Source organism: Malus sylvestris, chromosome 11, assembly GCF_916048215.2.
Source record: "Malus sylvestris chromosome 11, drMalSylv7.2, whole genome shotgun sequence".
Taxonomy (NCBI): domain Eukaryota; kingdom Viridiplantae; phylum Streptophyta; class Magnoliopsida; order Rosales; family Rosaceae; genus Malus; species Malus sylvestris.
In genome coordinates, this window is record NC_062270.1 from 28,589,299 (window position 1) to 28,877,656 (window position 288,358).

The following is a 288,358-nucleotide window of genomic DNA, read 5'->3' on the forward strand; positions in this document are numbered from 1 at the left end:
GGGATCATTCTAGGCCGGGTAACGAGTGCCTCGTCAATGCTTATGTTTTTCATAGAACTTAATGATTCTTGCTTGTATCTCTATTATGCAATTCATGTAGGGAACTTGTAGGGAATGTTTTGGGTTGTCGTATGCAATCATCCAACCCAATAACTTGTGGAAAAACTGAGGGTTAATTAGTGCAATTCACGGTTAATTTGGGGCGTTAAGTATTCATAGTTTATCGAAAAGCAACTGGAAATCGTTTTGTATGCAAGTGTGACATGTGTGGAGAAGAACCTCCTAGCTAGCCTTCCATCCATAAGTTTCATTCAAATTCATTTACAATCTGTTGTGATTTACAAAGTTTGTTTTGTTTTCAAATTCGTCAAAAACCAATTTCCCCTTTATTTTGAAGTGTTAGAAATCAATTTAGTTTGTGTTTTTAAGTGTCTTGAGTCAAGTTATAACATATTTTCGTCCAAATTCTTCCTTAGTGTTCAAAACTGCCCATATTGTGTTTTTAAGGCAGTTTTGAGTCTTTTGGTTGCTGTTTTGAATCTTTTTGTTTATCTTAGTGTTTTAAACTTTAGTTTTGCATTCTTTGAGTCTAGTTTAGTGTTTTAAACTTTGTTTTTAAGTTTTGAGTCAGTTTTCAAGTGATTTGGCAATCCCTCCTAATCCCCGGCCTAGAACGATCCCTACTTACATGCTACAATTGATAAAAAGAGGGTTTAATTTGTGTGCTTATATATTTCGCATCACCGGTTGAAAGTATAACCACCCGATTCACCCAAATGCATATACGTTGCACATTGCAACGTAAACTCTTTCGACGGAGGCCCATAAAAGGACCACAAGGGCCAAGGCCCATAAAAAGAGCACAATGGCCAAGGGAATGAAGACAGAAATCATATGAGAAGAGCCAAATAAAAGTTAGAGAGAGAGAGAGACAGAGAACGCTGATGAAAAATAAGAATGGAAGTCTTTTTCGAGAGAGAGAGAGAGAGAGAGGGTTGAATCGCTGATGAAAAATAAGAATGGAAGTCTTCTTCCAAGTCAAAGGATGATATTTCATTAATCAAAATACAAACAAGTATAGCAGTGTCAATTGAGTATGTTGATGCACAAAATCAATGAGGACTTTGGTACAACAGAAAGTGTCAAGTTTGTGACATTCGCTAGATTGCTCCGGTCACTAGTGTGGATAAGTATGTAAATGGATAGAGATAGGGAAGCAAACACAAGATGTACGTGGTTCACCCAGATTGGCTACGTCCACGGAGTAGAGGAGTTCTCATTAATTGTGAAGGGTTTGCACAAGTACATATGTTCAAGCTCTCATTTAGTGAGTACTAGTGAATGATTTAGAACAAATGACATTAGGAAATATTGTGGGAGAATGATCTCCTTTTATAGAAGAGAGTTTCTAGCTTTGTTTTGACATTGACATGTGTCGTGTTGTGATTGGCTTTTGATATTGACACGTGTCACGCTATGATTGGCTTCTAATGTCGACACGTGTCGCACTGTGATTGGCCTCTTGGTTGGAGGGAAATTCTTCTGGGCCCTTGAAGGTATAACGTTGACCGGTACTCAGTAGTTTCAGGATTGGTCAAGTATGGTACAAACAGTGCTCCCCTAAGTTCCCGAGTGAGGGAAGCTCCTCGGTTGGGGACTTGCAAGATCCAAGCCGCTGAGTAATCACGAAACTTCTAGTACCGAAGTGTGGTATCGTCTTCACTTGCCTTATTTGTCTTATAGGTAGATGTGGCATCTTCTCTGGAAGTACTTTTCCTCCATCCAGGGGTGATATCTTTAACCGGTGGAGATGCACAAAGTAATGTATCAATTTGACTTGAAGCTTACTTGTAGTTTCAAGCTTGGTCAAGCGCGATATAAACCATGTAGTAGGAGTCCCCCAAGTCGCCGAGCTAGGAGATTTGCTGAAAAAGATCACAGACAAGGTAAGGAATCAGAGTTCCAAGCAATCAGTCCCAGATCAGAAGTTTGATTTCGAGTTACGGCTGATTGTTCTCATTCTCCCTATCTTGCAAGCAGCAAGAAGGATAAAGAGAAGAAAAAGGAGAAGAGATGATATGAGATACTTTTGCTTTTGAAGAAGTAACTTTCCACATGCTTATTCTTGAATTGGGTTGGAGGTTTTCTGGTTTCCTCCAGAGTATACGGTCGACTCAAGAATTTGAGGGTCAAAATAAGTCCATCAAATCTAGAGTACGTTCGACCCTGATGATATGGGATACTTTTGCTGTTGATAAAGTAGTTGACGTATCGACACGTGTTCTGTTACGCTTGTCTCCACATGCTTCCTTGTATCATTCTCACTTGCCCTATCTGTTCCTCAGGCAGATGTGGTATCTTCTTTGGAAGGATAAGATGTTAAAGATGAGTACTCGAGAGCAATGCCAAGTAAGTAATCAGGCAAGCGGTTCCAGGCAGTCAGTTCCTGATTGGAAGCTTGATTCCAATTGCTAACTGATTGCTCTCTTTCTCCTTGTCTTGCAGGTAAGAACAAGGGCAAAGGAAAAGATAGGGAAAAAGTATGATATGAGATGCTCTTGCTTTTAACCCTAATGATATGAGATACTCTTGCTTTGGTGTGGCTTGTTTGCAGAGGTATTATCGGGGGGAAAAGAAGCTAAGTATTTCGAGAGACTCTGCTGAGAGTGCCCTCTCGGATGTGAAGAAAAGTTGAGCATTTTTTTTATTTGCAGGTCTGCCTGGCTGTGGAGGATGAAGGTCGACATATATAGGAATTATCCCAACAATGAGTGGTAACACTGTTCCTTTACCCTTATCGGTCATAGCAATGTAGTGGGAGCTGCAAGATTCACGTGTTTTAACTTTGTCAAAGCACTTTGAAAAAGGGGTCTGTGGTATCTGGAAAGCTGATGTTGCGTGTGAAGATTGCAGACAAGCTTTATCTAAGGAAATCTGGCTCTCGAAGTTCGGAGAGTGATGCCTCTTCGGTTTTCGAACAAGCAATACTGTTGGGGATCTGGCTCTTGAGATTCGTAGAGCGTTGCCTTTTCAATTTTTGAACAAGCAATCATATTGGGGATCTGGCTCTCGAGGTTTAGAGAGCGGTGCCTCTTCAATTTTTGAGAAAGCGATCCTGGTATGAGTCTGGCTCTTGAGATTCGGATAGCGGTGCCTTTTCGATTTTTGAGAAAGTAATCCTGGTGGGAGCCTGCTCTCGAGATTCGGGGAGCGGTGCTTCATCGATTTTTGATAAAGTAATCCAGTCTGCATTGCCAATGAGCACGGAGGTTGACACACATAGGGACTTTCCAGTTATCAAGCAGTGGTGCTGTTCCTTTACCCTTGTGGGTAATGGTAGGGTAGCTGGACTTTCAAAATTTATGTGTCTAAACTTTGTTAGAGATCTTTGGCAAAGTTATCTGTGGTACTCGAAGAACTGATGTTTCATGTGGGGATTGTCGACATATTTTACTCAGGAAAATCTGCTTCTCGAAATCCGGAGAGTGGTGCCTCTTTGATTTTTGAACAAACAGCCGTGTTGCCCTTTCTTTTATAGGGGTACCAATTGTGTGCAAGAAGTACGTTCAGAGAGTTATTGCTTGTAGGAATTTTCTCCTTATTTTCGTAATTCAGAGATTTATTGGACCTCATTTCTCCTTCATCATTTCTGAAAATGTCTGGCCCATCCGACCATCGTTTTGACTTGAACTTTGGTGAAGAGGCAGACAAGCCTCCTCAAGACAACATATGGCGCCCATCCTTTTTATCCCCTACTGGTCCTCTTACCGTTGGGGACTTTGTGATGAAGAATGATATGACCGCTGCGGTGGTGGCCAGGAACCTTCTCACTCCCAAAGATAACAGACTACTTTCCAAACGGTCTGATGAGTTAGCTGTTAAGGATTCTCTGGCTCTCAGTGTTTAGTGTGCAGGTTCTGTGTCTAATATGGCCCAACGCCTATTTGCTCGAACCCGCCAAGTTGAATCATTGGCAGTTCAAGTGATAAGTCTCAAACAGGAGATTAGAGGGCTCAAGCATGAGAATAAACAGTTGCACAAGCTCGCACATGACTATGCTACAAACATGAAGAGGAAGCTTAACCAGATCCAGGAATCTGATGGTCAGATTTTACTTAATCATCAGATGTTTGTGGGTTTGTTCCAAATGCATTTATTGCCTTCGTCGTCTTGGGCTGTATCGCGTAATGAAGCTCCAAATGATCAACCTCCAGTGTCTCCTCATTCTGGGGTTCTGCCTAGTACTGAGGCTCCGAATGATCACCCTCTGGTGCCTACTCTTTCTGGGGCTCTGCCGACTGGTGAGACTTCTCCTGAGCAACCTTTGTGAAGGCTCCCTCTTGTTTGTTTATTTTGATTCATGTATATGTACATATTTGTAACTTATCAGAGATATCAATAAATAAGCTTTGCTTCATTTCAACGTATTGTGTTAAATACACCAAAGCCTTCTTCACTAAGTTCTTTGAATTTTTTTTTTATTAAAGCTTGTATGTTGAAGCTTTATAAGTGAAACATGTATGTTTAGGTAGTGCTTCCTTAATTTCCCGAGTGAGGAAAACTTCTCGGTTGGAGACTTGAAAAATCCAAGTTACTGAGTGGTCATGAGACTTCTGAGTATCAAGGTGCAATAACATATGGTAAGAGTCTTCCAAGTCTCCAGTCGAGAGTTGACGAATGAGGCATTTCCTTTTTAAGTGGTAGCCCAAAACTCCTCCTTCATATATATTTGTTATGAAAGTTGTTAGGCCCAAAGAAGAGGAGGCCTAGGCAATTGTTTTTTTCTTTTCGAATTTTCAAATTTTCGAAAATATATATATTTTTTAAGCTTTGTAGGTGAAGCTTTGGTGTTGAAGCTTTGTAGGTGAAGCTTTGTTGGGTACCATGAATTGATTTTGCTTTACACTATCTTGATCAAGAGTGTGTGAAGCTTTTGTAGATGGTGAAGCTTTTGTAGGTGAAGCTTTTGTGTTGAAGCTTTGTGTTGAAGCTTTGTAGGTGAAGCTTTGGATGTAAAGCTTTTGTAGGTGAAGCTTTGGTGTTGAAGCTTTTGAGTGAAGCTTTGGAGTTGAAGCTTTTGGGTGAAGCTTTGGAGTTGAAGCTTTGTAGGTGAAGCTTTGGTGTTGAAGCTTTTGTAGATGAAGCTTTGGAGTTGAAGCTTTGTAGGTAAAGCTTTGGAGCTTTGCTTTATTTCAACGTATTGTGTTAAATACACCAAAGCCTTCTTCACTAAGTTCTTTGAATTTTTTTTCTTTTATTGAAGTTTGTATGTTGAAGCTTTGTGAGTGAAGCATGTATGTTGAGGTAGTGCTCCCTTAATTTCCCGAGTGAGGAAAACTTCTCGGTTGGAGACTTGAAAAATCAAAGTTACTGAGTGGTCGTGAGACTTCTGAGTATCAAGGTGCAGTAGCATATGGTAAGAGTCCCCCAAGTCTTCGGTCGAGGGAGTTGACGAATGAGGCATTTCCTTTCTAAGTGGTAGCCCAAAACTCCTCCTTCATATATATTTGTTATGAAAGTTGTTAGGCCCAAAGAAGAGGAGGCCTAGGCAATTATATATGTATGTATTAAGCTTTGTAGATGAAGCTTTGTTGGGTACCATGAATTGATTTTGCTTTACACTATCTTGATCAAGAGTGTGTGAAGTTTTTGTGTTGAAGCTTTGTAGGTGAAGCTTTTATGGGTAAAGCTTTTGTGGTGGTGTTTGGGCCCAAAATATCAGTTTGGACCGAGTATAGAATCATTCTTGGCCCGAAAGGCCTTGCGACATGGGTGCTATGGATCGTTCAGTACGTGGGCCTCTAAACCTAGGACGGCTAAGTCATGACGCAAGACAAGTCGAGTCCTGGTGCAATAAGGAGTCTCGGCAGGACCAATAACCCGGAAGTGAATTCGGTTCAATAAAGGACTAGGTTCACAATCATAGTGAAAATAGGATTGGTCGAGTTAGTGTTTGATCAGGAGAAGAAGTCCTAGTCCAAATACGGTTTTAACTCGGCCTTGAGGGTATCCGTTGCTATAAATAGAAGAGGCTGTGCATAGTTCAAACCCATTCCAATTCAACACACAACTGCCCTGCGCAAACCCTCTCAACAACTTGAGATTTTTTATTTTCTCTTTTCGCTGACACATCTTCCGTTGGCATTAACAGCACTGTGAAAGCAACCGGTGATATCTTAAGTCGGCATAGATAGCTCTGTCATCGTAGAATCAGTCGGTCTCGCAGTATCTTCTGTTGGCATCAGCAACACTGCGGCGAGGACGGTTGGTTACCTATCCAAGTCTCGGTCGAGAAGGATTTCCGAATCCTTATTGATTGAGGTCATCTCATTAGCCTTCTCGGCGAAGTGAGCGGTTACAGTTTACTGAGCTCGGCACATTGCACGTCGAGTTATTTTATGATTGGATACTCCCAAGTGGGATTTAGAGTTCGGCATTCAGACGGCCGAACCACGTTCACTATTAAAACTTATATTCGCTTTGAGTATTTGTGCCCTTACACTTTGGTCTCGATTCGGTGAGAGTTTACTCTGACGAATAACATCACGGTGACCGAATCTGACGACGTCGATTTGTGAACTTCGTAAAGAATAGTAACCTTGTCTTCAGGTTCGAGAGCCCAAGAGGCCGAGACATGTTCCTTTCTCTGTCGTACTCGCAAGATGTAAAAGTCAGCCGCGTACCCAACGCAACATCAACAAATTTACTCCTCGACCGAGCTCGGCCGACGAGTTGGCACGTCCCGCATTCACCGAAGGACGTAGTTAGCTTATAGATTACTCGACCTACGCGCCACGTAGGCTTGGTAGTTTTTAGGGTTAACATTTTGGCACGCACAGTGGGACCCAGTGCTAAACTATGAAGTTCATGCCAATTGAAACGCGATTGGTAAAAAAGAAAACAACTATGGGAAAATCAACAGCCGATTTGCCAATTCAGAACATAGGACAAAATGCGCCACAGGCGCAGAATCCCATCAGCCCTGTAACACCTGAGTCCACGAGCGCGACTCGTCGAGAAAGGGAAGTTAATCTCGGCGGTTAGCTTCGCGGTCTTGAAATCCCTAACAGGAACACCTGCGTTCTCAACGAAGGGATAATAGAAGGGAAGTTAATCTCGTCCAGATTTCAGCCTTTTCGCCGGAGAATCATCCTTATCCTCGTTAGAACATATGGCTCGTTTCACCGTACAATGCGGAGACGTCAATATCGACTTCCACAAGCTGCGACTTTTCAACTTTTCGCTAACCGGTTCAGCGTTTGCTTGGTATATCAACCTCCCGCCAAATTCTGTCAAGAGCTGGGAGGAGTTGGTCGAGAAATTTCATGAGCAGTTTTATCGGCCAGGGATGGAAGTGTTAGTGTCCTCGTTAGTAAGGATGGCTCAAGCATTCGACGAGTCACCAATGGATTATCTCACCAGATTTAAGTCAGCTAGGAATTGGTGCCGAGTACCTCTCCCCGAAGTTGAATTCGTCAGACTTGCTCTGAACGGTCTTCACGTAGAATACAAAAAGAAATTCTTGGGGGCCAACTTTCGGGATATGTATGAATTAGCCCAACATGTTGAGCAGTATGATTATTTGCTCCGCGAGGAAAAGATTTCGAAAGCTTCATCTCGAGGGACGATTTACAAGAATCCCACTGTCAATTATGCATCGACCGAAGATGAATGCGTTAGCGTGGATGCAGCCGAGATAGTGATAGATAAGCCATACGTTTGCAAGGCGCTGACTCAGGTTGACTCTAAGGAAGTCAAAACCCGCTCGGCCACTGAAGAAACATTGAAAATGTTAAAAGTCTATACTTTTGATATTACAAAGGCCGATGTAATTTTTGATCAATTGTTATCAGCGAGGATCATCAAACTTCGGCCTGGGCACAACATTCCCAAGGCCGAAGAGCTTAAAGGAAATATATATTGCAAATACCATAATTCGAGCAAACATACGACAAATAATTGCGTCGTGTTTCGAGACAACGTCCAAAGCTGGATGGATAATGGCAAACTTAGATTTCCAGAGAAGAAGATTAGCGTTGATACTGACCCATTTCCCACGGCAACAGTAAATATGGTAGATGTATGCCTACCTAAGGACAAAGGAAAAGGGAAGGCCGAAGTCGTTACAAAGCAACACTTTCTGAATCAGAATTCTCGGCCACGTTTCACTGCTGATTTTCGGTCAAACAAACCACCTACAGCTCTAACGGGACCCGATATTGTTAAGCCTATGACAGAATACAATACTGACGAAAAAGGTGGGTCGGCGCTTTTATGCAGAAAGTGTAAAGAAAATGTCAATGCCGAGCCAAAGGAAAAGTTAGCTTCGGCTATAGTGAAACAACCTACGGTCGCAACACAGCAAAATGTGCTCAACGTAGGCTAACACCAAGGAGTTTTTGATAGACTCGGCCCTAAAGTGCAAGTGGAAGAAACACCTCTGGTCAGACGGTGCCTCGATTTTGATGCCCCATTTTATGACGAAGAATATTATGTCTGTAATTCTAGCAGTTCGGAATCATCGAAGAGACAAAAAACTTTCAAACCTCCCGAACCTCGGGACCAGCGTTGGTATACGTATCACTCTTCGAAAAGTGTATACACCGCATTGTCTAAATCCCAGAAACGTCGGCACCAAAGAATAGACTGCATGGCGCGCCGACAGGCAGCCCAAGCAACTTCGGTCCCTAAATGGCGACCGAAGGAAACAGTTGCCAATAGTGATGAACGACCATCTCCAACTATCATGACAGAACTGGTTCATGGGAAACGGCTAATCCATCGAGATGTTGAAACCACATTTGAGGAGGTTGATAAACGGATCAAACTTCTTCTTCGGCCCGGAGAAATGAAGGCACGCCTCGAGCACTTTAGGCGAGAAGCTGAAAGCAAACTGTCCCCGCCAACCACACAAGAACCTTTGATCAAAATTCGGTGGAATTTACATCCACCATTTCTCGGGGAAGCCTTGGAATATATGCGAGAGTTTCATAAAAACATTCGGCCAACGATCTATATGGTTTGCCGAAAGCATGTCAAGATACAATCGATCTCGTCCTAACTTGCCCGGATGCCGAGCGAATTATTCAGAAGACTTCAGACCCAAGATTGAAAGCTAGGTTCCAGTACATACGAGAAGCTCGAGTTCTTGCCTTCGAAGTCGACCCATATACTGATATCGACGCAGCCGACCTTCCTTTCTCCATGGAGGACCTTCAATACTTACGATATCACTTCGAAGTTTTTTCGACCGTTTCTCTCTTTGGCCTCACGGCCAATAAAATAACACGAGTTGCACGGTTGGATGCCTATCTTGACACCAGGGATGCCCGTATAATGTACCAGGAGCAAGCTCGTATCTTGACATCAATCCCAGATACAATTCTGATTTCAAACACACCTGATGCACCTACACAGAACAAACAGGCTTCCGAAGAGACACCGCGGGAACAAACCATTGAAGAAGGAGCAGATGAGTCTCTTAGTACCATTCCGACAGAAGCAGATGCTGCAGTCGATGACCAGGAAATAGAAGAGGTTGAAGAGGATGATAGTAACCCGATGGGCCCGTCGGTTCTGGATAACATGGAAATCAGTATGGTCCATGTTTTTCCCGCTGATTTCCAGTCGAACTCATTTCAACCGAATTTCCTTGATGGTGACGTAATTGCCGAGGAAGCTGGTCACATCGATTTTGTAACTGTTGCTAAGGACGAGTCGACAACAAAAGCTGACAACCTCAAAGCAGCTTTAGTCGAATTGTTTCCTCGCTCATCATCGGCCAAACTTCATCATTTGAAGCCATTGTATGTCACGGCCCATATCGAAGGGTATCTAGTTTCCAAAGTTTTTGTCGACTGTGGAGCCATTGTCAATATCATGCCTGTTAACGTCATGAAGGCGTTACGTCGCTCCAATGACGAACTTATCCCCTCCGGGATCACAATGAGCAGTTTCGTCGGAGATAAATCCTAAACCAAAGGGGTGCTTCTTTTAGTGGTAAATATTGCCGGCCGTAATCACATGACCGCTTTTATCGTCGACTCCAAGACCGAGTATAATGCATTGCTCGGTCGCGACTGGATTCATCGAACCAGCTGTATTCCTTCATCATTATATCAAGTGCTAGTTTTTTAGGATGGCAAAACGGTCATTGTTCAACCGGCCGATAGTCAGCCCTTCGAAACTAACATGATCCAAGCACGGTATTATGATGATCACGTCGGCTACATCACCTTACAAGGTTTCAATGACGAAGGACGGCCGACTCGGATTTCTGTTCAAAAAGCTATTGAGGTTGGCACCGAAACTGTCCACCAGGATTTGGCGAGACTCGGTTTAGCTAACTTCATCCCCGACCCTGATGTTTGACACCGATCGGGAAAAACGTCGAGCCGCGATTTCATCTACTATGGAACGACTGCTGGCTCATTGGTATACTATATCTAAGCAACCAAATTTGGGCGTTAACCTCGTCGAGTTCCTCGCCGAATGAGATAATGGTCCTGTCTTATCTCTTGACAAAATTCAAGCTGCCCCGGCCGAGCTCGAAGACAATCGGCCCCAAGTTAAGGACCATTTGGAAGAAATTAATGTTGGGACGGCTGATGACCCACGACCTTTATTTATTAGTGCTTTACTTCCCCAACCTATGAAAGCCGAACTTCGTGCCCTGCTTGAGGAATTCAAAGATTGTTTTGCTTGGAGCTACCATGAAATGCCTGGCCTAGATCGCACTCTCGTCGAACATGAGTTACGTATTAAACCTGGGTGCAAACCTTTCCGACAACCACCTCGATGATTCTCGACCGAAGTGCAACTCGGTATTAAGGATGAACTGGTTCGACTTTTGAAAGCAGGGTTCATCCGGACCGCTCGATACGTTGAATGGTTGGCCAATACCGTTCCTATTTTAAAGAAAAGTGGTGCATTATGCATTTGCATCGACTTCAGAAATCTGAATCTGGCAACTCCCAAAGATGAGTATACAATGCCGATTTCGAATTTGTTAATCGATGCTGCGGTAAATCATGCGATCTTATCTTTTATGGATGGACATGCCGGGTACAACCAGATTTTCATTACCGAAGCCGATGTGCACAAGACTGCTTTCCGCTGCCTAGGGGCACTCGGCACTTACGAATGGATTGTCATGCCATTCGGCCTCAAGAACGCCAGTGCCACGTACCAACGAGCAATGAACACCATATTTCATGATTTAATTGGCATCGTCGTCGAAGTCTACATCGACGATGTTGTGATTAAGTCCAAACGCCGGCAGACACATCTGGATGATCTCCGACAGGCTTTCTTCCGTATGCGTCAACACAACCTCAAAATGAATCTTGCCAAATGTGCCTTCGGTGTGTCGGCTGGTAATTTTCTCGGCTTCCTCGTGCATCACCGAGGGATTGAAGTGGATGAAAATAAAGCACTTGCAATCATCAATGCTCCACCCCCGACGACGAAGAAACAACTACAGTCCTTACTCGGTAAGATCAATTTTCTCCGCCGATTTATATCTAACTCAGCGGGTAAAATGAAAGCGTTTTCCACGGCGGCGTTTACGCAAATCAAAGTCTCCCTCACGACACCACCTGTCCTTGTCCCACCCCAGCGCGGTCAGCCTCTCAAGCTATATATCTCGGCAGCCGAAGAATCCATCGGCTACCTTCTCGCGCAAGACAACGATGCTGGATGAGAGCAAGTTATTTTTTACCTTAGTCGAAATCTCAATCAGCCGGAGATCAATTATTCCGCCGTCGAGAAGCTCGTCTCGCCGTATTTTTTCGTCGCCTCCAAACTTCGGCATTACATGCTCTTATCGGTCACGCAAGTCATTGCCCAGACCGACGTCATCCGCTACATGCTCACTCGACCCATCGTAAAAGGTCGAATTGGGAAGTGGACAATGGCGTTGTCTGAATTTAGCTTGCAATACGTGCTGCAGAAAGCTGTCAAAGGCCAGGCACTAGCTGATTTCCTTGCTCACCACCCTTCCCCTTATGGTTTTGGGGGTACCGACGTCGAAATCAGCATGGTTGACACGCGCGATAACTATTGGACGATGTACTTTGACGGCTCAAGTACTTCATCATCGGCTGGCGTCGAAATTGTCATTCAATCCTCAAACCATGATCGTTGGTATTTTTTACTCAAGCTGGATTTTGAATGCACAAACAATCAGGCCGAATACGAAGCCCTTATTATAGGCCTTGGCATCCTGCATGACTTACAGGTAACCCGTGTCCTCATCCTCGGCGACTCCGAACTCGTGATTAACCAACTTAATGGGTCTTTTCGATGCATGAGTTGCACCCTGGCACCCTACCACATGGCTGCCAGTTATTTGGCCGAATCTTTCGACGGTATTACATTTGAACATATTTCTCGGATCCATAATACCGACGTAGACGAATTGGCTCAAATCGCCTCCGGTGCACAACTCCTAGGGGGCAAGCTAGGCCGAGAAATAACCGTGTTACGACAGCTATACCCGGCCTTGGTTAACCAGCAAGTCCTCCGACGCGACAACGTGATACGCACTAGAGTCATGTCCTTACCTTCGTTGCTAGACCGACAAGACTCTATAGAGGTTTGTGCCGTCGAGGCAATACCAGATGATTGGAGAAAGCCCATTATGTAGTACCTTGACAATCCCAATGGAAAACATAGCCGCAAGACACGAGTTCACGACACAAACTATGTCACGTACCAAAACGAGTTATACCGAAAAGGGTGAGGATGGTCTATTACTGCTATGCCTCGGCCCCCAGGAGAATGCTTAGGCAATCACAGAAGTCTATGAAGGGATTTGCGGAGCTCATCAGTCCGGACGAAAAATACGGTGTTTGCTTCGACGACATGGTTATTTTTTGCCACGAATATTGAAGGATTGTATCGAGTTCGCACGAGGGTGCATACAGTGTCAGATTCATGGTTCTATACAGCGGGTCCCGGCCGAATCATTACATTCGGTCACTAAACCATGATCGTTTAGAGGATGGGCCATGGACGTAATCGGAAAAATCACACCATCTTCTGGGGCTGCCAAACATGCATGGATACTGGTAGCAACCGATTACTTCACTAAGTGGGTCGAAGCTAAGTCATATGCCGAGCTAACATCTAAAGAAGTTTGCGACTTTGTGGAAGAACACATTGTGACCAGATTCGGTGTACCAGAAACGATTATAACCGATAACGGCACAATCTTTACAGCCGAGAGGTTTAGAGAATATACGGCGAGTTTGAAGATCCAGCTTGAACAATCTACACCGTATTATCCACAAGCAAATGGGCAGGCCGAGGTAAGTAATAAAGTGTTGATCGGCATTCTCGAGAAAATAATAAAGGAAAGGCCCAACATGTGGCATTTAAAGTTGAATGAGGCTTTGTGGGCATATCGAACATCACCACGATCGGCGACCGGAACAACCCCGTATGCATTAACCTACGGACACGATGCAATGTTACCAGTCGAGTTAAGCATAAATTCGATGCAACTAATTGAACAAAGTAGTTTGTTCAGCGCCTAATATAATCAGTCCATGAGACAGGAGTTAGAAGATTTAGAGGAAGCGCGACTTGATGCCTATAACTTACTGGTGGCACAAAAACGGATTGCCGAGCACGCCTATAACCAAAAGGTACGACAGAAAACATTTGGCGAAGGAGAATTGGTTTGGCAAACGGTGTTGCCAGTAGGACTAAAGAACCCTAGGTTCGGCAAATGGTCGCCAAATTGGGAAGGGCCGTACGTTGTACATAAAATATACGACAAAGGGGCATATCATCTTAGAGACCGAACCGGTTTAGTTCACAAATTACCAATCAATGGGAAATTTTTAAAGAAATACTATCCGGTCACATGGGAAATGTGGGAATAGAAAATCAGTTCATTAAGATCGAAAAGAGTACATACAAATTGAACAAGTTAATCAGTTTACATTTAAATACATTCAAGGCGAAAAAGGAAGAAGAGTGCCGAGAAGGGCCTTCAGCTCCAACCACTGCACCTAGCCCATTATGACCTCGGCCTGCCGGTTCTTTTTGTCCATTTTTAACTGCTCGACCTATTTTGTGCTGGCCGCATACTCGGTTAAGCAAGCTTTACCACCCGACTCGAAGTCCTTAGCAAGCTCGGAAGTAATAGCCAATCTTCGTTTCGCTAATTCGGCCATTTGACGATTGAGGTCGGCCAAAGCCTCTCATTTTGCCTTTAAAGCATCAATCTTTGGACGGAGAGTGTCTCGGACGGCCATGGCAGCTTGCAGGTCTTGTTCAGCCCTCAAAGCGTTCTCAAAGACACTAAAGGTCTCCCGAACCCGCTCCAAGATGGATGACGCCTGAACGATAGCCTCGTCGCTTAGTTGACCATCGGCTCCGAGATCGTTTAGACATGCACCCAACAAATCAAGACCTTTGCACTCAAAGACTTGCGACGTCGAGAGAGACAAAACCTCTTGCAACCGAGCTAGAGCAGTTGAGTCAGCGGTTTCGGTTGTGGCGGCCGAAGGACCAGCCACTCCAGTAGTACTGGATAAAAGGGCGTTAAACTCAACCTCCTATGATGCCTGCACACAAATGTGAGGTTAAGCTCAAGAAAATCACAAAAAAGGTAGCAAGGAGGTGTTATTTCTTTTAAACCTGCTGAGAGGAGACTTCGGCCATGTCTTCAGGATCATTGCTCAAACCTAAAGAACTTAATGGCCGAGCCCAGTGTCTTAGACGACTTCTCAGTTCACGCGACCGATGAAGGTTATCTACGTTCGATGGCCATTGAGGCGGCCAAGAAATATAGATAACACCCTTCGGCGCATAGAATTTTCGATGAAAAGAGTGTGCAGACACCTGACATTTAGTATTTTCCTGGTTTAGAGTTTTATGGCAGAAAAATAACCAAGGAAAGACAGTATGAGGTACTTACAAAGGTCGAAGTGGCCTCCTGCGGAGGAATATTGAGATCCCGGTCCTGTGGATGAACAGGCGTTTCCGCCGACGCTTCTGGCTCCCCGATAGGTCGTTTGCCACGGTCAGCCGTAGAAGGGTCGACTTGGACAGCCGCTTCAGACACGGGGTTGAGGTCCTGGTCTTGCGGATGAACGGGCGCTTCCGCCGCCGTTGCTGACTCTCTGACCGGTCGTTTACCACGGTCGACCGTAGGAGGGCCGACGTGGACAGCCGCTTCAAACATAGGGTTGAGGTTCTGGTTCTGTGGAGGAACGGGCGTCCCGCCGCCGCTGTTGGCTCTCCAGCCGATCGGTTGTCATGGTCGGCCGTTGGAAGGCCGACTTGGATAGCCGCCTCGGACACGGAAGGAGGTTGGCGGCGGGGATGAGGGCGACTCACCAATGGAACCTCGTCGCTCCCATCGCTCTCTTCCAGAACAAAGGCCGAGGGTTTTTGATTTGCAGAAGAAGTTCTCTCGGTCGCATGGACTACCTTTTCCAGGACAGGTGCAGCCACGACCGAGGGAACAACGATGGGTTTACCAACTTTAGAAACAGGCCGTCCTTGGACTGTTTCTTCAGTCGGAATTGGCCGTCTCTCAACCAAGGCTTGGGCGATGGGAGAAGAAGGGGAAACACTAGGAGTCGTCGCCCCCGTGGTTTGGCTGGAGATAATGTGAATCTCCCGTTCCCCTTTCTTCGCCAGCTTTTTGACTCACTTGGCGGGCCGAGGAGGTTCGATGGTCGGCTTGACCTCTTGACGAGGCCGTTTGCTCAGCAGGGCCTGCACAACGGTCTTTGCCCTTTTCGAGGTGACCGATTTTTTCTCGTCCGCAGCCGCAGCAACTACTTCCATCTTTTTTAAAGACCGACCACCTGTGAAACTAAGAGCGAGTCAGCAAAGCCGATTCATAGTTCAAAAAGTTAAAGGAAAAAGGTGGAGATAAACCGTTACCCTGGGCTGGAGGGGCAGAAGCCTTCTTAGGTCGACCACCAAAGAGTTTGTTCAGAACGGTTTCGACCGGAACACCAAAGAACCGTTGGGTATATTCTTCCCACCAATCACCGAAGGTGTCGGTACAAAGAGATTCTGGAGTGGCCGGTCGAAGGCGGAATTTCTGGCACCGCTCTTGGAACTCTTTTTTGGCGTCGCTGCACTCGTTCTCTGAAGAACCAGTTTCACGTCCGCTGCTTAAGACAGACCGTGAGGAGAGAAGGGGGACCGGGCAACCTTGGAGGTAGCCAAGTTGCCGAGCGAGGAAGTTGGGATGGTACACTTCCCAACTCGCCCAGCGACCTTCGTAGCCGAGATGCAGATCGCGGGCAAGCACGAACGACCCCAGGATTGACGAAGGTCAGCATTTTCGTCCGCACCCCACGCTGCTTTCTAAGATTGATTTGAGGTCTAGTTACGATCAATTAAAGATCCGAAGTGAGGATATCCCTAAAACAACTTTTAGGACTTGATATGATCATTATGAGTTTCTTGTGATGCCATTTGGGTTAACTAATACCCCTGCAGCTTTTATGGATTTGATGAATCGAGTATTCTAGCAATATCTAGACAAGTTTGTCATTGTTTTCATTGATGATATTCTGGTGTACTCTAAGTCTAAATCTGGGCATGTTTGACATCTCACCTTGGTGTTGAAGAAATTGAGTGAACATTGATTGTACGCTAAGTTTAGCAAATGTAAATTTTGGCTAGATCAAGTGACATTTCTAGGACATGTTATATCAGCCCAAGGTCTTTAGGTGGATCCTCAAAAGGTCGCAGCCGTTGAGAATTGGGATGTAGTAAAAACTAACACGCAAATTAAACCCTTTTTAGACAATTGTAGTATACGTAAGTAGGGATCGTTCTAGGCCGAGGATTAGAAGGGATGCTAATCAACACACATTAAACTTAAAAACACAAAACTAGACTTTAATGACTCAAAACTGACCATACTGACTCAAAACAGTGCAAAACAAACAAATTGATGCAGAACAGGAATTAAAGGGTGATTTGGATGAATTCCAGAGTTAACTTGACTCAAAATACTAACGGGGGACATGTTTAAACGAATTTTAACTAAACTAACACGACACATTGGCGGGGGGCTTGTTTTGCACGAAATTAAGGTGACTTAAAGGGTGGAAGGCTAGCTAGAGGATTCTTCTCCATACATGACACATATGCCACACAAATCGATTTCTAGTTATTCTTACTATAAACCATGAATGACAATGCCCCAAGTTAACCGTGAACTGCACAAATTAACCATCAGATTTTCCTAAATTCATTGAATTGGACTCAGCAACGCAACCAAATTATTCTTATCAAGTTCTCTATATGAACTACATGATAGAGATACATATCAAAGATCATTAAGTTATGTGAAAATCATAAGTATTGACAAGGCATTCGTAACTATGAACTGCATGATACTTCTGCCAGGAATTTACTTAATGCGATCATGACTAGCAACCTCCACTACTTGTAAATATTAGTTCATAACTATTAGGTGAAACTCCCTTATATTTTAGCATCAAATTCATGCATGCAAACTAAGTAGGCCTCCTTAATCAACATACAAGAATAAGTTATCAATCAAATAGATAAGTAAATTGCATTCACAATTTATGAAACAATAACTGGATGTAATCAATTCATATCACATATATGTTCATGGCTTTGAATTCACCTCTAGCTAAAACGAAATTAGTTCCTCATGTTCATCATAATTGAAAAACAAATTAAAATAAACGTTGAACTAATACTAAGGATAGAATACACCTAGAAATGCTCCAGCAATCCCAAAGGCTTTGGATGGCAAGCACGACTCCAAGCTCTCCCTCCTTGCAAAGCTGCGGCACAAAGTGTTTAATTTCTCTAAATTTTTCTCTCCAAGGCTCTCCCTTTATTATGCGACAGATGTGGATATTTATAGGGCTAGGGGGCACGGCAAGGTTGTGTTGGAAAAGGATTACACATTCTAATCCCACAAGGAAAAGGCTAATTACATGGTAGAAACCAGGGAGAATAAGGAGAAAGTTGTGCAGCACTTTTTTAGGCTTCTAGAATCCTGATATTAAGTGTTCTAATGTGAAAATAATTCCCCCAAGTAGCTGGAATTTAGGTAAAATAAGATTAGGATAAGGTTAGGATAAGATAAGATTTGGATAAGATAAGATAAGGTTGGTTTAGATAATATTCCTTCTTTTTAGCTGATTCCTTATCTTCCAAGTCTTGATTTAATTTCTCCAGATTTGTAGCAGATTCCTAGCCTCTTCTGATCTTCAAAAATGTCCATCCACCTTTCTCCATTCATATGTTATCCATTCCAAGCCCAAAACTGCTCTAAAATGCTCCAAATTGCCTTTTCTGACCACTTTTGCCATTTGAACTACAAACACACGAAAATGGCTTAAAACACTCTAAAAAGTAGAAACTAACTACATAAATGCAAGGAATCAAGCTAACTAGGTCGCATAAATATGCTTCTATCAGACGGTTTGTTCAAGATTTTTCAGTCATTGCATTACCACTAACAAGGTTGACTAGAAAGGATGTTAAATTTGAGTGGGATGAATTGTGAGCAAAGTTTCCAGCAGTTGCAGTATTGTCTCATTAATGAACCTATTTTAGCCCTTCCAGATGATAGTGGTAATTGTGAGATTTATAATGATGCTTCCTTGAATGGTCTGGGATGTGTGTTGATGCAGCATGGTAGGGTGATTACTTATGCTTCGCAACAATTGAAGTCTTATGAGATGAATCATCCTACTCATGATATTGAATTAGCAATCATTATCTTTGCCTTGAAGATTTGGAGACATTATCTTTATGGAGAAAGATGTAAGATTTTTACATATCACAAAAGTCTTCAGTATCTTTTCACTCAGAGGGATCTTAATCTTTAACAACAAAGGTGGATATAGTTACTCAGCAATTATAATTGCACGATTGAGTATCACCCTGGCCGTGCAAATGTGGTGGCAGATGCACTTAGTACGAAGTTTCAAGTCTGAATTAATGCTTTATACGCTTGTCATGTTCCTCTTCTTGCAGACTTAAGGTCCACTAGAGTGAAGTTAAGGGGTGAAAGATCGAGATGAAGCTTTACTTGCTAATTTTCAAGTTAGACCAATTTTAATTGACCAAGTACTCGAGGCTCAGATGGATGATGAGGAAACCTAGGAGTTAATTCAGGCAAGAAACAATGGGAAAAAGAAAGACCTAAGGATTAGAGAATCAGATGGTGTGCTTATGCAAGAGAAAAAAATGTATGTGCCGAATAATGCAGAGTTAAAGAAAGAAATTCTTGATGAAGCACATGTATCGGCTTATGCAATGCATCCTAGAGGTACTAAAATGTATCATACCATTCGACCATTTTATTATTGGCCGGGTATAAAAAGAGAAATTGCCGAATATGTGAGTAGGTGTGCCATTTGTCAACAGGTTAAAGCTGAAAGGAAAACGCCATTTAGATTGATGCAGCCACTTCCCGTTCCACAGTGGAAATGGGAAGATATTACTATGTATTTCGTGTATAAACTTCCTCATACACGAAATGGTTATGATGGTATTTGGGTGGTTGTGGATCGGCTTACTAAGTCAGCACATTTTATTCCAGTAAAGGAGAAATATTCTTTAAACCGATTAGTTGAGTTGTTTATATCGAAGATTGTTAAATACCATGGGATTCCGGTTAGTATTATCTAGGATTGGGATCCTAGGTTCACTTCTAAATTCTGGATGGCGTTTTAGGAGGCTCTTGGTTCAAGGTTACTTTATAGTACAACATATCATCCCTAGACAAACGGGCAATCTAATAGGACTATTCAGATGTTGGAGGATATGCTGAGATCTTCAGTTTTGCAGTTTGGTGATGCATGGCATAATCGTTTATATTTGATGGAGTTTGCCTACAACAACAGCTATCATTCGAACATTGATATGTCATATTTTGAGGCACTTTATGGCAAGTCTTGTCATACGCCTTTATGTTGGTCAGAGGTTAGTGAAAGAGTTTTGGTGGGCCCTGAGATTGTGGACGAGACTACTTAGAATGTTCAGGTAATTAAATCTAACCTAAAAGCGGCCCAGGATCGACAAAAGAGTCTAGCAGACAAGAATGTTACTGATAGAGTGTAAAGTTGATGATTGGGTATTTTTGAAGTTATCACCATGGAAAGGTGTGGTAAGGTTTGGAAAGAAGGGTAAGCTAAGTCCTAGGTACATCGGACCGTATCAGATCATCGAGCGAGTCAGTGAAGTTGCTTACAGGCTTGAGTTGCCTCCAAAGTTATCTAAAGTGCACGACGTTTTTCATGTTTCCATGGTTTGTCATTATGTTTCAGATCTATCACATGTGATACCTTTTCAACCATTGGAAATTAATCCAAATTTGACTTATGATGAAGAGCCAGTGACGATTTTAAATTCGAAAGATAAGGTTCTGAGGAATAAGACCGTGCGCTTAGTGAAAGTTTGGTGGGGGAATCACTCAGTGGAGGAAGCCACATCGGAGACGGAGGATAGTATGAAGGAAATGTATCCATGCTTATTTTATGGTTATTAGTGGTTTGTTTATTATGCATCAAATTTTGGGGATGAAATTTTCTTAAAGGGGTAGGTTGTGACAGCTCATCCTGAAATATATCCTTGATAGTGTGAAATTCCTATCTTACCCTTGGACGTTGTGTGGTGTGATGAATTTAGGTTGTGGACCAATTCAATTTTTCCTAAGTTCTTGGACCTAATTAGAACGTAGGTTTTATTATTCTTTTGTTTTGTTTGGTGATCAACTAGGATCACACACACACCACTCCCATGTTGACTCTCTCTCTCTCATCTTTCTCGGTTTTGCTTTATTTTTCCGTACAATTGTACGGTCAACTAGTGAACCAACCATTTTGTGCATGGATCGAGGCTGTGAAGGTGATATTCATGTTCATTGCGAGCCCAGGAACTTATTTATACCTTTGGTTGGACATGAAGACTTCGAAAACTCGGGAACCAGGAAACCCCGATGTGTTGTATAGTGACTCCGTTGTGATCGCTGAGGTTTCGTTGAATTTTAAGATTCTAGTGAGCCTTAGGATTGCTTCACGAAGCTTAGGGAAGGATTTTGAAAGGCTTTGGAAGTCAGGAAGCTCAGTTTTGGCTAGTTGCAGAGGTGGCCGAATTATCAAGATTTTTTTGGCAAGCTTTTGTGAGTTTTAGGGAATAAAAGTGGTAAGGATGTGTTCCTTTCATCCTAAGCTTCATTTTGGTTTAAATTTCGTGAAGTTTGGTGTTGAAATGAGTGAGATATGATGATTAGAAGCTTTTCTAGAAACCGGCAGTTACAGAGGTTATTGGCACTGGACTCCGGCAAGCTGAGGTTGAAGGAAGGGAATATTTCATCAAAGTTGACGGAATATGCTAACGGTGCCAGGTATATTTAACGGCATATTCTATTATTTAACAGAATATTCCCTAATGCCATTAAGGATTCCGTTTGGTGTGCCAGACACGTGAGGGTGCGTGGGTCATCGGAAAATTTTTCTAAAAATATGGGGATGTTCGTGGGGTTGAGTAGATCACGTTGGCATATTCAAACACCCCAATTGAACAATGTATGAGAAATTATTACCTAGTTTTGAGTATGTGCTTAAAATAACGTTAAAATAGTTGTTTCGCATATAGGTGAGACGTTTCCAGAGGACAAGCGCAGTCAAGCGAGACTCGGGGGCTACGACCCTTCTACATATCAGTGAGTGGGTCTTTTCCTTTCTATTGTGTGTGCGTGTATATATATACATATGATTGATAATTCCACAAACGTGTTTAAGTTGATTTATGCATATTACCTACATATAATCAAGGTTCGAAATGCCGATATTATCGGCGATATTCAGTTTTTTGAGTTACCGATATTTTAATGGTTATCCAATGATTTTTCGTCAAAATATCCCGATATTATCGATAATATCGCGATATTACCGATAATATCGTGAAATTTTGGATCTGTGTGAATCGGAGAAGAACGCCGAAGCTTCTACAGCTCTGGCCGACTGTAAAAGAGCACCCTTGACTCCGATCTAGGTATGAAAATGAAATAGAAGACGAGAGGAATGTTTGTATAACTTTCGTTTGCCGTGAAAAGGTCAGAGGTGTTCGGAAAGTTCGTCGACACCCACGGCCTCGCCGGAGATGGGTGTGCCTATTCTCGAGCCGATTTCATCCCAAAAACCTTGCAACAACACGAGATAGAACTTAAATTTGACATCTAAGCTTCAATCTAGAACAGAAAGAGGTAAACCCGAAGCTTACCTAACCGGAGAAATTCAAGAAACTCGCCGGAGAGTTCCTGCGTTCACCGAGTTGCAGAGACGAGAAAGAGAGGGAGAAAGACGAGGAAGGCCATGTGGGAGAAGGATTGAGAGACTGAGGTCTCTGTGCGTGTGTGTGGGAGAAGGGAGAAGAGAGATCGAGAGATCTATGTGTGTGTGTGTGGGTGAATGGAGAAGGGAGAGAAGAGAGAAAGATCGAGAGAGAGAGAGTCTTGAGATGATTGATAGAAATTAGGCAGCAGGGAAATCGGGAAAGTGGAAAAAAAGGCCTAGTTTTGTGTGAAAGTCTACCAGCCACATAATAAAAAAAAAACAAAGAATAATTACACACTATCAGAGTTGGACAAAGAGAGGCAGGAACAAGATCTTGTGAATCCTTCTTCCTATTGTTATTGTTTTGGTCCAATAAATATATTATATAAATGATTAAGATAACATTATATTATTTGTTCTGTTTTAAAACAATTTTTTTTTTTGGTTTTTTGGTAAATAAATGAAGTAATTATGACTGACATTTCTAGATCTGGCTTGTATCCTCTTCCTATTTGGATTACTCAACTAGATCATGATGTCTTTTCCAGCAAAAGATTAAACTATCATTCTATTTTTACCCCTTAAACTATCTGTTGATGCACAAAACCGGAGGTCTTGGAACAACGTAAATCCGACCGTAAATCTGCAAGTAATGTAAATAACACAAGATGTATCGTGGTTCACCCCAAGGTTTGGGCTACGTCCACACTGATTGTATTGTATTTCTTTGAGAAGTGAGGGAGAGAGAGCTCTGAGAGTGAGAGTTTTGAAGGGAAAATTATGAGTTTAACACATGGGATTTCTAAATGACTAGCATGCATATACAATTCAAAATTTATATACATGAGCAACGGAAGCAATTTATCAAATAATATCAAAGCTATAGTCATGCAAATCCCCTTCAAGGTTCATAGGTTTATATATAATGCATCAAAAACATTCAAGTAAAGAACTAAGTGAAAGTTTAGATCTATACCTCTTGATCTTGATTTTAGACCAAGGATGGACCACCTCCAAGTCCTTTGCTCCTTGAAGTCCTTGAGCCTAGCCTCCCTCCTTGCCTCCTCCACTTTGTTAGTAAGAGTGCTCCAAGGTTCTCCTTTAGTCTCCAAAGGAGAAGACCTCTAAATATCCACACCCACTAGTGTAGTGAGATGGATGGAGGAATAACCAAAAGGGTGAAAAATTGTTAGCTAAAACACCCTCAAGGTGGCCGGCCTTTTGTGGTTTTAGAGAAATGTTTCTTTTGCCTCTTTGTTGTTTTAAAACACACAAAAAACCCTAAGGATTAAAACTCTATAAAGTTCCTTATATAGACAAAAAGAAACCTAGTCAACAACTTGACTAAGCCCCAGTTTGGGGTTGAGGTGATTTTAAAAAAAGCTCCTATGAAAAAAAGCTGGGAGTGTTTTTGGTGTTTGGTAAACTTAAAAAAAATGGCTTATTTTGGAGGCTGCTGTGAGAATAAGCTGAAATCAAAGGAAAAAGCTGAAGCTGCAATTTGTAGCTTTGGAAAACTGGCTTTTTTTCAAAGCACACAGAACTATAATTCTCCTTTAATGAAAAGGCCCACTATCAGACTGCTTTTTTTTCCAAACGCACTTTTACAAAAAAGTTTACCAAACACTCTGCTGATTTATTTCACAGCCGCTTATTCTCACAGCACAGCCGCTTATTCTCACAGCAGCTTTTTTTCAAAGCACAGCAATACCAAACCAGCCCTAAATATCTCTCCCAAACCCTTTAAGTGGCCGGCCCTTTAGTGTTTGGTTTGGGCTTTGGGCTTTTATTATTTCAAGTCATCCTATGCTTGAATAAAAGCCCAATGGGCCCAATAAAACCCGAACGTTTCTTTAAGCCCAAAACGATCTTTATCGCTTTTATGATTTCTTTTAGACTTTCTAAATTAATCACAACACTGAATTAATCCAATTAATTATTCCTTCATCCATTAATTACTCACTACAATAGTGTGTCGGTGTACAATCATTTTAGGTTCTAATTAGCAAGGCAGTGAGGTGATTGGCATCACTCCAATTGATTATATTTAATTCAATCACTTAGTGAATTAAAACTTCCTTTTAATTCACTTTCTTCTTTGATGACTACATTTAATCATCTAGAAGAACTCACAAGCTATGAGTGACATCTAACCATATGTCATAGCTACCCAAGCTAATGTAGAAGTTGTTCGGAGAACCTATTCAGTTGGAATTACAATGTAATTCGATCCTTCTCTAAAACAATACTCTCAATCACATTACTAGGGTATGGATATATAATGTCAAACCCCTAATGTGATTATTCCTTCTTATATGATTCAATTGAGTCGTATAGGAACGCTTTCCTTTATTACGCTCGATACTTCGGCCGAAGATTCCCGAATCATATCTTAGAGTATTATTCCTCTCTTATCGAGGATTAGAGATTCCTTGTTGCGCATTCACTTGCCTTCATGACTAAGTGGCTTAACCCCAATTATGCCGTGGACATCCGCGAATGGGGTGACTTTGACACAATCAAAGATTAAGTACTTAGCCACAAGACAACGACGATGCCTCAGGTCAAAGGACTACTTACATTATTCCAACCATTAGAGTTACTTGCTTGACATGTGAGTAGACCTCCATGCAAGTACTCTCGTTCGATTGTGTTCAGTGAACTCATTCCCTTAATGAGCACCTACATACTTGTCTTAGTGTCACTACACAAATGGGATGAGACTTTCCATTCTTCTATTTGAAGCGGACACAGTATGTACCGGTCTAAGCATTGTCAGTGTCCCTCCGACAATCCAATGACCAAGAACCTTTTTGGACATAATGGTTATGTGAAGAAGGTCTCTGTAGTCTAACATCATTAGATTACTTCTTCAATCGATCCATTGTCCATGGATACACTATTTAGGACATATATCGTTTGTTGAGATAGTCCTAATTAGTATCTTTGCCATTTGATGTATAAGAGTCATCTATACATCGATTCATTTGTCCTGAAAGGTTTCTTCCAAAGATTGACTTTCAGGGCATATTTCCAACAATCTCCCACTTGCACTAAAGTCAATCACTAGTGTATCTTATACATGCTAGTTGAGAGAGCTTATGCTTGTAGGTTAACTTGGTTATGTATTAATCCCCTATTTATTTAAAAGGGATTTACTTATCAAATGTTTCCAAAACATTTGATGATGTCTCTTTCTTGTGTTCGAATACTTTGATGAGACCCTGATTCCATGGCTTGAGCTATCGCCCCATTACGTCGTAGTATCCTACTAACGACCTTATGGTTTGGATTCAATCATTGGTTCTATAAGAACCCCTTCATTCAAAACACCTTTTGAAGCAGTTTCTAAAACAATATATCGTCATATATTTCGTTTGTATACCTTATACAAACTTTGCTCCAACCTTGAGACCATTGTAGTACAATACTAACAATCATTCATATGATTAGTACTTCATCCATTATGAAGTTCCATTTGTTAAAATGGCTTATTTTTCACTTTGGTTAATAACCTAAGTGAATGCACGCTTCCAGAGTCCCACTCTGATGTTTCTTTCTTAAAGGCAATAATACTCTATCAGTTGCTTTGGTTCTGATCCTGGGATATAGTAATATCTTAAAGTGACAAACTCTGTGGTTCTTCACCTTTGGATATCTACTTCACAAGTCCATACATGTGTCCCTTTTGTGATTTTGTGACACATTCATTATAAGGGTTATGAAAGTGATTTTCTATCACATAGGAAAATGCTTTCTTAAATCTTCAACATTTGAGATTTAATTCCCATATAACATCATTGAGATAGCCTTGCTATATCAATAAGTCCAATTTCAAGTCTATACTTCAAAATTGACCATGTCATGTTTTGTCATTTCTCGAGTAACAATTATGTTTTATCAAGTCTATCAAATAGACTTTATTCACATCTTGTTGCTCAAATTATGACATCACTCCCACTGGCCTTGTTGTAACTTAGCATTCATTCAAATTTTAACAATTATATTTTCTTGATTTGAATGCATATTGCTCCCATTAACTTGTCTTGAATCTATTGATAATCATTTAGATCCATTAGCTTATTGATGATGTCTCAACTATTTTGAGACTATCAATAACCCTTAGCCAACACAAGTTATTTAAATGAATCATACACAAAAGAATTCCTTCTCAAGTAATTCCATTTTGAAATGTGTGACTTGTTTTATCAAGTCTATTCATTTAACTTATATGGTGTCATACACCATACTTCAAGTTTTAGACATACTAAGACCTTTAATGTAGTCATATAAGAATTATCCAAGTCTTTAGTGAAGCATGGCTCCTACTAAAGATATAGAAACTCAACCATTCCTTCTAGGTGGTTGATATAATTCTTTATCAAAACTACATAGAGCAATATTGTTACATGAGATGTAGAATTTGGATTGTCTTATTGTTAAATCATATGTTGTGACTCATTTTGAAACTATTTCCCTTTTGTTTCATCAACTTGTCCATATGCTTAGTTATTTAGCTTGTTCTCATAAAAGAGAATGATGAACAACTCCCAACATATAACCATTTTATGCTAGGTTGACGAAACCAACATTCAAAGACTATTCTTTATAATGTCTCACAACACAGAATTTTAACGTTTGAAGAGCTTGAGTCTTTTAACAATTAAAATTACAAACTCTTAATAATAGTCGAGTACTATTATTCTTTAGACAACTATAAACCAATCATATTCAAGTTTATATCCATTTTCACACCTCCCACTATTTCTCATGACTTTAATGAGAAATCATTTCATACATTCAAAATGTATAAAAGTGGAGTATATTGGTAGAAGACATTGTGTAGTAGCTTTAAAACATTTCAAGCTTATTTGTTTCAATCTTCACTAAGTTTAATGTCTTGTTATTTAAGTGACTAAAGTCTTTAAACATTTTATAGATTTAGACACTTCTTTCTTGGTTTAATCACTAACACAATTGACATTTTAAAACAATTTTAAGAATGCCCAATTAGTTGTTCAAAACTACTAATTGAATCAAGAGTGATCTTGATCATTGTGTTTGAAGTGACAACCATATAAGAAACGTTTTTCTTATAACTTATATCATTATAATGTGATCTTCCTCTTCTTCAAGAAAGGATTCTCTAGACTTTTGTCAATTCATATAGAACTCATAGGTAGACAAATGGAACCAAATCTAAGGATTCATTGTATCCTTTTATGTCCTACATGTGAGATCTATCCATAATTGATAAATCTAAAGTTTGGTTTATCACATTACAATAAGTGATATAAATCTTGTATCTCAACTAGGATACATCAAGACATTTATTCAATTCATAACACTACTTTAAGGAAATAATATATTAGAAGGTATTCATCACATTACATTAATATGATAATTCAAACATTCATAATGTTTAATACAAAAAGTATTAGCTCTATACATTTAGAGACTAACATAAACACCTTTATACATTTAGGCACTAATAGTGGTCTTTCATCATATGAAGCCACATAAAAAGTTCTTAACAAAATAAGAAAGTTTAAAGACAATCTTTAATGCCTAACAAACTTCCTAAGTAGTGAGCAAAAAACAAAGTGGCCAACCCTTCTCCACATTTTCCTTGCTTGTTTCTCTTCTACTTGGCTCTTCCACCTATATACAATTATACAAGTGATTAGCTCTTTATATCAAATATAAATATTTAGAAGATCTAACATTTAGAATTGAAGATAAGAACATAAACCATACCTTATGGCTTGTCCTTAAGAGTTGCAAGGTATAACCTGCAATTCCTCTTCCAATGCCCCTCCTTTCCACAGTGGTGGCAAGTCCCCTTGGGCTCCATTGCCTTCTTTTTCTTCACTCCTCCTTTCGGTGTAGGAGTGGGTGACTTCTTCTCCTTCCCTTTGCCTTTGCCTTGCGGCTTGGCCTTGGAAGAGGATGGCTTGTTGTAGACTACTGTAGAAGTCCCTACAACGTTCTCTTTCTTCATAGTCTTCTCGGCAGTTACTAACATATTTAGTAACTCAGAGAGAGTACTATCCATTTTATTCATATTGTAGTTCATTACGAACTGCGCGAATGAATCAGAAAGAGAAGCCAATACGAAGTCCTGGGCCAATTCCCCATCAAGTGGAGTACCAAGGTTCTCCAATTGTTCAATGAATCCTATCATCTTCAGTACATGTTGATGCACTGGAGCCCCCTTGACCATCCTGGTCTTCACAAGTTCACAAACAGTGTTAAAGCGACGGTTGCGCGTCCCTTCACCATATAACTCCGTAAGATGGAGTATTATGGAAGATGCACTGTCCATGCCCTCGTGCTGTCTCTGTAGCTCCTCATTCATGGAAGCCAACAGATAGCACTTGGCTTGTGTGTCATCCTCAACGTGCTTGTCAAACTTAGCATGTTCATCCTCAGTAGCCTCAGGGCCGAGAGGTATGTGAGGTGGAGCCTTGTCTAGTACGTAAACAATCTTCTCCAATGTTAGGAGAATCTTGACATTACGATACCATGATGGGAAATTGTGCCCCTATAGGCAATGTTTGTCGAGTATTTTCGCGAGTGTGCTTCCAACCATATCTAAATACATAAACAATAAAATAATTAGTTTGATTGTCGATTAAGTCAAACGATTCGGGTCTTTAAACCGAATGACACCACCCACCATTTTTGGCAAATTCCATATCCCTCAAGATGGAATCCGGGAGTTTTCAAAGAAAGCTCCTAGCGGGTTATGGGAGGCTCACTATTACCAAGCCCACCTCACGATGATACGATGTTGGCTAGCAAAAATAATAATGAGAGGGTACAATTACCCATTCACAACAACCTCTTGTGATTACCCATCTTTTTGGCCTCTAGAAAACAATGCCTTACGATGATACGATGTTGGCATCATTTCTCTTAGTTAAGTTCTTTCCCACCATGCCAGTTTAGCTAGGGGTTCAAGCATGACATCACGATGATACGATGTTGGCCACACTCGTTGCCTATCTTAACCTCATCAAATGTTTTAAATAAACTCCTCCTGAATATAAGCATGCACTTTGCACTTCCCCGTGATAGGGTGAAGGCGGTGTACAAGTCATAAACGCTTGGAGCCTACCATGGTGGAAGGCCACGAAAAAGTATTCTAAGCACTCTTACGTTTACAACTTAATATGATAGTTGGTTGAGGGATTTTAAGGTCTCATCATTTTTATTTATTTAATCACATTCAAATAAATAATGTCCTATTACAACTACTAGTCCAAAGTTAATGAAATTAGTAGCATATGATATCCCCACTATTCGTTTTCATAAAACAAATCAATATCAAAACATTTTTCAAAATATTGGAGATATATATAACTACTAATTGTATTCATTATAGTTTAGTAGCGTATGATACTCCCACTATTTGTTTTAAGAAAAACAAATCAATATCAAAAACGAATTTTTCAAATATTGGAAGTAACTACTACTACTAAGGTTTTTGCATTCCTTTGAAATTGGACTTTATAGTTATCTTAGGCTCTTGGATGACCATGGACTTATTAGGTTATTGCAACAACGAGCCAACATTGTTGAATATAAACTCGGGGAGGTTGTGTCAATTTAATTACGTGCTTTTCAATCCAATTAAAACATTTTCATTGAGCCATTAGAAATGAAAGACAATCATTCATTGCTAATTAGGGCATTGGACCCATTTAATCTTTAATCTCATGTCAAAACCCTCTTTTAGTTATGTCTCCTTACCAATAGTTAAAGAAACTCTAGTCTAGCACTAGAGGGAATCAACTAACTAAAAGAGATTAAGAAATAATAAGAATTACAAACCAATTTGTACAAATTCCTACAAATTACACATACTAAGAGGGAGAGATAGATTAATGTCAAACGTGACAAGGTCCAATAAAAACAGTAATTAAAACACATTCCCAAGGTTCAAACAATTTGATTTTAGCGCCTTATCTCATAGCTCAATTATCGTTTAAGGCATAAGTCCATAGTCACCCATTTTCTAACTACTTAATCACATTAAATAATCAAAATGGAATGCAACATGAACATTTAGATTTAGTGCATATGGGCATAATAGTATTATGAGTTTAAACAACTAACAAAATTAAAATCAAATATTTTAACTTTCTAGTTAGTAGGGGCCTAAATGCAAATAAGAAAAAGTTAGGGGTCAAACCGTAAATACTCAAAAGTATAAAATATCAACTTTTTTCAAATTACAAAATAGCCCCACAAGTGGATAAATCCACTAGGGGAGGCCGGCCACATTAAGGGGAGATGGGAAGTCTCTTACACATTCTTACACAACATGCATTAATTCCACATTATGTAGAAAAAATTAAATTTTGCTTGTCACTTGGTTTTGCTTGTCACTTGGTTTTGCTTTGATGACTTTAGTGAAAAGAGTGATGGAAATCCTCCTAGTCAAGTCTAGGGTTTTATAAATTTATGATATGGTTATGGATGGTATGAACATCATCCAAAACCACAAAACAATGCATGAAAACCAAATAAAACCATTTTCACCAAAAACCAACCATGAACACCAAGAACAAAACCATGAACATATTTTCAAGATTTGTGTATTCTTGGTGATTTTTCAAACCCAAAAACAAAAGTGACAAGGTTTCTACTTTCTAGCTTTAAAAGGATGTGTGAGTGGTTTACAATAAAACACAAACACAACCCAAAAACCACCCCAAAACCGTGCCCTCCCTTTGGTTCAAAAACCCAAATTTTGTTCATGACTTACTCTTCGTTCATGCATACAAAACACCCTTTTTACATGCATATCTTTTTCAACTCTTGATTTATATTTTTCAACCATTGAAAAACAAAAGATAAACATATTTTAAATGAAGAAATAATATGTCAAACTAGTTCAAAACTCAATTTTCATTCATGCATACAAAACATCTTTTGCATACATATCTTTCTCAACTATTGACTAACATTTTTTCAACTATTGAAAAACAAAAGATAAACATATTTTGAATGAAGCACTAATTATTTCATACATAATATTAATACCCATATGCATAAAATCCAAAAGGACACATTATATATATAAACCTTTGGCTCTGATACCACTTGAAGGGAAAATTATGAGTTTAACACATGGGATTTCTAAATGACTAGCATGCATATACAATTCAAAATTTATATACATGAGCAACGGAAGCAATTTATCAAATAATATCAAAGCTATAGTCATGCAAATCCCCTTCAAGGTTCATAGGTTTATATATAATGCATCAAAAACATTCAAGTAAAGAACTAAGTGAAAGTTTAGATCTATACCTCTTGATCTTGATTTTAGACCAAGGATGGACCACCTCCAAGTCCTTTGCTCCTTGAAGTCCTTGAGCCTAGCCTCCCTCCTTGCCTCCTCCACTTTGTTAGTAAGAGTGCTCCAAGGTTCTCCTTTAGTCTCCAAAGGAGAAAACCTCTAAATATCCACACCCACTAGTGTAGTGAGATGGATGGAGGAATAACCAAAAGGTTGAAAAATTGTTAGCTAAAACACCCTCAAGGTGGCCAGCCTTTTGTGGTTTTAGAGAAATGTTTCTTTTGCCTCTTTGTTGTTTTAAAACACACAAAAAACCCTAAGGATTAAAACTCTATAAAGTTCCTTATATAGACAAAAAGAAACCTAGTCAACAACTTGACTAAATATCTCTCCCAAACCCTTTAAGTGGCCGGCCCTTTAGTGTTTGGTTTGGGCTTTGGGCTTTTATTATTTCAAGTCATCCTATGCTTGAATAAAAGCCCAATGGGCCCAATAAAACCCGAACGTTTCTTTAAGCCCAAAACGATCTTTATCGCTTTTATGATTTCTTTTAGACTTTCTAAATTAATCACAACACTTAATTAATCCAATTAATTATTCCTTCATCCATTAATTACTCACTACAATAGTGTGTCGGTGTACAATCATTTTAGGTTCTAATTAGTAAGGCAGTGAGGTGATTGGCATCAATCCAATTGATTATATTTAATTCAATCACTTAGTGAATTAAAACTTCCTTTTAATTCACTTTCTTCTTTGATGACTACATTTAATCATCTAGAAGAACTCACAAGCTATGAGTGACATCTAACCATATGTCATAGCTACCCAAGCTAATGTAGAAGTTGTTCGGAGAACCTATTCAGTTGGAATTACAATGTAATTCGATCCTTCTCTAAAACAATACTCTTAATCACATTACTAGGGTATGGATATATAATGTCAAACCCCTAATGTGATTATTCCTTCTTATATGATTCAATTGAGTCGTATAGGAACGCTTTCCTTTATTACGCTCGATACTTCGGCCGAAGATTCCCGAATCATATCTTAGAGTATTATTCCTCTCTTATCGAGGATTAGAGATTCCTTGTTGCGCATTCACTTGCCTTCATGACTAAGTGGCTTAACCCCAATTATGCCGTGGACATCCGCGAATGGGGTGACTTTGACACAATCAAAGATTAAGTACTTAGCCACAAGACAACGACGATGCCTCAGGTCAAAGGACTACTTACATTATTCTAACCATTAGAGTTACTTGCTTGACATGTGAGTAGACCTCCATGCAAGTACTCTCGTTTGATTGTGTTCAGTGAACTCATTCCCTTAATGAGCACCTACATACTTGTCTTAGTGTCACTACACAAATGGGATGAGACTTTCCATTCTTCCATTTGAAACGGACACAGTATGTACCGGTCTAAGCATTGTCAGTGTCCCTCCGACAATCCAATGACCAGGAACCTTTTTGGACATAATGGTTATGTGAAGAAGGTCTCTATAGTCTAACATCATTAGATTACTTCTTCAATCGATCCATTGTCCATGGATACACTATTTAGGACATATATCGTTTGTTGAGATAGTCCTAATTAGTATCTTTGCCATTTGATGTATAAGAGTCATCTATACATCGATTCATTTGTCCTGAAAGGTTTCTTCCAAAGATTGACTTTCAGGGCATATTTCCAACAAGTTTTGAGAGGGGGTAAGAGGAGTGAGAAGGCTCCAGAAAATGGCCTCCCCCAATTGTGAGGGTGAGAGATCCTTTTATAGAATAATGACTCCTCACTTATTACATATTTGCCCCTTCCTTTATTACATAATTACATTTGAGTCCCCCGAGTATTTATACGAGGTCTAATTATGAAAGCCCTAAGTATGGTATAAACAGTAGTCCCCCAAGTCTTCAGTCAAGAGAGTCTTTTGGCTGGAGACTTGAAATTCAGTCCATGTGTAGGCCGAAGTAACTAGATGGCGTCTGGTGCTGATACTCGACATGAGGCGGTGCCCAATTTGAAATGATGCTCAACTAGAAGTAGCACATGTTGCGAGGCTGCTCGGTTTATGGTTTATGTTGCCTTGGTTGGCTCGGCTTGTGGCGCTTGAAGGTGAAAGAGTCTTTTTTATAGAATAAGGGAGTCTATTTTTTTAAATAAAGGCTCGTTCCTCAATACATAAATGATAGGCTAGAGTTGATGCTCGCGGCAAGACGGTTGCTCAACTGGTGGCGATGCTCTTTAATGATGGTGATGGAGTCTCTTTTATAGAATAAGGGTTCACTCCTCAATACATAAGTGATGGGTTTAGGAGTGATGCTCACGGTGAGGCGGTTGCTCAGCTGGCGGCGATGCTTTCTAATGAAGGTGAGGGAGTCCCTTTTATAAAATAAGGACTCGCTCCTCAGTACATGAATAATGGGTGCTCTCTAATGAAAGTGAGGAAGTCCCTTTTATAGAATAAGGGTTTTCTCCTCAATACATAAATAATGGGCTAAGTCCCCTAAGTATTTTTCATAAGGCCCAGTTGAGGCCCAATATATGGTACATAATGTAGTCCTCTAAGTCTTTGATCAATAGAGTCTGTTGGCTGGAGGCTTCAAATTGAATCCATGTATGGGCCGAAGTGGCAATTGTTTGGAGGCGATATTTGTATACCCTGCACTAAAGCTTTATAGGTGAAGCTTTGCAAGTGAAGCTTTGAAGCTAGAGCTCTGTAAATGAAGCTTTCGAAGCTGGAGCTTTTGTAAATGAAGCTTTTGAAGCTAGAGCTCTGTAAATGAAGCTTTCGAAGCTGGAGCCTTTGTAAATAAAGCTTTTGAAGCTAGAGCTCTGTAAATGAAGCTTTTGAAGCTAAGGCTCTATAAATGAAGCTTTTGAAGCTGATTGACATGAGTAATGCTCATGAATGTTTATGTTAATTGACATGAGTGATGCTCATGGATGTTATCTTGAGTGATGCTCATGAATGTTAACATGAGTGATGCTCATGAATATTGACATGAATGATGGTCATGAATGTTTATGTATGATTGTCATGAGTGATGCTCATGAATGTTTATGTATGAATGACATGAGTGATGCTCATGAATGTTTATGTATGAATGACATGAGTTAATGCTCATGTATAATTTGGAGTATTGGGCGTACTTTTGATCACCTGGTTGGTGGCATGAAGGAGAGTATGGATTGTACATTTCATCACCTGGTTGGTGGCATGAATGGCTAGTTGCCAAATGATATTAGAGTACGGGTTGTACATTTCATCACCTAATTGGTGGTAATAGCAGCAGGTTGCCGAATAATTTTGGAGTACTGGGCATACTTTTGGTCACCTGGTTGGTGATAATATCGGCGGGTTGCTGAATAATTGTGGAGTACTGGGCGTACTTTTGATCATCTGGTTGAAGCTATTTTGGGCTTATGGCCCTTCGCCCTCTACACAACATTCCAGCCCATTTATTTTGGGCTTTGCCGCTTTTTTTTTACACCATCTGATGGGGTTTATACAGATGTCTCCTAGAGATAAGAAAAATAAATTACATCATACATCTGCCAAGAAAAGTAAATCACATCATTCTAGTGGGGTGTTTATTCCTTGCTTTTGTAGATTTGCGTGCCTGTTATCCATAGCTTTTCTATGGGTGATCGACAAAATGAAGAAAACACCAACTTGCTTCAGCTTTCAACTAAAGAAAGCATAATTCTTTCTTTTCTCTTTTCCTTTTTGCTTTCCATTTCGTTTGCTTTGCTTTTGCTTTCCTATTTGCTCTCGTAGACAATGGGTTGAGAGAACACTGTTGTAAGGCTATCTTTTGCTTTTCTTGATCTCTCCCATGCCTCCACAGTGTGGTAGCTGAAAGATTGTCCATCCTCTGTCCACTGACCATGTCGACTTTCATAAAATAGGGCCAATTCCATTTGAGCAGAAAATAACCCTACCGACACCTATCTCTGGTGGCCAGAGGTTGGTACAGGGTGTATTGTAACAGAACCCACCTGTTTGATTTCCTCAAAACGGTGGAACATTACTGATTGCCAAAACTGTTCACTCCAGTCAGTGGTTACTGCCATTCACAGCTGCTTCATCCACGTGTCCTTGCTAATTTCCCCTTTCACTTGTAACACTGACCCATTAGACAAAAACATTGTCCTATTCCGCCCGACCCAGCCCGACCGCATCCACTAGATCTTCAAATGCTGCCTTCGGTTCAGCTCGAGCTTCAACTCGGCCCTCTTCCCTAGGGCGTCATCGCGCTCCTTCTCATAGAGCGTCTTCACGCATGGTGGCAACAGGGCCGCATTAAACGATTTCAATGCAGAAGCCTTGTGCCCAAGAAATCGAGCTATAGGGCTTTAAGGATGTGTGGGCCAAGATCCTTGGGCGAGAGAAACAGCGTATTCTCAGCCTCCGACAAGGAGTTTTTGGCGTAGGCTTGGGATTAGGCCTTGTGGGGAGTGGACCTTGCTCGGGTCAAGAGCTGCGATCCGCTGAGCATTATGTACATCATCACGCCGGCGCTCCTGGCGTCGATCTTTTCATCGTACTCCTTGCCTATCAGCACCTCCAGCGCAACGTAGTATGACGTCCTGACCACACCACCTCTACGGTCACGGTATGTAGGTTCCAGAGGGCTAGAAATTTGAGGAAAGGTTGCGAGGATGATGGCGGCGTCTTCAAAGATGGTGGTGTTTTCAACCACGAATTTGGATAGCTATGCACTCCAACTCCGTAAGCGGTCAAGAACTTGTGGCTATGAGACTGTTGCGTGTTCAAGCACACTTTTTGGATAAACTTGTTTTGTTGTTTTGATTTGCAGAGAAAAGAAGGGAGTGAGGGAATTTTAGGGAAGGGAATAGGCTGGGTTTTTAGGGAATGAGAGGGGTGGGTCTCATCTCTGAATGAGTCTGTGATATTTTTGTCAGAGAGAGATTGTGTCTCAATGTGGGTTTTGCAGTGACTTTGGTTCCTGGGTTTATGCAGATTCACGGCGAAAGTGAAAAAATGAAAGAGAACCGACATAACTTTTTGTGTCGATTCCAACAGACGGCGCCAAATATTAATGCATAAAACCGGAGGTCTAGGAACAACATAAATCCGACCGTGAATCTGCATGAAATGTAAATAACACAAAATGTATCATGGTTTACCCCAAGGTTTGGGCTACGTCCACACTAATTGTATTGTATTTCTCTGAGAAGTAAAGGAGAGAGAGCTCTGAGAGTGAGAGCTTTGAGAGGGGGTGAGAGGGGTGAGAAGGCTCCAGAAAATGGCATCCCCCAATTGTGAGGGTAAAGGGTCCCTTTATAGAATAAGAACTCATCACTTATTACATATTTGCCCCTTCCTTTATTACATAATTACATTTGAGTCCCCCGAGTATTTATACGAGGTCTAAATACGGAGGCCCTAAGTATGGTATAAACACTATCTATCTTTTAAAACAATACTATATTATATTCTTATAACATAATATTTTCTTTTCTTTTTCTTTTTAAGACCAAACTATATTATACTCTTGCATTATATATGTATATCGTTTTAAAAAATAACGTATTACTCAATGTTTATGTATCTATTATATAGTAAATTTAACTAATTTATATGATATATAATTATTTTACGCAAATCCACCTAGGCCGCCTAGCCGCCTAGGCGCTAGGCTCTTGTCCACCACCCGACTAGCGCCTAACGTTTTTTAGAATCTTGATTCATAGTCGATTTTCATGTAAAACACAAGAACTGCAAAATTAAAAGTTGAAATTTTAATTTAATTTTCATACAAAAAACAAGAAGCTTCTACTAATCAAAACAGCGAACGAAAGCGTTTCGAAGAACCAAAATTTTGATTTAAATGAACAAAAAACGCAAAAAGTGAGAAGAGAAATGCACCTAAGAAACGTGGATCGAAACGATTAGTTCTCAATTTTTTGAAGAAGGTTTTGGAGCCATTGGATTAGTGTGGTCAAAAAAACGGGTGCCGACGTTTTGGGAAGGGCTTTCTCATTAATTTCCCGTTGTTTGTGTAACTTATGTATCTTACCATGCAATGTATAAAATGTAAAATATTGTACTAAGTCATTATATATAAATGATTATGGTGTGTTTAAACTTCTTTCATTAATTACTACATATTTTCTATACTCACAATGTTTGCCAGCTCGCTATATAATCAACTTAAATCAGTTAAATCCATCATGCAATGCATTTCCTTCCAATTTTTTGTGATAAACTAATAGATAATTGACTAAATAAGCATCCTACAAAATTTCAATAAAAATTTCCAAGTTTTTCTTACAATTTCCGTGGTTTCCATATTATTTTTATCGATATCGATAATATCCCAATATTTCCATCGATATTTCCGTGTTTTTGGACTACCGATATTTCTGATATCATTGATATTTTATACCTTGCATATAATTATTGTGAATGCTTTGAAGTACTAGTGCGAACTACGAATGGCTTGATCTCTGTTTAGGGTACGTAAGCAGTCTAACGAGACGTTAGATGCAGCCATACAATAATTGAGACAATAGCCTTGTTTGGGGAATTGAGCAATGTGAGGGACATTGGTGGAAAATGTGAGATTTAACCTTATGATTTGGTGGTTAAATGTTGGTCATAAATCAATGTGTGAAGAATCAAGAAATTGATGTAAGGAATTGTAAGCAATGATAGTTAATTAAACTAATTTCTAATTGGGCTTATCACTGATAATTATGCCCGGAAATAAATAGTTCGGGAGTAGGGTGTTACAACTTTTACATTTTATTCCATATTATATATATGTATATATTTAGAAATACTATGATATGGTTGAATTTTAGATTGCATCATGGCATATCCATATGTACATTACTTGCACATAATTATTGTGAATGCATTGAAGTGCAAAGGTGAATGCAAGACGCACAGGTAAGTTCAGGTGAGTTTATGGTATTAGTTGAAATGATTGAGTTATTGTATGACTACATTTATGTTTTAGGCAACTCCGACCTTGTCATACAGGTTGCAATAATAGGCAACTCCGACATTGTCGTATAGGTTGCCCATGAGTCATATATGTTATATTAAATACAATTAGAGCTCATAAACTTGCACCCCCATGTTAGTGCTCCCGTCCGTGGTCAGGGCACAGTTTTTCACGTGATGTTCACCACCCGCACCTTACGATCACTTTGGATCCAATGTAGGTGCACAGTCATGTCGTGCAGACCACTATAGGTGGTTCCGACTTGTAGGTGACCCATAATTATTCACACAGTCTTCACGTGATCGTAACACTTGAGCGTACTTATTTACACCCAGTCAGGTCGTACAGACCACTAGAGGTGGTTCCAACTCATGTGCAGGGATATGTGATGAGCTATGGGTTCAGCCGTACATGCCATAAGAGGTGGATTTGGCTGACATATTACTTGGATATGCGATGAGCTATGGGTTTAGCCGTACAGGCCACAAAATGTGGATCCGGCTGACATATTACTTTGATATGTGATGAGTTATGGGTTCAACCGTACATGCCACAAGAGGTGGATCCGGCTGACATATTACTTGGACATTAGATGAACTAGGTTCAGTCGTACAGACCACAATAGGTGGATCCGGCTGACATATTACTTTTCATGAAATTATTTCACCTGGGTTACTTATTTCATTATGTTGAGATATTGGGCATACATATGGATTCTGCTATTCCGGGTATGGTTTCAATATTGATATGTTTCTATTTTTTTTAGAAATTATTCCAGTTTTACGGCGAATGGTTATTACTTTGATAAATGAAATGGTTCGGAATAGCTCGTTTTTGCCCACTCACATTTTTTTGTTTTGCGCCCCTCCAGGTTCTAGTAGCAAAGTTTCCGTATTGATGAGGATTCGTGGCACTTCTCAGTACAGGTGGCTTCTTATGAGGGTATAATCATTATCTTACCTTGCTATACTTTACTTATGCTCGGTATCACGTGTGAATGGGCCCATACCCGCTCACCGCGCACTCGTATATTGAGGCACTTTTAGGTTTAAATTTATTCATTGTTTACGCATTATCACACTTTATGGCTTCGTCACTTTCCAAGTGTCGGCCAGCACAGCTCAATTTGGAGTCCTAGCGGACATTCTGGCTCGGGGTGTGTCATTATGGGGATTTAACTAATATTAAAGATAAAATAAAACTGAAGAAAAATAAAATTTGGAAAATTAAAAAACAAAGATAATTTAACTGAAATTTATTCTCTTATTCCCTTTTTCGATCAAGACTTGAACCCTAATAAAAAAATCATGAAACTTCTTCGTGTAAATATAAACTCGAGCTTTGTCCCTTGATTTAATATTACTACTCCAGTATCTGTAAAAGTACTTCCAGAAAGCGGTTGTTGGATTATGCATGAGTTTAGCCTTGACCCTAAACTTTGTTACACTAGACTGAACTGTGGCTTCTTCATCACTAGCTATGCGAGACAATCAACAACAGCAATTACACTTGCCACAATACTACCATGATACACAAGAACCAATAATACCAATGACGGTTATGGCGAGGCTATATGATTTCAATGCAAAAGCAGCATGTTCTTTCCCAACCAAATTCTATTGCAGAACCAACTATGGCATCTTCACTAGGCATGGCTAGACAAGAAGACTACCTTCAACACAATGGTTTTGTGAACAATGCTTCGATAAACATGCCACAATATTACTACTCCAGTACACAAGAGCCAAGTAGTGGTACTGATTCCTCTCAATATGGTTCACCGCAGACTGGTATAACTAGTTTCGCTGATCAGGCACACCACTTTGTTACACAAGATCACCAGCTAGACTACTTTGTATCCAATCCCACAGCGGCTTCTTCACCAGCCAGTCTATTTAATCTTGATCAGAATCATCAAATCAACAATAAGGATCAAAATCCACTTCTTAACTTTGACTACACCCAATTTTATGATTGTGATGGTGATGACATCAAGCTTCTTCATCGGCAAAGAAGAAGTTTCATGATTTTTTTATTAGGGTTCAAGTCTTGATCGAAAAGGGAATGAGAGAACCAATTTCAGTTAAATTATCTTCCTTTTTTAATTAAATTTTTAATTCTCCAGATTTTATGTTTTATGTTTTTATTTTATCTTTAATATTAGTTAAATCTACGTAAGCATCCATGTTATTTAATGAATAAATAAGAACCATTGGATGTCATGTAATCAAAAGGCTTAAAAGAGTGTAAAAAGTATTTGTAAAAATATTTGTCTCTTGATCCTATCCCATATATATATATATCTACTAATTAATGAAACCTTTTTTGTCAACCAAAAGAGGGTGAAAAGACCAATTAGTCTTCTATCACACAAAAAAATGATGGGCAATAATGTAATTTCACAGGTCCAAGTTTTACTTTTTTTATTGAATCCTCACCTACAGGTGATATTAAAATACCTCCAATATTAAATGGGAAGCCCCCAAGACTTTGCCTTCATTGTCTTTCTCCATGATCTACCTGCACTTCATCTCCAAAGTTGCTTTCCCCACCTTCAGTTCCTCTAAAGACCGCACAATTTTTCAACCTTCGAAACAAAATTCTCCGCCTCTACGTCCTAACCGGCGTCATCATCAACCTTCTGCTCCTCATTGCCTACCTTTTTTAGGGCATTTTAGAAGGTGATAAAGAAGGGGGAGACTGTGGTTGCAAACCTCTCGATCCTTTCTTCTCTCTCTCTCTCTCTCTCTTTTTATTTTATTTTATTTTAATTTATTTTAATTTTTTTAAAGATTACAAATAGGGTTTTGAAAGTAATTATTTGTTTTCATGACTACATGGGTGTGAATCCAAATCCTGATATGCGGCAAAGCAATGGAGGCCAGGAAGGGGGTTTTTTTTACCAAATATCAGGAAAAAAGGACTAGGAGAAAAAAAAATATCAGGAAAAAAAGGGTTTTTTTTTTTTTTTTTTTTTTTTTTTTACCAAATATCAGGTAAAAGAGGACTAGGAAAAAAAGACCAAGAGAAGATGCATATGTGGTAGAGGGGATGACGTTGAGGGCGTTAAGATGCCAGAGGTTGCAGACCCATCAGCAAAGAGAAGATGCAATGGAGGTCTACTCCTTTCTTTTTTGCACGATCATAGGGTTTCTTCCCATTTAATTTTATTTTTAATTCCTTTCAGATTTTATGGTTTGTCATTTCATTTTTGGAAGTTTTAACAAAACACTCATGGTACTGTTCACTTTTTAACGAAAAACCACATTTTAAACTTTAACTAGCATTATTCACTATACCTTTAAAAGGGGCTTTTCGTTAAAAAAGAAGTTTTTTTTGAAATTTTCGTTAGTTTTCCTTTTATTTTTTCTTTAAAGTTGGTTAAAATCCACATAAGCATCTATATCATTTAATGAATAAATAAGAGCCATTGGATGTTATGTGATTTAAAGGCTTAAAAAGAGTGTAAAAATATTTGTCAAAATGTTTGTCCTTTGATCCTATCCATATATATAGATATCTTGCCCGCAAAAGTATTTCAATATTTAAAAAAATTATAAAAAAAATTATTTTATTATTAAAACTATAATGTTTATACAATTATATCAAAATTTGTGTTACCATCTACTAATGTCCTTTTTTGCTGCTTTGTGTTAGCATCTACTAATGTGTAGCTCTAATTAATTTGGTCGCAAAGAGAGCTTGTATTTCTCCATGAAAGCACCTTACGTTTTTTATTAGTGTAGGTGGTAAAGTGGGTGAGATTAGGGTTTAGACATAATCGAACATAGGAGAAGAATGTAGGAAAAGAGGTTACATCCATGGACCAAAATATCAATATTATCGGCGATATTTCGCCGATAATATTGATTTTGTGAGAGGGCAATATTTTCACAAGTATCCACTTAATTATCGTCAATATATCGCGATATTATCGACATTATCGGAGGAATTCGTCGTTGTCGTTTGGAACCCTACTCCCCCATTGACGACGACCTCTTCGATTGCCTCCTGGACTCCCTCCTCCTCCTCGTCTTCAACAAGATCAGTGACTTGAAGACCCTTGGCCGCTGCTGCGTCGTTTTCTGTGGCGATGAACGACTCTCGACGATGTCGCAGTCATCGGATCCCATTTGTTCGACAGCAGGACCCACTTGAACCATTTTCATTTGCCGTGAAACGACCTGTGGTGGTTGGAACACCTCTAGACTCCCACGGCCTCGCCGGAGATGGGTGTGCCTAATCCCGAGCCCATTTCGTCCCAAAAACCTTGGAAAAACACGAGATAGAACTTAAAAATTCACATCTAAGCTTCAATCTAGAAAAGAAAGAGGTAAACTCGAAGCTTACCTAACCGGAGAAGATTAAGAAGCTTGCCGGAGAGTTTCTGAGTTCGTCGAGTTGCAGAGACGAGAAGCAGAGGGAGACAGACGAGGTTTGATGACGATGATGATAATGGTAATGATGTTTGCACGATGGTGCTGCCGTGTGTGTGTCTCGGCGACAAAGAGGGAAGAGATAGAGGGTTTTGAGAGAGAGAGAGATAGAGTGCAGAGACAGAAGAAGAAGAAAGAGAAAGGAAAGAGGGTCACGAGGTAGGGCACGGAAAGAGAGAAGAGTGAGGAGTGATATCGTGTTGCCATGTGGCAGTTTGGGAATGTTTAGGAATCTAGATAAAGGGTCCAGATTTAATCAAAATTGGGGGGGGGGGGGGCAAAATGAAATCTCAATAAAACTTTAGGGGACTTACGAAATTATACATATAATTTGGGGTTGGGGTGTTACACGCCGCACCCACTACCTGCAATCCAGAAAAAAAATAAATAAATAAAACCCTAATAGTTGAGGTAGTTTTGTGTAATATACCCTAATATTTATTATGTAGGATAAATTTCTATATTTAAAAAAACACCAAGGAATTTGAACCCCTCCCATTTTACCCCTTCAACACCTTGACTACCATATCACTTCTGTTTTTGTGAAAATATGCTAAAATATTTATATATATAGTTTTGTTTTGAATTCTTTTTGCAAGAAACAAATCTACACATAGAGATGATGAAGATAGTGAAAATTTTGAACCTCATAGGAACTCTATGTGGTACTAAGTCACTCATGTATCTTACCATGCAATGGATAAAGTGTAAAATATTGTACTAATTCATTATATATAAATTATTATGGTGTGTTTAAACTTCTTTCATTAATTACTACATATTTTTTACACTCACAATGCTTGACAGCTCGCTATATAATCAACTTAAATTAGTTAAATACATCATGCAATGCATTTCCTTCCAATTTTTTGTGGTAAACTAATAGATAATTGACTAAATAAACATCCTGCAAAGTTTCAATAAAAATTTCTAAGTTTTTCTTACAATTTCCGTGGTTTTTATTCAATTTTTATCGATATCGATAATATCCCGATATTTCCATCGAAATTTCCGTGTTTTTGGATTACCGATATTTCCGATATCATCGATATTTTATTCTTTGGTTACATCTAGGTGAGGGTTTTGATTGCTGGATATAGAATAGAGTAAAAAAATTACATTAAAATTTTATATTCATAAATTGTATTTAGTTTCAAATTTAGTAACATCTTGCCTCTAACAGTAATTGTGTAATAGAGTAAAAAAAATTACACTAAAATTTTATTTTGATAACAAAACATGAGTTCGAATAAAAATCTTGGGACCGTTTTGACATAAAAACAAAAAACTTGGGAGAACCGGAGGGTTCACAAAGCCCCATTCAACAATGCACTGTTTGCACTTTTGAGGTTTCCTCCAAACGACAGCGTGCCCCATAATCAAAATAGAATGTAAGATCCCAAATATTTTCTTTCTCTAATTTCTTTTCCACATTTTCTCGGTAGCCAAACAGCCGCTAGGTTTCCATTTTCCTTTTTTCACGCTGAATCATTTGGCCTTCATTTTTTTCTTATTTATTAAAATTAAGTTATTAAACCCTAAATCACGTTCGAATTCCGTCTTGTTTCAATCTTGTATTGCAGAAATTGAACTTTTGTGGTTGTGTGGATCAAGATCGAAGAGAAATCCAACATGGGGTTCTTAGTTACGACCCTAATTTTCGCTGTGATTGGGATCATTGCGTCCTTATGTACCAGAATTTGCTGCAACAGAGGACCCTCTGCTAATTTGTAAGTTTCCCAACCATCCGATTTTACTTTCTTGCTCTCTATATCCTTCAAATTATTGGTTTTTTTTTTATCTTTTTATTTTTTTATTTTTTTTTTTATAACTTTGTTTACCAAAATGTATGGAGCTGCTGAATTTGTTAAGTGTATTATCACTCAGATACTAATAAATGTTTTGTATTTGGGAGGTGAGCAATTTTATTCATGTAAATTTTCTTGCTTGTACTATTTTCCAAGTAAAATGGTTATGTCACTGCTAATTTATGTAGGTATCTGATGTTAGAGAGTTATGCACTTCTCATAATGTAAAGAGCCAGGCTATTCGATACTCACGAACTTGTGTGCAAACTGGTTAAACTTGTTTGGTTGGTTATTTGCTCAATTTTAAGTATTGGATGGTCTAGTCTCAATGGTCTATATGTCTTTACTAAGACATTCAGGCGTGGAGCTAACGGATTCATCTGTAAATGTGACTGAAAACCTTCATTCCACCTGGGATGATCTTTAGAGATGAGCCATTGAAGTGGGGGCCTTCACGACCCTTGGCCTCGGATTGTCCATGTTGTTTAAAATGATAGCATTTATAAGGATGAGTAGACTTAATATTTGGCTTTCACAGTTTAAGAGTCTTTATGTCATGCCTGCGTACGGATATGATATCGTCATTCAAAATAACAGTTTTAAAAGTTTAGCATTCAGTATCTGAGATTGGTTTGAGAAAATGCCTTGCAGTTTCTTTTAATATACAATCATGCTTGTTTGTGCAAAATATTGAATGCTATTTTCTTATGCAGGTTCCATCTAACATTGGTTATTACAGCGACGATCTGCTGTTGGATGATGTAAGTTCTTCTGTAACATATATATCATATATCGTTTTCTTGGTCATCAGTAACAAGGTAATTGATAATTAATAGTTAGTGGAACATAAGATTTTGGTCCAGACTCTAGATCCAGAACAAGTAGTTATGCTCGATGAGAGAATTAGTTCCATTTTATTTTCAAAATAAATTCTTCACAAAGTCGTTGTCTGGATTTGGGAAAATGAGAATATTATTGAGTAGCTCATTGATTGGATGCCTCAGACAGAAAATCCTCCTTAGAGGGACTTTAGAACTTAGCCTGTATAGTCATTCTCTCATTGCAACAGCCAATCCGCCCGCACTAGTGATAACATGTCACATCATGGTAGTGTACTTGTGCTGGCTATCAAATGAACAATAAAAAACCCTCCTTCATTCCTCGGTTAGTTGGACTGCACAATGGTGACGGTTATGTGGTGCAACGATAGCTTAGGAAGAGTTTGTCATTGACTCATTGTGCATGATAACTTAATGCTTATTCAAGCCAACCTTCTTGCACTCCTGCCTTGCTATAAAGATATAAAGACTAGATGAATTGGTGCCTGTTGACTTTACGCATTTTCAAAACTTTGATATGATTTCTGTGTGTAATTCTCATGGGATGAAGTTTCTTCGATGATATCAGTTAATTTTTGTTTTTGGCTTACTGTGCAGCTCGAGAGATTGCATTCAGTGGTTTAATTATCCACCTGATATCATATTTGTGTAATCTTTGGTTTTGTTAGGTGGGCAATTGTATATCTTGCACAAATGAAACCTCTCATAGTCCCTATTCTAAATGAAGGAGAGTGAAGTTGCATTTCGAAAAGCATATATATCGCCTCATTTGGTTACTTCCCGCTGGGATGATGGAGTCTCCGGAGACCAAGTTTTAGTGCAGTTGACTATTTTAGTATCGTCTGGTGTTGGATTTTTATGTAAATGTTGGAGTTTAAACGTCGAATTTGTTTGGAATTGTTATACGTACCCTCATTCATTTTAGAATTCACTGTCAGACATTCAAAAGCGGATAAATGTGAGTTAATTGGAATAAGTTATAGCAAGTCTCCATTGTTATGAATTTTGAACTAGCTTCCGCACTGGATTCTTTATGTGATACCTTCAAGTTTATACCCATTATTCACATTTTACAAGTCAAGATTCTTTTATATTTGCGTCTAACAAAAAGAATCTCGTTTTAATGTCATGCTTTACGTTACAAGTCTACCCTACAAAGTTTGGCAATTTGAATACTCAAGATAAAACCCTCTGTTTGGAACTTTTGATTTTAGAACCTTGGCTAAATTTTACGTGTAGTTCTCTTAATGTTGCTTAGCCAAGAGTCGTAAATATATTAGTTACTAAGCTTTGAAGTTTAGACGATGCCCACCTTTTTTCTTCGCTTAAAAAAGCTGACCAATTGGAGGGCTTGTTACGGGAGACCACTTTTTTGGGGGCCGGGCATTTCATCCTCTAAGAAAGATAAATTGGAGGGTTCATCACGCTATTTATCATCGTAACTGTATCACACAAAGGATGCATGTAAAGAGGGGAGGGATATTGTTATTACTTTCAGTCTTGTGTGTTGTAATGAGGTTACAAATATACCTCTCTATATAAGCGTTTTGATCCGACACAATCTCACATGCATAAAAAAAAATCTTACTTTTCACCTAAAAACTTTAAAGGTTGTCACCAAAGTCTAATTTGATTTGCTGAAGTTTCACAACAGTTTAAGTTCATCTTTACTTTGAATTTTGGATAATTATATGTTTTGGATATGGTTGTGTTGGCATGGGATTTTTCTTTTACTTTTTGCTAACAGAAACGGTTCAATTTCTAATTTTGTAAAACCCTAAAAAAACCAAAAGCCCCCATTTGTATATCTGTGAAAGTGAGACACTGAGAAGCAAACATGAAAACGACGATGGCTGCATGGACGAACCCGAACGAGCTAATCTCGACGACGTCGTCCTCAATTCCCGCAGCATTTCACCACCACAAGCCACTGCCTTCCCTCAGAACGTGCATTCCTCTGAGCAGCAAAAGAAGAAGCGCATGGAAGCGTCACCGTTTCGGGGTTGTCAGCTGTTCCTTTGCTCCCATGGAATCGGCCAAGATTAAGGTCGTTGGGGTCGGCGGAGGCGGCAACAATGCCGTTAATCGCATGATTGGCAGCGGTTTACATGTGGGTTTTCCCTGTACTCTCTCTCTCTCTCTCTCTCTCTCTCTCTCTCTCTCTCTCTGTGTTTATGTAACTGATACTGAAATTATGCATAAATATGTTTGAATCCCATTTGTAAATGTGCATAAATATGTTCAGTAACATGTATATTTTCTTGGGTTTTGCAGTGTGTTGTTGTAATGGTGTTTACTTTACAAACCCAATTGTGTTTTTAGTTGTTAAGAACCTGAGAATTTAAATTTCTTTACTTGTTACTGGTACTGGATTGACTTTACTGAGTGACCGACTGCAGTATGGCGTCGAGAATTGGCAATTTAGGCTTAAAGAGGAATTTTTCTGAACGTGTTACTAGCAATGCTTTGGCAATTACTTGCAATTAATTGGTTCCTGAAGCTTTGCTGCTTCTTTTGACATTAGGGTGTTGATTTCTATGCCATAAACACGGATTCTCAAGCGCTCTTGCAGTCTGCTGCCGAGTACCCGCTGCAGATTGGGGAGCTTTTGACTCGTGGGCTAGGTCAGGCACTCTGCTTTCGATCAGGGAAAATCTTTTGTGGGGGTGTGCATATATATTGGGGCATGATTTTTGCATTCATATACTATAGTGTAGTACCATATTTTGCATCTACACCTGAAGTGTTGGTGTTTATGGTATCACTGGTGGTGTCACTGGTGATGATTTGTTGTATTTTCTATGAGACCCTTTGACTTTAATGGATTTGATAGAGATGCAGGTACTGGTGGGAATCCACTTTTGGGGGAGCAAGCGGCAGAAGAGTCAAAAGAGGCTATTTCTAATGCTCTAAAAGGCTCAGATCTTGTCTTTATAACAGCTGGGATGGGCGGTGGAACAGGGTCTGGAGCTGCCCCTGTTGTTGCCCAGATATCCAAAGAGGCGGGTTGTTTGACTGTTGGTGTAGTTACCTACCCTTTCAGCTTTGAAGGGCGTAAAAGATCATTGCAGGCAGGTGTCAGTTTGGTCCTCATCTATATCTTGAATTTTTGTAGCTGCACAAATGGATCTCTGCCGATAATTACTTTATGCACTTTTCCAGAATTGTATAAAAACAAATGTTTCCTTCCCAAGTATGCTTTCACGGTTGAATGATACCATGACCTTATAGTTACTACTTAGCGTTCACATCTTGTTAGTTAACTGTTCTGTGGTTTGGAATGTTGTATTTTTTAATCCTGCTTTATGAGACTGCATTTTACATTGGCTAAAGTCATTTATTTAGGACGCCAAATGAAAAAAATCAAAAGATCATCATAACATTTGACCAATTAAAATTTAACCGAAATTGGAACTGACCCTAGTACTTCTGTTACTGGTAGTTGGCCCTAGGTCCAACTACAATAATATCCAAGTTCCCTAGATCTGAACATAATTGAAAGTTTATTAGTTTACATAATCGGAAGTAAACTAAAATTTATTATCATTGGATTTCCCCACCATTATGCAGTCTGTGGATTGGGGAGTAATCTTACATGCATTCATTGGCTTCTTCCAGGCATTCGAGGCCATTGAAAAGCTGCAGAAAAATGTGGACACTCTAATAGTGATACCGAACGATCGCCTCCTTGATATTGCTGATGAGCAGACACCCCTTCAAGATGCTTTCCTTCTTGCTGATGATGTTTTACGTCAGGGAGTGCAAGGAATTTCTGACATAATCACAGTAAGTACTATCTTGAGATGCTGAAACATGTCAGAGTTCAAATATATTGAGAACTATTTTGATTTATTTTGATTTATAGCCTTGCCCTATTATAAATTAGATTATCTTTGGTGAAGTACATGATAATTTGCAAATACAAAAGGACAAAGATGCTGAAACTAGTCCAGTTCTCAGAATAATCTTATTTTCATCTCTTTGTACTGAATCAAATTATAGTACCACAATTTTTTTTCTGATTATCTCAGGCAAATTAAACTGCTGTTTCCTTTTTATGCAGATACCCGGACTGGTAAATGTGGATTTTGCAGATGTAAAGGCAGTCATGAAAGACTCAGGAACTGCAATGCTAGGAGTAGGTGTTTCCTCCAGCAAAAACCGTGCAGAAGAAGCAGCTGAACAGGCGACTTTAGCTCCTCTGATTGGATCTTCAATTCAATCAGCTACTGGTGTTGTGTATAATATCACAGGAGGAAAGGACATAACCCTGCAGGAAGTCAACAGAGTTTCTCAGGTAACCTTACTGAGTTTTATGTTTTAATCTTTACGGAAGAAAGGGGCCCTGAAAATTTTCTGCTTCCATTTTAATCTAATGAGAGCTTTGTCTATATTGAAAAGTGCTCTCTTCAGTTTTATGGAATGAGGAAAAACGTAATTTGTGAGCTCAAACCCGCTCCTCAGGATTCTCATCATACATAGTCTGCAAACTATTGTAATTTTTTTCAGGTCGTGACGAGTTTGGCAGATCCTTCTGCAAACATAATATTTGGGGCTGTTGTGGATGACCGCTACACCGGAGAGATTCATGTGACTATTATTGCAACAGGGTTTTCACAGTCATTTCAGAAGACACTACTAACAGACCCCAAGGCGGCAAGGCTGCTTGACAAGGTTGCAGGGGGTCAAGAAAGCAGGGGGATTCCGCTTCCCCTCAAGTCCTCAACGTCGTCCTCTACCATTTCATCAAAACCGTCTCCGAGAAAACTTTTCTTTTAATTCAGTTTGGTGTTTTTCTTGTGTCGTGCATTTTGCCTTGTAATGATACTGAAGCTCCAGTCTATGAGATGTCACTATTTCAGTCCAATCTATGACATTGCAACGTTTAAAACATGAGGTATGAGATTGTGGTGTGACCCATAGTTGACATAGTTTTGTGTAATTTACTCAAAAATTTAAATTAAAAGATGATCTTTTGAAAACTGGGTGAACTTAGATCCATTATAATTTTGATTCTCGCTGCACGTACTAAAAGATTCTTCATGCTGAAGATGCACGAAGATTCTTTTTATTACAACTTGTTTATTGTTTTTGTAAGTATATGAGAATCCTAATGGGCTAGGCTTTGTAAATCTCTGTGAGCTTAGCATTACTTGTATCTCAATACAGTTAACTTGTCTATATATTTGTAATATTGTGACATCAATACAATCAAGAAACTATAAGGTATCACTTGTTTTAGGTTTGCCCTTCCCAAACCCTAGCCTAGTTTCTCCTTCTTCAACTTTCTGCGGTCCCTCCCTAGCTATATCCTTTTCCAACCTTTAATTTTCCAAAGGGTCTTTTACCTTAACATATAAGGGTTTTTTTTTTTATCACAAATGGTCTATGAAATTGACTCTCATCATCAAGATTGTCTTGAAATTGAAAATCAATCAATGTAATCCCTGAAAATAGGTGTCGCAAATCAATATGGTCATTTTGTCATAATTATGTTAAAAAATCTGTTAAGTGTTGATGTGACATATAAATGGGCCCATATAGTCTTTTTTTCTCGCAAATGGTCATTGAAATTGACCCATGACATCAAAATGGTCCCTGAAAGTAAAAATTGATCAATGTAGTACCACAAGTAAGTGTCTCAAATCAATGTAGCTATTCCATCATAATTTTGTCAAAAATTCTGTTATGTGTTGATATGACACATAAATGACTCATACAAGTCTAATTAAATTAAAAAAAAAGTACAAATAGGCTTAATAATTTAATAGTTAATAAAAAAATTGTCAACCCAAAAACCCAGTTCTGCAATCACTTCTCATCCCAGTCCACATTTCTATACCTCATTCGCTCTCTATTCTATTAAAAAAAAAAAAAATCTCAATACACTCATTTTTACACACTTCGACACCCTTCACTGAATTGAACCTAGATTGAGATCAGCTTTGCTGACGCCTGGCCTATTGGCAATGACTTCTGGGACATCATCGTTAACATTTAGGCAATCAACATTCTCACAACCTTAATCTTTGGCACCTCCTTGGTGGTCTGGTGATGCAAAGAACGACGAGGTCTGACTTGAATAATAAGGTTATAACTGAGGTACGTCCATTGTTGGTTGAAAACTATTTCCACACCCCCTCTTAGGCCTTGGTTAAGCTTTATGCCTTTGAGAATTTATGGAAGAGATCTCTCTTTGGAGTAGACCCTCCAATAAGAAAAAAAAAATTTCAACTGTGCAAAAAGGTATTTAGACAACTTTTTTTAATTAATTATTAAACCCACATCAGCATGTAACAAATTTTTTTTTACAGAATTGTGGCGGAATGATTATATTGATTTGCGACACCTATTTTAAGGACTACATTGATTGATTTTCAATTTCAAGGACCATATTGATGGTGTGAGTCAATTTTAGGGACCATCTTGATGGTATGGGGTCAATTTCAGGGACCATTTGTGATAAAAATCCATAAATCTTATGGGGCCTATTTATATACCACATCAACACTTAACAGAAATTTTAACAGAATTGTGACATAAGGACCACATTGATTTGCAACACCTGTTTTCAGAAAGTACATTGATTGATTTTTAATTTCAGAGATCATCTTGATGGTGAGGGTCAATTTGAGAGACCATTTGTGATAAAAACCATTACATATAATAGTAATATTTTTGTCAATAAGCTATATACATCATTTGAAGCATACACACACATGATAGTGATTAGTGAAGCACATAATGACTTATTTAATAGATCATGGGATTAGAATACTAAGTGAGTCCATGACCTCGCAGCTAAGACAACAAAACCCATAGGTGTCAATATACAAGAAGCAAAACAATAAGGCATATTGTAAAAGGTTTGGAAGGTAATTGCTTCTAAGGGCAAGGAATCAAAAAATTCCTTTAAAACTACATTCCAAAGTGAAAAATTATTGAAGTCCGCTATGACTAAAATTAAATTGCTTAACAGTTGTCTGGTTTGTAAATGATACTCTATCGTAGTTGCGGAAAACAATAATGTCTATGCACCTTGATGTGAGTTTGATCCCCACTGATTCCCCTCCTCCTAACAACTAAAAATTTAACTCATTAACGCTTCATTTAATTGTCAAAAAAAAAATCTATCAGGTTTATCTTAAAAGTATTTTCCTTTCCAAGGTTTTTCAATTAGAATTTCCCTAAATTCTTCTGGGAAATGATTTCCACACTCCACTTCTCCTACTATGCACCTCTATATATTCTCTGATTGTTGGCTTTGGACAAACACATATTTTCCAATGTATTTCAAGTCCTCGTACACTTGAGGCATAAAAAAAATTTAACCGAACTAACGTCTCATTCGACGTACAATCGTTTTGGTTAATAAGTCAAACTTGAGGGCAAATATCCTATAAATTACATGTAAACACTACATGTTGGCAGCCTCCAACAGTGGAACCCATATTCTCTTTTTCCCTTGAGCCATTTCGTTAAAGCAACACTCGAGGTAAATTGCTTGTCTATCCAAATCTTTACTACGTGCCTTGTTGAAGTTGTTGGAACTCCTAGCCGTTACTGCTAGGGTTCCTTGTTTTTAGGGTTGTAGTCACGTAGAGTTCAATAATCCCTATACTTGAGGGAGAAGCATGTTTTTCTGTTTTGACGTAGTCATATACCACGATTATAGGACCTGTAAAATCATGGACTGTTATTCTCTCTTTCAATTTCAGTTTAAGGCTATTTATTAGCCACAACAGTTGTTTCATTCAATAAGAATTCTCCAAGTTTTATGTGTGCTTTCAAACTTTACATTACAGAGCTATTGCAATCTTTGGTTCTAACATCTGGTATCGGAGCCCTGCCACAGGGCATGATCAAAAGCTTGCAACCCAGGTACTAAAGTGAAGAAACAAAGACATGGCATCTGAGAATAGTTTCGTGCAACCAGCCATTCCATGGTTTGACGGCCACTACGACCATTGGAGTATGCTAATGGAAAATTTCCTTCGTTCCAAAGAGTATTGGAACTTAGTAGAGACAAGGATCACTGCCGTAACATGGGGGGTCAAATTCTAGCGAAGCATGGAAGAAGACCATTGATAAACTGAAGCTGAAGGATTTGAAGGCTAAGAACTATTTGTTCTAAGCCATTGATTGCTCAATATTGGAGACCATTCTGAAGAAGGATACTACGAAGGATATAGGGATTTTTTGAAACAGAAATATCAAGGAATTGCACGCATTAAGCGTGCTCAATTGCAGGCTCTTTGCAAGGAGTTCAAGATGCACATGAAGAATGGAGAATCAGTTAATGACTATTTTGGGAGAACTCTTGTCATAGCTAACAAGATGAGAATTCACGGGGAGAAGATGGATGATGTGGTGATCATTGAGAAGATTTTGAGGTCCATGACTTCGAAATATGATTATGTTGTCTACTCAATTGAGGAATCAAATGACCTGGATACCTTGTCCATAGACAAGCTTTAAGGTAGCTTATTAGTGCATGAGCAAATGATTAGTCGACATGTGGTGGATGAACAAGCACTCCAAGTCACTCATGGAATCCAGCAAGGAGGACGAGGTCGAGGTACTTACCGAGGAAGAGGAAGAGGAAGGGGTATTGGGTTCGACAAGTCTATCCTAGAGTGCTATAATTGCCATGATCTAGGGTACTTTTAGTGGGAGTGTCTTAAGAAACCCAAGGAAAAAAAAAACAAACTACATCGAGACGAAGGAATAGATACTGTTGATGGCTCTTGTGGATTTCAAGGAGGCTACAATGGAGCATATTTGGCTTCTTGATTCTGGATGTAGCAATCACATGTGTGGCAAGAAGGACATGTTTTGTAAGCTTGATAGCAGTTTCAAAGAATCGGTGAAGTTGGGAAATAACCCGAGTCTGATTGTACAAGTCAAGGGTAATGTTCGAATAGAGGTGAATGAGATTGTACATATGATCACAAGTGTTTTCTACATGCCAAATTTGAAAAACAATCTGTTAAGCATCGGTCAGCTGCAAGAGAAGAGGCTTACCGTGCTTATTTAACATGGAAGATGTAAGATCTTTCACTTTGAGATAGGTCTTATCATGGAAAAGGAGATTAGTCATAATAGAATGTTTGCAGTACTGGCTCGTTGTCCACCAAAGGAACAAAAGTGCCTCTCCTTGTTGACCACAAATCAAGCAAGCCTTTGGCACTGTCGTTATGGGAATCTCAGTTGGAATGGGCTCAAAGTGCTTCAAAAAGAAAATGGTGAAAGCGCTGCCTCAGTTCACAGTTTTTCAAGGGGTGTGTTAAGACTGCTTGGTAAGAAGACAACACCATGATCCATTTCCCAAGGAAAGCTTATGGAGGGCCTCCAAGAATCTTTAGTTGGTGCATGCTGACATATGCGGACCAATTAACCCTATCTTGAACAGCAACAAACAGTATCTCATCACCTTTATTGATGATTTCAGTAGAAAAACATGGGTCTATTTCTTAGTAGAGAAGTCAGAAGCATTTGGCACGTTCAAATCCTACAAAGCCAGGGTTGATAAGGAAACTAGGGCATTTAATGGCAGCTTACAAATTTCTATCATGAGAATGGAATTTATAGGCAGTTAATGGCAGCTTACACTCCCTAACAGAATGGTGTTGCAAAGAGGAATAATCGCACCATCATGAATATGGTACAAAGCATGTTATCAGCAAAGCAAATTCCCAAAACCTTCTGGCTTGAAACAATGAATTGGATGGTGCATGTGCTAAATCGATACCCAACTCTTGCCATAAAAAACAAGACACATAAGGAGGCTTGGAGTGGACACAAACCATCCGTGGATCATTTTAGAATTTTTGGTTGCATTTCTCATGTTCATGTACCAGACAACAAAAGGGTAAAGCTCGATGCCAAGAGTTAGAAGTGCATATTGCTGGGGTAAGTGAGGAATCTAAGGCCTATAGATTATTTGATCCTCTTTCACAGAAAATAATTATAAGCCAATATGTGGTATTTGAAGAAGATCAACAATGGAGTTGGGATGACAATCACTAGCAAGCCATATTGGCTAATCTCGAATGGGATATCGATGAAGAAAATGGCACAGTAGGGGAGGAAAATGAAGACGAGTCTGAAACTGATGAAGCTTTGGGTGAGATCAAATCCGGGTATGATCAAAGTGGTTCATTGGATGGAAGAGACACTCAAAATGATGAGAACTCACCTTGGGCGGGACGAACTCAAAGACCACCAACTTGGATGAGAGATTATGAAGTAGGTCAGGGTCTATCTAATGAAGAAAGTGCTAGCATGGCTCATCTTGCTTTATTCACTAATCAAGATCCCATGACTTTCGAAGAAGCTGTGAAATCTAAAAAATGGAGGCAAGCCATGGATCAAGAGATTAAAGCCATAGAGAAGAACAATACGTGGGAACTAATGGAGCTGCCATCAGGAGGAAAAACCATTGGAGTAAAGTGGGTGTTTAAGATAAAACTCAATGAGAATGGGGAAGTGGACAAGTACAAAGCTCGACTAGTTGCTAAGGGATAATGTCAATAATATGGGATTGATTATACACAAGTATTTTCACTAGTGGCTCGTTTGGACACCATTCAAATTATCATTTCCTTTGCTGCTAAAAAATATTGGGTGATATACCAACTTGATGTCAAATCTGCATTTTCTGCATGGGGAGATTAATGAAGAGGTGTTTGTCGATCGGCCACCAGGATATGAACATAAGGGGCATGAATCTAACGCGTATCGACTCAAAAAGGCATTATACGGACTCAAACAAGCTTCCCGAGCCTGGTAAAGCTGTATAGAGTCATACTTCATCAAGGAAAGCTTCAACAAATGTCCTTCTGAGCATCCCTTGTTCATTAAGATAGCAGATGGAGGTAAAATTTTAATAGTGTGTCTTTATGTTGACGATCTCATTTTTACTGGCAATGATAAAGCAATGTTCGAACAATTTAAAAAGTCTATGATGGTTGAGTTCATCATGACTGACCTTGGAAAGATGAGATATTTCCTTGGTATTGAAATGATACAAAGATCAGATGGGATTTTTATCAGTCAACGAAAGTATACTGAAGAGGTTTTGGAGAGATTTAACATGGATCAGTGCAACTCAGTGCTCAATCCCGTGGTCCCTGGTTTTAAACTCAGAAAGGATGAAGAAGGAGTCGAAGTTGATGGAACTGTTTACAAGTAGATGGTTCCTCATGTATTTAATAGCGACACATCCCGACTTAATGTTTATTGTCAGTTTGATTAGTAGATACATGGAATGTCCTACTGAGTCTCACTTGCAGGCAGCAAAAAGGGCTCTAAGGTACGTAAATGGGACAATTGATTTGAGGACGTTCTACAAGAAGAGAGGAGCTGAGAAGCTTATTGGGTATACGAACAGCAACTACGCTAGTGATCAGGATGATAGGAAGAGCACCTCAGGTTATGTGTTTATAATGAAGTTAGGTGCTGTTTCTTGGTCTTTAAAGAAATGGCCAGTTGTTACATTATCCACCACTGAAGCAGAATTCATAGCAGAATCATTAAGTGCATGCTAAGTCGTGTGGTTAAGAAGAATCTTGAAGAGTCTCAATTAGGTACAAAGTAGTCCAACCGTGGTGTATTGTGATAATGTTTGTTTCAGAGATCAAACTCTAAAAGAATCCTATAATGCATGGCCGTAGCAAGCATATAGATGTAAGGTTTCATTTTCTTTGAGATCATGTCAAAAGTAGAGTAGTGGAGCTGGTGCAATGTTCTACTCAAGAATAGATTGCAGATATCCTAACAAAACCATTGAAGCTTGATGCATTTTTGAAGATGCAAGGTTTACTTGGTGTCTGCAAATATCCGGGAGTAAACTGAATGTCTATGGTATTCAGTTTAAGGGAGGATGTTGAAGTTGTTGGAACTCCTAGCCATTATTGCTAGGGTTCCTTGTTTTTAGGGTTGTTAGTCACGTAGAGTTCAATAATCCCTATACTTGAGGGACAAGCATGTTTTTCTGTTTTGACGTAGTCATATACCACGATTATAGGACCTGTAAAATCGTGGGCTGTTATTCTCTCTTTTAGTTTCAATGTAAGACTTTTTATTAGCCACAACAGTTGTTTCGTTCAATAAGAATTCTCCCAAGTTATACGCGTGCTTTCAAACTTTGCATTGCAGAGCTCTTGCGATCTCTTCGGTTCTAACAATCCTGCTGCTTCTTCCACGCAACAAACCACAATCATGTCTTCTAATTCCGCCCAGCCTTTTCTCTCTTCACCCTCAGCTCTTCTACGAACCACCTCCTCTTCTCTTTCCATTATTAATCAATCACCGCGTAAGTCCCTTTCAGTTATTTTTTACTATTTATCTCCATCCATGGCGCACTTCCAAGGTCGTGGATCTTGCTTTTCTTTTCAATTTCTTTCCTGTTTCTTTTTTAAGAAAATTCAAGAAGCCTTGTTCAAGTTTTTTCTTTCTGTTGTGGATCGTTGTCGACAAAAACTACTGAAGATATAATAAATTCCACATCCAAACATGGACACTTACGATCTTAATTTTCAGCGTCAAGAAGGTTGCATGCAGATATAAATATATCTTCTTAATTTAATTTTGGTAATCTATGTTAGCTCGATTTGGTTTAAGAGAGATTCTCTTAGCTAGGCTCTTCCATTAATCAGCATTAATTCTGGTCTTTTCAAAACTTATTTACCTTACGGTTATCAAATTCACACTAACTTTTAACACTAGATACCAGTAATTAATTTGACTGCACTACCCTTTCTAGGTGTTTGGCTGTTCCGGGCTAAAGACAAAAGAGTTTTTCGCTCCAAATGCAGTACGGTTTCAAAACCCCGAACTCAAGGTCATTTTTCTATATTATTTTACTTTCATTCTTATTTTACATATACTTCTTTTACTCACGGTAACATACAAATGCAGATCTCGTGTTACAAAATATTCTGAAGTGGCACGAGAGTGTGAAGGATGACATAGAAGGAGATGAAGCAGCTCCTATGGTATAGTACCTACTCTATATATACTTCTATTTTCAGTACTATTTTAACTTTCTTACAATTTCATCTTTTCTGATTTTTTTTTTCTATAGGATTTTCAATCGATTAATAAGATCAAGGAACATGTTGAATCCATTAGATCAACGTTGGTTTCGATGGAGGACGGGGAGATATCAATCTCGGCATACGACACCGCATGGGTGGCTAGCTTTAGTGGAAGATATTGAGGGTGAGGGAAGTGGCCTGCCCCAGTTTCCATTCAGCCTCGATTGGATTGCCAACAATCAGCTGCCAGATGGTTCTTGGGGAGATAGTGAAAGTTTCACTGCTCCTGATCGCATCATCAACACCATTGCTTGTGTAGTAGCACTCAAATCGTGGAACGTTCATCCTGGCAAATGCGAAAATGGTAATACGGTACAAACTATACTCGTTTTGACCAACTTCACAATGTTTAATTCCCGCCATGTGATCTCGACAGATCACTAATCAACTGAAGAATAACGTTTAATTGTTTAACTGTGACCATATTCTTATTGTAGGAATGGCATATTTCAAGAACATAAGTAATCTTAGGAACGAGAATGCTGTGCACATGCCGTTCGGGTTTGAAGTTGCTTTTCCTTCAATTCTTGAATTAGCTCGGAGTTTAAACCTGGAGGTACCTGATGACTGTCCTGTGTTGAATGAGATTTATGCCATGAGAAATATAAAGCTCGAAAAGTAAGCATATGAGTCATCATAATTTTTGTATTTTTGTATTTTTCTATTTGTTAATTGTTTATGATAAATTGGGTTCTCATCTCTCATTTTTTTTTTCATTAATTGAAACCTTATTCCTCTTTCATTTTTTATGAAGGTCTCTTGACTTTTCTCCATGTCATTATTTGAACATTAAATTATTTACAAGTAATTATATGTCATTTTTTTAAAAACGAAAAACTTATTAATCATTTTTGAATATATTTGTTTATGTTGTAGGCATAATTTACTGAACAATTATAGAGGCCATAAAGAGAGGGAAGGTGCGGCAATGGTAGAGAGAAAGAGAGATGTGTAATTGTGGGTGTGTGTTATTCCACCCCATTGTGCCTTTATTTATAGTAGTAGGGAAGGTTAATTCCTTTCCCTTTAGGATTACAACATTTAATAGGTAATCTACTCCTAATAATAGGAATATAAGAGATATTCCAAGATACACTAGGATTTACATAATCACATTCTTATTCTAATAGGACTGCAACACTCCCCCTTAAGTGTGTAAATACTCAAGTAAATGGTGTATCAAGTCTTTAGTGATGAAGTACAGTTGATGAAGTCGTTGGCACAATGAGCGAATGCGAGTCTCAAATCAACAGAATAATGCATAAAAAGTAAAACTCGCAAAACCTCGCTATGGTAAAACCCAAGGTGGGAGAAAAACCCCTAGTCTAAGGAGAAAAGTGAGAAGTTGCATTAAGTCAAAACTATGCATCTTTTAAACGCAAGTAGAAGAGCTTTCAAGGGTATGATCAGCCCAAGATGAGTGTCTCATTAAAACCTAGTTAGGTATCAAAAACCCAGTGGGAAAAATGCTCCTAATCGTAGGGAAAAAGAGTACATTAAGATCAAGTGAGTATACTTCTTGTTAATGCTCAAAATCAGTGAGGACTTTGGTACAACAGAAAGTGTTAAGTTAGTGACCTTCGCTAGATTGCTCCGGTCACTAGTGTGGATAAGTTTGCAAATGGATAGAGACAGGGAAGCAAACACAAGATGTACGTGATTCACCCAGATTGGCTACGTCCACGGAGTAGAGGAGTTCTCATTAATGGTGAAGGGTTTACACAAGTACATTGGTTCAAGCTCTCCTTTGGTGAGTACAAGTGAATGATTTAGTACAAATGACATTAGGAAATATTGTGGGAGAATGATTTCCTTTTATATAAGAGAGTTTCTAGCTTTGTTTTGACATTGACACGTGTCGTGTTGTGATTGGCTTTCGATGTTGACACGTGTCGCGCTATGATTGGCTTCTGATGTCGACACGTGTCGCGCTGTGATTGGCCTCATGGTTGAAGGGAAACTCTTATGGGTCCTTGACGGTATAACGTTGACCGGTGTTTGGTAGTTTAGGGATTGGTCAAGTATAGTACAGACACTTCTGGATACTCCCCCTGAGTTTGACATAACTTCCAAATGATAAATACAAGCATTGCATATGATAGTTAGGCATACCAATTCCTCGGACAAGCTTTTGGAAGGTTGACTTCAGCAGTGACGTCGTGTAGAGGTTGGCAAGGTTGTCTGGGATCAGCTTGCATGACTTCAATCTCCTGATGCTTAACTAATGTAGATGTAGACGCAATATGTCTTGGTGTTGACTTCGTTGATATATCATGGCTTGGTCGGGTTGATACATGCGGCATAAGCTTCATGGATCGTCGTTGGGATTCAACGATGGATGAAAACACAGCAAGTACTTCGAATATGCTCAACAAGAACTCCTAACCATGTCTTACTTGTGGCATAGTGAAGTAAGGTGAGTCTTGGAACAATTCGAAGATTTCACAACTAAGGTCATATTGTGAACCTCCAAGATATAGCGATATTCCTAATGGTAATGACATAATCATTTGGGGATTTTGCCTTGTGCTAGTTTGATAAGTAACCAGCGTCAGTATAACAAATAAGGCAAGCATCATTTCGAGGATTAGGGGGGTTGGATCTGCTCGAGATGCGTTGAGATTTGCCCTTGTAGTACCTTCAAGGTACGTCTTTAATACCAATTCAGTGGATGCGTGTAGACGCAGTGCTGCATCTTTACCAAAATCAACAGCGAATGAGATATCTTGTCTACATACAATGAGCTAAGTACAACAAAGCGCAACGTTGAACTTTAGATATGAAATTTCAGATTCCATAACCTTTTCAGGGGTCTCATTTTCATATAATGTATGGACGATCAAAGGTATACTCAAAAGCGACACATTTGGGGTGTAGTTTGACTGGTAGACCAAAATACCGTCAAAACAATGCTTCAACTTCAGGTTAAGGCATAAACGAGTTTTTCTAAGATCTTTCATCTCAAATTCCATCTTCAGGTGTGAGGCAATTTTCTCAAGCTCTTTCGGAGTCTTAGTGAGATTCGTGTTAACGACACAAGCTGTAACTCTAGCAATTTGGAATAAGACTTCATAGTTTAACACGCAAGGGCATAATTCATATCCCTGACTGATCAAATAATCACTTAGATGGGTATACCACATCCGTCGGATTGTAAGTGAACGCCTCAAACAAGTTAAAAGGGTGTTCTGTGGTTTTGGAACTATTTGAAACAGTCCATGTAATTCTTCAAGAACTTGTAAATTTCCGTATCTATATCCCCGTAAAGAAAACACTAACCACCTTTCATAATGTTGCTATCAATCACAGGACATTTTGAGAGAAACCTTGCACCGTAAGGCATGCATCATATCTCACTATTTCATTCATCTCATAACGCTTCATTTCCCATTGGTAACACAATAGGTTTACCTTGGGCAGTGTAGGAACGACAAGTCCAAAACACATTTTGGTAAGGAATTTGACCTGGATTGTAACTTTAGTTGTCCAAACAGTTCTACGTTGTCACTTAATCAACGGAACACAATTTGATATCGTCGCTTTTCATTCATGTCGGTAGCTACCATATAAGTGAAAACATCATCGATGATAATCTTATTTCAATTCCATTTAGCTCATCCAAACTAGTATACTGGACCAAGAACTTTAAGATTCGGGAGAAATCCGGATTAATCTCATGAGATGGAAATGATTTAAGACAACAATCGAGTTTAGATTCATTGTTGTGCCACGTCTTCCTCTTCCAGCGAAGTGAATCCTACGAACAGAATGATCTATTGTGCCCTAGGCCAAGACATATTGATTGGCTATTCGTCGGTGTATCGGACCGTCCAACAGGGGCGGCACACCCTCCAGGGATGTTGACTCGATGTCTATTAAGTACGTCTATCCTTGTAGGTATGTTTGTAGCTGATATATAATCTCGTCACTTTAGCTAGATAAGAGGAATGCATCTGGAGCAACATTATGAAAGCTAGAATTCATCGCACTTATCATATATGTGCGATATGGGGATCGAGATAAGACATAGTGGGCAACGTCCATGCAAATTCACGCCGTTCTACAGAAACGTCGACATTCTTATCTCCCCCTAACAGCGGCAAAACTGTCTCATTAAAGTGACAACCCGCAAATGAGCAGTAAAGAGATCGCATGCAAGGGTTCGAAGAGAGCCAGTGTGAAGGAGAATCATGAACGACAAAAGATACACATCCTTCTTTAAGGACCCATATTGGTACGTTGCGGCGGCGCAACTTGGCACATGGAATGCTCACCCAAATACGTAAATACAAAAATCATTAGGTTCGTACTGGTGCAAAATATATAAGCACACAAATTAAACCCTCTTTTCATCAATTGTAGCAAAGTATGTAAGTAGGGATCGTTCTAGGCCGGGGATTAGGAGGGATTGCTAAATCACTTGAAAACTGACTCAAAACGTAAAAACAAAGTTTAAAACACTAAACTAGACTCAAAGAATGCAAAACTAAACTATAAAACACCAAAACAAAGCAAAAGACTCAAAACAACAAATAAACACTCAAAACTGCCTTAAAAACACTTTCTGGGCAGTTTTGAACACACACACAAATTGGACGAAAATAGGTTTAAACTTGATTCAAGACACTTAAAAGCACAAACTAAATTGATTTCTAACTAATCTAACACTTCAAAATAAATGGGGATTTGGTTTTGATGAAAATTGAAAACAAAAACAAAACTTGTAAATTGAATAGATTCTAAAACGAATTTGGTTGAATTGAAGTGATGGAAAACTAGCTAAGGGGTTCTTCTCCACACATGTCACACTTGCATACAAAATGATTTCTAATTGCAATTCAATAAACCATGAATACTCAACACTCCAAGTTAATTAGGTCCGCTTAAATTAACTTTCAGATTTCCCTTATGTCAATGAATTGGACGGAAAAAGCGCATCGCAATCAAATTATTCCTCAAAAGTTCTCTATATGAAAGCGCATAATAAAGATACAATCAAAGATCATTACGTTCAATGGAAATCATAAGTATTGATGAGGCACTCGTAACTATGAAAGCGCATGAAACTTATGCCAAGAATTTACTTAACACAATTGTGATCAACAACTTTTACTACTTGTGAATATAAGTTCATAACGATTAGGTGAAATTTCCTTATATTCTAGCATTAGATTTATGCATGACAATTAAGCGTGCACTCTCAACCAACACACACAAATCAGTTTAATTCAAATAGATAAGCAAATTGAATCCACAACTTATGAAACGCAATTAGAAGTAATCAAATCATATAGCAAGCATAAACATGGTTTCGAATCCCCCCCTAGCCAAGGGGGGTTTAGTTCCTCATACTCGCAAAGCAAAGATACATAAATTTAGACATTAAAATCCAAAGAAAGAAAACACCTAGATGATCCAACTTGGACAGCAGGTGCATCCACAAGTCTTCTTTCCTCCTTGCTGCGGCACTTGGTCTAAAAGTAGGGTTTGGGTGGTATTTGTATGGGAGAATGGGTAGGGAATGGTATGGAATGGTTTAGGATTAATGGGGTGTGCGGCTAGGGTAAAAAGAATCAGAAAAATATGGAAGAATGGTGAAGGAAGGCTGCGGCAAAGAGAGGGAATGATTTCTGGCGAAAATTCTGAATATGGAGGGGGTGGTCTATGCAGCATAGAGTGAAAACACATATATATAGGCACCACAAACCCTAGAGAAATCAGGTTAGGCAATGGGCTAGGGTTTAGGTGCGGCAAAGGGTGAAAATCCACAAGGAATTAGGGTTTTGGCCCACTTAGTTTCAGAAAGGGATTTGTATAACCCAAATCCACAAGGAAAGGGCCTAACAAGTCAGAATCCAAGAGGGATTGGGCTAGGAAGGTGCAGCCTAAGTCTAAGAGGGTAAGGATAGGTCATCTAAAAGCCCAAAGCCAAGAATAGAAACTCTCAAAAATGGAAACCTCCAAGAATAGAAACTTCCAACTTTAGAAACTTTGGTTTCCAATTCTGAATTCTTTGTTCTTCACTTTCATTTCTTCATTTCTTAAGCTCCTTTGACCTTCAAACTCGTCCATTCCTTGTGCTCCATAAGCATACACTCCATTCCAGCTCAATTTTGCTCTAAAATGCTCCATTTTGCACTTCTTTGCATACTTTGTCTCTAAAACCTGAAATTGCACGAAAATGACTTTAAACACTAAAATAACTAAAGAAAAACAACATAAATGCACAAGAACAAGCCCACTAAGTCGCATAAATATGCTCTTATCACGTACCAAGTAACCAACTGTAACGTCATATAGGTTGGGTGACAATGGGCCTCAAGGCGGACCAACATAACTGTGTACAAGGATTGCATAGCCTTAGGTAGAAACAAAAAACTTAGTATGTTTACCAAAATTCGAGCGATCATTTAAATTGCGCTTTATAATCACTAGGCGAGGCTCTTTGGGGTGAACATGGGAATTCAATGTTCAATTATATACCCAAAATACATGCAATACTTTATTGAAAAATGTTGATATAAACTCTCCGACATTATCCAGTCTCCTGAACCTTAAGGGATAAGTAAGGTGGTGAACCCTTAATCGGCCAGAAGGTTTAGCAGTAATGTTTATGGATAAATATGTGACCAGTTTGTCTATTCATCAACCAAAACCATAAGTATTTATATGGTCCGCATTTTGGTTGGATTATCCATATAGATTCCCTTGAATCTATTGTGAAAAAGGAGTCATGTCGTATCTTTGCGAGGAATGATCCATAGTAGAGTAACGGAGTTGGAGCAGTGGCCGACTTGGGAGGTGATTTGGGCTTAGAAGCTGCTGTTGTTGTAATAGCTAGAGGGTGACGGGATCCATGTCGTGGACAATAGGGTATTTGAAGTAGGTGAAGATGTTGAGCTTGTAAACAATGTGGAGAACTACGCTGAGCACTACCAACCATTTCTATTTCCTCTTCAACCATGTCTGTCATCTTATCTGCATGCTTACTCTGTCGTTGCAATAGCTTTCATCACTTCTCTGCCAGTCCAAGGATCCAGTACTAACTGCTCGTACACCGTCGAGATTAAGGCAACGCGTGCACAATCAACCGCAACTCAGACCATGTTAGCATCAGATTTAGGGACTTTTAAGGTAATTTGATCATAGTGAAGCATAAGAACAACCCTAAGCTATTGTATGCTGATTGTTGAAGATGGTAGAAAACTTGTAAATGAGTATAGCAGAGTCTTGATTAAGAGTCACTGTGCAAGCTAGGCGTCTTTGTTTCTTATGGCTTGCTTTGCTGGGACTCATGGATAACGCTCCCATTGCTACCACTTGTGCCTGTTGATCAACGGTTAACGCTGCATCAACACTTGCTGCCATCAGCTGAGCAGGGAAGAGGGAGATTTCCCAAACTTTCTTTATGGGTCTTGGTGAATAATCCGGGAGGAAGAGAAAGAGAGCATGGATATAGAAGGTTGCTGCTGCGGTTAAGAAGGAGTCTCGGTACTAGAGTTGGGTCTTTTGCTGCTTGGTGCTTGTTGTAGAGCGTCATTTTTTTACCGTGTGGTGTTGTACAAAAGACTGCAGCAGGGTTACACTGTGTAGTGCCTTTTGGTCACAATTTTCCTTTGGTGATGACGTTGCCGTGCAGTTCAAGAAATTGTTTGCGTAGCATTTTGGTTTTCTTTACTACTGTCGCTGCTTAAGCTTTATGGCTGATATTTTTTTTTGGTAGCAGCCATAGTATTTTTCAAGTGTTTTAAGAGCAATACCATTATCATTCTAGCGAAAGAAGGTGATTCGCAAGATAGGGGAACGACATTGAAGCTTTATGTGCTGTTGATTGGCCCTAAGACGCTTATTCTTCCTGCAAAAGACAATGTATCTTAGGAGGTGACAAATTTTGGTCTACCAAAAACGAAGAAGAAGGTGTGTACATCAAGAATTCTTATCTTGCACCTTTATCACCATGTTCATGACAATTTACTGGCTTCGTTCGAGCTCTTAGCGATCACACCCGTAGTAGAGCTGTGACTTGGAATAACTTTGCCAACTATTGGAGAAGCCATCTTTGCTGAGTTGTATTGGGAGTGGCTTGAAGATGTCTTAAGTCGATCCAAAGATGTGCTTACTAACATGGGCATTTATCATGCTATGTACGTATTTTTGTTTAGTTATGATCGCCATCATTCTGTTCTTCATGCGTTCTTTGAGCATTAACGATCCGTAAGTTTTACAACGAGGTTGTTCCCAGCGTGGAGGAATTTTCTCATTACAATAGAAGAGGATTTCCTGCAAGCTCTCGCTATTTGTTTTGGGCATCTCACAAGCTTTACCATGAGCCTCACGTTAAGCCAGGTGTGAAGATATCTTTATAGATCCGATTTTGGTATTGGTTCAGGTATGTGTCATACCCCTACCGAATTGAAAGTGTTTGACGAACTTGGCATAGTTTCAGAGCATGTAGAAGAATCTTACCTATCCGATTTCTTAGCTTGTTGGCTTTGTAAATTTGTTTTCCCCAAAGATGACGTCAACTTTATTCGTCCCAGAGTTTTCGAACTCAGCGAGTACCGAAGATCGTGATATGGTACTTCCCTACCACTATGTGTATGGTTGGTTGGGTGAGTACTTTGGCACTCACTGTTCCTCGTCAACTTTAGACAAGTCAAGGCCTTCTTCGACAACTTCAATCAAGTTAAGGCCTTTGATGACAAAGTATTATGGTGTGCTTTCTACAAAGAACCTTGATGAATTGCAGGTGCAAGCATTATCTAGAAGCTATGAAGGTTTAAGAATGGACCATCTAGCAAGGATTGGCTCAAAGCAGCGAGGCCTCATAGATAATTCGCACCTTCATTTCTCAGACTTGTCTTATCTTATGAGTCTTCACTCGGGATATGTTTCTTGGCGGCAAGGAGACCGATGTTTTTCTCAACCGTATAGTCTTCACTATTTCAGTAGGCAGTTTGGTTTTGTCGAACATGTGTCAGGCATGCTGAAGGAAAATGCCTAGTTAGAATCCTTGTAAACCGTGTATATGAATTAGGAGTCTTGTACCCGTGTATGTACAAATGCTTCTATCACCCTGCCGGCCAATGACGAGTTCAAGAGTAATCCAATGACCCATGCTTATGTAAGTTGGTGGTCAAAGGTACATCATGAAAACTTTGGGATGGCAAGTGGTACCAATTCTTCTCATTGACCCAATGATGCACCAAGAGAGGGTTGTTTTGTGATTCCTTTTGCAAGATAGACATGTGGCTTTAGCTTCTCAACACCCGTGATTGTCTTCTCAACATTCAGATGCTTCTGAAGAAGTGAAAGATGAAGTTGATTTGCACGTAGATGCACTTGTTTTACAGCAGCGTCAACAAGTTTTAAACAAGCCACCACTTAAAGGTGCTCAGGTTTATAGGGACATCAATTTTCATCATAAGAAGAAGAAAGTGTTTAGGCCTCCTCCATTCGATGGTCGTGTGTCACTTGAGAAAGATGTATGTATTTCTTTCTTTCTTATGATTTCTTCTGCTTTAATTGTTTTAGCTTTTATTTCTAACACCTTTCTTTGTCTTCTTTAGGCTGGGCCTTTTTGTTCTTTTGATTTGGTGAATGCGGGCGTTCATTCCTATACGGAGATGATGTTTGGAGGTAATTCACTTACAAATAGGGAGATTGGGGATCTGCTTAGTGCAAAGCTTGTTCTAAATCCACCAAGCTCAAGTTTTCTATGTGTAGGTGAATGTATGCAAGGGCCCGTCATACGTCCAACACCTTTGCCAACTAGCTCAGAGATCTCTTTGAGAAGGCCGAACCTTAGTGGCACAGAGCATCTTATCCATCCCATCAACCTTCGCGCATCCATAGATATCAAGAGCCATATTGAGAAGGGGATTTCAAAGTGCCCATTGGAGGACCTTGCGTTGCTCAATGAGGACTTGTCAAAGTTTGTTTCTGCAATTGACAACCTTAACGTTGATTCCTTGCTCTTGAGAGTCAAGATTGCCGAACTTTTGGACACCTAAACTGAATATTCTTCCTTGCATTTCCTCAAAGAAATTGAGTCTAGAGGTTGGAGCTCAACAACTTGCAGTAATAGACTTATCAATTGCCCAAGTTCGATCTTCTCAGTAGGCTCCTTCGGAAGGTTATCAATCACAGAGACTTCTTTAGTTTCCATCTAAGTGCGTCTAGAAGCGTTGGTGCGAGAACGAGAGCAGTTGGAAATCGATGCATCACGACTTGAAGGTGTTCTCTCAGAGCAGGAAGCTACACTTTCTCAATATCAAAAGGAGATTTCACGCCTAGAGCAAGAGAAGGGCATGGCTATGGAGTTGCCCATCGATGTGGAGACCTTGAAGACTTTGGAAGGCCTGCTTGAGGATCATTGCCGTAGTTTTAGGGACATAGCTCTCAAGTAATGTGTTCTATTTTTTTTTTTTTTTTTGTACTTTAAGTCTTCTTTCTTTTGCTCATTTTTGTAATAAGGCTTTGCAGCCAAATCCTTCTTTTAAAGAAATAAAGTATTCACATTTTGAATTTGCTCTCTATTCTTCAAAATGTTTGTGTTTTTGTTGATGATGTTGCTATACTTTCAAGTTGCCTATGTACCCTCGGTTGAGGAAGGATCAAGTCATGACATAGTTCAAATATGGTTTTTTTTTTTTTTTTCTTGTGGTGCCATACACAATTTATGCTCTTGCAAACCAGAAGCATTTGGTGTCGCCTTTTAGGCTTGTACAGACAATGAGCATTGCTTGTTTGGTTTAGGGGTAATAACTCTTTAAGAACTTGTCATTGATGGGGCCAATCTTTAAGCCGTATTCTGCCATGATTAAGTAGGCACCATTGGTGTAGACCTCTTGTATTACGTAAGGTTCATCCCACTTTGATGTGAACTTTCTTTTTATTTTGTGAGTTTTAATGATGGGCCTTCGTAATGCCAAGACAAGATCTCTAGTTTGTAAAAACCTTGGGCGAACCTTCTTGTTGGATGTCTTGGATAGCCGTGCTTGGTAGCATTCCAAGTGTTGTTGAGCTTCGAGCCTTAGTTTGTCAAGTGCTTCCAACTCTTAAAGTTGTGGCTTTGCATTTTCCTCTTCAGTCAAGCCTTCTTGTATAGCCATCCTTAGTGAGGGGATTTGACTTTCGAGCGGTAGAACAGCTTCCACGCTATATATGAGAGAATAAGGTGTAGTTTGGGTCAAAGTCCTATGTGTCGTCCTATATGCCCAAAGTGCTTCACTTATTCTTTTGTGCCAATCTCTCTTTGTTTTACCTATCACCTTCTTGAGGAGGTTGCACAATGTTTTGTTGAATGCTTCGGCAAGACCGTTGGCCGGAGCATAATACATGGAAGACTTGTGCTGCTTGAATTTGAATTTCTCACAGAGCTCGCCCATGAGTCGATTGGAGAATTGTTTTCTGTTGTCGATAATGATGTAGTGAGGCAGACCATATTGGTTGATGATATGCTCTTTGATGAAACGGACGACAATTTCCTTCTTAACTTCCTTTAGGGGTACGACTTCAGCCCACTTGGAAAAATAATTTGTTATGGCTAGGATGTAGGCTTCTCATGCAGATGACTTTAGTGTGATTGGTTTTACAACGTCCCCCCATGCATCAAACAGCCATGAAGCAACTGTAGTGTAATGGTTCAGGCGGTTGATGTATGAAGTTGGCGTGGAATTAGCAAGCTTGGCACCTTTTGGCATACTCCATGTAATATTTCACCATGCTTAGCCAGTAATAACCCATTCTCTTGAGCTGGAAATGTAGCTTTGGTCCAGATTGATGACCCCGTATACACCTAAGTGTGTTTCTTCCATGGCTTGATTGCCTCATTCCTCACCTAGGCATCTCAGAACTACTCCTTCAAAAGAATGTCGGTAGAGTGTTTCTTTGTAGATTAGGAAGCGAGGTGTTTGTCAACATATTTCAGAGCGATGTCTAGGATTGTCTAGAAACTTTCCATGCTCCAAATAGTCGATCAACGGCTGCCTTCACTCTTCAATGTCAACTAAAAATATTGAGATGACGTTTGTATCATCCCATCTTTGGCTAACTGGCACTTCTACAGCTTCGTCTTCTCCTAGTGCCATACTCAAGGTTAAGTTAGTGAAAACGTCTGCCATTTGATTTTCTTTTCTTGGTACATGTTCTAGTGTAATGACCTCGAACTTTGGTAGCAATTGAGTTGCTAGCAGGAAGTATGGGACAAGATCATCTTTCCTCACTTCATATTCAATCAAGAGTTGATTGATTATGAGCTTGGAGTCGCCATATACTCTAGGGTTGTGATCTCCATGTTAATCGCCATTTGGAGTCTGATGATCAATGCTTGGTACTCAACGATGTTGTTGGAGCATATCTCGCTTAGTCGGAATAAATAGGGTAGTACTTGTCTTTGTGGCGACATGAATACTACTCCTACCGTTGCTCCGTCGGCTCGTGTGTATCCGTCGAAGAACGTCGTCCATATCGAGAAGATGTCGACGTATAACACCTCCTCGTTAGACAAGGAAGTCTGCTAGTGCTTATCCCTTGACGGCTTTAGCCAGGACGTAAATGATCTCATACTAATTGAGAAGCAACGCCCATTTAGCTAGTTGCCCTGTCAAAACTGGTTTGGACATGATGTATTTGACCAAGTCAGCTTTAGCAACCAAATGGATGGTGTAAGCATGCATGTAGTGTCTTAACTTTTAGACGACAAAGACTAGGGCAAGGCACATCTTCTTAATCGATTAGTAGTTGAGCTCGGTGCCAGTGAGAGTTCTACTTAGGTAGTAGAGTGCTTTTTCTTTTTGGTCTTCATTTTCTTACACTAAAAGTGCTCCAATAGAACCCTCTTGTACGTCAATGTATAGGATAAGTGGCTTCCCAGGCATAGTGCTCCTAAGACAGGTAGGCTTGCCAGGTACCATTTTATGCTCTTGAAAGCATTGTGGCAGGCGTCATCCCATATGAATGGAGCGTTCTTCTTTATAAGTCGACTGAAGGGTTAATAGCATCCATTTAGGTTGGAGATGAAGCGTCTGATGAAGGCTAGCTGTCCTTGTAGACTTTTCAGCTAGTGTAGGTTTATTGGCTCAAGCATGCTTTGAATGGCCTTGATCTTTGATTGGTCCACTTCAATGCCATGGTGTTTAACAATGAAGCCAAAAAACTTCCCAGAAGTGACGCCGAATGCACACTTCAACGAGTTCATCTTGAGGTTATAGTGTCGTAGTTTGTCGAACACCATTCGTAAATCCTTCAAGTGATTGGATTTCTTCTTGGTCTTGACAACTACATCGTTTACGCAACATTCTATATTTTTATGTAGCATGTCATTAAAGATTTTATGCATTGCACGTTGATATATAGCTCTAGCATTTTTCAAACTAAAGGGCATTACTTTGTAGCAGTAGATACCTTTTAGAGTGCGAAAGGCTGTTAGTTCCTCATCTTCGGGAGCTATGCAAATTTGGGTGTATCCAGAGAAGATGTCCATGAATAACAGTGCTTCGTGGCCAGTGGTTGCGTCTGTCCGCACTTAGTAGTGCACTTATGAAGATAGGCTTCCGTTCCTCGCTTATGCTTAAGTTGAGCTCATTGAGATCATCAATCGTGGCTTGCCCCTCATCCTCGAGCTGTTATGGCACAGCATTGACGTCTTCCTTGGGGATTTTGGCTTTGTTGTCTTTTTGGGTCGTGATGTGGAAGACGTCTTGGACCTCCTCTTCTGTGCTGTTCTCTTGGGCTTGTTGATGTTAAGATTGGCTAGTATGGATGATGGTGCACCTCCTTACCTTCAGTGGTCCTTTTGTGTCAACCTCCAAGATTGCTTGGCACTTCATCCTTGAAGGAATCGAGTTTTCAACATTGTCTTTTTCTACTAGACCATCAAGTTTTTCTTCCTCTTTTTAGAAGGCTTTTCGATTTCTTCAAGTCTTTCCAAAGCTGACCGTCGTGGAGGAGAGCTAGCCATGTTGCTTTGTTTCTTAGGTTTAGACAACCTTTTGAAAATAAAGCTTTAGGGTGTTGCGTGTTAAGCCTCTAGAAAACGGAGGTTCGGTTTTGAAAGGTTCAATGCCGAAATTTTGGGTTTTGAAAGGTTCAACCTATCAAAGACTTACGTTCGAGGGGCGGGTTTAGGCTCCTCTTGATCTTGTTCAATGCTCACGCTGATGTGTTGAGCGTTAGCCTTTTTTGCTTTGCTTGAAATCTTCATGGGTGCATTTGGTGTGAAGTCAAGTCCAGCTTTGTTGTTGTCAACTCCGTAACCATGCTCCTTCAAATTCTTTTGAGTCTCGGTGAAGTTACATTCTTTGTCATTAATGGTGTTTGAAACTTTCTTTACAAGATTTGAAGAAGAAACGAAAGTGTACCCAGCCTTTGACATGAGTTGTAAGCGTTTGGGTCGAAACTTTCTTCGGTCCTTTGGTTGGAAGAGAGCTTGGTTCTACCCCCTTTTGGCGGGGGTTTTACGAAGCTTTGTGGTAGTTTTGAAACCTTAACGTCGCCTAGCTGTGTCAGAGGTAAAACTGCATTTGTCTTGAGCACATTTATATCATCCTTGTGCAACTGTGTGTCGACTTTGCTTATTCCAGTTTCGAAGGGAGATTGACCATTCTTTCTTCTTAACATTGGGATGTATCGGAAGACGGGTGTGTTCGGTTATTTTGAGGACGTCCTACTCGCTTTGGTTGTTGTAGGTTTAGCAAGCTCATCATCATTTTTGCTTGAAGATGGCACGGTTTCCCCTTCTTGGTTTTTTGGGCATGGATTGCCACTCTTACTTTCTAGGAGCGGCTTGAAGATGGCACGGTTTCCCCTTCTTGCTTCTTGGGCAGGGATTGCCATTCATACTTTCTAGGAGCGGCTTTGCATGTGGATTTGATCTTTTTTTTAAGAGCTTCATGCACCATATCTTCATCCCTGTAGAACTTGGCGTCCATGAAGTGTGATTCGGCTTTGGTGAATGGCTTGGCGTTGCCTTGTATCACCTTTACTCCTTCTTGGTAGAATTTTAAGCATTAATAAAGGGTGGATGACACTACTCCATTCTCGTGGATCCATGCCCATTACTCTTTGTCCTCATTGGTTAAAACCTTGGCTTAGGAGGCGGCTTTGTGATAGTTCATCCATCTTGATGCCGATTGTGGTCATTGTTGACTTTGGCATGATGTTTATGGCCAATCCACTATCCACAAGCATGAGGTTGATTTTGTTCTCTCTTACGTACCAGAGATGAAAAGAGGATGATTGTGAGGCTTTGACCATAGCAGCAAGTCTTTGTCAGTGAAGTTGATTGCATTATGGGCGGCACAGCATGTGGCATATTCTTGTGGTCGTAGCTTTAAGTCTTCATCCTTGCTTTCTTTTACTTCGTGGTCGTCAGGACTCGCAAAGACCATTGTTAGTGCTTTTCGCATCTCATTAGGCAATAGTAGTGCTTCCCCAATGCTAAAGTATGTTGGCAGGCATTTTTTGGGCATGAAGGTCTTCTCTTCCTCGGTAGTGATAGCTTTGCCTTTTGAGGGCTCTTTTATCTCTACTTCAACCATGTGACAAGCAACGGTAGTGCACTATTGGAAGAAGTTCTTCGAGAAGTACTCGTGCAAGGAGACGAGAATACATAGCTCTTGCTCCATAAGTTCCCCATTGTAAGTTGGCTTAGCAACTTTTATGTTTATTTTGGGCTTTCTACTGTTGTGGCGATGGTGCTTTCTCCATAAGTTCACCAATGTCCATCATTCTTCATCATTGGTGAATGCATTTTGGTCAGTTGCCCTCAGCGATGGTTGTGCAGAAGATGTCGTGTAGCTTTAGCATTGACAGGAGTGGTCAGGCGTTATTTAGAGAGGCACAAGATCGAATGAACCAAACATGATCATAGTAGTGTATGTTGCGACTGTGTCTTCTAGGTCAAGTACGATTCGCCCTTGTTGGGCCAGCTTTATGATAAGCTCTTTGGGGACGAAGCACTTGCCAATAGGATGACTTATGATACGATGGTACTGGCAGTATCTGGGATCATTAACGCATTTCATCTTTTCAGGGCGCTTGCATTTTGGTAACTCAATCACCTATTTTCCAGCAAATTGTCTAGCATTACAGCCATGTCTAAGTTAAGAAAAGGGTACGTCTTTTGCTCCAGCTCCCTCAAGGTGTTTTTGTACCTGTCTTGGGTGCGAGAAGGCTCACCTCTCTTTATCTCTCTTGACTGGCGCATAGGATGTCTTAATGGGGGGTAATGTTGATGGTAAAAGTTTATTTGGTGAGCTTCTTCCCATGATTGTCCACCTTTGGATCAGACACCTTGTCCTTCTTAAAGTCGATGATCGGCTCCTTCTTCCCATGATTGGCTATACTCAGCTCCATGTCATGGGAACGAGTTGCCAACTCCTCAAATGTTTTCGGCTTTATGCTTTGAAGGATGTAATGTAGCCCCTAGTGCATGCCTTCAACACACATCTCAATGGTAGAGGTTTCAAAAAGCCGATCTTTGTAATCTAGACTTAATGAACGCCATCTATTGATGCAATTGACGACAGGTTCAATATTCCATTGCTTCGTACTTGTCAACTCCGGCATGTTTACAGTGCGGCAGGTGCTGTAGAAGCAGTTGAAGAATTCCCTTTCTAGCTGATCCCAGCTGTTGATAGACTTGGGCTCGAGGTCAGTGTACTAATCAAAGGCATTACCTTTTAACGAGCGCATGAACTACTTAACGAGGTAGTCACCCTCCATCTCAACATTGTTGCAGGTTTCAATGAAATGGGCAATATGTTGCTTAGGATTGCCCTTTCCGTCGAATTGCATGAATTTTGGCGGCTGATAACCCCTTAGCATCCTCAAGGTGTCAATCTTCTTGGAGTATGGCTTTTTTAGTACATCATGGAGTCGTGTGAGCTTCCTTCATACTGCACCTTGATTGTGCTAGTGATCATCTTTTGCAGCTGCTGGATAAAGAGAGATTCAATGAGCATCATTGCTTGGTATGGCTTCTCCTTGAATTTTTCTATCAAAGGTTCCTCATCCTCGTCGATTTCCTTCTTTTGTAGATCAACCTTTAGGTTGTGGTCAGCTTTTTCGTCATGCTGCACATCCAGTCAGTTGACGAGTGCGACAATTTACAAGTCATTTTCCTCCATGGTCCTTATTAGCCTTGCAATTCCTTCATTCATTTGAGCCAGCTGCTCCTCGATTGAGGTCGCACCAGTAGGCATGACTTGCATGGATACGGGATACGAGCTACTGCTTGAGTCGGCATCGGAAATCAACGACTTAGACTATCTCTTCGGGCTTTCCTCCCTTGGCGCCCTTAGCAAGGCCAGGGTGATCATGGGCTCGTGCCTCATTGCTCTTGCTCCTCCGATAGAATTGGTGTAGGGGTGGAAGGCACGACAAATAGAGCTCTTGTCTTGCTTCGGGTTGTGACGCCCAAAGTGCCACCCCTTATGGCAAAGATGTTTTTGTTCTCCGCGTTGGTTACGGGAACAGCTTGATCCTTTCTTGATTCCATGTGTGTTTCTTATGGGTTTGAAGATAGAGAAAAAGATGAGAGGCAGAGATTACCCCACCGGGCATGCCAAATTTGTAAACACGAAGATTCCTGCAACAAATGAGATAAGATCACATGTACAAAATAAATTTGTTTGTATTAATGAATTTGGGATTACAATCTCTTTTACAATTTGATCATCTGATTCAATCTCCGTAAGGTGTAGATGTGTTGATGTGTTGATCCAAGGGTCGCGATGACTTGATCTTTGATGAACGATTGCCTTAAGGATTTGGCTTGCGGTGAAGGAAGAATCAGCACGTGTAGTGGTGCTTGTTGATTCTTGTGATGTAGGGGTTGTTGATCCAGGGGTCGCAATGACTTGATGTTGGATGAATGGTTGCCTCAAGGATTTGGCTTGTAGCAAAGGAAGAACCGGCATGTGTAGCGGTGCTTATTGATTCTTCAAAAGTGTTGGCGAAGAATGAAGAATGAATGAATTGGGAGGTTGGATGCTTGAAAGCTTTAGAGTTTCAAAGCTTCAAGGGTTTTTTTTTATGTGTGGAGTGAATTCTCCTCCAATTTGGGTGTAGAGAATGAATGAGTGAATTGGTCCCCCCAAAATGAATGCCTTGGCCTCCTATTTATAAAAATTTTCAAGGCTTGGTTTTGAATATAAAATTAGAACCAAATAATTCCTTTATGCCAAGTGTTGACACGTGTCCATCTTCATGACTCGTTTGATTTTGTTGAGTCACACACTATATGTACAATTTGTGCGATACGTGGCACATGACATATATGCCTCGGCATGTTGAAATTTTTATGCATTGGTCAACATTTATTTCACCGAAATTTTGATGTCTACAAAGTTTTCTTCTTCAAATTATTGGGTTCCGGGTTCAAATTTTACTCATCTTCTCATTGTAAATTACAGTAGTAATATCGTTTGTAATAAAATTAAAAAAAACAACTTTACATAGTCGTGTTTGTCATTCGTCCCTCTATATATTGTTAGGAATGTAGATCAATTTTGTCATTGTAATATGGCGTTTGTATGGTTGGGTTTATACTCTCTCACATTGTTAATATGATGTTGATATTCATTTGCAATATCATGTTTACGTCGTTCGAGTCGCTGTATGTATTAATGAAATTGGGACATGCGCAGCCCATGCCATGCGGACAACACATATGCACACGAGAGAAAAGCTCCCGGGTGTAATCCAGAATGGGCTGAAAGCTGTGGGCTATTTGATGGTGAGGGAAGAATAACATTTGAGGCTATTTGATGGTGAGAGAAGAATAACACTTGCATCCCCCAAAGAGGGGAATGCACATATTCCACTATTTGCAAATAACATATCTTCATCATATCAACTTCATAATAGGAACCGTTCAAATTTTTAATCTTCATTTGAAGATCATCTCACCATAAGAATCATTCGAATCGGAGATTATTTAGTCATCCAAAGTAGGTGCAAGTACCAAGGTATCAGAAATGAAGATTAACAAAATTGAACAGTTCCGACTATGAAATTTATGCGGTGAAGATACTTGCAAATGGTGGAATATGTGCATTCCAGGGATGCAAATATTATTAGTGAGGGAATCACACTTAAAAAAACACTTGGACATGAGTTATCAAGCATACCTATTTACGTAATGAATACATTCCTTGAGTTGTGGCTCGAAATATCTAGAGATTCCTAAGCGCTGCAGTCGATCCACAGCCCATACATGTTCGAACAAGTCGACTGGGTACACATTAGGGACTGAAAAGGAAGAAGAAAACTAGTAAACATATCAACTGCATATATATAAATAAGGGATGAAGATTTTAAAACCTCTTTCAACAAGTAGTTTAATAAGGGTAATTTGAACAAACGGCATGCATGCAGTTAAAATGGATGGGTTTTTTTTTTTATTATTATTAAAAAGAGGAGAAGAAGAACCTCGGCCGTTGAACTTGTGAACGACCTTGGCCAAATAAGCCATGGAACTTGGATCTCTGGTCTGCATGAGGGCAAAGGCAGTGGATGCCGGCGACGTCATGAAAGAGCCATCTTGGGACTGCAGTTTTAGAAGCTTTTCCGAGTCCAAACCTGCCATTCCTTCCAAGCTGTAGAGTAGTGTTGTGGGAACTTTGTGCATTATTTCCCTTGGTATCCTATATATCCCACACCCACCATTAATAACATACCATGTAAAAACAAAGTTGGGGAAGTTTTAGTTTATTAAAATGCCTTCTGTATAATCACAAAAGTATATCTATACCATTACCCTATTACCCTAGTTCTCCAACTCCATCTAGGTATTAACTCGTAAACTTTTGATTGTGGGATGCTTATAAGTCGTTAATATGTCATTTGTATAATTGATGTCATGGCGATATTGTTGAGCAAAATTTAACAGTACGTCAATGAACTGAGACGGACTGGAGTTATGCGATTATGTGAGATACATAACAGTGATACTTTCATATCATATTTTGATAATTATACCAAAATTAACAAATAGAAAACATATGCCAAAAAATGGAGCTTTCATGAAAATGACTTGAGCCAAGTTTATTTTAACAAAAAACCATGGTATAACTTTATTTAATGAAAAAAATTAAATATTAATGAAAACCCTTAAATTTTAATAAAAAGGTCAAAAAAACTTAAATTTTAATGAAAATGACACAATTTTAATATAAAAAAATAGAAAGAAAAAAAAACCTGACACGTGGGACCCGTGCGTCCATTACAGGCACTGTTTATGAAACTGAACAATACTACACTATTTATGAATCTTAACAAAACTGTACTATTTATGAAACCTGAACAGTACTATACTATTTATGAAACTAAATGGTACTACATTATTTATTGGTCCAATTTCATAAATATTGCCTAGTTCTTGGCCTACTTTTACAAAATAGTGCCTAGTTTTTTATCATGTTTCATAAATAGTGCATAGTTATTGGGTTTAGTTTCATAAATAGTGTATAGTAATTGGTACAATTTCATAAATAGTCTATTTCATGGTTCAGTTTCATAAATAGTGCCTAGTTATTAATCCACTTTCATAAATAGTGCCTAGTTCTTGGTCATGTTTCATAAATGTGTCTAGTATGAAACTTTAAACTTTGTCGCGCAAAGTTTTTACAAAAATAAATAAAATAATTTTTTTTTAAATCTCTGCGCGACGTAATCCAAATATTCCGTCACCTAAACCAATTTATTTTCGTTTTTATTTAATTTTATATTATAAATTTTAAAATATAGTTATTTTCATAAGTTTTTATTATTTTTAAAAAACTTTGCGCGACGGATATCAATATTTCATTGCCTAAACCTTGTTTATTTTTTATTATTTGTATATTGTTAAACAAAATAATTTATTTATTTTTTATTATTTTCTTTGAGCGACAAACTAATATTTCGTCGCATAAAATCCTTAAATTTGGGCAGGAGCTAAAAATGGGATTCGGGAATTTAAAAAAAAAAAAAAATTTAAGACTTTGCGTGTAACATCCCACATCGCCTAGGGGAGTGGATCATGTAAGCCTTATATGTATAATCACATCTCTACTTAGCACTAGGCTTTTTGGGAGCTCACTGGCTTCGAGTTTTGTAGGAACTCCAAAATTAAGCGAGTTCACACAAGAGCAATCTCAAGATGGGTGACCTCCATGGGAAGTTCTCGTGTGAGTTCCCAGAAACAAAACCGTGAGGGCGTGGTCGGAGCCCAAAGCGGGCAATATCGTGCTAAGATGGAGTCAAGCCCGGGATGTGGTGGGGGCCTAGGCCGAGATGTGACAATTTGGTACCAGAGTCAATCTCTGGTCGGAAGTGTGCCGACGAGAACGTCGGGCCCCTAAGGGCGGCGGATTGTAACATCTCACATCACCCAGGGGAGTGGATCATGTAAGCCTTATATGTATATTTCCATCTCTACCTAGCACGAGTACTTTTGGGAGCCTACTAGCTTCGGGTTCCGTAGGAACTTCAAAGTTAAGCGAGTTCTCCTAGGATGGGTGAACTCCATGGGAAGTTCTAGTGTGAATTTTCAGAAACAAAACAATGAGTGCGTGGCTGGGACCCAAAGCGGACAATATCGTGCTACGGTGGAGTCAAGCCCAGGATGTGGTGGGGGCCCTGGCCGGGATGTGACATTGCGCGACCAACACGTCGCACAAAACTCTAAAAATTTAGGCGCACCAAAAATGGGAAGCGGGAAATTTAGTAATACGATTTTTAAAACCAAAAAGTAAAGGTGTCCCCCCCCCACCACAAAAAAAAAATTAAAGGTGTCCCCCCCCACCACAAAAAAAAAATTAAAGGTGCCCCCCCAACCACAAAAAAAAAAAAAATCAAGTAATAGGTCCCCCCAAACCACAAAAAAAAATCAAGTAGTAGGTTCCCCCCCAAAACCACAAAAAAAATCAAGTAGTAGGTTGGCCTCCCCCCCTAAACCACAAAAAAAAAAATCAAGTAGTAGGTTGGCCCCCCCCCCCCTCAAAACCACAAAAAAAAAATCAAGTAGTAGGTTCCCCCCCCACGAAAACCACAAAAAAAAAATCAAGTAGTAGGTTGGCCCCCCCCAACAAAAAAAACCACAAAAAAAAAAAAAAATCAAGTAATAGGTTGGCTGATTTTTTTTTTTTGGGTCGATTATCAAATAGTTGGTTGTGCTGGACTTTCAGTATTAAGTGCCGTGCAGGATGTAGCACATTCATACAACTCAACATCCCAAAGTACACTTCACTTGCATTCTCACAGACTAAAAGCAACGAACCATTCATTCGTTTCGTGTTAATCATACCAAGTTTTTATACCATATTCCTATACCACTTTAGGTGTCATCTAATGTGGATAGTCATATCATTTGAAAAATTTGCAAAATCCAAGGAAATGAAGGAGAAAGACTCATCGTATACCACAATCATCATTTAATTAACTAGTTTTTCTTAATTATTAGTTTATTAAATAATAAACTAAATTTAAAAATTTGATTAATTCAAATGATGTAGTTGTCCACATTATATGCCATCTAAGATAGTATAAAAATGTGGTACAAAAACATAGTATGAATAACATTACTCTCATCTAAATTTTGACACCAACAAAGAAGTTGAAAGAAGGAGACATGAAAGAAACAAAGACAAAAGCATATACGGATGATTCAGTTGTCATTTGACACAAGTCTTTAAACTCAATTATTAATGCTTTTTTTATATTTATTTTATAATTTTATGTCTTTAAAATCCCTCGAGAGCTCTCTTCATTTCTATACTGTGCGCCTGCTGCTTCTTCCACGCAACAAACAACAAAATGTCTTCTGGTTCCGCCCAGCCTTTTCTCTCTGCACTCTCATCTCTTCGACGAACCACCTCCTCTTCTCTTTCCATTATTAATCAATCACCGCGTAAGTCCCCAATGTCACCTTTCAAATACTTTTTACTATTTATCTCCCTCCATGGCACACTTTGCACCATTCCAAGATCGTGGATCTTGCTTTTCTTTTCATTTTCTTTCCCGTTTCTTTTCCTAGAAAATTCAAGAAGCCTTGTTCAATTTTTTTCTTTCTGTCATGGATCGTTGTGGACAGAAACTATTGAACATGTAAAATATTCCACATCCAAACATTGACACTTACGATCTTAATTTTCAGCGCCAAGAAAGTTGCTTGCAGAAAAATATATCTTCTCAATTTAATTTTAGTAATCTATTTTAGCTGGATTTGATTTAAGAGAGATTCTCTCATGTATCCTAGATTCAGAGCTAGCTAGAACCTATGTATTTTACCACGCATAAAACTGCGACCTAGCTAGGTTCTTCCGCTAACCAGCATTAGTTCTTGTCTTTTCAAAACTTATTTACCTTACGGTAGTCAAATTCACACTAACTTTTAACACTAGAGACCAGTAATTAATTTGACTGCACTACCCTTTCTAGGAGTTTGGCTATTCGGGGCTAAAGATAAAAGATTTTTTCGCTCCAAAAGCATTACGGTTTCAAAACCCCGAACTCAAGGTAATTCTTCTATATTATTTTACCTTTTCCATTGATATTTTACATATACTCTTTTACTCACGGTAGCATACCTATGCAGATCTCGTGTTACAAAATAATGATCTGCTTCTGAAGCGGCCCGAGAGTGTGGAGGACGACATAGAAGGAGATGAAGCAGAGGACGACATAGAAGGAGATGAAGCAGCTCCTATGGTAAGTGCTCTATATATACTTCTATTTTCAGTAATATTTTAACTTTCTTACAATTTCATCTTTTCTGATTTTTTTTTTTTTCGATAGGATTTTAAATTGATTAATAAGATCAAGGAACATGTTGAATTCATTAGATCAATGTTGGCTTCGATGGAGGACGGGGAGATATCAATCTCGGCATACGACACCGCATGGGTGGCTTTAGTGGACGATGTTGAGGGTGAGGGAAGTGGTCTGCCTCAGTTTCCATCCACCCTCGATTGGATTGCCAACAATCAGCTCCTAGATGGCTCTTGGGGCGATAGTGAAAGTTTCACTGCTCATGATCGCATCATCAACACCATAGCTTGCGTTGTAGCACTCAAATCGTGGAACGTTCATCCTGACAAATGCGAAAAAGGTAATACGGTACTAACTATACTCGTTTTGACCAACTTCACAATGTTTAATTCCCGTGATGTGATCTCGACAGATCACTAATCAACTGAAGGAAAACGTTTAATTGTTTTACTGTGACCATATTCCATAATCTTGTTGTAGGAATGGCATATTTCAAGAAGAACGTAAGTAATCTTGGGAACGAGAATGCTAAGCACATGCCGATCGGGTTTGAAATTGCTTTTCCTTCAATTATTGAAGTAGCTCGGAGTTTAAACCTGGAAGTACCTGATGACAGTCCTGTGTTGAATGAGATTTATGCCATGAGAAATCTAAAGCTCAAAAAGTAAGCATATGAGTCATCATTATTTTTGCATTTTTTTTCTGTTTGTTAATTGTTTAGAAAAAATTAGATTCTCATCTCCCTTTTTTATTTCTCATTAATTGAAATCTTATTCCTTTTTCATTTTTTATGTTGGTCTCTTTACTCACTTTTCTCCATGTCATTATTTGAACATTAAATTATTTACAAGTTATTATATGTCAATTTTAAAAATGAAAAACTTATTAATCATTTTCAAATATATCTTTTTAATACTTTTTCATATATTTTTATTTATAATTTGTTTTTTTTTTTGACAATTTTCTTTTTAGTTTTAATTTGTATCCATAATTTTGAATTTTAATATGTACCCATATTTTTAATTTAATTAGTACCCATATTTTTTTTTTTGTGAATGTACCCATGCTAATTATATGTATTTATTTTATGTTTAAAATAAGTCAATAGTTATTTCTTAAACTATATTAATAATTATATGGATACATTATTTTTTTGCTAGAACTATGTGAAGAACAATATTACTCTATTATTGATTTTAAGTAATTGTTATATAGTAAAAATATTATTTGAATTTGTTTAAATATCATAATTCTTGGGATATTGGATGCATAAATGCATGAATTAAATCCCTTAAATGATGCTAGGGACCTTGATCAAACTATCTAAACAAATAAGGTTTCATTCTAACATTAGATTGACTAGCGACCAGAATCAAAATGACCATATTGTATTATTATTAAGGCTTATCAACTGAAATGCCCTTGAAACTGCCATTTAGTCTCAATTTACCCCCTGAAACTAGTTTTGTCTTACTTTACCTCCTAAAACTAACATTTTAAACTCTTTTTGTTTGACTTCACCACATTCTGTTAAAGAAATGTTAAATTCAAGGGTATTTTGGATATTTTACTTTTTACACATCTATTTATCTCTAGCCTACACTCTAAAATAATCTCTATTTCATTTTTGACAACTCTAATTCAAATCCATGACTTTTGGGCCTTTTAAAAAAAAATGATTCAGTCAATAGAAGAATTCCTAGCAACAAAATCATTATATCAACCAAAATAAGGATTACAATTTTGTCCTAGAGTCATGGCCCTTACAAGACATCCATGTACTGGCTCAATGTAAACTTTGCACTTGAAAAATATTTGTTACGACAGAAATGAAACATGATCAGCCTAACCACAAGTTTTACCCCATATAAAATAATCTCAGATCAATTGCAAAAAGTATAATAATAATAAAAAATAAAAAAAAAACCATTAAGCTATCTGTCCAAAATGCTTCCTATGCAAACCCCAAAACCGAAATAGTCGTCTAAAGCAAATGTGCACAATTAGCAATTTCACATTGTTGAGTCACATATTCCAATTGGCAATAGGTTCATTACAATTTCGACCTTAACTTACATATTCCAAGAGGTGTGAAAAAAGTGAAATATTCAAAATATCCTTGAATTTAACCTTTTTTTTAATGAAATGGGGTGAAGTGAGACCAAAAGAATTGAAAATGTTAGTTTCATGGGGCAAAGTGAGACAAAACCAATTTCAAGGGTAATTGAGACTAAATGACAGTTTTAAGGGATATTTCAATTAATAAGTCTACTATATATCAAAATGTGACATGAACTATCACGAAAGTATCATTTTTTACATCTCACATAATCCCATAACTCCAGTCCGCCTCAGTTCATTGATATACTGTAAATTTTGCTCAATGGTAACGACATGATATCAATTACACGGATTACATGTTAACGACTTATCGAGCATCCCATAATCAAAAGTTAACGAGTTAATGGATGGGGTTGGCAAACTAGGGTAATATAAAATACACTAGTATATGCCCACACAGAAGGTGTATGTGAAATTTTTTATTTTTTTTTTAAATTGAAGAAGAGAGGGAGAGAGGTTTAAACTTTTCTTTTCTATTTGTTTTTTAAATTAAAGATGTTAAAATCACTTGTAGGCGATGCTTAAATAAAAAACAGCAAAATTTTGATTTGTAAAATTATGTTATTGCCCTGAACTTTTTTATTGTGATAGAAGACTAATAGTATTTTCACCCACTTTTGGATGAAAATATGGTAGTTTAGGTCAATTATACAGATGACATATTAACGACTTATCGAGCAACCCATAATCAAAAGTTAATGAGTTAATAAATGGAGTTGGCAAACTAGGGTAATAAAAATACACTAGTATATGCCCACACACAAGGTGTATGTGTAATATATATATATATATATATTTTTTTTTTTTAAATTGAAGACCAGAGGAAGAGAGTGAGAGTGGGGAGAGAGAATGAGAGTGGGGAGAGAGAGAGAGAAGTTTAAACTTTTTTTTTAATTATTTTAATTTAGAGATGTCAAAATTATCAGTAGGTTTTAACAAAAAAAAAATTCACCTGTAGATGATGCCTAAACAAAAAACAGAGATAATAATCCATTACAGTTACAAAAGCGTGTAGTCAAATGATATACTATCGTGATTATTCAGAAGGCATTTTAATAAGCTAAAACTTCTACAAAAACTGTTTTTACATGGCATTTAATTAATGGTGGGTGTGGGATATATAGAATACCGAGGGAAATATTGCACAAAGTGCCCACAACACTGCTCTACAGCTTGGAAGGAATGGCAGATTTGGACTGGGAAAAGCTTCTAAAACTGCAGTCCCAAGATGGCTCTTTCATGATGTCGCCGGCTTCCACTGCCTATGCCCTCATGCAGACCAGAGATCCAAATTGCTTGGCATATTTGGCCCAGGTCGTTCACAAATTCAACGGCGGAGGTTCTTCTTCTCTTCCTTTTATTTGAATAAAAAACCATCCATTTTAACTGCATGCATGCCGTTTGTTCAAACCTTTTCAAAGTACTTGTTTTATACATGTAGACTCTTTAAGGGAAGGGTTTTCTATTTTTTTTTTTTGCAAATTTGGAATTAGTTCTGGGACCAACACTTTAAAATCTTCGTCTATTTTTCAAGTTGCATGTTGATAGGATTTTTACTACTCATGTGAACGGGCTTAAATTTCCTATTTTACTTGCAAAAATCATAAGGTTATTGTAGTATAAACGGATCTCGCAAGGTCGTCTCCACATGGACTATTAAATAATTCGAAACTAATCAGATTCCATTTAATTATTTTAAAGTAGAAGTTTAGGTGATTAATTTTATAACCTAATTAAAATAAAAACGAAATTAATGAATTAAAATAAACAATCTGCAATATTAGAGCTAGAGAGAAGAAAACAGTTTTGGGAGAATAAAATTAAGAAAGCACTAGGGTTTCACCATCACCTAGCAATCCTATGAATTTTTACCAATTACTTATGATCTACACATGCCACTTTGATGGTTAGATTTTCCTAATTCATATTCTACTTGGAACCTCCAACATAGAACGTATATCTAACATGCAACCCGTCCGGACGTTCGCATCAAATCTGAACATGAAAGACTCATTATGCTTTATGAAAATCCTTTGAAAAACCATGCAATCCTTAAGACGTGATATTCATCCTAAGTGAAATTACAATTATTAATCACAAGAAGCCAGCGTCAATTTCAGGGAACCTTCCGACCAAAATTGCATCAAATTACTTTTCTAAAGATCCTAATGGTGATCAGGCATTAAGACAATTAGATAGTTTTTATCCCGGTGATTAACAATTCAAAGTATGCATACAATCAATCATAAGCAATTAAATAAAAATTACATATTCATGCTAAGGCTCAAGACTTCGCCCTAGCAAAAGAAATTAGTTCCGCATATTCATAATTGAAATCATAGAAAATATATTCAAGAAAAGGATTGAAAGCACCTTCAAGTAAAAAGTCTCCAAAACCCTAACAATTCTCTCTGTCTCCAAAATTGCATAAAAGAAAGCGTAGAGAAATATGGTAGACGGCCAAGCAAATATATTTGCTCAGCCTCCACACAAACCCTAGGAAACTAAAATTAATAATCCAATAAAATAGGAAACATAACCCTAAATTAAATGGTAAAATTCGCCTAAAATCTGAACAGCCACGTTTTGGACCCATAAGCTGCTCCAAAACTGGCCCAATGTGGCTGGATTTAATGTTTGGAATATTCTGAACACTTTTCCAGAAGGCTACGAACCCATCCGAGGTCATCTTGGGCTCCAAAAATGCAATTTACGCCCAAAAACGTCATTTTCCAGCACTACGCATTGCTTCTTTATTTCATTGCCAAAAAATAACCGCTTGGTGGAAAAATCCCAAATTTTGATACGATTAAGCTAAGTGACTCACGAACGTCCTCCAACTGGAATTACTCAAAAATTCGTCCATTTGGTCCTGTTTTCTCCAGAGGAAGTCGAAAGTCCTATATTGAAAATACAATTCAAAGTATTAAAATTCTTCCAAAATATTAACCAAAATATACTAAGATTAGGGTAAAATATATAATATAAAATCTACTCATCACATGTCATATATCATCCTTATAAAATATTAGCCAAATAGAAAATATTTGAAGTATCTAATTAAGTTCAAAGAAATTGACAAACACTCTCAGAAGCATTGAAAGTTCATCGTGACAATTAAATGGGCAAATAGTTTCAGATTAAATTGAATGTTTGCATAGATCTATAAATCGAGACTAACAAATATACGGTTCAGATCATTGAAATCTGATATAAAATGGATCCCACAACTAATCCCTATTACTTTGAAGAAAATTGAAATCTCTTCCCTTAAAAGTGTCTGTGCACATGTATATCTTTACTATTTTTCTTCTTCCTTTCAGTCCCTAATGTGTACCCAGTCGACTTGTTCGAACATGTATGGGCTGTGGATCGACTGCAGCGCTTAGGAATCTCTAGACATTTCGAGCCACAACTTAAGCAATGTATTGATTACATAAATAGGTATGCTTGGCAACTCATGTCTAAGTGCTTTTTGAGTGTGCTTTCCACTCTAATGATATTTGCATCTCCTCCGAAATACACATATTTCACCATTTGCAAGTATCTAGCCGTATAAATTTCATAATCGGAATTGTTTAATTTTTTTGATCTTCTTCATTTTAAAATCATCCAAAAAAAAAAATTCGAATAAAAAATTGTTTAGTCATCGAAGTGTATCAAATAAATAAAAAGTTCATTATGAAATATGTTACCTCGTACTCGCACCTACATTCGAATGACTAAATAATCTCTGATTTGAATGATTATGGTGGGATGCAAAGAGAGTTCTCCTACATAATGTTTCTTTGTATAATATATTTGTTATTCTTGCAGTTGTAATTAGTTATAAGTGTTAGGGACAATTTGGTAAATGCGCGCACAAATGTATATATACTGTTTATACCATATTTAGGGCTTTCGTATTTAGACCTCGTACAAATACTCGGGGGACTTAAATGTAATTATGTGATAAAGGAATGGGCAAATATGTAATAAGTGAGGAATCCTTATTCTATAAAATGACCCATCATCTTCACAATGGGGAGGGGCCTCATTCTCACCCTCAAAGGCCAATTCCTAGGCCCTCTCACCCCCTCTCAAAGCTCTCACTCTCAGAGCTCTCTCTCCCTCAGATAAATACATAATCAGTGTGGACGTAGCCCAAACCTTGGGGTGAACCACGATACATCTTGTTTCATTTACATTATTTGCAGATTCACGGTCGGATTTACGTTGTTCCAAGACCTCCGGTTTTGTGCATCAACATATACAATACTTTGTTGTAATTATTATTCATTCTATGAAATCGAAGTTTTTTACAGAAGTTATTTTGGAATTCTATATGGTATCTCTCGCTAACTGCTTAACCGCTTCTTTGAGCCTTATTGCTTTCGCTCTTCTTTGATCGTCGATGAATCTCCGACCTTGCTTCTATGATTTCCAATTTCATCGCACATCTCAAATCTTGTTTCATATCTTTACGATGGCATCTCCTTTTGATTCTTCGTCTTCGATTAAGTTGGTGAAACTTTCAAACCTAATTCCTCTTCTTCAACTACCAATTCATCAAGCTCCTACACCTCTATCACAATTCAGAACATCGACAATATGGTTCCAAGCTTAAGAGGTCTAATTACCTTCCATGACGAGCACTGTTTACTCCAATCTTCAAACGATACAAGCTTTTACGTATCATCAAAGGCACAGAACCTTGCCTTTCGCCTTTTTTCTTCCTAATCGATCATTCAACCCAGCCTTTTGAGATTTGGTATGAGAAAGATCAAAATCCTCTGATTTGGCTGAATTCAACACTCTCTGAAAAGGTCATCCCTTTCACAGTTGGTGTCTCTTCCTCTCGTGATCTGTGGATCAAGCTTGAACAACGCTTTGGTGGTGTTTCTGATGTACACATTCATCAACTACGTTCTAGCCTTCAGTCACTGCAAAAAGGAACTCAACCAATCTCTAACTATTTGCAACAAATTAAAGAGATTTCTGATTCTCTTACTGTTGATGGTGCTGCGATCTCTGATCTTGATCTCTGATGAGAAGAAGATGAAATCATAGAAAGGATGAAGATGGATATGAGTGCTTCACTCTCTGCAAAATCACAGAGAAAGTTCTTTCTCTTCTGTATTTATACACTCACACACACAGCAATGCATAATGGTTTGTTATGCAATTGGACTCTCACCATTACATCAGGAAATGATCCCAGCCACACATCTGCCTAAGTTCTAGGATCTTTACACATGTCACTTAAACATAATTACAATAAAAGCCCTACACTTGGTGAAAATAACCAAAGTGGATACACAACTAAACACAAGTTAGCTCAATGCTTATACACTAACACCCCCTTTTAAGCTTTGAGCTGATATGACTTCAAGCTTATCTATGAGATAGTTGAACCTTTCCCTTGGTAAAGCTTTGGTAAAGATGTCTGCTACTTGCTCTTTGGTAGGACAATAGATTAGATCAATACTTCCTTGCTGCAAGGCATCTTTGATGCAGTGATACCTTCTGTCAATGTGTTTTGTCCGCTGATAAAACACTGGATTCTTAGTTATTGAGATTGCAGATATGTTATCACACTGCAAAGGAGTTGTTTCAGTTTGTAGCTCCCCAAAATCTTGCAAAACAAATATGAGCCAAATAGCCTGAGTTGTGGTTTCTGATGCACTGATATACTTTACCTCTGCAGTTGAGAGTGCAACACAATTTTGCTTAACAGATGCTCACGAAAAAACTCCACTTCCAAAAGAAAATGCATAACCAGATGTACTCTTGCTATCATCGATGCAACCTCCCCAGTCACTGTCACAATATCCAATCTTTCCTTTTTCATACTTCAGTCCACAATCCAGTGTCCCATTGACATATTTGAGAACTCTTTTGGCTGTCCCATAGTGCTTATTTGTGGGACAATGCATGTATCTAGCTAGTAAGCTAGCTGCATACATCACATATGGCCTTGTTGCAGTGAGATATAATAAGCTGTCCACAATCTTCCTATATTGCTCTTCATTTATTGCACCACTTCCATCATCCTTGCTTAATTTTTGAGTGGCAACAAGAGGGATGGAGACAAATTTACACTCTTTAAAGCCAAATTTATCCAACAAGGAAGAAGCATACTTCCTTTGATGAATGAAAATGCTTGAGTCAGTTTGTATCACTCTCATTCCTAGGAAATGATGAAAGAGTCCTAAATCTGTCATTTCATATTTCACCTTCATATCTTTTTAAATTCATTTAACATCTCTTTATTGCTTCCAATATATACTATGTCATCCACATAGATAGATTTGGAATATATGTCACAGCAACAGAATTCTCTGAGTTTTCCTTCCAATTCCAGAACATGGTTTCATCAAAAACTACATTTCTAGGCAAAATCAACTTTTTTTTTCATGGATCAAATATTCTGTACGCCTTCCCACATGTTGCATATCCCACAAATACACCTTTGACACTCTTTGCATCAAGCTTTTGTCTTATCTCAGTTGGTATATGAACATAACAGGGTGATCCAAACACTTTTAAATGTCCAATACTTGGTTTTCTGCCACTGTACGCCTCAAATGGAGTTAGATCGCCAAGAGCTTTTATAGGTGACCTATTTAGAATGTAAACAGCTGTATGTACAGATTCTTCCCATAAGAAATATGGCATGCTTTTATCATGAAGCATTGCCTTAGCCATCTCTACAACTGTTATATTCTTTCTCTTCACTACTCTATTCTGCTATGGAGTATAGGCTATAGATAACTACCTTTGAATTCCTTCAGTCTCTAAGAACTTGTCGAACTCATTTGACACAAACTCACCCCCTCTGTCACTTCTTAAACACTTCACTTTGAAACCACACTGTAATTCCACCATTGCTTTGAACTTTCTAAAGCAAGTTAGGGCTTCATATTTGTGTCTTAGGAAATAAACCCATAATATCCTTATGTGATCATCAATAGGAAGCATAAAGTATTTATTCCCAGTAATTGATTCATTTTGCATGGGACCACACAAGTCAGTGTGTATTAGTTCCAGTGGACTATTTGCTTTCTAAGCTTGCTCTTTTGGAAACCAATCTCGATGTTGTTTTCCCAACTAGCATCCTTCACATAAGCCATCAACATCTTTGAGATGTGGAATACCATGCACCATAGCATTCTCTCTAAGCTTTTTAAGGCTCTTGAAATTGAGATGATCCAGCCTCTTATGCCAAGTCCAGGTACAAGGATTGATACTTGTCTTTAACACAATCTGATCATTATGCATCAAAGACAGAGGGTAGCATCTGTTCTCTTTCATTCTCACTTTTATAACTAAATTGTCAAGTGATGGTCCATCAAAAACACTACACATTTTTCCTCTAAATAGCAAGTAATATCCATGCTCATCCATCTGACCAACACTTAGCAAGTTCTCTTTCAACCCTTGTAAATACATCACTTATCTGATATATTTCCTTCCTTTGGTTGTATCAATCACAAGAGATCCCATTCCTGCCACATTAACTAGATCACCAGTTGGCATTTGCACTTTTCCTGCCACATTGGTTCTCACATCAACAAGAAGATTGACATTTCCTGTCATGTGGTTGCTGCATCCACTGTCAATATACCAATTTCCATTCACCTTTGCTTCAGTAGTTACACAGTTAACATAGAATAGATTACCAGATACCTCCGTTTGATTTGCACAGTTAGCCTTTTGAATAGCTTTACCTGTAGTGCACTCCTTAGCCCAATGTCCAAATTTATCACACTTGTGACATTTGGATATCCACTTATAACTGCACTCACCAAAGTGAAAATTTGAGCATACTTTGCACTGAGGTTTTGTCACTTCTTGATTCATGGAAAATGAAGAGTTTGCACTATGTGCAAATACCCATAAATGACATTTGCTAAAACTTAGGCTTTGAATCCCACTTCCTGCCTTTTGCATTCCAGATTTTCTGAGATTTACAACCACTGGGTTGAGAGTTACCCCTATTTTGTTGCCCATTCGAACTCACAGAGAATGAGGCAAATGCCTTATCAGTAGCATCAACAGTGTGCAAGTCAAAACATTGTTCTTGGCTTTTAAGGATTGCTAGAACCTCATGTAATTCAACAGTCTCTATACATTTTGTATTCTTAATCACAAGGCAAATGGGATCATAGGGTTTGCTAAGACTGATTAAAACCTTTTGCACAAGTATTTCATTAGATAACACTTCACCAAACGTCTTCATTTGGTTAATCAATTCATTAAAATGTGTAAGATACCTATATAATGATTCATCATCACGCATTCTAGTATACTCAAATTCACGTCGAAGATTTTGGAGTTTAACCGACCGTACCTGATCACCACCGTGGTATTCTCCATATAGCAGATCCCATGTCATCTTTGCTAAATCAGCGTTGGCAATTTGAGGGAATATTTGATCCGAGAGCGCACTCTGGATAATACCTAGAGTTTTTGCATCTTGCATATATGCAGCCACTATTTTCTCATCATCTTCCTCTTCTGAGCTTCCTTTAACCTTCTTCTTCTTCGAATCTGAGGTCGTAACCTCTTTTTCAACTAATTTTCATAACCCATAAGATTTGAAGATCGTCACCATCTTGATTCTCCAGAACTCGTAGTTCTCACCGGAGAAGATCTGAGTTCTCACCTCAGAACTTCGAGATCCATGAAGTTAAAATTTTGTCCTAGCTAAGAACAAGTAAGAACATTTGAATACACATGCAAACTATTAACACATTAAAGTAGGCATGCATTCAAAACAATTCATAAAACCCAAGACTTTCAAAGCCTAGTATATGGTGAACCAAAAGACTCTTTAACAACATTAAAGAGAATTAAGAATTTAGAGATTCTTTACCCTTGAAGCTCATCCTTGTTTACACAAGGGATTCACCCAAGTGGAGGGCCTTCAAGTCACCTCCATGCTCCTTGGATCTTCCTTGTGATTTTCCTCCTTTTAGTGCTCCTTTTCTTCTTTGAGGATTTGAGGATTAGTTCTCCAAAACATCAAAAGCTTGATGTCTCTAAGTCTCCACACCAAGGATGAAATGTGAAGATGAAAATGGATGACTTAGAGAAGAAAAGATTGCTAGCTAAATCCCCTCTAAGTGGCCGGCCTCTTTAGAGAAAATGAGAGAAAGTGTTTCACCTCATTTCACCAAGAAAAACCCTAATAAGAAATAAAGCTATAAAGTTGATTTTATACTTCATTTCAAGTGAGTGGCAAACTTGTAATTAATCCAAATTTGCAACCCCTCACCCTATGGCCGGCCTTACCTTGTTATTGGGCTAATTTGCCCATTTTGTTTTAGTTGTCATACAACTTAAACATAATGGGCCTTGTGGACCAAAACGCTTTTGGGCCCCGAAGCCCAAAACAATTAAAAGCCTAATACGAACATTTCGTATAATTAATTAACTAATTAATTAATCTTGACCATTTTTCAATTAAACAATTTAATTGCATATCCATCTTATTTATTTCTTCACTATCATCCTTACTCGGTGTACGATCCATTAGGTTCCATTCAGCGAGGTAGTGGGCGATTGTGAATTGAAACCACATTTCAATTCTCCCTTAAGATTAGTGTTTGCTAATCATTAGGGCTTCCACAAACCATGAGTGACACCTAGCAGTATGTCATGGTTACCTAAGCTAAGTAGAATTGGTTGGAGAACCTATCCAATTACAACTACAATGCAATACGGTCCTTCTCTAATACAATACTCTTAATCACATTGTTTAAGTGATAGTTTGTTTCATGTCTACTATCCAATGTGATACTTCTCTATATGATTCAATTGAACATGATTTGGAACAAACTTCCTAAGTCATATTCATATGCTTTGGCCAAAGACTCCCAAATCATATTTTAGAGTATTCTCCTTCCACCATGGAAGGTTAGAGATCCCTTGTTGTACATTCATATGCCTACATGACTAGATAGCTTGATCCCAACAATGTCGTGGACACTCCAATGGAATTCCATTTAACATGATCAAAGATCAAGGACCTAACCATTAGACATCTATGATGCCTCAGGTCAAAGGACTACTTTGCATATTGCAACTATCGAGTTCTTACATGACATGTATGTTTGAACTCTCTTTTGATCGTTGTTCAGTGTACTCGATTACTCTTTTGAGCACCTATGTGTTTGTCTTAGTGTCCAACACTAAATGACTTGAGACTTGTCATACTCGCGCTTGAGTCGACATAACACATACTAACCTTAGCGGATTGTCAATGCCCAATTGGCAATCCTATGGCTAGGAACGTTTTAGGAATGAACATAAGAGAAATGTCTCATTAATCTAACTTACTTAAATCACTTATCTCTTAGATCAAATACATTCCTTGGATTCCCTTATTGCTTAAACACAAGATACAATAAATAGTGATTAACAATAAGCTTTGCCCTTCATTAAACATATAAAAGTTTAATACATTAAGTATTCCAAAAGCTATTACATCAAATGAGTGGCTTTGTGGGCATACTTCCAACAATCTAGCCATCTTTTAGCTTAGATGATACGAACACAAACCGAAATCGGGTTCTATGGAGTTTCGGCGATTTCACCTGAATCGAAATGAGCTTGAATGTAGCTCAATTGCTTCAACGTCGATGACATTAGCTTCACAGTTTACACCTAGATTTCAAATGATCGTAACCTGGCTTTGAGGCCATGACGAAGTTTGATTTAGAGTGTGCTAATTTGTAAGAGAAGAAGAAGAAATCATAGAAAGAATGAAGATGGATATGAGTGCTTCACTCTCTGCAAAATCACAAAGAATGTTCTTTCTCTTCTGTATTCACACACTCACACACACAGCAATGCATAATGGTTTGTTATGCAACTGGATTCTCACCATTACATCAAGAAATGATCCCAGCCACACATCTAGCTAAGTTCTAGGATCTTTACACATGTCACTTAGACATAATTACAATATGAGCCCTACACTTGGTGAAAATAACCAAAGTGGATACACAACTAAGCACAAGGCTTATTTTACTAAACTTAGATTAGCTCAATGCTTATACACTAACAATCTCATTACAACAACTCTTGTTAGATTGCCTAAAGATTATAAGTCTTTCATTGAGTTGGTTATGCTCTACCTATCCTCTACTTCAATTGATGAATTGCATGGTCTATTGCTCACAAATGAGCTCTCTATGTCCCGTCGTAAAAAGAATCCTTCTTCTAGTGCATAAGAGCTATTTAATGCCTTTTTTGTTCAATCTTAGCCACCGTCCCCCCTACACCACCACTATAGTTCTAAGCCCACTCCACCTTTGCTTACTGACTTTGGTGCCACATCACACATCACCAATGATATCTCTAACATCCAATCTCTTGCTCCTTATCAACGTCAAGACAAGGTTTTCATAGGTCATGATAAAGTTTTATCAATAAATCATATTGGCTCATATGTTTTACATAATCCCTATCATTCTTTTAACTTGCACAATGTTTTACATGTGCCACAAATGCAGTATAACTTACTGTCTGCATATCAGTTTCTAAAAGATAATCATTGTTCTTTAACACTTGATTCTGATTCTGATGGATTGTATCTTCTTCAAAGTTCTCCATAGTCTTCAAAGGTCTCCATAATCTTCAAAGGTCTCTGCATCCTCTACTTATGCATTAATGAGTGTCAACGTTTCAACTCGTGTATGGCACAAACGTCATGGTTATCTTTCCTCTTCCATTTTTTGAAGAATAATGTCTGGTAATCAACTTGTGTTGCATGGTAAAGCTTATATGGATTTCTTTTGCTTTGACTGTGCTATTGCCAAAAATCATAAACTGCCATTTCACAAGACTATATCTAGCAGTCCTGCAAGTTTGCAACTTCTTCACTATGATGTATAGGGACCTACTGCTACTATGTCTGTGAGTGGTTATAGGTATTATCTCATAATTGTTGATGACTTTAGCAAATACAGTTGATTCTTTCCATTACAGTATAAGTCAGAAGTGTATTATACTTTTGTTACATTCACAAACTATGTAAAAAAATTGCTTGATAATAAGATAAAGATATTGAGATCAGATTCAAGAGGTGAATTTACTATCAATTTATTTCAATCATTTCTTAAATCTCATGACATCTTTCATCAACTTAGCTGCCCACACATCCCTAAGCAAAATGGTTGTGTAGAGAGAAAATATAGGCATTTAGCTGAAACTACTAGGAATTTACTGATTGTTTCCAAAGTTCCTCATCAATATTGGGTTGAAACCTTCTCTACTATCATGTACCTAATTAATAGGCTACCAATTTCTGGTTATGTTATAACACCTTGGGAATTGCTTTTTAAGACTTCTCCAAACTATTCAAGATTGAAGGTTTTTGCTGCAGTTGTTTTCCTTGGCTCAAGCCATATGTTTGATCTAAATTGGATGGCAAAAGTACACTTTGTGTATTTCTTTGGTACAATACTCAGCACAAGGGTTATAGGTACCTTGATCATAATACAAAGAGGTCGCATATTTTTAGACATATCTTTGATGAACCAACATTTCCTTTTCATATCTTAGTATTGGATCCAGCTACTCCAAAATCAGTTACTTCTCATGATTCAGCTACTCTTATGGGTCTTCACTTTTCATTTCCTCGATCAAAGTTATCATCTTCCGTAGATGCTACACAATCATGCTCACCTTCAGAACCCACTACATCTTCAAGTTCAGTTCAAGTTCCTCCTGAAGGTCTTGTGTCCTCTATTACTCCTATTGGATCCTCTGCATCTGCAAATACACCTCTGTCTAGAAATATTCATACCATGGTCACTAGATCTAAAGCTGGCATTTTATAAACCTAAAGCCTACTTAACCACTAAACATCCATTGCATGTATCTGTTGATAACTATCTTCCAAGTACTTATCTTTCAAGAACCAAAGTTTATCCATTGGAGGAAAGCTATACAGGAGGAGTTCAATGCACTACAATCCACTGGAACTTGGACTTTGGTTCCCTCAACTTCAAATCAAAATATGGTTGGCTGTAAATGGATTTTCAAGATAAAAAGAACCTTGATGGCTCTATTGACAGATATAAAGCTAGACTTGTGGCTAAAAGCTTTTACCAACAAGTTGGCTTAGATTATCAGGAGACATTTAATCCAGTAGCTAAGCCTATCACAATCAGGATATTTTGTCTCTTGCTGTTCAATACAATTGGTCACTTAATCAGTTGGATATTAGCAATGTATTTCTACATGGTGACTTAAAAGAAGATGTTTTTATGGAGCAACCACCATGATTTCATGATCCTAACTTTTTCTTCTCATGTCTACAAACTAAGGAAATTCTATTGACATATATAAGGCCAGACTGGTGGCTAAAAGCTTTTGCTAACAAGTTGGCTTAGATTATCAGGAGACATTTAGTCCAGTTATTAAGCCTGTTACAATCATGATATTGTTGTCCCTTGTTGTTCAATACAATTGGTTACTCAATCAGTTGGATATTAGCAATGAATTTCTACATGGTGACTTAAAGGAAGATTTTTTAATGGAGCAACCACCATGATGTCATGATCCTAACTTTTCTTCTCATGTCTACGAACTAAGGAAATCTTTCTATGCGTTAAAACATGCCCCTAGAACCTAGTTTGATAAAATCTTTCAAGCTCTTCACTCCTTTAATTTTAATCAATCTTCCTCTTATGGATCACTGTTTTTTTTTTCAAGGCACCAGTGTTGGTTATTGTTCTTGTGTACGTAGATGACATATTTGCCCTTTACACTATTTTTTTGGGACTTGAAGTTCATAGATCCACTAATACTCTTTTTTTGCATCGAGGGAAATATCTTCTTGATCTTCTTAGGAAAACTATAATGGAAGGAGCCAAACCTTGCTCCACTCCAGTAAGTGCACATAAACTTGATCACAGTGGCACTCTATTGTCCAATCCTACTGATTATAGGTCCATTACTGGAGGATTGCAATACCTCACTTGGAAAAGGCTTGATATCTCCTTTGCAGTGAACCAAGTTTGTCAGTTCATGCATGCTCCAAGGAAACCACACTTACATAATGTTTGTTTGTATAATGTATTTGTTATTCTTGTAGTTGTGATTAGTTAGAAGTTCTAGGGACAATTCTATAAATATGCACCTTAGCACAAATGTATAGATACAACAATGTTGTAATTATTATTCATTCAATAAAAAGTTTGCTACAGAAGAAGATATTTTGGGATTCTATATGATGATCTTCAAATGAAAATTAAGAAATTGAATAATTCCGGTTATATATGAAATGTGTACTACAGAAATACGTTACACAAAAAAATGTGTATCCCCTTATGGGGATACAAGTGTTATTCTTCTCTCACCATCAAATAGTGTAAAAACTTAATTATAATCTTTTTATTACATTATTTTTTCGTTAATTATAGATATTGGACTGAGAAAGGAATAGGTTGGGTCAGAAATTCGGAGATTCGGGATATTGATGACACATCCATGGGATTCAGACTACTCAGGTTGTATGGCCACCAAGTATATGCTGGTAAGTTTTTTCATTTTACTTTTTTATTTAGGGGAGTAAAGAATCAAATTCAAGATCATGAATGTAGGAGTGAAAGCTCTTTGAGTTATATGCCTTTGTCGGTTAATTAATTAGAATGTGAAGTCATTACTAAATTTAACAGTTACCATGACAAAATAAAGGTCGTCGCGCAAAGTAGAATTACGTCGCACAAAAAATGTCGCCATCATGCTGTCGCGCAAAGTTCATAAAGTTAGGGTTTGCACGACGAAGACATGAAAGTTGTATTTGCGCGACTCAAGTGATATTTGTAACACTAAGTTTTAAGGGAAAATGCCCTTTTTGGCGCAAGATTCAAATCTATGAAAGATGTTGTTACCTTGAAGTAATGGCAATGAAACATTTCCTTAAGTAGGTATTGGCGCAACGAATACTGTTGTTGTCCAAACATTAGCGCAAGGATATTTTATCATTTTAAGTAATTTAAAAATTATTAAATTATAAGTAATTTGTTGTTGAGTGTTTTGCACAACGAATTATTTGTTTTCCTTTACTTTAGTGCGATTAAGTTTTACATAAACTTTTTTTTATTTTTTATTTTTAATTGTTTAGAATTTAATTTTAACAAATAATTGATATTTCATTTAAATTAGTTTAATTAAAATAAAAACTGTTTATACCATATTTAGGGTCTCGTATTTAGACCTCATATAAATACTCGGGGGACTTAAATGTAATTATGTAATAAAGGAAGGGACAAATATGTAATAAGTGAGGAGTCCTTATTCTATAAAAGGACCCCTCACCCTCACAATGAGGAGAGGCGATTCCTTAAGCCTTCTCACCCCTCTCATATTATAGAGGTTCTCTCCCTCACCTCTCAGATAAATACAATATCAGTGTGGACGTAGCCCAAACCTTGGGGTGAACCACAATACATCTTGTCTTATTTACATTTCATGCAGATTCACGGTCGGATTTACGTTGTTCCAAGACCTCCGGTTTTGTGCATCAACATTTGGCGCCATCTGTGGGAAACGATACGAAAAGTTGTGTCGGTTCTCTTTCATTTTTTCACCTCCACCATGAATCTGCAAAATCACAAAAACCCAGAAACAAAAAAACCTACTCTATGTCTGCTTTCTTTTATTTTTAGGTGCAATCTACTCTGTATATTTCAATCACACAAAGAAAAACAATCAGATAATTATGATCCTTCGCAAAAGTGGTTGGTCTTAATTAAAATTGCTTCTGGTTCAGCAGAGGCCGTGTCTAAGCGCGTTAGGCCCCAGTATCTGCCCAACATTCTGCTCCCGTTCCTTCTCATGCTCATGGCCCGTCTCCTAACCCTGCAATGGGTGCTCATCCAGGTTATAGTCCCCCAGACCATTCAGCATTCAGCACCACCAGCAGCCTCTCTGCACCCGCACATACCAGATCGGAGCCCTCATCTTGGTCGCCGCGACCTTCTCCTTCACCAGCCTCTTAGACCGCTCCTTCCGCCTCTACGCCTCTCACTTCCCCGTCGTAGATCTTTTCCCTAAATCATAAAGCTCTGTCCAAGTCACCTGCCTGTGCCTAACGGCCCGTGAAAATAACCCGGCCCATTTCGACGATCCGCCCCATAAAATCTTAGTGGAGATCCTGCCCACTGGTTCTTCCAAATAGGCAAGCTTGTTCGTGAATAGTGAGGGTGGCGGCCCAGATCATGCCGGGTCGGGTTTAGATGGGTAGAAAGCCGGGTCGGAGGGACATAAGGGAGCTAAGAAGAAGAAGATGGGGGTCAAGAAGAAGAAGGCGTCGCATTTGGAAGAGGAAGAAGAAGATGGAAGTGAAGATTTATTTTGACTCTGTCCGTCTCAGTAATCCCTTCACAAACATCGTCTTTCCTGCTGGGATTCTTATCGCCGGAGCCATTCTAATGTCGGCGGCCGTGGTTCTGTGCAGTTTTTCAGGCCACCCTCACCCTCGAGATAACTTTTCCTTCGAACCACCAAGTGGGCCTGAGCCAACTCAGAGCCCAGGACAGAGTCCGGCATAGGAGAAGGCTTCAGTCCTCCAATGGCGTCGCTGATTTCCCCGTCGAGGGAATTTACAACCCCTTCCACGTTGGGCTTTATTATACAAAGCTGCAATTGGGATCTCCTCCAAGGGATTATTATGTGCAGATTGATAGCGGAAGTGATGTTTGTGGGTCAGTTGCGAGTCCTGCAACGGTTGCCCGGAAACAAGTGGACTCCCGATTCAGCTCAATTTGTTTGATCTTGGAAATTTGTCAACATCACAATTCATTTCTTGCTCAGATCGAAGGTGCAGTCTTAGATCTCAATCGGATTCTGTTTGTTCCACGCAGAATAACCAGTGTTTGTACACCTTTCAGTATGGAGATGGCAGTGGGACATCAAGCTATTATGTATGAGGGCAAAGTGTTGGGTAGTCGCCGACCCAGATCCCATCTCCTGCGAAAACCACGAGGACTAGTGGAAAACCAGGCAGAAGATAAGATTCATGTTCTCATAATAATTCATTATTTCGCTTTGGCGTTATCTGCCATCTACCAAAGTAGAAACGAAAGCAAAGCAGAAACGAAAGCAAAAGCAAAAGCAAAGTAGAAAACAAAAGTAAAAGCAAAAGCAACGCATCAACGATCTGCAACTGTCAAAGCTTTTGTATCGAAACCTTTGTTTTGAATGATGTAATTTATTTTTCTTATCTTTCAGAGACATCTGTATAAACCCTATCAGAGGGTAAAAAAAATAAAAAACAAAAACAAAAAAATAATTGCAAGCCCAAATAAATGGGCTGGAATGTTGTGTGGAGAGCGAAGGCCCATAAGCCTAAAATAGCACTAACCAGGTCATCAAAAGTACGCGCAGTACTCTACAATTATTCGGCAACCCGCCACTATTACCACCAACCAGGTGATCAAAAGTACACCCAATACTCCACAATTTTTCGGCAACCTGCCGCTATTACCACTAACCAGGTGATCAAAAGTACGCCCAGTACTCCAAAATTATTCGGCAACCTGCCGCTATTACCACCAACCAGGTGATGAAATGTACAACCCGTACTCTAATATCATTTGGCAACTAGCCATCCATGCCACCAACCAAGTGATGAAATGTACAACCCGTACTCTCCTTCATGCCACCAACCAGTTGATCAAAAGTACGCCCAGTACTCCAAATTATACATGAGCATTACTCATGTCATTCATACATAAACATTCATGAGCATCACTTATGACAATCATACATAAACATTCATCACCATCATTCATGTCAACATTCATGAGCATCACTCATGTTAACATTCATGAGCATCACTCATGACAATATCCATGAGCATCACTCATGTCAATCAACATAAACATTCATGAGCATCACTCATGTCAATCAGCTTCAAAAGTTTCATTTACAGAGCTCCAGCTTCAAAAGCTTCATTTACAGAGCTCTAGCTTCAAAAGCTTCATTTACAAAAGCTCCAGCTTCGAAAGCTTCATTTACAGAGCTCTAGCTTCAAAGCTTCACTTGCAAAGCTTCACTCACAAAGCTTCAATGCAGGGTATACAAATACCACCTTCGAACAAACACCACTTCGGCCCATACATGGATTCAGTTTGAAGTCTCCAACCAACATACTCAATTGACCGAAGAGTTGGGGGATTACACTATACACCATATATTGGGCCTCAACTGGGCCTTATGAAAAATACTTGAGGGACTCTAGCCTATCATTCATGTATTGAGAAGCGAGCCCTTATTCTATAAAATAGACTCTCTCACCATCATTAGAGAGCATCAATTTTAGCCCATTATTCATGTATTGAGGAGCGAGCCCTTATTCTATAAAATGGACTCCCTCACTATCATTATAGAGCATCGCCGCCAGCTGAGCAACCGCATCGCCGCCAGCATCACTCATAACCCATCACTTATGTATTGAGGAGTGAGCCCTTATTCTATAAAAGGGACTCCCTCACCATCATTAGAGAGCATTGCCGCCTACTAAGCAACCGCATCGCTGCGAGCATCAACTCTAACCCATCATTTATGTATTGAGGAGCAATCCCTTATTCTATAAAAATGATTCCCTCACCTTCAAAAGCCACAAGCCAAGCCAACCAAGGCAATATAAGCCACTAGCCGAGCAGCCTCGCAGCGTGTGCTACTTCTAGTTGAGCATCATTTCAGATTGAGCACTGCCTCATATCGAGCATCAGTTTAAGACAACATCTAGTAACTTCAGCCCACACATGGATTGAATTTCAAGTCTCCAGCCAAAAGACTCTCTTGATTGAAGACTTGGGGGACTACTGTTTATACCATATTTAGGGCCTCGTATTTAGACCTCGTATAAATACTCGGGGGACTTAAATGTAATTATGTAATAAAGGAAGGGGCAAATATGTAATAAGTGAGGAGTCCTTATTCTATAAAAGGACCATTCACCCTCACAATGAGGAGAGGCAATTCCTTAAGCCTTCTCACCCCTCTCACATCCCCTCTCATATTACAGAGGTTCTCTCCCTCACCACTCAGATAAATACAATATCAGTGTGGACGTAGCCCAAACCTTGGGGTGAACCACGATACATCTTGTGTTATTTACATTTCATGCAGATTCACGGTCGGATTTACGTTGTTCCAAAACCTCCGGTTTTGTGCATCAACAAAAACAATAGTTTTTTTTTTAAACAAGTACGATATTCATTAACATAACGTATAATTTGTACAAATCGAAGGTAGTGTGCTAAGTGGGCCTCGATAAAAACTTTGTCGGGACTTTCAACCCGGTCTAAGGAAAAGAGCATCGTGAACAAACAAAAAGCTACCCTCAACAGTACAATAGAAACTGAAATTACATGCCTTCCTCAAACAAAAGATCGTGGATCAAATCCGGAGGTTCCTCAAACCACAGTACATCATGGAAACAATTGGTGCCCATCCGTGCAAAGCGATGCGCATCTGAATTTCTTTCCCTCTAAATATAACCACACTCCACATAAGGCAGCTCCAAAAAGAAAGACCTCAAGTCATTTATAATCATTCCCAAACAGGAATCATCGTCCCCTTTTCCTGCCATTGCAGCAACCACAACTGATGAATCCCCTTCAAATATGACCTTGACTGCAGGTGACCAAAACCTTTTAAAGAACTCCACTGCATGACGAGCAACAATTAGCTCTGAATGCAGAGTCGACGTCGACCCCTCAACAGGTCCTGGCGTAGCTCCCAAGAATCCTCTGTATGAGCTCTAACCACTACACCGTAACCCCCCTAGAACCACCTTTACTCCATGCACCATCAAAATTACATTTGATCCATCCCACCCTAGGTTTCTTCCATTTTTGAAACACCCGAGCCGCCCCCAGGGTAAGGGGTTTGTGCCATCTATGAAATTCATACAACCAACCTTCAATCCTCAAAACTATCTCCTACGGTGGCAAACTAGTCCCAGTCTACAACACCTCATTTCTATGCTTCCAAATTGCCCAAATCAGCATCAACCAAAGCTCAAAAACCACCACGGGAAGATTCTGCGCACAAAACTCCATCCACTGCATGAAAGGCTCTGTATGTGCTAGCGCGGGGAACTGGAAGCCGGACAACCGAAGAGTGTCTATGATCTAGGTTATCCTAGTCTCCTGGGCCGCAATTTGGGCCTCAATGTGGGCAGTCTAAGCTGCTAACTGCTACTCCAGGTTCGCAACTTGCACCGTCAATGTTGCGACCTATCTCGTGCTCATGTTAAAAGATGAGGTTGTCGTCTCACAATGACAGGCATTTCCCATGCCCCAGTAAACATCCCCCGGCCTACGACCGAGGCTCTAATCAAAGGTATCTATCATGATGTGAAGGGACGCATTCCGGGTGGGAATGACGACCTCAATCAAGGTGCCCAAGAGAAGCTGCAAAGCCGGCTCCTGTAGAACAGCTTGGCTCTTCTCCACCATAGTGGCCTATAACAAAAAAAAAAACAAACTAATTAATATTTATATAAAATATGATTAATATTAATACTAATTATAAATTTAAGAATGGCAAAAACTTACATGGAGCTGCTTTGTCAGCTCATCATCGTCGCGCAAATAGTGAGTAATAATCTGTGCTAGGTAAAAGTAAATATTTTTAACTTCATTTGTTTAATTAATATAATTTGCGTAATGTGGGTAGATGTGTTCAAGAATTTCAAGAAGGCCAATGAGTTCATCTGCTTGGCTGGACAAAGCACACAAGCTGTGACTGGAACGTACAACTTGTTTAGGGCTAGTCAGGTGTTGTTCCCAGGAGAGACGATCCTTGAGGAGGCTAAGGAGTTTTCCACAAAATTTCTCAGAGAAAAACAAGCTTCCAATGAGCTGATAGACAAATGGGTCATCATGAAGGACTTGCCCGGCGAGGTATGTATCCCAGCCAGCCTCTTTCTTTTTCATTTCAAGGTGGGGCTGTCATCCCGGCCGGGATGTAGTTACGTCCTTCCCCATTCCATTAGGTCGCGAAGAATTTTTATATTAAGATTTTGACAAGAAACGGTAGCAGTATTCCATTAATAAAACAAGAACAGTTACAAAGGTTGCCACATAAGTAAATTTTCTCCAGTAACCGATTCATTGAGGTCCAGAAATAAATAAGGATATTCTAAAGAGAGAGAGCCAATAAACAGGTGGAGTACGCACTGGATGTTCCATGGTATGCGAGCTTACCTCGACTGGAGGCTAGATTCTACATCCAACAGTACGGTGGAGGAGATGACGTTTGGATTGGCAAGGTTCTCTACAGGTATTTTACTTATTTAATTATGTTTTCACCATTTTTGAATCCTCAGATTCGTCCGCTATATAATGCAACAAAGTATATGCCCCTGTAAGGGGACAGCATCGATCTAGGATATTAACTATCTTTTCCAATCATTTTAACTTGGTTTCTATTTCTAACGATGATTGGTTTTAGGATGCCATACGTGAACAATAATTTGTATCTCGAGCTGGCAAAACTGGACTACAACAATTGCCAAACACTGCATCTGATTGAATGGGACAACATTCAAAAGTAAAACCAAACAAAAACTGTTTTATTGTTACAAATTGTATATTGTCAATTTTGGGAACTTTAATTTGTACTGTATCAAATTAAATGCAGGTGGTACGCAGAATGTAAACTTGAAGACTATGGATTGAGTAGAAGAAGCCTCCTCTTGGCCTATTTTGTTGCTGCGGCCAGTACTTTTGAACCGGAAAGATCCAACGAACGGCTTGCATGGGCTAAATCGACTTCCTTAATTGAGACAATTGGGTCTCATTTCAAGGAGGAAACTCCTGAACAAAGGAGGGCATTTGTGCATGAATTCAGAACTACGTACGTAAATACAACCGTTGTTAATTTGGTCCTTCTTGGTATCTTATGTATATATTCGCCTCCAGCATGGACACCAATTCCCCGAGCAAAGATTTAGTGTAGATTATTTGTTAAAAAAGACAAATACTAGAATTATAGTTTAATTATTTGTAGGTAAATAACAATCTGACAGCATAAGTACTCGTTAGTATCGCGGTAGGAAAAATTTGTGCACATGTACGTACATTGGATGAGACATTAATTTATGCCCTGTGTTACAGGAAGATGAATACAAACAAGAAACGGCAGGGACTTATTGAGACCTTGCTGGCAACCATACACCACTTCTCAATGGACGCAATGGCAGCGCATAGCCAAAACATCAGCCACCCTCTCCGCCAAGCTGTGGGTCCCTAGCAAAACACCATAAAGTAACACCCTAAAATCAATTGGCAACAGAGGGAATGGACCAACTCCTATAAGCCATTGCAATGAGTGTTCAACTTTCGACGTGTGATAATTTTTCACATCTTCACAATCCCAAAAATATAATTTGGCTTTTTCTGTTTTGTTTCATTAATTAAATACAGTGGGAAAACTGGCTTCTGAAGTGGCAAGAGAAAGGAGATATGCACCAAGATGAAGCCGCGCTGCTGGTGGAAACGATAAATCAAATCGCTGGCATTTCGCTTTCAGAGGGGCCGTTGTTGTCCAATGATCTAGACCATAACCAACTTTTGAAGATCACCAACAGAGTTTGCAACAGACTCCGCTGCTACCAAAACCAAAAGCACAAGGTTAGAAATTTAATCCTATTTCTGCATTAGGGTAAGCTATACTTTCTCCAGATTCTGTTTATGGGGCGTCTTTGATATAGTTGTTCTCTTGTTATTTTTCTCAGGTGAATAAAAACGGCAGCTACATCGTAACAACCAAGGAAATCGAATCAGACATGCAGCAACTCGTGCAAATGGTGCTCCAAAAGCCTTTGCACGGTGCAGAATCTTCGACCAAGCAAACCTTTTTCATAGTTGCGAGGAGCTTTTACTATTGTGCATACTCAGACCCTGAAACCATCAACCACCACATCACCAAAGTACTATTCGAGAGAGTAATTTGATCCTTCTGTATAGGATTGGTGGAAAATTATATATAAATTGTGGGTTGTGTTTATGGAGGATGAAAGATTGTTGTAAGGCACGTTTGTTTGATGAGTGATTTTCGTTAAGGGAAGTAATTTCCCGCACACCCCTATTGATGTATATTCTTGATTCTCCTTTGATTTCTTTAAACTTGAAGACCAGAAATAAACAGATGTGTTGGGGGAAAAACTTGATATATAAATCACTTCCTTTTGGCTAGTAGATAATACATGAATCCAAAGTATGTGAAGGTGTTTTAAGCAAAAGGTGCTTTCAATAGATGTGGGGTGGTAATATAACCACCACTGGATTACGAGGTAGGTACAATTCCAGAAAATTGAGGGGGGGGGGGAGGGAGAAAAGAGAAGGAAACATTAAAACAACCATTCAAGAGCACATAACCTTTTGCTCAAAACAACTGTTTTATGGCACTTTTGTTACTTTTCTTTTCACGATTGTGGTTCTTTGTGGATATATCTCTACCATCAATCAGGCGCTTCTAGGGTCACTATCGCTTATAACGAATGGGGCTAAAATTCCGAGCAACGTCTGTAAGTAAAATCCGTCTATTCTTCAAATGTAAAATCCGAATAACTTTTGTATGTTTACAAGTGGATAACCTATAGTACTCTTTTTACTAAAATAAAAGAATCGGAGTTAAACAAATGATATACACATTCTTAAGAACATTAAATACCAATGACCACAACTTAATCACAAGAAGGAGAGCTCTGGTTTGGGTGTAAAGGAGAACACGCTTTCACCAAAATATTAGAACAACGATGCCATTAGATGTCATGTGTCTGTCTCCTCTTTCCACGCCTGAGCAAGAACCGTAAACCCCTTTACCCTTTTCCCACTGACCTCTCTTCCTAAATTGTGTTGCTTTGGTAACTGGTGGGACATCGATACAGAAGTGGAGAAAATAGAATTTTTACGGGGTAATTTCATTGTATTACTTCCTTGAAATATATACAAATACAATCCTTGTTTTATAAGGAAACTATAATTAAAAAAGGACACAACAAATAATCCTTCCTACAAAAGGATTCCTAATATTTACATTATATTTACATACTTATGTTTAAAGACTCACGTTTACACTCCCCCTCAAGTTGGTGCATAGATATCACACATGCACAACTTGACAAGTGAGTCACCAAACTTTCGTCCACACATTGCATGAGTAAGAACATCTGCAAGTTGCTCCTCTGACTTCACAAATAGTATTGATACAATCTTCTTTTCAAGCTTCCCTTTAATAAAATGTCGATCCACCTCCACATGCTTCGTTCTATCATGTTGCACTGGATTATCAGCTATATCTCTTGCGGACTTGTTGTCACAACACAACTTCATAGTCTCCTCCGGTTTAAACCCAAGTCCTAAAAGAAGTTTTCGTAGCCAAAGGATTTCACAAATTCCTTGAGCCATTCCTCTATATTCGGCCTCAGCTGAAGATCGTGACACCACCTTCTGTTTCTTACTTCGCCATGTCACCAAATTCCCTCCAACAAAGGTAAAATACCCAGAAGTAGACCGTCTATTAGTTACATCACCTGCCCAATCTGCATTAGTAAACCCTTCAATTCTCAAATGCTCGTGTTTCCCATACAATACTCATTTTCCAGGTGCCGACTTCAAGTATGCCAAGATACGCATAACAGCTGCCTTATGATCCACATTTGGTGAATGCATGAACTAACTCACAACACTTACAGCATAGGCAATATCAGGACAAGTATGAGCCAAATAAATAAGTCTCCCTACAAGCCTCTGATATCTACCTTTGTCAACCGGTTTCTGACTTGGATTCAAACCCAAATGATGCTTCTCAACAATAGGAGTCTCTACTGGCTTACATCCCAACATACCAGTCTCTTTTAATAAATCCAGCACATACTTACGTTGAGACAAGAAGATACCTTTAGAAGAGCGAGTAACTTCAACTCCCAGAAAATATTTCAAATCTCCTAAATCCTTCATTTCAAATTCGGCCGCAAGGTTTCCTTGCAACTTGGACATCTCATTAACATCATCTCCTATTATAATCATGTCATCTACATAGATAATCAAGGCTGTTACTTTATTTTGTTTACGTTTTACATATAATGTATGATCAGAATGACTCTGACGATATTCATTCCTTCTCATCATTTGAGTAAATCTATCAAACCATGCATGAAGCGATTGCTTAAGCCCATAAAGTGACTTATGCAATCGACATACTTCAGTATTCCCACCATTGCTATATCCAGGAGGAAAATCCATATATACTTCTTCCACCAAATTCCCATGGAGAAACGCATTCTTCACATCGAACTGTTTTAATGGCCAGTCCATATTTGCAGCTAAAGAGATAAGAACACGTACCGTATTCATCTTGGCAACCGAGGAGAAAGTCTCTTGGTAATCCACCCCATATGTTTGAGTATACCCTTTAGCCACCAACCTTGCTTTATATCTGTTGACCGTTCCATCAACCTTATATTTAACTGTAAATACCCATTGGCATCCCACGGTCTTCTTTCCTGCGGGTAGCATCATCACCTCCCAAGTATTATTTTTCTGTAATGCTAACATCTCTTCATCCATTGCTTTCGCCCACTTTGGATCTTTTAGAGCTTCCTCCACTCGAGTTAGTACTTGAATAAACTCCATATTGCTCACCAAGGTCTGACGTTCTGGTGCAAGCTTGTTACATGATACATAATTGGCTATCAGATACTTCACCTTCCCTTCATGAGAAAACCTAACAGGAGGCACACCTCGATTTTGTCTCGGTGGCAATTTATAAGTACTCACATTATTACTTGGATCAATGACATAATCATTTACAATACTTACCTCAGGCATATTCAGAGAAGACGTATTGGGCAGCACGTTGGAACTAGAGAGAAAGGGCGTACTAGACTCAGCAAGAACAAGTGTAGTGGGCTCGGCAAGGGACTGTTGAGCACTAGGACATTCCTCAGCAACAGCTAGCTGAGGCTCTCTTATGGGTTTGATCAAATCACCACCATCACCTGAGTTGTCAACACACTCGGTACTCACTGTACATTTGACACCAACAATTCCAGGTCCTACACGCTGTTCAATAATCACATCTCCCCCTAGATCCAACCGACTCAAATTACCAACAATGTTCTTCTTCCCCTGGTGATCTGAAATGGAAGGGACAGAAGTGTAGAAATATTCCATTTCAGAAAAGGTCACATCCATGGTTACATACATATGCCAGGTTTCAGGATGGTAACACTGATACCCCTTTTGGTGAGAAGAGAAACCCAGAAAGACACATCGTAGTGCACACGGATCCAATTTACTTCGATGTATTTTCTAAATATGAACATAAGCCACACAACTAAAGACTCGAGGGGTGAGAGTATTACGTGACACCACGGGAGCATGTTATGTGAGGACTTGAAAAGGTTTTTGGAAACTAACCACCCAATAAGGCATATGATTAATAACATACAAGGCATAGGTAATTGCTTCAGGCCAAAAACGCAAAGGAACGGAAGCCCCAAGGAGCAAGGCACGGGCTGTTTCCAAAATGTGGCGATTTTTACGCTCTGCAACCCCATTTTGTTGCGAAGTATGCAGACATGTGGTTTCATGGAGGATCCCTTGATCACATAGAAAACCCGACAACTCAGAATTGATGTATTCTCTGCCATTATCAGAACGAAGAACCTTGATAACAGAAGAATATTGTGTCTGAACTAGCTGAGCAAAAGACCGAAATATGGCACTAACATCACTTTTATTTTTCAACACATAAAGCCATGTCATACGAGTATAATCATCAACAAATGTAACAAACCACCGGATTCCCGAAGGAGTAGTAACTGGAGAAGGCCCCCAAACATCGAAATGCACAAGATCAAACGGAAAAGGTCTTTTATTCATACTAGGAGGAAACGAAGCACAATGGCTTTCAGCAAGAATACATACATCACAATGTAAGTCTGATTCATTTATTCCACTAAATAAACTAGGCATCATATGCCTTAAATATCTAAAGGATGCATGCCCTAATCAACGATACAATAACCATACTTCTTGTAGATTACTATCATGGAATACTCGTACTGCATGAGCTCTGCCAGGAACGACATCATCCATATAGTATAACCCCTCTCTCTTAGTGCCACGCCTAATTATCTCCTTGGTCTAAATATCCTGAAGTAGACAAAAGGACGGATACATTAGAACAACACAATCCAATTGTTTAGTAACCTGTGGTATGGAAAGTAAATGATGTGATAAAGATGGAACAAGTAAACATCAGTGTAAAGGGAGAGAGGCCGTGAGATACACGGTGTTAGCACCAATAACAGGAGCATGGGTACCATTGGCAGTGGCAATATATTCCCTGTGAGATGTTGTCAGACATTGAAACATATTCTTATCATATGTCATATGATCCGTTACACCAGAGTCCAGAATCCAACCTGTGTGATGCTTGGTATCAGTGGCCAAAAGACCATACCCTACAGTACCTGCGGTGGTGGACGAGCCACCATAGGTAGAACGAGTCAGCAAGGTTTGACTCAGGTCATTACCAGGAGTTTCGGCCTCATTTGCTGTTGGTGGGGCTGTAGCTAGGGAGGCATGGCCTCCATTGTTTCCTACACTTCCATGCTCATTTGCACGCAATTTCTTCTTCAATTCTGGAAACCAATCAGGTACCTCATGCTTAGCAAAACACGTATCCTCAGTATGACGGGTTTGTCCACAAAAAGTACACTTCAAATCATCTTTATTTTCTCGGTTGAAGGGATAAGAATTTAAAGAGTGATTAGAATAATTATTAAAACGAGGGACAGCAGCTAGCCGAGAAATCATGGCCATGGACGGCGGCCCACCTTGGTTGTTACTTTCACCCATCATAGTAGCATGTCATTGTGCTTCACGCTGAACAACAGAAAACACTTCCTCAACAGATGGTAAGGGTTGAATACGTAGAATATCACTCTCTACCTTATCAAAGATATCATCCAAACCCGCTAAAAAGCATACACACGATCAATTTTAATCTCTTCCCGAAGGGTCTTGAGATCCACAGCACATTCCATCTTGATTGGTCTCTTTTGGTCTAACTCCTGCCAAACGGACTTGAGGTCAGCATAATACACACCAGCTGGTCGGCCCTCTTAACGGAGTCTGAAGGATTTAACCTTCAATTCATAAATTTGAGAAATATCTGAACCATCATAATAGGTCCGAGCCACCTCTTCCCAAACTTCTTTAGCAGTACGCAGGTGAATAAAAAATCCCATGATAGCAGGTTCCATGGAATTGATTAACCACCATTTTACTATTGCATTCCCTGTCTCCCATGTCATATATTTAGCACTATTCTCAGCAGGCTCCTTGGTACTCCCAGTCACAAAGCCCTTCCTACTGCATCATAATTGATCCATTTAATTTCACGGTGTTTGGTAAAGCAGACGCATCACTCTGAATAACGACAGGATTCAATACTGGATTATTGGTTGAGTTACTGCCTTCCAACTTCAACATGCCACTGCCTCCTTCTAATGCCATTCAGCTTTACCAGAAGAAAAAAAAACAGAAAAACAGCAAGACTGACTGATGATTCACCACTGCTGCGCATGCGGCAATACCACACACACACGGCACACTGTGCAGAAACCAATCAACCAGACACACACGGTACATTGTGTAGAAACCAGTCAACCAGACACAGCATCACCCACACTGCTGCACACACCAGCAAGATTACACACACACACACGGCAACACTGTTTTCTGCAGAAGATTTGCAGAAAAACAGTCAACCAAGCACAGCGGAAAAACTGAGGTTTCGGCAACACTAGCTCTTGATGCCAAATAGAATTTTTACGGGGTAATTTCATTGTATTACTTCCTTGAAATATATACAAATATAATCCTTGTTCTATAAGGAAACTATAATTAAAAAAAGTACACAACAAATAATCCTTCCTAAAAAAGGATTCCTAATATTTACAATATATTTACATACTTATATTTAAAGACTCACGTTTACAGAGAATCCACCTGCAGCCCCTTGCACATCAACTTGCATGGAGTTCATTGGCATTGCTCCCACCGTACCATCAGAAGCTACTCAACTTCAGGTATTATTACCTTTGTCTGAGCACTCTTCTAGTACTGCTTCCCATGTATTACCTGTACAAGACCCACTTCATCCTCGGATTCAAACTAGATTACAAACAGGTGCTATTTCCAGAAAGAATTATGCAGCTTATTTGGCCACTTTCCCTGAGTTACGTTCATTACAAATACTAGCGTCTTGCTCATATATGTCCTGTTCTAAGTCCATTACTAGTGCATGTCCTGGAGGGTTTTCATTTCTGGCTAATATCACAGAACTTGACGAACCTAAAACTTTTAGAGCAGCATCGTGTAAATCTGAATGGCAACATGCTATGCAAGACGAATATAATGCATTAAAGGCTCAAGGTACATGGGTTCTAGTTCCACCTCCATCTCACAGAACAATTGTAGGTAGCAAATGGGTGTATAAAATAAAGAAAAATCCAGATGGTACAATATCAAGGTATAAGGCTCGGTTAGTTGCTCAGGGGTACACTCAAGAACAAGGCCTGGATTACTCAGAGACTTTCAGTCTTGTGGTTAGACACACTACTGTTCGATTAATTCTTGTTTTAGCTGCACATTTTGGTTGGAATTTGCGACAACTAGACATTAAAAATGCCTTTTTGCACGGTGACCTCGAGGAAGAGGTCTACATGCAGCAACCTCAAGGATTTGTGGATCCTTCCTGTCCAAGTTATGTGTGTAAACTCATTAAATCTCTCTATGGCTTGAAACAAGCCCCGAGAGCTTGGAACTCGAAGTTTACAATTTATCTTCCATCCTTTGGTTTCACAACTTCCTTATCTGATACAAGCTTATTTGTTAAAGTAGATAAATGGGATATTGTCCTCTTATTGCTTTATATAGACGATATTATACTCATTGGTTCCAATCCTACAACAGTTCAAGCAGTGATCAGTGACCTTGCAGAAGTGTTTGATCTCAAGGACATGGGCAGATTATCTTATTTCTTGGGATTGCAGATTCAGTATAAAGATGATGGATCACTGTTTATAAGTCAATCGAAATATGCTAAAGATCTCCTTAAGAAGGCAGCAATGGAGACATGTAAGCCTACATCAACACCATCTAAGCCCCATGCACAATTTCTTGAACAAGAAGGTGCTCATCTCTCTGACCCAAGTCATTATCGAAGTTTGGTAGGGGCTCTTCAATATTTGACATTAACTCGGCCATATCTTGCTCAGGCTGTTAACATGGTCTGTCAGTTTATGACTTTCCCGACTGATCTTCATATGCATCTTGTCAAACGCATCTTAAGGTACTTGAAAGGAACACTTGAGTATGGTCTGCATTACAAAAAGAGCTTGGATTTCAATTTGCTTGCCTATTCTGATTCAGACTGGGCAGCAGACATAAACACCCGACGTTCTATAACTAGTTTTGTGATCTACTTGGGCGATAATCCCATTTCTTGGCAGTCTAAGAAGCAATCCACAGTATCTCGCAGCTCTACTGAGGCTGAATACAAAGCTTTAGCGCATTCTGCAGCATATTTGTTTTGGATTCGATCTCTCCTCAAAGACATACATCAGTGAATCTTGGTGCCTCCAGTACTTCACTGTGACAATCTGAGTGCTTTAGCTCTAAGCTCAAATCTTGTCTTTCACTCGAAGATCAAACATCTTGATACCGACTATCATTTTGTTCGTGAAAAGGTCCAACGGGGTGATTTAATCGTCCAATATATACCTACTGAAGAACAGGTTGCAGATGTATTCACCAAAGGCCTGCATAGTCCTGTGTTTGACAAGCACTGCAGACACCTTGCTCTTGCTGTTTCAGGTTCAGTTTTCGATCCGGTTTCAGGTGTTTAGCTGTTTCAAACTTCACTTGGCAGCTCCCTGTTCAGTTTGAGGAGGGAGTAATAACCAATATAACAGAATAACAGAATTGCCACATGTATAACAGAATTGTCACATGGCATTATCTAGAAGATGGGTTAGTTAATACAGGAAGAAGGGTATTGTTGTAATTAGTTCTTATGGGTATATAAGGGGTCATAGGGTTCTCATTTGAGTAAGAAAGTATTGTAAGAATTTCTGAAAGCTTTAATACATTTCCTCTTTCTTCCTCTCTATCTTTCCTCATCATCTTCGTATTCAATTCTAGTATCCATTGCTTTTCATAGCTTCTCTGTGTTAATAGTTTTCTGAGTGGTGGTTGCTGCATCATGTTGTTTGTGCTTGCTTTGTGTTTATCAAGATTGAACCGGGGGGGGGGGGGGGGAGGAACTTAAAAGAGCCAATTAAGAAGAATCAAGTAATCATCCAGGGGGGAACTTAAAAGAGCCAATTAAGAAGAATCAAGTAATCATCCAAGATTTATAATTTCACCTTTACTATGTTCGTTGAAAGATTGAAACAACAAACACTATGCAGGACATTATTTCCAACAGCCAAAACCATTCAACAGGCGAGTATAATTTATATTTTTGTGAGTATCGAGTTCAAGAATGCGAAAAACAAACTCGGAAATAACCCAGGCAAACCACACCAAGAGTTTATATATGTGGTTCGGCTATGTGCAACGACATTATATCATAATGAGGACAACGAATAATCTTTTCAAGAATGCAAAAAACAAACTCGGAAATGGGAAACAAATAACCCAGGCAAATCACACCAAGAGTTTATATATGTGGTTCGGCTATGTGCAACGACATTATATCATAATGAGGACAACGAATAATCTTGCCAAGCCTCTAAAGAACAAGAAATACACACTTATGTCTTTTCTTTTCTCTCGCACACACTTTGCCCTCACAATATTCTCTCACTCTTGACTCCTTGAGTGGTATACAACTTATTGTTTTACACCACTTTAAAACTATTGCAATAGCCCCTTTATATTAACATAAAAAATGTCTTCTTCAATAAGGATTACTCATCCTAATTGAAATCTAGTTATGAATCTTTCTCCAATTGGGAAAACAACTTCAACTGGAAAAACATTTTAATCCCCTAGGATGCGTTTGTTGCACCGGATTATCTCATACTAGATTCAGGGACTAAGCTGAACTGGATTGGTATGGACTAAGTAGTACTAGAATTGTGAAATGTTTGGTGCAGTGCTGGACTAGTTAGGACTAAATTTTTATTTTTTATTTTTTATTTTTAATTATAAAAACTTCCACTTTCTTGTCTGAAAAACTAGAATACACTCAATAAATAAAAACAAAGCCAAAAATCAGATCTTATGCCGAATACCAAAGAATCAAAATCTTGAATTTTCTATCTTTCCCATCGAAGAGTTGAGTTGCACCAATATACAAGGCCAAATTGACAAATAATTGCAGTGAAAAAATAAAAAAAATGCACAGACAATGCTAAATCCCATTAAAAAAAAGTGATGAGAGAGGTTGCAAAAGAAGAAGAAGAAACTTGGAAAGGATGAGCAGTTTTCTTGACGGATTTGATCGGAATAAAATTGTTCAGGCGTATTAAAAATGGTGGGGGAGATCAAATTGGGAGTGGGTATTGGAGGCCTTGATGCGTTATGAGCTGAAGCATTAGGAATTGAAGCTTGCAAGAGCTCAACATCCATGGTAATCACGACAACGACGGAAGCATATAGTCGCCACAACGCCCGTTTCCTCCCAATGATTTCCAGATCCGAATCGAATGCCATCTGAGATTCAAAAAGAACGAAGCCCAGAACTCGCAGGGGGGCGAAGCAGGGAGGAGGAAGAAGCCAGTTTTGAAAATGGATGTGGAAGTGGGGAAGAAGAAGCAAATGCAAGGGGCGAAGCGGAAGCAAATCAGAGAACTAGAAATGGTCTTAGCGAGTCCCCTTTAGTCTCATTTAAGCTAGTCCCAGCACAGACCAAACATGGGACTACATTAGTATGTAGTCCAGTCCAGTCCAGTTCCACTTAGTGAGCCCAAACAAACACACCTTAAAACTATAATTCCTAGGAGTATTTTGATATGGGTTCAAAGTAACTAAAAATTGGACGTATTTCAAAAGTCAAAAGTCACTAAAAATTGGACCTATTTCAAAAGTAGGCTTATAAAATTGAACCTATTTCAAATTTTTCCTAATTTTCCTAATAGGCTTAGGATAACTCATCATGGTAAACAACCAACAAATACCATTATGAAGTCTCCATTAATCACACTCTATTTCTTGTCAATTTTAAAATCACACACCAAATACAGAAGCAAACGCTGACAATGACCATAAAAAACTAATGCTAAATCTAAAACCCAACAACGATTTTGCCATAATTATTTTTTAAGCCAACATCTGATCCACACATTTATAGGTGATAGGATTTTTGTCACCTGCAAAAGTAGGGTAAAAACCCTTAAAATACTTGCAAGATAACAAGGTAGTAGTAGTATAAACGGCTCAAGTAAGGTCTTTTTCCACAGGAATTAAATGAATAATTTGTGTTTAAAACCAATTCTTAATTAATTATTTAAAACAAAGTTTGAAAAATGTTGATTTTGTGACCTAAAATATTAAAAACGAATTTTAAATTAAACCAATTAAAGAAATTAGCAAAATAAAAAAAACAAAAGGAAACGTTTGAAAACCAAATTGTAAAAGACTAGAGTTCCGCCATCACCTTAACTATTCTATGTAGTTTTACCAATTACTAATGAATTACACATGCAACTTTGAAGATTAAGTTTTCCTTATGCATATTCTCCTCGTGATATTCAACCAATAATGTATATCTAACATGCAACCCGTCTGTAAATCAAATATGAACATGCAAGACTCATTAAGTTTTGTGAAAACTCTTTGAAAAACCATGCAACCCCTAAGAGCGTGATATTCACTTTAAGTGAAATTACAATTATTAACCACAATAAGCCATACTCAATCCTCCGGTGATATTCTGACCAAATTACATCTGATTACTTATCTGAACATCATAATGGTAGCTAAGCATTAAAATATAGAGATAGTTTAAACACAATGATTAATAATTCAAAGTATGCATGCAGAATATCATAAGCAATTGAATAAAGACTACATATTCATGCTAAGGCTCATGGCTTCGCCCTAGCAAACAAAAATTAGTTGCAAACAACCATAAACAAAAAGTATTAAGAACATGGAAAGAAAACACCTTGAAAATAAACTTGAATTGTCAAAGGCAATTCTCCAAATTAGTGAGTGCATTCTCTCCCTCACCCTAACGGCTAAATAGTCTTATTTATACTACTAGAAAAAGTCTTCTAAAAACTAGAAAACATAATAGAATAAGATAACTAGGAAATACATTCATATTCTAACTTTTGGAAATCTGCCCAGCCACAAAGAATCCCACGTTTCTAGATCTTTAGGGCTCCAAAACAAGCCTAAAATGGGTAGAATTAAAGCTTGAGATGTCCCGAACATAATTTCAAAAGGCCTAGAACCCGAAAACATCATCTTGGGTGCCAAAAAGCTCATATAAGCCCAAAACGTCACTTTGACAGCACTACGCACTGCTCCTTTATTTCATTGCCATAATTAAACCGCTAGGTAGAAAATTATGAAACTTTGATACTAACAAGTTGAGAGACACATGAACATCCTCCAATTGGAATCACTCCAAAATTAGTCCTTTTGAATACTTTTTACTCAAGAAGTCAAATGTCCTACATTACAAATATAATTCAAAGTATCAAAATCTCACCAAAATAATCAATAAATTAATACTAAGATTAGGGTAAATATCTAATATAAAAGCGACTCATCACCCCCAAACTTAGCTTTTTGCTTGTCCTCAAGCAAAACAAAACTCAAAAACAAAAATAAAAACTAGCAAACTAATGACTTTAATGAAACTTAACTAAGACAAATTTTCACCTTCAAGTTGCAATCCATAGAAAACGTTAAAAATTAGAACATATTTTCAAAAGCTCCAACTAATCCCACCATAGAGTCTAAGCTATTTAGAATCAATTAGAAAAGAATTCATGAACTTACATTGGTGTAAAGTGAACCAACATAGTTAAGGAGATTCAACTAAAACTCTTACCACTCGTCCTCTTTATTTAACACTTCACACTGCAATTTTTCAAAGTATTACTCATAAATTAGTGTCTAACAACAATAAATAGAAAAGACTCTACTATAGGATTAATCTTCACCATGTCTATTTGTTCTAACGTTTAAAATCATCTATGGATATTAACTTAAAACAAAAAATTTTAATGGACTCAAAACATAAAAATCTAAAATTTCTTATTTTCCACCCTCAAACTTTAATCACACATTGTCTTCAAAAGTGTGGAAAATAAAATAAAATAAAAGAACTATGCACTAGAGCAACAAATTAAAAACATCGAACAAAGGCAAATAAAATATACTAGGAAAGGAAAAATAAAAACAGAAAGAAAAAAAATATAAAATAACAAATAAAAGAAAAGAAAAGGGATTTGACACACTCACTAGTACAAAAACATGTTTGCGCGACGAAAACTTGCGCGACGCATAAAATTACATCGCGCAAAGCCGTTTTGCGTGACGTAGGTGTACGTATGTCGCGCAAAACGTCTTTGCGCGACGTAATTTTGCACGACAAAGGACGGCGTCGCGCAAACTTTTGGCGCCAAACCAAAAGAATTTACCGCTTTTTCCCAACTTTGCGCGACGCATTCCCACCTACGTCGCGCAAAGTTGTTTTGCGCGACGTAGGTGGGGATGCGTTGCGCAAAGTCAACAACTTCTTTTTTTTCATTTGATCAGTTTGGGAGGCAGAAACTGCATACCCAGTTGCAGCAGCTACCTCCATCGCCCATCTCTCTCTTCAAAACCGTCTACCAGATCAAGTTTGAAGTTTGAATTGATATCAATTCTTTGTGTTTTTTCGATTGCAATCCTTCCCCTTTGCTCTTAAACATGATGTAAACTGAATTAATAATATGTAGATCCTTCATGTGATTCATTTACGAAATTGAAATTGCAAAATCAAAGGAGATAACTATCTTGCTGATTTTCTTTTTCTCTATACACCAGATCTCTTCTTTCTGTAGCGACTTATTTGTTCGTACATAAAAGCAAAGGTGATAAATTAGTTGGGGAAGAGAAATAGGCTTATATCCAGGTGAGGAGGACCCTGAGCACAGCTTAAGAAATTACTAGGAATAGCATTGTGAGGCCTAGATGTCAATTTGCCAGGACTCCATACATGCGCAATTTTGGTCTTTAGTAAAAACATCTAAATGATGATGGGTATGTCCTTGATGAAGTACCCGGTTAGCTGTTTTTAAGAAGGACAAAATACCGTATATGTATGGATAAGAAATTGGCGTCCAGTCCATCGGAGCAATTCATGATGTCTCCAACATGTTGGAAGATTTTATTGGCAATGGGAAGTTAGACCCATCGAGATGACGAAAATGGTTTGCTCACGACGTTAAGAGTAGAATTGTCATCTTGAGCTACTAATCAATTGTTATATTCCTACTGTATATGGTTAATTTATGTCTCCACCACTCATGTATAATTCTTTGCATGCGATCCAAAAATAAGGATTCAATGACCACGCAACCTATGGCTCTTGATACCACTTGTTGTAACTTACTCTTCGATCAAACCAAAACAATCACCCAAACATGAACAATGGAAGCTCACTTTATTGATTTAATAAAGTATTACAAGAAAACTCACACTCACACAATAGTTTTCTTGCCACATAAATCTCTCACACTATACTCTCATCTCTACACACCCTAACGTTAAGGTTCTTTTATACTAGTTACAAACCTAATCCTAAACTGAGTTGGAATCCTAAACCTATCTGAAACTTGCATCCAAGTTTCCCATACCTATTACAATTAGAACTCCTATCTCAGCTAGGAACCCCTCTCGGATTCTATACCAACTTCAACAAACTCCACCTTGGTAAGAAATCCATCTAGAGACTTCATCTGCTTCCACTACTCCACCACTTCCAAGTATTAAACTTTTCTCACATGCACCAAATCCAGACAATGTTTGAATTTTGATGCACCAACTACCTTTGTTAACATATCTGCAGGATTATCAGCCGAAGTAATCTTCTTTACAAGAATTTCACCTTCAGCTATAATCTCCCGAACAAAATGATATCTCACATCTATATGTTTGGTCCTTGCATGATGCACTTGATACTTCACCAAGTAAATGGCACTTTGACTATCACAATGCACGTCCATCTTGCGCTGCTCTACTCCCAAATCTGCTATTAAACCAAGTGTCCAAATAGCCTCCTTAATAGCTTCAGCCATTGCCATATATTCAGCTTCTGTGGTTGATAGAGCAACGATTGGTTGTAAACATATAGGACCATTCACCATGGTAAACACATACCCTATGGTAGATCTTCGTTTGTCTAAGTCACTAGCAAAATCAGAATCCACATATCCAGTAGAGAACTTCCCGATTCCTCTATCATTTCGCTCAAAACAGATTCCGGTGTTCCTTGTTCCATGCAAATATCTTAGTATCCATTTAGCAGCTTCCCAATGCATTTTACCAGGATTATGCATAAACCTACTCACTAATCCAACTGCATGAGCAATATCAGGCCGAGTACACACCATGGCATACATCAACCCTCCAACCAAACTGGAATAAGGAACATCCTTCATCTTAGTTCTTTCTTTATCACAATTAGGGCATAGCTGCGTGCTCAACTTAAAATGAGGGGCTAGAGGTGTATTTACAGGTTTGGTTTCATCAAGAATGCCAAACTTGTGTAGCAACTTTTCCAAATATTGTTTCTGCACTAAACATACCAGCCATTTCTTTCTGTCCCGTGTGATTTCCATCCCCAAAATCTTCTTTGCTTCGCCGAGATCTTTCATCTCAAACTCATTTTGCATCTGAGTTTTTAGCTTTGAGATCTCTGTCCTATCACTGGAGGCAATAAGCATATCATCCACATAAATCAGTAAATAGACATATGTACCTCCCCTTGTTTTCTTGTGATACACGCAGTGATCGTATTGGCTCCTCGTGTAGCCAAAATCCTTCATAACCTTATCGAATCTCAAGTACCATTGCCTCGGTGATTGCTTTAAACCATATAGGGATTTGTTGAGCTTGCAGACTAGATTCTCCTTTCCTTTCTCTTCGTATCCTTCAGGTTGACTTATGTAAATTTCTTCAGACAGATTTCCATGCAGAAAAGCAGTTTTTACGTCCATTTGTACTAACTCAAGATCAAACTGCACCACTAGTGCAAGTAGAATTCGAATGGATGAATTTTTTACCACAAGAGAGAAGATTTCATTATAATCTATTCCTTCCTTCTGAGCGTAGCCTTTAGCTACTAATCTGGCTTTAAATCTTACTGGACTTGCATTATTTATTCCATCTTTCTTTGCATATACCCATTTGCATCCAATGGCCTTCCTTCCCTTAGGTAGCTCCACCAGATCCCAAGTTTTGTTCTTCTTCAGTGACAACATTTCATCATCCATAGCTTCATGCCAATTCTTTGCTTCTTCACTATTTGCTGCTTCTGTAAAATTTGTAGGAATATCTGTTTCGATTACTGGCAATGCGTATGCCATACATGAAACACAATCTTTGTATTTAGCAGGAAGCACAACCTTTCTTTTTCCTTTTCTCTTGGCAATACATTCTTCTTGATCTTGGACATCATCAACCATACTGTCTTCTTCTTGCTCTTCTTCTTGATCGACACAGTTTTGTTCTTCATTATCGATTTTATCTGCGATACTTGATTGTTCAGTCTGTTCCTTTGATAGCTCCACCTCATGAACAACCTTTCTATCTTCTCTCAGTTTCATATGGGTTTCATTAAACGTCACATTTCTGCTTATTACAACCTTCTTGAGTTCTGTACTCCACAATCTGAATCCCTTGCCGCCACTATTAAACCCTAGAAAGATAGCTTTCCTTGCTCTCGGGTCCAGTTTATTCTCTTTCACATGGTAATAAGCATCACATCCGAATACCCTTAGTCTTTCATAGTCTTGAGCTATTTTGCCTGACCATACTTCCATTGGAGTCTTTCCGTTTAAGGCTGAAGAAGGAAGACGATTTAAAATGTGACATGCATAACTCAATTCTTCTGCCCAAAAACGTTTTTGCAGTTTTGCTTGTGACAGCATACATCTGACCTTTTCTAATAGTGTTTGATTTAACCGTTCTGCAACTCTGTTCTGTTGGGGAGTTTCCCTAACACTGAAATGTCGTGTTATACCTTCCTGCTTGAGATTTCAAAGAAGGGATCAGACATATATTCTCCCCCATTATCACTTCTTAAGACTTTCAACTTTTTGCCGGTCTTCCTTTCGACTGTGTTTTTCCATTCTAAGAAAATATCCAGCACCTCATGTTTGTGCTTCATCATATAAATCCATGCTCTACGTGAATAATCATCAATGAATCACAAACCATCTCTTTCCTCCTAGAGATTCATTCTTTGCAAGTCCCCAGACATCCGAGTGTACATAATCCAGGATACCCTCAGTTTGATGTATTGCAGTGCCAAATCTTACCTTTGTTTGTTTGCCAAGAATGCAGTGTTCACAAAAATCGATCTTCCCACTTTTGGCTTCATCTAGGACCCCTTGTTTAATCAATCCTTGCAATGCCTTGTTTCCCACATGCCCTAGCCTCATATGCCATAGAGAAGATGTATCTGATTGATCACTCGCTGCCACCATAGCTATCTAAGATTCAATAGTGATGCCTTCTAACAAATAGAGCAAACCCTTTCTAGGTGCTTTCATTATCACTAATGCTCATCTGGCTACTTTCAATGTCTGTTTTTCCGAATAGAATTTGCAACCTTGAGATTCAAGAGTGCCTAACGAGATTAAATTCTTCTTAAAATCTGGGACATATCTTACCCCTTGTAGCTCTCGGACTACGCCATCATGGTGTTTGATCCTAACACTGCCAATTCCTTTCGTTGCACATGGGTTATCATCCCCCATATACACCGTTCCAGTGAGGGTTTTGAAAGAAGAAAGCCAATGACGTTGAGAGGTCATATGATGCGTGCATCCAGTATCAAGCACCCATTGATTCATATAGTCGATACCTTCTGATGTTGTTAGGGCACAGACGAAATCTTCATCGTTAGCTTCAACAACATTTGCTTCTGAATCTTCATATTTTTTCTCCTTGTTTTTGGCTTTGATTTTTGGACAATCATTTTTCCAATGCCCTTTCTCATGGCAGAAGGCGCACTCATCTTTATCCAAAAACCTCATGTTGCTTGAGGCACCTCTCGAGCGTGACTTGCCTTTCTTCTTCGTTGCAGATTTTCTGTCCTTTGATCTTCCCCTTACCATTAGTGCTTCGGAATTGTTCCTCTCTTGTCTATCTAGATTTCGAACTTCATGATTCATCACTGCGCTTGAGATCTCATCAAACTTAATAGTTTCTCTACCATAAATCCATGTCGTAACATACGACTCGTAGGATTCAGGTAAGGAATTCATCAAAATCAATGCTTTATCTTCATCCTTGATTGTCTCTTCCAGGTTCAGTAGTTCAGCAACCATCTTGTTAAACTCTTCAAGATGATCAATCATCTTGGTTCCTTCCTTGTACTGGAAGCGATACAGTTTACTCTTAAGATAAAGTCTATTTTCTGCACTCTTCTTCAAGTACTTCGACTCCAATGTATCCCATAGTTCTTTGGCTGATGAGATGTTCATCACACCATATTTTTGTGCTTTACCAAGACATAGCCTAATCGTGGAACATGCATGTGCATTCAGCCGCTGCCATTCCTCCTTCTTCATCATCATAGGCATATCTCCAAGCACAGCCAGTAAACCTTGTTGAATCAGTACGTCCTTAACTTCGCACTGCCACATAGCGAAGTTATTGGTCCCAATAAATTTCTCGATCTCAAATCTAGCACTTTGCACCGAAGTTTTGGTTACCTCAGTACCCCTATCATCTCCACTTTCAGTTTTTGACATTGTTTTGATCTGACCACGCAACCTATGGCTCTTGATACCACTTGTTGTAACTTACTCTTCGATCAAACCAAAACAATCACCCAAACATGAACAATGGAAGCTCACTTTATTGATTTAATAAAGTATTACAAGAAAACTCACACTCACACAATAGTTTCCTTGCCACATAAATCTCTCACACTATACTCTCATCTCTACACACCCTAACGTTAAGGTTCTTTTATACTAGTTAGAAACCTAATCCTAAACTGAGTTGGAATCCTAAACCTATCTGAAACTTGCGTCCAAGTTTCCCATACCTATTACAATTAGAACTCCTATCTCAGCTAGGAACCCCTCTCGGATTCTATACCAACTTCAACAGTTGCAAATTCATCCAAATTCATGGGAAATAAATTATGCTTATATCTTTCTCATGTTGTGTACATATTATTGAATTGATCTATTCATTTGTCAAAAAAGTGAACTAGTCGTGTTTAATTACATCAAATTTGTCAAGCTGATGTTGCCTAGCTGGTATTCGTGTCGCCTACTTGCCAATACGTTGAAAATACACTCACTACTTGCATAGAATTTCATAATTGTAGGTTGTATTTGGCTTGGAGACATTGTGTTTTTACTTTCTTTACCATATTTTGGTTCAGAAAACCAGCAGTTCCGATGACTGGAGGAAAGTCACTCCTCAGCTGGTACTCACATTAGGTACGCGAACAAGAGCTACTGCTTACGTAAGGTTAATGATGGTGCTTGTCTTACTAACAGTTTCACAATAAGTGAATCCGTGATAGGTGACATGGTTTTCTGATAAGTTGCAGTCTTTCTGATATTATGCAAGCTATTGCAGATATGAATGGTGCAGATATTCGTCTTACTCTTCAATCATTCAACAGCCACTGAGCACAGCCTAAGAAATTACTAGGAATAGCATTGTGAGGCTTAGCGGCCTTCTTTTAGTGTAGATAATATCATTTGTTAGAGAAAAATTTTATATATATATATATAACAAGGAAGAAAATGAAAGAGGACAAATAATAAGAGAGCAGACGCATGATCGCCTACAAACTTCCATGTAAATTACTTTAACGAAGCTCACATCTTAAGGGGTAAATGGGTTTTTGGTTGTAAATATTAGAGCATGTCCTTAGTAACAGCTATTTGGAAGCCAACGTGATTAACTGACTGTTAAAGTGGGATATGGAATGCTTGTATGCAATAGGTTACCTTTATGGAATTGCATTAAATTGTACATGCATGACTTTTTTTTCTTTTTAGGTAAAGTATATATAATAGTAGTTGGCTGACATCCTAACAAATCATTTAACATGCTACTGGAATAGTTGATCTTGAGTTACAGTCAGTGCAGTTACAACCTCTCTATAAAATGTTGAATTTCCACCTTTGGTCTCTGTACCGGTGGAAAGAGGCTCGCATGGGAGATCAGAACCCCACTCTTGAGATCTTTCAGAATATAAACATTATATTGTTTGCTTCCTAACAAATTAAGATTCTAGTTATTATTGTAAACCGACAAACTTTATCAATATCTTATAAACTAGTTGTCAATTATTCTGATACATGGTCATTTTGTTTGTCATTTTGTTTTTCATATTTGTAGGTCGTTTTTTAAATGGAGGACATATCCCCTGAGGTCAGTGCCTACTTAGAGGAGACCTTAGCAAGCCGGTACAAAGATTGGAAGAGCGCTCTTCACAAGCATTTTCAGCTATGGGAAATCTCCGGAGATTGCGCCTACAGGGTTGCCCACTCGAGTATAAGGAGCAGCGAGAGGATTGGGAATGGCTCTGCACACATTTTACGGATCCAAAATTTGTGGCATGTACATAATACTTTAATAATAATTTATTGTTTTTGTTATTTTATTTAAGCTTTTTTTAATAATTTCTTTCAAATAGTCGCACTAACATGTATATTGTATGTTTAACAGAAGAAATCTGTTGCTGGCAAGAAAGCTCGGGACTCAAAGACACTTCTCCACCATTCCGGTTCGAAGCCCTTTTCGTATAGGGTTGAGGCACGACGTGAGGTAAAAGTATATTAATTTTGAAATTTTATACAATTTATTTTTTATTATTGATTAATAAAATTTTCTTAATGTTTTTTCTTTTCTTTAGGAGGGTTCTAAGTTCCCACAGATTGACCTGTTCAAGCATGTTTACGTTCATCCCAACAATGAGAACAGTGACCAGCTTTATGTAAGTATATGTAATTGTTATTTTTCTTATTTTTATGAATCGTTCAAATATTATTTATGTTTTGTTATTAAACATTATATGTTTTTTCTTTATTATTAAGCACTGCTATTCTCCAAGAAGCAACATCGCAGCTTCCCCCAGAGACCCCGATCGAGGACGTCATTGTACCCAAGGATGCAGATGTTCAGATCGTGACTGAGGTCCTGGATCAGAAGTTCGGTCGTCGTCATGGTAAGTTGTTCAGTGTACGGGGAAGGTGGGGGTTCGTGAAACGGGTGCCTCTTCTTCCAGATTGTCCACAGGAGAGGTCAATTCCTTGAAGGAGGAAGTGACAACCCTAAGATGTCAAGTTGCGGCCCAGGGCGACCACATTAGGGCTCAGGACAAGAGGATGAATATGATTGTTCAGGCCTTAGCGATGTCTGGTCTCCAAATCCCGACGATGCCAGCACCTAATGTTGCTCCACCTTCGACTTCCCAGCCACTTCGCCCAGATGATACCGAGTAGCATGATGTATTAAACTTAGAAGACTTGTAGTTTTTTATTTTTTTGTTCCGACAAACGTACATTTTCATATATTCTATAATTAATTAATTTTTCTTGGTTTATTAATTATTGTTTAGAATTTAATTATAATATTTATTAAAAATTAAATAAAAAAATATAAATGACACAAAAAAAAAAAGGTTTGCGCGACGCAGTGCCTACCTACGTCGCACAAAGCTACTTTGCGCGACGCATGACCTACATCGCGCAAATCTACTTTGCGCGACGCAGTGCCTACCTACGTCGCGCAAAGCTACTTTGAGCAACGTAGGTAGGCACTGCGTCGCGCAAACCCTTCCTTCACTGCCTTCGCGCGACGGTTCTTGCGCGACGAAGGTTCGTTTGGCTAATTTTTGGGCGACGTATTTTTGACTTTGCACGACGACAGTCCTACATCTCGCAAAGTCTTTTTTGTACTGGTGACTTGGGATGGTTCGAGCCCAAGACCTCGAAGCATGAACCAGAAGCTCTAAGCCTCTCAAATGCACTCATGCTAAAAACCCCAACTTTCGCCTATTTAATCCAAGGAGAAAATTGTAGCAATTGTCTCTCAACTTTAATCTAATTGGAACAATGGTTCCTCAATTTTATTTCTGTGACCATTGGTCCCTCAACTTGTCAAAATATACAGCTATGTCATTTACGTTCACTCCGTCAATATTTCCGTTAAACTCAGTCGTTCACGGCATGTGTAAGGGCAAATAAGGAAACATGATTTCGCGAGGATTGAAGTCGATGAAAGCAGTAAAGGGGGCTAGGGGTTACGAAGAAAATCATCCCCAAGGGAAACTTCCTCCCAACCCAATTGAAACTTCTTCCATGCCTAACCTCATATTCTTCAAATTCCCACCATATATGACAATAATCATCTTTTTGTGAAGAAAAACAACAGCAGAAGCTGACTAGTTTTCTGCAAAATATCGGTGGATTCGAAGTGGGTATGGACAATGTAGTGTGGAAAAAGAGAAGGCTTTACTACACTAATATATAAGAGAAGGCATGGAGGAGAAGGTTCACTAAACTCAGGAGCAACGTCAACTATCTGGAAGCCACTGCCGATGAGGAGAAGGCATGAAGGTGTTACCAGTGGTACCAAGAAGCTGATAAGGAGGAATAAAAGCATGGAGAGTATGGGAAAGGGAATGTAATTCTATTTTTTGGCAGTCTTTTACTCTTGGACAAATTTTATATCAACTTCCAGTGGATTATTGCAATACATGGAGGTATTTCAAGAATATGATATTGGGTTGGGGATGAAGGAAGTTTCAATTGGGCACGTAGGAAGTTTCCATTGGGTTGTTTTTCTTCATAAACCCCAGCCCGCTTTGCTGTTTTCATCAACTTCAACCCTCGTGTAATTATGTTTCCTTATTTGCCTTTACACATGCCACGCACGTGATTGAGTTTAACGGAAATATTGACAGATTGAACGGAAAAGACATAGCTGCACATTTTGACAAGTTGAGGGACCAATGATCATGGAAATAAAGTTGAGGGACCATCGCTCCAATTGAGTTAAAATTAAGGGACCATTGCTACAATTTCCTCTTAATCTAAGTGATCAGCTCTCATTTCTCACACTGCTACAGACTCTCCACCTCGAGCCTAGAGCCGTGTGGGCTCTCAAACCCTAGCCTTCATATTTCTCCAAAGATGAGAGATCTTTCTCGCGCTCTTACTCATCTACAACACAACAAAGAGGTTCATGGAGTTCATCACTCCTGCATACAGAGTTGCAGGCCTCATTTCCATCCGATCCAAAAGCTGAAAGGTGCAAAGGTAAAACTCTCCCTTAAACTTCTTTGTTTCAGTTCAATTTGTGCATTGCAGTAAAATAAACCAAAACCAACACATGCATGTGGTCTTTATCTGTGCAAGGAACTTCGAGCTAACATCAGTACCATGGAAGAGACAACGGAATTGCTACAACATATCAGATCCGGCAATGCACTGGTAAACAAAACAAGAAATGTTCGGATCCAAAGCTAAAGGTATAATTTATGACCCCCCCCCCTTTCTTCAATCTATTCCTACATGTGTTAGATCAATGAATTTCTATATGCTTATGTCTTTCCCATGTGCTTGCATGTACCATGTGATGAATGTCTGATAAATTTATGTGCATGATACTGAATCTAGTCTCTGTTGGAATACTATGTCTTTCGTGCTACTTGGATCCCACCCCCAAAAATGTATGTAAAATATTTTTTTATTTTTTTTATTTTTTATTTTTTTTGTAATGAAATGTGAGAGAGAGAGTGAAAGAGATCCAATTAGCATTGAGGTCTTGGCAATCCCCACTGTAAGTGTATTTGAAACTTGACTGTACTCTGCATTCCTTTGATTTGCTGCACTTTGATGTTGGATGCCATATTGTGATGTATGCTGATCAATTTGTTGAGGTGAATGAATGAATGCTAAGGTTAATGATCGGTGAATGTATGAATCCATGCATAGTTGAGATTAGGCTAAATCAGTTTCGAATGCAACCTGCAATCACAAATCAAAAGCCTAATTAGATAAGCAAAGAAAAATAACAAGAATTAAAAATTGCATTTTTTTTCTGTTCAATTTTCTGATTTTTTATTATTTCATTTTATTTTATTTTTGTGATTTTTGTAATTCAAATAAAAGCCAGAAAATGAAATAAACGAAAACAAAAAAATAAAGAGTTAGAAAAATTGGGTTGTCTCCCAATAAGCGGTTTAGTTAACGTCTATAGCTTGACGTAGCGGGACGAATTGTTGATCACATCACTTGTTCTTTTAGAATTAACCACTCCTTAGTAGGCATCATAAGATGATAGTAAGTACGGGATATGTTGATGTTTATCAATTATTCATTCAAATTTTGTTTAAGCTGTCATATTGCCCCTTCTATGTGAATGAATTCTTGTAATAAAAAAGAGTCCCCTCCAGCGAGGATTACATCTTCGATGAACTGACTTCCACCTTGTATTTAACACCCACAATTTTTGTAATGGTTGAATCTTTTTAAATCTTTCTACAAAGAATCTGGCTGCCAAGAAGCTGACCATGATTTTCTTTAAATTTGTTGTGTTGTGTTGCTGGACAGTCCAATTCAGCAACAAAAACTGTATTAGTAGTCATCTGTCTAGTATCCAAATCGTTCAGATTGCTAAAGAACTGATCATGTGGTGTATGAAACTCAAGCTTCGTATGAACAACAGTTTCCATGCATTCCTGCAGCTTATTGGGTTGCTCTGCAGCCCTGTTTGCACTCAAAATATACCCATTTTTACTTATTTGGGCAATTTGGGTAAAATATGGCATTTGGAGGATTAATATGCAAGAAAGCTAACTTGGAAAGATATTTAGATGCAAGTAGAGGGGTTGGACACTATAATATTGTTTCTCCTATTTGTTTGGGTGGTGGAGGTTTGTCTAGCCTTTGTTTAATCAAGGAACATGCATGTATTGCAAGTAGATGGAAAGGCATCAGCAAGCTTTCGGGCAAGGAACATGTGAAAGAAGCCAACTTGCTTCTTTTTAATGTTAGTTTATTACAAGTGGGAAAACATGTGATGAAAGCATGTGGTGGAAATGCAAGTTCCCCTTTTAATATTACTTCTCCATGCAAGTTGGCAAGTGAAATGCAAGCTACCCAAGTAAGGAAATGCAAGCTGCCCAAGCTTCTTTCGGGCAAGTACAAAACCTCAGCAGGAGGGTTTCCTCCAAACCTCTATAAAAATAAGCAGATGCACAAGGATTATGGACACTCAAACAAACAAACAAAAGCACAAACTCTGCTCAAACCAGATTTGCCAAAAGCCTTCTTTTATCTAGTTTATTAGCTCTGCTACTCACTTGCGGTATCGATCTCATTTGTAGCTTTTATGTACTCATTTCCAGTCAGATAAATTACAAGCAATCTGCAATATTAGTCACTTTCCTCTGTCATTTATATTTCCAAGCAACCTTGTCATTTACATATTGTTCTATCTCTCCATATAAGTAAAGTCCTTATTTTCAAGGCAAACAAAGAACCTTAATTTGAGCAACTCCCACTTAATGGCACAATCTCTTGGTTCGAAGTCAAACTCAGGCGCAACCTCAATCATTAAAAACCCGTCTACTAGCGGCATCTAGTAGTGGCACGCCCGCACCCACCAATCTCGTATGTGCAGCAAATCCCCGGCTTGCCCGCAAGGCCCCATGGCGGATTTAGGGAGCAAACAAGCCCCTTGATAGTACATGTGCGACATATGGACTTGGGTAGGAGTAGATAGATTCTGGGAAAGTAATTTCGCGATCAGCAAGTGGCTCCTCATTTCTTGCATCAATCTCCTCTTGATCATCAAAGTTGTTCCCACAATTTAATGCTTGAATTTGAAATTCTTGAGTGTTTCCTTCAATGTACAACTTAGATGATTCCAACAATATAGTGATTTTGTCTTCCACCAAAAGCTCTTGTGACAGATCAGATTGCTCAAAATACTATTGATTACATGCCCACATAAAATAAGGATGATTTTTCAAACCTGAAGTGTAGAACTCTAAATAGGGACTGTTTCAATGCCTTATATACAAAAATAATTAACTAAGAATATGATAACACAAATTAATCCAAACAATCTCCGGCAGCGACGCCAATTTATTAATAGGATTTTTACCACCTACAAAAATAGGAATAAAAACACTTAAAAATACGTGCAAGAGAACAAGGTGGTTGTAATATAAACGGCTCAAGTAAGGTCGTTTTCCACAGGGATTAAATGAATAATTTGTGTTTAAAACTAATTATTAATTAATTATTTAAAACAAAGTTTGGAAAATGTTGATTTTGTGACCTAAAATATTAAAAACGAATTTCAAATTAAAACAATTAAATAAATTAGTAAAATAAAGAAAACAAAAGGAAACATTTGAAAACCAAATTGTAAAAGCCTAGTGTTCTGCCGTCACCTTAACAATTCTATGTAGTTTTACCAATTACTAATGAATTACACATGCAACTTTGAAGGTTAGGTTTTCCTTATGCATATTCTCCTCGTGATATTCAAGCAATAATGTATATCTAACATGCAATCCGTCTGTGATATTCAATTCAAATATGAACCTGCAAGATTAATTAAGTTTTGTTAAAACCCTTTGAAAAACCATGCAACCCCTAAGAGCATGATATTTGCATTAAGTGAAATTACAATTATTAACCACAAGAAGCCATACTCAATCCTCCAATGATATTCCAACCGAATTGCATCAAATTACTTATCTAAACATCCTAATGGTACCTAAGCATTAAGATATAGAGACAGTTTAAACACAGTGATTAATAATTCAAAGAATGCATGCAGAATATCATAAGCAATTGAATAAACACTACATATTCATGCTAAGGCTCGTGGCTTCGCCCTAGCAAATGGAAATTAGTTACGAACATCCATAAACAGAAAAAAATTAAGAACATGGAAAGAAAACACCTTGAAAATAAACTTGAATTGTCAAAGGCAATTCTCTAAATTAGAGCGTGCGTTTTCTCCCTCACATTAATGGCTAAATAGCCTTATTTATACTACTAGAAAATGTTTTCTAAAAAATAGGAAACATAATAGAATAAGATAACTAGGAAATACATTTATATTCTTAACTTTGGGAAATCTGCCCAGCCACAAAGAATCCCACGTTTCTGGATCTTTAGGGCTCAAAAAAACAGGCCCAAAACAGCTAGAATTAAAGCTTTAGATTTCCCGAACATAATTGCAGAAGGCCTTGAAACCAAAAGACATCATCTTGGATGCCAAAAAGCCCATATAAGCCTGAAACGTCACTTTGACAGCACTGCGCGCTGCTCTTTTATTTCATCACCATAATTAAACCGCTTGGTAGAAAATTATGAGACTTTGATACGAACAAGTTGAGAGGCACAAAAACATCCTCCAATTGGAATCAATCCAAAATTCGTCCGTTTGGAATGCTCAAGAGGAAGTTGAATGTCTTACATTAGAAATATAATTCAAAGTATCAAAATCTCACTAAGGGTTTAAGGTTTTAGGCAAACAGGCTGAAGGACCTGATTCTCACATGGCCTCTAGGCCTGACTAGAAAGGTTTGAAGCCCTAGTTTACTCACACGGTTCCGAGTTCACAAGGTTTCCAATTGGGCTGGGCTTATAGGCCTGGCCCGATTGCATTTGAGTTTTAAGGAATTTAAATAAAAATAAAAAGGGAATGGGTAAGGGTTTTGGGTTGGTTCATAACAGGCCTAAAGCCCGATGGTCTTGAAACGGCCTAAAGGCCTCGGTGTCGACGTGGGTGAACGTCGGAGCTTCCCCAGCTCCGGCCAATTGCAAATATGAACCCTAGGCTCCAATCTAAGTACCAAAAGGAAGCACAAGGTGAGAGAAGTAATTTAATACCTTTGGTTCACCATGAAATGGCCAGTAATGATCGGAAAACCTCTCGACACTCACGGGCTCGCCGAAGATGGGTTTTCGTTTTCCCAAGCCGATCTCATGTTAAAATGATGCATCTACTCACATAATCCACCACATCCCGCTTCATTCCAACCTAGTAATAGAACGGACGGATAGTGCGATATAGTTTGGTGCTTCCTGGATGCATAGCATATGCTGAAATATGCGCATCATCCAGGATTTCCTTTTTCACTGCTTCGTTATCCTGAGGCACGTACAACCTGTTTTCCAACATCAAGGCTCCATCCTTTCGGATATTAAAATCTTTCCTTTTTCCCTCCAAAACCAGTCTCTTTATGTCAGCATACTTCTTATCAAGTTCATGGGTTTCTCTGACCATATCCACTAAAACATATTTAACCTGGAAGTTTGCCAACCAAGCTCCCTGATCATCCGGTTTCATAGTAACGCCCGTTTCTCGAAGAGAAAATAGTAGCGGAACATGGATAGCTCGAAGGGATGTAAGTTGCCCGTGATATTTCCGACTAAGTGCATCCGCCACTACATTGGCATGTTCGGGATGATATTCGATCATGCAGTTATAATCAATGATGAGCTCCATATATCTTCTCTGCCTCAAGTTCAAATATTTATGCGTAAAGATATATTTGAGGCTCTCATGATTAGTGAAGATACGGCACTTCTCGCATACAGGTAATGTCACCAAATTTTTAGAGTAAACACCACTGCGCCAAGTTCCAAATCATGAGTGGGATAGTTTCTCTCATGGGTCTTGAGCTGCTTGGAAGCATAGGCAATGACTTTCCCATGTTGCATCAGTACACAACCCAAACCTGACAGAGATGCATCTGTGTAAATCTCAAACTCACTGCCTTTTTCCGAAAGGGCAAGGATGAGAGCTTAAGTAAGACGTTTCTTCAGCTTCTAAAAACTCCGCTCACAGTATTCATCCCACTTAAACTCGACCTCATTCCAAGTCAACTTAGTCAAATGCAGGGTAATTGCTGAGAAACCCTAAATAAATTTTCGGTCATAGCCAGCCAGACCAAGAAAACTCCTCACTTCCGTAACATTCCTCGATTGCTCCTATGTATATACTATCAAAACCTCCTGAGAATCTACACTAATTCCATCACTAGATACTACATGTCCGAGAAAGATGATCTGGTTTAGCCAGAATTGACACTTACTGAACTTAGCATACAGCTGCTGACTTCTCAACCTTTCCAACACAACCTCAAATGTTTCTTGTGCTTGGCAACATTCTTAGAGTAGATCAAGATATCATCAATGAACACTATCACAAACCGGTCCAGATAATGTCTGAAGACTCTGTTCATCAAATCCATGAATGCAGCAGGTGCATTCGTTAATCCAAAAGGTATGACACGAAATTCAAAGTGTCCATACCTAGTGCGAAAGGCAGTCTTCGGTACATCTTCCTCCCAAATTAGCAGCTGGTGATAACCTGAGCGAAGATCGATCTTAGAAAACACCTAAGCACCCTTCAACTAGTCAAACATGTCATCAATCTAAGGCAGAGGATAATGGTTCTTCACCGTCACTCGGTTCAGCTATCAATAGTCGATGCAAAGTCTCATCAACCTATCCTTCTTTTTAATAAACAAAACAGGAGCGCCCCATGGAGACATGCTAGGCTGGATATAACCTTTATCCACTAGCTCCTGTAGTTGAATCTTGAATTCCCTCAACTCCACTAGTGTCATTTGATAAGGTGGTAAAGAGATAGGGTCTGTACCTGGAAGTACATCGATTGTGAATTTGATTTACCTCGTAGGTGGTAACCCTGGTAAATCCTCCAGAAATACATTGGTGAATTTCTTCACCGTTGGCACATTTTTAGGACTCAACGAAGGATAATCCCTCGTCACAACGTGAGCTAAGAATCCCACACATCCCTTATGCAACAATTTATTCGCCTGGATAGCAGAAATAATACTATTATGAAGGATTCGTCGCTCACCCTGAAACGTGATCGACGATCGTCCAGGCCGATTAAACGTCACAGGTTTCTCCCAACATGCGACATAAGCACGGTGCCTGGATAGCCAATCCATTCCCAAAATAACATCGAACTCCGCCAAATTGAAAGAAACCAAATTAGCCTCCATCATCTCCCCTTCCACTATTATCGGGCAATTTCTATACTCCAACTGTGCACAGAACAAATCCACATGAAACATTTGTACAAGCATATCATAGCCAAGCGGTGTAGGATGCGAATTTAAATTCGATGCAAATGATGACGACACAAATGAAAAAGTAGCACCCGGATCAATTAGAACTCTCGCCCAATTACCACAAATAAGTAACATACCAGTAATAACTTAGGGATCCTGATCAGCCTCCTGTTGAGTCATGGCATTGATACGTCCATGGAACTGATGTCCTCTGCACCATCGTTATGGCCACCTCGAGCCTTAAAACCCTGGTTGTTACGGCCTACTCGATTCCCCTGAGTGTGACTACCCGAAGCTGCACTAAACTGTTGCGGTTGTCTTTGCATGGAAAACTGAGTATTCTGGCTTCCACTCCCGCCATAGTTCTGAGTATAATTACCGCCATAACTAGAACTCGGGTTACCCCATCCACTATAACTCGAAACAGAAGCATAACTCTCGGCTGGTTGGGCCGAAGAGCAATATCTGGCAATATGCCCCGTGCCTCCACACCTGTGACACGTGATTAGTGATCTGAAGTGACTGAATGATCGTCTCCCTGATTCACTACATGAGCCCTCGCCAGAATAACCTAAACTATGACCCTGACGTTTGAAGAAATAAGAGTGTCTAAGGCCAACGGGGTTAGAAGAGCTAGCAGATTCCCTTAGGCTTCAGGATCAAAAACCACGACCCTTTTGGTTCTGGTTCCGAGGTCAATACTGACTTTAGGGTGGTTCTTAAAACTGTGACTGCTCCTGATTATTAGTCTCCCACCTAGACTGCTCGATTCTCAAGCAAGTCTCGATCATCTCCTCGTAACTTATGTGCCTCTATGCTACCACTGCTTCACGATAGTCTGGATTTAAGCAAATCAGCAACTGAATCATCATTTCACTCGGATTCCCATATGTCCCTGAATGATGTCTCGATAGACGCCAAAAAGTATTATCAACCTCAGTGATACTCAAATCGCCCTGGTGAAACTCCAAGAATTGTTGTCTCATCCTTAACTGATAACTAGGGCTCAGAAAATATGCACTAAAAATTCTCCGAAACGCAGCCCAAGTCATCGTAGTACTCTGTGGACAATAAGTTGCGGTCTCTGTCTATTCACCTGGTGCGCATCTCATACTCTCCAGAGTGTCCTCCACCTATTCCAACCATTCCTCAGCCTCCGGACAGGCTCCAACTACTCGAAGATCTGAAATACCATGACTACGAGCAATCTCAATGTAGGTGCGATTCAATCTACTACCAGTAGTAAGGACATTCCGTAAAACGTTGGTCAATTGTTGGATTCCTCCCCCTATACCAGAACGAGCTTGACAAGGTACATTCCCACCAGCGAGGTCCATAATTCTGATAAAAGACAAGCAAGATTTAGGACAATTGGAGATTGAGGATATGATGAGAATTATGATTAGCAAATGGTGGAATGAAATCCTAAGTACGCTCTAAACTAACCATGCTTTGATACCAATCTGACACGTCCCAATCCCGATGTTCTAGGGACATCGAGATGGTCACGTGCTGGCCGACACACTAAGGGTGACGGAAGCCATTTAATTTATGCAAAAGCTACGAACATGTGACACATGCATAAATATTGGAATTAAACATGCAATAGGAATGAACAACACCAAACTAAAATTCAATTGCTAACAATTTATCATTAAGATAATGCATGACATGTTCAAAGCATACGTCTATTACAGAGTACAAATGGAAATTTAAGATAGAAAAGTGCCATTACAATATATGTCGAAGTAGAGAGAATATAGCAAGTTATCACTGGTAGGGGAATGCCTCGTAGCTCAGATCGAAATCCTCGTTCCTAGGTCCTGAAGGGGGCGCAAAACAAACATGAGTGGACCAAGTTGATATATATATATATAAACACACACACACTAAAACAGTCATCAACGTACTAACCCCCAGGTTTTATGAAAACACAAATAACATGATAAAATAGGTTTTCTGAACCCTAGCATGTCGTGCAATGTCTCAAATCATAACTTGTATGTATAATAATCACTAGAGAATGTCTGATAACCCCCAGGCATCATGCCGGCTCCTCATCCCTGTGCTAATAGCCAGAGGAAAAAGACATCAGGCCCTATGCCAACACCATAACCATCGCTCGGGATGGATTGGAAACTATCCCTACGTCCCGTAGCGGAATAAGGACTACTAGGTAAATATAAAACCATTGACCATATATATATTGAAAAACAACTTCATAGCATAAAGTCATCCATCATCTATACTATAAAGAGGTGTTTGAAACATGTTCTAAATATCATATCGTCATCCATCAGATATTCTACAAGAACACTGGTTATGGGAAAAATAGTAATAATTCAAAATAGCATCAGTAAGCATGTTATCTCAAAGCGTTTCATAAAACATAATCAGTAAATCATGCTTTTCATTTATGCATTTCTATTATTAAAACATGCATTTTTTAAGGAGTCCACTCACCGTACACCGTTGGTGCAAAGACGTACCAAAAAGGAATAATGGAATTGTCGCTATTAATTGCACCTATGTACATAAAGGGTACATTTAGTCAAACTCTACTCAAACAAATTAATTAGGGAAAACGGACTTAAAAAACGGGTCCAGGATGTTGAAATTAGCCTAGGAGAGGTCCCAGACAAAAACTCAAAAAGTCAACTTGAAAGTCAAAGTCAACAGTCAACATTGACCGAGTCAACAGTCAGACCGGGTCAAACGGGTCTGGGCTGAGGGTTGGACCGGGTTTAGGGCTTGGGTTCTTGGCCTAAAGGTTTAGGGTTTTAGGCAAACAGGTCGAAAACCCTTATTCTCACAGGGCCCGAAGGCCTGATTAGAAGGGTTTGAAGCCCTGGTTTACTCACACGGGTCCGAGTTCACAAGGTTTCCAATTAGGCTAGGCTTATAGGCCTAGCCCGATTGTATTTGGGTTTTAATGAATTTAAATAAAAATAAAAAGGGAACAGGTAAGGGTTTTGGGTTGGTTCATAACAGGCCTAAAGCCTGATGTTCCTTAAACGACCTAAAGGCTTGGGTGTCGACGGGGGTGAATGCAGGAGCTTCCCTAGCTCTGGCCAACTGCAAATATGAACCATATGCTCCGATCTAAGTACCAAAAGGAAGCACAAGGTGAGAGGAGTAATTTGATACCTTTGGTTCGCCGTGAAACAGCCGATGATGGTCAGAAAACCTCTCGACACTCACGGGCTCGCCGAAGATGGGTTTTCGTTTCCTCGAGCTGATCTCGTGTTAAACCTTGCCAACCACATGAAAATCTCTCAACAATCGAACTCAAACATCAACTTAAAACAGAGGGAGAAAATCATGAGGCTTACCTAGCCGGAAAAACAAGAAAATCTTGCCGAAGAGTTTCTGGGTTTCGTCGTCCTCGCAGCGACGGGAGAAGGAGAGAGAAACGAGATGTTGATGGTGATGATGATGATGACACCGAAACGATGGTATGGGTGTGGGTGTACTTGGGTGCACACGGGCCAAGGAAAGGGAGAGGAATAAGAGGGTTTCGAGAGAGGGAGAGAGTGCAGAGAAAGAGAGTTGAAAGTGAGAGTGAGAGAGAGATCTCGGGGTGGGGGAAAGAAAGAGAAAAGTGGGGAGTGTTGGGGTGCTACCACGTGGCAGTTTGAGGGTGAAGAAAAATCCCACTTTCAGATCCTGATTGGGTGAAAAGCTAAAGGTTTAATAGTTAATTCCATTAATTTTTTGGGAAAAACAAAATTATACATATAATTGGGGGTGGGGTGTAACAAAAACCCAACAATGATTCTGTCAGAATAATATTTAAAACCAACATCTGATTCCCCCGTTAGTAGGGCATGCGTCGTTTTTCAACGAACTGGGCACCAAACGCATCTGTTCCAATTCTTCTTGGTATGAGATATCAACCTCAGTTAGTGGGTGGTTTACATACTCTATATCATAGCACATACATGACCTTTCCCCGCGCTCAACCATCCTCCAGAGGCAGACAATTACTAGCCACAAATATCCTCCAGAGGTATTAGGAGAGTCCAAGGGCTTTGCCCCACACCAAAAGGAATCTTGGTGGTGGAATGAGGAGGTACAAACAAAGGTGAAGGCTAAGAAGGAATGTTGTAAAGCCTTATACAAGGAGAGGACCGATGAAAATGGTGAAAGGTATAGAAAAGCGAAGCAAGAGGCGAAGAAAGCTGTCAGAGAAGCTAAGTTAGCGGCTTACGACGATATGTATAAACGACTAGATACCAAAGAAGGAGAGTTGGATATCTATAAACTATCTAGAGCAAGGGAAAAGAAGACAAGGGACCTAAACCAAGTGAGGTGCATCAAGGATAAGGATGGAAAGGTTCTTGCTACAGAGAACGCGGTTAAAGACAGATGGAGAGGTTATTTTCATAATCTTTTCAATGAAGGACATGAAATGAGTGCTTCTTTAGGGGAGTTGAGTAACTCAGAAGAGTGTAGAAACTACTCTTTTTATCGTCGAATCCGGAAGGAAGAAGTGGTTGTAGCTTTGAAGAAGATGAAGCATAAAAAAGCAATAGGCCCAGACGATATACCAATCGAAGTGTGGAAACTTTTGGGAGAGACAGGTATAACATGGCTCACTGACCTTTTCAATAGGATTTTGAAAACGAAGAAGATGCCAAATGAGTGGCGAACGAGCACTTTGGTGCCTATTTACAAGAATAAGGGCGACGTACAAAATTGCATGAACTATAGGGGTATTAAGCTAATGAGCCATACAATGAAGCTCTGGGAGAGAGTCATTGAGCATAGATTGAGGCAAGAGACACATGTTTCGGACAACCAATTCGGGTTCATGCCAGGGCGCTCAACCATGGAGGCAATCTATCTCTTACGAAGATTGATGGAAAGATATAGAGATGGGAAAAAGGATTTACACATGGTCTTTATAGATTTGGAAAAAGCGTATGATAGGGTCCCAAGAGACATTCTTTGGAGGATTTTAGAGAAGAAAGGAGTACGAGTAGCATATATCCAAGCTATAAAGGATATGTATGAAGGAGCAAAGACTGCCGTAAGAACTCATGAAGGACAAACCGAAAGCTTTCCCATAACTGTAGGATTACATCAAGGCTCATCCTTAAGTCCTTACCTTTTTGCGTTGGTAATGGATGAGTTAACACGACATATTCAAGATGATATTCCTTGGTGTATGCTTTTCGCAGACGATATAGTGTTGATAGATGAAACTCAGGAAGGGGTAAATGCAAAGCTTAACCTTTGGAGAGAAGTGTTGGAATCTAAAGGTCTTCGCCTAAGCCGATCAAAGACAGAATATATGGAGTGCAAGTTCAGTGCAAATGGAGGCCAAAACGAGTTAGGGGTGAGGATCGGAGATCAAGAAATACCAAAGAGCGACCGTTTTCGTTACCTAGGATCTATCTTGCAAAAGAACGGAGAATTAGATGGAGATCTCAACCATAGAATACAAGCTGGATGGATGAAGTGGAAGAGCGCATCCGGCGTGTTGTGTGACCGCCGTATGCCACTGAAGCTCAAGGGAAAATTTTATAGGACGGCAATAAGGCCGGCGATGCTGTATGGCACAGAATGTTGGGCGGTGAAACATCAACACGTACACAAAATGGGTGTAGCGGAGATGAGGATGCTTCGTTGGATGTGTGGGCACACGAGAAAGGATAAGATTAGGAATGAGGATATCCGGGGTAAAGTAGGAGTAGCCGAAATTGAAGGAAAGATGAGAGAAAATCGGTTACGGTGGTTTGGACATGTGCAAAGAAGGCCTACTGACGCTCCGATTAGAAGATGCGACTATGGGACAGAGGTTCAAGGCCGAAGGGGTAGAGGAAGACCTAGGAAAACTTTGGAAGAGACTCTAAGAAAAGACTTAGAGTACTTGGATCTAACGAAGGACATGACACAGGATCGAGCACAATGGCGTTCTAAGATTCATATAGCCGATCCCACTCAGTGACTTGGACTTTCCAAGTCTCCAACCGAGAAGTTTTCCTCACTCGGGAAATTAAGGGAACACTACCCTAACCTACATGCTCCACTCAGAAAGCTTCAACATACAAGCTTCAACAAAAGAAAATTCAAAGAACTTAGCGAAGAAGGCTTTGGTGTATTTAACACAATACGTTGAAATGAAGGAAAACTTATTTATTGATATCCCCGATAAGCTACAAATATGTACATATACATGAGTCAAAATAAACACACAAGAGGGAGCCTTCACAAAGGTTGCTTAGGAGAAGTCTCAGCAGTCGGTAGAGCCCCAGAAAGAGAAGGCACCGGAGGGGGATCATTTGGAGCCTCAGTACTGGACAGAACCCTAGAAGGAGGAGGCATCAGAGGTTGATCATTTGGAGCTTCATTACGCGGTACAGCCCCAGAAGACGAAGGCAATAAATGCCTTTGGAACAAACCCACAAATCTCTGATGATCAAGTAAAACCTGACCATCAGTTTCCTTCATCTGGTCAAGCTTCCTCTTCATGTTTGTAGCATAGTCATGTGCGAGCCGGTGCAACTGTTTATTCTCATGCTTGAGCCCTCTAATCTCCTGTTTGAGACTCATCACTTCAGCCGCCAATGATTCAACTTGGCGGGTTCGAGCAAATAGGCGTTGGGCCATATTAGACACAGAACCTGCACACTGAACACTGAGAGCCAGCGAATCCTTAACAGCTAACTCATCAGACCGTTTGGAAAGTAGTCTGTTATCTTTGGGAGTGAGAAGGTTCCTGGCCACCACCGCAGCGGTCATATCATTCTTCATCACGGAATCCCCAACGGTAAGAGGACCAGTTGGGGAGACGAAGGATGGGCGCCATATGTTGTCTGGAGAAGGCGGGGCTGCCTCTTCAACAAGGTTCAAGTCAAAACGACGGTCGGAGTGGCCAGACATTTTCAAAGGTGTTGAAGAGAGAAGAGGTCGGACAAATCAAGATCTTAGAAGTGCAAGAATGAAGCTTCTACTGGTGGAGATTCAAGTGTGCTTTGGAACTTAATGCCAGCCCCTATAAAAATCTGCACTCGACGGAGCTTCAGAAATCGAAGAGGCGCCTGCTCAGAAATCGAAGAGGCGTTTGCTTTCTCAAAAGTTGGGCTGCTTAGAGATCACGAGGGTTGATCTCAGAAATCGAAGAGGCGTTTGCTTTCTCAAAAGTTGGGCTGCTCAAAGACCACAAAGGCCGATCTCAGAAATCGAAGAGGCGCTCGCTTTCTCAAAAGCTGGGCTCCTCAGAGACCACGAGGGCCGATCTCAGAAATCGAAGAGGCACCTACTTTTCCAGCCTTGTCAGCACCTGTCACACGCACACTCAGCTTTGCGGAAATTATGGGCATTCTGTCAAAGACTTCTGGGGAAGTAGTCCCACACGCAACAATAGCTCATGGGTACCACAAATAACTTTGCCAAAGTTCTCTGCCAAAGTTGAGCACGTGAAGCTTGCAGCTCCCACTACACCGCTCTGACCAAGAAGGGTAAAAGAATAGCAAAGAAACAGCACTAACAAAGTTTAGACCCATAAATTTTGAAGGTCTAGCTACCATATTATTACCCACAAGGGTAAAGGAACAGTACCACTGTTGGATAATTGGAAAGTCCCTGTGTGTCAACCTCTGTACTTCGTGGCAAGGTAGACTAGCAAACATGCCCAACCTTTACTCACATTCGAGAAAACACTCCCAACAAGATTGCTTGCTCCAAAATCGAAGAGGCACCGCCCTCCGAATCTCGAGAGCCACTCTCCCAACATGATTACTTTCTCAAAAATCGAAGAGACACTGCTCCCCGAATCTCGAGAGCCAGACCCCCAGCATGGTTGCTTTCTCAAAAATCGATGAGGCATCGTTCTCCGAATCAATTGAAGAGGCGCTCGCTTTCTCAAAAGCTGGGCTGCTCAGAGACCACGAGGGCCGATCTCAGAAATCGAAGAGGCACCTACTTTTCTAGCCTTGTCAGCACCTGTCACACGCACACTCAGCTTTGCAGAAATTATGGGCATTTTGTCGAAGACTTCTGGTGAAGTAGAAAGCACATGAATCTTACTGTTCAATCACCCACTTCCCACACGCAACAATAACTCATGGGTACCATAGATAACTTTGCCAAAGTTCTCTGCCAAAGTTGAGCACGTGAAGCTTGCAGCTCCCACTACATCGCTCTGACCAAGAAAGGTAAAAGAATAGCAAAGAAACAGCACTAACAAAGTTTAGACACATAAATTTTGAAGGTCTAGCTACCATATTATTACCCACAAGGGTAAAGGAACAGTACGGATAATTGGAAAGTCCCTGTGTGTCAACCTCTGTGCTTCGTGGCAAGGTAGACTAGCAAACATGCCCAACCTTTACTCACATTCGAGAAAACACTCCCAACAAGATTGCTTGCTCCAAAATCGAAGAGGCACCGTCCTCCGAATCTCGAGAGCCAGACTCCCAACATGACTACTTTCTCAAAATCGAAGAGAGGGTAAAGGAACAGTACCATTGCTGGATAATTGGAAAGTCCCTGTGTGTCAACCTTTGTGCTTCGTGGCAAGGTAGACTAGCAAACATGTCCAACCTTTACTCACATTCGAGACAACACTCCCAACAAGATTGCTTGCTCCAAAATCGAAGAGGCAACGCCCTCCGAATCTTGAGAGCCAGACTCCCAACATGATTACTTCCTCAAAAATCGAAGAGACACTGCTCTCCGAATCTCGAGAGTCAGACCCCCATCATGATTGCTTTCTCAAAAATCGAAGAGGCATCGTTTTTCGAATCTCGAGAGCCAGATACCACAGACCACTTTTTCAAAGTGCTCTGACAGAGTTAAAACATGTGAAACTGGCAGCTCCCACTACCGTGCTATGACCAAGCAGGGTAAAGGAATAGCATTACTACTTGTTGTTAGGGAGACTCCTATATATGTCGACCTCCATCCCCAACGGACAGGCAGACCTGCAAAAATGCTCAACCCTTCATCATATCTGAGAGGGCACTCCCAACGAAGCCTTTCGAAATATTCAGCTTTCTTTCCCCCTGATAATACCTCTGCAAACAAGCTATACTAGAGCAAGAATATCTCATATCATCAGGGTTAAAAGCAAGAGTATCCCATATCATGCTTTTTCCCTGTCTTTTCTTTTGGCCTTGTTTTTACCTGCAAGACAAGGAGAAAGAGAGCAATCAGTCAGCACTTGGAATCAAGCTTCCAGCCAGGAACTGACTGCCTGGAACCCCTTACCTGATTACTTACCTGGCATTGCTCTCGAGTACTCATCTTCAACATCTTATGTTTCCAGGGAAGATTCCGCATCTGCTTGAGGAACAGATAGGGCAAGTGCGAAGGATACAAGGAAGCATGTGGAGACAAGCGTAACAGCACACGTGCCGATACATCCATTACTCTGTCAAAAGCAAAAGTATCCCATATCAGCAGGGTGGAACGTACTCTAGATTTGATGGACTTGTTTTGACTCTCAAATTCTTCAGTCGGCCTTATACTCTGGAGGAAACCAGAAAACCCTCCAGCTCAGTTCAAGAATAAGCATGTGGAAAGTTACTTCTTCAAAAGCAAAAGTATCTCATATCATCTCTTCTCATTTTTCTTCTCTTTATCCTTCATGCTGCTGCAAGATGGGGAGAAGGTGAACAATCAGTCGGAGCTCTGATTGCTTACCTTGTCTGTCACCTCTTTCAGCAGACCCCCTAGCTCGGCGACTTGGGAGACTCCTACTACATGGTTTGTATCGCGCTTGACCAAGCCTGAAACTACAAGTAAGCTTCAAGTGAAATTGATACATTACCTTGTGCATCTCCACCAGTTAAAGATACCACCCCTGATGGAGGAAGAGTACTTCCAGAGAAGATGCCACATCTACCTATGAGACAGATAAGGCAAGTCAAGACGACACCACACTCCGATACTTAGAAGTTTCGTGATTACGAGATCATTCTCCCACAATATTTCCTAATGTCATTTGTACTAAATCATTCACTTGTACTCACTAAAGGAGAGCTTGAACCTATGTACTTGTGTAAACCCTTCACAATTAATGAGAACTCTTCTATTCCGTGGACGTAGCCAATCTGGGTGAACCACGTACATCTTGTGTTTGCTTTCCTATCTCTATCCATTTATATACTTATCCACACTAATGACCGGAGCAATCTAGCGAAGATCACAAAAAGCGACCGTTTTCGCTACCTAGGATCTATCTTGCAAGAGAACGGAGAATTAGATGGAGATCTCAACCATAGAATACGAGCTGGATGGAAAGAGTGCATCCGGCGTGTTGTGTGACCGTCGTAGGCCACTGAAGCTCAAGGGAAAATTTTATAGGACGGCAATAAGGCCAACGATGTTGTATGGCACAGAATGTTGGGTGGTGAAGCATCAACACGTACACAAAATGGGTGTAGCGGAGATGAGGATGCTTCGTGGGATGTGTGGGCACACGAGAAAGGATAAGATTGGGAATGAGGATATCCGAGGTAAAGTAGGAGTAGCCGAAATTGTAGGAAAGATGAGAGAAAATCGGCTCCGGTGATTTGGACATGTGCAAAGAAGGCCGACTGACGCTCCGGTTCGAAGATGTGACTACGGGACAGAGGTTCAGGGCCGAAGGGGTAGAGGAAGACCTAGGAAAACTTTGGAAGAGACTCTAAGAAAAGACTTAGAGTACTTGGATCTAACGGAGGACATGACACAAAACCGAGCGCAATGGCGTTCTAGGATTCATATAGCCGACCCCACTTAGTGGGAAAAGGCTTTGTTGTTGTTGTTGTTGTTGTTTGTCTTTTTAATATAGCCACAAATATGATATTGGCTCATTCCACACCGTAGATTATCATGATGATGTAGAGATCATCGCGAATATTATGTTCAACCGTATATTTATCACAGTTAGATGACTAACTGAATTCTGATTTAGTTGTTGTTTTGTAAAGACAACCTCGAATACGTACCTAACAAGTGAACAGTTTGGATCATAGGATTGCATTGAGCTGCGCTATGCAATTTAGGGCTGGGCACGGGCCGGGCCGAGCCGGGCCGAACATAAGTTTGTAGGAACCTAACATTACCCGAAACGGGCCGGGACGGGGCGGGGATTGGATTTTCTTGTATAGGAACCGGACATTACCCGGCCCGGTTAAAACGGGCCGGTTCGGGCCGGGTCCACGGGTACCTTTTTTTTTTTTTTTTAACTGCACTGCACAGTTTGCAAACTGCACAGATTGCAATTTGCAACTGCACAATCACAGTGACACTGCATTTATGCAGATTTTGCACAAATTCACCATTATTCACATCTAATCTAAATACAAAGTCTAATATCCAAGTTCATAAATTAAGTTTTAACAATACATCCAAAATAACAATATTACATCGTCCTCCAACATCTAAAAATGAAATCCACATACACAATATCCGAAAGTCCAAGACATCCAAATTCCAAAAATCAAATACTCCAAAACAACATAAACATGACATCCGCAATAAATTTCAAATTAAAACCACATCCAACGCCCAAGTTCCAACAACAATCCTCAATTCCTCATTGAATCTGTAAGCAAAAATAGAATATAAACATCATATTATCCTCATTGAAATTTAAAGTTTATTCATTTGAGTTTAAAATGTTACCGCAATTCCTTTTCCTTTGTTCGTTCGAGTTGTTTGAGAGTGAGACATAATGTAGAAAGAAATCTGTAAATATATAAAACCAAACTGCACATATATCAAAACTGCACATATATAAATCAAAACTGCACATATAAAAATCAAAACTGCACATGTATAAAATAAATCAAAACTGCACATGTATAAATCAAAACTGCACATATATAAAAACTGCACATATAAGTATAACAAGGAACTTGAGGACATGAATTTGAAATTACCTTCTCGTTTAAGGAATTGAGAAATCAACCAACTAATCCCAGAATAGTTAGCTCAGTCTTGCTCCTCAAAGAATGTATGCTCGATCTATATAAAACCAAACTGCACATATATCAAAACTGCACATATATAAATCAAAACTGCACATGTATAAATCAAAACTGCACATATATAAAAACTGCACATATAAGTAAAACAAAACACGCACACATACACACACACACACACACACAGAGAACATACACACACACACGCACATACACACATACACACATGAAAATAGCTTACTAAACCAGAAAATGATAACTAGAATTGCACTTTAATTTCTGGAATTAAACATGAAAATGGCATATACCTCCTGCTTCCATCTTCCTCTTTGAGCTTCCTCCTCTGCATCTTCTTTGCCTCCCTCTGGATTTATGACTTCCACCCCTTCGTAACCAAGCAACCTAAAAGAGACAAGAGAGCCAGATTCTCAACTGACAAAACTCACTGCATAATAACATCTCATAAGGACAAGGACATCTTTTTCTCAATTGGTAAAGTACACAAGAAAAAGAAAATAGCGTAGAAAACGTACACAAAAAGCACCCATAATATAACTAGCACAACAATAATGAACATGCAAGTTATACATAAGTCTGATTAATGGCTCAATAAGAGATTCAGAAGACGTGAAAATCACCTCCCTAAACAGAACCAAGCTATTAATACGACCCTCACTGAACAATTACGAAATGCAGGTGGGCCAAGTAATCATCATTTACTGTACGTTTTTAACGCTTGATTACCAACATTTTCTCAGCATTCAAAGTTACACAAACATATTTTCTGAGCAGCCAAACAGAGTCAAAAGTCATACAAAACCTGCTGGGGCCAAATATCTTTCTATTTTTTTTTTTAAACAAATCACAAAACCAAGAGCAGAAAAGTATGAGAAGAAAATAGAAAGTAGGTCCAACAAGTTTGGAAATTTCTAAACCTCACCATCAATAGCTAAAACTTCCAAACCAACAACAAACGCATGCGACAACCCGCAAACCCGCCATCGCTCTAAAACCACTTACGGAAAAATTTTAATCCGATAACTCATCCGAAACCACTACTCAGCTCCAAATATAAAAAATTAAAATTAACAGGAAAGAAGACGACTACAAAACAATCGGAACCAAACGAAGTCGGAAATGGAAACCAGAGAGTCATCTATCAGACTACCGGAGCTCCAAAAACGCCAAAAAGCAGTGAACTTTTTAACGATCGAGAATCCGAGAAGGAAAATAAAATGAGGAAGCTTTAAGAGAAACATATCAATAACCATAGATTGGAGCTAGAACTCTTTATTATACTAAAAATAGAGAAACCAGATCATCTTTGCCGAAAACAATAGAGAAAACATCAACCCACTCACACACAGATCAGAGACAACGGCGTTTGGAACCCTGAAAATTTAAATAGTTACCTGAAAATTTAAACAGATCAGAGACAAAGTCGCAGCTGGTGATGCTTTGTGGATGGCGGCTTGTGGCTGGCGCAGATGGTTTACGGCGGGTGAGCTGGGTATATGCCTGGTTTACGGCGGCTTGTGAAGGTTTAGGGTAGGTGAGATGGGAGAGAGAGAGAGAAAGAAAGACTGTGAGAGAGAGAGATCGAGAAGAAGGAGATCGAGAGGGAAGAGATCGAGAGAGAGGAGATCGAGAGGGATGAGATCGAGAGAGATCGGGAGAGCGGAGAGATCGAGGGAGGCGGAGAGATCGAGCGGAGAGATCGAATTAGGTCTGAATCCTGATAATAAAAGGGTGAGTGACAGTGAGGGTCCAATTCTAATAATAAAAGAGACCGTAATCACAGTAGACCAACGGTCCGGGCCGGGGGCCCGTTTTCTCCAATCTTTAGAACCGGTCCGCCCCGTTATTTATCTGGAACCGGCCCGCCCCGCCCTGTTTTGTATTTGTAATTCTTAGACCCGCCCCGTACCCGCCCCGAACTGCAAAGACCCGCCCCGACCCGCGGGTCCAGGACCCGTTTGCCCACCCCTAATGCAATTCCTTATCTTATGAAAAACATCCCCTTTTTTTAAGTTTTACTACATAATGTATATATGTGTGTGTGTGATACACATGACTGTGAATACTGTGACACGAATCACACCACATGCACAAAACAGTATGAATGGATCAATGTATGCTCAACAATGTTTTATAAGGCAAAGGTGTTGGTAAGGCATTTCATGGATAATCCTGCCTAGGCAAACGCCTTGAAGCATGAGCCAAAGCCTTACGGAATCTAAATAATTGGAGATTGTTGTGAGTTATTAAAAAAAAAAAGGGAACTGTTGTAGGTTATTGAAAAAAAAACAGGGACTGGATTTTTAAAAAAAATAAAAATAATAAACTTGGACATCGTTTTGGGCCAAAGTCTTATTAAAAAAAATCCCCTTCTTCGTTGTGGTGTCTCCTTAGTGAACACGTCATTGTGGTGTCTCCTTAGTGAACACGCCGCCGCACACTGCAACCCTAAACCTAGACAACAAAGCCTTCGACTTCAATTTACCTAGACAACAAAACCCTTCAACTTCGATTTTAGGTCGCTGATGGATTTGGGAACGCTAGTCAACTGCCTTTAGACGCGCCTCAGCAAATTAGTCATGCCTCGACCACGTCTAAGCGAGTTTTCGCCTACTCCCACTGGGCAAAGGCATTATCACTCCTGCTCCGCCTCCAAAAACGGCCTAGGCACACCTCGGGGCGCCTTTTTTTAAACACTGATGTTCAGGGAATATAGCATAGCAAGTAAAAGGGTTAAGGAAGGCATACTTGTCATTATTGTTGTAACCTTTCCGTTGCTTTTCCAAACGGCATGAGCTGGAGGAGACAACAGAATATGGAATACCTTGAGCCGATCATGCATACATTGGCCAGCCGCTTTCTGGAAGTAGCATACCATGCCATAGTCAATTTAATACCAAACCCATGGACATAACAACAAAAATCAGATTGATATATGACCAACCAGCAAAGCCCCATAGACACGCCAAGCTTCTTGCCTCTTTATCTCATTTTTTTGCTTCTCAAGTATCATTTCTGGGTCAAGAAGTTGCATAGATGAATCGAGATTTGGAAGTATGAGTAGACGAACCTGTTCAACGTCGAGAAGGATCTTAATTCGCTCAAAACCAACACAAAAGATGTTTCTAGTAGGAAAAGCAGAAAAAAACGATGCAATGAAGGCAGCCACAATTAAAACTAAAGGGTAAAAGACTGTTTACTACTCTTATGTTTTGTGGTTTTCAACATTTAATACATCAAGTTTTTTTCGTCTCAGATTCATACCTAAAGTGTAAATTTTGGGACAGTCTCATACATCCGTTAGTCAAACTGTTAAATCTACCGTTAATTGTGACGTGGCGTCATGACTGGGCGCCACGTGTCATCCACGTTTTTTTTTTTCATTTTTTTTCTTTTCTTTTCTTCTTTCTTCTTCTTCCTTCTTCTTCCTTCTTCTGCAACTTTTTTTTTTCTTCCTTCTCCTTCTTCCTTCTCCTTCTTCCTTTCCCTTCTTCTCCTTCTTCCTTCTTCTTCCTTCTCCTTCTCCTTCTTCTTCTTCTTTTTTTTTTTCTTTTTTTTTTTCTTTTTTCTTCTTTCTTCTTCTTCCTCCTTCTTCCTCTTTCTTCTTCTTCTTCTTGCTCCGACTGCAACTTCTTCTTTTTTTTTTTTTTCTTCCTCCCTCTTCTTCTTCCTTCCTCCTTCTTCTTTCCCCTCCTTCTCCTTCTTCCTTCTTCTTCCTTCTTCTTCCTCCGAATCTGGGGAAGATGAAGGTTTTTTTTTTCCTCCTTCTTCTCCTTCTTCTCCTTCTTCTTTCCTCCTTCTTCCTTCCCCTTCTTCTTCTTCTTCTTCCTTCGAATCTGGGGAAGATGAAGGTTTTTTTTAGAAGAAGAAGAAAAAGAAGGAAGAAAAAAAAAGAAACAAAAAAGGTTGCAGTCAGAGGAAGAAGAAGAAGAAGAAATGAGGAAAAAGGAGGAAGAAGAAGAAGAAAGGAAAAAAAAAAGCCTTCCCCAGATTCGGAGGAAGAAGAAGGAGAAGGAGAAGGAAGAAGAAGGAATAAGGAGAAGAAGGGGAAGGAAGAAGGAGGAAGGAGGGAGGAAGAAGGAGAAGGAGGAAGAAAAAAAAAATTGCAGAAGAAAGAAGAAAAAAAGAAAAAAAAACGTGGATGATACGTGGCGCCCAGTCATGGTGCCACGTCACAATTAATGGTAAATTTAATAGTTTGACTAATAGATGTATGAGACTGTCCCAAAATTTACACTTTAGATATGAATCTGAAACGAAAAAAACTTGATGTACTAAATGTTGAAAACCACAAAACATGAGGGTGGTAAACATTCTTTTACCCAAAACTAAATGCAACTGTGCTAAGAAAATATTTTCAAAATGCAAGAGACTGCAACCTTACGAGAAAAATCATGTAACATAAAAGCATGCACGAGAGCGTACCACACTAGGACCAAGAAGAAAGGAGGAAAAAGGAGGAAGAAGAAGAAGAAAGGAAAAAAAAAAAAAGCCTTCCCCAGATTCAGAGGAAGAAGAAGGAGAAGGAGAAGGAAGAAGAAGGAAGAAGGAGAAGAAGGGGAAGGAAGAAGGAGGAAGGAGGGAGGAAGAAGGAGAAGGAGGAAGAAAAAAAAATTGCAGAAGAAAGAAGAAAAAAAGAAAAAAAAACGTGGATGATACGTGGCGCCCAGTCATGGCGCCATGTCACAATTAACGGTAAATTTAATAGTTTGACTAATAGATGTATGAGACTGTCCCAAAATTTACACTTTAGGTATGAATTTGAGACGAAAAAAACTTGATGTACTAAATGTTGAAAACCACAAAACATGAGGGTGGTAAATAGTCTTTTACTCAAAACTAAATGCAACTGTGCTAAGAAAATATTTTCAAAACGCAAGAGACTGCAGCCTTACGAGAAAAATCATGTAACATAAAAGCATGCACGAGAGCGTACCACACTGGGACCAAGAGCTGCTAGCCTTGAATTGCACCATAATGCTGAGGTAATGCTTTTGTTGGATCCAAGAAAGCATGAAGCAGAGTCCTTGTCAAAACGTGGTTGAAGATTGTGATAAGCATGCCCAAATCTCTGCCAAAACACACTGCTAATAAATATAGAAATATCTTGACGTAAGGCTAGACTTTTAAAACACCCAGGATCTCATTATTTTTAAACACTCATGATCCGTCTGCATGGTGTCAATTTATTCAGCAAAGGTAATTGGTCACAATGGCAGATTAAGCGTTGCTAAAATTATAAACCTGACGGACCGAGTCAGCGAGGTTAGTGAACATGGTTCTTGATTTATGGAAAAGGAGTCCTGACTTTAATGTACACTTGCACGTGTACCTAAAAGCATACAACCATTCAATAATGCCGCATACACTTTCCAGCCTTTGGCTTAGTACTATGCATAAATGTAAATTGTACATTACAAGAATGGCCTGGAGACTATATAGACAAGATTTTCCAGTGTCCAGTGGATGAGACATGATGAACCAAATTGAAATAATAATCAACTTTTTCTTCTTTTTGGTACACATATATTGCCAGTATTTTTCAAATGCATATATTGTGCAACATTGTTATACTTGTTGCATGCATCTTTTCCTTAAACAGAGAAATAGGTTTAACAAATAATAAATAAAAAAGGTCTTCACCTTTTGCAAATTGAAGAAACCAGGTTTGCTGTAAAGTTTCTAAGTTCCCAGTAATCGTCAGTATATCTATTCCCTAATCTTTTTGCAACAGGGCAGGTAATAACAGATGGCATCAATTGTTGTAGCTGGAACAAATTACAAAATTAGATATAGATAAAATCTAACTTGAAATGAAACTTGTAAATAGCAGATAGACAAACTATAAATTCTTCTGAAATATCAGATCGAAGATTATACGGCTACAAAATCTATGTACTTCAACAGTTGATAGAATGAACTGCTTACATAAGGTTCAATATGTATGTGAGGATTTTGAAGAAGGCTCCGGACAAGACGCATCAAAGCAAATAGAAGAGGGAAAGTATTCAAATTCCGTGTAACCTGAGACAATTTCAGGAAAAAGTCACTAACAATGCATAACAAAAAGCAATCGGTCCCAGTTTAAGTTAGAATGACTACCTCATCAGCAACAAAGCATGTGAAGCATGGAACCAATGCATGGAACAAAGCTCACTAATGCTTCTTTGAAGAGGGTGGAACTAGACCTGCGAATAAGCTCTGTAATCTTCTCAAAGTAAAGCTGCAGTGGCAACCACAGAGAAATTGGCATTAGATATTATTTTATGTGAAGTGCACAAAGAACATCAGAACATGGGCAAGAAAATACGTGAAGTTCCCTTGACAATACATGCTTAACAGGCAATTTAATGTCTACAGGAAGTCGTTCTTCCTTGTATTCAGATTTTTTTACATCAGAGTATGCCGCGAGTGCTACAAAGCAAAGCATAATGGCATTCCAAATTAGTATTGATGCTAAAGTTAACTTTCAAATAAAATTGGTCATACTCCGGAACGCAGCACAATGATTATTGCAAACTGTAAGTAAATTATTAGAAAGGGAAAATATCATCGTTAATCAGAGCAGAACGTGAGGGTTTTACACAATAGATATTCAAATTATAATTCAAATTATAATTTCCATTCTATAATGTATTATAATATCATTTTTTAATAAAATGATCCCACATCTCTCTCTGTATTATAAATATAAGAACAGTGTGTGCCGAGGTGTGAAGTGGGAGAGAAGGGATTTCATAATTGGATTAAGGTTTTGAATACCTCCTGCAGCGCGACCTTGGACAATACTCAAGGCTTTGGGCTAAGCAGTCACAAAGAGGAAAAATGGTACCTATCACATAAATGTCACAAAATCCCCCACTATTGGGAACCAAGTACAAATGGGGCCTATTGGGGTATATCTTGTAGAGGTGGGCAACTTGTATTCTCATTATATCACGGAAGTTGTTGCCGTGCTAGTTTGTCACTCCCATCCGAAACCCTTTCACTTCAACTTCATATTACAATTTGTTGCCGTCCGGATTGATATTTGTTTTCCTTCTAATAAATTGCTTGGGATAGTGCATGTTAGTGAGTGCATGTTAGATAAATTGTTTTATCAAATAAAATTAAATAATTGCAACAAAAAACACACACACATGGACGGAGCCAATGAAGGCTCACTGGGGACAGATAGCCTCACTCAAGTAATTCATTTGTTTAGTTACATACTACAATTATATAATATACACGGGTTATTTTTTAAGAATATATATGTATCTAATATCCAACATACATTCATTCTACTTATACTTCATATCAAATATTATATGAGCAATAGTGCTCTTGTTCTGTAATTCAAACTGAAAAACCCTTCTTCCTCCTATCATGTACTTATATTTTTCTCATCATTTTGCCACTTTCCACTACTATATTGAAATTTGTGTAACATTGGAATTGTGATGCATCATCATTTGAAATCATCCTTAATATCATATTGTGTATAAATCATACTATAATAAGGTTTTCTTAATTGTTTTCGGATGTTCCCACTAGAAGAAATTTCTAGCTCCGTCCCTGCACACACACAAGCACAAAAACACAAATAAATCAAAAACAGCAGCCACGGAAAATGCTACAATGTTGTACGCAGCTCCAGTAGAAAACTTTACCAAAAAATCAAATAACATGCAGTGAAGCAAAAAAAATGCAGAGAAAAATTTGAAAAACAAAAAGCTCTGTTTCTAAAGAGCTCAAGGTGGGAGGGAAGACAAAGGACTCAGAAAACTTTTCACTTTCGAGTTTCTTTGAGATTTTATTTTATAATGGGTAAAGATAAATATACTTTTTAATTAGGTTTGGGAAGGTATTTTGATAATAAAGAGTAAGTTGGGTGTAAGAAGATGTTAGATTGAGTTCAAATAATATTTCTTTTTGCAAAAATAAAATATTGAATCAATCGACAACTACAGAAACGCGCAATTATACTGAACAAAATTAATCGCATTAACAAGGCAAATACCTGCATGATCTCTTGAACCCCGGTACTCAGCCGGGGTAAGAGCAAGGGCGACATCAGGGGACAAATTGGAAATGCCAAGTTCTGTGCTACGATCTCTTAGCTTCTTTCGGCACATTGCTCATCTTTATTTGATCTGACAAATTTTTTTTCGCTTAATTCTTTACATAAACCCTCTTGCATCATGACCAACCCCACTGGTTCTGGAAAGCAATTATCGAATTAATAAGAAAAACCCTAATAAGCTACGAAATTGGCCTATTGGGTATGAAATTTTGTAGCAAAATTTGCAGGGAAACGAGATTAAGCAGAAAGAAAGTGCAAAAACTCATCTGGGTCCGTCAGCTTCACGATTATATATAACTGTATATGTGGAGCAATATATATATATATATATCCATATTTCACACATGCAGTTTAATCCATATTTCACACATGCAGTTTAATAGAATATATGAGTAATGTTAAAAAGACTAAATTGGTTGACCAAATTTTGTAAACTAAATTACATAAAGGTTAATAATTGAATTATTATTTAAACGTTGATAAACGTGTTTATTTCTTAATGGTTACATATTTAATTTTGCCTGTAAATGATAGACGTGATAAAGTTAGAGACATGATTATCAGGTTCAAAAGCTGGGCTTATTATTTCCATGGGCCTATAAATCAATTAGGCCCAAACCGTCATTTTTGGCTTGCGAGGGCGATTATTTGTTTTTATATTATATAATTCTAACTTCAGACATATTTCAACAGTAAGAAAATATATCTGGTTGAACTGAATGAAAGAGGCAAGCGTGTCACTAATATTACGGTCTGGTATAATTATTGTTATCGGTGACCCAATGCGTGAATAAAATGCCATACCCATCGCCAGTTCCTCAGCTAATTGCCTCTCATGAACAAAAGCAACTTGTAACTCAAGTGCTTGAGAGCATTAATCGTTGCACACAAGGTCACGATTTCAATTCACATCTTCAAACGTTAATCACAATATATGATTCGATGTAATTGCTCCAATTGTATCTAACACGACATTCCCCACAAATCGTTGGGTCAAGTTCGTCCCGCTATTGAAACAATAAAAGATGTATAACGTTCATGTGATGCATTCATAGGCGAAGGAATATGTCAACAATTTTGCATAGTGACTGATTCTTTTCACCTCATTTCAAAGCCTTGAAAAACATGCTTCAAAGCAAGAAAACACACCAAGTCATTCACGGCAGCAACATCAAAACACACAAACAGGAGATCTTCATACTCGGTGTAGACTTAATAGTTGCTATTATTACAAGTATTTGATCAACAAAAATATCACGGCAACCAGAACCACCATCCCGACAACAGATAAAAGCATGCACATGCAGGAGCAACCACCCTTTGTGCGCTTGTTCAAAACTGCCAAGTTTTTCTGCACCCGCTGTTTTGGCATTAACGGGTAGACAAAATAGTATGAGATTAATATTTGCTCCCAATAAAACATTGCAATTCTTAAGGAAACAAAACAAAGATCAAAACAATCAACTTCAGCGACAGTAAGGAATCGCAATACCCCACAGATACTATAACATGCTCTAAAAGCTTCGTCAGCAGACCTCAAATCAAATCTGGAATCTAATTTATATGATTCTAATTCGTCTGCAAACCCTTTTTTTCACAATAAGGAGTCGCAAACTCGAATGCACATCCTCTTTTATTGGGTTCTTTTTCTTTTCTAATAAATTGAACGCCACCCAAAGCGGCAGCAGAAAATATTTAAGTTTACTTTACTGACAAATGTAAGTGAAAAGTTTCTTCTCTTATCACTCAACCAAGCATTTTCTTTCAGTTTTCCCTTTCCTAAAAGTCAACCAATAGAATAGCAAATTAAAGCCCATTCTAGTAGGCATAATGTGATGCAATTTGGACTCCCAAATATTGTACAACAGTACATTGATTTAAATTGATCGTGAAGTTTTTTGGCTGATAAAATCCATTGATCTAGTACATTGGGCTCATGTACAGCCTTCTCAATACAATTTAAGGACATATCTTAGTGCTAAAGTTAGTTCAGGTTAAGAGCTCCTGTTCCTAGCACAGAATCTAGTTTTCCCAATAAATAATTTTTATAGCTAAGATTTAAACCTAAGAGTTATCCAAAATCTTAAGTTATTCCTCACAATCTCAGCCGAAACCCTCACTTTAAAGTTATGTAAAAACATGAACCACTGGCAGCCAAAAAGATGAGAAAAAAAAAATTAAGTAGAATTAAAAGATTTATCACTTAAGTCCCATTACTTTTGTTTCCTTCAGTCTCCCTATCAATTCCTAACATCTTTGAAGTAACATAATTTTCTTCACTCGACAGCATCTACTGTTTCTCCTGTCAGCCTTACTTTTAATAATAATTTTTTCTTAGAAATACCAAGCAAAGAATTAACTAAGGAAGAAGTGGTTGTAGCTTTGAAGAAGATGAAGCATAAAAAAGCAATAGGCCCAGACGATATACCAATCGAAGTGTGGAAACTTTTGAGAGAGACAGGTATAACATGGCTCACTGACCTTTTCAATAGGATTTTGAAAACGAAGAAGATGCCAAATGAGTGGCGAATGAGCACTTTGGTGCCTATCTACAAGAATAAGGGCGACGTACAAAATTGCATGAACTATAGGGGTATTAAGCTAATGAGTCATACAATGAAGCTCTGGGAGAGAGTCATTGAGCATAGATTGAGGCAAGAGACACGGGTTTCGGACAACCAATTCGGGTTCATGCCAGGGCGCTCAACCATGGAGGCAATCTATCTCTTACGAAGATTGATGGAAAGATATAGAGATGGGAAAAAGGATTTACACATGGTCTTTATAGATTTGGAAAAAGCGTATGATAGGGTCCCAAGAGACATTCTTTGGAGGATTTTAGAGAAGAAAGGAGTACGAGTAGCATATATCCAAGCTATAAAGGATATGTATGAAGGAGCAAAGACTGCCGTAAGAACTCATGAAGGACAAACCGAAAGCTTTCCCATAACTGTAGGATTACATCAAGGCTCATCCTTAAGTCCTTACCTTTTTGCGTTGGTAATGGATGAGTTAACACGACATATTCAAGATGATATTCCTTGGTGTATGCTTTTCGCAGACGATATAGTGTTGATAGATGAAACTCAGGAAGGGGTAAATGCAAAGCTTAACCTTTGGAGAGAAGTGTTGGAATCTAAAGGTCTTCGCCTAAGCCGATCAAAGACAGAATATATGGAGTGCAAGTTCAGTGCAAATGGAGGCCAAAACGAGTTAGGGGTGAGGATCGGAGATCAAGAAATACCAAAGAGCGACCGTTTTCGTTACCTAGGATCTATCTTGCAAAAGAACGGAGAATTAGATGGAGATCTCAACCATAGAATACAAGCTGGATGGATGAAGTGGAAGAGTGCATCCGGCGTGTTGTGTGACCGCCGTATGCCACTGAAGCTCAAGGGAAAATTTTATAGGACGGCAATAAGGCCGGCGATGCTGTATGGCACAGAATGTTGGGCGGTGAAACATCAACACGTACACAAAATGGGTGTAGCGGAGATGAGGATGCTTCGTTGGATGTGTGAGCACACGAGAAAGGATAAGATTAGGAATGAGGATATCCGGGGTAAAGTAGGAGTAGCCGAAATTGAAGGAAAGATGAGAGAAAATCGGTTACGGTGGTTTGGACATGTGCAAAGAAGGCCTACTGACGTTCCGATTAGAAGATGCGACTATGGGACAGAGGTTCAGGGCCGAAGGGGTAGAGGAAGACCTAGGAAAACTTTGGAAGAGACTCTAAGAAAAGACTTAGAGTACTTAGATCTAACGAAGGACATGACACAGGATCGAGCACAATGGCGTTCTAAGATTTATATAGCCGATCCCACTCAGTGACTTGGATTTTCCAAGTCTCCAACCGAGAAGTTTTCCTCACTCGGGAAATTAAGGGAACACTACCCCAACCTACATGCTCCACTCAGAAAGCTTCAACATACAAGCTTTAACAAAAGAAAATTCAAAGAACTTAGCGAAGAAGGCTTTGGTGTATTTAACACAATACGTTGAAATGAAGGAAAGCTTATTTATTGATATCCCCGATAAGCTACAAATATGTACATATACATGAGTCAAAATAAGCACACAAGAGGGAGCCTTCACAAAGGTTGCTTAGGAGAAGTCTCAGCAGTCGGTAGAGCCCCAGAAAGAGAAGGCACCGGAGGGGGATCATTTGGAGCCTCAGTACTGGACAGAACCCTAGAAGGAGGAGGCATCAGAGGTTGATCATTTGGAGCTTCATTACGCGGTACAGCCCCAGAAGACGAAGGCAATAAATGCCTTTGGAACAAACCCACAAATCTCTGATGATCAAGTAAAACCTGACCATCAGTTTCTTTCATCTGGTCAAGCTTCCTCTTCATGTTTGTAGCATAGTCATGTGCGAGCCGGTGCAACTGTTTATTCTCATGCTTGAGCCCTCTAATCTCCTGTTTGAGACTCATCACTTCAGCCGCCAATGATTCAACTTGGCGGGTTCGAGCAAATAGGCGTTGGGCCATATTAGACACAGAACCTGCACACTGAACACTGAGAGCCAGCGAATCCTTAACAGCTAACTCATCAGACCGTTTGGAAAGTAGTCTGTTATCTTTGGGAGTGAGAAGGTTCCTGGCCACCACCGCAGCGGTCATATCATTCTTCATCACGGAATCCCCAACGGTAAGAGGACCAGTAGGGGAGACGAAGGATGGGCGCCATATGTTGTCTGGAGAAGGCGGGGCTGCCTCTTCAACAAGGTTCAAGTCAAAACGACGGTCGGAGGGGCCAGACATTTTCAAAGGTGTTGAAGAGAGAAGAGGTCGGACAAATCAAGATCTTAGAAGTGCAAGAATGAAGCTTCTACTGGTGGAGATTCAAGTGTGCTTTGGAACTTAATGCCAGCCCCTATAAAAATCTGCACTCGACGAAGCTTCAGAAATCGAAGAGGCGCCTGCTCAGAAATCGAAGAGGCGTTTGCTTTCTCAAAAGCTGGGCTGCTTAGAGATCACGAGGGTTGATCTCAGAAATCGAAGAGGCGTTTGCTTTCTCAAAAGTTGGGCTGCTCAAAGACCACGAAGGCCGATCTCAAAAATCGAAGAGGCGCTCGCTTTCTCAAAAGCTGGGCTCCCCAGAGACCACGAGGGCCGATCTCAGAAATCGAAGAGGCACCTACTTTTCCAGCCTTTTCCAGCCTTGTCAGCACCTGTCACACGCACACTCAGTTTTGCGGAAATTATGGGCATTCTGTCAAAGACTTCTGGGGAAGTAGAAAACACATGAATCTTACTGTTCAATCACCCACTTCTCACACGCAACAATAGCTCATGGGTACCACAGATAACTTTGCCAAAGTTCTCTGCCAAAGTTGAGCACGTGAAGCTTGCAGCTCCCACTACATCGCTCTGACCAAGAAGGGTAAAAGAATAGCAAAGAAACAGCACTAACAAAGTTTAGACCCATAAATTTTGAAGGTCTAGCTACCATATTATTACCCACAAGGGTAAAGGAACAGTACCACTGCTGGATAATTGGAAAGTCCCTGTGTGTCAACCTCTGTGCTTCGTGGCAAGGTAGACTAGCAAACATGCCCAACCTTTACTCACATTCGAGAAAACACTCCCAATAAGATTGCTTGCTCCAAAATCGAAGAGGCACCGTCCTCCGAATCTCGAGAGCCAGACTCCCAACATGACTACTTTCTTAAAAATCGAAGAGAGGGTAAAGGAACAGTACCATTGCTGGATAATTGGAAAGTCCCTGTGTGTCAACCTCTGTGCTTCGTGGCAAGGTAGACTAGCAAACATGCCAAACCTTTACTCACATTCGAGAAAACACTCCCAACAAGATTGCTTGCTCCAAAATCGAAGAGGCACCGCCCTCCGAATCTCGAGAGCCAGACTCCCAACATGATTACTTTCTCAAAAATCGAAGAGACACTGCTCCCCGAATCTCGAGAGCCAGACCCCCAGCATGATTGCTTTCTCAAAAATCGATGAGGCATCGTTCTCCGAATCAATCGAAGAGGCGCTCGCTTTCTCAAAAGCTGGGCTGCTCAGAGACCACGAGGGCCGATCTCAGAAATCGAAGAGGCACCTACTTTTCTAGCCTTGTCAGCACCTGTCACACGCACACTCAGCTTTGCAGAAATTATGGGCATTCTGTCGAAGACTTCTGGTGAAGTAGAAAGCACATGAATCTTACTGTTCAATCACCCACTTCCCACACGCAACAATAGCTCATGGGTACCACAAATAACTTTGCCAAAGTTCTCTGCCAAAGTTGAGCACGTGAAGCTTGCAGCTCCCACTACATCGCTCTGACCAAGAAAGGTAAAAGAATAGCAAAGAAACAGCACTAACAAAAGTTTAGACACATAAATTTTGAAGGTCTAGCTACCATATTATTACCCACAACTGTAAAGGAACAGTACCACTGCTGGATAATTGGAAAGTCCCTGTGTGTCAACCTCTGTGCTTCGTGGCAAGGTAGACTAGCAAACATGCCCAACCTTTACTCACATTCGAGAAAACACTCCCAATAAGATTGCTTGCTCCAAAATCGAAGAGGCACCGTCCTCCGAATCTCGAGAGCCAGACTCCCAACATGACTACTTTCTCAAAATCGAAGAGAGGGTAAAGGAACAGTACCATTGCTGGATAATTGGAAAGTCCCTGTGTGTCAACCTTTGTGCTTCGTGGCAAGGTAGACTAGCAAACATGCCCAACCTTTACTCACATTCGAGACAACACTCCCAACAAGATTGCTTGCTCCAAAATCGAAGAGGCACCGCCCTCCGAATCTCGAGAGCCAGACTCCCAACATGATTACTTCCTCAAAAATCGAAGAGACACTGCTCTCCGAATCTCGAGAGTCATACCCCCAGCATGATTGCTTTCTCAAAAATCGAAGAGGCATCGTTCTCCGAATCTCGAGAGCCAGATACCACAGACCACTTTTTCAAAGTGCTCTGACAGAGTTAAAACATGTGAAACTGGCAGCTCCCACTACCGTGCTATGACCAAGCAGGGTAAAGGAATAGCATTACTACTTGTTGTTAGGGAGACTCCTATATATGTCGACCTCCATCCCCAACGGACAGGCAGACCTGCAAAAATGCTCAACCCTTCATCATATCTGAGAGGGCACTCCCAACGAAGCCTTTCGAAATATTCAGCTTTCTTTCCCCCCGATAATACCTCTGCAAACAAGCTATACTAGAGCAAGAATATCTCATATCATCAGGGTTAAAAGCAAGAGTATCCCATATCATGCTTTTTCCCTGTCTTTTCTTTTGGCCTTGTTTTTACCTGCAAGACAAGGAGAAAGAGAGCAATCAGTCAGCACTTGGAATCAAGCTTCCAGCCAGGAACTGACTGCCTGGAACCCCTTACCTGATTACTTACCTGGCATTGCTCTCGAGTACTCATCTTCAACATCTTATGTTTCCAGGGAAGATTCCGCATCTGCTTGAGGAACAGATAGGGCAAGTGCGAAGGATACAAGGAAGCATGTGGAGACAAGCGTAACAGCACACGTGCCGATACATTCATTACTCTGTCAAAAGCAAAAGTATCCCATATCAGCAGGGTGGAACGTACTCTAGATTTGATGGACTTGTTTTGACCCTCAAATTCTTCAGTCGGCCTTATACTCTGGAGGAAACCAGAAAACCCTCCAGCTCAGTTCAAGAATAAGCCTGTGGAAAGTTACTTCTTCAAAAGCAAAAGTATCTCATATCATCTCTTCTCATTTTTCTTCTCTTTATCCTTCATGCTGCTGCAAGATGGGGAGAAGGTGAACAATCAGTCGGAGCTCTGATTGCTTACCTTGTCTGTCACCTCTTTCAGCAGACCCCCGAGCTCGGCGACTTGGGGGACTCCTACTACATGGTTTGTATCGCGCTTGACCAAGCCTGAAACTACAAGTAAGCTTCAAGTGAAATTGATACATTACCTTGTGCATCTCCACCAGTTAAAGATACCACCCCTGGATGGAGGAAGAGTACTTCCAGAGAAGATGCCACATCTACCTATGAGACATATAAGGCAAGTCAAGACGACACCACACTCCGATACTTAGAAGTTTCGTGATTACGAGATCATTCTCCCACAATATTTCCTAATGTCATTTGTACTAAATCATTCACTTGTACTCACTAAATGAGAGCTTGAACCTATGTACTTGTGTAAACCCTTCACAATTAATGAGAACTCTTCTATTCCGTGGACGTAGCCAATCTGGGTGAACCACGTACATCTTGTGTTTGCTTTCCTATCTCTATCCATTTATATACTTATCCACACTAATGACCGGAGCAATCTAGCGAAGCTCACAAAAAGCGATCGTTTTTCGCTACCTAGGATCTATCTTGCAAGAGAACGGAGAATTAGATGGAGATCTCAACCATAGAATACGAGCTGGATGGAAAGAGTGCATCCGGCGTGTTGTGTGACCGTCGTAGGCCACTGAAGCTCAAGGGAAAATTTTATAGGACGGCAATAAGGCTAGCGATGTTGTATGGCACAGAATGTTGGGTGGTAAAGCATCAACACGTACACAAAATGGGTGTAGCGGAGATGAGGATGCTTCGTGGGATGTGTGGGCACACGAGAAAGGATAAGATTGGGAATGAGGATATCCGAGGTAAAGTAGGAGTAGCCGAAATTGTAGGAAATATGAGAGAAAATCGGCTCCGGTGATTTTGAACATGTGCAAAGAAGGCCGACTGACGCTCCGGTTCGAAGATGTGACTACGGGACAGAGGTTCAGGGCCGAAGGGGTAGAGGAAGACCTAGGACAACTTTGGAAGAGACTCTAAGAAAAGACGTAGAGTACTTGGATCTAACGGAGGACATGACACAAAACCGAGCGCAATGGCGTTCTAGGATTCATATAGCCGACCCCACTTAGTGGGAAAAGGCTTTGTTGTTGTTGTTGTTGTTGTTGTTGTTGTTGATTTTCTTGCTTTCCGGGAATTCAGACAGGAGGGAAGAAAGAGTTGTGCAATAGTCATTTGCTAAACAAGGGTTCACAATAATTTAAAATACATGAGTTAGATGATTACCCGTAGCCGGGAGTCCGTAACCTCCACTTGATCATCCAAGTCATCCTGCACAATGGGCCAGAAAGAAATAAGTTAAACTGAGAATACAAATAAATTTTAGATAAATAAGTAATTACATTTTGGATGGAAGATTCAAAGACACAAGTACTAGAATGCAAGGACATACAATAAGTCTAGTGTGCAGGCCAAGTTCTTCATTGACTGCCAATGCAATATGTTTTGTGCTTACTACAGTCTCCTCCAATTTCTCGAGCCCCTCATCTTGCTCTGCTTCATAGGAATACCATGTAAAGATCAATACTGTGAAAACCAATCATGTGCAAAGATTACAGGACAACAAAATCGTTATATCCGAATAAGGATCTTGCCTTTCATAATTTGTCGTTGCAAACCAACAAGGCCGTAGTTGTCTAGGCCAACTGTTCTTCCCATGGCATCAGCTTTATTTATTTCTGATCCCAGCAAGATATCTCGGTTGGCAGTGTTGGATGTCAATGTTGAAGCCATCTGCTTAACTTTCAATCTTAAATTTCCTATCATATCCTTCCGACGGTTCATCTCTTTCTCTGTTCTGAGTTTCAAAATTGGCAGCATAAAAGAATGTCATATAATGATAGCCAGAAGTCACTTTAACATTATAAAGGACTATCTTACAATAACCATGTTTGATCAAAAGTTTCATGAGCTTTTATCACAAACGGTGATAGCATGAAATACTAACTCAACTCATAAGTTGGGAATAAACCCCTTCACATGCAGCATTGACCAATAGAAGCAGGAAATGAAAGAAGAGCATACAACATTGTTTAGTTCCTATATTTTACTCTAACGGCAGTTGACACATGCATTAAAACAAGTCAACTATGAGTCTATGATGACTTACATATGCTGTTTTCCAGGGAGTTTTGACAAAAGGGACTGTAAGCTATCAAGTCTAGTCCCCAATATTGTAATCTTCCGCCGTATAGCAGAGACATGACGCTGAGTGTCTGGACCTGCGGGCAATGTACTCCATTCAGATATCATACCATTGATATCATCGGCAAGTTTTGTTGCTTCATTATATTCCTTCATCCATGAGTCCGAAGAAGATGCCATTGTACTGAAATAAAAAGGGCACACTAATTCATCAGTAACATACTCAGGGATTGCTTTTGTACAAATGAACACAATATCTTTAGATATCTTTGGGCCTTGCATAGGCTCATAACAATCAAATGACAAGTATTACAAGGTTAACCACAGGCAGCAGATTATATCTAGAATAGCATCACGTAAGGATATTTTATCTTTCTGGTTAGCACAATTTTTATTTTTCCCCAAGAACTTCATCAACCCACCATATCTTTGACAGTAAGCTGAAAAGACAAAGGATTTGTTTGGTAAGAATAACATAACATTAGCAGTACTTGTTTGGTTGATAAGCATTTAAGAAACAATAATAAATTCGCATCAAAATCAGCAGTTCCTTCTATGTAATCCTGCAGCTAATTTCCAGTTAATTTAAACCTATCAATACCAAAGCATTGTCACCTAGCTATAAATTCGGCCCAAACTACTAAGTACTTTTTGTTACAATAAAATGCTGTGTTGACCGACTGCAAACCAAGAAACTTCTCAGAGAATGGATATCCAGCTGAGAGCGGTTACACCACCATATTTTGGAGCGTAAACTTCCACTTACAAGATCTCAATATCTCTATATATTTAGTTCAAAACATTAATATACATCATGAGCATTTCCCACTTCCAAAAAAGTAACAACTCCACTTTCTACCATAATTCGATCACAAATATCCAACCCCATATAAAGGACCACAAGCTTACACCCACTATCTCATATAACTCGGATAAATTCAAGACATACAGCTAAACAGTACATTGCATCAGCTCATAAAAAAATCCTGCTTGTCTCGTTTACTCCCCAATGCAGCGACACCGGCCATAACTAAGCTCTTAATTTGCCTAATTCTAAGTAAGTTAAGTGGACTACACGAAACATTCTTCCACCAAGTCTTCTCAATCGATAGCGCTCACCCGAGAGCAACAAAAGTAAAAAGAAAATTATCAAAGTAAAAAGATGCAAATCGAGCTCCTTTGGATTAAATAAAACTCCATAATTCAAGCTAAGTAAAACAATTTGAACCAATTCAAGTAAATATTAAATCAAAGCAACTCATGCCCAGATAAAATCCATGCTAAATAAAAAATTTAAACAAATAAAAACTAATTAAACAACATGCACAAACCTAAACGATCCCACATAACCCATAATTCGCCAAAACAAAAAAAATGCTGATCGACCCTAAAATGTTAAAACCTAATCGAAAATGTCAAAACGAAAGGAAGAAAATTTGGATACAGAGCATATATATATATATATATATGGGAGAAACAGGATTGAAATAGAGGCGATCGTAATTACCTGAATTAGGGATTACGATTGAGGGTCGTGGAGAATGGAGATAGTTTGATTAAATTTGATTTGATTAATGGAAAAGGCTTAACTTTAACGGAAGGAGACGACGCCGTAGGGCGGCACAACCAACCAACAACAAAGGGGAGAGGGAGAGGGAGAGGGAGAGAGAGAGAGAGAGGGCGGAATCTTTGTCCGACCCCGACGTCGGAATTATAATTTATTTAGCTGGTGGCTGTGTGTCGTATACGGCGTCGTTATTGTCGTGGTACCCAAAGGCTTCTCTATCGGTCTATCCGCCCTAGTCCTATTATCCTCTATGGTTTACATTGCTAATCAAGATTATCACAATTAATTACGCGTTCAATTAAGTAAGTGTGAAGTTACTTAAATAATTATTAGTTATTTAGTAATCTTTGAAGAATTACTTTGCAAAATGGAAAGGACAAATTTTTTTTTTTAAACTTTTATAATTTAAAAATGCGTTTGGTCCTTTAATCCAAGATATTTGTTGCGAGACAAAAACTTTGAAACTGTGTGGTATCAAGGAAAATGATTAATGTTGTAAAAGATGTGGATTTGAATGCCTATATAGTTTAGTCAAAAATTAAAAAGTAAGGAGGACTAAAATGGTGGTGTTGTCAGATTTACTATTGTTGGATGACATGATCTTCAACTTATATAGCATGGTTTTTCAACATGCCTTAAGTTGCCTTGTAGAAGTATGCACGTGAAAGGCTCAATATAAAGAGCATCAGTGTATAATCAAACAACACACCAGATCAAAAGTGAAAAGCAATAATACCACTATCCCCTCCCTTCTTTACCTACATCATTTGTGTATTACATTGCACTTGTTCTGCTTCTCTCTCTAGCAAAAGTTATCTCTCACTTTCGCCTATTTATAACAATTAACAAAATTGTGTTGGTTGTAATATTTTTGTAGCAATCCACTTCTATTGATGATCGTTTAATGTACAATAAATTTCAACGTTTCAACTGTTGAATATTCATCTCTTAATTCATAGATCTTTTATGAAAAAAATCATCAAAATCGGTAATCATGTGACCTTTTAATTAGAAAGTAGTCATTTGATTGTTTATTGAAAAAACTATGTTTGTCTATTTTTTTTCCATTACAACAAATTGTCTTAGTGATATTTTGATAGAACTAAGGGATAAAAAATTCAACAATCAGATCGTCGAATCCATCATATATTGAGCATCACAAGGTGTCCCTCGATGGAAGGAGACTGTTTTTTGTTATATATATTTTAGCATGGTGGCCTTTGTGGTGGGGATAGTGTTTCCAACGGCGGTGGTTGAGGGTTGTGACAGCAATAGTGATTGGCGTTGGTGGCAATAATGGTGGTGCCAATGGCTGTGGTGGGTATAGGTGGTGGCAACGGTTGGGAGGACGAATGAATGCTGTGTGGGAGAGTAATGATGGCAACAGTTGGGAGGACCAATGAATGCTGTGTGGGAGAGTAATGATGGCAAGGGTGATGGTGGTGAAGATGGTTGCAAGGGTGATGGCGATATAGATGGTGGTGCAATTTATTTTGCAACTCACAACGTTGGCTTTGTTTGCATCTTGCTAACTAGGCCAATAGACGGAAAAATCGAAATGGAAGCGCATAGGCACCAAAGAACTCAATTTCCAGAAGATTTGTTCTCAATGGAAGACGGAAAATACATGAATTATTCAAACTACAACACATGCAGTGCTGCGCATAATCAACCCGAAGAATCATCCTACACAAGAAACACCTGAGCTAAACAAAGGGCAGGCGATCATAGGAAAGAATTTCCCATGAATGTACATTTATTTCATTTCACACTGTCGATTATCAGGCCTTTAGAGACTCCCCCACTGTACCCAGTTCCTCTAGTGCTTTCGAGATCTGTGGCTCTGTCAAACCTTCCAGTCGAACGCCCCTCTCAACACCCATGTCTGTCAAATAATCAAAGGTTAAGTTAACAGAGCAATATGGTGCAAAATTCAAGTTAACAGCACACGACAAAAGAACCAATAAAAGAACACACATAGGTTGAATAAAAGTACATGAAGAATGAAAAATATCAGACCATGAGTCCAGGACACAGTGTGGCAAAATGTGTGTCGTTAAGTACAGGCACTTTATTGTGAAGAGAGAATGTTGTTTACCATTCGTCAAGTAGTCATACCCAAACCCGCTTTGCTGTTAATCCCCACCCAAAACGACGACTAGACGGGTAAAGCTGTTATCCAATAGGGTGAAAGCAGGCAGACTCGAGTCCCTACACCTTTAAGGTCGCTTATTGAAAATTTCACCATAGTTGAAATACAATTTTTAACATGGCCTATTAAAATTAGTCTATGCGTATCCATAGCATGTGCGATATTGGAAAACAGAAAGCGAAGCCAAACCTTGGGATTTCTAAAGCATTCCGTACAGAAGAATTGAAAAAGGAAATTAATAAAAGTTTTAGCCTCCAACTCTAAACAATCCTTGCTAGAGGCTAGCTAGAACTATCATAGTTTGGCCACCTGAAAAAGACATCTTCTATTGCTAGCAATCATGCTCTTCTAAGTGCCGAAACCTAAATTCTTTCTCTTCTGACCTCTGGTGGCATCTTCAACTTAAACAAGATACATAAATTTGGTGACAAATGTCATAACAGTGACTGAAACTCAGCGCATCAGAGTAACAGAGGCGACATCTTTTTAGCAACGTTTGAGTAAACCTTACATACTTGGAACTTTAAGTTAGGAATTAACTTATTTTCAATAGTTATCCATTATCAAAATAATTAGAACTTTCTAAAGCTTTAAATACACATTTTCGTTCATATATATGATACCGGTGAAGAAAACAAGCACATGACCAGTCCATATTCAAACTTTTTATTAATCACTTGTAATTAAAGACAAAAACTCATGTTCCGATTGAACTTAAGAAAAAAACACGGTAAATAGTTTTAACCAATCAATTATAAAATGTTCACTGCATTTGTCCAAGATACTGCTGCATGTCTTTTTCCGCTACTTAGCAGTTTTCACAAACATCTTGAAGTGAAACATAGCTCTAGTTATAATAACAGGGTATTATTGCAAGTCTAGAATACAAACATCTTGAAGTGTTCCGAGATTTAGAAATCTCAAGTTCCTCTTGTTGATCAGCTCCCAATAAAACTAAAACTAAATTTTTTGAAATTATCATCCCCTCTAAAACATTTTCTCCTTACTCACCCAGATTTATTTTCTCTGTTCTCATTGTTCTCTTATTTTCCCTTCTCTATCTTTACTTAAAAACGAAAACAAAACTAAGAAATGCTATAAAAAAGGCCCTAAAATTAGCAGACTCCAATACATATACTTTTGCGCGTGCGTGCGTGCTCAATAGAGATCATCTTATGAACCATTGAAAATACCAGAATCGAAATAGCATTCAAACGAGCGGCCGTCATAAGTTGGATTCCAGAATTATTCATAAAATCATAAGGCAATGCAGTGAGAGCTAATATCTACCTTAAACCAACGACGATACACATCATAAATTGTAAGGAAATGTAGTGAGAGCTAATTTCTACCTCGAACCAATGACGATCATGAAATTAAGCATTTCCAATTCTAAAAAGCACTGAAAAATGTAAAAATAAAAATAAAAACCCATAAAAAATTAGGAAGGGTGGGGGAGAATACCATATCTAGCCCACAACTGAGGCTGAATCCCTCTGCATTCACGAATCAAGATGGGCAATTTGGGGTTTGCACACTTCAGATCCTTGTAATTCTTCTCCACAAATGCTCTGCAAATTCAAACAAAGATTTACCCTTTCTATAAATTAAAAAAAAATAATAATTAATTTAAATAATAAAAAGAAAAAGTGATTGAATGGACCTGGTGGATGCGCTTGAAGGGGACGATTGGCAGAGCAAAACCCTAAGCTCCTTCAAGTTCTGAGATAGCTTCCCTCTCCATGCCATTTTCTCTCTCTACCCTCTCCCTCTTCTTTCTCTTCTTTCTCTCTCCAACTCGCAAGCTCAAGGATGCAGAAGTCCAGGTTCTTTCTTACAAGGTTTTTATTCGCTTGGTGACTTTCGGGTCGAACGACTTGTCGTGTGATCTGTTTTAAAAATTGAAATTGAGGCGGAGGCATTTTAGCAACGATAAAGTTGGAAGTGGGCAAAACTGAAATAAAAAAAATCTGGAGGGCTGAGAGTGAGAGGAGCCCGCAGAAAAAAGGAGGTGAGAGAGTGATAGAAAAGGTTGTGGAGGACAGAAGAGAGAGAGAGAGAGAGAGAGAGATTCACGAATCACTGTCTCACTGTTCGAGAGAGAGAGGGTTGGTGGTGGTAGTGGTGGCGGTGCAGGGCTGAGGAAGGGGAGAAGAGGGGGTAGGGTAGAGAGAGAAAGTTGAGAGAGAGGGAGGGAGAGGGAGAGATGTCAGACCTAGACCGGCAAATAGAACAGCTGAAGAAGTGCGAGCCTCTCAAAGAGTCGGAGGTGAAGGCTCTCTGCCTCAAAGCTATGGAAATCCTAGTCGAAGAGAGCAACGTTCAGAGAGTCGATGCTCCTGTCACTGTACACACACTCTCTCTCTCTACATATACATACATACATATATATATATATATATATATATATATATATATATCTCTCTGTAATTGCGAGCTCAGTGGGTTTTTGGGTAGTCTTTGAAGTAGTACTATGATATTTATTTGGGGGTTCGTTGATTGTTTTGGTTTATGGATTTGATTTGGCTATGTTTTTCGATGTTTAATTCGATTCAGACAAGTGGGTTTGTCTTTAATTTCAATTTTTGTGCATTTGCTACCTGAATTTATGAAGGAAAAAGCTTAAATTGCTATTGGATTCTAGGAAATAGAAAAGGGTTTTAGAATGATATTTCAATTGGGGTTTCCTATTTTTACTTGGATAATCAAATGGTTGTAGAATTTCGTGTAGACCCGGGTTTGGGGTCCGGAGCGAAATATAGCATTATCAGTAGTTACCATTTACTTTATTGACGAGCAGTCCTATTTTCCTATAATTCATGCTTATTACCTGATGTTACGAACTACTCAGAGGTGGTGCGGTGATAAGAAAGCTTAGAAGGGAATTAGGGCTAGTGGAACTATTTCTTCTTATTGAATATGTGGTGCTTTAAAATATGAATTTCAAGTCCTGAACGTTGCAGGCTTCAGGCTAATTAATTGTTATTGTTCTTTGTGTTTTGATGAATAGATATGCGGTGACATCCACGGGCAGTTTTATGACATGAAAGAGCTTTTCAAAGTAGGAGGTGATTGCCCAAAGACCAACTACTTGTTTCTTGGTGATTTTGTTGATAGAGGATTTTATTCTGTTGAGACATTTCTACTCCTACTTGCCCTGAAGGTGATAGGCTTATATTCTCTTTACTTTTTCCTGCTGGCTTGCTATTTATATCATTGAAGACGCTTGATTTTTTTATTTTTTTTGTGTGTACTGCATTTGAAGTTTTCGACACATTCTTCAAAGTTTCTAGGACAATTGTTGTTTCTATTGCCTCAAAACATAACCCTAATTTTAAAATTGTAGGATCTGTTCATTTTCAGTAGATTGGTGTTTGTATAAAGTACACTAAATTCCATATCATGGATCTCCTGCCATGTAAACCACACAGCGATGCAATAGTGCAAAAATCAGAAAATAAAAAGATGGAATAAAAATAGCTAAATAAGTGAAACTGTTAGTGTGAAAGATACTGTCAAGTATTACAAAGAGTCTGTCAAGTTTTTAAGAGTCTGTTTGTTTTTGTCTTAAGAGCACGCAATGTCTTTAAATGGTTAATTAAAAGTTTAAATTTCTTTAATACTTGGTATTTTACTATTATATTTTCTGTTTTCCTGCCACTCTTGTTTCTTATAGATGATAGAACTTGTTCCACAATGATACAACTACATTAAGGGCTCATTTGGAAGTGCTTTAAAATGACTGAAAGCACTTCTAGCGAAAATCTTTTTGGGCTCTAAAAGCACTTAAAGTGCTTCGTGCAGGAAGCAGATAACTGATGCTTCTTGCAAGAAGCACTTTATGTGCTTTTCGAGGATTCAATTGCATTTTACAAAGGATTGGTTCCAAAAACATTTTCACCAGAAATGCGTTCAGCCATTTTAAAGGCACTTCCAAACAAGCTCTAATGCCTTATCTTACTTCACTCACAAGTCTTTGGTGGTTGAACTGTTGTAAAGGTTTTTGTAAACTGCAAGCTAGTACATATAAGGTTATGGCTACAAATTTCCTACCTATGGCTACAAAGTTCCAACCTGAATTTGTAGAAGAATATCTAATTGATAGTTGTTTGTACCATACTTAGGGCCTCCATATTTAGATCTCGTATAAATACTCGGGGGACTTAAGTGTAATTATGTAATAAAGGAAAGGGCAAATATGTAATAAGTGAGGAGGCCATTTCTTAAGCCCCCTCATCCTCTCAAAGCTCTCATCCCACGGGATAACAGAGAAGCTCACTCTCCCTCTTCAACATCTCAGAGAAATACAATATCAGTGTGGACGTAGCCTAAATATTGGGGTGAACCACGATACATCTTGTGTTATTTACTTTCTTGCAGATTCACGGTCGGATTTACGTTGTTCCAAGACCTTCGGTTTTGTGCATCAACATTTGGCGCCGTCTGTGGGAAACGATACGAAAAGTTGTGTCGGTTCTTTTTCATTTTTTCACCTCCGCTATGAATCTGCAGAAACCAAGAACCAAAAACCTGCACAGTCACTGCAAAACCCATGTCTTCCGTTTTAGCTCCCGGTCACGGCGGCATCGATGAAAAAACAGTCGGTCACTTTTGCTCACACAGATCGTACAACACCACTCAACAAGTTGATGTTCACACACAGAAGCTCTCGAGCAAAAGCAACGAATGATGGGCTAAAGTTGGCAGGCCCAGCTCGGCGACTCAACAAAAAAAAACCCTACACCCCCTCACTCCGCAAAAACCCATTTCCCTTCTCTCGAATCTTCTCATCGTCACCAGAATGGGAAGCAACCAAGCTGCTGTGTCCTTCCTCACCAACCTCGCGCACGCCGCCTTCGGCCTCGGCGCCGGCACCACAATCCTCAACTCCTCGCTCTACACCATCGACAGCGGTCGGCGCGCCGTCCTCTTCGACCGTTTTCGCAGAGTCATCGACGACACCGTCGATGAAGGCACCCACTTCCTGATCCCATGGCTCCAGAAGCCCTACATCTTCGACATCCACACCCGGCCCCACACCTTCTCCTCCATCTCCGGCACCAAGGATCTCCAGATGGTGAATCTCACCCTCCGTGTACTCTCGCGCCCCGAGGTCTCTCGCCTCCCTCTGATCTTCAAAACCTTAGGGCTCGAATACGACGAGAAGGTCCTTCCCTCCATCGGCAACGAGGTCTTGAAGGTCGTGGTGGCACAATTCAACGTCGTACTACACTGCGCCGAAGGCGTTGATGGGTAGGGAGTACGATGAAAAGATCAATGTTTGGAGTGTCGGCGTGATGATGTACATAATGCTCGGCGGGATTCCGTCGTTTTACGGCAAGTCGGCGACGGAGATCTTCCAGGCGGTTTTGCAAGGAATTTGAGATTTCCGCCGAAGGTCTTTCGATCTGTATCGCCAGCGGCAAAGGATCTGTTGAGGAAGAAGACCAACTTGATGTTCATCGGTAATGAAAGGGCAAAACCATAATCACTGGTGGGAAAAGCTTCTCTCAGAACCTGACCACATTCCACACTGCATCCTTCGGGACTGTGTAAAGAGGAAAAGAGAAGAAAGACAAGTCCATGCCCCCGACATTTGCAATCTGCAAAGTAAAGCAAAGTAAAGAGAACTTTACTTTTGTCTGCCATCTGCAAAGTAAAGTAAAATAAAGAACTTTACTTGTCTCATAGAATTCTTTTTCACTAAAAATAGAGCCTTTTAGGGCTAATGCATCTGGACCTCAGTGACAGAATAATAAATGTAGTAAAAGAGAGAGGTGCGGTGGAAAAGAGAACGACAAAAGCAAAAGAGGGAGGTGCAAGCTGTCACCAATGAGTCCTATTCGTCGGTTCAAGCGAGACAAGCTTCAAAGTTGCAGAGAAAACACAAAAGCAAAAGGGAGGCACATGGGGACACTACAAAAGCAAGGAATAAACACTCCCCAGAAAGATGTGATTTACTTTTCTTATTTTTGAATGATGTGATTTATTTTTCTTACCTTTCGGAGATATCTGTATAAACCCCATCAGAGGGTAATAAAAAAAAAAAAAACGTCAAGCCCAACATAATGGGCTGGAGTGTTATGTGGAAGGCGAAGGCCCTTGTGCCCAAAAGAGCCAGACCCTCTATTATCACCAACCAAGTGATCAAAAGTACGTCCAGTACTACAAAAAATTATTCGGCAGTCTGCCACTATTATCACCAATCAGGTGATCAAAAGTATGCCCAGTACTCCAAAATTATTCGGCACCTTGTCGCTATTATCACCAACTAGGTGACCAAAAGTGCGTTCAGTACTCCAAAATTATTCGGCAGCCTGCCGCTATTATCACCAACCAGGTGATCAAAAGTACGCCCAGTACTCCAAAATTATACATAAACATTACTCATGTCAATCATACATAAACATTTCATGAGCATTACTCATGTTAATCATACATAAACATTCATGACCATCATTCGTGTCAACATTCATGACCATCATTCACGTCAACATTCATGAGCATCACTCATGTCAACATTCATGAGCATCACTTATGTCAACATCCATGAGCATCACTCATGTCAACATCCATGAGCATCACTCATGTCAATCAACATAAACATTCATAAGCATCATTCATGTCAATCAACATAAACATTCATGAGCATCACTCATGTCAATCAGCTTCAAAAGCTTCATTTACATAGCCCTAGCTTCAAAAGCTTCATTTACAAAAGCTCCAGCTTCGAAAGCTTCATTTACAGAGCTCTAGCTTCAAAAGCTTCATTTACAGAGCTCTAGCTTCAAAGCTTCAACTTACAAAGCTTCAGTGCATGGTCTACAAAGACCGCCTCCGAACAACGGCCATTTCGGCCCATACATGGATTGAATTTGAAGTCTTCAGCCAACAACCTCTATTTACCGAAGACTTGGGGGACTACACTATGTACCATATATTGGGCCTCATGAAAAATACTTGGGGACTTAGCCCATTATTTATGTATTGAGGAGCAAGCCCTTATTCTATAAAAGGGACTCCCTCACTTTCATTAGAGAGCACCCATTATTCATGTATTGAGGAGCGAACCCTTATTTTATAAAAGGGACTCCCTCACCTTCATTAGAGAGCATCGCCACCAGCTGAGCAATCGTCTCGCTGCAAGCATCACTCCTAACCCATTATTTATGTACTGAGGAGCGAGCCCTTATTTTATAAAAGGGACTCCCTCACCTTCATTAGAGAGCATCACCGCCAGCTGAGCAACCGTCTCGTCACGAGCATCAACTCTAGCCCATATTTATGTATTGAGGAGCGAGCCCTTATTCTATAAAAGGGACTCTCTCACCTTCAACGCCATAAGCCGAGCTAACCAAGGCAACATAAGCCACAAGCCGAGCAGCCTCGCAACATGTGCTACTTCTAGTTAAGCATCATTTCAGATTGTGCACCGCCTCATATCGAGTATCAATCCTAAACGACATCTAGTTACTTCGGCCCACACATGGACTGAATTTCAAGTCTCTAGCCAAAAAACTCTCTTGACTGAAGACTTGGGGAACTACTGTTTGTACCATACTTAGGACCTCCGTATTTAGATCTCGTATAAATACTCGAAGGACTTAAGTGTAATTATGTAATAAAGGAAGGGGCAAATATGTAATAAGTGAGGAGCCCTTATTCTATAAAAGGGACTCCTCACCCTCACAATGGGGGAGGCCATTTCTTAAGCCCCCTCATCCTCTCAAAGCTCTCATCCCACGGGATAACAGAGAAGCTCAGTCTCCCTCTTCAACATCTTAAAGAAATACAATATCAGTGTAGACGTAACCCAAACATTGAGGTGAACCACAATACATCTTGTGTTATTTACTTTCTTGCAGATTTACGGTCGGATTTACGTTGTTCCAAGACCTTCGGTTTTGTGCATCAACAATAGTGATGCTAGATTTTGACAATATCTATAGGTCGTGCATTTATTCTCGTGTTACATTAGTTTATTTCATATTTTTTTTACTATTTTAACCCAAATTAATTACTTCAGGTTAGATATCCAGATCGGATAACTCTTATTAGAGGAAACCACGAGAGTCGTCAGATCACACAGGTTAAGTCTCTTTTACTGGTGCCTACTGTTTAGTGCTTACCCATTCAGAATATTTACTGAGTTATCCTTTCTAGACAGGTGTATGGATTCTACGATGAATGTCTACGAAAGTATGGATCCGTCAATGTTTGGAGATATTGCACAGATATATTCGATTATCTGAGGTTTGCCCTTTTCTATCACATAAGATTTTTCTGTTGAGGGTTAGGACAGATTAGTATTTCGTAGTGGAAACCTCATTTCATAAAGGGTTATGACAGTTTATTTTCTTGTGAAGGAGAGCGTAGGATATTATGATCTGTGAAATAAACCCTGTATTAGTTATCAAAACTACCCTTCCTTTCTTTTGGAAAGGATCCCCTAGGCCTTAGTTGAGGTAACAGGTGGGTGGCGCAGGACTGTGATAGAAAAGGAGAAAAAGTTACTAAAATCCATTTTAAAATTTCATCCAAATTGGATGTTGAGATCATTATAACTGGATGTTGCCGTTTTAGTCTCATAAAACATTTACTGTCGCTACACCATTTTAACAAATTTCCCATATCAACTAATTGCTAGAAATTTCTTAATTTAATGCGTTAATTTTCTCAAAATCTTTCCAACTGTTTGATTCCCATATTTCTCAGTGTCTTTTCTTTTTGGCACACTACCCATCGCTCCACACTCAACTCAGTAGGTGTCTGGTTTTTCAGTTTATCTATGCATCCTTTGTTTAGAAGCAAGTACTACATCTTCAAAGTAAACTTTTTGTACCCCAATACAGGCCATTAGTCAGTTTAATTTAGTCTTCATTTAAACTGCTTCCAATAGAGCCCGAGGCTCGGGCATATTATTTTGTTTCTCCTTTACATAGTTTGAATTTTTATGGTGGCTTCATGCAGTCTGTCAGCTCTCATTGAAAATAAGATTTTCAGCGTACATGGTGGTCTCTCTCCTGCCATTACAACTCTGGATCAGGTTTGAGAATCCTTTATGAGTTTGAATTGTTACTATGTTTAATTTAGTTTTTAGTCTCTCCTTTGTATGCTAACCGACCAACATGTTCTGTTTGGCAGATACGAACAATTGATAGGAAGCAAGAAGTACCTCATGATGGTGGCATGTGTGACCTACTATGGTCAGATCCTGAAGATATCGTGGACGGTTGGGGTTTAAGTCCACGTGGTGCTGGCTTCCTCTTTGGTGGCAGTGTTGTTACTTCATTTAACCATGCAAACAACATTGACTATATATGTCGTGCCCATCAGTTGGTAATGGAGGGGTATAAATGGATGTTTAATAACCAGATAGTAACCGTCTGGTCAGCACCAAATTACTGTTACAGGTAAGTTACCAGTCTGCAATCAAGTTTCTCTTCCTTTTTCCGGAGTTTGAAGGTTTATATTGAGTTGTCATTGGTGGTCTGTTTCAGATGTGGTAATGTAGCTGCAATTCTTGAGCTGGATGAGAATCTTAACAAGCAGTTTCGTGTTTTTGATGCTGCCCCACAGGTGTGTACAAAATTTTTATTTTTCTTGAAAAATAAGAAACTTTATTTTGAGCAGCACCGTGAAACTTTGTACTTGTTGTCCACTTGTAATTGGTGTTATGTGGGTTAATGCAGCCAGTAAAAAAAATTAAAAATGCACTGGTTGTTCGAAGGATTCTACTTGACATGATTGTGAATAAAATCTGGAAAGAGTTGAAATGCAGACTATGACTTGGATTATGTGGAAATAATTAGCATCAAGTATGATTAGTTAAATTTATGAAAGAATAACACTTAGTTCAGTGACATGGACCGTGAATGTATCCACTGTCTTTTTTTCTTCTTTTTTCTTTTTTTTCTTTTTTTCTGCTGTCTCACTTTCCTTGTATTTTACACTAAACGATGGTGATAAAATGCAGGAATCAAGAGGGGCGCCTGCCAAGAAACCTGCACCAGACTACTTTCTCTGAGACTGGTTAAGCTTGCCTGTTATTATCCAAGAGCCTAATTCGTGAACAATCTATACAGAGACAAGGTGGATGGAGAATGTCTCACATGGTACACAAAAATTTACGGGTGAGCGTTTGTGTTTGACTCCTCCAACGACCGGAGAAGGCTGTTCTTTTCTGTTCGTCGCCGGTTTGGATTGTTGGGTTTGCTTTTCTTGTATGCCTGCTGCTTCTACCATTTTTCATTTGGTACATGTAAGAGTAGTGTGCATTGGCTAGCCTGTCGTACGAATTATTGAATCATTTTCCTTGTGATTGTCGGAGCAGGGAGAAACAAAGGGTCTCGGAAACAGACGCTTTTGCTTCTATCCGTTGGAACTGAGTAGAAAGATTTGATTGAATTAGGGACAAAGGGTAAACAATTACTTTTGTCCTCGTGGGCAATAAAAGCTCTCTATTATTATCGTTTGTTCTTTGAACTTGTGAATGATGTCTTAAGCTACACCCGTATAAACTGTTACGATGGTGATAAGCAGATGAAGTCTTTTACCCTATCGAGAGCGTTGCAGCCGGCTGGCAAGATGCGTTTCTGAAAATGCCGGCTTCACATCGGACGTTCTACGAATGTAGAGCTTGGTTTGACCTGTTAGAGAGAGGGCGGAGAGTTTCTTCCCCCCCGGTGTTCTCTTCACATTAAGTGGTCAAATGACTGACTAGCATATTAAAAGTTGCAGACTCAACAGTTGCAGGGTAGATATCTTTGGATGTTCATGCGACATCCTTCGAGCATCCGAGCATCTGAGCATCGAATGTTCATGCGGTGCCGGTCCTCGACCTTGATCTCCGGACTCCACTACATGTTCCAGATCCCGGAATATCAACATGGCATGGTTGGAACATATTCATCGGCATCTAGTTCCACATCACAAACTACATTGAACTTTTTTCTGCAACATTCTGACCTCTAACTTTTCCTACTCTTTAATACCCTATATTTCAAAGGAATTAAAAAATGAAGGTAACAGTACATTTCATACAGTCTAAGTTTGGGGTGAGTCGTGTTTGTTCAATTTTCTCATATTGTACTATTAGATATTGAAACTATATCAATTCATGTCTTATGTTTTATTTAAACGTATAAACTAAGACAATTTCGAAACTCAAGTAGTGTAATATAAATGAATTGGGATGTTTTGAAAACCATCTCAAACATTGAGGGTGTAAATGTAGTTAGCCCTAGAATGAACCGAGCATGGTGACCAAAAGCGTTTTGTGAGGATAGAAGTGTTTTCTGATAAACAAAAATGGTTCACATTATATTTGGCAAAAAGTGCACCTAAGTTGTTTTTAGTGCTTTTTCCAAAGACTTCAGAGTGTCTTTTCATGAAGTACTAGTGGCATTATGATTAGTCTATTGCTCTTGCCACCATCATCGTTGCCGTCACCACTTTTATAATTGTCACAAATGTCCCTATCACCATTACATTTGCACCCTAACCACCACACACCACCATTGGCACTGTCACTATACACCCACTATTCACCGTCATTGTTACTGCCATCGTCGACACCACTTACAACAACTACTATCAACCTTACACCATCGTGGACATCACCACCCTCAGTGTTGCCACCGCCAAGAAGGCTACCACTACACAAATCGCCACCACTCTCTACCACCACAATGCTACTCCTACACTCCAACCACCACACCCTACTATTGGCAGCACCACGACATTCCCACCATTGTCGCTGCCATGACCACCATTGCTGCCACCACCGTTATCATTGCCACCACTCCCACTATCATGTCTATTTTTGTTATCATATAGAATAATATCACTTGCATTCAAATTTACTAAATGCTTTTACATTGTTTTTCATATTAAGAATACTTTTAAAAATGATAATTTTACTAACATCCCACATATTGTTGAATACATCACACATACAAATTTATTATTTATACCTTGGTATGATATGACTATTTTAGTCCCATAACATTAAAAAAAAAAAAAAAAAAAAAAAAACCCTACTATTTTATGAATACACCTCAAATCAAAGTCAACATGTATCCTAAAATTATTTTTCTTCAAGCTCTTAAAGTCATTTGCAGTCCCCATTCCTAACATAAAATCATATGGACGCCACTAACCTGGGCACCCAAATTCGAATTCCATATCAACAATTATTACAAAGGGATACTTTAGATGCGGTTCCTAATTCTTAACATTCTTTGATTAAAACCTTAATAGTATTCAAAGTTTGATCAAGGTCCCTTGACTTTGTACACCTCATTATATTACTATTAATATTTTTATTTTTATAGTTTTGACATTAATTGTTTGATATTTTATGATATTTATAATCTTATAAATTTAAAATCTTTCATTATAATACTATTAGAAAATGTCACAGCCCATCCCGAATTATTTTTGTTGTCAGTGTGAAATGTCTAATGTACCCTTGAATGTTTGTGGTGTTGTGTGGTTTATGTTTTGGTTGTGGACCTATATGTTAAGTTTCTAAGTTTTTGGACCCAACTAGAACTAAATTTTCCCTAGTTTTGGTTGGTGACAAACTAGACCACACACTCACACACACACCCTTACTCGTTGACCTCTCTCTCCTCCCTCTCTCGGATTTTCTTACCATTTTCGTACAACCTGTATGGATAACCCTCAAAACCCTTTCAACTTCACGGATTAAGGTTGTGATTGCTGTTTTTGGACTCCTTGCAAGCTCAGGAGTTGAATGGTGGTGGTGGTTGGACGTGAAAACCTCGAAAGCCCGAGAACTCAGAATCTCAGATTTTGAGCATTGTTCATGCAGTCGTGATCGTGGAATTTTCAGCGAATTTAAAGGTTCTAGGAAGTTTTAGGACGTCTTCACGAAGCTCGAGGAAAAAAGTTGGAGTGTTTTGGATGTCGGGAAGTCCCAGTTCGCAAGTTTCAAGTTTTGGCCGAATTATCGAGGTTTCTTCGGCGAGATCTCGTGGATTTTAGGGCTTAAAATTGGTAAGGTTTTGTTCTACTCGTCGTAAGCTTCATTTTGGTACAAATTTCATGAATTTTGGTTGAGAAATGAAGAAGATATTGAAGTTATAAGATTTTCCAGTTTCCGGCGATCGTAGCGGTACCGGCACCATACTCCGTCAAACCAAGGAAGAATGAGGATAATATTCCGTCAAAGTTGACGGAATATTCTAACGCCGTCAGGTATAATTAACGACATATTCTAGTTTTTAACGGAATATTCCCTAACGGCGTTAACTATTCCGTCCCCTGTGCCAGGCACGTTCTTGGCCGTGCCTTGGCCGGCACGTGAGGGCGCGTGGGGTCGTGAAATGTTTTTCTAAAAATATGGGGATGTTCCTGAGGTTGAGTAGGTCATGGTGGTATATTCTAATAGCCCATTTGAGTAATGTATGAGAAGTTATTTCCTAATTTTGTGTATATACTTTAATTAACGTTTATTCAGTTATTTCGCATATAGGTGAGACTTATCCTGAGGACAAGGGCCATCAATCGAGGCTCAGGGGCTACGACCCTTCGAGATACCAGTGAGTGGACTTTTGGTTTTCCATATATACCTATATACTTGAGATTTTTCCCAGAAAATGAATTTGAATGATTATACGTTTTGAAATGCCATGCAAAGTATCTGCCTATTTTATTTATGCATTAGTAGTTGCATATATTTAAGATTGGTGTTGCAGACGCACATGTAAGTGCCAGGTAAGTTCATAAATTAAAGATATGAGATTGCTTCAGTTATGCGAGATATGATGTGATGTTCATAAACCTGCACCCCGGTGTTAGTGCTCCCGCCCAAAGTTAGGGCACAGTCCTTCACGTGATGTTCACCTCCCGCACCATATGCTCACCTTGGATCCAAGTTAGGTGCACATGCTTGTCGTATAGACCACTTTAGGTGGTTCCAACTCGTAGGTGACCCGCGATCATTCGCACAATCTTCACGTGATCGTAGCACTAGAGCATATTTATTTTACACCTAGTCCTGTCGTACAGACCACTTTAGGTAGTTCCGACTCTTGTGCAGAATTCGATATGATTGAGATTGGTTATGAGCTATAGACTCAGTCGTGCATGTCACATAGGTGGATTTGGCTGATATGATATCTGGCATTGATACATTTTAATTGGATTACTTATAGCATTTCATTGAGATACTTTGGCATGGTATATTTCTATAGACTTTCATCCTAAGTGTGATTTATGATATAGCATATATTATATTTTCTGGGAAATTATACAGGTTTTACGGCGATGGTTTAAAACTTTTGAGAAATGAAATGATTTCGAAAAACTTTGTTTTTGCCCACTCACACTTTCTGTTTTGCGCCCCTCCAAGTTTTAGGTAGAAGTGCTTTGGTGGCTCATGGGAATTTCGACGGTGGTTCTGACAGAACATCATAAATGTAGGATCACCTTTAGGTGTTGTATAATTAGTACTTGTCCTGCCTGACTGCAGTTAGGCTATTTGTGCTCTGATTGTGTATTTCACACTTAATCTTGCACTTAAACCTTATCTTATATAGTACTCTAGTTGATTTGGTTTTTGTTTATTCGTAATTCCTTATATCTTTATTGCTTCCGCACTGTGCACATGACTACATCATCCTCATGTGACGGCCAGCATACCCTGATTTAGGTCGGGGTGTGTCAGAAACAGTTACAATAAAAAAATTCAAACATTTTGATTGAATAAACGGATAAAAACTATGTAAAAATAAGAAATAATAAATGGCAAAAGAATGTGTCCATAGTGTTAAAAAAATTGGTACATTTTACAAAAAAATTGGTACATTTCACATATAACAAAGTTGTATATTAATAAAGAAGAATGAGTACATTATAAATAAATTAGGGTACATATAAAATATTAAAAATTATGAGTACAAATGAATTTTTAAAAAATATAGGCGCTAAAATAAATTAATACATGGGTACAAAATAAAACTAAAAAGAAAATACAACAAATTAAAAAAAATATGTTGCAAATTAAAAGTGGGTACAAACTAAAAATATAAATATATGATGCAAAGTTTAGGCATAAAACATAAGTATACCATATGTAATTTTTTTTATCATTGATTAAATATACAATGTCACGTGATGGTATACATATGAGTACAAACACAAATAAAACTTTAAAAAGTATGGGCACAAAAAGAAACTAATATATGGGTACAAATAAAAAATGAAAAGAAAATTGGTACAAACTAAAAATAAAAATATATGATAAAAAATTTAGCCATAAATATAAATATACTAATTGTAACATTTTTAACACTAAAGGAATATATTTAAAAATAAAAAATATTTTATTATTCAAATAATTAATGATGTTATTTGTAACATCCCACATCGCTCAGGGGAGTGATACTTAAATGTATATTCTCATCCCTACCTAGCACGAGGCCTTTTGGGAGCTCACTGGCTTCGGGTTCCGTAGGAACTCCGAAGTTAAGCAAGAAGGAGGCCAGAGCATTTCCAGGATGGGTGACCCACTGGGAAGTTACTCGTGAGTTCCCAAAAACAAAACCGTGAGGGAATGGTAAGTCCAAAGTGGACAATATCGTGCTACGGTGATGGAGCTGGTCCGGGAAGTGATCCGCCCCGGGCTGGGATGTGACATTATTAATACTTAAGGACCTTGATAAAAAATTGAAAATGAATAGGATTTTAATCAATGGAGTAACAAAAAGAAGGAAGTGAACCTAATTTTCTAAATCTTGCATTAACGTTTTGATTCACCACAATATTAATATCAAGCATTTACAAAATCACGTGTAGCATTCTGGGACACGGAGGGAGAAATGATCACTGCACCCTCGACTTTCAGTTAGCTAGCGTACAATTTTTTATTGTTTACAAAAGCGTTGGGCAAAGAATAATTTCCGACCATGTTGAGCAAGTTGGACGTTCTTGACATTCATTCTCTAACTTGAGAAAAAGTGTTAAAATGTAATTGGAATTGAAATTATTCAGAGAATACATTCGGCATGTCAATATGGATTAGGTGGATCAAATTTCCTGTCAATATTTGCAATTGATTATTTTTTATATTTCCTACCTTTCTTGTACATCAAGATAACTGGATTAGCTGCTAGTTTGTAGGGAAACTTCCGTATAAAGGTTGGGACTTGGATTGTCTGCTCTCCTCATTCCATATCCTCTTCATGCCCTCCTATTTCTGTGATCACGGTTAAGCCACGTCAATATTTTATATTCCCATTACTTTTTGTCTTATTATTTCTATAAAAAAAATCAATATAAAATGTTGACGTGACTTAACCGTGACCACATAATATAGAAGGGCATGAGAAGGGTATGAGATGAGGATGACAGACAATCCTAGTCCTAAAGGTTGACTTTCAATACAATAATTCATTCTGGCCAAGTACACTTTTCTACAGGTACTGCTACTAAGAACATGACAACCATTGGTTATTGGAGAGATCTTTCAGTATGATTGAAATACGAAATGATACATTACATGTCATTATACAAATGGTGAAATATGTGTGTAAAAAAGATAATAACTTTAAAAGTAAAATTACTTATCTAAAAATACATGGTGTATCATCCGTGTTCCGTTCTAAATGAATTTTTTTCTTGATTACTGAGTGTAAGCAGTGTGTTTTCTAACACTAAATTGCAAACATATCTTTCGGGTGTGTTTTTTGTACCGGATTATCTCGGATTGGACTAACTTTAATGACTAAGTTGGACTGGTTTAAAATAGACTAAGCTGGACTAATTTAGTGAAGTGTTTGATGCAGTATCAGACTAAATAACTAAAATAATCAAAATAGTAATTAATTCTTATCTTTTACATTTTTTTTTGTTTTTTTTTTGCCCTTTTCTAGAAAACTCTCCCACTCCCGAAAGCTCTCCATCTTTTTCTCTTGCCCCTCCAACTCCCTCTCACTCTCTCTTTACTATCCCCTTCATCGTCAAACTCCAACTCCCTCGCACTTTCTCTTTACTGTCCCCTTCATTGTCAAACTCCATTCATTCTCACTATTATCAGAAAAAGCCATCTTTTGGATGTTGAAATTGCAGACCATCAAACTCCATTCCTTTTCACTATTATCATCAAACTCCACCATTTTCACAACTCAAGCATTCTTGAAGAATATAATATGGGTTTTCTAATTGATTTTTGTTTTCTGGGTTTTTGCAGATCCATATATGGATTTTGGTGGGCATCATGGAATTTGGCGACGGTGTCGTGGCAGATGAAGAGGAGCAAGCTAAGGATCTGAGTAGAGGAAAAGTGTTGCCTCTCGACTGCAAGATTGGTGATAAACATGAGATGCACGCGGGGAGGCACAAGGTGGCGAATTCTGGGTTTGAATTCAGGGAGAAGAGAGAGGAAAGAGAGAGTGAAACATAGAGTTGGGAGAGGTCTTAGCTAGGCTCATGATTTTCGGGGACTCTCGCTAAGAACCTTTAGTGTAGACGAGTCTGGGCTAGTCTCATTAACACTATTCCCGAATGATAACAAACATCTGACTAGACTAATAGTTAGTCCAGTCTAGTCCAATAACAGTTAGTGAGGGTAAACAAACGCCTCAAAGACCATTACAGTACTACACAAATCCTAATTTATTGTAGGACGTTCCCTAACTAATGTACATCTCCATTGCACCTTAAAAAAATGTGTACATCTCCTGAATAGTTGTTACAAGTACAAATCCATGTAAGTTGATCCATCCTTGGAAAAGTTACTTATTGTTTGAATTGAAAGTAGGACGAACCGCGAGTTTTTATTTTTATTTTTTTTAACAATTGATATTATCTACATTAAGGATAGAGGATAGAGTTTACTATTATAATATGTTAGTAATAATGTGGTTCAAATTCGTCTTTGGTGAGAATTGAATCTAAAATCTCTAACTTACAGATAAAAAGGAAACCACTAAACTGTAATACTAGAATATAGGATGTATATAGATAGTGAAGTGTGAGGTGTGCGGGTAGTATTAGAATGTATCTGATGAGATGTATTAAGATGAATTGTAATTTAAAAGGTAGATGTAAGATGTATTCGACAATCCATGAGGTGCTAATGAAATAACTCTTTTAAAAATACAAGTTCTTAAATTTTCAACCATTTTATTATACATATTATTTTTAAAACACATAAAAATTAATTTATTTAAAAAAAAAAACAATAATCTCAAACTGGCCCTTGTTTTATTTTTGTTGTCAAGTAACCGGTTGCAACTTAACAAACCGGTCATAGTAAATCCACGGCCCACGGAGCAACCATTTCTAAAAGACGAAATAACCCCCTCTCTCTCTACTACTTTCTCTCTCTAAACTCGCACTGCTCGTCCACTCGTCCCCCCACTGAATCGAAACCCAAAACTCCCTCTCTCTCCTCTCTCTCACTCGCTCCCAAACTCACAAACCAACTCAACTACATTATCAAAATTTTAATCACTCACCCAAATAAAACCCCTCAAATTTACCCGCCAAAAAAGCTTTAGCCTTTCTCCCTCACAAAAATTTCGCCTTTTCAAATCCCCAAACCCCCAACGGCTAAGCCTCTCCGGCTCTCTCTGTCCTAGCTAGGGTTTCTCCCTCCTCTTCTGTGTCTCTCTCTGAGCTCCCCTTCCTCTACGCGCTGAACGGCGTCGTCTGGGGGCGTCGCTCTGTCAGCCCCTTAGTTATGGATCCGCCTCTGAACGCCCAACTCACTCAGCCGTGTCCGCCGGCGTTCTCAATTGGGGAAAAGAGGCCGATTGGGAACGGAGGAGAAGGAGATTTGGGGACCCAATTGAACAAGAAGCCCAGATTGGGACCCAATTCGGAGAAAGATCTGAGGAGGGTGGCGGAGATTGTGCTGGCCTTGTCGACTATGGCCAAGATTCGAGGGGGCAAGAAGCCCACGGAGCCGGAGATTGGGCTTATGGGGGAAGCTAGGTCGAAGCTGGTGGAGCTGTGTGAAGGGTTGGCCCCTAAGGATATTGTGGGTAGGGATGCAATTGGGGCTGTGATTGAGGATGCGGGGCTCAATGCTATGCTTAAGGAACAGAGATTAGGATTCTGGGGTCCCAAGTTGACGATTGCGGAGAAATTTTTGCAGACGAAGAGGAAAGTAAGGACTCAATTTTTTGATTTGGTAGGGTTTTTGAGTTTTGAGTTTATTGAGTAGGTTTTAGTTTTTAATTGGTCCGATCTGTTGTTTGATTGATGGGAACGTGTTAGGCAAATGAATAAAGAAGGAAGCTTTGGATTCTGAATTATAAATTGTAGGTAATGGACTGATAGTAAAATAGTTCATATGGTTTGGTGTTTTGATTTTATATGCGTTTAACGTATATCTGTATGGTTTTGAGACATTAAGGGTGAAAGCATTTTTTGTTATGGTTTCATAATTGGTCACGGTGGAACCATTTGGCTTAGTCGATGTGAACATCTTGGGTTTGTTGGTTCCTTTTACCATTATAATTTATATATGCAGTTCATTGCATAGTGATAGTCTTCGGTTATACTGAAGGGTTTAATTTTTATTCAAAAAAGTATCAGATTTCTGTAAGCGTGTGTGCCAGTGTTTGAATTAGTAGCTAGTTGTGAAGTCTAAAGTCATTTGACCAAGAAGTTGTCTTTGACAGTGTATGGCTAATGCCATATTACAGCATATAAGGGTTGCCAAACTTTCAGTTTAGGATTTTTTTGGACTGTAAAACTATTTTTTCTGAACTTGAAATTCTTTTTTAGATGGAAGAATCCAAGAAATTCTCTGCACTAGCTCAACCTGCTACGCATCCCGCTCACCAATTTAAAAAAAGCTTCAATGCAGCAGCTGAAACCCATGGAATGCCGCATACTGTTCATATGATTCCTACAAGCAAACCAAGTCATGCACCAATTTCCTCAGGAGGTTTCCCCATTACTCCATCTCTTGTTCATGTATCCACGGCAACTCCCACACCTACACAGTATCAGTTTCCCAACAATGATGTTAGAGCATCCATGGTGTCTAGTGGTTTTCCTAGCATCCATCTAGGCAGGGATTCTACTACCCCAACAGTGCTTAGAGTTGAAAGAGCACAGTTCAGATCAGATGGAGGACCAAATGCAAATGCATCTTCTTATGCATCTCAAGTACAAGGTAACTAATGTCCTCTAACTTTACTTGTATGAAAAGGTATCCTTTTTATGGAATTTTTATGCGTCATTACTACTGACTCTGTCTCCTCTCTGCATATGTAAGTATTTACACCATATTTTTCCATGTGCAGCAAATTCGTCCTCAAATCATCCACTTCCATCAGTGAATGCTCCAGCTTGGTCAGTGCAAACTCAATCTGCCAAAAGTGGACCAGAACACAAGGTGCCAAATCATATATCCGTCAAAGTTGAAGGAAGTACTGGTATGAGTATGCCACAGATGACGCCTGTAGCTGCACTGAATCAGAATACCAAGCCATTTGTCTCCCAATTAGCTTCTGGAAATCTACCCATTGTACATCAGCCCTTGCAACAGATGGACTTTGTTAAAGCTCATTCGCTTTCAAACAATCACAATGAAATTGCGAAAATTATTCAGAAATTATTACAACCACAGCCTCCTGATCATCCTACATGGATTCCTCCATCAAGGGATTACATGAGTAAGTCTTTGACTTGCCAGAGTTGCCAGCTTACCATCAATGAGGTAGACAATGTTCTTATTTGCGATGCGTGTGAGAGAGGATATCACATAATGTGTGCACAATCATCTAATCAGAGAGGAATTCCTAGAGGTGAGTGGCACTGCATGAGATGCCTGTCATTGAGCAATGGAAAGCCTTTGCCTCCCAAGTATGGACGTGTGATGAGAAGTAACATACAAGTAAAAGACCCTTCTAACACAGCTGGAGTTCAAACATCCTTGGAGAATAAACTGGGAACTTTAGATCCAAAGGTCAATCAGCCGAAGACAACTGCAAAGGGAAGTTCTGTTTTGCAGAATATTGCTGGTATAGGTGGTGGGGCCAGCAATCACCTTGAGTCAGCACCAGATCTAAAGATTTTAAATGCAAAAGAATCTCAAGTAAAGAATCTCACATCAAGTATTAAAAATATGGATGAGAAACCTCTTTCTGGAAGTTACCCATCGATAGAAAGATCTGAGGAGAGATGTCCTGAATCAAAATCAGAGCCTCCTGCTGAACCAAAAGAAATTACTAGATCATCTAGAGTTGAAGAAAGACATTCTGAATCAATTGCAGAACCTCCTGCTGAATCAAATGTGGAGCGTCCTGTTGAACCAAAAGAAACTACTGAATTCTCTGGAGTTGAAGAGAGACCTTCTGAATCAAAAGCAGAACCTCCTGCTCAATCAAAAGCAGGGCCTCCTACAGAACCAAAAGAAATTACTGAATCATTTAGAGTTGAAGAGATACCTTCTGAATCGAAGGCAGAACTTCCTCCTGAATCAAAAGAGGACCTTCCTGACAAATCAAAAGCAGATCCTCATGGTGAACCAAAGGAAACTACTGAATCATCTAGAGTTGAAGAGAGGCCTTCTGATTCAAAAGCAGAGCCTCCTGTTGAACCACAAGAAACTACTGAATCATGTAGAGTTGAAGAGATACGTTTTGAATCAAAAGCAGAACCTTCTGCTGATTTTTTCAACAAAGGTGTGGATAAGTCTGATCACTCCCAACCCCCTTCCAACACACAAGTTGTGGACTGTGCTGGGCTGCCCAACTGTTCAGAAATTCCATCAATGATATTCCATGACCAGAATTCTGCATTGAAAAACCCAGATACTTCTCACTTGGTAGGAAACTCTGGCTCCTCTTTAAGATATGACATCAAACAGGATGACCAAAGCGGTGCACAAGCAAATACTGGTGAAAGTTCTGTAGCTAGTGGTCGGGCTCTAGAGCATTTCAGATTTTGTTCAGATGGCTTGAAAGTTGTTGAATGGATTGGCGATGTAGTTCAAGGTGGTGATGAAAAAATATATTACCACACTTGTTGCATTGATGAGGTAACATATCAACTGCGAGATCATGCTCTTTTCCAGTCTAGTCATGGAAAATTGATACCCTCGAAGCTTCAGGTAAGTGAATTTTTAAGTAGCAAAATCACTTGTTTGTTTTAGAAACATTTTCATCTGTTTATGGTTATATTGAATTTTTTTTTCTTTTTATTAGAAGGGTTGTCATGACTTTGTAATTTCATTACAGTCCATGTGGGAGGATAGGAAAACTGGGTCAAAGTGGGCAATTGTCAACAGGTGCTACTTTCCTGGTGACTTACCAGAGAATGTTGGTCGCCCATCTACACCTGAAAGCAATGAGGTAAACGTTTATTCCTGTACGTATACGTTCTATGCGATGACCAAAAAGTACTGTGCTATGTATTTATGTCTTTTGTAAAATGTTCATATCAGTTGACAAGTAGAATGGGACTACTGATTTTGTCATATGATGCACATGATTGCGAACACATGCACCAATATGATATATCTTTCTAAAGGTACTATACTTTGCATGGTGCAATTTAATTTGACACTCTATGGTGATCTAAAGGCCTCTCTCTCTCTCCTGACATGTACAATATTTATAATATCTGTATGGAAGTTTAATATTTTTTCTTTGTTTGTGCTGCAGGTCTATGAATCTAATCATGATAGCACTGTAATGGCTGGTTTGATTCGAGGTCCTTGTGAAGTTCTTTCTCCTGCTAAGTTCAGTGGAGAAACTGAAAGACGGAGCCAGTTAGAACAAGAGGCAAATAATGAATTGCGGCCAATCTTCCTTTGCAAGTAAGGCTTTTTAGTTCTTTTATGGCACAGAAATAAATAAGTGTTTTGTGCGTGTCTTCTAATGGAAGAGTGCAATTCTTTAAGTGTGTGGATCATATGGGATACTTACTCGTTGCCTTCTGTGTGTTTTCTCCACAAATTCCTAGATTCTTTACACACACACACACACACACACTCACAATGTATGTGTGCACAAGTGGCTTTGCTTAATGTCAGTAGCCATTTTTTATCCTATTATGTGGTAGGATAATTCTATTTGTTATTCTGTTATTTGTTTCTTAATATTTTCACCTTATTTTTTACTTATTTTATATGCAGATGGATTTATGATGAGTTTAAAGGGGTATTGGAGCCTGTTCCTGAGTAATCCACTTATGCATGTATTTTTTTCTGTGGTTATTCTTCTTGGTTATGGAAACTCGATCATGCTCTCTTTGATGAGGTGGGTGACAACTGTTGTGATACTACAGCATTATATATTATAGCTTTTGTTTATTATGTTGTAATTTGGAGTAGGCTCCTCATAGGACATATTAAACAGGATGTGATAATGGATAACTTATTTAGCTGAAAAATGACATTGACAATTACCCCATGGAGTGTTTTTTTTCTTTTCTTCATATTGGAATGGTGCATAGTAGGTTTATAAGACGAATAAACAGCATTATTTGTAACTTACCTGAGAATTTTGTGTGATTTTCACCCTCCCATATCAACAAACATAAAACATAATAAGTATGTGGATTAGTTCTTTTGTGCTGCTATTGTTGGGTGCCTAGCCTTTTGAGCTTGTGGTGGTTAGGACCTTATAGATGTGCCCTTGTTTCAGAACATCTGTAATTTGGCAAACAATTCATTTTCTTTTCCATGTGATTCTGAATTTGCGACCTCTCACTTTCCTCAAACTGTTTCAATGATCTGTACTTAGTTATTGTGTCAATATATTACAGGTAGCCTAGTGCAAACGGGGCATGCTTAGCTAATCTGCAAAGGAAGTTTCAACAATCATGTACTGTACAATATGTAGCTGTAGCCGTAGGTTGTATTGTAGTCGCAATAGCAATTCAAGCTATAATCTTTGAGGCCCAAGCCCCTACGCGGCGCTTCATTCTTGTTATTATGTTATCGTGTTAGTATTACTAATTAGAAATGAATATTTTCTCCTCTGTTGTCTACTATCCTTTGGATATCATTGACAATCTCTCATTCTCTGGGACTGGCTCTATAGGCAAGGGCAACGTTTTGCACTGCTTTCCCAGAGAGTGCTCTCAAGAAAATGAAACTGTCGGATTCCGAGGGGGTTGTCTATTACTCAAGACTTGTTGTATTGCCTTTTCTTATTTATACATCGATGCTTTCACTAATACTAATCTTATTTCACTAATACTAATCAGCTATAGACTTATAATTCAACAAGAAAGTGCTTTCAAGAATGTGAAATAGTGGTGGTATTTGGCTGAAGCAAAATTGGCTAATAAAGGCTTCAAAGAGCGTACATGTGAAAAACCCCAACTTTTTGTTCTCATATGGGAAATTTTTCAAAATTTTCTTTCGCTTTATTATATTCTGGGGGATACCCTTGTACTTTGGGCATGTAGTTTTTCAAATTGACATTCTACTACTAGAAGCTGCAGATTTTAATTTTACTATTACAAGCGGAAGGGAGATAGTTTGAAACTATTACGAGTTTCGAACTTGAACATCTTATCCACTAGAATATTGGACTCCATACACTTGAAGCTACATATTTTCACATCATTGATCCCTTCATCTGCTGAACTATGAAGTGTACTATATTTTACATGACACTCGATAAGCCTAATATTTGCTTACATGAAAAAAGTTCTTATTGATAGTCCAATTAGGACTTTCCAGACCATTTGTCATCAGTATGACGCTACGAAAAAATTGATCAATTGAGTGCCACCTCTAAAAAATAATCTGACATTTAGACAAACTAATCAGCCAATAGTGTACGAATTTATAACTTGAGCGTAAAGTGTCCAGCTAAAAACTCAAAAGAGTTATGCTAGAAAAACCACATTTCACATACCACGTAAATTCACCAATCAACAACTTTTCTCTATTTTTTGGTACCTATCTTCTTTGTTCGAGAGTTTCAACAAGACCTTTTCATCAGGGAAAGTGTTTTTCATTTTTTTTTAGCTTCTCACACACCTCTTTTATCAAACAAAGGTGTGTAAAAAGTTAAAAAAAAACAAAATGTGAAAATCACCTCCCTTTCACCCTATACATTTGAGGATGAGGCTTCAATAGAGATGGGCAAAATACCCATGGGTTTGGGTAACGGCGGTTACCCGCCTATTTAAAAGTTGACAGTTATGATTATGGGTAACCGTTTATCCGTGAAATTTAAATGGGCGGTTATGAGTATTACCCGCGGTTATAACGGGTATCCATTTACCCATTTAATTTAATACATGTAAAATTTACTATTTTAGCCTAATTTTAATTTTTACTATTGAACCAGATTCAAACTCTACTCCTCGTGTTGAAGATTCTTCGTTCGGTGATGATACTAATGTGAATGTGGTAAAAACAAATCTTTATTTATTTTTTACTTTGGAGTTATTGGTGATACTAATTCAATTTATGCATATGGGTGTGTGAAAAATCATGGAATGTAAACCTTTTGTTTATGCATATTGATGAATGGTGATACTAACTCAATTAATTTTGTACTCCACTTTTGTTTGCTTCTTTTTTTTTTTTTTCTTCTTCTTATAACTAAGTGTACAATGTAAACCTTCTGTGATCACTTACCTTTGTTGGATTCATACTAATTGGTGTCGGTGTTCCTAAATGGGATACTAATTCAATTTGTACATTTCTTTTGTAGGCCTCTTTTGGTGACAACGAGTCGATAAGACTTTGTGATTGAACGTGATAAAGCATTAGTGTTCAAAAGTGTTTAGTTTTGGAATATTTTGGAGTTTTGAATCATCTAGTATTCAAGATAATGACTACTTTTTGTTTTTAGAAGCTTTACTTTGTAATCATATGGATTATAATTAAAGCCTTGCTTGGGTGTAGCAGAAAAATATGATTCATAAACTATTATTTCAATTATTGGAATTGTATGATGACTTAAATGATTAAAATAGAAAAATGCATGCTAAAATGTACTTATAACGGTGTTTAATTGTCAGAAAATGAAAATTATGACAAAATTTTCTTTTGTAATTTTCAAGTTGTTAAAAGAAAAAACATGTAGACGGGTGAAAAGGGGTAAATGGTAAAAAAATGATAAACGGGTAAACGGGTAAATGGTTATGATTAAATGGGTAAACGGTTATGGTTAAATGGGTACACAGTTATGGGTATGGTTAACCGTTTATAAACGGTTATGAGTATGAGTATAACCGTTTATGTAATTACCCAACAGGTAAACGGTTATGCAAGTATGAACATAAATGGTTATGGGTAAATAACCGCGATTACCCGTCCGTCATGACCATTGCCCATCCCTAGGCTTGAATGAACCCAATGGCGGAAAGTAAATGAAGGGGGCCGCTCTAAGCACCATGCCTGATTTTCAAAAGACATTGACCAACATGTTATTGTTTTTTTTTTTTTTTTTGAGTATGTCGATATTTTTACACTAAGGGGAGGGGGAGTTTGGTAAAGCCACACAATGAGCAGCCTAATTTGGTATTGAATTCGCCATCCACGAGATTCAAACCTAAGACTTCTAACTTCCAAGTAAAGAGGAATACCACCAGACTGTAGTACTGAGTGGTAACATGTTACTGGCCTTAAACTAAAGGGGTGCAGTGTTTCTGGTCATATTCTATATTTCCAAAATGGATAAACTCAATTGAGCCGAATCTTGATAGGGATGGATTTATCCTTGTACGAAGACAACGCGACAAGAGACAATATTCTACATAATTAGATTATAGTAATAATAACTTATCATCTCTCATCGTAGTGCCATATTGCACCTCTTCAAATTAACTAAAGACATGTATAGAAGAGAAACTCTCTTGTAATCGATACACCAAATAATATCTATTGAACAAATAGTGTACTGCACTTCTACTTGACCTACAAAGTAAAATAAACCAAGCAATTGAAAGCGAATCCTTGAGCTTCATCGTTATCAACCATCTAGCATAGCAAAAAAAAAAAAAAAAAAAAAAAAAAGAAGTAAAAATAATAAAAAGAGTTTGAAAACTTTGAGTTTTAACGATAATGACAAAATAAAATGTAAAGTGAATCGTATCAAGATTGACTTTTTAGTATAAAAATTTGGTTTTTCGTTAAAGTGAAAATGAAACAAAATTCTTGACCACTACACAAAAAATTATTTGCTTGATTCTCGTGATTGATTGCTATATATCTCATTAGAAATTTTCTAAAACCCTAAGTTTCATGCAGGCCTTCAATTCCCAATACCGTTTAGTTGCTATAGCCAAAGAACCTATACCCCTTTTATATATGATGGCCGTTTGCTTTCTACTACATCGATCGATTAAGATCCATCATACATAAAATATCTTAATGCATAAACTAACTCAGAGCACAAAGCACAGTGCAGCAACTCAGAATTTCTTTTATGTCCATCGCGTCACCACCATATCACCCTTTGGATAAAATTTGTTTTCTGAGAAGGACATTGTCCCAGTGCAACCCTATAGTGCCATGTAATACCCCCTCATTACGACTTAATGTCATTTTAAGAATTACGTAGTGCCTCTGTCGGTATTGACTTCTTTTTTTTATCTGCTTTTCAAATTTTAATTAGATGGTAGTGCCATTAGAATTTGGTGCCGCTTTTATCCTTACAGAAAAATCATATGGAACTTGACCTAATTCTCAACCATATTAATTTATTTCTTATATGGACACACAATCGGAGGAAAAACCGTGTATAGGGATGTGCATTTTAAATCTTGTAAACCAATCAAGCATTGCAAAAGTCCCACTCTAGAATTTATAACATATTAAAAACTAATTGAGAAATCAAATCTAAAAGAATAAAATGTCTATTGAATATATATCTACCTCTTAGGCTTATCTTTGTCGTCATATAACCCTACACCATGTTTGATTTTGCCTCATAAATTAATACCAAGATATGACTGTGTTTGAATGATTGTGGGAAGGCTGTTCCTCCATTGAGTTACAAAATTATGCTTCTTGGATAAGGTGGTGTAAATGGATAAGCATTTTTCAGTGGCACTCCCTCTTATGTGTAGCCGTCTCATGCCTATTACCAAAATCACATTTCGAGAGTTTATTAATTATAAACAAATCCCTAATTAGAAGCTAATTAACTATTAGTTTGTATTTGTCTGTTGGCAGAGAAATTGTTGCCCTCTTTACCAATGTTTCTATAGGCTCTCATGCTCTATCATCTACCTACAAATATATAATGGAGTTCCTTCAAACACCCCAAACTAGTGTCTAACTACTTAATTCCTAACTACGATTAATCACAATTAAACATATGCTAACGATAGAGGCTCACACGTACATGGATGCACTGGCGGATCTATATATTGTAAGAAGTGAGATCTATCTCCCCCGTGCAACAACTTCTTGTCATAATTTGCCTTACCTATTTTGATGTTATCTTTAAAGTAGAGATGAGATGTTTGATGACATACTTGTAAGAAGCTCAGGTAGCAGCGCTGGTTGTGTTTTCTCGTTTTGGCGAAGAAAAATATATGGAACCTTCATATTTCATATACGATTGCTAATCCTTGTTGGTTACGACGGTACAATTCATATGCATGCAACAACAGTTGAAAGTCCTCCACCTACGCTAATACTGATCGTCAATTAAACCCCTCACTAACTGCAGGCTCTGTGTGTGTGTCTATATATCAAGTACAGGATGAATTTGCAAGGGAAAATATTATATTGATGGCAATAGGATTACTGGTCCCATCTGTTCCCATAGGAGACGAGCCGCCCCTTAAGCAACAATCATAAACTTATCATATTTTCTAAGGAAAACTAATGAAAAAGGCTTCAAAACTTTGAGTTTTAACGAAAATGACAAAAATGTGTTGTAAGTGAATAGTATCATGATTGACTTTTTAGAGTAAAAATGTGGTTTTTTGTTAAAATGAACAGTACCGGGAGCTTTTCGTTAAAGTTCCTTATTTTCTAAAGCCTTGACCTAAAGACCCAGATCTAAATGTTGAGAGATTTTTTTTAAGGGACTTTCGCGTCACATTATTTGTCACTTACAACACATATAAAGGGTTGCGTTTGGATTTCATATGGACTCATTTTAACCTATACAAGATATATTAGACAGAAAAATACTGAAGATAACATGACACGAAAGACCCTCTTCTAAGATCTATCCTCAATATGAGGGGCCATAGCGAATAGCAGCCAAAAACTCATGACACACAACACAAGAACAAAAGAAAATAACTGCCCTCTCTTTTTTGACCACTCTTACTCAGCTACATGTTAACTTTTCCCACCCATTTCTTCAAAAACCCCCCAAGATAACAATGAACTAATTCAAGTACTATTCCATTGATATAAAAGGTCACCCGACCATCCAACGGAAAATATCAGTTCAAACTAATTAAGAGTAGTCATATCCACATCCATTTACTATCATGATAGAAAAAAGAGGGTACGTAATCACTTTGTATGGACATATTGCATGGCTTAATTGGGAGGAATGTGAATTATGGATTATAAAAGCAAAAGCTATGTATGGCTATAAATATAATGTTAAATATAGAGAAGAGGGTAGTTAATTGGGAAGTTAAAGATAAAGGTGATGGAGAAGAAGAAGAAATGGTCTGGCAACCGGCGACCATCACGCTGTGTTGTAGAATTTGAGAGAGCAATCAGCAAAAGCAAGAGCAGTTTCCGGGTCTTCAGAGTCAAATTTAAAAAGGGGCACATCAGGGTCACCTACAGATTAATTACACTACGTTTTGTGAAAATTGTGCCTGGCTTTCCCACTCTCTTTTAGAGTGCGTATCAAGAAAATGTAGCTCAACAAATTTCTATGGTCTCCCTTTCTGGGGGTAATACTCTCCAAGGTCTCTATTTTGGACGTTTGTTTTTCGAATATTTGATGTTGAGATGAATAATAAAAGATTAGTGGTGGTTTTCCTCTGTTGGAATTAAGTAAATTAACAGAAACTCTAATCACAATTCTCAATATACATATATATTTATATATACATCGTTAGTCTCAAACCTCAAGAAGCCAGGGATGTTAAGTAGTTTCTTCTACCCACTAAGAGACCTTATGTTCACATGGTGATAGGGCCAAGAACGCTGAACGTATTTCTCTGTGAGCAGGGAACTCTTGCACTTATAGAAGCAATGACAGCCAACTCCTATCTATCGTGGAGGGTTGGTTATTTTCCCATTTCTTCAAATCCTGATTGTGTAGAGGTGGTTGTGATCAGTGCTTACTTTCAAATGCACGATGAAAGTATACCCCTCAATTATATGATGTAGATTTCCACGTATCCAAACTCTTACTACCAACATATTATTTCTCCTTTATCTTTAACTAGTTGAATCCACATAGGATTCTTACATCCTCATAAATAAAAAATATCCAGATATTGTAATTTAGAGAGAGAAGAAAAAAATTGTGAGAGTTGTGGTTCTGTTCTCTACATGGAACCTTACATACATACATACATATATATATATATATATATATATATATATATATATATATATATATATATTTCTCCTCTTGGGCTTTACACTAGTAAAAAAAAACTTTGTGCGACAAAACACACATCGTTGCGCAAAGTGGCTTTGCGCTTCAAGATTTTTAAAATTGTCACACAACGTATATAAAAAAAAGAGAAACTTTGGTTCTGGTTTCTAGTTGACAAAAATCTTGGATTGAAACTTTATTAATTTGAATACTTCGATTGAAAGACAAAATGTTAAATTTCAATATTAATTAAGAAATTTAAGAATGAAAATTTATAATTCCACCCTATAATCATACAAAGTTTATACCATATGAGGATTTTAAAATTTTCCTCAAATCTGAACTGTGTGAAATCGGATAAGATGTTTTATTTTTTTTCAAAAATAAAATGTTTTATTTTAATTACAAAATATGGGTACATTTTAGTAAAAAAAGGTGAATAGATTTTACATTAAAAAAGAGTACATTTTGCATCCAAAAAAAATTGGGTACATTTTACATAACAAAGTGTGACAATTTTCATGCAAATGGGTACATTATAAATAAATTAGGGGCATAAGTAAAGGATTAAAAATTTATGAGTACAAATAATGTCACATCCCAGGCCAGGTCCACCACATCCTGGGCCCGTTCCACCACCGTAGCACGATATTGTCCGCGTTGGGCTTACCATTCCCTCACGGTTTTGTTTGTGGGAACTCACGAGCCACTTTCCAGTGGGTCACCCATCTTAGGAATGCTCTGGCCTCCCACTCGCTTAACTTCGGAGTTCCTACGGAACCCGAAGCCAATGAGCTCCTAAAAACCCTCGTGCTAGGTAGGGATGGGAATATACATTTAAGGATCACTCCCCTAGGCGATGTGAGATGTTACAATCCACCCCCCTTAGGGGCTCGACATCCTCGTCGACACACTTCCGGCCAGGGATTGGCTCTAATGCCATTTGTCACATCCCAGGCCGGTTCCACCACCGTAGCACGATATTGTCCGTTTTGGGCTTACTATTCCTTCACAGTTTTGTTTTTGGGAACTCACGAGCAACTTCTCAGTGGGTCACCCATCCTAGGAGTGCTATGGCCTCCTTCTCGCTTAACTTCGGAGTTCCTACGGAACCTGAAGCCAGTTAGCTTCCAAAAGGCCTCATGCTAGGTAAGGATGAGAATATACATTTAAGGATCACTCCCCTAGGCGATGTGGGATGTTACAATCCACCCAACTTAGGGGCCCGACGTCGATTGGCTCTGATACCATTTGTCACATCCTTGCCCGGGTCCACCACATCTCGGGCCCACTTCACCACTGTGGCACGATATTGTCCGCTTTGGGCTTACCATTCCCTCACAGTTTTGTTTTTGGGAACTCACGAGCAACTTCTTAGTGGGTCATCCATCCTGGGAGTGCTCTGGCCTCCTTCTCGCTTAACTTCAGAGTTCCTACGGAACCTGAAGCCAGTGAGCTCCTAAAAGCCAGTGATCCTTAAATGTATATTCACATCTCTACCTAGCACGAGGCCTTTTGGGAGCTCATTGTCTTCGGATTCTGTAAGAACTCCAAAGTTAAGCGAGAAGGTGGTCAGAGCACTCCTAGGATGGGTGACCCATTGGGAAGTTGCTCGTGAGTTCCCAAAAAACCTCGTGCTAGGTAGAGATGTGAATATACATTTAAGGATCAATTTAAGTATAACTCCCCTGAGCGATGTGAGATGTTACAAATAAAAATTTAAAAATATGGTCACAAAAATAAAATAAATATATAGGTACAAATTAAAACTAGAAAGAAAAATGGTACATTAAAAAAAATGGTTGCAAATTGAAAATAGAAATATATGACACAAATTTTAGCCACAAAAATAAATATACCAAATGTATTTTTAACACCAAATGGATATATTTGGAAAATAAAAACTAAATACACTGACATGTAAATAGTTTATTATTGAAATAGTGACGTAGAAAAAAAAATCAAAGGACCTTGATTACAAATTAAAAATGAATAAAATTTCAATCAATAAAAATATAAAAATAAGGATGAGAACCTAATTTCTCCTATGCAATAAAAATTTGCATAACAAAATTTTTGTTGTAGAAACTATAGATTTTCGTCACGCAAAGTAATTTATTTTCTTTTTTATTTAATTTACGAAAAATATTTCTTATTTTTTATTTTTATGTAAAACTTTGCAGTAAGAAATTCTAATATTTGGGTTGCAAAGTAAATTTTTTTTTCTATTTAATTTTATATTTAAGTTGTAAACAAAAACTATTAGTATTATTTTTATTATTTTTTAAATATTTTGTGCGAACAAACTCCAATTTTTGTCGCAATTAATTTTATATTTTTAAGTTGTGAAAAAAAATTATTTCTTATTTCTGTCTTATAAACTTTTGTGGAAAAAATTGAAATACTTTGGCGCACAAAATTAAATTATTTATTTTTAAACAAGAATTATTTATTATTTTTAAACACTTTGTGCGGTGAAATTCTAATATTTGTCTCAAAACTTATGAAAATAAAAAAAATTTGAAAAAAATAACATATTGATAACATAAAGTTGTTTCTTTTATTTTCAAAATTTCACGATGTTTTTTCATGGATGACCTTCAAGACAATACAAGTGCATATTAGATGGGACATGGATGGTGTAATTCAATTTTTTATTTATGAAATTGTTGAACGTATAAGTGATATATTATAATTCAACTAATTAATTATTAACATCTACAAATGACTCTATCGAGCATATGGAATCGTTGATCTCACATATCCAATGTTATGGCACTATATGTTAAAGTTCTTGTACGTATAAGTGATACAATGTGATCGACATTGTGCAAAGTTGTTGTCTATTACTCATGAGTCATGACTTGTTGTATTGCCTTTTGTGCGATAAATCCTTTGTCGCACAAAGTGCTACGGATTTGGAAACCAAATTAACTCCTTCACAAGTTTCTCAATGTCTCTCTCTATTCTTTCACCTCTCCTCTGTCTTTCTCTCTCTCTCCAAATTTAACCTTCTACCTCTCTCCCCCCTCTCACTCATCCTTTCTCCCTCTCTATCTCTCACTCACTCTCTCTCTCTCTCAATCTTGCCAAAAGGTATTATTCTCCCTAATTTTTAAATTGTTTTCATTAATATTTGTTTTTGGAGTTTATTTTGGGTTTGAAGTCATGTATGGGGTGAGGGTGAAGTTTGGGGTCGGGGTGGATTTTGGGGTCGGATTTGGAGTGGGGATGAGGTGAAGTTTGGGGTCGGGTATGGGGTGGGGGTGGATCTTGGGGTCAGATTTGGAGTCGAGGTGGTTTTGGGTTGGGTATGGGCTTGGGAGCCCCGGGGTGGGGGGGAGGGGGGGGGGGGAGGGGGGTGGTGTGAAGAGGTCAAGTGTGGCCTTAGGGGGTTGGAATTTAGTTTTATAGTATAATTGCTTAGTAAAAGTAAATGTTGATGATTATAATTCGTTGATTCTTGCAAGCATTTGTAGCTTATGAGGAATGTTAAATTTCGGTAGAACTCCTTATGACGAATGTTGTAGTCACCAGCATGAGGACCAAAGCATCCATGAAATAGCTTATATGTTCCTGTCACACCCCGGACTCGGGGTTGGCGAAAAATTCGAACCCCAATCCGATGCGTGAGCTAAAAATTAAATAAATAAAGAAACTGAAATAGCATAGTGAAAAATAAAATTTCCTCTTGTAAAAACAACTCAAGAATTTTTTACAAGGCTAAAATAAATATATACAAATTCTAGTCCACATCTAGTTCATTTCATTCTGCCTACCTTTTTGACTGTTTAAATTGTAAACTTGCATAACAATAGAGGGGAGAGCTTCAACAACTCAGTAGAAACATAACCTTACCACTGTAAATTGACAATACTAAATTCAGTGTCGTGAAATCATATAACCAAATATCAACTTATTATCAATAACAATGCATGAATGCAACACAATACTCTTCGTCTCTACCCATGAATTAATATAATAAAACACGTGGGCTTGCATATCATTGTAAACACTGAAATTCCTGCAATGAATGAGACAAGAACACGTGTACAAAATAATATTTGTATTAATGATTTAGGGGTTACAATCTCTTCTACAAATTTAGCCTCTAATTCGATCTTCGTAATGTGTAGATTTATGGATTGTGCTGTTGATCCAAGGGCCGTTGGGGCTTGATCTTGAAGGTTGACGAACGGATCTTCAAGGGGCTTTTGGGCTTGATCTTGAAGAAAGGGTTGTGCGGATTTCTTCAAGGGCCTTTGGGCTTAATCTTGAAGGTTGATGGGTGAACGGATCTTCAAGGGCTTTTGGGCTTGATCTTGAAGAACGGTTGGATGTGTGGATTTGTTGATGTTGTTGATCCAAAGGGCCGTTGGGGCTTGATCTTAGGATGAATGGACGATGAACGATAAACACTTTCTTCGAGGGGCCATCGGGGCTTGATCTTGAATTGGTGGAAGTTCTTCAAGAGCCATCGGGGCTTGATTTTGAAGGAGGATTTGACGAAGAACGAAGAAAGGTTTCTTGATCATTTGGGATTCGGCGAAGGTGCCAGCGAAAGGCTATTGAAGTTTCCCGAGCTCTTTGATTAGGGCAATGATGTCGAGCTTAGCTTTGATTTAGGCTTCTCCATCTGGGTTATACGGTTCTGCAGGGAAGGGCGCTGTGCTATAGTGATATGTTTTGGCTCATCATTGATCATTCTGCTTCAATCTCTTGCAGTATACCTTTGCATTTAAATGGTCTTTCAGAGCACTACTTCTCAGCGGCGATGAGCACTTGAGAGCAATGCTAGGTAAGTAACCAGGCAAAGGTTCCGGGCAATCAGTTCTAGATCGAAAGTTTGATTTCAGGTTTCGACTGATTGCTTTCTTTCTCCTTGTCTTGCAGGTAAGGGCAAGGGTAAAGGAAAAGACAGGGAAAAAGCATGATATGAGATACTCTTGCTTTCTACCCTGGTGATATGAGATACTTTTGCTTTGGTGTCATTTGTTTGTAGAGGTATTCCCAGAGAGGAAGAAAACTGAGTATTTCAAGAGGCTCTGCTGGGAGTGTACTATCGGAGGTGAGGAAGGGTTGGGCATTTTTGTAGGTCTGCCTTGCTATGGAGGAAGAAGGTCGACATATATAGGAATTTCCCAACAGCCAGTAGTGGCACTATTCCTTTACTTTTTTCATCAACTGCTGGGTAATTGAAACAGTAAGATTCACGAGTTTTCAACTTTGTCAGAAATTTTTGACAAAGTTGCCCGTGATTTCTGTAAAGTTGAGGTTGCGTGTGAAAGGTGCTGACAAATCCGGGAAAGCCGGTCTTTTTGAAATTCGGAGAGCGGTGCCTCATTGATCTCTAAACAAGCACCTCTTCGATTTCTGAACAAGCGCCTCTTTGATTTTTGAATAAACAACCCTGTTGCCCCCCTTTTTTATTTTATTTTATTTTATAGAGGCAACAATTGTGTTTCAAAAGCACACTTGAGATTTGCTGCTTGTAGAAGTTCCCTTTTTACACTTTTAAGATCTTGATCTATCTGACCTCTTATTTTCCTTCAACATCTCTAAAAATGGCTTGCCCTTTTGACCGTCGTCTTGATTTGAATATTGGGGAAGATGCCGACATGCCTTCTCAAGAGAACATATGGCACCCATCCTTCGTATCGTTCAACGGTCCTCTTACAATTGGGGACTTTGTGATGAAGAACGACATAATCGCCACAGTGGTTACTAGAAATCTTCTTACCCCCAAGGATAACAGGATCCTTTCCAAGTGGTCTGATGAGCTGGCTGTTCAAGACTCTTTGGCTTTTAGTGTTCAGTGTGCAAGCTCTGTATCGAACATTGGCCAACGCCTTCTTGCTCGAACTCGTCAAGTTGAGTCACTGATGGCTGAGGTGGCGAGTCTTAAGCAAGAGATTAAAGGGTTTCGGCACAAGAACAGAGAGTTGCACATGCTTGCCAATAGTTACTCGACGAGCATGAAGAGAAAGCTTAACCAACTCCAGGAATCTGAAAGTCTGATTCAGAGTGACCATCAGATGTTTGTGGCTTTACTCCAGAGGCACTTATTGCCTTCGTCCTCTAGAGTTTTACCGAGTATTGAGGCTCCAAACAATCAACCTCCGGCGCCTTTTCTTCCTGGAGTTCCGCCGAGTGATTAGGCGCTACCTGATCAACCTTTGTGAAGGCTCCTTGTTTGCTTTCCTTTTTATTTATTTATATTTATTTTTTATTTTTTTGTAAATTTTCAGAGATATCAATAAATGAGCTTTTATTTGATTCAAGGTATATCTATCCAATAGCGGCACCATCACTTTTTGTTTTTTTTTTAAGCTGCCGGTGCGACTGGCGCCATGTGAGTTTCAAACTCCACAAAATTACAACTTGTATATAACAAATATATCCACACATGGCACCATCTTTCAAGTAATGATGTCCATCGTTACTTTCTTTACTTTCAACTCTTTATTTTTTAATTTTTTAATTTTAATTTTTATTATATATATATATATATATATTTTATTTGCTTTCCACATGCCATCATTACTTATTCCAAATGTATGGAAGCAAGGCCCCCCTCGTCTTGTTTGCTCATTTTAGGATATCAACTTTTTTAATTGACATTTCCAAATCTAATTTCGGTTTCCCACTCCGTTTGGTTAATAATAAAACAAAGATAAAGGGACCATGTTCCTTGTTTTGGGGAGAAAAGTATATGCTTTAGCATTGGAGAAAAGCAGATGCTTGTTGCCGTGCCAGATATCAAGTTCTTCAATTCCCGTTGTGTATAAATAGACCTTTATGCAAGGTTTTAGACAGATATTTGATCCCCATTCCATTTCCTTCAAGTTGCAGAGTGCTTAGGTTATGCTACGACCACCATTGACCACCTCTTACTGTGCTGTTTTTTTTTGGGCACCGAAAGAATGTTATGTTTATATATATAAACACACACACACACACACAGTTCATGCTTTCGATTTTGACTGGCCATATATATATATATATATATGTATATGTTCACGTGGCTTTTGATTTTGACTAGTCATGTGTGCATACACACACACACACACATACACATGGTTCACGTGGTTTTTGATTTTGACTATTTTTTTTAATTTTTTTTTAAATTTTTAAATTTTTTTTAGGTACTTACTACATTGGTGGATTTTCTTTGCTGTTTTGACGGAGATTCCTTTGCCCATGCTTGGAGCTTGTTGCAGTGCATCACTTTTACTGTGTGGGGTTGTGCAAAAGACTGCAGTGAGTTTATGCTGTGTAGTGCCTTTTGGTCACGACTTTCCTCGGTGGTGACTTCGTCGTTGCCGCTACTTGGAGCTTGTTGCAGTGCATCACTTTTACCGTGTGGGGTTGTGCAAAAGACAACAGCGAGTTTATGATGTGTAGTGCTTTTTGGTCACGACTTTCCTCGGTGGTGACTTCATCGTGCCCTTTGCTGCTACTTGGAGCTTGTTGCAGTCTTCATTGTTGCGCTGCTCAATTTTTGTGGCTGATCTTTCCGTTGCAGCCATGATATTTTTCAAGTGTTTTAAGAGCAACACCATCACCATTCTTGTGAATGAAGGTGATTCACAAGATAGGGGAACGACGTTGAAGCTTTGTGCATCGTTGATGGGCTCTAAGGCGCTTACCCTTTATGCAAAAGACAACTCGATGCATATCAAGTCAGGGTCTTCTGAAGTATCTTGGGAGGTGACAATTTTTTATCGACCAAATATAAAGAAAAATGTGTGTACATCGAGAACTCTCATCTTGAACTCTTCGTACCATACGCTTGATGATTCTTCGGCTTTGTTTGAGCTTCTTGGTGATTGTATCCACAACGGAGCTGTGACTTGGAGTAGCACCTTGTCGACTACTGGAGGAGCTGCCTTTGCCGAGTTTTACTGGGAGTGGCTTGAAGATGTCTTGAGCCGCTCCAAAGATGTACTTACCAATGTGGGCCTTTATCATGCTGTCTATGCGTCTTTGTTTAGTTATGATCGCCATCATTCCGTCCTTCGTGCATTCTTTGAGCATTGGTGTCCAGCAACTAATACACTTCACACGTCTCAAGGGGAGATGTTGATTTCACTATAGGATCTCCATAAGATAGGAGGCTTGCCGATCCAAGGAAAGTTTTATGACGAGGTTGTTCCTAATGCGGAGGAGTTTTCTCATTGCAACAGCCGAGGGTTGCCTACGAGCTGTTGCTATTTGTTTTGGGCGTACCATAAGCTTTTTCAGAAGTCTTAGAGTAAGTTAGGTTTGAAGATTTCCTCATGGATCCGATTTTGGTATCGGGATGTCATAAAGTACAAGAGACCTTTGAAGAAAAGTGGCCGTATCAAGATAACCACACCTAAGGGAAACTCGGATCCGTCCGGTGTCATTGGTCCAGCTGGACACTGTACCCCTACCGAGTTGAGGATATTTGAGGATCTTGGCATAACATCAGAGTACTTGGAAGAATCTTACCTAGCCGATTTCTTAGCTTGTTGGCTCTGTAAGTTTCTTTTCCCCAAAGACTATGTCAACTTTATTTGCCCCGGAGTCTTCAAAGTTGCCAGCAAGATGGCTGCAGGAGAATCTTTTAGCCTTGCTATTTCGGTCTTAGCCAACATTTACTATGGCTTGAGTGCTGTTTCGAACTCGGCAAGTACTGAAGATCGCGCTGCGGTACTTCCCTACCATTATGTGTATGGTTGGTTAGGTGAGTACTTTGGCACTCATTTTTCTATGTCAACTTTAGGCAAACCAGGTTTTCTTCACTGACTTTAGTCAAGCTGGGGCCTTTAATGACGAAGTATTCTGGTGTGCTTTCTGCAAAGAGCCTCGACGATTCGCAGGCGCAAGCATTATACAGAAGTTGTGAAGGCTTGAGGATGGACTACCTAGCGAGAGTTAGCTCGGCTCGGCGAGGCATCATAGATGATTCGCGTCTTTGCTTCTCAGACTTGTCTTATCTTATAAGTCTTTGCTCAAGGTATGTTTCTTTGCGGCAATGAGACTAATGCATCATTTAGCCGTATAGTCCTCACCATTTCAATATACAATTTGGTTTTGTCCAACATGTGCCAGGCAAGCTGAAAGAAAATGCCCAGTCAGAGTCTCTACAAGCTGTGTATACGCATTTTGAGTCTTGTTCCCGTGCATGTACAAATGCTTCTATCATCTTGCCGGCTAAGGATGAGTTCAAGAACAATCCGGTGACTCGTGCTTACATAAATTGGTGGTCAAAGGTACATTATGAAAACTTGGGGATAACAAGTGGTACCAATTCCGCTTACTCACGTAAAGATGCATTGAGATAGGGTTATTCTGTGATTCCTGCACAGCTGGTACCTCTTGACTGTGCGAGTGCAGCTTCTTTACAAGATAGACTTGTGGTTCTAGCTCCTCAGCGCCCATGCTTGTCTCCTCAACATCTAGATGCTTATGAAGAGGCGGGTGATGAAGTTGATTCGTGCGAAGATGGACTTGCTTTGTAGCAGCGTCAACAAATTATAAACAAGCGACCACTTGAAGGTGCTCATGCTGATTGCGACGTCAATTTTCATCATAAGAAGAAAGAAGTGTTTAGACCTCCTCAATTTGATGGTCGTGTGTCACTTGAGCAAGATGTACATATTTCCTTCTTTCTTGTGACTTTATTTTTTGTTATTTTTTATATTTTTTGTTTTTTTGCTTTCATTGTTTTAGCTTTGATTTCTAACATCTTTCTTTGTCTTGTTTAGGCTGGGCCTTTTTGTTCTTTTGATTTGGCGAACACAGGCGTTCATTCTTATATGGAGATGCTATTTAAAGGTAATTTACCTACAGAAGGGGAGATTGGGAATCCGCCTGGTGCAGAGCCTGTTTCGAATCCGCTAAGTTGCCCTAGTTTGCTATGTGTAGGTGAAGGTATGCAAGGGCCCGTCATGCGTCCAACACCTTTGCCAGTTAGCTCTGAGGTCTCTTTAAGAGGGCCGAACCTTCATGGTACTGAGCAGCTTATCCATCGCATCAGACTTAATGCAGCCATGGAGGTCAAAAGCCATATTGAGGAGAGGATTTCAAAGTGCCCATGGGAAGACCTTGTGTTGCTTAAAAAGGATTTGTAGAAACTTGTTTCTGCGATTGATAACCTTAACGTTGATTCCTCACTTTTGAGGGTCCATATTACCGAACTTATGGCCACCTCGACTGAGTATTCTTCCTTGCGTGCTATTTCCTTGCAGAAGTTAAGTCCAGATGTTAGAGCTTAACAACTTGCGGCAATGGATTTATCAATTGCCTAAGTCCGATCTTCTCAGCAAGCTGTTTCGAAAGATTATTAAGTTACATGGACCTCTTTAGCTTCCATCTGAGTGCGTCTAGAAGAGTTGGAGTAGGAGAGAGAGCAGTTGGGAATCGAAGCATCACGACTTGAAGGTGTTATCTCGAAGCAGGAAGCTACAATTTTTCAGTACCAGAAGGAAATGTCATGCTTAGAGCAAGAGAAAGGCATAGCTATGGAGTTGCCCACCTTGTCTCCCACCGATGTGGAGACTTTGAAGACTTTGGAAGGCCTGCTTGAGGATCGTTTTGGTAGTTTTAGAGACATAGTTCTCTAGTTATCTTCCTTAAGCCTTGTTTGCTGTTGATCATTGTAATAAAGTTTTGTAGCCAAATCCTTCATTTTAAAGAAATAAAGTATTCACATTTTGAATTTGCTCTTTATTGTTCAAAGTGTTTGCGTTTTTATTGATGATGTGACTGTACTTGAAGTTTTGAAGTTTCAAGTTGCCTACGTACCCTCGGTTGATGAGGGATCAAGTCATGACATAGTTCAAATACATTTTATTTTATTTTTATTTTGTCGTACGCAGTTTATGCTCTTGCGGGCAATGAGCATTTGGTGTGTTTGTTTTAGAGGTAGTAGCGCTTCAAGAATCTGCCATTGATGGGGCCGATCTTCAAGACATTTTCTGCCATGATTAAGTATGCGCCATTAGTGTAGACTTCTTGTATTACATAAAGTCCATCCCATTTTGATGTGATCATGTTTTTTGTTTTGTGAGTTGTGATGATAGGCCTATGCAATGCAAGGACGAGATCTCCCATTTGAAAAGAACGAGGGTGAACTTTCTTGTTGAAGGCCTTGGAGAGTCATGCTTGATAACACTCCAAATGTTGCTGAGTTTCGAGCCTTCTCTCATCCAGCGCTTCCAGCTCTTGAAAGCATAACTTTGCATTCTCTTCGTCGTCAAGCCTTCTTGTATGGCTATCCTTAGTGAGGGGATTTGACTATCGAGCCGTGGAACAACTTCCACGCCATATACGAGAGAATAAGGCGTAGCTTGGGTAGGAGTCCTATGTGTTGTCCTATATGCCCAAAGTGCTTCGCTTATTCTTTCGTGCCAGTCTTTCTTTGTTCGGCCGATCACCTTCTTTAGGAGGTTGCACAATGTTTTGTTGAGTGCTTCCGTAAGACCGTTAGCCGAAGCATGATGCATGGAAGACTTGTGCTGCTTGAACTTGTATTTCTCGCAGAGCTCGTCCATAAGTCGGTTAGAGAACTATTTTTCATTGTAAGTGATGATGTAGCGAGGCACACCATATCGGTGGATGATATGTTCCTTGATGAAATGGACGACAATTTCCTTCTTGACTTCCCTTAGAGGTATGGCTTCAACCCACTTGGAGAAGTAATCTGTTGATGCTAGGATGTAAGCTTTTCTTACAGATGACTTTGGCGTAATTGGTCCTATGACGTCCAATCCCCATGCATCGACTGGCTATGAGGTAGCTGTAGGGTGTAATGGTTCAGGCTGTTGATGTATGAAGTTGGCGTGGAATTGGTAGGCTTGGCCCCTTTTGGCATGTTCCAGGCAATCTTTCACCATGCTTGGCCAATAGTAACCTATCCTTTTGAGCTGGAAATGTAGCTTTGGTCCAGACTGATGTGCTTCGCATACACCTGAGTATGCTTTTTCCATGGCTTGATTGGCTTCTTCCTCGCCTAGGCATCTCAAAAGTACTCATTCAAAAGAGCGTCGGTAGAGTGTTTCTTTGTAGTAGAGGAAGCGAGGTGCTCGTCGACGTATTTCAAAGTGGTGTCTAGGATCATCTGGAAGCTTTCCGTGCTTCAAGTAGTCGATCAGCGGCTGTTTCCACTCTTCAACGTCAACTGGAAGTACCGAGATGACGTTTGTATCATCCAAAATCATTTCAGTAACTAGTGAATTATCCATCTTTGGCAAACTGGCACGTCTGCAACTTCGTTTTCTCCTAGTGTCATACTCGAGGCTAGGGTGGCGACAGTGTCTGCCATTTGATTTTCTTTTCTTGGCACATGTTCTAGTGTCACAATCTCAAACTTTTGTAGCAGTTGGGTTGCCAGTCGGAAGTATGGGATGAGATCATTTTTCATCACCTCATATTCAGTTAAGAGTTGATTGATTATGAGCTTGGAGTCGCCATATAGCTCAAGGGCTGTGATTCCTATGTTGATCGCCATTTGTAGCATGATGATCAGTGCTTGGTACTCAGCGACGTTGTTGGAGCATAGTTCGCTTAGTTGGAAAGAATAAGGTAATATTTGCCTATGTGGTGACATGAATACTACTTCTGCCCCATACTCCGTCTGTTCGTGCAGATTCATCGAAAAAGATCATCCATGTCGGGAAGATGTCGATGTAGAACACTTCCTCATCAGGTAAGTCGTTTGACAAGGAAATCTGCTAGCGCTTGTCCATTGATGGCTTTAGCTGGGACGTAGATGATCTCGTATTGATTGAGAAGCAATGCCCATTTAGCTAGACACCTTATCAAGACTAGTTTGGACATGACATATTTAACTGGGTCAGCTTTAGCAACCAGATGGATGGTGTAAGCATGCATGTAATGCCTGAGCTTTTGGATGGCGAACACCAAGGTGAGGCACATCTTTTATATTGGGGAGTAGTTCAACTTAGCATCTGTGAGAGTTCGGCGGAGGTAGTAGAGCGTTTCTTCTTTCTGGGATTCATTCTCTTGTGCTAAGAGTGCTCCAACTGAACTTTCCTGAGTGGCGATGTACAATATGAGCGGTTTTCCGGGCACAGGCGCCCCCAGAATAGGTGGACTTGATAAATACTTTTTTATTCTTTCAAAAGCATTGTGGCATGCTTCGTCCCATACAAATGGAACATCTTTCTTCATGAGTCGACTGAACAGTTGACAACGCCCTGCAAGGTTGGAGATGAAACGCCTGATGAAGGCTAGTCGTCTTTGTAGACTCTTCAGCTCGTGCAAGTTTCTTGGTTCAGGCATGCTTTGAATGGCCTTGATCTTTGATTGGTCCACTTCAATGCCACGGTGCTTGACAATGAAGCCGAGGAACTTTCTAGAGGTGACGCCAAATGCGCACTTTAACGGGTTCATCTTAAGGTTGTATTTTCGCAACCTTTTGAAGACTATTCGCAAATCCTTTAAGTGATCTAATCTTTTCTTTATTTTGACCACCACATCATCTACATAACATTCTACGTTTTTGTGTAGCATGTCATTGAAGATTTTCTGCATTGCGCGTTGATATGTGGCTCCAACATTTTTTAGACCAAAGGGCATCACCTTGTAGTAGTAGATACCTTTTGGAGTGCGGAAGGCTGTTAGTTCTTCGTCTTCGAGAGCCATGCGAATTTGTTTATATCAGAAGAGCCTGTCCATGAATGACAATGCTTCATGGCCAGTGGTTGCATCCACCATGATTTCGATGATTGGCAAGGGGAAGTCGTCATTCAGGTAAGCATCGTTGATGTCTCGGAAGTCTACGCAAACATGTATTTGTCTAGATTTCTTAAGGACGATGACGATGTTGGAGATCCACTTGGGGTATTGCACATTTCGAATGAAGCCTGCTTCGATTATCTTGTCAATCTCAGCCCCAATTTGTGGGATGAGCTCCGATCGATATCGCCTTTGAGTTTGCTTTATCGGTCGCGTTCTAGGCTTGACTGCAAGATGATGCACAGCGATGACAGGGTCAAGGTTGGGCATTTCCTTGTAGGTCAAAGCAAAGACGTCTTTGTACTCTAGTAGCAGTTGGTAATACTTTTCTGTCTCATCCGCACTTAGCAGCGCACTTACAAAGATAGGCTTCAACTCCTCTTTTGTGCATAAGTTGAGCTCTTTGAGATCATCAACCATGGCTTGCCTCCCATCCTTCAGTTGTGATGTTGCGGCAGTGACGTCTTCCTCAGGGATTTCGTCTTCTTTGCCTTCTTGGATCGTGATGTGGAAGACATCTTGGACTTCCTCTGTAGTGCTGTCCTTTCGGGCTTGTTGGTGTGAAGATTGGCCGGTGTGAATGATGGTGCACCTTTTCACCTTCAGTGATCCAATTGTGTCAACCTTCAAGATTGCTTGGCATTTTATCCTTAAAGGAATAGAGCTTCGAACATCATTTTTCTTGCCATACTGTCGAGTTTTTCTTCCTTTGGCATCATTTCCCTCTTTCTAGAAGGCTTCTTGTTGTCTTCAAGTCTTTCCAACGCTGACAATCGTGGAAGAGAGCTAGCCGTGTTGCTTGGTTGCTTGGGTTTTGACAACCTTTCAAAAATAGAGCTTTGGGATATTGGTGTGTTAAGCTTCTTGAGAACGGAGGTTTGGTCTTGACCACCAATGGGATCAAGTGCCGAAATTCTAGGCCTTGAACAATTCATCCTATCGAAGATTGACGTCCGATGAGCGGACTTAGGCTTCTCTTGATTTTGTTCAACGCTCACGCTGATGTGTTGAGTGCTAGCGTTTTTCGCTATGCTTAAAATCTTCACGGGTGCATTTGATGTGAAGCCAAGCCCAGCTTTGTTGTTGTCAACTCCATAACCATGCTTCTTCAACTTCTTTTGAGTCTTGGTGAGGTTATGTTCTTTGTCGTTGATGATGTTTGAGACCTTCTTTCCAGGATTCGAAGAGGAAGCGAAGTTATACCCAGCTTTCAACATGAGCTTGTAGGCGTTTGGATCAAAACCTTCTTCGGTTCTCTTGGTTGGAAGAAAGCTTGGTTCCATCCTTTTTGGTAGAGCTTTTATGAAGCTTTGTGGTAGTCTTGCAACCTTAGTACTGCCTAGCTGTGTCAGAGGCAAAACTGCATTCATCTTGAGCAACTTCACATTATCCTTGTGCCACTGTGTGTTGGCTTTGCTTGCTCCAGTTTCGAACGGGGATTGACCATTCTTTGTTCTTGACATCGGGATGTATCGGAATATGGGTGTGTTCGGTCCTTCTGAAGGTGTCCTACTCCCTTTGGTTGTTGCAAGTTTAACAGGCTCGCCATCGTTTTTGCCTAAAAATGGCACAAATTGCCATTCTTGCTTTTTAGGTGTTGCTTTGCCTGTGGATTTGATCTTTTCTGGAAGAGCTTCAGGCACTATGTCTTCATCCATGTAGAACTTGGCGTCTACGAAGTGTGATTCCACTTCGGTGAATGGCTTGGTGTTACCTTAGATTACCTTTACCCCTTCCCGGTAGAATTTTAAGCATTGGTGGAGGGTAGATGGCACTACTACATTCCCGTGGATCTAAGGTCTTCCTAGAAGTAGGTTGTAGGAAGTTCTTGCATCAATCACGTGGAATATCGTGCTTGATTTAAGTTCACCAATGGTCATCTCTACTCAAATCACCAATGGTCATCTCTACTCGAATCATGGCCATCACTCTTTGTCTTCCTTGATTAAAACCTTGGATTAGTAAACGACTTAGGGATAATTCATCCACCTTGATACCGATTGTGGTCATTGTTAACTTCGGCATGATGTTTATGGTCGATCCACCATCCACAATCATGCAATTGACTTTATGTTCCCTTATGTACCCAGAGACGAAGAGATGACGGTTATGAGGCTTAGATCCTAGCAGCAAGTCTTCATCGGTGAAGTGGATTGTGTCTTGGGTATCACAACAAGTGGCATACTCATGTGGTCGAAGTTTCAAGCCTTTGTCCTTGCTTTCTTGCACTTCGTGGTCGTCAGGACTTGCCAAGACCGCTGTTAGTGCTCTTCGTATCTTCTTTGGTAATCGTAGTGCTTTCTCAATGCTAAAGTGTGTCGGCAGGCCTTCTTTGGGTGTGAGGGTAATTTCTCCCTCGATGGCGATGACTTTACCTTCTGAAAGTTCTTCAGTTTCTACTTCGACCATGTGACATGCAACGATAGTGCACCGTTGGAAGAAGTCATTCGGGAAGTACTCGTGCAAGGAAACAGGAATACGTGGCTCTTGCTCCATAGGTTGCCCAGCGTACGTTGACTTAGCAACTTTTACGTTTCTTTTGGGCTTCCTACTATTGCGGCGATTGTGCTTTTTCCCTTGTTCCACCTTTGGCCTTGTGGCTTGTGGTTTTGGTTTCCTTGTCTTTTTGTAGGTCACCAATGTCCATTCTTCTTCATCATCGGTATGTGCATCTTGGTCGCTTGCCCCCAGTGATGGTTGTGCAGAAGGTGTCGTGCAGCTTGAGCATTGACGGGAATGGTCGGGTGTTACTTAGAGGGGCACATGATCGAAGGATTCAAATGCAATTGTAGTAGTATGTGTTGCGGCCGTGTCTTCAAGGTTGAGCTCGATTTTCCCTTGTTGTGCTAGCTTCATGATAAGTTCTTTGAGGATGAAGCATTTGCCAACAGGATGGCTCACAATATGATGGTACTTGCAGTACTTAAGATCGTTTACGCGATTCATCTCTTCAGGGCGCTTGCATTCTAATAACTCGATCACCTTCTTTTCCAGTAAGTCGTCTAACATTGCATCTATGTCTCAGTCAGGAAAAGGGTACGTCTTTTGCTCCAGCTCCCTCAAGGTGTTTTTGTACTTGTCTTGGGTGCAAGGAGGCTCACCTCTCTTTATCTCCTTTGCTTTAGTCTTGGAGGAATCTTGATAGGCGCGGAGGAAGTCTTGATGGGCACGGGGGAGGTCTTGATGGTGTGGTGTTGACAGTAAAAGATTCATTCGAGGGTTTTTTTTTCCAGTTCTGTCTACATTTGGAGAGAACACTTTATCCTTCTTGAAGTCTGTGATCGGCTCCTTCCTATGATTAGCGATACTCAGCTCCATGTCGTGGGATCAAGTTGCCAGCTCCTCAAATGTTCTCGATTTTATACCTTGGAGGATGTAATGTAACCCCAATGCATGCCTTGAACGCACATCTCAAAAGCAGATGTTTCAGAAAGCCGATCTTTGCAATCCAGACTTAATGAACGCCATCTATTGATGTAATCGACGACAGGTTCATCTTTCCACTGTTTCGTATTGGTTAGCTCCAACATGCTTACAGTGCGGCGAATGTTGTAGAAGCGGTTGAGGAATTCCCTTTCTAGCTGATCCCAACTATTGACAGACTCGGGCCTGAGGTTGGTGTACCAGTCAAAGGGGTTGCCTTTCAGTGAGCGCATGAACTGCTTGACGAGGTAATCTCCCTCCATTCTAGCATTGTTGCAGGTTTCAATGAAATGGGTGACATGTTGCTTTGGGTTTCCCTTTCCATCGAACTGCATGAACTTTGGCGGCTGATAACCTCTCGGCATCTTCAAAGCGTCAATCTTCTTAGAGTAGGGCTTTGAGTATAGTATGGAGTCATGCGAGCTTCCTTTGTACTGCGCCTTGATGGTGTTGTCGATCATCTACTGCAGATGCTGGATAGAGAGAAAACCCATGAATGCCATTGCTTGGTATGGCTCCAGCTTCTCTTCGACTTTCTTTGCTGGAGGCTCTTCTTCTTCATCGACTTCTTTCTTTAATGGATTAACCATTGGGTCGACTTTCACGTCGGGCTTTGCATCTAGTTGGTTGACAAGTGCGGCGATTTGCAAGTCTTTTTCCTTCACAGTCCGTGTGAGTTTTGCGATCGCTTCATTCATTTGAGCTAGCTGTTCCTCAATTGAAGTTGCTTCGGTAGCCATGACTTGCATGGCTGTGCTGTCGCTCGAGTCGGCATCGGAAAGCAAAGACTCGGAGTACTTCCTCGGGCTTTCCTCCCTTGGCGCCCTTAGTGAGGCCAAGGTGATCACTGGCTTGTGCCTCGGGTTGTGTTCATTCGGCAGAGTTGATGCAGAGGTGGGAGAGACGGCAGAAATAGCTCTTGCCTTGCTTCAGATTGTGATGCCCGAAGTGACACTGCCTGCGGCAAGGACGCTCTTGTTCTTTACGTTGGTTACGGGAACAACTTGAGCCTTCATTGATGCCATTTGTGCTTTTTATGGATTTGCAGATAGAGATGAGAGGTAGAGATTATCCCACCGAGCGTGCCAAATTTGTTAACACTGAAATTCCTGCAATGAATGAGACAAGAACACGTATACAAAATAATATTTGTATTAATGATTTAGGGGTTACAATCTCTTCTACAAATTTAGCCTCTGATTCGATCTTCGTAATGTGTAGATTTATGGATTGTGCTGTTGATCCAAGGGCCGTTGGGGCTTAATCTTGAAGGTTGACGAACGGATCTTCAAGGGGCTTTTGGGCTTGATCTTGAAGAAAGGGTTGTGCGGATTTCTTCAAGGGCCTTTGGGCTTAATCTTGAAGGTTAATGGGTGAACGGATCTTCAAGGGCTTTTGGGCTTGATCTTGAAGAACGGTTGGATGTGTGGATTTATTGATGTTGTTGATCCAAAGGGCCGTTGGGGCTTGATCTTAGGATGAACGGACGATGAACGATGAACACTTTCTTCAAGGGGCCGTTGGAGCTTGATCTTGAATTGGTGGAAGTTCTTCAAGAGCCGTCGGGGCTTGATTTTGAAGGAAGATTTGACGAAGAACGAAGAGAGTTTTCTTGATCCTTTGGGATTCGCTTGGGAGCTTTAAAGTTTCAAAGCTTCAAGGTTTTGGTGTAATGTGAATTGGTGAATCAAAATGAATGCCTTGGCTTCCTATTTATAGAATTCCAAAACTTGATTTTTGGATAAATAATTAGATGAAATAAATCATTTCTGCCAGGTGTTGACACGTGTCATATTTAATGACTTTTTTGATGATTTTCGATTTTTTGTTGAGTCACATGCTACGTGTAAAATTTATGTGACAGATGAGCGTTGGAATTTTAATTATTGATCAACATTTATTTCACTGAAATTTCGATTTCTACAATCACATACCATGCATTTTACCTCTGCAGTGGTGGTTAAGATGTTCTATTATACGAATTAATCCCCTATAACTCAATCACCCCAATTTTCCTTTTTGTTAGTCATCTTGCCAAAATCCTTCGTCGCCAATCCCAATTAGTCAGTCAAATATGAATAATAATATAGCACTCCACAAAATTTAATTAAATTAATTTATGTAAAAGTCTGTTGTATTTCCCTTATCTAATTTCCAAAATATTGCTCCGTAATAATAACACAAGAAACCACTACTTTGATAAGCTCCAAAGCTTTGTAGGCCATAGGATAACAAAATCATGTTTGTTTCATGATTCAGAGTCTAGATCCATCTTCTTCAACCCCTTTCTTTTCTAATCCTTGCCCCTCTCTCTCACTACCACGTTTAAAATTTAGCGTGACGAACATAAATTGGTTACACAAAGCTTAATAGCGTTGCGCAAATGTATGCACGACAAAAACTTAATCACGTAGAATCAGTCGTGCAAAGATCGTGAAGAAAGACTTTTGATTGTGGAAAATAAGGCGCGACGGTTCCCCATTCGTCACACAAAATGCCAGGATACAAACCTGGGACGACTAATATCCGTCTCTAAAAACTTTGCGTAACAAAAGTGAGGTATCGCAAAAAAGTATGCATGACGAAGCTATTCGTCGCGCAAAATTTTTTTTTTTAAATTATATTTTTTGTTCTAGGTTCAATTTTGAAATAAAAAAATATGAAGAGAAAAATAATTTATTTAAAATAAAAATAAAATGTATGTACAAGGAAAAAGTTTTAAAAGTGAGGGACTAAACAACTAATAAAAAAAGGTTGAATAATCTACAGGGTCATCATTCGCATACTGCTGGAAAGATTGGGGCAAGAAGGGCTCAGGGTTGAGGACATGCTCAGAGGTCGAAAGGGCGAAGTTCTGGGCATGCTCGGGTTAGAGGGGCTCGGACGTCGACGGGGGACGAATATTTGGGAGACGAATACCGAATTGACTGAGGGCCTGTACAATCAGTGGCATCGAGGTGAGCTTAGTCCTAAGGTCGGCCACATTTGTTGTCAAAGCTATCACCTCACCCTTCGACTGCGAGAATGAATAGGCTCTAGGTTCCCTCTGCCGGGCATTCCTCATCCCTCTACAATACGTCCCAGGCCTCTGCTCGAGATTCTGATCCAAGGTGTTTGTGAGGATCTGAAACCCTGCATCCTCGAGGGGATCCAAAGACTTGAGCGGAGTCTAGAGAGGAAGCTGGGAGGCGGACTTTTGAAGAACCAACTACCTCTTTTTCATCATCGTCTCCTGTGTAATATAACATGAAATATTAATAATAACATTCAAATAATAGCCATGATACTTGAATGTGTAAGATAGTAATTACAAGTGAAGAATACTTACATGAAAGGACTCGACCAACTCATTCCCAGGTCGAACATAAACGTCTCCAAAGACATCGATCTTTAGGAATTTTGAACACCCCTGAATAGAATAAGATAAGAAAAATGTTAGTATGAAAAAAAAAATTAATATTACTGACATATTAAACATTGAATATGAAAAGCTTTATTATTAATTGCCGCCGCACCTCTATCCTATATGAGAAGGGCCTCGAACCCGAATGGTGGAAAAGAGTTTTCTTCTCCCGATTGCTCTTGTTGACTTTCGCCTTCTTCTGTTATACAAAAAATAAACATATTAGTTCTAATTTAAATGAAATATAAAAAAATCAATAAACATTAGTAAGAAACATATAATACTTTTAGATTTAATATAAAAAACGTACGACATAGCCGGGCTCCTAAAAATGACTGTAGAGCCACAGCCAATTTATTCCCGGTCCTCAAACTCATTAAGGCAACCCTCCTCAAGAGCGACCTGCGGATCATCAAATGTCTAAAAATATTGGTGCAGGTCGCCCTTCCACTGCTTGTTCCGTTCAGCAAAAAGCCTATTGACGTACGCCAAAATATTGTTGTTGATGTCATCGAAATTGTAGTTTGTCTACAATGTAACAACTTAATTACATACATTAAGTAATATAAATATATAAAATTTAAAGGAAAAGCAATAAAAAGGCAGGATACTTACCAAAAAATAAACGTGCACCGTCGTCCTCATCTCGTCTGGCATCGCCTTTCAAGACTTCCATTGCATAGGGCAATAGGTTCGAACGATGTGACCAATGTCGTGGGCCAATGTGCTATGCTGTTTGGCGTTGGTGCAGCCTGATGCTGGTCGTTGTATCCGATCGTGATACATCTGTTGGTCACCCGGGTGACCTTCACCGTCTTCAACCGACGACAAGGTCACTGGGTATTTTTCTTTGTTGAAAATAAAAATAAAAAATAGTCAAACAAACACTACAAATTATACCGAAATTTCAGCAGAACCTCCCCTAAAGTTATAACAATTCACAAACCCAGGACATTGTAATGAATAATATATGATATCCAACAACAATCACAATAGTTGAATGCTTCAATAGTGGATGCCAAGTGAAATATTACATAGTAGAACTTGGGAATTTAAGCAGCAAATTCAAATGCTATTATGAATTGCTTCAATACTTGAAGACTAACGGCCTAACGCCTACCATGATCATTCAGATGAGAATCCTTTATATAAAGGACATGCAGAGAAAACTTACATAACTAACAAACTAAAGATTGAACTTAAAGTAGCTCTAGCTCAATTTTTGAACAAAATTAAACTAGTAAAACTCGTAATTAAGCAGAAAAATTGAACAAACATTTTCAGAGACACATTCCCTACAAAGAACTAATGACCACATTCCTAGAATCATTAGGCAATCCAATATCACATAGAATAGTCTATATGGAGAAATTGCCAAGACACTACAAAAAAAACAGTTATCAGCGTGCGGGGCGTTAATTAACTTTACCTTGTAGTGACCCCGAGGCATTAGTAGTGGATGTTGATGTCGTGTTAGGCATGTGGGGGCGGCGGTGACCACGCTTGGCGCTAACAGGTAACGCCATTGATGAGGCTGATGATGCCTGCGCTTGGGAGACACGGGGACCAACCGGAACAACTGGTTTAACCAGCCTGGGGTCCATTTCTACTGAAGCAGTGGTGGCTGAAGTTGGAGGTGGGGGAATCGAACGAGGTGCAGTCATCACCGCCTTACAAGTTCTAATAAGCTGCTACATCTGCACAATTAGAAAACAAAAAAAATTCATTAAGTATACATAAATCCCATCACATGCCTAATTATGTGGCATATCACTATCACTCACACCAACCCCACGCATAACTAAATCGAGCATTTGAACCATATATATACTGTTACACATTAACTAAATTAATCCCTAAATCCCTAAATCTGAAATCAAGCATAAAATCGACAATTAAAACATAAAACATAACATCATCATATGTTTTTTTCTTTCTCTGTTATATAAAAACTGGGAATATTGACCTAGTCACAAAAAACCAGTCCATTGACATATATGCATTACATTAAAGGAGAAACAAAAAACCAGTCCACTGACCTATATGCATTTCCCCATTCAATTAAACAAAAAGAAAACAAAAATATATTAAGTTTATCTGTGGCAAACAGCACAATGATCGTTCATCTTGAGCCTTAAAGTGAAAACTTATTACCATCCCGTAAGTAAAAACTAGAAACTATTATATTGTTGACACGTGAAATTGGATTGACATATTTAGATGGCCAAATCACAGTGACACATGTAAACACAAGGATTTGAGTGTAGCCTAGCCCACCCCACCCAATTGGCTTGGGCAGCAGCTGCCTTGTGTAGGCCTCCAAACCTTCTCCATAAAGTCTCCATTATGTTATGTGGTCCTTGTGGAAAGGGTTGTGTCTCCCGATATAAGCCACCAAATAAATACGCCACTTAGAGCCAATTAGGTCAATACTGTTCCTCTGAATTGGAGATCTATGGAGTGTCAGCATATATTACTGGAGCTTTTACCCCTAAAGAGATAAGCCAAACAAAAGAACCCGTAGTGGCATAAGTGATTACACATGCTTCATATTGAAGAAACATATCCTTCACTAGTTTTTCTCAAATTCATATGAGTTCACATATCCTTCTGATTATGAAATCCTGGGTCATGGAGCATTTCAAATAGTTTATACATTTCCCCTCCTTTCCCATCCCTTTTCTTTTATCTCTAATCACACACAAACATATAACCAGTAAAAACTGTGTAAACATTGTCCCCTCTTAGTTGTATGCCTTTTAATTTATTGTCATTTGCAATAAAATTTGGTTTCCTTTTAAAAACAATATATAAGTTATATACACGTGCATAATTTGTTTTGTAATTTTTTCTTTGCAGGCTGGTCTGCCTGAGAGTACACCCAATGTTCACCCTCTTGTACCCTACAGAATCTTATGTCTCATTTAGAGCCATCGATGGGTCAAAGCATGAAATTAGGCCTGAATCCGATGAGCAGTTGTTTCAAGGGGATTTACTGCCTAATGGTAATGCTATCTATACTATTTACTGCCTAAAGGTTATATGTTTGTGTGTGATCAAAGCTAAAGGCTCAATTGTCTTTCTGAGTCCAAGAGAAGAAAGGAGGGGAAATGTATAAACTATTTGAAATGCTTTTTCATTTTCAAAGTGAATATATCAAAATGTCAGCGTGCAACGAACCAGTTCTAAGTAAATCCTACTCTTAATTGAGGGGAAACAAGCACAAATAGCATTAGTAGGAGGGTAGGAGTGCACGACTTGGTCATTACTTAGGCACCTATACCTATGCAATTCCACTCGTGTGAGAATTGCCCTAGTCAAGTAGAGCTACTAAATATTTTCTCAAGTTGGGAGATATAGATAGGAGATTGACTATAGAGTCTCTAGAGTTGAGTTAGTCAACTATCTTACAAATAATCTGAAAATACAGAATATGGTAATTTTACCCAATTCACTCCTTTTGGTTTATTTCTAAGTATAAAGCAGATTTTCTGAACTTGTTTCCTAAAGAGAACACTTGCAAGTTGCAACACGTATGAATAGGAAAATGAATAATCACTGCATACATATACTATTACTACAAAAAAAATTTGGTTTATATGAGATGTGAACAATTTTTGTTCTTTTAGACACGATGTTGTTTGCATATCCTTCTGATTTAGTACTTACAAATAATAATGTTCTTCCTCTTATTTTTTCTGAACAATCTGATGAACATATTCATCTAAAAAAACTTGAAAACAAAAACATAGATGTTAACAAACAGAGAGAATTCAGGCCAATGTGCCATAACCCTAATCTAGGTCGATTTTGTTAGGGTATCTCGATCTTTATTGCACCTTTATTGCACAGACCCCTAATCTAGGTCAATAATCATTCCCATCATGTGCATATACAAAATCAAAGTAGATTAGAACCCTAATTATAATCAAAGCATGAAATACTCCTAAAATTGTGCATATACCTCAGAGATACGGCTATGGGAGGAGGAAGAGAGACGGTTGTCGGAGGAAGAAGAGAGAGTCTGAGATGGCGAGCAGCCGAGAGGGTGAAAGGGTGAGAGGGTGAAAGAGATTTAGTGAGAGAAAGGTTGTCAGAGGGAGAGAGGGTTTACAAAGAGGGCCGTCGGAGGAAGAGGTGAGGGGAAAGTGTTTGCGATTTCAGTTAAATCCCGAGGTTCTTGCACGACGAATATAAGTATATTCGTCGTGCAAAAAATTCAAATTTTCACGAAATTATTTTCGTGCCCGCCAAGAAAGTCAAATTTTCAACTCCTTGCACGACAAAAAGGAATTTAATCATCACGCAAATAGCATTTGTGTGACGAATATCTTCATGTTCGTCGCAAAATGAGCTGAAAATTTAATTTACCTGGGTCAAATTTTTTTTAACTTATATTTATTCAAATAAAAATAATTTATTTAAAACATAAGATAAATAAATTACAAAAGAAATAATTTAATATGTTTTACAAAGCAAGTCACAAATAAATTGCATTATTTATCATCCGAACTATAATAACTTTTACTATCGTCGCTATCATCACTTTCCGTCTCCCAATCCTCCTCCTTGATAGGTACGTCACCATCGTCGTTCAGGCCCACTGCACCATCGTATCACGGAAGATTACCGAGGTCAATTGTAATTGACTAAATCAGTATTTCGATTGAAGCCACTCCTTGTATTGAATAAGATTTGTATCTTGAAGTGTTTCCGCAGTATTTTCCATTGAAGATTCTAAATGTTAGTCAGCGACATTGTTGACGTCATTGTCAATAAGGTCTTGTTCTGGTATAGCATACACATTTCTCCGATTCATCTCTGAACAACTTTCCAACCTCTCCTGGGTTTAGGGTCATCTAGATACACAATCTGTTTTGCCATGTTTGTCATAATGTAAAGGTCGTCATCGTACCAAGTTCTATTAGTGTTCACAGATAGTAAGTCATGGTCGATTTTAACACTTCCCTGCCTATTTGGGTTTGTATTAAACCATCAACACTTAAACATGATCACTAGGCATTGGTCTTTGTAAAGCAATTGCACGATACTTGTTAGTTTGCCATAGAAATCAATGTTCGTATTTTCGCCTCTACTTCGGATATGGACACCGTTGTTTTGTGTACGTAACTTCTCATCTTGTGCAGCCCCAAAAAACTTGACACCATTAACGTGGCAACCCAAGAACAATTCAGCGCGAATTGGGTCGAACGTCAAGTTATATAGCTCTTCACTTGTAAGTGGGGGAATTTGATGCTTTCAATTTATTCACCTAACATTATACAAAAACATACACCTGTTAGTTTGAGAAAATTAAATGCTACAATATATATGTCAAATACAAAACACTTATAATTTACATATTCGAGAAACCACTGTGGAAACAATTCTTGGTGTTTCTTGGCATACAAATGTGATGGATGCTCTCGCTTCATCATCTCTTCATGCTCATCTAAGTATGCCATTGTCTTATCACAATTGTTCAGCATGAACCAATATGCTACCTCCATGTCATTTTTTGGAAAATGACTAGCCTCGTATAGGATCTCCAAAGGGTTGTGCGCATTAGGCAAAAACAAAAAGTTTTTCCTTTCTCACACTCTCGTCATTATTGAGCTGAGGATGATTGAAAGTCGTCTCCACATCTTTTAAGTACATTCCACAAAATGTAAGCGACTCAGATTGAACCCAAGCTTCTATAATTAATCCTTCAGACTTTGCCCTGTTGCGAACACTTTTTTTCAACTCCCTGAAAAGCCTGCCAAAATAAAATGATATGATAGAAATTAGTAAGCATGGGTTAATGATGAATAAACAAATGATGAGGGTTATATACCTTTCTATTGGATACATCTAGCGATGGTTGACAGGACTAGCAAGTAATGCCTATTCCGGCAAGTGAACCATCACGTGGATCATACTTGTGAAAAAAGCTGGCGGGAATATCATCTCAAACTTGCATAAGACTTGGACAATGTCATGGCATAATTGATTAACGTCTGTCTTCCGCAATGTTCTTGCCGTCAGTTAGGAAAAAAATCTGGACAACAACATGATTGCCTTCACAACATCTTCCGGCAATAGGTGTCGAATACCCACATGAAGTAGGTGTTGCATAACCACATGGTAGTCATAACTCTTTAGTCCAACAAATTTACCCTGTCAACATTCATGCAATGCACAATATTAGAAGCATACCCATCGGGAAACTTTACCGACAATACAAACTTTAAAAACCCTTTTTTTGTCATTCGGTTTCATGGAAAAAAACATAAGCTCCCTTTTGGCTTTATCACTAACCCTATTCATCCATAAATCCCTCCGTATGCCCATTTTTTTCCAAATCAAGACGAGCTTTAATCGTGTCCTTTGTCTTGCCCTTGATATCTAGAATGGTGCCCACCAATGTGTCAAATACATTTTTCTCAACACACATAACATCGAGGTTGTGTCTCAATTTTAGTTTTGACCAATGCGGGAGCTCAAAAAACATAAACATGTGCATTTAGTTCATATGTGTAGAAGGTCTAATCCCACTCACTGTTTTCCTGAACGGAGCAAAATCCAAACGGTTAAGTTGTTCCAAATCTGATCACCAGACCATTCTCTAGGTCTGAGGTGATGCTCTGTTTTCCCGTCTAACTCTTTATCCTTTTCCCACCACTCATGGTCCCATGGCAACCATCTCCGGTTACCAAGGTAACAAACTTTTCTGGCGTGCCAACCAAATGTTACATCATCCTTGCATACATGGCATGCCATATAACCACCAGTGCTCCATCTAGAAATTATTGCATATGTGGGAAAATTGTTCACAGTCCACATAATTGCTGCCCGTAAAGTGAACATCTTCCCTGTACACTTATCGTACGTGCGCACACACACCGTTTGTCCATAAATCCGTTAGCTCATCAATCGACGACTTTAAGTAAACATCGATTGACCTACCAAGATCCTCAGTTATCAAAAAGTCATCATTATGTATTATTTTTCAATGCATTTCCAAGGCAGCAAATTATATGGAAATACAAAAATCTGCCAAATGTTGTGGTGTTGGTTTAGAACCCCGAACAGAGTGAATCTGTCAGTGGCAAGTCCCAATCTAACATTCCAAGAATCAGCAGCAAACTGGGGGAACGTTCGATTGAACTCTTTCTATGCCTCCCCATATGCAGGATGCCTCATCACATTGTCGTCTACCCGTTTTTCCTTATGACATCTCATGTCAATGGCAGTATGTGTTGACATATACAATCGCTGCAACCTAGGTTTCAAAGGCAGATAACGCATGACTTTTTGTGGGATCTTAGTCGTTCTATTTTACGATGTCATTTTGAACCTCGACTCATTGCATACAGGACATTTATCCAATGCTTTATTCTCTTTGTATAATAAAATACAATTGTTTTTGTAAGCGTGAATGTTTTCATAACCCAATCCCAAACCATTCAACACCTTTTGCGCATGTCTATGGTCTTTCGGCAAACAATTGTCCTTTAGAAGCATTCTCTTGAAAACCTCCAAAAAGTAATCAAAACATTGGTTCGACATATGATACTTTATTTTTTTTTCATGCATTAGTTCCACAATGGCCGTGAGAACCAAAAAGCTCTTGCACCCGGTTATAACTCTTGGTTGGCATTTTTTAATAGTTTTTCATATTGTTCGAACTCTGCACTGGCCATTGGTGTAGGCACGTCATCTTCCCCTTCCTGATTGGTGTTTGTCGATGCAAATAGAAAAGCATCATTTATAATATCCATGACTTGTTCATTAGGATCCACAATAGGTTCAACATTGCCCACTGTTGTGGCGTTTGAAGACGAATTATTGTCTAATTGTTCCCTATGATGGTTCCAATTATTATAGGTCTCAACCATTCCATTCCTTACTAAATGAAATCGAACATTTTCAATTGTGTCCCTTAATGTGTTGTTACATCTCCTACAAGGACACCGGATTCTAGTTGCACCCGGGTGTACGTGCAAAGTCAATAAAATCCTCGATTCCATCCAAGTGTTTGTCCATGCATCTATTTGGGTTTTGTATCCACATTCTGTTCATAATTCCTGCAACCATAATAACAGTACAACAATCACAACAACTTCATACAAATGATATTGTCACTTTATGCCTCTGGTAAGGGCCTTATCCCTTTCAGGAATGCAAAGTTATGTCACGTAATTTATGGCTACATCAAATTAGATTTCGACGTGGAGGAATTTCGGCAGCATCTCCGTACAATTCTTCAAATGGATGACGTAGATATGAAATACCTATGTGCCACCCGAAGAACGTACAAAGATGACACTAAAATGTCCACAATCGAAACCTAATCCTTCAACCATAAACTACGCGCCATAACTGTGCATTCCCAAACTATCCAAATAATGGGAAAATTTGAGAATCAATTGGACCGCAGTCATGCTTTCGAATCCATGCACAAAATCCAACTAATCCTTGAACGGGAAACTAAGTTTTACTAAAAAAAAAAAAAAACAAGTACGAAGTTAATTACAATTAACTCCTTACATCACAACACATATTTATGCGTTAAGTACAAATTTAACAACATATTATAGATATAATTTCACAACACAATATAAACATAACAACATAATTTCAACATAATTTAATTAATTTTATATTTTAAAAAAATAAAATGAAGAAAATACCTTCTAAATCATTCTCCACCAATCGCTAATCACACATAATATCCCTATAGACAACGAAGTTCATGGCGTTAGTATGAATTTACATTAATACTTTTACCCTAACAAAACTGTTTATACCATATTTAGGGCCTCGTATTTAGACCTCGTATAAATACTCGAGGGACTTAAATGTAATTGTGTGGTAAAGGAAAGGGCAAATATGTAATAAGTGAGGAGTCCTTATTCTATAAAAGGACCCCTCACCCTCACAATTAGGGGAGGCCATTTCTGAGGGCCAATTCCTAAGGCTCCTCACCCTCTCAACGCTCTCACTTTCAGAGCTTTCTCTCTCCCTCACTTCTCAGAGAAATACAATACAATCAGTGTGGACGTAGCCCAAACCTTAGGGTGAACCACGATACATCTTGTGTTATTTACATTTCATGTAGATTCACGGTCGGATTTACGTTGTTCTAAGACCTCCGGTTTTGTGCATCAACATTTGGCGCCGTCTGTGGGAATCGACATAAAAAGCTATGTCGGTTCTCTTTCCTTTTTTCATCTCACCACCGTGAGACCTCACCACCCTCCACCTTGAATCTGCAGAATCTGCAAAAACCCAACAACCCAAAGCTTTCCCAGAAAACCCACGGAGCCACCACATCTCTCACTCCCACTCCAATCATTTCTCTTCAATTTTAAGCAGAACCCATTTCAGATTTCAGAAAACCCATTATAAAGAAACAAAAATCATGTCATGGAAATAATATACACCTTCCTGTCCAATCACCATGTCAGGGTCCAAGGCGTCAACTGCTTGAAGTCCATATCTATCTTCAGGGACCACTATCCTTGCTTTTGGATCCATAGACTCAGTTTTACCGTTGAAGGATCGAACCAACCACCCACCTGTCTCTCCTCTCTCCCGACGATTCAAAACAACACACTTCTCATCTCTCAGCTACCCTAGGGTTTCTCTCTCTCCAATGGCGTTGGTGTGGAGCTACCTCTATGCATTTTTCTTCCATAACCTCGTGCTATTCGACTTCGTATTCTTCGCTGTTGTTGGCTTTCTCTTCCACCGCCACCATTGCACCCGTTTCCGTCGGTACATCGTCGCAGTGTCGCTGGAAATTCTACGGAGACTGGAGAATTCACTTTCGGTGATCCGTATACCGAGCGATGGTTCAGCAGGTCGTTCCCAGAGCTACTGCTTCTTATGCTAAGGAAATCGAGAGGCTTTTCGCTAAAGAATAGCTTCTTCTCGCCACTTTTCTTTTTTTGGAGGCCTTTTGACGCAGATACTTGACTTTGAGCAGCGGAAGAGGCAGCTAAGGTGAGGTTAGACCCACTTCTAATTTCTGAACTTCTTGGCGCAGGAGACGAAATAGACGGCGAATTTAGAAGACCATCGATGCTTTTAGAAAATTTCGAAGGGAAAGGAGTGTCCAAGTTTCGAATCACATCGAGGAGGGCAGGGTTGCCATTCCTAATTCTATTAAGCACCGTGGATGTGCCGACGAGGTACTTTGACGGAGCTCTGGGAAGAATGAGCGCCATATCCACGGCGGGAGCCAAGATTCAAGCTACCCGAAATTCTGATGCGGACCTCAATTTTCCAACTAAGATGGTGGAGCTCATGGGTACTCCGGAGCAATCACAAGGCTGAGCACTTGATTAATGAAGTTCTTGTTGAGGCTGAATCAGGAGGTCCTACCATAGCCTCTAGAAGGTAAACAGTACAAGCTGGCGGTGAACAATATGTTACAAAGATTCCTAATGACAAGGTTGGGCTTGTAATTGGTAAAATAAAGGGAATCAATCATGACGCTAGGAAAAGAACAAAAGCAAAAGCAAGTTTGTGCAGGTGAAGATGTCTGTAGTTGGAAAAGAAAAAAAAACTGAGTGAGAGAGGTGCGGTGGAAAAGAGGAAAGCAAAAGTGGAATAAAGGAAAAAGAGGAAAGAAGAAAGCACTTGGATAAGTATACTGACCTTTCATCATGCATATTCCCATTTTGAAAAACCCATTCGGAGAACATGCAAAATATCAAAGTATCAGAGACCATGCCTGCTGACTAAACTTGCCTTCACGTGAAGTTTTCCTCAAACAGTTGCACATGCTATCCCACTATCCAACCATATCTGCAGCATCTTTTTTTAATGATGTAATTTATTTTCTTATCTTTCAGAGACATTTATATAAACCCCATCAGAGGGTAGCCAAAAAAAAAAAAGCCCAAAATAAATGGGCTGGAATATTGTGTGGAAGAGCGAAGGCCCATAAGCCCAAAATAGCACAAATCAGGTGATCAAAAGTACACCCAGTACTCCACGATTATTCGGCAACCTGCCATTATTACCACCAACCAGGTGATCAAAAGTACGCCAATACTCTAAAATTATTCAGGCAACCCGCCGCTATTACCACCAACCAGGTGATGAAATGTACAACCCGTACTCTCCTTCATGCCACCAACCAGGTGATCAAAAGTACGCCCAGTACTCCAAATTATACGTGAGCATTACTCATGTCATTCATACATAAATATTCATGAGCATCACTCATGACAATCATGCATAAACATTCATGACCATCATTCATGTCAACATTCATGAGTATCACTCATGTTAACATTCATGAGCATCACTCATGACAACATCCATGAGCATCACTCATGTCAATCAACATAAACATTCATGAGCATTACTCATGTCAATTAGCTTCAAAAGTTTCATTTACAAAAGCTCTAGCTTACAAAGCTTCATTTACAGAGCTCCAGCTTCAAAGCTTCACTTGCAAAGCTTCACATACAAAGCTTCAATGCAGGGTATACAAATACCACTTCCGAACCACCACCACTTCGGTCCATACATGGATTCAATTTGAAGTCTCCAGCCAACAGACTCCATTGACCAGAGACTTGGGGGACTACACTATACACCATATATTGGGCCTCAACTGGGCCTCATGAAAATACTTGGGGGACTTAGCCCATTATCTATGTACTTAAAAGCGAGCCCTTATTCTATAAAAGGGACTCCCTCACTTTCATTAGAGAGCACTCATGAAAAATACTTAGGGGACTTAGCCCATCACTTATGTATTAAGGAGCAAACCCTTATTTTATAAAAGGGACTCCCTCACCTTTCTTAGAGAGCACTGCCGCCAGCTGAGCAACCGCTTCGCCGCGAGCAGCACTCCTAACCCATCACTTATGTATTGAGGAGCAAGCCCTTATTCTATAAAAGGGACTCCCTCACCACCATTAGACAGCATCGCGGCCTACTAAGCAACCGCCTCGCCACGAGCATCAACTCTAGCCCATCATTTATGTATTGAGGAGTGAACCCTTATTTTATAAAAGGGACTCCCTCACCTTCGTTAAAGAGCACCGCCGCCAGCTGAACAACCACCTCGCCCGAGCATCACTCCTAACCCATCACTTATGTATTGAGGAGCAAGCCCTTATTCTATAAAAGGGACTCCCTCACCACCATTAGAGAGCATCGCCGCCTACTGAGCAACCGCCTCACCGCGAGCATCAACTCTAGCCCATCATTTATGTATTGATGAGCGAGCCCTTATTTTATAAAAAGGACTCCCTGACCATCAAAATGCCACAAGCCGAGCCAACCAAGGCAACATAAGCCACGAGCCTCGCAGCCCCGCAGCGTGTGCTACTTCTAGTTGAGCGTTTATCGAGCATCAGTTCAAAACAAAATCTAGTTACTTCGGCCCACACATGGACTGAATTTCAAGTCTCCAGCCAAAAGACTCTTTTGACTGAAGACTTGGGGGACTACTGTTTATACCATATTTAGGGCCTCGTATATAGACCTCGTATAAATACTCGAGGGACTTGAATGTAATTATGTGGTAAAGGAAAGGGCAAATATGTAATAAGTGAGGAGTCCTTATTCTATAAAAGGACCCATTACCCTCACAATTAGGGGATGCCATTTCTTAAGCCTTCTTCCCCCTCTCACATCCCCTCTCATATTCAGAGGTTCTCTCCCTCACCTCTCAGAGAAATACAATATCAGTGTCGACGTAGCTCAAACCTTGGGGTGAACCACGATACTCTTGTGTTATTTACATTTCTTGCAGATTCACGGTCAGATTTACGTTGTTCCAAGACCTTCGATTTTGTGCATCAACAAAAACAAAAAAACGCTTACCAGACACACCAAGATAGGTCGGTCAACCTAGAGAAGAAGATGGAGGGAGTATTAGATGATGAAATTAAGAGAAAATGGAAGTGACAGATGCCAGATTGAAGAAAAACGAAAGGGAGGAGTGCAGAGGCTGATTCTGCAATTTTATTGTAGTTCTGCCTTTGTAGCTAAATCCAAATTATAAAGTTAACTTTTGGACGAATGATTTTGTGTGACAAATAATGTATTCGTCGTGCAAATACACTTTGCGCGACTAATATATCATTCGTCGCGCAAATCTACATTTTTTTTATTTTTTCGTTTACTTTATAATTTAATAATGTAAACAAGTTGCATGACGAATACTATTTTCATCGCGCAAAATGCATAATTTTAATTTATTTTTTATTTTTTTCCGTTTTCTTTTTATCTAATGTAAAATTTTTATTTAATCTAAATAAAAAAGGGATGTGATATCCACACACCCCTTTTTACTTCTCTCACACCTTTTTAATTTTGGGCCGTCGGATTGGATGAATTGAAGAAGATCAAAGGGCATAAATTAACAAGGGGTGTGAGAGAAGTAAAAAGGGGTGTGTGGATAGCACACCCCAATAAAAAAATCAAACCTAATTAAACATTACCAAATTAATTAAGTAAACTAATTTATTATCCCAAATACATATTATAATTAATTTTCTCCTTTAATACGGAGGATGATATGCGAATGGTACTGAGAGGCAAGCCGTGGTTTTTTTAAGAAATTGTTGCTTATGCTCGCTGAGGTGAAGGGATTGGATGTGCCTGCTAACGTACCGCTTCACGAACAAGGGTTTTGGATTCAGATACATGGGCTTCCTCCATCTCTCATGTCTGTGCGTATGAGGGAAACATTAGGCATGGCGATTGGTAGGGTGGTGAGGGTTGATTATCACTCTAGTGGTAGTTGTGTTGGAGAGTTTCTGCAAATAAGGGTGGGGATTGACGTATCATTGCAACTTAAGAGAGGGTTGCAGGTCCGGCTGTGTGATGCGGATGAAGGTACGTTGGTGGGAGTGCTGTTGCAATATGAGCGGCTCCCTGCTTTCTGTTTCTTGTGTGGTTTCTTAGACCACAAAGGGGTTCATTGTCCCAATTATAATGGGGGTTCTATACATGACTTTAGGACACCGTATAGTATGTGGTTGAGGGTTGGAGGCTACTATAGGATCGGTGCAAGAGTCTCGACCTGCTCGGTTAGATCTAGAGGATGGGAGCAATAATGGATGGAAGATGCAGGCTCCTTGTTCTATAGATGGTGAGGATACAGATGACATGAATGTGGATGGTATTGGAGAGAATTCATAGGCTCTAGAGGATGAGGGAGTTCATGACGCGATGGAGGATACGGGGCTTCGGACAGATCAAGGTGGGGTTGACAATGGTGTTGGCGTAGGGCCCCATTTGGTCTTGGGGGGTCATGTCTCATTGGGGGATTTCGTTGCATGTTTTTGAGCCAGTTCCACTTGTTCTGGCTCGCGGTGGTGGTGACTTTGCATGGTGCTTACCTTAACCCGAGGAAGTTTGTTACCTTGGTGTTAGGGGAATGGTTGATAATAAGCGGTAAGAGGTGTGGAGATGAGGATGTTCATACTAGAGATAAGGTTCATATCAGTTCTAAGAAGATGTGCTCTAGTCCATTGGTGGGGTTTATCGGTGAACAACCCCATCGTTCACAATGAATTGCCTAAGTTGGAACTGCTAAGGGTTAGAGGACTCTCGAGCAGTTTAGGTGTTGCTGGAAACCATCCAGTAGCAACATCCTCTTTCGGTTTTCTTATATGAAACCAAATATAGTTCTCAAGCTATGAAGTTTAAGAAAAGTGGTTTGGGATTTTATAATTCGGTTACAGTGGCGAGTAATGGACATTCGGGGGTCTATGCTTACTATGGAAAGAGGAAGTGGAGTTGGTGGTAAGGTCTTCTTATCCAAATCACATTGATATGGAGTGCAGGGTTAGGGGTTCTTTGACTTGGTGGAGATTTACTAGTTCTATGGATTTCCGAATACGTCAGAGTGCCACTTGTCATAGACATTGATGTCAATGCTAAGTCGACAAAGTTCTCTTCCATGGTTGTGTGTGGGGGATTTCAATGAGGTGTTGAGTACGTCGGAACAACTTGGAGGGACAGGAAGAAAGGAAAGTCAGATGAATGGGTTTCAGGAGGCGGTGCATGGCTGTGAACTGGTGGATTTGGGATTTATTGGTAGTGAACACATGTGGACGAACAACAGGGAAGATGAGGTTCATTGTCGTTTTGACTATGCTTTTGCTACTCAAGCTTGGATACAGTTATTCCCGCACACTAGGGTTTGTCATCTCAACCTTTCCAAATCAGACCATTTGCTTATTGTGGTGGAGATTCGAGATTTGGTAGGCGACACTCCTAAAAAATCTCCCAGATTTTGTTTTAAGAAGATGTGGTTATAGGTTGTTAGTTGTGAAGACACCGTTAAAGCTATTTGGAGTGTGCATCGGAGGGGTGCGGCACTGATCCGTGTGTGTGATAAAATTAGAGCCACTAGGGTGACGCTGTTAGAGTGGTAGCGTACTACATTTGGGAATACTAAGATAGAGATTGCAAAAGTTAGAGATAAATTGAGGGTTTTGTTTGAGCACCCTCATTCGCCGAACCTACATGAACGTAAGGGAGAGTTGATGCATGAGTTAGATAATTTGCCTGGTTGAGAAGAAACCTTTTGGCGACAGAGGGCAAGAACTTAGTGGATGAAGGAAGGTGATCGGAATATAAGGTTCTTCCATACCCGTGCTTCAAATAGGCGATGAAAGAATACAATTAAGGGTTTGTGGGGAAATAATGGGGTGTGGTATGACTCGCCAAAAGGTATAGAAGACATGGTGGTGGACTATTTTAGGCGTAATTTCTGGACACAGGGGGGTTTTCACTAATGTCGTCCAAGAGGTGTTAGGGGTTGTTTCGCAAAGAGTTACTTCAGAAATGAATAAGGTGTTGCTACAACCTTATTCCGCAGAAGAGATTAAAGTGACTGTGTTTCTAATGCACCCATCTAAATCTCTGGGGCTAGATGGCATGTCCTTGTTTTTTTATCAACAATTTTGGCATATTGTTGGTCTGGAGGTGATGGAGGTGGTACGATATATGTTTTACTCATGTTGTTTTGGTTCTTAAGGTGAACAAGCCGTAAGATATGTCGCAGTTACACTCTATTAGTTTGTGTAATGTGCTTTACAAAATTGGTGCCAAGATGATTGGTAATCAACTCAAAGGTACGATATCTATGATTATCTTGCCTAATCAGAGTGCGTTTCTGTTGGGAAGATTAATTTCGGATAATTCACTTGTAGCAGTGGAGATTGGGCATCGTTTGCATAATAAGAGGAGTGGCAGGGAGGGTTCTTTTGCGCTTAAGCTTGATCTTAGTAAAGCTTATGATCGAGTGGAGTGGTGCTTTCTGGAAGCTATAATGGTGAAGTTGGGGTTTGCTAGTGAGTGAATAAAGATGGTGATGGCGTGTGTTAAATTTGTGTTATATTCCTTTCTAATTAATGGGTAGCTGAATGGTTATTTGATTTTGTCCCGTGATCTTTGGCAAGGGGATCCTTTATCTCCATATCTATTTCTATCATATGTTGAAAGCCTGTCGGCATTCATTGCACAAAAGGAGTAAGCAGGGGAGTTGAGTGGTATTCGGCTGTGTGGAGAAGCTCCTATGATTCACCACCTTTTGTTTGCTGACGACATATTTTGGATATTTGCTCTCAAAGTTCTGGCCAATCAGTGAACTTTGGTAAGAGTAGTGTTGCATTTAGTGCGAATGTGCTTCAATATGATCAATAAATGTTATCAGGTTTCCTTGGTATTTAGTTGGTGGAACGACATGAAAGATATTTGGGGTTGCCAACATGTGTGGGAGGAATAAAAAAAAACCTTCTCGTATATAAATGAGCGAGTGACGCAAATGCTTAATGACTGGAAAAGTAAGCTTCTAAGTAGTGCAGGGAAGGAACTTCTTATCAAGGTTGTTGCTCAAACCCTTCCTTCTTATGCGATGAATTGTTTCTTTCTTCCGAAGACATTTTGCAATGAATTAGATCAACTTATGGCTCGGTTTTGGTGGGGGAATGGTTAGGGTTCCGTGATCTCTATGCTTTTAATATGGCAGTGTTGGCTAAACATGGGTGGCGGGTGTTCCACCATCCCTCGTCATTGGTAACGCAAGTTTTCAAGGCAAGGTATTTTTTGAATTCCTCTTTCTGGGAAGCGGAAGCATCTGCATCATCTTTGTACTGTTGCCAAAGTATCATTAAGGCAATGAAGGTCCTGGTCGATGGGTCTAGGTGGGTGGTGAGAGATTGTTGGACAGTAAGGGTTTGGTTGGATTGGTGGGTACCTCAGCCTAGTACTTTCAAGATTATCTTGTCACCTCCCCCAGGACGGATTCAAATGAACGTTAAAGAGTTGATTGATACTTATACATGGGTATAGCGTACCGATTTGTTTCGGAATATTTTAGCCTAGAGGAAGTATCTTTGATTCTATCTCTTCCTCTTAGTTTCCGTGCTCCGGAGGATAGGTTGGTGTGGCATTATGATGAGAGGGGTCATTTCTTTGTTAAGAGTGGGTATTGGGTGGCTTGGCAATGGTTACAATCCTCGGATAGTAGTGCATCCTCTTCTACCACGGTAAGTGCGTATGCGAAACTTTGGAAGCATCTGTGGAAGGCTAACATTCCTCCTAAAGTTAAGAATTTCACCTAGAGGGTGTCTCATGATATTCTTCTAACCAAAGTCAATCTCTATAAGAAATAAGTGGGAGTGGAGATGGCGTGTGGGGTGTGCTAAGGGGAGGAGGAAACCGCGACACATGTGTTACTTACATGTCAGTTCGTTAGAGTGGTGTGGTTTAGTTCTCCGTTTGGTCTTCAGTTGTTCGGGAGTATTCGAATGACACTTAAGGATTGGTTGTTTGTGGTGCTAGAGAATAAAGAGGTGGATTTTGAGTTGGCTTGTTTGATTATGTGGGGTATTTGGCAAGAAAGGAACTCACGGGTGTGGATGGGTTCTCAAGCATTACCTATGCTTGTGTGGCAGAAGGTTTCGTCTTGGTTATCAGTGTTTCAAGTGGCAAATTGTGAACCTACTAGGGTGGGGGTAGTGCCAACTTTGCGGTGGTCTCCGTCTTGCCAAGGGTGGGTTAAGATTAATACATATGGAGTGGTAAAAGGTCCTACTAATATGGTAGGGGGGTTGGAGTAGTGTTGCAGGATTGGAAGGGGGGTTTTTTGGCGGCAGGGGAGCAATAGTTTCCAGGGGTCATTTCGGTAATGCTCCTGGAGCTGTTTGCCATGAGGTATGGCTTGCAGGTAGCACAATTGCTAGGTTGTCAACAGGTCATGGTTGAAAGAGATTCTCTGAAGGCTATTATAGTTCTTAATGAGACCTATGCAGATTCATCGGCTCTAGGTATGATCGCGAATGATGTATTGCACCTGGCTTCCATCTTTTCTAGGGTGAAATTTATTGATGCCTCTCGTTTATGTAATGAGGTTGCCCACCATCTTGCTAAGTTTGCTTTGTCTAGTAGCAATAATCTAGTTTGGTTTGAGGAGCCTTCTGCTCTTATTCAAGAGCTCCGCCTCCAAGTCATATGTAACTCTGGATGAGTTTAAGTATTCAATACAACGGTTCCTTTAAAAAAAAAATCAAATATAAAGTCCTTAAAATCTTGTGGATTCATCGGCTCTAGGTATGATCGCGAAGGATGTGTTGCACCTGGCTTCCATCTTTTCTAGGGTGAAATTTATTGATGCCTCTCGTTCATGTAATGAGGTTGCCCACCATCTTGCTAAGTTTGCTTTGTCTAGTAGCAATAATCTAGTTTGGTTTGAGGAGCCTTCTGCTCTTATTCAAGAGCTTCGCCTCCAAGACATATGTAACTCTGGATGAGTTTAAGTATTCAATACAATGCTTCCTTTAAAAAAAAAATCAAATATAAAGTCCTTAAAATCTTATTTCATAAAAAAAAAAAAAAACAAAAAAAACAATTCTACTTCAATCCTCCTCCTCCAGGGTAGCAGCACATCAAACTTCCACTGTTGGAAATGCTTCTTGAAAAGGCCATCCAGATACTTTCGCTGCTTCTCATCGGTTTTATCAACATCCCAATGAACTTACATTAATGCCAATAACAATAAATTAGTAATTTAAAAAAAATACTATTTTTTAACAAAAATAATTATACATTATTTAATACAAACTTACCGATAACTCCCCCAACATGAACTTCTTCAACTCCTCAAGCACCTTTTTTTCAAGACTCAAACTTGACAGAACATTCCCTTGGCACCAAACCCCCAATATCAAACCTAACTTCTGTGTACGCATCAACCATACTTTTGTCTTCTAATTAGGGCACTTGCTTACGTCGATACCTCTCTACTCGCAATACAACTTTCCTTTCGCGAAAGCCTTCTCCTAAATTGGCCATTACCTTTGAAACAAAATCTTTGAAAATTAGGATTATGAAATTATGTATAGCACTCGGAACACTTTGCGCGACGAACCCCTTCATCGTGCAAATTGGTTTATTCGTCGCGCAAAGTGCGTCATAAATGCACAGTAAATGGGAGTGGTTGGAAGGCATCTGACCGTTTCAGTGAAACTTTGCACGACAAATATGTGGAAATTTTCATCACGCAAACATTTGATGGAAAAATGTTTTTTTTCCCACATTTTCCTGTGCGACGAATACTTTCGTCACATAAAAAATCCCTTTCCTGCCATTTTTACGTGACGAATATGTTTGTTCGTCGCACAATTGCCTCTTATGTGACGAAAAATGTTTCGTTGTGCAAGCTATTTTTTCTACTAGTGTTTCTCATTCTAATTGTCCTGTATATCCATTCCTACTAGTAAAAAGAAGGGAACTTTAACGAAAAGCACCCGGTACTGTTCACTTTAACGAAAAACCACATTTTTACACTAAAAAGTCAATCCTGGTACTATTCACTTTACCCTTTATTTTGTCCTTATCATTAAAACTCAAAGTTTTCAAGCCCTTTTCATTAGTTTTCCTTAAAAAGAATGGTTCACCTGAACATTTCCCCTAACTAAGTATAAATATTAATAAAATACATAAGGATATTTTGAAGTCAGTAATAACATGTAGGGAGGTGTCCACCAAGTATGATGAAGGGAAAGTTCACGAAGCCAACTCCAGCTTCACAACATGGTTTAGGTATTATCCCAAATACTCTAATTATAAACAGCGAAATTAAGAATAAATATTTAAAACCAAAACTTTGTAATATAATACAGTGAGTTAGAAAAATCTATTTATAATAATACAAACCCAAAATAAATAAATTTATTCCATTTAAAGATATATTAGGCCCACACACAATATATATAAAAACCTGATCGAAGAAGGATTCCAGCCTCCCTACCACCACCACCACCAATAAACCAAGAATCAAGCCCAGATTCTTCATCGACCCTAGCCATTACCAATTATTTCATTCCCTTAGGTTCCATAATAGGAAACCTTAGACCAAATTACCAGACACCTTATCCTACTTACCAGACAACCGTAGTTAGCCAATATGATCCATATTCAATTCTAACATACCAATCATCGCCTTCATCCCAACCAGTTAGTTATACCAGAATATCTCCGTATGTCAAGAAAAATCTCAGTGAATATCTTTTTAGTATCCCTTTCAATCTTAGCCAAGAACAAGCACCACAAAAATTAGTCAAAACTATATTTCCATCCAATTTTCATTATCACCCTATAGAGTCATATAAAACATTGAAATTCTATCAAGCCATTCTCAATGAAACAGAGGCCATTTCCATCAAACCACTTTATAGTAAAACCCATGAAAACAAAATCCTCTACCATTCTCTTTACATTGGTCGATTCCTAACCGAGTCAGATTGGGGAATCCCCTTTTACAAAACCAAACCTCTTCACACCCAATATATCCAGTTACCCAATATTCACTATAATTATTTTGATTACATTGATGCATGGACTAACATCTTCCTCCATCAGATAGAAGACCCAATCATTCATCGTTCATTAATTTTGACAAGAGTTTTAGGTTAAATTTTCCTGCATTGTTCCCAAAATGGTGGTCAATCCATGGCCCAACAGCCAGTCTCCTACCAAAAGAACTTATGCAGTACTCTTCATAAGTTTTCAATAAAAATTTGGCAGAAGCAGATTCAACTACAGAATTACACTTCTCCCAATATTCATGGCCAAATACAAAGTCCCGTGGATCTTGAAGTTGAAACCGGTGAAGTCAATAAAGTAAGATCAGTAAAGTGGTGAGATAAATTCAATCATCAGAGGGTCATCAGTCAGGTCCTCTTTGAATTTCCCATTACTCCACCTCCAGTCATTCCAACACAGCCATTGCTGCCGGCCATTCTAGCATAATCATTATCGGACATTAGTCCATCATCATCCCTCAAATGAACAATGAAGTCACCCAAGTTAACAAGCACAAAAAGTAAGGACAAAGCTGCCCAACTCCAAGATTTAGCTCAACAATTACTTGCAGAAAAGGCAATGCTTCACACCAAAGATGAAGAAGTTTCAAACTTAGAATCTTCGAATGCATCCTCACAGCAACCAGTTGATCCAAAAAGCCAAATAGCTAAATGGGCCGACTACTAGTATTCTCAGGACCCATTTGCATAAAGCCATGTGAAAATTCAGTTGTCATGTGAACACTATAACAATTACCATGTGAAAATTCAGTCATCTTTCCAAGGTCACCGTGTGAAGCTTTCAGACAAAGTTCTCATCAATAATTTAGACAAAGCAATGAATCATTATGTCATCAGCACATTCCACAGTAAAAGTAGCAATTATTCCAACAAGTCTACTATACATCAACAGTAAAAGAAAGTCACCATCCATCCCGTGCTTCAACAGTAAAGCAATCAATCATCCAAGTCTCCTTTCCAAGTTTATAAAAGAAGGACTCCGAAGAAAAAGAAATCATTAATTTCTACATATAATCTCAGTCAAAATTTCTTTGAGTTCACACTGTGCTCAAGGAAAATCAAATTGTAAACAATTTAAATTCTCAAATGTTAAGGATGCCTGCGTGCACCAATATCCTTCTCACCAGTCAATTTCTTATTTGCTGACTCAATCGTCAGTCTCATTGTAAGTTTTCAATAAAACTTATTTTCAAATTATATCTGCATCATTATTTTGAATTCATTACTTTCATTATGAATATTTTCATAACAACTAATTTTAATTGGCATAGAATTCTTACTCATAGTCAATACATCGAATATCTGAAATTCAAGGTAAACACATATCAGTCATTCATTCAATTATTTTTATTCATTTACCACAATTGGTTCCATGGTTTGTTCAACCCTGGATATGAACCCCATTTGGAAAATCAAATTGTAAACAATTTAAATTCTTAAATGTCAAGGATGCCTACATGCACCAATATCCTTTTCACCAGTTAATTTCTTATTTGCCGACTCAATCGTCAGTAAACTAATTATAAGATTTGCAATGTTTTGAACATCCTTTTGTAAAACATGCTTTGCAGATTTTCAACCGACTCTGATTAAAAACTTTTGATTTAATAAATTATCTTGGAATTTACTAATGCATAATAATATAGATAATATTTCTTTTTTAATAGTACTATAATTACTTTGTGCTGGATTCCATACTCCTGAATGGAAACGAACTCAGGAGATCCGAAAGAAATTGACTAAGAATACCTCCATAACCAATTTCAGAGGCATCAGTTTCAACAATTTTAAACTAATTAAGAGTTGGAATGCTAAGAAAACCAATGTCTTAACATGTGACTAGATTTATTTGACTATTGGATTATGAGTATTGGACCATGATGAAGGATTTTGTTTTAGACGATCAAACAAAGGTTTGCATTGTTGCCTAAGATGTGGGTAAAATTCTGCAACATAATTTAAAGATCCTAGAAATATCTGTAATTAGGTTTTGTCAGTGATTTCATTTAGGAACTTATCTGCAGACTGAATTACTCTATCTATTGGCTGAATGGTTGACTGGTGGATATTGTATCCTAAAAACCTAATTTTGGTCTGGAATAACTTAATTTTGGTTGCTGAGACAACTAATCCATTTGACTTAATTATCCTAGCAAACATATTTAGGTGTTTCCAATGCTCATCTATTAATTTAGAATAAATGAGAACATCATCAATGTAAACAGTTGAGAAATGATTGTATTGATTAAATATTTCATTCATGATATTCTGAAGCTCACTAGGTGCATTCTTAAGACCGAATGACATTACATTCCATTCATAATGACCAAAAGGAGGGTCAAATGCTGTTTTGTATTTATCCTCCTCATGAATTTGAATCTGCCAAAATCCAGACTTCATGTCAAATTTTGAGAAGATTTATGCTTGACTAAGCCTTTTAATTAAATCTCTCTTGTTAGGAATTGGATACCGTATCCATTTCAAGGCTTCATCAAGAGGTTTATAATTAATGACTAACCTAGGTGTTCCTCTTATAATTCAACATTCTTTTGGGCATAGAAAGCAATGCAAGACCATGACGATTTACTTTTTCTAATTATTCCTTTATTGAGAAGTTCTTGAATTTCTATTTTGTAGAATTCCATAATATCTTGACTCATTTGAATTGGTTGGGCTTTTGTTGGTATTTTCTTTTCATCAAATTCCTTATTGTAAGGAAGTTTAACAATGTGTTGCTTTCTATGCCAGAAAGTGTTGGGAATATCAGAACAAATTTCTATAACAAGTTTCTTTTGAAAGTTATCAATGGTTTGTAACAAAGATTTGTTTGTTAGTTGTTCTTCAATTCATTTGTAATTAATTTCTTCTTTTAAGAAATTAATTTGTTGTAATTTTTTGGAAACTAGATTGTTGGTTTTTGAGATACTGTCTTTTTGTAATTATCTAAATTTTTTTAGATCTATTTGTGTACAGAACTCAAATGTGATTTTTTTGTCCTAGCATTTTCGTGGTTATGTGATTGTGGTGTACTTTGGAAGGATATAATAGAGCTATGAAGGATAGCCCTAAGATAATTGCGTCTGATATGTTTTTTATCCGGACAAATGGTGTTTTAAAACAAACATTGTTCTGACAAACATGTACTTTTGGAATTTCATATTTTAATTGCATCGGTGACTGGTTTGCTGCACTAAGGATTTCTGTTGATTTGTGGAAATATTTAGTAGGAACTAAACCTTCCTGTGTACAATTTAAATATGTACCTGAATCGATCAAGGCAATTGTTTCTAACTCAAAATCCTCAATTATTATTTTTACTTTAGAATACCACGTCTGGATTATGATCTTTTGTAATAATCCTAACACTAAGTTATGTGTTGAATTTTGTTCAGGGTTGGATTCTAATTCTTGATCGGATGAAGAATTATTTTCGTTTGATGGGGATTGGATTTCATTGTTCTTAACAAATTCTTGTGTTTGAATGTTGTGTTTGAATGCTACTGAGGTGTGAATGAATTTTTAGGTTTTCTGATTTTAGAAACTTAATTTCTTCTTTGATTTTATTGACTTCTCTTTGTAAATCATTGACTTCAATTTCTTTTTTAGTTTTACTGAACCTTTCCAGGGTTGTACTAAGATAAATTTTTGGGGTTACTTGTGGTTGACTAGTATTGGTTTCCTCTTAGGAGACTAACTTCTTTAGCTTTCTTAAGTAAAATGATTTTCACTCAGGATCATCTACTTCACTGATTAACTTGATAAGAATATCTTCTTGTTCTTCTTGTTTATTGAGGACTGAAATTCTCGTACAACAAGTATTTGTGCATCCTATCTTGATGTTAGGGGATGAAAGGCTACTAGAGGAGTGATTGGGAGAAGATGAAGTAGATTCTAAATCATCTTTGGATTGACTATGATCCGTGTCTCTTAATTCTAATACTTGGATTAACTGAGTTTTCTCTTCTTCAGAGATCTTTAACTAGTTGATTGTTTTCTTGTCTCTACATTTGTTTGCGTAGTGACCGAATTTGCCACATTTGTAACAATTTCCTTTTTGGTCTTGGTTTTTTTATTGGAATTTCCCTGAGGGCTTTTTCCTCCACTTCTTGAATTTGGGTTTTTTTGTAAAATTTGTTTGTTTCAAAATTCTTGTGTTTGAATTTATATTTGTTGTATTTGGGGTATCTCCTACTTGGGTGCCTATTGTAGGTTTCTGATTTTTTTTTTCTTTTCGTTGGATGGAGCAATAGGGGGTAAGTCATATTGTTCACAAAAATGTTCCTAATTCGTATTTAGCTATTGACTTGTCTTTGTTGACCTATTTTGTAATTTTCATATCAATACACATTTTTAGTCCTTCCTTTTGGATAATATTAATAATATTTCCATAAGTAAGAGTCTTATATGGTATGATACCTTATTCATTGACTAAAACTTGTCTGATTTTATAAGCAAACAAGTTTGGTAAACCATTAATGAATTTTTCTTTCCAAAATGGTTGATTACTATCTTCTCTAAGCATGACTCTAGACATGAAAACATCTTTGTACCATCTAAAATCGCTGAGGGCTGGACATCTTAAGTTACTAAGTTGGTCATGAATTCTTGAGGTGACATTACTTGGTGTTCCTATGAAATGTTCTATGATTATGAAAAGTAATGTGTTAACTGCATTTGGGACTCCCATTTTGATTCATTCATCGAAAATAGGTAGACTGATATCTGACCATTTGATAGTTCTGGGTACTTTGATGTTGGCATTTTCTTGATTGGTTTGTATTAAGAGTGTGTGGTCTCTAGGGCTTTTAACTAAGGTTTGGAAATTCATATTTGTTCGTGTAACTTTGTAATAAACTCTAAAGATTAAGGCTAATGGTTAGACTCCTTCAAGGACTTGGTATCCTGAAGTTTTTATGTTTAACATAAGTGCTTTTAGTATGTGAGGATCTGAAAGACTTATTGTGAGATCTAGGAAGCAATCAAAATGTACTGGCCCGTTGTAAAGACTTAACTCAATCATTCCAAGAATGCTATCATTGAAGTAAGTGAATCTTGCATCTCGGAGACATAACAAAATAAAGGTATTGAGGCCTCTTCTTGTTAAGGGTTTGACTGTGTTGATGCACAAAACCAGAGGTCTTGGTACAACGTAAATCCAACCGTGAATCTGCAAGTAATGTAAATGACACAAGATGTATCGTGGTTCACCCCAAGGTTTGGGCTACGTCCACACTGATTGTATTGTATTTCTGAGAAAATTGTGAGGGAGAGAGTGTGAGGATCTTCTCTGAATATGAGAGACTTAGGGTTTGTGAGGGTGAGGAGGCCCTTTTATAGAATAAGGGCTCCTCCCCTAATTACATATTTGCCCCTTCCTTTATTACATAATTACATTTTAAGTCCCTTGAGTATTTATACGAGGTCTAAATACGAGGCCCTAAATATGGTATAAACAGTAGTCCCCCAAGTCTTCAGTCAAGAGAGTCTTTTGGCTGGAGACTTGAAATTCAGTCCATGTGTGGGCCGAAGTAACTAGATGTTGTCTTGAACTGATGCTCGATATAAGGCAGTGCTCAATTTGAAATGACGCTCAACTAGAAGTAGCACACACTGCGAGGCTGCTCGGCTCGTGGCTTATGTTGCCTTGGTTGGCTCAGCTTGTGGCGTTTGAAGGTGAGGGAGTCCCTTTTATAGAATAAGGGCTCGCTCCTCAATACATGAATGATGGGCTAGAGTTGATGCTCTCTATTGATGGTGAGGGAGTCCCTTTTATAGAATAAGGGCTCGCTCCTCAATACATAAGTGATGGGTTAGGAGTGATGCTTGCGGCGAGGCGGTTGCTCAGCTAGCGGCATTGCTCTCTAATAATGGTGAGGGAGTCCCTTTTATAAAATAAGGGCTCGCTCCTCAGTACATGAATAATGGGTGCTCTCTAATGAAAGTGAGTGAGTCCCTTTTATAGAATAAAGGCTCGCTCCTTAATACATAAATAATGGGCTAAGTCCCCCAAGTATTTTTCATGAGGCCCAGTTGAGGCTCAATATATGGTACATAATGTAGTCCCCCAAGTCTTCGGTCAATAGAGTCTGTTGGCTGGAGACTTCAAATTGAATCCATGTATAGGCCGAAGTGACGGTTGTTCGGAGGTGGTATTTGTATACCCTGCACTGAAGCTTTGTAAATGAAGCTTTGTAAGTGAAACTTTGAAGCTGGAGCTCTGTAAATGAAGATTTTAAAGCTAGAGCTTTTGTAAATGAAGCTTTTGAAGCTATAACTCTGTAAATGAAGCTTTTGAAGCTGTAGCTCTGTAAACGAAGCTTTTGAAGCTAGAGCTTTTGTAAATGAAGCTTTTGAAGCTGATTGACATGAGTGATGCTCATGGATGTTAACATGAGTGATGCTCATGAATGTTGACATGAGTGATGCTCATGAATGTTTATGTATGATTGATATGAGTAATGCTTATGTATAATATGAAGTACTAGGCGTACTTTTGATCACCTGGTTGGTCGTATGAATGGCTGGTTGCCAAATTAGAGTACGGGTTGTACATCTCATCACCTGGTTGGTGGTAATAGCGGTAGGTTGCCGAATAATTTTGGAGTACTGGGCGTACTTTTGGTCACCTGGTTGGTGGTAATAACGGCGGGTTGCCGAATAATTGTGGAGTACTGGGCGTACTTTTGATGACCTGGTTGGTGCTATTTTGGGCTTATGAGCCTTCGCCCTCTACACAACATTCTAGCCCATTATTTTGGGCCTTTTTTTTTTTTTAAATTTTTTTTTAACCCTCTGATGGGGTTTATACAAATGTCTCCGAAAGATAATAAAAATAAATTACATCATTCGGGTGGGGTATTTATTCCTTACTTTTGCAGTGTTTTTCTGCTGCTTTCTGAAATATTCTCCTAACGCCATGATCTTTTTTTCTTTTTTATTTGCTTTTCCTTTTTTGATCAAGTACCTAACAGCTTGAAATATATTGTAATCAAGTGACCAGGGAGTAGGACTAGTGGATCCCTCTCTTCTGTTTTTCTTTTCCTTTTGGCTTATGGCAGACAACACAAAGGAGAATAATAATAGGAATTTTGTAAGAAAACTTATCTTCTTCCTGTTTTCCACCACACCTCTGCCTCTGTCTCTGTCTCTGTGCTTTCAGTCTTGTCAAAACCTAATCTGGCACCAAAGTAGAAAACCACCGAAAGCAACCATGCGCAGCTGTGCACAGCTACCAGAGACAACCAGTCGTTTTCTTGCATTTTTCAACAAACAGAGAGAGATCAAGCGACAGGGAGAGAGAGGGAGGGAGAGCAACCAATTTGAATTAGGTGGAGCAGCGGTGGAGCAAGCCGTGGTCGTGGGTTCATCGCGACTTGGTTCTTGGTCGCATCGTCGATCAGACTTGCGGTGTCGGTAAAAGCCACAACAGACGGCATCGTCCTGTTACCCTGATCGTTGGCGATGATCTCCATGTGATCGTGTGGCCAAACACCGCACGAGTAAGCCCTTCTCTCGTATACAACCCGGACCTGGACGTCGGACTCGAACCCAAATCTAGAACCTGGCCTTCGGGCAAAACCGAGAGCTGGAATCTGACCCAGTAAGTCTTCCCTCCAGATCTGTGTTCAGTGGTGACAGTTTTGAAGCTGGTAGGGAGCACGAGACCCAATGGTGACACCATAGTTGTCAGTCTCGACAAGTTTCTGGCGTTCATTAAGCCCGTCGCTGATGTGAAGCTTTCGCAGTAGGTGCTTCATCTTCGACATCGATCATTAATGGAAATTCTGAAATCCTCCACTCTCTCTCTTTCTCTTTATCTTTCTCCTCCATGTTGACTCGACTGGTTTAAACTACGCCCATTAAGAAACAAAGCAGATTCGCTTAACTTGCGCACCCTTCTTCGTCAAGCTATCATCCCTTGGAGGGAGAGAGAAGAAAAGGAGAGAGAGCGCTTTTCTCCACAGTGGCAAGAGCTTTGGACTCATCAGGTTTAGCCTTGTTTTCAGGAGGTGGTGGTGGAATTTCAGCTTTGTCTTTGTGGGACTCAGGATCTTTTGGAGCTTCCATAACTGGCTTCTCTTCCTCCACCGGAGCCGGAGTCGGGGTAGGTGGAGGATCTGAGGGTAACTCAGGTTCTAGCTTCTTAGGCTCCCCTGCCTCTACCAGGTTGATATTGTTGCTAAAGTTGGTTTGGGAGAGGAAAAAATCTCAAAGTTTTCTAAGGGAAATTACTGTAGTGTTATAGTGAGAAGATTAAACAAGCAACAGAGAGAGAGATATGCGAAGGTTTTTTTTGGAAACGCTCTGTCTTGTTGGGTTTTTGCAAATTCACGGTGGAGGTGAAAAAATGAAAGAGAACCGACACAACTTTTCGTATCGTTTCCCACAGACGGCGCCAAATGTTGATGCACAAAACCGGAGGTCTTGGTACAACGTAAATCCAACCGTGAATCTGCAAGTAATGTAAATGACACAAGATGTATTGTGGTTCACCCCAAGGTTTGGGCTACGTCCACACTGATTGTATTGTATTTCTGAGAAAATTGTGAGGGAGAGAGTGTGAGGATCTTCTTTGAATATGAGAGACTTAGGGTTTGTGAGGGTGAGGAGGCCCTTTTATAGAATAAGGGCTCCTCCCCTAATTACATATTTGCCCCTTCCTTTATTACATAATTACATTTAAGTCCCTTGAGTATTTATACGAGGTCTAAATACGAGGCCCTAAATATGGTATAAACAGACTGCAATCTGAACTAGACCTATGTGAATATAATTGTAACCATCGTTTCTATGGGTTTGATTTGTTCTGGTGTAAATAATGGACAAGTCTCATGTTCTTTACTGAAAGCATAAGTATTTTCGACTGTTTTAACATAATGTTCACTTTTGAAAGAAGCTACTGATCATTTCTTTTGTAAATATTTTTACTAGATATTTTGGGGATGTTCCAATCTTCAAAATTGACAATGTCATCTATTTGAAGTTCTAATTTTTTTTCCTCATTTACCATGTCTGGAATCTTACTCAAAATGGACCTAGAGCTAGTGCTGGTAGTTGAATTAGATCTAAATAATCTACTCATTGTTCAAAATGCAAGTTTTTTTATTACAGAATTCTTACTGGCTTTTACCTTCTTCGCGTATTTGCTAAACCCTCTCTCTACTCATGCCAATCCTATGGACTTACTGTTTAGAACACGCCTTACTGTTTGACTTGTGAGCAAACAATCCTACTTAGAAGGTTTAACAGATAAGGTAAACTGTAACTGAAAAATTGAAAGATTGAACAAATAAATGGATTATGAAGATGATAACTCAATTACCACTCAATTGATTTGCTTCAAAATCAGATTCTGTTGGAGAGGTTTGTTTTCCTTGATTCTAGGTGTTAGGTTGGTATCGTGGATGAGTAACCTAAGAGGTTGTTTCTACCGATTTTAATTTCATGTTCATTAATCAATTCTTGCTGGGTGACTATATATAGGTGTCATATCTAACTAAGTTATTTTTTGAAATTCAAGTTTTCACAATTCCTTAGGGCTCCCTTTCCTCCCGTCAAAGAGGACAAGGTTGGGAGTCTCGTATCCTTTGGGATATGGTAGGTGGAGAAGGTTGACTGGGTATGGTGGATAAGGAACATACTTCTAGTCCTTTGAAATCATGTGCAACTCCTTTTCTAGCATGGCAATGACGTATTCCTCAGTGAAAAATAGGCTTTTTTTTTTTAAGAACCCTTGCCTGCAGCCAAGGTTCTAAAAGACACTAGGCGCTTGTTGGGTGGCAGGCTGTGGCCTAGCGCCTAGGCGGGGTCTAGGTGGACTAAGCAGATTTAAGTAAATCTATTATATTTTGTGTAAATAAGTGTCGGCTTATACTTAAAATATATATAATTTCATCATAAACTACAAAATAGAATGACATATATATTATGAAGTATTGGAACATATTGAAAACATGGGGAACAAGGATATAATGTGCATTCATTTAAGTATACAACAAGTCTGTTATAACTTATTAAAAAAATGCAAAATGAAAGTTATCTATTTTCTGTCTAAGTGAGTCGCGACCTAGGCGGGTACCTAAGTAGTCTAGGCAGGCACCTCAGCAAGTCTAGGTGCCATTTCTTAATTTTCAAACACTTAGGAATTAATTGAGACGGTGGCCAGCCCCCTAGCACCAAGGCGGGGATTTTTAGAACAATGTTTGCAGCAGTAGCTGACTTTTCCTACAAACTCTTTTCCCTAGGCATGCAGTCTTTGTCATTTTAGCATGAGTAGGCAAATAATGATTTGATCAAGATAAGTGTGGTGTGGAAGCTAGAAGTTCATCAGTTGAGCATGAAAGAGAAAGAGAGAGTTTGCATAGTTGTATGGTGTTCTAAGTTGGATAATCCAGGTTTCCTAGGGTGGTAATGAGGTTTTTATTTTATTTTTATTTTTTATGGTAGAAATACTTAGAGGAAGGTTATGGAAGAAACTAAGGTTGCAGGTGATGCCTTCTGTGACATTTGAGGCTCTATGTTATCATGGGATCCCCTTTTTAAAGCTCTTAACCTATATTTGTAATTGAATGATTCCTTCCCCAGGAATATCTAATTGTGGCTTGGTTCTTTCTCCCATTTCTCTCTAGTTCTTCTGCTAGCCTCCATTTCGGTGTAAGATGGCTAGGCGTTGCCTTCTCCGGTCAGCCTTCCACAAGTGCTACTTTTGGTAGCACGTCTCATAGCTTTTGCGACTTGAACTTTTGAGTGAGTTGGGAAGGGAAAGTTAGCCTCTATCTTCATTAAATGCCTATCTTGCTGGGCTTTCACATAAGCTTAGAGCTAGGATTTGGTTTCTTTCTAATTAGATTGGTTAGCTTGATAGGAGAAAGGATAAACTAAGTTTGTTCGCTCTCAATGCTTACCTATGTGGACTACAAAGGTTATCGACTTGGACCTTTTGGGCTCCAAGCAGCTTAAAGTTTTCCAAAATCTTGACTATGCATAGGCCCAATAAACTTTCGTAACCATCCACACCACAATTCACTTGACAAGCCAGATCATGTGACTTTGGCTAATTTTAGAGTAAATAGTGGTTAGCGTGATAAAGTTCGGCGTGATGAATAGGCATGGGCATGACATGATTTATATAAATATCCAATTTAATTACCGTAGTGTGGCATGGTTGTGAATATATTTCTTTCTCGATTCCGCATCTTCACAAATATTTGGGATTGGCATGAGGTTCGTATGATAATTGGGCCTCGAGGCTTGGTTAGGCTTGCATGTGACATTTTTGGACCTCAACAATTTTCTATTGTACAAAGATGATTAGTATTTATTTCCTATTGTAAGTAGATTTGGAATGTAGTTTCCTGCCCTCCAAGGTTATATCACTATAAATATATGCCTGCATAAAGAGAAAAATATATAATAAATTAAGATTATGGAGGATTTTAAAAGATATTAGAATCCTAGGTTAGTCAATTTGGATATTAAAAAATTTTACGAATCTATATGTAGAAAAAGGAGATTTTAAAAGATTTTAAATTAGTGCAAATCTAGATATATTTCTTTTTTGTATCAATGAATATCGTACTTGTTTCGGAAAAATAAGTGCAATTCTAGATATATCAGAAAGTCATAGATTTTGTAGGATATTAAATGGCGTACTAGAGGATTGTGGAGGACTTGATGGAGGAAAATATACATAAAAAGCCATAAACAATCTAAGCCACCCCGTAGAATTTTTATCTCCCTCTCCACCCTAAACTTCTCCTGCGTGCTTCTTCATCCCAACAGAAGTGACCCACCCACCTCCCACCTCAGCCACCACACACCGCACGCCACGGAATGGCATGGTTAAGGCATTTGCTTTTGCGCCCACTTCTGCAGGGCCCTTTGCAGTGTTTGTTCAAAATTTGGAACTTGCTTCTCTGGCTTTCTCAAAGGTATTGAAAGTCTCAGACCATGTTGTGCGTGTGTTTATAGTTTTTTTTAGAGCATTTATAAGAGGCAGTGAATGCCATGGTTTTTGTAGTCTTAAAGCTTCAATCACTTAACCAGTAGTTAAAGATTTGACTGAGATCAACCCAGAAAATTCATGTTTTCGAGCCAACTCATGCTCTCCCACATGCATTGCCTGCAAACACAGAAGCTCGGAAAGAAGCTTTTAATTTTTTACACATTTTGACACCCACTTTATAGGGCACACTTCGTAATCTATTTCAATGATCCAAACATATAACTTTTAGGTCTGACATCAAAGTTCATGTCTACCAAAAATCACCACATCTGAAACCAAATGACCGCTGGATTAAATGATAGTTATTTTAGTGTTTGTTGCAAAACCATATTTGTCCATTTTTAACTAAAAATGAATGTCTTAAAGGTTTTGGATTTATCTAATTTTTTGCAAAGATTTATGAATTGATGAATTGAAATATAGATGGAGTGATCCCTACAAATTGTATGAAAAAAATAGAGTGTCCCCCATATAGCATTTGTTCAATTCATTTTTAATTAGTGTGACGCATTGAAAGCACAATATGGGCTGACGTGTAGTCAAACTAGGATTTTAAAGGATTTTAAAAGTGATAGATTTGATAGGATTTAGGAGGATTTAAGACTCCTACAAAATTCGTATGGATTTTAAAGAATTTGAAGGGATTTAGTTTGTAGATTTTGGTGGATTGTGGTGGATTTTCATATAATTTTTTTATTGAAAAAAGAAAGAAAAATCTTTCCCCTTGCCCTACTGTACTCGATAGCCACTTTATCCCCTCTCTTTTCGGATCCCCTTTCACACAACCACGGCTCCATCTCTTTCTCAATTGATAGATCAACATAACTTTGGTGAGCTTTTGAGCACTACACCATCAACAACCATCACCACCGACTGCCTTTTTGCCACAAACGTACGCTGTGGTACTTCAGTAGTGCTTGTAGTACCACAAACATTAAAAAATCGGAATGGCGAGAAAGTAGTATTAACCAAAATCCTAAATCGATCATGTCCTTCGATGATCATACATGCCTAATTAAGGTCTAAGGGTCATAATAAGAGATTCCACCAAAGTATATAGTGGTTACCTGTGTCTGGCTGGGGTTGGTAGAGATTTAAGGATTTTCTAGATGGAAAAGGATTTGAAATCCTAGGGGGTGAGGTTGAATTCTTTTTAGTCTTGGTTATATATACGTGTTGTTTTCAAATCCCACAAAATCCACAACTTATTGAAATCCTCCAAAATCTTAATTTTTTAATACACTTAGATTTGGATGGATTTTAAATCCTTTAAAATCTTTTAATTGACTGCACCTAAATTTAAATGGATTCTAAAATCCCTTAAAATCTTTTAATTGACTACACTAGAGTTTTAAAGTTTTTTAAAATACTCTCAAATCCGAGTTTGACTACACCCCCTAAGTGTTACGTTATAAAAATAAAGTTACCTTGAGGATTAGACTGACAAAGATCAAATTGGCATAACGGAAAAAATAAGAATTTTTTAAATTTTCTGGGTAGAAATAGAGGTTTTATTGGATTAAAATAGAAGCACTCGGCAATGGCTCATTGAACTGTTTTGTCAGTTTTCTTTTCTTTCCTTGCTTCCAGAAACTTTGTCAGTTAACGTTACCACCATATGTGTCCCTGATCTGCATCAAGAACTCCTTTATATTTGGTAACTGTGGGATTTAGATCTTACAAACTTGGAAAGAAATTAATGTTGTACTTATTCAGCATTGAAACCTCTAGATATTTAAGAAACTGCTCAAAAATCTACCACCACGCTTTCTGGCTCCCCCTGCAGCTTGAGTTGTTTTTATTTCACTACTATTATTAGAAATAGTTAACTAATTAGTTCAGTCTTTAATTTTCTGCCCGGTCGCAATTATCTTGGCTCTCAAACCACTAGTCAGGCGAATAGTTTTCTGAGAGTAAGCATGTACATATTTACCACATATATATGTATAAATTGAATGCAATAGCAGTTTTCATTGTCTCAGCATTTTTTTCCATCTCTTTTTATTGACATTGTCTCTGCATATTGAACAATAGGGTTTTTTCTTCCCCGAACCATACAACTATGGCTTCCAGTGGACACCAAGTTGTTTCTGATATGAAGGTTCAGAACTTGAACAAAGGCAAAGGAGAGGCCAGCCCTGCCAACAATTCCGAATCCCAGGTTAGTTTTTGTCTTTTTTCATCTTTGTATATATCACCTTTTACTTTAATATTTTTATTCATTTATTTATAGAAAAGTTAAAATTTTTGTTAGACTCAATTTCTTTATCAAATAGTCACGAAATTACAATTAAAAACCATCAAGTGATTAGGGTAAAGATTAATGAGTGATTAGTTGTTTTTGAGATTAAAAATGATTACATAGAGAATTTTAGTCAATTACAATTTAACTCTGATTTAATTTCAGGATAATTTTGTTACTTTAGCATGAAAGTGACTCAAGTGCTAAATATTTTATTATATTTGAAAAAAAGATAATAAGAAAATGAACTCAACTACCACGAACCTAATTTTGCTCAGATCAACATAGTTGGGCATACTGGTACTGAACCCTAGCAGAAGTAGAAGAAAGAGAAATCATCTTTCTGCTCGATTCGAGGGAAATTCTAGGGTTTCAAATATTCTGCTCTCTAATCTGAGGTGGGAATAGATCCGAACAGAGTGTTTGTCGATCAAGTTTAGAGGAGGAAAGGAACGGAGGAAGTCGGCTTGCAGAGAGCCAAAAGGAGATAAAATGTCAAAGTGAAGTCAATTTTACAGTATTTAATTTTGACTTTCAACTAAATTCTCTCTTCATGTTGCTTAATTAGATTTAGCTAGCAACTATTCATCAAGTGACTTTAGCATTTGGGATAGCTAGGTAGTTGAAAGTTTGATTTTGAGAGTTTTAGGTTAAAATAATGAGGTTTGTTGGAGATACTCGAATGTTTTAGATTAGGTCATGCCTTGACAAAATGTTTAACTTCTTTCCATGTGGTTTTATTTATCAATTTGGTCACGGTCTTTGTTTTTGTTAATATTTAAGGCATAAGATTTAATTTTTTCTTTAATTAACTACACAAAAGAAAACTAAATTTTGAATACACCCATAAATATTACTCAGTATTTTTAAAAATTTGGTGCACTTGGAAAATTCTTTAGGGAACACAATTAAAAGAGCTAGCTCGCCATCATGCCACTCCAAAATGCACTACTATATCATCATACTTTATTGTCACTCTTCTAAAAAAACAGCTCCCTTTCCCTCTGATTCTCTCCTCCTCCCTCTATATATACTCCACCATTTACCAACTCCGCCCTTTACCCTCAAATACACTTGTAATCTTAAACAGCAATACTACTTCTCACTCATCATATTCTTAATTTCTTATGGCTCCCAAGGGAGACAACGTCGTAGTTTCTAGTATAAAGCTCGAGAAGATATTTAGCATGAAAGGAGGCAAAGGAGAGTCCAGCTATGCCAACAATTCCCAAGCCCAGGTAATTAGCTAATTCATTAAACTAATTTTTATTTTTATTTTATGAATTTAGCACTTAATATGTTTCAATATTTAATATTATCCAAATAATTGTGTTTTAATTAAATTTTCAGGCCATACATGCAAGATCTATGCTTCACCTGCTAAAAGAAACCCTAGACAGTGTGCAACTGAGCTCTCCAGAAGTGCCATTTGTGGCTGTGGATCTTGGATGCTCAAGCGGAAGCAACACCATCTACATAATAGATGTGATCATCGAACACATGACCAAGCGCTATGAGGCCTTGGGATGTGACCCTCCTGAGTTCTCTGCATTTTTCTCTGATCTCCCCAGCAATGATTTCAACACGCTGTTCCAGCTCATCCCTCCTATGGCCAACCATGGCGGAAGCATGGAGGAAACGCTTGCCACTGACAACCACCGCTCCTACTTTGCTGCTGCCGTCCCAGGTTCATTTTACCGGCGGCTCTTCCCATCGAGGTCCGTTGACCTTTTTCACTCGGCGTTCTGCTTGCATTGGCTCTCTCAGGTAATTAAGTAAAGTAGCTAATAATCTTAGTTAGTTACCTAATTACATGGGATTTTTTAATAGAATAATATAGTACGTACAAAATTTTAGGTTGGTGATGACAAATATGCAAAACCAATTAATACACGTTTGTATCCAAGGAAACTATGCAACATATCCCCGCTGATGCAAACAAATACTAAAAAGAAGGTGAAGAAAGAACGAAAAGTATACGTTTTTCTTGCTGGTTTTGAATAGGTCAAAAAAGTTGATGCCATGAATTATGGTCTCGAGGTTAAAAGGAAGTGGTCATAGGAAAGACAATTATGTGTTTAAAATGTCATCTTTGAAAGTGAGATGTCTAATAGTATTCATCTTCGCTTGCAAGTAAGAGATTTTAGGTTCGATTCTCATCAAAGAAGAAGTTGAACAACATTATTGCTAGCACATTGTGAGGTTAAGCTCATTCTCCTTCCCCTTAATGTAGATAATATAGTTTGTTAAAAAATAAATGTCTGATGCCAGACAATGGCCAAACGTTACGATATATGTCGATAGTATACTAAGGGAAACCTTTTGTTTGTATGTCATTCAACTCTATTAGTTATCTAATTACTTTATACGATTTTAGTAATATATATATATATATGTATATATAAACTAAGAATAATATGGTAAATTACATTGCTCAACTGCTTACTTACTCGTTCTCATTTCAGATTCTTTATTTTTACCGTGATTGCTATCTTATTCAACACACATTTGAGTATGTACGCTTCATCAAATATTATTACCTGATCCTAACCCTTGTAAAAATAAATTTAATTATTATTATTAAAGTAAACTTTGTGTTCAAACCTTAATCATATACAGCTAGCTAGATTGGCTAATTAAGTTTACAAAGATAGAATAAAACTAATCATGGTTTGTTATATTTAATTAGAAACAAAAGCTTCTGAATCATTTTTCATTCAAGTCCAATTTACCTAGCCAATACTTTTCCTGAGTGCTCAAGTAACTAGTAACTGTTGTATAAAAATAAAAAAGTAGCTAGTAACCGTTCGACCATAAAAAAAGTAGCTAGTAACTGAAAGCGAAACTACGTTCAAGGAAACGACTAAAAAGTCAAATAAGTTGAACCAAAACGAACAAAAAAAAAGGAGAGTGTGCCTGGTCAAAATGTCTTGAAGAATTTACGCAACATGGCCCATGATGCATGCTTTTTGCAAAATGCTTTGGGATTTTCAACAGCCATAAAACAATCTTGTTTGTGGTTACAATTCAAAATACACTTAAGATCTCTTTTAATATCGTTTGTATAAAATCAAAACTTAGGCATTGATAATATTAGCAATAATATGATAATTGTTAAATCTCTTATATATGGGGACCCAGGTCCCAGAGAGTGTGCTGGACAAGAGATCAGCAGCCTACAACAAAGGAAGGGTGTTTATTCATGGGGCAAATGAGAGCACAGCTATTGCCTACAAGAAGCAGTTCCAGACAGACTTGGCAAGCTTTCTCAGGTCCAGAGCCAAGGAGCTCAAGAAGGGAGGCTCCATGTTTCTTGTTTGCTTGGGTAGGACCACAGTGGACCCCACTGACGAAAGTGGCCCAGGCCTTCTCTTTGGGACCCACTTTCAGGATGCTTGGGATGATCTTGTCCAAGAGGTAATCATATATTTAATTAAATATGTCACGAGAAATACATTATACAGTAATGTTTGTTTTGTGTGCAATGTGCATGCATAATACCATAGGTATATAGGGCTATAGAGCTAAGTCACATTTTATTTTTGTGCTTCAATTGGCAGACCAAAAAGCAAAAGAGAAATTAAACACCAAAAACAAATAAACAAACAAGAAAGGAGATATGCATGATTAGATTAGGTGTTATTGGTTTCACAAGACCTTTATCATGAATTTTCACTGGTCATGATTAAGTTGGGTTGATTCTAGCCGTTGGATGCTAACTCTAAAACTGATCTGGCTTGGCCCTTCCATTTGTATGTTAGTACTGTCGGCAAAATAATTATATATCATTGGCTGCCGGGTGGTCCATATTATTGAAAAATGGGATCAATGGGATAGCTTGATATTAAAACCGAAGTTATAATCATTTCTTGTATCACAGGACAAAGGCCATTTGGATAAGTTAGATGACCAGTGTTCATAGAAAAATAAAAAATAAAAAATTTGAAGAAAGAGACCTAAATTACGTACTTATGATCTTCTAATAAGTGGTATACTTTCTTCATGGTTGGTATGTATTTTTACATATGCTCTCTTATTTTATTCTCCGTCTTATTGCTAACACGTTCAAATTAATCATGGAACAAATTAATTATGAAATTATAGCATATAAAACTTGCCTTATTGAAGACCTTATCTTTTATAAGAAATGTGATCAATAATATAATAATTTATATGGCTACAAATAATTTCAGAAAATCATAAATATTTGGATTTGGATTTATCCTTTCCTATAACCTTAATATAATACTTTTGAGTTTTTACATATAAAGTTATGATCCATAGATTAATTAACTATGAATGTATGTTTTTTTGCAGGGACTTATCACTAGTGAGAAACGTGACAGTTTCAACATTCCTGTGTATGCATCAAGTTTACATGACTTCAAGGAAGTAGTGGAAGCCGATGGCTCATTCACCATAAACAAGCTCGAGATTTTTAAAGGAGGAAGTCCCCTTGTTGTGAGCCAACCTGATGATGCCGCTGAAGTCGGTCGAGCCCTTGCCAACAGCTGTAGGAGCGTTGCTGGAGTCCTCGTCGATGCACACATCGGTGACCACCTTGGCAATGAGTTGTTCTCAAGGGTGGAGAAAAGGGGCACAAGCCAAGCCAAAGAGCTACTGGAGAAGTTGCAATTCTTTCACATAGTGGCCTCACTTTCTCTTGCTTAATTAGGAAGTGTGCCCTTTTGTTCTTCTATAGTTGTGTGATCTTTATTGCATAGAAATCCAAAACACAAGAAGAGAGGAAAAAAAGTTAAAGTTGGGGCTTACTCTTTTTTTCTTTCTTTTTGTGTGCTTGTACTTTGTTGACTGTGGTAGTAACCTTTATTAATATGCCTATAGGGCTTTTGTGACTATTGACCCTATAAACTACCAAGCCTACGTGGCGCTCAGACCGAGTAATTTATGAGCTAACTACGTCATTCGGTTGAATGTGGGGCATGCCAACTCGTCAGCCGAGGAGTAAAATATGTTGATGTTGCTTTGGGTGCGCGGCTGACTTCTACGTCTTGCGATTCCGACCGAGGAAGGAACATGTCTCGACCTCTTGGGTTCTCGAACCTGAAGACAAGGCTACTATTCTTACGAAGTTCACAAATCGTCGTCGTCGTCGGATTCGGTCACAGTGATGGTATTCATCATAGTAAACGCACGCTGAATCGACACCAAAGTGTAAGGGCACAAATACTCAAAGCGGATATATGTCTTAACAATAAACTTGGTTCGGCCGCCGGAATGCCGAACTCTAAATCCCACTTGAGAATATCCAATCATAAACTAACTTGGCATGCAATGTACCGAGCCTAATAAACTGTAACACCTCACTTTGCCGAGAAGGCTAATGAGATGACCTCGACCAATAAGGATTCAGAAATCCTTCTCGACCGAGACTTGGATAAATAACCAGTCACCATCAACGCAGTGCTATCTATGTTGACTGAAGATATCACTGGTTGCCTTCACAGTGATGTTTATCCAAACTGAAGGTGTGTTGGCGAAAAAAGAAAAGGAAAAAGTCTCAAGGTTGTTGAGAGAATTTGCGCAGGGTAGTTGTGTGTTGAATTGGAAAGGCTTTGAACGATGCATAGCCTCATCTATTTATAGCACCAAGTACTTTCTGAATAAAGTTAAAACCCCACTCGGATTAGGATTTCTTCTTCTAATTAAACACCATCTCGACCAGTCCTATTTTCACTATGACTTTGAGCCCAGTCCTTTATCAAGCTGGATTCACTTCTATCCATATCTTGCCGAGACTCCTTATTGTGCCAGGATTCAATTACTCGTCTCTCAGCATGACTTGACCAACCTAGGTTAGGAAGCTTATGAACTAAACGGTCCACGGTAATCTTTTCGTAAGGCCTTCCGGGCCGAGAATCCATCTTGGCCCAAACCAATATTTTGGGCCCAAACATTGCCCCCTTACTTCTGAGGACTTTTTTCAGCCTGAAGTCTCTGGCCGAGGCCTGACCTTGAAGAAGCGACACCATGCTCCGTCTTCCGATGAGCATTTATGAAGCACGATTGCACGATCTTGATCTCGTCAGATATCTCGCCAAGTGTCATCTTCTCAGCATGTCTTGGAGTGTCCTTTCATCATTTCCTCCTTGATTCGCGAGATTTTTGAATTCCTCAAGACGTGCGGATGTCCAAACGTCTTCAAATCAATATACTTGTCGCCGCATGCCATCATGCAATCTTGATTTGCGAATCTTTTGGTACCCTCGAGATCATGCGGACACCAAAACGTCATTTCTTCGTAAAAAGACACTATCACAATATCATCATGACCCCTTAATTTGGGAGTTTTTTGGTTTTTTCTCCTGAGTCTATTAATATTCTCCATCACTCCATCATTATTAGCGATCTTCCCGATCACTCTCCCCATTTAGTCTTCCATTCCACGAGTCTATAAATACCTGGCCTTCTATCATTCATTCTTTACGCCTTCAAATTTTCCTAACTCTCTTTTGCTGAAAGATTAAAAGAAACCCCCTGACTTTCTCCCAGAAACCTTTCGAAACCATTTCCAATGGCCTTTTTCATTTCCAAGCTCTCTAAGGAATGCGACGAATGTGGGACCATCATCGATCAGCGCTCAATTAAGACTCAGCGCTTTGAGAGCGATATGAGCACCCCCTACCAAATCCTTGGTCTACTTTTCAAGGATGCATTGCCACCAGCCATTACCGAGCCCTTTAAGGATCAATGCCCAACACCCATACTGTTAGGGTTTGAATGGTCGAGGTGGGATTTGGCAAAACCCCAAGGCTCCTGGCCCTCGACCACTGCGACCTGGGTTGCTCGGATGGAAAAGATCTTCGGCGAGCAATGGAAAGCTCTTGGCATTTACGATGCCATCCGTCTTTCATCTATAGAGCTCGTCATGGACAATGAGCTTCTTATGGCAGCCTCAAGCTTCTGGTGCTCAACCACCAACACTATGATCTTTCCCCTTGGCCCCATGGGTCCTACTATCCTCGACATTACCTTGATCCTAGGGACTTCCCCTTTTAGTATCCCGGTTGACGCTACCCTCTCAGGGTACCCATCGACCATCGATCTGAAGGCATTTTTCAACGATCGGGCCATCGAGACGCTGAGCGAAGAGGGCCAAGAACCCTAAAATGAGGAAGTTCAGAACTTTATAAGAACTTCCTCAACTACAACACTCTCTACTTCCACTTTGCCAGCTGGGGGGATGAGAACCTACGGCAGGGGGAACACGAAGCTTTCCTTTTCTACTAGTATAAAAAATTTATTTGTTGTACCAAGTCCAACAAATGTTTAGTCGAGAACATGCCGGTGGCCGAAGCCTTGGCTAGCGGTCACACCCTAGCGCTTAGTCCAGCCATTCTTACCCATCTTCTGTGTTGTTTGGCCGAGATGACCCTTCAGAAGATCGACCTACACTAGAGTGGCCCCCTCTGGGTATTCCAACTCTGGCTGCAGGTCTATTTCGTCACCCTTCGGCCAGAGCTTGCTAGATTCTTGCCTACTGAAGCGTTCGGCCTTCAGGTGGCTTCTCGACCAGTACCTCCTCACCAAGCCGAAAACGTGTTCAGATACTTCTTCGGCCTTGATGCCCTTTCCGACAACGAATTCTTGATATGCCGTCGTCGAGAATATCCTTTGTCGATCAAACTTTCTACATCAACATGGAGTGTAGATGATGATGCTGATCTCCGTCAATCATGGGGGTCGTTTGTGCTTACCCGAGACCTTCCTTTTGGGTGTGACGCGCACTGAGCAAATTGGGAAATATATCACCCCCAATTCACTGCTCGGCAACTCGGCTATCTTCAGGGTTACCCGGTGCCTCTTCGTACTTCTTGCTCCCAGCTGAACCGATGACGCTTATCTGGCTCTTCAGATAAGGAGTGCAAGGATGCCAAGAAAGAGTTTCAAGAATGGTGCCAAAAATTTCGCCTTCGACCAACCATTCTAGAATCTCTTAGCACTAACACTTTCAGTGATTGGTGGGAAGAGTATACCCAAAACTTTTTTAGTGTTCCGGTCGAAGACGTCCTGAACAAACTCTTCGGCGGTCGACCCAATAAGGTTTCTGCCTCCTAATCTCAAGGTAACGGTCTATTTCTTCTTTCTTTCTTCGACTTTGAACTCTACTAATTTGCTCTTGCTTTCTCAAGTGGTCGGTCACTAAAAATCACGGAAGTGGTCGTTGTGGCTGCGGCTGGGAAAAAATCGACCATCTCCAAAAGGGCTAAGCCTACCGCATAGGCCTTGCTGAGCAAACGGCCACGTCAAGAAGCCGAGACGGCCTTCGAACCCCCTCAACCAGTAAAACAGGTCAAAAAGCTGGCGAGGAAAGGAGAACGTGAGATTCATGTTATCTCCAGTCACACTATGAGGGCGACGACTCCTAGTGTTTCCCTTTCTACCCCTGTTGTTCAAGCTTCGACAGAGAAACTGCCAGTACCAGTAAAAGAAAAGGCCCATGTACGACCTGCTTCTCAAGTCATTGGACCAGTTGTTGCTCCACTAGTCGAGGCGTCTGCAACTTCAAGGCCAGCTGATGCGCCTGTCTTGGAAGGGACGACCCATTTGGTTGAGAAAAACCTTCCCGTAAATCCAAAACACGCAGTAGTCGTTCTAGAAGAGAGCGACGGGAGCGATGAGATTCCACTGACGAGTCGCCTTCAACCACATGATCCGCCTCCCCCTACATCAGAGGCGGTTGTCCAAGTCGGCCCTTCTGCAGACGATTGTGGCAAACGTCCTGTCGTCGAGCCAGAAGCGACGGTGGAAACATCCGTTCATCAGCAGGACCAGGACCTCAACATTCCTCCCCAAGAAGCCACTTTGACCTTCATAAGTACCCCTACTGCCTTTCTTTGGTTACTTTTCTGCCTTAGATCTTTAAACCAGGAAGATCTTGAATGTCAGGTGCCTACCCATTCTTTTCATCGGACATTCTACGTGCCGAAGGGTGTTATCTATATTTCTTAGCCGCCTCAGTAGCCATCGAACGTAGATAACCTCCATCAGCCGCGTGAACTAAGAAGCAGTCTAAGGCACTGGGCTCGCCATTAAGTTCTTTAGGTTCGAGCAACGAACCCGAAGATATGGCCGAAGTCTCATTTTGGTAGGTTTAAAACAAAAACCTTCTTGCTATATTCTTTCATAATTTCCTTGTACTTAAAATGATTTTTGTGCGCAACCTTCATGGGAAGTCGAATTTAATGCTTCCTTATCAAGCACTTCTGGAGCGGTTGGTCCTTCGGCCGCTACGACTGCACCTGCCGATTCAGCTGCTCTGGTTCAGCTACAAGAAGTTTTATCTCTCTCGGCATCATAAGTCATTGAGCTCAAAGGGCTCGATTCGTTGGGTGCATGCCTAAACGATCTTGGAGCAGATGGTCAAGTGAGCGTTGAGGCTGTCGTTCAAGCGTCGTCCACCTTGGAGTGAGTTTGGGAATCCTTCAGTATTCTCGAGAACGCTCTTTGGGTTGATAATGACTTGAAAACTGCACTGGCTGTTTAGGAAACTCTTCGTCCGAAAATTGATGCCTTAAAGACGAAAGGGGAAGTCTTAGCCGACCTCGACCGTCAAATAGCCGAACTAGCAAAACGAAGGTCGGCCTTTGCTTCTAAGCTTGCGAGAGACTTTGAGTCAGGCGAGAAATCTTGTCTAATCGAATTTGCGGCGAACGCGAAGCGAGTCGAGTAGCTGAAGTTGGACAAGAAGAATAGGCAGGCCAAGGTCATAATGGGCGAGGTGAGGTGGCTGGAGCTGAAGTCACTTCTTGGAACACTTCTTCCTTCATCGCCTTAGAATAATTTGATTGTAAACCATCTTATTAATGAAATGAAAACAAGCTTTTACTCTTGCATCTCCCATGTGACTGGGTAATATTTTTTTAAGAACTTTCCATTAATTGGTAATTTGTGAATAATACCGGTTCGATCTCTAAGATGGTATGCCTCTTTACCGAGAACTTTATGGACGACAAACGGTCCTTCCCAATTCGGTGACCATTTGCCGAACCTGGGGTCTTTAATTCCCACGGGTAACACAGTTTGCCAAACTAACTCTCCTTCGCCGAACGTTTTTTGTTTGACTTTTTTATTATAAGCTCGCTCAGTAATTTTCTTTTGTGCCACTAGAAGATTGTAAGCATCAAGACGATCTGCTTCCAAATCTTCCAACTCTTGTAACATGGCCTGATTGTATTCGGCGTTAGACAAGCTACTCTGCTCGATCACACATAAAGAATTTACACTTAGCTCGACTGGTAACACCGCGTCATGTCCATAGGTTAACACATATGGGGTGGTTCCTGTCGCCAACCGAGTGAAGTCCGGTATGCCCATAAGGCTTCATTCAATTTTAAATGCCACATGCCCGGCCTTTCTTTTATCATTTTTTCAAGAATACCGATCAAAACCTAATTACTTGCTTCAGCTTGTCCATTCGCTTGTGGATAGTATGGTGTGGACTGCTCAAGCTGAATTTTTAAGCTCGCCGTGTACTCTTTGAACCTTTCGGCTGTGAAGACTGTGCCATTATCAGTTATGATCGTTTCTGGTACGCCGAACCTGGTCACAATATGTTCCTCCATAAAATCGCAAACCTCCTTGGATGTTAATTCGGCGTATGATTTTACTTTGACCCACTTAGTGAAATAATCCATTGCCACGAGTATCCATGCATGTTTCCTTGCTCCAAAGGATGGTGTGATTTTGCCGATCACGTCCATTGCCCATCCTTTGAATGGCCAAGGTTTGGTAACCAAATGAAGTAATTCGGCCGGGGCCCTTGGGATGGGTCCATGAATTTGACACTGGACGCATCTTACGTCCTGATTGATGGGCTCCATAATGTAACCGTGGCGGCGAAGTAACCAACGCATCTTGTGTCCTAATTGATGGGCTCCATAAATTCCTTCATGTACTTCTGTGATTGCTTAAACGGCTTCTTGCGGGCCGAGGCATAACAGTAATAAACGTTCCTCGCCTTTTCGATACAACTCATTCTGGTATGAGACATAGTTTGTGGCATGGACCTTTGTCTTTCTATCGTGTTTACCTCTGGGATTATCAAGGTATTGCATAATTGGCCTTATCCAGTGGTTTGGTAGCGTCTCGACCACGCAAATATCTATAGGATCCTCCCATTCCAACAACGAAGGTAAGGACATTACCCGTGTACGGATGACTTGGTCTCGCTGAAGGATTTGTTGATTAACCAAAGCTGGACACGATTGACGTAAAACGGGTATCATTGGCCCACTCTTGCCCCCCAAGAGTTGTGTTCCAGAAGCCATCTGAGCGAGTTCGTCTGCGACGGTGTTTCGTCCACGGGAAATATGATTGAACGTGATACCGTCGAATGACTCGGCTAAGTAATTGGCCACCATGTGATAGGGCGCCAGAGTATAACTCATGCACCAAAAAGTTCCATTAAGTTGGTTAATCACAAGCTTCGAATCACCGAAGACGAGGACGCGAGCAGCATGCAAATCATGAAGTACGCTAAGGCCGATAACAAGGCCTTCGTACCTCGACTTAATTGTTGGTACAATCAAAATCCAACTTGAGGGAAAATAACCAACGGTGTCGGTGTGGCGATTGGAGTACGATCCCTACACCGGCCAACGTTGACGTGCTGGAACCATCGAAATACATCGTCCAATAATTGTCACGTGTTTCCACTATGCCGATTTCAACATCGGTGCCCCCGAACCCATATGGGGAAAAGTGGTAGGCTAAGAAATCGACAAGCCCTTATCCTTTGGTGGCTTTTTATGGGACATACTGCAAACTAAACTCTGATAATGCCAGTGTCCATTTCCCGATTCGGCCTTTGATTATTGGCCGAGTAAGCATATATTGAATAACATCTATTAGGGCGATGACCTGCATAACGGATGAGAGCATATAATGTCGGAGTTTTAATGCAGCAAAGAACAAAGCCAAGCAAAACTTCTTAACTGGTGAATAATTGATTTCTGGAGGATTAAGGTGTTGGCTGAGATAGAAAATAACTTGTTCTCGCCCAACGTCGGTATCTTAAGCGAGGAGGCAACTAATAGATTCTTCGGCAGCGGAAATGTAAAGCTTAAGGGGTTTATCATATCGGGGTGGTACGAGGACGGGTGGAGTTGTGAGAGCAACCTTGATTTGTGTGAAAGCTGCTCGATGTTCTTCATGCCACTCAAACTTGTCTGAGTCCTTAAGTTTCAACAGTGTAAAGAATGTCGTAATTTTGCCAGCGGAATTAGCTATGAATCAGCGAAGAAAATTATCTTCCCGAGTAAGGACTGGAGTTATTTTTTGGTCGTCTGTGGTGGGGCGTCAATAATCGCATGAGCTTTATTCGCGTCGACCTCGATGCCGCGATGGTGGACAAGAAAACCTAAGAAATTATCGGCTGACACACCAAAGGCGCATTTGGCCGGGTTCGTCTTAAGGTTGTGTCGTTGCATGTGAAGGATAGCTTACCGAAGATCATCAATATGCGCTCGGCGAATTTTCGATTTGACCACGACGTCATCAATATACACTTCTATGGTAGTGCCGATTAGGTCATGAAAAATGGTATTCATCGCGCGTTGGTATGTAGCACCAGCGTTCTTTAGACCGAATCGCATGACTACCCACTCATAGGTGCCGAGTGCCCCCGGGCAGCGGAAAGCAATTTTACGAACATCGACCTCGGCAATAAATATCTGGTTATAACCGGCATGTCCATCCATGAATGACAGCATGTCATGATTAGCTACGGCATCGATTAGCAAATATGAAATTGGCATGGGGTATGCATCCTTGGGTGTTGCCAGATTCAAATTTCGAAAATCAATGCAAATGCGTAGGGCCCTATTTTTCTTGAGCACGGGTACGATATTCGCCAACCACTCAACGTATTGAGCGGTTCAGATAAACCCAGTATTTAATAGTCGAACAAGTTCATCTTTTATGCCGAGTTGTACTTCGGTCGAGAATCGGTGAAGAGGTTGTCGAACAGGCTTGCAACTAGGTTTGATATGTAATTCATGTTCGACGAGGGTCCGTTCGAGACCCGGCATTTCATGATAACTCCAAGCAAAACAATCTTTAAATTCGTGAAGCAATTGATGGAGTTTAACTTTCATGGCATAGGGCAATAATGCACTGATAAAGAGTGGCCGAGGATCATCGGCCGTTCCAACATTTATTTCCTCTAGAGGATCCTTAACTTGGGGTCGGCTGTCGTCGAGCTCGGCCGGTGTAGCCTGAACTTTATCCAATGATAATACCGGGCCGTTATCGTCTTCGGCCAAAAATTCGAATAAGTTGATGCCCAAATGTGGGTGTTGGGCAATAGCATACCAATGGGCCAGCAGGCGCTCCATCGTGGATGAAACCGCAGCCCGACGCCTCTTGCTTTCGACGTCAATCATCAGTGTTGGGGAGTAAATTGGCCAAACTGAGTCTCGTCGAATCCTAGTGGACAGTCTTGGCGCCTACCTCAATGGCTTTTGGATTGAAATCCGGGTCGGCCATCCATCTTCATTCAAACCCTGTAGGGTAATATAGCTGACGTGATCATCATAATAGCGGGCCTGAATCATGTTGGTTTCAAATGGCTGAGTGTCGGCCGGGTGGACCACAACTGATTTACCATCCTAAAAAATGAGAACTTGATATAAAGAAGAAGGAATGCAATTCGTTTGATGAATCCAATTTTTACCGAGCAAAGCATTATATTCGGTTTTGGAGTCGACGATAAAAAATGCGGTCATGTGATTGCAACCTGCGATGTTTACCTCTAGAGGGAGTACCCCTTTGGTCTGAGACTTGTCACCGGCAAAGCTACTTATGGTTATTCAGGAAGAAATGAGTTCGTCGGTGGATCGTCGTAATGCTTTCATGACGGATACAGGTATGATGTTGACCATTGCTCCGCAATCAACAAAAATCTTGGAGATTGGGTAGCCTTCAATATGAGCCGTGACATACAACGGTTTTAAATGCTGAAGATTAGTCAAAGAATAACGGGGAAACAAGATATCCAAGGCTGTTTTAAGTTTATCGTCATCGTTTGGTGACTCATCCTCCGTCGTAGTGATGAAATCAACTTGTGTTGCTTCCTCGGTGACCACATCGCCATCCAAGGAACTTGGTTAGCGTGTAGTCAGCTGAAATTTGGCCGGTAGAACATGGACCATGCTGATTTCCATATTTTCAAGGACTGAAAGGCACATAGGATCCTGGTCATCATCTTCCGGAGTTGTGAGGATTATATCATCGTGTGTCGGAGCATTCGCGGCCAGTTGGCCGTGTATCTCAACATATTTAGGCGCTTGCGTCATACAATCTAACGTTATATCCTGTTGAATGTCGTCTTCGGGCTTGCATGCATCTGGTATCGGATTCTGCTCCTGTCATATTCTGCGAGCTCATTCTTCATAGGCGATCTGGGAATTCTTGGTGTCCAGGTAAGCGTCCAGTCGTGCCACCCACTATGTCTCATCAGCCGTTAAGCCGAACAAGAAGACGGCCGAAAAAACTTCGAAGTGATACCGAAGGTGTTGAAGATCTTTAAGAGAAAAAAAGAGTTCGGCTGTGTCAATATCTGTGTATGGGTCGACCTCGAAGCCGAGAACCTTAGCTTCTCGAATGTGCTGGAATCTGGCTTTTATTGCTGGATCAGTGGTTTTTTGGATAATCTGCTTAGCATCGGGGCAAGTTAATGATAAGTTAAGAGCTTCTTGGCAAGCCTTGGGCAACCCATACAAGTTATTGGCGGAGTATTTCTTGTGAAATTTTTTCATATATTCTAATGATTCGCAAAGAATGGGGGGTGCAGATTCCGCCGAATTCTGATTAGTGGTTCTTTCAAAGGTAATGGGGGCAGTTTGCTTTCGGCCTCTTTCTTAACATGCTCGAAACGAGCTTTCATTTCCCCGGGCCGAATAAGAAGTTTGATGCGCTTCTCGGCTGCTTCAATGGTAGTTTCGAAATCTCGATTGGTTTCCTTCTGCCCTTGTAATTCAACCATGATTGTTGGGGTTAGCCGATCATCTCCACTTCCTGCTGTTTCTTTCGACTGCCATTTAGTGGTCGAAATAGGCTGGGCAGCTTGTCGTCGAGCCAAGCAATCTATACGCTGACGTCGACATTTCTGAGATTTGGATAGCGCGGTATACATGCCGGTGGGAGAATTATAGTTGTACCAACGTTGCTCACGTGGTTCAGGTGGCCTGAAGGTTTTTTGATTTGCTAATGAGCTCGACCTACTGGAATTGCGGAAATAATAGTCCTCGTTGTAAAACGGTACGTCAAAATCAAGGCGTCGTCTGACCGATGCAGGACCATCTGTCTGTTTCCTTGGGTCGAGCCTGTCGAATACTTTCTGGCGCTGGCCTTCACTAGGTTCCTTTGAGGGCTTTGCTGTAATCGTCGATTGGTGTTGTGATGTCGGCATCTACATCGGGGGAAGTTTCCCCTTAGGCTCGGTTAATACAATGCGTGCCTTACAATTGCTACACAAAACTAATAGCCCGCCATTTCCATATTCGTTGGTGTCTGACATAGACTCGACTATGGCAGGTCCTGAGAGTTCGGTGGGTGGTGCATTAGAAAACAAGTTGATCTTGAGTCGAGGTTGGGAACCTTTCTCAGAGCAAATAGTCATATTGCTCGACATGCTGGGCTAATTCATACATATCCCAAAAGTTTGCCCCCAAAAATTTCTTTTTGTATTCTACATCGAGTCCGTTCAAAGCAAGTCTAACAAACTCGACTTCAGGAAGAGGTACTCGGCACCAATTCCTGGCCGATTTAAATTTGGTAAGATAATCCATTGGTGACTCATCAGATGCTTGAGCCATCTTTGCCAACGAAGAAACTGACATCTTCATCCATGGCCGATAAAATTGCTCGTGAAATCTCTCGACCAATTCCTCCCAGCTTTGGATGGAATTAGGTCGAAGGTTGATTTACTAGGTGAAGGCTGAACCGGTCAATGAAAAATTGAACAGCCGCAGCTTGTGAAAATCACTGTTGTCATCTCCGCATTGCGCGGTGAAACGAGCCACATGTTCTAACAAGGATAAAGACGATTCTCCAGCGAAAAGACTAAAGTCTGGAATTTTGAAACCTTTAGGATATTCGAACTGTTCCACGTAAGCTGGATATGGATGGATGAATTTAGGGAACTTCGGCCCCTTTTTCATGGCCGAATCAATCATCCGTTGGACCTTGGTTATATCGACGGACGTTACTTCCACCCTCTGGTCAGGTCCATCTGTCCTGCTACTCGATCCTCATTTCTTTTCTAAGTCAATTGGCTTGAGCCGAGTAGGAACTGGCTCGGCCTATACTACTGGCAACAGATTATTCTTTGGTGGCAATTGCCGAGAAAGATTGAATGACCTGTCGTCGCAGACCTTGCTAACCAGTATTTTAAGCAATCTGTTTTGTACTTCACTGTTACTGCGTATAACATCGTGCAGCTTATCGATTCCTCGACTAAACGTTTGTTCAACTGCCCTAGACTGTTCGTCCAGTCGTCTTCGAAGAAACGATCTTGTTGGTGGATCAGAGCCTTCATCACCATCCTCATCACAGTCATTCACTATCCCTTCATTGAGAATGCATGTGTTTTTGTTAAGGATTTCTAGACTGCAAAGCTGACCGCCGAGACCAACTTCTTTTTCTCGGCGAGTCGTGCTTGTGGACTCAGGTGTCATGGCACTAAGGGGATTCTGTGCCTGTGATACACTTATGTTCTGAATTGGCAAATCAATTGATGATTTTCCTATAACTGTTTTCTTTTTAACCGATCGTGTTTTAATTGGCATGAACTTCATAGTTTAGCACTGGGTCCCACTGGGCGTGCCAAAATGTTGACCCTATAAACTACCAAGCCTACGTGGCTCGCAGGCTGAGTAATCTATGAGCTAACTACGTCCTTCGATTGAATGCAGGTAGTGCCAACTCGTCGGCCGAGGAGTAAAATATGTTCATGTTGCGTTGGGTGCACGGCTGACTTCTGCGTCTTACAATTACGACCGAGGAAGGAACACATCTCGGCCATTTGGATTCTCGAACCTAAAGACAAGGCTACTATTCTTACAAAGTTCACAAATCGTCGTCATCGTCGGATTCGATCACAGTGATGGTATTTGTCAGAGTAAACTCACGCCGAATCGACACCAAAGTGTAAGGGAACAAATACTCAAAGCGGATATATGTCTTAACAATAAACGTGGTTCGGTCGCCGGAATGCCGAACTCTAAATCCCACTTGAGAGTATCCAATCATAAACTAACTCGGCATGCAATGTGCCGAGCCTAATAAACTGTAACACCTCACTTCGCTGAGAAGGCTAATGAGATGACCTCAACCAATAAGAATTCGGAAATCCTTCTCAACTGAGACTTGGATAAATAACCAGTCACCGTCGACGCAGTGCTATCTATGCTGACTGAAGATGCTGCGAGATTGGCTGGTTCTACGGTGACAGTGCTATCTATGCCGACTGAAGATATCATCGGTTGCCTTCACAGTGTTGTTTATCCAAACTGAAGGTGTGTTGGCAAAAAAAGAAAAGGAAAAAGTCTCAAGGTTGTTGAGAGAATTTGCGCAGGGCAGTTGTGTGTTGAATTGGAGGGGCTTTGAACGATGCACAGCCTCCTCTATTTATAGCACCAAGTACTTTCTAAATCGAGTTAAAACCCCACTCGGATTAGGATTTCTTCTTCTAATCAAACACCATCTCGACCAGTCCTATTTTCACTATGACTTTGAATCCAGTCCTTTATCAAGCCGGATTCACTTCTATCCATATCTTGCTGAGACCCCTTATTGCGTCAGGATTCAATTACTCGTCTCTCAGCATGACTTGACCAACCTAGGTTAGGAAGCCCATGAACTAAACAGTCCACGGTAATCTTTTCGTAAGGCCTTCCGGGCCGAGAATCCATCTTGGCCCAAACCAATATTTTGGGCACTGTTTGTGTTCCTTTGAAATGAATTAAGTAAATGAAACATTAATTAGTATACAAAGTTAAAATCCCTTCTTACTTTAATCTTCCTTTATGTCATGTTATTGTGTTTGGTTTAACGTGATATATAATTTGTATGAATGAGGAGTTTCAATTTTACCTAACACTTTTTGGCTTTTTGAAATGTCATTTGATTTAGTTATGTATACTTTTCACTCTTCCTTAACTACAATTTAATTGTTTTTAAGCAAGGTTGCTGGGTTGATAGTGGACAATGGTAGTTATTTCAGTTGCTAACTTATCAAAGGTGTTCTTTTCAAAAGTTTTGAATTACTTGCTAGTTTTTAATTCATGTAGGCTGCCTTGTTATTTTTTTTGTCAAAATGATAGATTTAATCAATATGAATGGAAATGTTTACATCCTCTGCAAGAACGTTGAACAAATTTGGAAATAGAATTCCCCATCTATGAGAGCCCCCTCTACTGTTTACAAACGAAACCACCGAGTGAGCTCAGCTGCCCTATTGCAAGCTCGCGGAACAAAACATACTCGATGGATTCCATTTGAATAGCTAGCTCTCGCATGTCAAATAAGATGCAAGCAACTGTAAAATCTGGATCCCTTTCTCCTTTGAGCATTGAAATTAATTCAGTTGATGGAGTCCGATTCCAATATAACACGTTTATGTCCTTCCTCCACGCATGCAGTCAGATCATCTCTTACGGCCTCAGCTTCCATGGCGAGGCTCGATGAGGGCAGCAGTCCACCCTGTCCTCCCTCCATTTGAAACCAACCTGCGCTATTCCTCACGACCCACCGAGTTCCTCCTGATATTGTATCCGCTTGCCATGCTCCACCGAATTGACCTTCAACCTTCCTATTTCTGGCTTCCTCCGTTGGAGATTATGTTGGGTTCCACTAGGAGGCCTGCATAACAGCTCCGCACAGCAGCCCCTTTGGTTCGCATCAGTCCATTCTTTCCGGGGCTTCTTCATCAAACTAATAGCCTCTTCAGGCGGACAAAGCTCTCCTTGAAAGGTTGCTGCATTTCTGCACTTCCAAAGCCGCCAGCAACCAAAAGCAAAAATCTGCAACAGCTCCTCGTTTCGATCCATTTTGCTGCAAAGTTCAAATATTTGGTATCCTTGTTAATTATTTGATATAATTCTTAACCAGATAACTATTCCTACTAAGAGCATCTAGTCTTAAATGCTAAGTCAAATTGTAATCGAAGACATTCTATAATACAAATGGTAATACTTGAGCAAAATACTTTATTTTTCATGTTCGTTTTATATTATTACTTAAAATAGTTTTTTTATTGTAAGCTTAACTTCATAAATGTAAATATTTTTAAAAACATATATAATTAGTTGTTGGAGAACATGTAATGATAAGTAATGGAAAACCGTTACATTAATTAAGAACAGAATGCAATATATAGCCACTGATTGCAACGTTGAGATGAGTTGGGTTATGGGTAAAACTAGGTTATGTGAGGTTCAAAACCCTCGATGTAACAAAAAAAAAATAATAGTGCAATAGAAACATTCATTTAACTGCTAGGCCACTAGCAGCTACACAATTTCATCTTATAACATTGGAAGCCATTGTAAATGGTAATTATATGATATAAACTCTTACCTTTTCCATCCTACCTCTTTATGAAAATCAACATTATAGTCTCCAAACCTTATGTATCTAGTTCAAATTCAAGGTTCAAACCTTATGTATCTAATTCAAATTCTCTACATCATTCTCCTCTAAACCATAATGCCATACCAATATTTTTTTTTTTAACAACTGATAATGATACACAACTACATTAAATAGTTTTCTCAACGAACTTGACGAACAAAAGTTCGTCGCACAAAGACAAAATTCCATCGCTTAAGTATTGGCACAACGACTCCTTCGTCGCAAAGACATCATCGCACAAAGGTCGTGAAAAATGCATTTGCGTGACGAAGACAAGTAAATGTCGTCACACAAGACACCTTGCGCGACGAAGAGTAGGTTTGTCGCCTAAAATATAGGGGAACAAAGCATATAGTTCCACAGAACTAAGGTACGACATTATATCGTCGCGTTAAGTTTATGTCGACAACAGGGCATTGTTGGGTAAGTATATGCACAACGAATAATTTCTTTCAGTAGACCTTTCTGCACTGAAATTTGTCCAACAATATTTGGTTTTGAGTAATTTTAATGTTATGTAATTATAAAATTTTCATCGTTAACGATTTTGCGTGACAAGTTGCCTCCTTGCTTTTAATCTTATGTGACGCAAGCCATTTGTAAAGTAAATGACATACCCCGATCCGAAATGTTCACTTGGAATCCGAATTGAGCCTTGTTGGCCGACACCAGGAGGGTGATGAAGCCATAAAGTGTAGTGATGTGGAAAATGTGAATAAATTTAAACCTGAAGTGCCTAATTATAAGAGTGCGCTTGTGAGCAGAAATGAACCCATTTCACACGTGATGTTAGAGCATAAGCAAAGTACAGTAAAGTAGGATGAGAATTACCATCGAAGGTAATCTCCAATACCAAGATTTGCTAAGAATCCTCGTCAATACGAAAACACAGCTACTAAAATCTGGAGGAGTGAAAAATAAGGTTAAGTGGGCCTAAAAATAAAGTTTTATAAAAACTTTTTTGAAAACATTATAACTCCTCGCTATAATACAAGTATAGTTTCCAAAATATACATACTACGCATAGTAAGAAAATACTTACCATAGCCTGCAAAACCTCAAGAATTCAATACGGCACAATATTTCGTAAGTAAGCACATGACGTCCGTAATCACATAATCTCGCATAAGCAAACATATCATATCGAGTGCTCATCGACACATGTTGACACACAAGTTTATGCAAAGAGATTCTGACAAGAACAAGACTAGGTGTAACAAAGATATACGCTCTAGTACTACAATCACGTGAAGACTAGCGCTATGCGCATCACATACAAGTCCTAATTGCCTATAGCAGTCTAGGACAGGATTGGCACCTAACATGGATCCAAAGTGAGTGTATGGTGCGATGTGCACATACACGTGAAAGCCTGGCTTTGCCCCCGGCAAGTACTAACACCAATGCAGCAACAATGAGCATATAACGTAAACAAAATCATACAACGGTAAATCAATAACTTATGCCAACATAATAATGTTCATTGTCATAAATATAAATAAGGCATCCCTTAATAATATGCATACCTGTGCATCCTATAGGATTTAGGATAATTTCGTAAATTCCGTTATTTCGCTAATTCTTATAAACATTAGTCTAATCTAAGTATATGTAGGAATTTCTTTTTCAAATGTATAAATGGAAACTAAATAGGTTTATAATATTTAAAAGTAAATACCCATTCACGAATACTTACGAGACCGCAACCGTTCAAGCTAGGATAGTCGGAGTCTCCGATAGTAATCACACCTAAGCATAATATTGGGACCCATTAGTAAACCTTAACTAAAACGATTAAATTTGAGAAAAAAGAGTGCGGATTTGGAATTAGAGCGTCGAAATACGCTAAGAAGGGTCCCGAGCAATTTTTGTAAAAAGTCAATGAAAAGTCAATTGAGACGCTTCGATGGTCAACTACATTAAAACTTTAGAATTTCACTAAATAGATACCAAAAATGTACTCGGGGCGCCGAAATTAGCCTATGAGGGTTTTCGAGAAAATTTTGAAAAAGTCAACAAGGAATATTCCAAGAATATTCCTAGAATATTATGAGCCCATTTTGGAACTAGGCTGGGCTGGAGCATCGGCCCAAAGGTTTAGGCCGGTTGGGCTAAATATTTGGACCAAAGACTTTAGACCAGGTTTTGGGCTTAAGGCCCCCCTTTTTTTTTCTTCTTCTTCTTATTCTTCTCTGGCTGGTTGCCACTACAACCGTCGGAACCTGGGAAAATAATGGTCAGGATAAACGCCGGCTCCACCCAACCAAAAACTTCACTAAACCTAGCCTTCTCATATATTAAATCAAAGCTTGGAGAACAAGGAATTGAAATATACCTTTGGTTTCCTCGGCCGTGGCCAGAGTTAGCCAAAAAACGATTCAAAAGCAGCCGGAACTCTGGGAAGTTCCTCCCCTTGCGTTTCTTGGTTTCGTTTGGTTCTAAGTAAACTCGTCGGAGAAAGTGGCAATGCTAGTCTTAACTTAGCCGTTATGTGTAGTGGGGAAGACAAGGAGCTGAAATAGAGGGTAAAATGTGTTGTCTCTGATTCTTGGGTTTTCACAGAGGTGGCGTGGTGGTATGTCAACCTCGCCGGAGTCAGCCATGGCAGATGATCACTATTCATGTTTCTGTGCAGTGGGCACAGAGTTGAGAGAGTAAAAATGAGAGGGTTTAGAAAACAAAAATGGACAGGTGGTGGTGCCCTGGTACAGTTTATCTTCAATGGGTACAGCGGCTTTGCCATTAGTCGTTCCTACGTTTGCAGATAAGATGGGTTAAAAGACTGGGAGAGATGAAAGGAAAAAGATAGTGCAAAGTTTGAGAGTCAAGGTGGGAAAGAGAGAGATAGTGCAATGAGAAAGAGAAAGGTATGGGATGGTAGAAAAAGACGATGGAGAGATAAGAGGGAAACACGGGAGAAAGGTGAAGGAATGGGGCGTGGGCCCCACTTGGCACACGGCTCAAAGTCATCAATGAAGAAACAAAAAAATCTCTCGTAACGTGAATTTACCAAAACGCCCATCACACTCCGTAGTTTCTAAAATCTTCGTCGTAACTCCAAATTAGTTCCGCTTGCGCTTATACATTCGTACCATCGAGCACTTCGAGAATACAGTAAAATGGTACTTCGTACGCGTCACGAAAAGACGATCAACGAAGGTCAACAATCTCACCTTTAGGTGCATTTTCATCAATTCACACTTTTAAAATTTATAAAATCGTAGAATTATGGACGGGTTATCATAATCTACCCACCTTAAAAGAATTTCATCCCCGAAATTTGAAATAAGTTGCTATACATAAAATACTCAAAGATAGAAAGAAATATATATAAAGAAGAAATCAAGTTAGAGCAATTGCATAAAAGAGAATGTCATTCTATCGCGATCGGATTGCAATGATTCCTTTTTCATGCCTCCAAACTTAAACTTTCATTCTTCTTCAATACAATACCAAAATATAATACTTTTAGGGATGTGCTATCCACACACCCTATTTTACTTTTCACACACCCTTTGTTCATTTTTATTCGTTGATCTTCTTCCATTCATCCGATCCGACAGCCGAAAATTAGAAGGGTGTGTGAGAAGTAAAAAATGGTGTGTGGATATCACACCACATACTTTTATTAAAAAAAAAACATAAGGCCAAAAATAAATATATAAAAACATAACGTCAAAATACGTATATACAATTACGTAGAAATAGTTGTACTGAAATCAAAACTGAACATAGAAAAATTTCACCTACGCACTCATCAGGTCACTTACTCCAAAGATATGTGTGTGGTAACTTTGGGTCACGCCCAAACAATAAATAAATAAACTAACGTAAATGGCCTAATTGTCCACTTGCTTAACGAATCCAACAAATAAGTTATCAATGTTACGATCAGCAGCCCACAATACCGACCACTCACTGTTGTCACGATAAGCAAGCAAATAATTCCTGAAGGTGCAATATTACCATATTGCCCCTCCCCTCATTGGGAAGTACACATAAATCATCCGATTAATGCCTCGATCGCGCTCACGCAATACCTTCTCAGCCGACAACACAAATAGCACACAATTTCCTAAATTGAAATCTCGATTATTTAAATACCTTTTCATAATACTCCTATGTCAATCATGTGATATGCATAAAATCTCCATACTACGTCTCAACAGTGTCATACCTAAAATCGAAAGTGAAACCGTAGTTACACGTAATTCTAACAAAGATAAATGTCTACTACAATCATTCTAAAACTATATATCAGATACACGCAAAATGCCACGAGGTCCAGATAGTTCATTCAGACTGGCCATTAGTCTGAGGGTGAAGTGTGGTGCCGGACAACAACTTTGTACTCATAGCCTTCAAGAAGACTTCCCAAAACTTGGAAGTGAAATGCGCATCACGATGAGGTACAACAGTGACATGCATACCATGTAATCTAACAATGTAGTTCATAACGCCTTAGCGAGGGGATTCAATATGAATTTCCACTCAAGTTTAGCGAAAAATTACGCCGAAAAGGCTAAACAAACACTCAAGAAAAAGTCAAAACAAGTCCATCAAATCTAGAGTTCAAGATAATTGGATTGCACGCATATATCTCACTACAATGATAGCTTTCGTAATATTCAATCACCTACAGTAAAGATTCGTTCAACTGAGTATTTGTTAGTTGATTGAGGAATTAATGGTCACAACTAAAACTTTAATGTCCGAGCAATACTCCTAGACGGTCTGTCTGCATCAAAAATAATACTAAGTGCAATAGGGATGACACGTACCCAAGGATGAATGGAATGCCTTTCGGCAAAAAGAGGTGAATATGGAATCACAATCAGAGTAGATGCTGATCGAAACGCCAGAAAATCCGATAAATTCAAGAATCAGCAATTTTACCAAGAGATTTGTATCTTGTCCATCTGAACCAACGGAAAAGTGAGTTTACTTGTTAAGTCAATCTATAATCATCGAAACATCATCATAATCTCCACATGTACAAGATACCTCGTACCAGGAGCTTATGGTGATATTTCTCTATCTCTATTTGGATACAAGAAATGATTATAATCACTTGAACGATTTCATAATGATTTGTAAGTAATGTCATATCAATACTCGTGAATTCCAACTGGAATGAAATAGGACAGGCTGAAAGTGTTCAAGGGTAGATATGTATTTTGTTGCGGTAAACAATAATTATGCTTGCACATCCGGAGTAATACACGATAATGCAATCGTAGACGTTAATTTAGGTTTTTTTTCTCAAGTAAGAAAGATAATTGTTGACTTAAGGTCATGAGTAAGATGGTTCATTTTGTACGGTTCCAACGTTGGAAACATAAGCGATCCTCCGTCACGTTACATCGATACGCAGCCCAAGCGTTCAATGGAACATCACAGTAGATTCCAAAATAATCGATGTCATCGAAAAGCATAGGAACAAGGGTAAGAAATAAACAACACCTCAGTTGTCACAACTTTAATTTTATTCCACGTCTCAGCTAAATTGATTTTCCTTGACCAACATGAAACGAAAAACAACACTGCTGAAAATCACTAACAAATTGCCGATAAAATCAACAAGGTGAATGATATCACATATTTCATAACAATTTGTGGAATATTAAATTTTCTACATTTGCAATGTTTTTTTTTTTTTTTTGGAAATGGACAAGAATGTCATCTGCTTAGATCACGTCTCCCAAGAAAAGTACCGATCTAAACAAACGTAATATTTGAGGAATTTTGTATAAAGCTAACTGTCGGTATTTAGAAAATTTTCTCTCATTGCTAGGGTAGGTGAGAAAGTCGTCTGTAAGACTACTACAAATTTAACAAGTTACAGATGAAAACTCGAGTTCCAAAAGTTGGTCGGGTAGACCATCAATTCCAAGTATGGGTTAACAGTTTTAATCGTCACCCGATTGAGTTGCTAAAATCTAGGTACGATCCCAAGGTTTAGTCTTTCGCCTTCGCGAATAGATTTGAGATTCCCAAGATAAGGTGTTTGGTGAGGTAAATTCTAAATCGGTAAGCTTTCGTAACTAAGTTTTCACAATGATGTAGGGGTTGTTCAAAAAGACGCAAGGAAAACTGGTGTGGTAAGAGAAAGTGGATCGATGGTGTACCTCACTTAACCATTTGGTGATATCCCAGGTAAAATTTTTAGAAATGACACCAAAGGTATACGTCCTTGAAACGTACCATACTACTAGGCTTGGCAAACGGGTCGGGTCTGTCATGTTCGTGTCGTTTTGTGTAACACCTACTATCTTAAAGGGTCGTATCGTGTCACACCTGTTATCTTAACGGGTCCTTAACAGGTCAGGTCAATTTACTCAATGGGTAAAGTGACCCGACCCATGATGACCCGTTAAGAAAAATATTTTTTTTCTTCTTAAATTTGCGCATACCACACATTGCCACATAAATATTACTTCAAAACATTAAAACACATTTGTCGTTTAAGTACTACATCTACACTCGAAAATAAGAGCTTAATAAAAAAAATATTCATACACTACTAGTCTATTACAAAATGTTAAATGTGCAAGGATATGCAAAATGAAAGAGTTTTTGTTTTCAAGGTTGTGAAGCCTTTCTCAAAAGTTTAAACCTTACCAATGGAACTCAAAGCTTGCATGTTATTCCTTTTACAAAATCCTCAATTTTCATTGATCATCATGAGGAAATTGTATTGGAACTTTGGCTTGATCTATTGCCTTCAAGAGTTATGTTGATGATGTTTTCAGTAAGGTTTTCCACGTTAGAACTCTCTTCTGCATAAACTAAGTATAGAAAAACCAAACATTAAAAGCCATTCAAATTATGAGAAGTTTACCAAAATAATTATGAAAAGAAATAAAACAATAGTACTATACCATATAAAAATATATTACCACCTTTTCCAAATAGTCAATCTCGTGTGCACTACAAAGCTTGAACTATTTCTGGTAACAATGTATTACGATACTAATCTAGTACTTTACCCCCAATACTAAATGCAGATTTTGATGCAACAGTTGAAATGGGAATTGTTAGTACATCTCATGCTAACTGAGAAAGTATCGGATAATGAAAACGCTCCATTTGCCACCAAGAAAGAACATCTATGTCTACTTTTCCATCTATTCTTTTATCCTCCAAATACTTCTGCAATTCATTTTTTTCAATCAAAGAATCATGCATCATGTCAATTTCAAATATAATATCAACATTTTTTATTGTACTACTACTACAAATATATAAAGTAAATAAAAACAAACTTAGGTTACCTCAAAGAGAACATCTCCAGATTATGTTTGATGATTAGGCACTGAATTCACTGAAGTATTTGAATTATCAAGATATGAAAGTTTTTCCAAGTACACACCAAAAAGAACATTCAATTTGTCGTTAACCTTTGTAAATTCGACCGAATTCACACCATGAAGCTTTGTGTAAGCCCAATCCACAAAATGAAATTTATAACGAGGTCTAAGATGATTGCAATTGCCAAAATCAAACTGTACTTTGACCAATACTTCTCAAACTTCGTGTACATGTAAGTCCCCATCTTATTCATGAAACTTTCAGAGTCATCCATGGCTGTCTTAATTTGAAGTTGGTTTACGAACACCTTAGGGAAGCACAAATTTGATGTGGGGTACTTTGTCCGAGAGAATAAGCACGTAACCTCATAAAAGTACCCCAAAAACTTGGAAATCTTCATTATTTTATCCCACTCTTCAGAAGAATGACAACTACTAAAATTGAATCACTCAACCCTAAATGAATCAAAGCATATCGATAGAAAATTGCATTATCTAGCATAATATAGGTTGAGTTCCATCTAGTAGGGACACCTTGTCTCAAACCTCTCCTACTATCCAATATCCCTACTTGTCTAACATATTCATAAAACTTTAGTTTCCTAGCCCTAGAGCCCTTTATATACTTGATACATTCACAAATCTTTATCACCGAAGAATCAATTTCTTTAAGTCGTTCAAATTCAAAACATGAGCACAACAACGCACATGAAAGAAGTCACCATTCATCACGAGAAGACTTCTCAGATTCAATTGATTCTTCAAAATCCTAACAAAAGAAATATTTGAAGAACATTATCCAAAGTAATAGAAAATAACTTCTTCTCAATCCCCTACTCAATCACCAATGCATTAATTTTCTTAGATAATGCAACATCAGTATGCGGAGGAGGCATGTGATAAAAACTTTAAATTCTTTTATGCAATTTCCAATCTTTGTCTACAAAGTAAGCAGTAAGAGTAAGATACCCATCAGTGCATTGCGAGGTCCATAAGTCTGATGCCAAACAAATTCTACCTTCAACTGAGCCTAACAAATTATGAAGCCTTTGTTTTTCATTTTTGAACATCCTCAACACATAGGCTTTAATTGTATTTCTAAAAGTAACTTAATATCAGGAGATATATATGCAAACAAATCCCTAATTCCCTCATATTCAGAAAAACTAAAAGGAAGATTATGCTTGATGATGGCATCTACCAATAAGCCACAGAATACCACAGGAACAAAATTTTGGGAACAGAATTTAGACACCGACAATAATCCACCAGTCGGTCCAGGGCATGTTTTCAAATGTCTTTTCATATTACCCGTACCATGATGACAATCATCTATTACCAGTTTCTTACGATCTTTACATTGAGCACGACTCTTACCATCTTCAAAAAATAGTAGTTGATTTGTTGAAAGTTTTCCAAATAGGAGACCTGAGTGTTCGCTTACCTAATTTGATCACTCTAGCCTTTTTCTTTGCCTAACTTGTATTTGTATCTTTTGTATTTTCACTTCCATGAGTTCCACTGACCCTTCATCACTAAGGTTTGTAAAATCTTGCTCTACAGCATCCATTGCCTCAAGAAAGAAAAACAAAACTATAAAATCTTGCTCATACCAATTTCATACCATATTCATTTCAAATTCACATATCCATTTCAATTTCACATATCCAATTCAATTTCACCTATCCATATCCATTTCAAATTCACATATCCAAATCATATATCCACAAATCACAATCCAATTCAAATTTACTTTCAAATTCACAATTCAATTAAAAATACCTTGCACTTGCAGGTTGCAACCTTGCTTAATTGCTTTGCTTGTTCCAAATCTCCAAATCTGGAAAACAAATATAGACCACACTTATTAACTTCAAGTAACTAGACCCTAAATGAACCATAGATAGAAATGAACTCGCGGTGTTCACAATAAAAAAAGGACCTGCTTGCTAATTGATAATACTTGGGACAAATAATTCCATACAAATAATTAAGACATTGCATCTACTACAACTAAACAAAAATAGGTGGGGCGTCACTACTATGTCTTTGCCTGCCCCACAGGCCACCTGAATTCTAACCTTCCCAGTCCCCTGATAACATATCCCCAATATATATGTGTATATATATATATATGACATTAAGTAATGAATTACACCTTACTGCTTACAATACGAATAAATGGCATGACATAATAAAGTTAATTTACATAACTACATCTATACTCCCAAATTCCAATGCTTGATTATATTTCTGCCTCATCCTTTTGTGATTTTCAAGCTTGCAAATCCAACGCGAAGCACGCTTGCTCAATGGCTGGGTTTTTTGAATGTTTGCAAACATGCACCAACCCATAAACTTTAAAATCAGAAAACCCCAAAACCCCAAAACCTAGAAAATCCTCAGCCATTAGTTTTAATTTTAACGAAAACCCCAAATCACTAGTTTTTGAAAAAAAAACATTGAATACCCAAAAATATAAAATTCATACATTTAGTGTGTGCTTGCCTGTGTGTGGTTTTCTTGTGGTTGCTGGAGTTGAGTTGAATGAAGTGAAATGAGGAGGATGCGAGAGAGATGAGGATTAAGGAGACGGCGCGGGAGTAAGTCTGGACTGGAGAGATTAGAGTGAATGAGAGAGAAGAGAACGATAGCCTCCAACCTAATGCACAATGGACGACTGAGGTTAAATCTCAGACGATTCAATGGTCCCAAATTTTTAAATTTAATTTAATATATATATGTATATAATTATTATAGTTTTTAGGGGTATAAAATTATTAAATTAATATATATAATTATTATAGTATTTTTTTAGGGTTATAAAATTATAAAATTAATATTTTGCTTATCTTGTTACCCACATGTATACCCGAACCAACTCATTATCTTAAAAGGTGCTTATCGGGTTACCTGATAACAATCTCTTTCGTTATCGTGTCGACCCAAACATCTGTTAATTTCACGTATTGTCGTATCGGATTATCAAGTCATGTCAGGAATTATCAGGCCTACATACCACTTCCTTTCTATACGCCATGTACTAAAAGGTTTTCGTAACTTTCTCAATACTCATTTCGCTCTTACAAGGACAATTTAACTTGTGCTCCAATTCTAATGTTTGTTTGTGAAAGTGACCTCAGGGATGACTGGTCGAGAATGTTCGGGTTACCTATCAGTGCATTGCGAGGTCCATAAGTCTGATGCCAAACAAATTCTACCTTCAACTGAGCCTAACAAATTATGAAGCCTTTGTTTTTCATTTTTGAACATCCTCAACACATAGGCTTTAATTGTATTTCTAAAAGTAACTTAATATCAGGAGATATATATGCAAACAAATCCCTAATTCCCTCATATTCAGAAAAACTAAAAGGAAGATTATGCTTGATGATGGCATCTACCAATAAGCCACAGAATACCACAGGAACAAAATTTTGGGAACAGAATTTAGACACCGACAATAATCCACCAGTCGGTCCAGGGCATGTTTTCAAATGTCTTTTCATATTACCCGTACCATGATGACAATCATCTATTACCAGTTTCTTACGATCTTTACATTGAGCACGACTCTTACCATCTTCAAAAAATAGTAGTTGATTTGTTGAAAGTTTTCCAAACAGGAGACCTGAGTGTTCGCTTACCTAATTTGATCACTCTAGCCTTTTTCTTTGCCTAACTTGTATTTGTATCTTTTGTATTTTCACTTCCATGAGTTCCACTGACCCTTCATCACTAAGGTTTGTAAAATCTTGCTCTACAGCATCCATTGCCTCAAGAAAGAAAAACAAAACTATAAAATCTTGCTCATACCAATTTCATACCATATTCATTTCAAATTCACATATCCATTTCAATTTCACATATCCAATTCAATTTCACCTATCCATATCCATTTCAAATTCACATATCCAAATCATATATCCACAAATCACAATCCAATTCAAATTTACTTTCAAATTCACAATTCAATTAAAAATACCTTGCACTTGCAGGTTGCAACCTTGCTTAATTGCTTTGCTTGTTCCAAATCTCCAAATCTGGAAAACAAATATAGACCACACTTATTAACTTCAAGTAACTAGACCCTAAATGAACCATAGATAGAAATGAACTCGCGGTGTTCACAATAAAAAAAGGACCTGCTTGCTAATTGATAATACTTGGGACAAATAATTCCATACAAATAATTAAGACATTGCATCTACTACAACTAAACAAAAATAGGTGGGGCGTCACTACTATGTCTTTGCCTGCCCCACAGGCCACCTGAATTCTAACCTTCCCAGTCCCCTGATAACATATCCCCAATATATATGTGTATATATATATATATGACATTAAGTAATGAATTACACCTTACTGCTTACAATACGAATAAATGGCATGACATAATAAAGTTAATTTACATAACTACATCTATACTCCCAAATTCCAATGCTTGATTATATTTCTGCCTCATCCTTTTGTGATTTTCAAGCTTGCAAATCCAACGCGAAGCACGCTTGCTCAATGGCTGGGTTTTTTGAAT

General features: G+C 39.2%; 10 protein-coding genes, 2 long non-coding RNA genes and 2 pseudogenes across 26 annotated transcripts; 10 read left to right on the forward strand and 4 right to left on the reverse strand.

Moving 5' to 3' along the window:
* The first annotated feature begins 20,074 nt into the window (after positions 1 to 20,074).
* LOC126590358 (uncharacterized) lies at positions 20,075 to 21,634 on the forward strand. The gene is made up of 3 exons (XM_050255832.1): positions 20,075 to 20,493; positions 21,266 to 21,379; positions 21,631 to 21,634. Exons 1-3 carry the CDS (start codon positions 20,075 to 20,077, stop codon positions 21,632 to 21,634), a joined length of 537 nt encoding a protein of 178 aa, XP_050111789.1.
* Positions 21,635 to 44,311: 22,677 nt separating this feature from the next.
* LOC126591455 (V-type proton ATPase subunit e1-like) lies at positions 44,312 to 46,666 on the forward strand. Of its 2 annotated transcripts, none has more exons than XM_050257146.1 (4): positions 44,312 to 44,426; positions 44,619 to 44,765; positions 45,557 to 45,604; positions 46,351 to 46,666. In XM_050257146.1, the coding sequence occupies exons 2-4, from the start codon at positions 44,668 to 44,670 to the stop codon at positions 46,415 to 46,417; spliced, it is 213 nt and encodes a 70-aa protein (XP_050113103.1). In that variant the 5' UTR covers positions 44,312 to 44,426; positions 44,619 to 44,667; the 3' UTR covers positions 46,418 to 46,666. The 2 variants fall into 2 exon arrangements, with proteins under 2 accessions (XP_050113103.1, XP_050113101.1); XM_050257144.1 differs by having other exon boundaries at positions 44,389 to 44,495.
* Positions 46,667 to 47,432: 766 nt separating this feature from the next.
* On the forward strand, positions 47,433 to 50,664 carry LOC126591450 (cell division protein FtsZ homolog 1, chloroplastic-like). Of its 2 annotated transcripts, none has more exons than XM_050257132.1 (6): positions 47,433 to 47,792; positions 48,207 to 48,306; positions 48,524 to 48,753; positions 49,253 to 49,468; positions 49,746 to 49,979; positions 50,192 to 50,664. In XM_050257132.1, the coding sequence occupies exons 1-6, from the start codon at positions 47,520 to 47,522 to the stop codon at positions 50,459 to 50,461; spliced, it is 1,323 nt and encodes a 440-aa protein (XP_050113089.1). In that variant the 5' UTR covers positions 47,433 to 47,519; the 3' UTR covers positions 50,462 to 50,664. The 2 variants fall into 2 exon arrangements, with proteins under 2 accessions (XP_050113089.1, XP_050113090.1); XM_050257133.1 differs by having other exon boundaries at positions 49,301 to 49,468.
* A 7,140-nt stretch (positions 50,665 to 57,804) lies between these two features.
* On the forward strand, positions 57,805 to 77,820 carry LOC126591453 ((-)-kolavenyl diphosphate synthase TPS28, chloroplastic-like). 4 transcript variants are annotated; one of them, XM_050257139.1, is made up of 6 exons: positions 57,805 to 57,998; positions 58,449 to 58,526; positions 58,604 to 58,680; positions 58,770 to 59,086; positions 59,220 to 59,400; positions 77,436 to 77,820. In XM_050257139.1, the coding sequence occupies exons 3-6, from the start codon at positions 58,664 to 58,666 to the stop codon at positions 77,554 to 77,556; spliced, it is 636 nt and encodes a 211-aa protein (XP_050113096.1). In that variant the 5' UTR covers positions 57,805 to 57,998; positions 58,449 to 58,526; positions 58,604 to 58,663; the 3' UTR covers positions 77,557 to 77,820. The 4 variants fall into 4 exon arrangements, with proteins under 4 accessions (XP_050113096.1, XP_050113098.1, XP_050113099.1 ...); XM_050257141.1 differs by having other exon boundaries at positions 58,449 to 58,499; XM_050257142.1 differs by lacking the exon at positions 77,436 to 77,820 and adding an exon at positions 59,659 to 59,890.
* Positions 77,821 to 81,524: 3,704 nt separating this feature from the next.
* Positions 81,525 to 107,765, forward strand: LOC126591449 ((-)-kolavenyl diphosphate synthase TPS10, chloroplastic-like). 2 transcript variants are annotated; one of them, XM_050257130.1, is made up of 15 exons: positions 81,525 to 81,679; positions 82,210 to 82,287; positions 82,367 to 82,479; positions 82,567 to 82,879; positions 83,020 to 83,203; positions 85,785 to 85,999; positions 87,984 to 88,104; positions 99,078 to 99,190; positions 105,349 to 105,575; positions 105,839 to 105,954; positions 106,126 to 106,224; positions 106,315 to 106,530; positions 106,791 to 106,914; positions 107,100 to 107,306; positions 107,411 to 107,765. In XM_050257130.1, exons 1-15 carry the CDS (start codon positions 81,586 to 81,588, stop codon positions 107,627 to 107,629), a joined length of 2,439 nt encoding a protein of 812 aa, XP_050113087.1. In that variant the 5' UTR covers positions 81,525 to 81,585; the 3' UTR covers positions 107,630 to 107,765. The 2 variants fall into 2 exon arrangements, with proteins under 2 accessions (XP_050113087.1, XP_050113088.1); XM_050257131.1 differs by lacking the exon at positions 81,525 to 81,679 and having other exon boundaries at positions 82,266 to 82,287; positions 82,614 to 82,879.
* A 7,847-nt stretch (positions 107,766 to 115,612) lies between these two features.
* Positions 115,613 to 157,093, reverse strand: LOC126590360 (transcription initiation factor TFIID subunit 6b-like; annotated as a pseudogene).
* LOC126591456 (uncharacterized) lies at positions 126,876 to 128,506 on the forward strand (annotated as a pseudogene).
* A 974-nt stretch (positions 157,094 to 158,067) lies between the features above and the next one.
* Positions 158,068 to 168,826, reverse strand: LOC126591452 (syntaxin-52-like). 3 transcript variants are annotated; one of them, XM_050257138.1, is made up of 7 exons: positions 168,504 to 168,826; positions 167,419 to 167,436; positions 166,962 to 167,180; positions 166,447 to 166,649; positions 166,245 to 166,345; positions 166,079 to 166,123; positions 158,068 to 158,401 (listed from the first exon to the last, which is right to left on the reverse strand). In XM_050257138.1, the coding sequence occupies exons 3-7, from the start codon at positions 167,174 to 167,176 to the stop codon at positions 158,270 to 158,272; spliced, it is 696 nt and encodes a 231-aa protein (XP_050113095.1). In that variant the 5' UTR covers positions 167,177 to 167,180; positions 167,419 to 167,436; positions 168,504 to 168,826; the 3' UTR covers positions 158,068 to 158,269. The 3 variants fall into 3 exon arrangements, with proteins under 3 accessions (XP_050113095.1, XP_050113094.1, XP_050113092.1); XM_050257137.1 differs by lacking the exon at positions 167,419 to 167,436 and having other exon boundaries at positions 168,504 to 168,825; XM_050257135.1 differs by lacking the exons at positions 167,419 to 167,436; positions 168,504 to 168,826 and adding an exon at positions 168,328 to 168,351.
* LOC126591457 (uncharacterized) lies at positions 163,282 to 166,123 on the forward strand. The gene is made up of 2 exons (XR_007612395.1): positions 163,282 to 163,499; positions 163,717 to 166,123. It is a non-coding gene; the product is annotated as an uncharacterized LOC126591457 (long non-coding RNA).
* A 1,308-nt stretch (positions 168,827 to 170,134) lies between the features above and the next one.
* LOC126591454 (NADH dehydrogenase [ubiquinone] 1 alpha subcomplex subunit 2-like) lies at positions 170,135 to 172,550 on the reverse strand. Its single transcript, XM_050257143.1, has 3 exons — positions 172,379 to 172,550; positions 172,180 to 172,286; positions 170,135 to 170,448 (listed from the first exon to the last, which is right to left on the reverse strand). The coding sequence occupies exons 1-3, from the start codon at positions 172,462 to 172,464 to the stop codon at positions 170,345 to 170,347; spliced, it is 297 nt and encodes a 98-aa protein (XP_050113100.1). The 5' UTR covers positions 172,465 to 172,550; the 3' UTR covers positions 170,135 to 170,344.
* A 137-nt stretch (positions 172,551 to 172,687) lies between these two features.
* LOC126591451 (serine/threonine-protein phosphatase PP-X isozyme 2) lies at positions 172,688 to 181,189 on the forward strand. 2 transcript variants are annotated; one of them, XR_007612394.1, is made up of 9 exons: positions 172,688 to 173,062; positions 173,726 to 173,878; positions 178,742 to 178,804; positions 178,883 to 178,968; positions 179,686 to 179,761; positions 179,860 to 180,128; positions 180,216 to 180,294; positions 180,692 to 180,848; positions 181,049 to 181,189. XR_007612394.1 is itself a non-coding variant. In XM_050257134.1 (8 exons), the coding sequence occupies exons 1-8, from the start codon at positions 172,922 to 172,924 to the stop codon at positions 180,740 to 180,742; spliced, it is 918 nt and encodes a 305-aa protein (XP_050113091.1). In that variant the 5' UTR covers positions 172,688 to 172,921; the 3' UTR covers positions 180,743 to 181,189. The 2 variants fall into 2 exon arrangements, 1 of the variants encoding a protein (XP_050113091.1); XM_050257134.1 differs by having other exon boundaries at positions 180,692 to 181,189.
* Positions 181,190 to 189,069: 7,880 nt separating this feature from the next.
* Positions 189,070 to 194,686, forward strand: LOC126591326 (uncharacterized). Of its 5 annotated transcripts, none has more exons than XM_050256977.1 (7): positions 189,073 to 189,880; positions 190,480 to 190,873; positions 191,004 to 192,814; positions 192,909 to 193,055; positions 193,368 to 193,522; positions 193,841 to 193,964; positions 194,473 to 194,686. In XM_050256977.1, the coding sequence occupies exons 1-6, from the start codon at positions 189,428 to 189,430 to the stop codon at positions 193,887 to 193,889; spliced, it is 3,009 nt and encodes a 1,002-aa protein (XP_050112934.1). In that variant the 5' UTR covers positions 189,073 to 189,427; the 3' UTR covers positions 193,890 to 193,964; positions 194,473 to 194,686. The 5 variants fall into 5 exon arrangements, with proteins under 5 accessions (XP_050112937.1, XP_050112938.1, XP_050112934.1 ...); XM_050256979.1 differs by having other exon boundaries at positions 189,074 to 189,880; positions 192,942 to 193,055; XM_050256978.1 differs by having other exon boundaries at positions 189,074 to 189,856.
* A 27,214-nt stretch (positions 194,687 to 221,900) lies between these two features.
* Positions 221,901 to 222,601, reverse strand: LOC126591482 (uncharacterized). Its single transcript, XR_007612403.1, has 3 exons — positions 222,376 to 222,601; positions 222,071 to 222,288; positions 221,901 to 221,959 (listed from the first exon to the last, which is right to left on the reverse strand). It is a non-coding gene; the product is annotated as an uncharacterized LOC126591482 (long non-coding RNA).
* A 31,780-nt stretch (positions 222,602 to 254,381) lies between these two features.
* LOC126589708 (indole-3-acetate O-methyltransferase 1-like) lies at positions 254,382 to 261,717 on the forward strand. Of its 2 annotated transcripts, none has more exons than XM_050255086.1 (6): positions 254,382 to 254,542; positions 256,651 to 256,777; positions 257,998 to 258,096; positions 258,209 to 258,625; positions 260,000 to 260,275; positions 261,176 to 261,717. In XM_050255086.1, the coding sequence occupies exons 1-6, from the start codon at positions 254,445 to 254,447 to the stop codon at positions 261,527 to 261,529; spliced, it is 1,371 nt and encodes a 456-aa protein (XP_050111043.1). In that variant the 5' UTR covers positions 254,382 to 254,444; the 3' UTR covers positions 261,530 to 261,717. The 2 variants fall into 2 exon arrangements, with proteins under 2 accessions (XP_050111043.1, XP_050111044.1); XM_050255087.1 differs by lacking the exon at positions 254,382 to 254,542 and adding an exon at positions 256,187 to 256,273.
* The last annotated feature ends 26,641 nt before the right edge of the window (positions 261,718 to 288,358 follow it).

Bases quoted from the DNA above. Each gene is read 5' to 3' on its own strand.
- LOC126590358 (XM_050255832.1), top strand. From the start codon at position 20,075: ATGTTACTGATAGAGTGTAAAGTTGATGATTGGGTATTTTTGAAGTTA. The intron at 20,494-21,265 runs GTATCCATGCTT...TATGATGATTAG, and splicing joins GAGGATAGTATGAAGGAAAT to AAGCTTTTCTAGAAACCGGC.
- LOC126591455 (XM_050257146.1), top strand. From the start codon at position 44,668: ATGGGGTTCTTAGTTACGACCCTAATTTTCGCTGTGATTGGGATCATT. The intron at 44,766-45,556 runs GTAAGTTTCCCA...TTTCTTATGCAG, and splicing joins AGAGGACCCTCTGCTAATTT to GTTCCATCTAACATTGGTTA. The intron at 45,605-46,350 runs GTAAGTTCTTCT...TGGTTTTGTTAG, and splicing joins ACGATCTGCTGTTGGATGAT to GTGGGCAATTGTATATCTTG.
- LOC126591450 (XM_050257132.1), top strand. From the start codon at position 47,520: ATGAAAACGACGATGGCTGCATGGACGAACCCGAACGAGCTAATCTCG. The intron at 47,793-48,206 runs GTGGGTTTTCCC...TTTTGACATTAG, and splicing joins TGATTGGCAGCGGTTTACAT to GGTGTTGATTTCTATGCCAT. The intron at 49,469-49,745 runs GTAAGTACTATC...CTTTTTATGCAG, and splicing joins GAATTTCTGACATAATCACA to ATACCCGGACTGGTAAATGT.
- LOC126591453 (XM_050257139.1), top strand. The intron at 59,087-59,219 runs GTAATACGGTAC...TTCTTATTGTAG, and splicing joins TCCTGGCAAATGCGAAAATG to GAATGGCATATTTCAAGAAC. The intron at 59,401-77,435 runs GTAAGCATATGA...GGACATGCGCAG, and splicing joins AGAAATATAAAGCTCGAAAA to CCCATGCCATGCGGACAACA.
- LOC126591449 (XM_050257130.1), top strand. From the start codon at position 81,586: ATGTCTTCTGGTTCCGCCCAGCCTTTTCTCTCTGCACTCTCATCTCTT. The intron at 81,680-82,209 runs GTAAGTCCCCAA...TACCCTTTCTAG, and splicing joins CATTATTAATCAATCACCGC to GAGTTTGGCTATTCGGGGCT. The intron at 106,225-106,314 runs GTAAAACCAAAC...AATTAAATGCAG, and splicing joins GAATGGGACAACATTCAAAA to GTGGTACGCAGAATGTAAAC.
- LOC126591452 (XM_050257135.1), bottom strand. From the start codon at position 168,350: ATGGGTTATGTGGGATCGTTTAG. The intron at 166,650-166,961 runs GTAAGTCATCAT...TTTGAAACTCAG, and splicing joins CTCCCTGGAAAACAGCATAT to AACAGAGAAAGAGATGAACC. The intron at 166,124-166,244 runs GTATGTCCTTGC...CCCATTGTGCAG, and splicing joins GCCTGCACACTAGACTTATT to GATGACTTGGATGATCAAGT.
- LOC126591454 (XM_050257143.1), bottom strand. From the start codon at position 172,464: ATGGCATGGAGAGGGAAGCTATCTCAGAACTTGAAGGAGCTTAGGGTT. The intron at 172,287-172,378 runs GTCCATTCAATC...TTGAATTTGCAG, and splicing joins CCTTCAAGCGCATCCACCAG to AGCATTTGTGGAGAAGAATT. The intron at 170,449-172,179 runs GTATTCTCCCCC...ATTATTTGACAG, and splicing joins TCAGTTGTGGGCTAGATATG to ACATGGGTGTTGAGAGGGGC.
- LOC126591451 (XM_050257134.1), top strand. From the start codon at position 172,922: ATGTCAGACCTAGACCGGCAAATAGAACAGCTGAAGAAGTGCGAGCCT. The intron at 178,805-178,882 runs GTTAAGTCTCTT...CTTTCTAGACAG, and splicing joins AGAGTCGTCAGATCACACAG to GTGTATGGATTCTACGATGA. The intron at 178,969-179,685 runs GTTTGCCCTTTT...GGCTTCATGCAG, and splicing joins GATATATTCGATTATCTGAG to TCTGTCAGCTCTCATTGAAA.
- LOC126591326 (XM_050256977.1), top strand. From the start codon at position 189,428: ATGGATCCGCCTCTGAACGCCCAACTCACTCAGCCGTGTCCGCCGGCG. The intron at 189,881-190,479 runs GTAGGGTTTTTG...ATTCTTTTTTAG, and splicing joins GGACTCAATTTTTTGATTTG to ATGGAAGAATCCAAGAAATT. The intron at 193,523-193,840 runs GTAAGGCTTTTT...TTTTATATGCAG, and splicing joins CGGCCAATCTTCCTTTGCAA to ATGGATTTATGATGAGTTTA.
- LOC126589708 (XM_050255086.1), top strand. From the start codon at position 254,445: ATGGCATGGTTAAGGCATTTGCTTTTGCGCCCACTTCTGCAGGGCCCT. The intron at 256,778-257,997 runs GTTAGTTTTTGT...ATGGCTCCCAAG, and splicing joins CCAACAATTCCGAATCCCAG to GGAGACAACGTCGTAGTTTC. The intron at 260,276-261,175 runs GTAATCATATAT...GTTTTTTTGCAG, and splicing joins GGGATGATCTTGTCCAAGAG to GGACTTATCACTAGTGAGAA.